General features: G+C 34.1%; 23 protein-coding genes, 1 long non-coding RNA gene and 2 pseudogenes across 33 annotated transcripts; 14 read left to right on the top strand and 12 right to left on the bottom strand.

The window, feature by feature from the left end:
* Positions 1–10521: 10521 nt before the first annotated feature.
* On the top strand, positions 10522–15455 carry LOC147384998 (auxin transporter-like protein 2). 3 transcript variants are annotated; one of them, XM_086426037.1, is made up of 9 exons: positions 10522–11102; positions 11324–11525; positions 11626–11811; positions 12100–12212; positions 12310–12493; positions 12634–12731; positions 13352–13559; positions 13644–13901; positions 14951–15455. In XM_086426037.1, the coding sequence occupies exons 2-9, from the start codon at positions 11361–11363 to the stop codon at positions 15170–15172; spliced, it is 1434 nt and encodes a 477-aa protein (XP_086282163.1). In that variant the 5' UTR covers positions 10522–11102; positions 11324–11360; the 3' UTR covers positions 15173–15455. The 3 variants fall into 3 exon arrangements, with proteins under 3 accessions (XP_086282163.1, XP_086282165.1, XP_086282164.1); XM_086426039.1 differs by having other exon boundaries at positions 11102–11144; XM_086426038.1 differs by lacking the exon at positions 10522–11102 and having other exon boundaries at positions 11209–11525.
* A 2965-nt stretch (positions 15456–18420) lies between these two features.
* Positions 18421–25761, top strand: EGY2 (ethylene-dependent gravitropism-deficient and yellow-green-like 2). Of its 3 annotated transcripts, none has more exons than XM_086426171.1 (13): positions 18421–18791; positions 18881–18962; positions 19947–20042; positions 20160–20252; positions 21262–21312; positions 21444–21548; positions 22131–22205; positions 22297–22402; positions 22920–23013; positions 23452–23605; positions 24311–24518; positions 24938–25098; positions 25372–25761. In XM_086426171.1, the coding sequence occupies exons 1-13, from the start codon at positions 18637–18639 to the stop codon at positions 25618–25620; spliced, it is 1629 nt and encodes a 542-aa protein (XP_086282297.1). In that variant the 5' UTR covers positions 18421–18636; the 3' UTR covers positions 25621–25761. The 3 variants fall into 3 exon arrangements, with proteins under 3 accessions (XP_086282297.1, XP_086282296.1, XP_086282295.1); XM_086426170.1 differs by having other exon boundaries at positions 19947–20048; XM_086426169.1 differs by having other exon boundaries at positions 19947–20054.
* A 1393-nt stretch (positions 25762–27154) lies between these two features.
* On the bottom strand, positions 27155–33213 carry LOC147384995 (uncharacterized). 2 transcript variants are annotated; one of them, XM_086426782.1, is made up of 2 exons: positions 28108–33213; positions 27155–27990 (listed from the first exon to the last, which is right to left on the bottom strand). In XM_086426782.1, the coding sequence occupies exon 1, from the start codon at positions 29829–29831 to the stop codon at positions 28608–28610; it is 1224 nt and encodes a 407-aa protein (XP_086282908.1). In that variant the 5' UTR covers positions 29832–33213; the 3' UTR covers positions 27155–27990; positions 28108–28607. The 2 variants fall into 2 exon arrangements, with proteins under 2 accessions (XP_086282908.1, XP_086282909.1); XM_086426783.1 differs by having other exon boundaries at positions 27155–27987.
* LOC147384996 (putative LRR receptor-like serine/threonine-protein kinase At3g47570 pseudogene) lies at positions 31195–33009 on the top strand (annotated as a pseudogene).
* A 3271-nt stretch (positions 33214–36484) lies between the features above and the next one.
* On the bottom strand, positions 36485–37204 carry LOC147384994 (Pleckstrin homology (PH) domain superfamily protein). The gene has a single exon (XM_086426628.1). It carries the CDS (start codon positions 37147–37149, stop codon positions 36724–36726), a length of 426 nt encoding a protein of 141 aa, XP_086282754.1. The 5' UTR covers positions 37150–37204; the 3' UTR covers positions 36485–36723.
* Positions 37205–38932: 1728 nt separating this feature from the next.
* OTP81 (Tetratricopeptide repeat (TPR)-like superfamily protein) lies at positions 38933–41415 on the top strand. Its single transcript, XM_086426556.1, has one exon. It carries the CDS (start codon positions 39086–39088, stop codon positions 41303–41305), a length of 2220 nt encoding a protein of 739 aa, XP_086282682.1. The 5' UTR covers positions 38933–39085; the 3' UTR covers positions 41306–41415.
* Positions 41416–43614: 2199 nt separating this feature from the next.
* On the bottom strand, positions 43615–46999 carry LOC147384992 (small ribosomal subunit protein uS11z-like). The gene is made up of 6 exons (XM_086426523.1): positions 46838–46999; positions 45636–45755; positions 45516–45561; positions 44908–44993; positions 44430–44559; positions 43615–43913 (listed from the first exon to the last, which is right to left on the bottom strand). Exons 1-6 carry the CDS (start codon positions 46838–46840, stop codon positions 43846–43848), a joined length of 453 nt encoding a protein of 150 aa, XP_086282649.1. The 5' UTR covers positions 46841–46999; the 3' UTR covers positions 43615–43845.
* Positions 47000–53759: 6760 nt separating this feature from the next.
* Positions 53760–59834, top strand: EIF2 (eukaryotic translation initiation factor 2). The gene is made up of 6 exons (XM_086426308.1): positions 53760–54134; positions 55376–55455; positions 57074–57303; positions 58698–58819; positions 58903–59016; positions 59473–59834. Exons 1-6 carry the CDS (start codon positions 53913–53915, stop codon positions 59560–59562), a joined length of 858 nt encoding a protein of 285 aa, XP_086282434.1. The 5' UTR covers positions 53760–53912; the 3' UTR covers positions 59563–59834.
* Positions 59835–66429: 6595 nt separating this feature from the next.
* Positions 66430–67249, top strand: WOX7 (WUSCHEL related homeobox 7). Its single transcript, XM_086426397.1, has 2 exons — positions 66430–66890; positions 67018–67249. The coding sequence occupies exons 1-2, from the start codon at positions 66569–66571 to the stop codon at positions 67224–67226; spliced, it is 531 nt and encodes a 176-aa protein (XP_086282523.1). The 5' UTR covers positions 66430–66568; the 3' UTR covers positions 67227–67249.
* A 5001-nt stretch (positions 67250–72250) lies between these two features.
* Positions 72251–75772, top strand: LOC147384989 (vesicle-associated membrane protein 727-like). Its single transcript, XM_086425884.1, has 6 exons — positions 72251–72404; positions 72998–73236; positions 73328–73523; positions 73637–73757; positions 75171–75233; positions 75343–75772. The coding sequence occupies exons 2-6, from the start codon at positions 73047–73049 to the stop codon at positions 75484–75486; spliced, it is 714 nt and encodes a 237-aa protein (XP_086282010.1). The 5' UTR covers positions 72251–72404; positions 72998–73046; the 3' UTR covers positions 75487–75772.
* Positions 75773–77827: 2055 nt separating this feature from the next.
* LOC147384988 (uncharacterized) lies at positions 77828–78886 on the bottom strand. The gene has a single exon (XM_086425883.1). It carries the CDS (start codon positions 78841–78843, stop codon positions 78025–78027), a length of 819 nt encoding a protein of 272 aa, XP_086282009.1. The 5' UTR covers positions 78844–78886; the 3' UTR covers positions 77828–78024.
* A 2491-nt stretch (positions 78887–81377) lies between these two features.
* Positions 81378–84059, top strand: LOC147384987 (uncharacterized). Of its 2 annotated transcripts, XR_015172581.1 has the most exons (3): positions 81623–81756; positions 81851–82054; positions 83561–84059. It is a non-coding gene; the product is annotated as an uncharacterized LOC147384987 (long non-coding RNA). The 2 variants fall into 2 exon arrangements; XR_015172580.1 differs by having other exon boundaries at positions 81378–82054.
* A 1415-nt stretch (positions 84060–85474) lies between these two features.
* LOC147384986 (uncharacterized) lies at positions 85475–86595 on the top strand. Its single transcript, XM_086425482.1, has one exon. The coding sequence runs from the start codon at positions 85827–85829 to the stop codon at positions 86373–86375; it is 549 nt and encodes a 182-aa protein (XP_086281608.1). The 5' UTR covers positions 85475–85826; the 3' UTR covers positions 86376–86595.
* A 924-nt stretch (positions 86596–87519) lies between these two features.
* On the bottom strand, positions 87520–97828 carry LOC147384985 (kinesin-like protein KIN-5C). Its single transcript, XM_086425483.1, has 23 exons — positions 97563–97828; positions 97259–97388; positions 96567–96725; positions 96097–96446; positions 95877–96015; positions 94180–94277; positions 93940–94096; positions 92978–93047; positions 92808–92884; positions 92306–92359; positions 92123–92203; positions 91932–92043; positions 91771–91857; positions 91487–91662; positions 91212–91373; positions 90986–91093; positions 90463–90621; positions 90302–90385; positions 90013–90218; positions 89588–89689; positions 89041–89150; positions 88430–88581; positions 87520–87783 (listed from the first exon to the last, which is right to left on the bottom strand). Exons 1-23 carry the CDS (start codon positions 97619–97621, stop codon positions 87586–87588), a joined length of 3030 nt encoding a protein of 1009 aa, XP_086281609.1. The 5' UTR covers positions 97622–97828; the 3' UTR covers positions 87520–87585.
* Positions 97829–104943: 7115 nt separating this feature from the next.
* LOC147384984 (GATA zinc finger protein) lies at positions 104944–109119 on the top strand. The gene is given in 4 exon segments (XM_086426607.1): positions 104944–105578; positions 105581–105895; positions 108165–108333; positions 108537–109119. Coding segments are annotated over 4 exon segments (1434 nt in total). The 5' UTR covers positions 104944–105083; the 3' UTR covers positions 108992–109119.
* Positions 109120–111757: 2638 nt separating this feature from the next.
* LOC147384983 (auxin-induced protein X15-like) lies at positions 111758–112117 on the bottom strand. Its single transcript, XM_086424993.1, has one exon. The coding sequence runs from the start codon at positions 112115–112117 to the stop codon at positions 111758–111760; it is 360 nt and encodes a 119-aa protein (XP_086281119.1).
* Positions 112118–119449: 7332 nt separating this feature from the next.
* On the bottom strand, positions 119450–120073 carry LOC147384982 (putative germin-like protein 9-2; annotated as a pseudogene).
* Positions 120074–122941: 2868 nt separating this feature from the next.
* Positions 122942–125996, bottom strand: UBQ1 (ubiquitin extension protein 1). The gene is made up of 5 exons (XM_086426586.1): positions 125836–125996; positions 125646–125732; positions 125400–125502; positions 123276–123342; positions 122942–123195 (listed from the first exon to the last, which is right to left on the bottom strand). The coding sequence occupies exons 1-5, from the start codon at positions 125936–125938 to the stop codon at positions 123169–123171; spliced, it is 387 nt and encodes a 128-aa protein (XP_086282712.1). The 5' UTR covers positions 125939–125996; the 3' UTR covers positions 122942–123168.
* A 2575-nt stretch (positions 125997–128571) lies between these two features.
* LOC147384980 (small ribosomal subunit protein uS11z-like) lies at positions 128572–132350 on the bottom strand. Its single transcript, XM_086426941.1, has 6 exons — positions 132211–132350; positions 130542–130661; positions 130421–130466; positions 129839–129924; positions 129347–129476; positions 128572–128842 (listed from the first exon to the last, which is right to left on the bottom strand). Exons 1-6 carry the CDS (start codon positions 132211–132213, stop codon positions 128775–128777), a joined length of 453 nt encoding a protein of 150 aa, XP_086283067.1. The 5' UTR covers positions 132214–132350; the 3' UTR covers positions 128572–128774.
* Positions 132351–132428: 78 nt separating this feature from the next.
* Positions 132429–134574, top strand: LOC147384979 (large ribosomal subunit protein eL42-like). Its single transcript, XM_086426942.1, has 4 exons — positions 132429–132575; positions 133954–134133; positions 134196–134270; positions 134352–134574. Exons 1-4 carry the CDS (start codon positions 132573–132575, stop codon positions 134409–134411), a joined length of 318 nt encoding a protein of 105 aa, XP_086283068.1. The 5' UTR covers positions 132429–132572; the 3' UTR covers positions 134412–134574.
* Positions 134575–135096: 522 nt separating this feature from the next.
* LOC147384978 (alpha/beta-Hydrolases superfamily protein) lies at positions 135097–138558 on the bottom strand. The gene is made up of 5 exons (XM_086426940.1): positions 138265–138558; positions 137106–137344; positions 136279–136391; positions 135588–135728; positions 135097–135503 (listed from the first exon to the last, which is right to left on the bottom strand). The coding sequence occupies exons 1-5, from the start codon at positions 138512–138514 to the stop codon at positions 135251–135253; spliced, it is 996 nt and encodes a 331-aa protein (XP_086283066.1). The 5' UTR covers positions 138515–138558; the 3' UTR covers positions 135097–135250.
* Positions 138559–139329: 771 nt separating this feature from the next.
* Positions 139330–145797, bottom strand: LOC147384977 (uncharacterized). Of its 2 annotated transcripts, none has more exons than XM_086426938.1 (9): positions 145514–145797; positions 143696–144118; positions 143442–143604; positions 142743–142984; positions 141725–142665; positions 141292–141635; positions 140807–141070; positions 140510–140715; positions 139330–140133 (listed from the first exon to the last, which is right to left on the bottom strand). In XM_086426938.1, exons 1-9 carry the CDS (start codon positions 145757–145759, stop codon positions 139417–139419), a joined length of 3546 nt encoding a protein of 1181 aa, XP_086283064.1. In that variant the 5' UTR covers positions 145760–145797; the 3' UTR covers positions 139330–139416. The 2 variants fall into 2 exon arrangements, with proteins under 2 accessions (XP_086283064.1, XP_086283065.1); XM_086426939.1 differs by having other exon boundaries at positions 143696–144127; positions 145514–145644.
* A 2991-nt stretch (positions 145798–148788) lies between these two features.
* On the bottom strand, positions 148789–157030 carry LOC147384976 (uncharacterized). Its single transcript, XM_086424992.1, has 9 exons — positions 156667–157030; positions 153183–153605; positions 152917–153079; positions 152425–152666; positions 151386–152338; positions 150951–151294; positions 150530–150793; positions 150237–150442; positions 148789–149505 (listed from the first exon to the last, which is right to left on the bottom strand). The coding sequence occupies exons 1-9, from the start codon at positions 156910–156912 to the stop codon at positions 148789–148791; spliced, it is 3558 nt and encodes a 1185-aa protein (XP_086281118.1). The 5' UTR covers positions 156913–157030.
* A 30483-nt stretch (positions 157031–187513) lies between these two features.
* On the top strand, positions 187514–190597 carry LOC147384975 (protein S40-7-like). 3 transcript variants are annotated; one of them, XM_086426834.1, is made up of 2 exons: positions 187514–188368; positions 190390–190597. In XM_086426834.1, exon 1 carries the CDS (start codon positions 187632–187634, stop codon positions 188349–188351), a length of 720 nt encoding a protein of 239 aa, XP_086282960.1. In that variant the 5' UTR covers positions 187514–187631; the 3' UTR covers positions 188352–188368; positions 190390–190597. The 3 variants fall into 3 exon arrangements, with proteins under 3 accessions (XP_086282960.1, XP_086282958.1, XP_086282959.1); XM_086426832.1 differs by lacking the exon at positions 190390–190597 and adding an exon at positions 188929–190382; XM_086426833.1 differs by lacking the exon at positions 190390–190597 and adding an exon at positions 189745–190380.
* A 15471-nt stretch (positions 190598–206068) lies between these two features.
* LOC147384974 (NAC domain-containing protein 90-like) lies at positions 206069–208914 on the top strand. The gene is made up of 3 exons (XM_086426395.1): positions 206069–206286; positions 206858–207141; positions 208498–208914. Exons 1-3 carry the CDS (start codon positions 206133–206135, stop codon positions 208840–208842), a joined length of 783 nt encoding a protein of 260 aa, XP_086282521.1. The 5' UTR covers positions 206069–206132; the 3' UTR covers positions 208843–208914.
* Positions 208915–216440: 7526 nt separating this feature from the next.
* LOC147384973 (NAC domain-containing protein 90-like) lies at positions 216441–220175 on the top strand. Its single transcript, XM_086425950.1, has 3 exons — positions 216441–216785; positions 217303–217598; positions 219065–220175. The coding sequence occupies exons 1-3, from the start codon at positions 216632–216634 to the stop codon at positions 219380–219382; spliced, it is 768 nt and encodes a 255-aa protein (XP_086282076.1). The 5' UTR covers positions 216441–216631; the 3' UTR covers positions 219383–220175.
* Positions 220176–223310: the final 3135 nt, after the last annotated feature.

Here is a 223310-nt window from a genome sequence, read left to right as displayed (position 1 = left end):
TGTTTTCAACTAATTACATGACCTCCCATTTGTACCCACACCCTTACCACTCTCCCCATTTGCCCCCACACCCTCACCCCCCTCCAATTTTTGCCCCCCCTTTCAATTTTTTGTTGATGACATTGCCTCTTGACCGGGCCTTCTCAATTATACAATTAACCATAGTTTACCCCCATTACAAGAAAATCCTGGTTCCGTCCCTGACCCCAATTAAAAATAAATGAATAATTGAGAATAAGTAAAAATTGGAGTGTCATTAGAAACTCATTTTTTTTGTAGTTAGATTTCTGTTTTCAAGTTTTGGATTTTATACGGGCCATTACTTAATTGTAAACAACTACTGAAATGCTAAAATGCGTATTATAATGTTTTGTAATATTGAGATAATAACTTGAGCCAAAAGGTTTGAATAGTGTGTTTTAATCTTTAATTGGGATGTGATATAATAAGCAAAAGTTGGGGTGCCAATAACTGCTCTCTATGGAACAAATGAAAGGTCTTGGTGAAAGATAGTAATGTCCCCCCCTGAAGACTTAGAAGTTTGCTTATCCCTCAAAATATTGAATTAAAATGTTAAATCACCAATCAACTTTGTTTTTTTATTATAAAAATTATTGGATCACAATAGTATATAATGCAAGTATACTAAAGTTTAGAATGAATCTAGAAAATAGGGTTACCATATCTGTTACATATTCTAGGAGATTTCCACTAAATTATAAGTCGTTGATTCGATTAATTATGAATTATTTTATTTTAGTCATTTGGAGAAGTGAAAAAAAAAAGAGTTGTGATTCTCTGACTCAAAAATTTTCACTCAGTCTGTTGTACATGACTGACGTGACAAGGGCACAAAATCATAGATATTTTCTTTGGGATACAAAAGGAAAACGATCAACAGTTCATGCCCTTGCTTTCTAGATAGATTCGTGAATTACTCACTTAATAATGCAATTTTTTTATAAATAAAAAATAATTAAAAAAATGTATGAAAATATAATATATAGTACTCAAATTCAAAGATTCAAAGTAATTTATGATTTTTAGTCCTGGTTGAATAATTCAAATATCATTCATGTATTATACATGAGTTGTTTTTATTTTCTAGAGAGTAAGTTGGGAGGTTAAGCAAACCCTAACTCGAATAATGTTAAAGAAAATATATTTACAATCTATAATAGATTTGTCCACCAGCATTCTCATATACTATCTAAGAAAATTTTCGAGGGAAAAGAAAATAACCAAATCTCAACAAAATCATCAATGGAAGTAAAAGAAACAAGAAAATTTGCAACACAATCACTCTCCCGAAGAATATGAGCACTCACTTGAGCGGATTTACGGTGGGGCACTTGCCCCCACAAGTATTTTCAAAACGTACAAGGATGTGTGTACTATTGCGGATAAAAATATCTGCGGCTACTGGCCCCATAAAATAAAAATTCTACTCTTGGTTGCCCCTACTTGGGAAAAATACGGCTCCGCCCCTGATAACTCACATGCCTCAAAGGCACTAGTCCTTGTTTTGAAAAACTTAATCACCCCTCGTGACACGTTATATATGGAGGGGCTTAATTCCCCGAAATGTAATCGATCATAGTTTTATCCACGTTGTATTATACTCGTATTTTCCTAATGATACACAAAATGAATAAAAACTTCCGTCGAATTCAACTCCATGTAAAAAAAAAAATCACAATTTTTTGAACTTTTTTGAATCATTCACGATTTATTCTTTTCTCGAATTAAACAAATCAAAAATACTTTCTCCAAATAGGGTTTAAAACACTAATTAACCTGTATTTTTGTATATAAAAAAAAAATTATATCTCAATATCACATAATAATATTTTTATTATTCTCTCTTACACTTAAAGATTTCATAATTAGATAATAACTAACCATTATTAGTTATTGAATCTCATAATTTTTTATCAACAATTAATTTTCACTCCTTATTTATATCTTCTCTCTCCTCTTAGCTTTTTTTTTTTTTGAACATGAGTCTAGTTAGCTCAATTAAGTAAAATAAATATGCTTTTCATTATGAAGATTTGTGTTTATAATTTGATTAATCATAAAAAAATATGTTGCAGGTGTCACTTAGCTTAATTGGTAAAGTCTTTGGGTGATAATACCAGAGACCTATGTTCAAATCCCACCAGCATCGAGTTACTGAACTCATTAAAAATAGGTTTATCGATATACGAATTCTTGAAAGTTTTCTTAATAGTTGAAGTTGAATTATACCAGAACCGTTCTCATATTTCATTTTTACCGTTCTCCAAAATTTTTACATAATTTTTCTACGAACCACTAAATGCATATTCTGAACTGTACTCGAATTAATCCCAAAAATATTTTTTGTCATACACCAAATTGCTAACTCTGTAATGGATCACAATATTGGAGTTAGAGTCAAATCTAATCTTCCTCACATCCAACTTGAGAGCAAATTCAATGCCTCTTTGAATCGATTGGAACTCATGATTGGAAACAAAAACTAGTGCTTCGCAACTTGCGAAATCCATATGAGCACTCGTCAAGTTGGCCCTCAAAATATCACAATAACCACATATATTACCATGAATCATTCGAATTCAAAATATAAAAAAAAAATGTAATTGAGTAGGGCCCAGACTTGTACCTTAGGAGATCGATGGAAAGAGACTTTAATGCCCAAACTCGCACAAAAGTTCTTCGTCGATGGAGATTTTCAAATGAACGAAACAATCTTTAGTAATAGATTTTATTATTATTATTATTATTATTATTAAATAACCTCCTGCATTTTTATGCCAAAATATTGTGAATTATGATTGTGAAGGATGACTTCAAAACAAAAACCTGTTAGAAGCTCATTAGACTTCCTTAATCCAACCTAGTTCAATAAATGGGCCTGGTTTTGACTTGTTTTGTCGTGTATTGGGTGTAGATAGTAGTACTAGGCCCATGTAGTTACTGAACCTATTTATACCCGATGGATATTTAGGATTGGACTTGGAGTTTGGAACTATAACAATTATAATTAAAATTGGGTCTAATCCATTTCATAAATAAGCCTGAAGAATAGGTCAGAGTGGTCTTGAAAATAGGCATTTCTTATTTGGCCCAATCAAATCCAACCATTTAGATGGATTAAGCTTTATGTTACATATTGGGCCCAAACCCAGCCCATTAACAACCCTAGTCCAAACCCAAGATTTGGTGTTTATAGAGTGATTCCATTGATTATGTGAATATTTTCTGAAGGCTAATGATAATCCGACACTCTTTTTTCATACGCCCCCATACGCTCCTTGACCTAGTAATTATAGAATCATAAATCCTTTTCTTGTGCATCTCGAAGCAAATGATCTACGATTCTGTCATGAGGGCCTACAAGGGGCGTCTAAAAAAAGAGCGACTCATTTCTGAATCATTAAAATTTGTTATTTTAAAGACTAATGATAATCTGACACTCTTTTATCAAACACTCCCCCTATATTTTCTGACCTGGCAATTACAGAATCATAATATCTTTTTCTTTTGTATCCCAAAGCGAAGGATCTACGATTCTGTGATGGGGGCGTTTGAAAAAAGTGCGTCACTAATCCTTGATATATTTTGGTTTTTTTTTTTTTTTTTTCTAATTCAAGAACAAATTTTAGAATTGAAAATTGGGTCCGAATTTTTGCCGGCCGTAGACGAATTTATCCACTAAAGATAGTGAGAAGTGACTAATGAGTAGGGTATCGAGTATCGAGTGCAGCAAAAAGAATTCAAAAGGCATTCTTCGTCTTAGCGTGGCGTTTGGGCTCCACCTATCTTCCATGAGATTCCTTAGAGGGCGTCAAAAAGAACCCAACAATTAGTGGCAAAATGATCGATACTCTTAAAGAAATATAAATTTATTGCTGCACGCTTTTTCTTGGTGGGACTCACTCCTTAGATTTCATGTTGAATGTATTTTTTTTTTTTTCTTTCTTGTACTCTATTTATATAAAATGTGTAGATTTATGATGGGAAAGAGATGCCGATGGATCGGGTCAATCTAATTATTGGACCCAACCCGATAACAATTGGGTATGGACTACGGTAAATGGGTATTTGCGATTGCATTCGGATTTTGGGGAAAATTTATCGTGCACACATCAAGATGTTTCATTTTTTTTTATATTGAGATAGTTTTTATACGAAATAAAAAATCTATGGTTCTTTGCACATGTTATGTCTATGAGTTTTTTATTATCTTGGGATAGATACACAACTGCACATCCTCATAAACATGTAAAGATGTGTATCCCGAGACAAAAAATCTACTGTTCTTTGCACATGCCGCATCGATGAGTTTTTGAGTTATTTTGTTAGGTTGAGTTATAAAATCAGTATTTTTTAATTTAGTTTTCTTGACTCATCGGTCAAGAAAATGGGTCCTCAAAACTGTTCGAATCTCAAATTTATACTTATCTATAATTGATACATGTCATAACACAATAAAATAGATGAATTATGGCACTCAAAATACTTGACGTTAAGTTTTTTAAAGTAAAACTCATTCAAACCTGCACCAATGTGTCTAATTGGGAATTTTTTCGGGTCAGACCACAATGTTCTTTTCCCCTACCACTCGAATCCTCATGCCTTTGGGATGGGACTAGTCCCTATGGTTGTAAGCAAAGGCGGATTAACAGTGAGAACACTGACCCTCACAAGAATTTTCAAAGTTTGTAAAGATTTATGATTATTGCGACAAATAACAATGACGAATAAAAAAATTTATTACTAATGCCCCCACATTTTTTTTTCACTCTTAATTGCTCTCAATTGGGCAAAATCCTGATTCCACCCATAGTCGTACACTCCAATCCCATAATTTTTTTCCAAAATACAACAAAATAAGTCAAGAGGTCAATCAATTTCAAATACACGATCAAAATTCTGATCAGACCCTTGTCACTAGTTTTGCCACTAAACCAACCCCAAACAGGTAATTAGATCAGAATGATTTATATTATAAAAATAATAATTATATATTATTAATAAAACTATAGTATAAGTTATCAGGTTGGGTCGGGCAATCCGACAAGCCTACATTCTACGATCGAGTCCATCGTTAAATACATATTCGAGCCTAATCTGGCTTGACTCAATAACTAATTAGTCCTAAAGGAACTCTATTCAAACTCGATCAACCCGGTCAAAACCTAGGACCGGATCTAATAGCCTTATTATTGGATTAGTCTTGGATCAATTCTGTCTGGATTCGGTTCCTTGACAACTCTAGAAGATTATTTGGAGAGGTGGGACCATATGTGAGTCCTAAAGGAACATATTCCGAATTTCCTACGTGGCATCCGAATCCTGTCATTAATGATTACATCTCCCACTAAGGCAAAGATAAGTTTTACTTAGACAAATCAAAAGAAGAATGTGATTGGTAAAACCCACTTTAATTAGTCCAAGATAAACCCTAAGATGGAATAAAATGGAGGGGTACCTTGAAAAGATAAAAGTGTATTGGGATCAAATAAAAATTAATAAAGAGAGAAGGGGGTCCCACCAATTCACCAAAACAAGGTTTATTACGGAAAGATAAAAAAAGAGGGACAGAAGGAGGAGAGTAATGAGTAGTGCGGTCTGGGCTAAGATGTGGACCGTGGTTAGAACCCGCACCGAGCCGACAAATCCCGGTCCAACGGGGAATCGTGGGGTTTTATACGGAACAAAAGTGAATAATAGGTTTTCTTTTTAAGAACCAGGCAAACGTAACCTTGTGGGCCCACTTTACACTATTAACCAAAACCCACTAACTATTAGCCTATATTTGATCACAAGGTCAACAATCATCATCATTTTCTAGGTCTTCTCTTGCTGAAAATAGTTTCGAGTCAACTTTGATGATCAACACATAACGAGTTAAACAACTCATTTTTTTCTTTGACTCGTGATAATTTGACTATCCCACGTAACAAACTCAATTGACTACCTGACGTGACAAGTTTGGAAACCCTAGTTCTATGCTCCTCGGGATGCACTATTCCATCGAGATACACATTTTGATGGGGAAGTGCACCTTTTGAACTTGTCACATGGATAGTCGATTGAGTTTGCCACGTGGGATTCACAGATCATCATAAATTTTTTTTTTTTTTTTGGGTTGAGTCATATAGTCATGGTTTCAAATCTTGTATTGAAACCAAGATGGTAAGTTTGAGTCATCTTAGTATTGTTCAAGAATGAGTGAGATATTTCTTGTGAATCGATGCACACGATTCATCCATCGTCTCACAATCAAGATGACCTGAAAAGTATTTTGAAAATGAAAATGCTTTAATGCCTGCATTAGACACTGGGTCCAACATTGAGTTGACCTGACAATTCATAGAGAACAGTTGATTTTCCTAACTTGTTCTCGAGATAATAAATCTATGGTTATTTGTGCATTGTCAAGTCAACTCAGTGTTGGATCCAATGTCCAACGCATGCAGTGTAGCACGACTCTCTTGAAAGTCTTGGTCAAGTTAATTGGGATATTAAATATTTTAATAAAAATAATTATTTTTTATAATTTAAATATTTTTTATTTAAATAAAATTCTTTTAATCCATCTTATTTTGTTAAAAGATTGTCATTTTTTTTATACATAAACACCTATTAATAAATAATTGTAAATTGAGTAAAATGGTTTATCTTGTTGGATACAAGTTAAGTCAAACAAGTCAACTCGACTTTAAGGGGGGCGAGACTAGATGAAGTACAGAATTTAAAACCATATAAACATTGTGATTCGCTCTAGTTAAAAATCAATCCATGATTAGGGCCGTTGATAGACCGGGTCAACTTGAAATCGAATTTGTTTTGATTGATAACTTCACATTAGGATTGAGGATTTAAATTATGAAAAAATTATTTAGAGTCAACCTTAATCAACATAAAATGAGTTAAAAGATTCGTTGATAGAATGGATCAATGTGAAATCCAATTCGTTTAATTCCAATAACTTATTATTAATATCAAGGATTTAAGTTTTCGTATAACCGATCAGTTGATTGCATCCGATAGTGACCCCAACGTCTAAAAACCAATCAATGTGAAATCCAATCCATCTTTTATTTTTTCATAAAGTGCATTTAAAACGTGTCTTGTACCTTTGACGATTAAAAAGATTAAAAAAATGCAATTTTTTGAAATTTTTTTTTTTAAGTCACAATTTTTTTTTCTTTCAAACACTTTTTTTTTTTTTTTTTAACATGGGATTTAATACATAATAGAATTTGATGATTCATAAATGTAAAAATGTGGGGATGATAATATCTTGATGTATGGTATGATTTTTCATGTTTTTAATATGTTATTATTTTGAACATAAGATATGTTCATGAGTAATAATTTTTTGGCATCATAACACACATAACTATGTTTGAGAGCATGTTATATTGGAAATATATTATAAATTAAAATAAATATCTTAAGTATTATTTTATATATATTATCGTTTTTTTCTAAAAAAATTTCAAAGTTTTCCGTTATTGTTTTAAACTCGTACTTTGACTTTATGACTATGATTCCAACCTGAATCCGATCGTTGTTGGATTGGATTTAGATCATAATATCTAGTTTCAATAAAAAAAAAATCCAATTCGATGATCATTGACAGTCCAATTAATCAAGGCTACATTCCTAATTCCCAATATTTCACGAAAAATTACGAAAGTATTTTTAAATTCTCGAGATACTTATTGGTGATCCAGCGGATCATCAGGAGCATTGTGCCCCATCAAGCTGTCCAATAAAGTGAAAAAAATTGCGCCGCCGCCGGACGGCAGTGGGGCAGAGATGGTGCGCGTGTTGATTTAAAAGTGTGGCTGGTGACGGCCCGAGTTCGGCTGGGCTTAAGCCGAAAGCTAAAGAAGCTGCACCGTACGTCAAGATTAATAAATTTTGGATGTGAAAACAATTTTTTGGTGGAGCTGTTGTTTCCACTACAACGATGCCACGTATCACTGCGTCCCACTTACGTAAGATTAAATCCCTTTTGATTGGTGATCTCCTGCCATTGATTTGACTTGAGTATTTGATTTAAGAAGAGATCATCAATTAGGATGATTTTATATTTTAGTTTATAGATTCAGGAAAATGTCTACCACGTGTCATTTGGTGGTTGGATAACAGCTTCAAAGAGAAATTTAGCTTACATAAGAACATCTCGGTTGACGAAGGAAAATGTTTACTACATCAATGGAGGAGCATAGTTTGATATACTAGTCATTTTAGCACATCTCTTGGCCCACTTAATTAGTCTATTTTTCATGTAAATTGTTACAAAATCTTATGTTAAATGTTTGGGTCGGCCAAAAAAATCATGTTCATTCATTCTATTATGTCCATAGCCAAGTCTTCAATTATCCTTTGTGATTCTATCTAGAACGGAAAATCGATTTGATTGGTGATTTTTGATCATCGATTCAAAACTCTTTTTTGCGGGCTCAAGGTTTTGGTTGTGAAAAAAAAAAAAAAAAAAAATAGCAAAGATAACATAATCACACAAAACAAAACAAAAATAATTACTATTTTTTCATAAGTTTTATAAATTTAGAGATCTTCATTTATAACATCGAGAGTTATCAAAAATAAAAAATATTGTACGATTTTCCTTTTTGTACTCTTTAAAAAATTCGCGTTGGGAGAAATGGGTTGGGTGGACGTTGCCTACTGATCGAGCAACGGGACTCCTGATAAAGGCACTTCCCTTGCACCCCCACAACTCTGTATAGTGTAACAGAATACAAGACATTTACACTACAACGATTCACTAAGATGTAGGCAAAACCCTAAGGTTTTGATTAGCGTGAAAGAATGTCATTTTTAGAGTGGTGGCAAATATAACTTTGCTTTTTTATTGGTTACAACAAAAAATTTCTTAATTAAATCCAAATGGGAATTTTTTTTTTTTTTTTTCTTTTGGGTTTGAATCAGGTTAGTCGACCCATGATGATACGGCGGCGTGTACGAAGTGATGAATCGGTATTTAAAAAAAAAACATAATTTTTTATAATATTTACGAAAACAGCCATAAATCCGATTTTGTAATTACATTTTCATGAAAAAGGGTATCATGTTTGCTATTTACTGAAAAATACTGTTTTTTATAATATTTATGAAAACAGTCATAAATCCGATTTTGTAATTACATTTTCATGAAAAAGGGTATCACGTTTGCTATTTACTTATTTGCCCTTCGCGTGAACTTACCTTCAACTCAAGGTCCAAAGGTAAATTAATCAAATAGTTGGACCATACAGTAGATAAGTAAAAAAAATAGAATCATGAAAGCAGGTATACGGCCGTCTTTGTAAATGTAAAAAATATAGTAATTTTTAATTATTTCCCTTAATTTAACAATAAATCAAGAGTTTTTAAATTATACGAATTAGAAAGCTATCAAGTTGAGAGAGAGAGAGAGGTAAAAATCTTTGTAACGATAATGATAAAAGTAAAAATAAAGAATCGTGATAATCTTACTAACCCATGTGGCACATTCAATCGACTCTCGTCACGTGATAAGTTCAGGAATTGTAGATTTGTATGTCTTAGGATACAAAACTACACTTCCCCATAAAAATGTGTAACCCGAGACGTATAGATCTACCATTTCGGAACTTGACATGTCAAGAGAATGATTGAGTGTGCAAGATGGGGTAGTTAGATTACCATGCCTAAAATATAAAAAGAGAGTTGCTATTGGCATCCAAACTTTTACTTATTACACTCCAATTTAAAATAAATAAAATAGAGATATTTCCCAAATCATGCGTAAATTATGATCAAATTCCAATTTTGGTACACTATTCATTTTTATTCCGAAAACATGTTTTCCAGTAAATTTCTCACTTTAATAATTAACGAATTTGTTGATAAATTACTAACGAGATCTAATATGACAAAATCACTGATATTCTATTAACAAATTCGTTGATTGTAAAAGTGACAAAATCAATGTAATCAGCAAATTTGTTGATTGTAAAAGTGACTACTTGGAAAAACATGTTTTGAGAATTAAAATGAACAGTGTATCAGACTTGAAATTTCTTCATGTTCAACACAAAATAGAGATTCATCCTAGAAAATAAGTGAATGAGTGAGAAGAAGTAAAAGTTGGAGTGCCAATAGAAGCTCTCAATATATATATATATATATTTTTTAGATTGGGACATTTTGGGTTTAGGATTTTATATAAGCTTTAATCATAATTGCAAACAACTATTGTTTGTATGAGTGTAATAATGTAGAGATTATAATTTAAACTAAATCTTTTTTTTTTTTTTTTTTTTTTGAAGGTAATTTGAACTAAAATTTTGTAATATTTTGAAGGGTGTGTTTTAATCTTTAATTGGGGTTGATAAAAAATATAAGAAATTGAGGTGTAATAAGTAAAAGTAGGGGTGCCAATAGCAGCTCTCATTAGAAAATAGAAACTAATGGAGGATACCATTTTAGTGTCAGAGTTTGGAGTCGTTTTTCGCTTATAAAAGCAGCATTGGTTTTCTTCCAATCTTTACTGATGAGAACAACGTCTATTTCACCTAACTCGATTCTCCCAACTGAACCCTCCCCAGAATCGAATCAGGAAAGAAATTAGGCTTCTTCGTTTCCATTACAAGCCTCAGCTTCTCATTTATTCTGGTTTTATTACAGAATAGATAGATAGTCTCAAAGATCTATAAAAAGATCAAAGCTTTTTACACACACTTGAGGAGCAAAAAAGTGGTCTTTTCTTATCAATCCATCTGTTTGAGAAATCAAATCTTCTACAATTCTTTACTTTTTTTTTTGGCAGAGAAGGGGGCACATTTAATTGTGTTTGTTGTGAGAGATTTGTAATGGAGATGTTCAATTAAAGAGTGCAAAATATATTACAGAAGTTCAATGCTGGCAAGGCAAATCTTTCCTTGTCCGCTCTCTTATTAAAGTAAACAAACTAAAGCCTCTGTATCTCTTGAAACGGAAGGAAAAGCGAGGTTTTTGCGGAGATACACGCATTTGTCCCAAAGCCCAAAGACCCTTCTTTTGATTCTCTCTTGTTCAGCAAATATATACTAGAAAGAGACCTCTTGAAGAAGGTAACAGATAAAAACAGAGTTTCTCTTCTTTTCTGACTAATGGTTTGTGAGAAACGCCAAAAAAATCGTTTTTTTTTTTCCATATCTCTAGAAGTATTTTCTTTCTCTTTTTTCAGTGGTTAACAGATCTGGGGTTGGGTTTTTATTTCCATTCGTGTTGTGGGATTTGTGTATTTTTGTCTCACTTAGTATCTTTTTTTGTTTTGTTTTTTGGATTACAGATCTAGACGGATTTTCTCTGTTAAAGATAGCGGAAGAATGTTGCCTCAGAAGCAAGCAGAAGAAGCTATAGTACAAAGCTATAACGAGACGGAACATGACGCCGTCGAAGAGAAGGAAGATCAGTCCATACTTAGCGTCAAAAGCTTTCTCTGGCATGGTGGCTCAGTTTATGATGCTTGGTTCAGTTGTGCTTCCAATCAAGTAAAAACCCACAAAAACCCAGATCCCAAAAATAAAAATAAAAATATTTATTTCCCCAATTTTATTTAAAATAAAAAACCAATTTTCCCCATTTTTACAGGTAGCTCAGGTTCTTTTAACTCTCCCCTACTCGTTCTCTCAACTGGGGATGCTCTCAGGTATAATTCTTCAGATTTTTTACGGGATTTTGGGCAGTTGGACTGCTTATCTCATCAGTGTTCTCTACATCGAGTATCGAAGCCGAAAGGAGAAAGAAAACGTCAGCTTTAAAAACCATGTTATTCAGGTAAATCTTCTCAGATCAGATCAAACCAAAACAAATCTTGAAAAAAAACAAAAAACAAAAAAAACCCAAAATTTAAAAAGCTCCGATTATAGAGAGAGAACCATTTGTTTGTTGTTTACTGCAGTGGTTTGTTTTGAACTTTTGAAGGGTTGGGTTCATTGCACCTGAAAAAACAAAAAGAAAAACTGATTAAATCCCAAAATTTTTCTTCTGAAACAGAAAAAGACCCAATTTTTAAAAACGAAAAAAAAAACTGAAAAAGACCCAATTGTTTGTTTTTTACTACAGTGGTTCGAAGTGTTGGAAGGATTATTGGGTCCTTACTGGAAAGCTGTGGGACTGGCTTTCAACTGTACTTTTCTTCTCTTTGGGTCTGTTATACAGCTTATAGCCTGTGCAAGGTAAAGCTTTTTGTTTGGTAACTCAAATAAAACAAAACTGGGTTTTCTTTAATCTTGCTCAGTTTATCTAATTTGTTGTTTAATTTGATGGAAACAGTAACATATATTACATAAACGATCACTTGGACAAGAGGACATGGACGTATATCTTCGGAGCTTGTTGTGCTACAACTGTATTCATACCTTCGTTTCACAACTATCGGATTTGGTCCTTTTTAGGGCTTGGGATGACAACTTATACGGCTTGGTATTTGACCATTGCAGCTGTGGTTCATGGCCAAGTAAGTAATTATTAAAGCCTGTTGTCTGGTTTCGAGTGTACGGTTATCCTAATTAAGGTTCTGTTCTGTTTCGTTTTGTTTGGTTTGGTTTCGGTTACTTTAACTTACTGAGTGAGAGTTTGTTTTACGTTTATTTTCAGGTTGAAGGCGTGTCACACACGGCTCCTAACAAACTGGTTCTGTATTTTACTGGCGCCACTAACATACTCTACACCTTCGGTGGACACGCGGTTACTGTGTAAGATTTGTTCTAACTTATAAGATTGTAGTTAGCAGTAACGTTAATCAAACGCGCACGTAGGGTGATTTTCCTTACGCGCATCATCCATCGACCTTGGTTTTTTCTTTTTTTACATAGTGAACAAAAGGTTTTTTGTGAATCATTTTTTTTTTTTTTCTTTCTAATATGCTTCATTGAATGTTATAAGAGAGACCCTTTCCTCACTCAGATAGTGAGGAAAAAAGCCTTATTAGGCCTCATCTACCGTCAAAAAGACCTTGAGATACGTAATACAAGATTTTTTTTCATATTTTTAGAGAGTTACTATTGCCACACCAACCGTGTGCAATTCTCTGGTGAGTTACATAGGAATTTGGTGTTACATTAGTAAAAGTTGGTGGGGCAATAGCATATCTCTATTTCTAGCTCTTTTAGTAATGTAAATCAGTTCCCCCAAATTAACCCAGTCCCATGGGACCAATTTGGGAAATTTCCGGTTCGACCATTTTAAAAGATTGGACAAAAATAACAGATATTAGTGAGGGCATTTTCAAAATTTTAGAAATTGTTAAGGGTATTTCAGTCACACAAAGTAAGAAAAACTGATGTGCGGCTGTGATGGTGGTGGTGTTGTACAGAGAGATCATGCACGCGATGTGGAAGCCCCAGAAATTCAAGTACATCTATCTAATAGCGACGCTTTATGTATTCACACTAACGCTTCCGTCAGCAACCGCCGTCTACTGGGCTTTTGGTGATGAGCTTCTTAACCACTCTAATGCCTTCTCTCTCCTTCCCAAAACTCGTTACCGTGACTCCGCCGTTATCTTAATGCTTATCCACCAGGTCCGTTAACTGTTTATCTTTTTAACCGTCATTTAAGATTATTAAAATGACAGAAATAACCTTATGATTTGGTTGAATTTACAGTTTATTACATTTGGGTTCGCATGCACGCCTTTGTATTTTGTATGGGAGAAGGTTATAGGGATGCATGGAACGAAGAGTATGTGTTTGAGGGCACTTGCCCGGCTGCCCGTAGTGATTCCTATATGGTTTCTTGCCATTATCTTCCCCTTCTTTGGTCCAATCAACTCTGCTGTTGGAGCATTATTGGTCAGCTTCACAGTCTACATTATCCCCGCTCTCGCTCATATGCTAACCTACCGAAAGGCCTCTGCTCGTCAGGTAGCTATCGTATTCCTTTTCACTACCCGTACTGCCCCGTTGGCCCCTTTAAAAATAAATTTTTTTTTTATTTTATTTTATTGGGGAGGGGGGCATTTTGGTCATTTCGGAGATTTCACTTTCTAATTTTGCTTATCTTGAGAAGTTGAAAGTTGAAAACGAAAGGCTATACTTTTCCTTAGTTAATTACTTATGAATTATGACTAAGGTTTATTCGGAGAAGGAGGAAAATGTTTACCACCAAAATTCCCTTAAATAACGATTATGTCCCCATAGTGACAGCAATACTTGATCCTGTACTTCATGGTTGAAGGTTGACTGTAGGTCCCACCATAGCTGTCCTAAGTATAAATAAGCCTAATAAGATAAGCGTAGCCTTTGTGGGTCCCCATCGTTGTCCTTCGAATTTGACCGTTTTAAGTTAAATAGAGTACTTGGGATAGTTGGAAGGACTTTTTGGTCTTTTAATAATAAGGAATATAATTAATTTAAGTAATGTAGGGTTTTCATATATTAGAAGAGTATCTCGCTATTGGTATCCTAAGTCTTTCATTGAAGAAGTATGTAACTTTAAAATGTCAAAAGTACCCTTTATATTCGACTTTATTTTTTCTTTTTAAAGTTTAGGGAGTCTCGTCTTGTCTTCTTGATGGAGATGTCCACATTCACATTAGACCCACGTGACATGCACGAGAGAGAGAGAGAGCATTTAAGTCTTGGGATTTGGCAATATCATGAGATGAGGTTGGTGAGCTGTCCCTTCCACTTAGTTATATTCGATAGTTACGTTATGTACATGTCGCTCAAGCTGTCAAACTCGCTGACTCACTAATTCGTATTAATCTACTGAGTCTGATTGGGTGAAATGAATATGATCTGGAATTCTAACAGCATACATGGGCTAGCCCATTTATTGTAACACTAGATTGGATTGGGCTTATGAGGCAAACCCAGACCTGGCCTGTTTAATCCACTAATGACAATTTGCCATTTTTTAATGATTCAATTTGCTAATTTTTTTTTTTTTTTTTCCGAATTGTTTAATGCAGAACGCAGCGGAGAAGCCTCCTTTCTTCATCCCGAGCTGGACGGCCATGTACGTGATTAACATATTCATAGTTATATGGGTTTTCGTCGTTGGTTTTGGTTTCGGTGGATGGGCCAGCATGACCAACTTCGTCAAGCAAGTTGACACATTTGGGCTTTTCGCCAAGTGTTACCAGTGCCCCAAACCTCCCGTACCCACTGCAACTGCTCCGCCACACCACTAAGCCGATTAAGATTCAAACTGAGTCAAAACAAATCAGACCGAGTTGATCCAAAAGTACCCTTTTGTCTCTTGTAATATACATACATCCCCTCCATTTGGTGTGCTGTTGTTGTTTTTTTGTTTTTTTTTTTCCTTCTCAATATAGTGTGGTGAATGGTGATGATTCCTTTGCTCTTAAAGCTTAGGGTAATTAAATTAATATATGTTTAGACTTTTAGTATTGGATTTTGAATATTTTTATTTTATTTTATTTTATTATGGAAATAATATAGTACATTTGGTCATTACTTCTAGCATGTTTTTCCAAGTAAAATAAGCAAATGTGGGTTTCCTTGTTTTGTTAATGAAACTTGGCATCAGATCCATGGGTCCAAGTGGGGATGTTCTTAAAGACCCTTTTGACTTGGATTCTTCTAAGGGAGAGTGGGGTATGAACTCTCTTCACATGGGTTGCACTTGATGCACCTTAATTTTATTCTCTTTATCACATGTAGTAAGTATTCATGAATAATTTTGTTTATTTAAGTATCTTATTTCCCATTTAATGTATCAAATCTTTGACCATTTGTAATTTAATATTTGATTTTTTTTTATTTCTTCACATGAGCACTTATTTTGGTTTCTTTAACAAATATAAAAAGTGGATCTTAATGTTTGCTTCCTCATTAGGTTTGATTATTCAAATTGGTATTTGAAATGGGTTTTGAAGAGTAGAAGGATTTTAATTTCCTTTGGTGAGTGAGATAAAACTTCTCATCAAAGAATTCTTCTTGCCCAACCTAATGAGTAGGGAGAGATATGTTTTAGTAAGGTAAAAGAAGTTTTTACTTGTAAAAGATATCAATGATATAGGCTAAAACATGGTGTGTGCATGTGTTGGGTTTGCTTTACCTTACCCTTAAAGCTTAATAGAATTTAGCTCACCCTCCCCACTCTTGTGCTTTGTTGTCCTGTTATGTTATAGAATAATGATAAACAGACTACCCCTCTGACATACTCCCCTTCTACTCTCCTGGTGTGGCATGTGGATAGAATTATAAATTCTTTTCTCGGGATAAATATATGCAGTTGTGTATCCCGAGAAAAAAATATATGGTTTTATGCACATGCCACGTCAAGAGACTAGAGGGGGAGTATGTCAGAGGGGGAGTCAGAAAATCACGACTTTATGTTGTGATGGAGTGATCTCAAGATTGTACTTCATATCTCACATCTTGACGTGAAAGTGCATAGGAATCATAGAAGCCTTTTATTGAGATACGAGTCAAAAGCATCTATGGTTCCTATACACTTTCACGTCAGGAGGTGCGATATGAGTAATAATTGTTTTTAGGCTCAGCATAATTATTTTATACGTCGAACTCTATCAAGATTTATGTTGCAGTAACTCCTTAACACTTAGCCTACCATACTTGCAACGTGGCGTAATCTTCGTGAGGAAGGGTAGCTTAATCGAATCGAACAACTGGAACTCTAAAGGATGGATTGGTGGTTGGGTACGCTATTAACTTTTGTAAGGTAGACCCCCCTAAAATAGTTTAGAGTTTTGGCACTATATTACAATTATTACTTAGAGACCCCACATGACTGGCATCCCAAATATGATCAAACAACAAGTAATGTACCTTTTCATATATGTGAGCTTAGTAAATTGTCCATTTGGTAGGAAGCAGTTGCCCTCCTTTCAGTCCCAATCTATGTGCAAAAGGAGGAGAGGGAAGCTTCTTATTGTAGAAAAATTCCCTGTTTTTCAAGAGATGAGATGCGTAAAACATGTCCTCGAGATTCACAACAAATTTCGAGGTCTTTTTGACCGTGGGCGAGGCTTAGAAGACCTTTTTCCTCACTATCTTAAGTAAGGAAAGGGTTTCTCTAAGAATATTGACTGGTCACATATTGCCATGTGGCAGAGTATTTTGCTTACCACACCCCGTAACGATGATAGAAATCAAAATAAAACACCAATCAAAAAAGAGAACACTACACAAAATTTACGTGATTTGGAAAGATTGTCTACGAGTCCATAGGGGATGATAATTGATGACATCCTTTCACTATTTTTGTGAAAATTGGGGTTACACTATCCCAATCTCACTTTCTCTTAGAAAAATTAAAAATTTCATATAGAAATCGTAAATTGAGTTTGTTATGAAAATTTAGACTATACAAATATGAAATTGCCCCAAAGGTAAAAGGATACAAACTTGAGTAAGAAAAAAAAAATCACCCCAAACATAATACATTGGTTATAACCTCCCAAATCACTTATAATTATGTGTATAGACCAAAGGGCAAGTTAAGAAATGTGTTAAACATTCATGAAAACTCCATGTCAACAAAATGTCGAACCATAGATACCTTTCCTTGAGATACAAGTGAAGCATCTATGGTTCTGAGCACAGCTCCATGCAATATCTTGCATTGTCACTCTAGCATTATTCTTTAATTATAAAGGGCAAATAAAATGTCATAAATACTAAATTTATTTTCAGAGTCGTGCTGGAGTGACCTCAAGCTTGGATCTCATATCGTACATCTTAACGTGAAAGTAGATAGGAACTGTAGATGCTTTTTCACTTGTATCTCGAGGAAGGTATCCATACACTTTTATGTCAAGGTGTGCAATGTGAGGTCCAATCTTGAGGTCAATATATATATATATATTACCATGCCACCCTTTACTAATAACACACCAATTAATTGAATTATAAGACTACAACAATTACTCGAACTCTCTATTTGAGAGACTCTTTGCATTGCTTCGCCAATAAAAATATAGTGCTGATGCTTAATTTATGAGAGTGATCTTCAAACTATTTGAAGCTCAAAAGTCCTTATTAGAGAGTGATCTTCAAACTATACAATCCTAGACTCAAACATCGAAAAGAATCACTTGATCATCTTTAGAAATTTGTCCTAAAAATGTCAATGAGAAGCGAATTACCCTTATTTTTTCAATCCCTAGTCAACCCCCTTCAAAATAACGCCCCCAACCCCAATGCCCATTTTGTGCCAATTTTCATTTTGTTGTGTACAATAATGGTGTGTTGTAAATAGAAGTTGGACTGGCAATATAAGTTCTCCTTAATTTTTAAAGAACGGTCCAATTTCGTTTTCAGTTAAACTGCTCCTTCAAACCATTTCACGCTTAAAAAAACAAAGAAATGATGATCCACGTGCCACAATTTGATTGGCTATTGATAATTGGCCTTTGGATGAGAAACATTACGCGGGTTTTCAAGTAACGAACACAAAAATTTGAGGATAAAAATCTGCTCTTGTAGTCTCTGGAAGATAAGATTGAAATTCCCCAAATTCTTTCTCCTCCAAAACCCAAATCTACTCGAAAATTTTGTTTTTCCCTCCAAAACCCTAGCTTCAGATGTCCAGAGAAATTAGGGTTTAAAGAATTCGCTATGAAATAAAGTATCTCAAAACACTAGAGTTTTGTTTCAGACACAAGAGATGAATTTCCCAGCTATCATTTGCGAGAATTGTTCTCCAATTTTCCAGTGTAGATTCTTCCGTGATCTTCGATTTCATTCGAACAACTCTTCTTCAATTGTTGTGAGACGGAATTGTTATCGAAGGAACAATTTGAAGGCAAATCTGGTTTCAAAGTCCGAACTTTTGGTTATCTAAGTTCTTCTTCACCTTCTCAGAGTAATTCGATTTCAGATTTGATTCCGTTTTCTTTGTTCTGTATCAGGTCAGTGTTTCTGGGAAATCGAGGGATCTTTGTTTGCCGAGTGGCAGAGACTGAGATTGAGCCAGAAAACAATAACGATAAGGTGACTTGTTACTTAGTTTTAGATTGTATGTTTGATTCTGATTTCCTAATGAACTTAGTTTGAGAAGAATCCTTGAGTGAACATTTTGCAAGTACCATGAAACTTAAATGATCAGTTGTTGACTCCATTATAGAGTTCTTTAGTATTTGTTATTTCAAAGATTTCTTATTTATTCTTTTGTTCTATCCATTAAAAAAATTGAGATTTTGTTTTGGAGATAATTCCCAAATCGTGCAAATATTGTGTAAAAGTTATAATAATAAAAAAAGGCCGATAATGAAATTACTTTCATACCCCTTCCACAATTTTGGAAAGCTACTAGATCGTTGATTTTTGTACGAAGCAACGAATCAATAGAATCCATCAGGGGCGGAACCAGGATTTTCTTGTAGTTCTATAGTTGAAGAACTTGAAGATGAATAGTTTTAGGGAGAAAGTCGAAGGTTTTTAATTAGAATTGAAGAAAAGGATATTCAGGTCATTTTCAATTAGGATATGAGAAGACCCGGTCAAGAGGCAATGTCATTAACAAAAAATTGAAAAGGGGGCGGGGGGAATTTGAGGGAGGTGAGGGTGTGGGGGCAAATGGGGAGAGAGATGAGGGGGTGGGGACAAATGGGGCATGTAATTAGTTGAAAATATAGGGGTGTCTCAAATTTCTGTGGGGGCAATTGCCCCCACCAGCTCCTTACTAGCTCCGCCCCTGGAATCCATGATGTCACTAATTTATTTTGGAAAAGCTACACTGTTGCTAATTTTTTGATGCTACAAGATCATTACAAAGCAACGGAATCAATAAAAAAGGGTTTACAGTAATTTCATTATCGGGCTTTTAAAAAAAAAAAGTTACACATTTTGCATGATTTGGGAATTAAAATGAACAGTGTACTGGAATGAGAATTTCCCCATATTCAGCGTATGAAATGGTAATTTACCCTTTTTTAGTAGTGTTTGAATAAATGTTGTTGGGCCTTCCATTTCTAGGAAAAGAAGATAATTGAAGATGGAGAAATACTGCCTTCCACCGATTCAATTATGCAAAATATTGGACAGCATGAGTCCCAGCCTGTTGTTGATCAAGTAACGGTTGAAGTGTTTTATTGATTTCCCACTCTGTTCCATTTGATTTTTTTTTTAATCTTTTTAATCTTATCTGTTCTAAGTTTTTATTTTTGATTGACTTCATTCTCTTTCCAGAACAATGAGGAATCAACACAGATGGGAATGCTAGAGTTGAAAGACTCAGCTGAAAGTAGTGATGTGGAACTTAAGTCTGAAGATGGCATTCAGGTAATTTCTTCCTAGTTAGTTCTAAGGTTATGCAGCCACACGTTAGCAAATTTGCCATATCTGTTGACTTATTTGCTTTGGATCAATTATGAGCTATTGTGAAAATTTTACATGAAATAATCAGAGAATCCCATTGCATCCCCTCTTGATTGAAACAGATCATGAAACTCGTACTTAATTATTTGTTTTAGGACTATTTTCCTGGATAAGTAGTTTGTGTAACAGTAATCGACATTGGGTGCTCGATTAGATATGAAAATATAGGCTTTCGTAGTAGAAAAATTACATCATCGGCCAAAGGTCGATTGACCTTAATAGTAATGGGTACTTCACGTTGTCACTATGGTTCATGCCGACATTCTCAGATTTGATGTAGATCACATTCATAATTCACGTGATGAACCTTGGTGATGACAATATATCACCAATGTGTGCATTAGATCAGTTTGCCACTGTTTGATGTTATGATATTTTGGCATTGTAATGGTCACTGTGAACATGTGAGGAAGCTCATTTAAACTTAGTAGCCCTCATTTATGCCTTTATTGACCTAGAGCATCTCCTGCAGCGTCTCAAATTTTGTTAGCAATTCCAAAAAGTTGAACAACCTCCCATAAATACTCTCCAATGCAAGTGCCAAATGCCCTCTAAAAAAATGGAATATGCTAAAACTGCTGCTATATTTGACATTGGTTTTGGAATATTTCAAAATTTGCTAAAAGTTCTTTTATGTTAGAAAAATGTCTTTTGGTTTTTTTTATTATTACCAAATTGCCATCTGAAGCATACCAATGACTTGTTTTTGAGATGAGGCATTGGAGAAGCACATGCCAAATATAGCATTTTTTGCACTTAATTGTCTCAAAAAAATGAAATTGAGTGAGGCAAATATAACATTTCCATTGAAGTTGCTCTTCCAAAGGGAATAAAACTAACTTTCATTTTGAGGACAAGACACTATAATTTGACTTTCCCAACTCTTATGGTGATAAGGCTGTGTTTGTCACAGGTGGGTGATAATGTAGAAGTTGCAAGTGGATCTCCTCTGCCAGGTCTGAAGGTGACTAAGAGTTGATCTGTTGTTTATTTTATTCAGATTATCTCAATTCCAAAGACCATCTTTGGTTTCGTGACTCTATTTATAATGAATTTCACCTTTTGTTTTTGTCCAAATGTCTTCTGCAACCACAGCAACTCGGCGAACCGATTAGGATCCCAAAGGAAACAATCGACATTCTAAAAGACCAAGTATTTGGTTTTGACACATTTTTCGTGACAAGCCAAGAGCCATATGAGGTGAGCTCGTGACATGAACCTCTCTCTATCTCTCTATATCTATATGTAATAAAAATAATCATCATTATAATAATAATAATAAAACACAATGGTAGACCCCACTCCCTTTATTTTTCAAATAAAGAGGGGTTGGAATTTAATGTCACTATGAATCTTGAGGACAATATTTAATTTTGTTGTCTTTCCTCTGCTCTTCCTTTGCAAGAATGCCCTTCCGACTTTATTGTGTTTCTTCTTTTGTCTCCATTTCCAAGAATACACCCCTGCAACTTTATTGCTTCCTCTTCTACCCCCTTAACCCCAAAGAGGATGCCCTGCCTACCCTAGGCATGAGCAAACTCTAGTATATATATCCTTCCTTCAATATTAGACCTTGTTTTTGATGAAACAAATGGAACGATCTCAATAAAGAGAAGAAATTTAGGAAAGTTTTGTGGCTGCATTGTGTTTCTAATTGATTGTGCTATATAGTTATTAGTAATTTATTTCTTGCCCATCCGCACAATATCTGATTTAATTTTTTACCTTTGGTGGTTTATGTAAAATACCATCAGTATGAACTTTCTTACTTTACTTGACCAGGGTGGAGTGTTGTTCAAAGGGAACATGCGAGGGATGGCAGCTAAAAGTTATGAAAAGATAAGAAAGAGGCTGGAGGTGAGTATAATTTTAGTTTCTATGTTAAATACTCAATCAGATTAACTATCCAGGCTTAGTTTTCTGTAAATTCAGCACATCTTATTTACAGGATAGATTTGGAGATCAATATAAGCTTTTCCTTCTCATCAATCCTGAAGACGATAGGCCAGTGGCAGTAGTAGTTCCTAGGAAGACCTTGCAGCCAGAGACAACTGGTAATTGCAATATTCACTTTTCCTTGGTCCGTCCATATTCATATTTTCATAGATAATGCCACCTTTATGGTTCTTCCCGTTGCTATAGAGAATTAAAGTCTATGTAATAAGGGCACAACACTTTAGGATTTTTCCATGGCACATGTATCAGCTCCCCAACACACATCCTGAGACGTAAGGTCGTGTTGTCCTTTATTTAAATGTTTTTTTTTTTCTATAAAAATGACTTCTGACATAGATATTGTGTACCATCTTCAACACACTAATTTATTAAGTTGTAAAAATGACCATGGTGATATTAGAAATCTACTTTTATTAAGCAATGTTGTACAGAAATGTCTTCCTTTCCTCTTTTTTTTTGTTGAGTTAAGCGTAGCGAAATTATTATACTGTGATATGTGTGGAAGTGTTGGCGATTCAGGCTTCTGTAATGTTCTGTGTCAGACACCTTTTTATGGGAAAAATTACTTGAAGACGAGTAGTTTCAAACCATAATATGCTCGGGATCTGTTTGCAGCTGTCCCAGAATGGTTTGCAGCTGGTGCTTTTGGATTGGTCACCATTTTTACATTACTCCTTCGGAATGTACCTGCGCTGCAGTCAAACTTAATGTATGCACCCTTTCCTTTTATCCCGTGCTTTAGTTTCATCTCTTAAGAAGTTCGCTTGTTACTATTTTCCTATATCAAGACTTGCAAAACAATGTCAGTATAGTATTTGCTTGTTCTTAATATAGGAATATGGGTACTGCATGGACCGAAGAGATGCTGATTGTACAATTTGTTTCCAACTTAAGTCCTTTTTTATGCTATTTACCGAGAAATTAAATATCAATATCTTTTCGTGTCTAAATAATAGGACAAGGTTTAAAATCTCGTTTCGATGAAATATTGCGGTTGGATGAAAAACCAAAGCAGTCTGGCACATTCTGAGATTCCGAACATTCCTAGACAATCCAAAACATTCAATGTTTCATTCTGTTCTCAGTTGAAATTCAAATGTTCGGCTGAAATATTCTTAAATGGCACAAAAATATTCTAATGTCGCAGATCGGCTTTTGACAATCCTGGATTGTTGAAGGATGGCCTTGCTGGAGCCCTTGTAACTGCACTTATTTTAGGGGTGCATGAACTTGGCCACATCTTAGTTGCAAGAAGCTCTGGAATAAAGCTTGGGGTGCCATACTTTGTTCCTAGTTGGCAGGTGAGATATCTTTAGCTCTTTATCTTTCAATTGGCCAGAAGGTTATGTTAGAAGAATTGTCATGAATTCAATCCGGGTTCTTGATGATCCGTTAACGACCCATTTGACCCGATTCTTTGCCCCTGGCCAAAAATTTGAACCCATCTGGTTTGGGTTTTGATCTGACCCGTTTGCTTCTATTTGTAAACCCTAAGTATATAAAGGGTATTTTTAGGGTTCATTCTTAATGTGTGAGTGATAGAGCCGCTAGAGAGTGAAATTTGGTGTAACATGGGACTAGGGTTTATGATGAACTTTGTAAAATCTCATTGAAGATAGTGGATTGATCATCGCTGCCTGTGGACATAGGCATCTTGCCGAACCACGTAAATTGTGTCTTCTGTTTTTTATTTTTCTCTATTTCGTTTGCATTCAATTTCTTGCTCATTGTTTGTTTTATTTGTTGCATGTTTTTGCACAACATATTATGAAAATCATTGGGCTATTCAATTCATGTATTACATTTGGATTGAATTAATAGTTAATACAAAGCCCAATGATTTTCCTCTTTGCCTCATTTCATATTTTCGTTTTTGTTCATTACTTCTTGTTATCGTGTGATGCCATAATGTACGAGTAACACTCAGAGAACACAGCTTGATGGTTATACTAATTTTTGCCAAATTCATTCCATATTGGATGTCTGATGAGCTAATTTGGTGGCAGATAGGCTCTTTTGGTGCCATTACGAGGATTGTAAATATCGTCTCCAACCGTGAAGACCTTCTGAAGTTTGCAGCTGCTGGACCTTTGGCTGGATTCTCATTGGGTTTTGTTCTTCTTCTCCTGGGGTTCATCTTACCACCTAGTGATGGTATTGGAATTGTAGTCAATGCATCAGTGTTCCATGAATCATTCCTTGCTGGAGGCATTGGTTAGCATTTCTTCCTACACTTCTTCAGTAAATAGTTATAATGTATACATGTCGGATCACAATCACATAAACATGATATTTTGCATTAAAAGGAGAATATTTATGACTTGTCTTGTCTTAGTTTGGAAAACTTTATGTCTTGAACATGCACCTTCTGCATTTTCTTATTTATGTGGAGTTTAGCTATGCCAAATTACCCTTGTTAGGCTTGTATGGTGTGTTTTAATCTTTAATTGGGGTGTGATAAATAATTTAAGAAATTGGGGTGTAATAAGTAAAAGTTGGGGTTCCAACAGCAGCCCTATTTTTTTTATCCATCTGGAGTTAGCTATGCTCAAAGTACTCTTGACAGGCTTCAGATTTTATAAAGCTTACATCTAGAAAGAAGAGATTGAAATCAAACTTATTTTATTTTACAGCGAAGCTTCTTCTAGGAGATGCTCTCAAAGAAGGCAGTCCTATATCTGTTAACCCACTAGTAATATGGGCATGGGCTGGACTTCTTATCAATGCCATCAACAGTATTCCTGCTGGGGAGCTCGATGGAGGTCGTATTTCATTCGCTCTATGGGGAAGAAAGGTATTCTATTTGAAGTTCACGATTTCTTACTTGGCATGATTCTAGTGTCCAAGCTGGTCTATCATTATACTAGGAAGGAAAATGCTGAAGTGACATTGTTTCACACATTGCTGACGTGGATGTGTGTATAGAACCATAGATGCTTTTCATCGAGATACAAGTGAGAAGCATCTTTGGTTTTGTGCACAACAATGTGTGAAACGATGTCAAATTCAATGTCACTCCAGCACGACTCTACTTTGTAAGTACCCACTTACGTGTTTATTTTTTCAGGCTTCAACTCGGTTCACAGCTGCCTCCATTGGTCTGCTAGGATTATCCTCTCTATTTAATGACGTGGCATTCTATTGGGTGGCCCTGATATTCTTCTTGCAGAGAGGACCGATCGCTCCACTCTCTGAGGAGATCACCGATCCCGAGAACAAGTATGTTGCTCTTGGCGTCACGGTTTTGTTCTTGGGTCTGCTTGTATGTCTACCTTACCCCTTCCCATTTACAAGTGAAGCTATGATGGGTTTATGATAATATGGATCATATATGTAATAGTGGAAACAAAAATCCCAGAAAAAGACTCTTATTCCATTGGGGCTTAGAATAACTGAGCTATACATTTGTAGTTCTGTAGCATATACAAGTTCATAGAAAAAGTTGCGATTCGATTTATTTTGGATTGATTTCATGTAATAGAGCGATCACCCATGATTATATACTATATTCTGCCAAAAAATAAAAATAAAAAAGTTCTGAATCCAACATTTTCTGAGGCAATGAAGTGATCAAGCAGTTTAATTAAGCAATCTAAAACATGTTTCTTTATTGAGTCGTGCTGGATTGTACCTCATATTGCACCTCCTGACATGCAAGCATGTAGGAACCATGGATGTTTTCACGTCAAGATGTGTGATATGAGGTATAATCTTGAGGTCACTTCAGCTTCAGCATTATTCTTCTTTATTACAACCAAATACCTATCATACTGGCACTTAGTATGATTGGTAGATTACAGATTTCCAACATTGTAAGAGTGGATTCTTATATTTTGGGAGCAAGGTTTGGAATCGGGAGTGACACTTTAACAGAAGAATCTCAGCGCTAACATCACATCTAACTAATGAATGTTAGTCCCACCATTTAGTGGACAATATACCTAAAATGTAAATAATTCTCGATTATCTTATACCATCACCTTTGTTCCCCTTTCAACTCAATTTCCCCAAAAAAATTCTTTGACAAAAAAAAAATTTATTATCAAATCGAGAAGCTACATTTTTGTCATCACTTATCTGTCCACAAGAATTGATGGGTGGGAGAGAAAAGATCAGTGTCATGTGACACAAAATCAGTTTGTAGTTAGGTGGGAGATCACTTCTCTCACTTTCAGCCCTCAAAAGTTTGTTATGTTAATGACTGTTTGGCGAAAGGACTGGCTTTCAATTTCCAACAAAAGCGAGAAAGGAAAAAACAGGTGAGCTCGAAAAAAGACTCAACACTGAGCTTTTTAACTTCTTAAATAAAAGGGATTCATAGGGAAGGTTAGAGGAAAATTCAATAACAGAGTCTTTTATGAATCTTCTTCTCTCCAAAATGGGATTAATCAGATACCACGATATAAAGTTAACACTTATAATACTTGAAGAAATGGCAGATTGGAAATAATTTTTTTACAATTATTGCTGGTATAGTACCAAGGTCAGATGCCAATTTCAAAGTATGGAGGAACATAATTGATGATTCGTAGACTTATCCCCCTCTTTGATTCATTAATTTGCAATAATACAAACCTTTTAAACAAACCTATATATATATTTTATTTTTTTCTCCAAAGCATGCTTAGGACAAATTATTAGAGAATAGATGTAAAAATTTAGGAAACTCAACAAATGGACCCATTTAATGAGACCCTGATCATCTATCAAGCAACGCTTATGTGTTAAGAAAACAGGTGCAATTGAAACAAGAAAACGAACTGAAAAACAAAGACAAGACAAGATGCAATCACACAAATAAATACGGAGATTTTACATGGTTCCCTCAAGATTGAGGTACGTCCACAGATCACACCAATTTCACTATGAAGAGAAACTCGTAGTTACAGATTACACCCTTTCACCAAAACAAGAAATATAAATACCCAGGAAACCTAACTAGAATATTACATAATATTAGTGAAATTATGAAAATACCCTTGGAAAATTTTCTTTTAAAGGCCGATAATCCCCTCAAACCCCCTAGCAAGCTCAACATAGAGCTCGATTGACGTGAAGGCGTGGCTTGATTTACAGTACCTCCTTGTTGCCTAGTACTATGAGGTTCCACAAACCACAACAGTATGGACTTGGGATATTCTTCTTTGGAGAATTTTCTCTACATACATTTAGGAGAAAACAGGTTTTCTTTTCTCCCATGAATCCTTGTAAGACTTTTTTTTTTTTGGTTGATGGAGAAATCTCCTATTATTTAGCATTATTTAATTCTATTTAGATGACTTAGTGGAGTGCAAGTTGTAGTTATAGATGAGCATTACCAATTAATTAAGTTAATTTAGAGAGGCCCCAATGTACTCGTTGTCTCTATTCATACAAAACAACTTTCTTGAAAATGATCGAAGCTTGAAATATTCCTTATCGCCGGCTTCCCCATATTTTTATTGTTAGATTTGTTCACATCAGATCCTTTGTTAATATTCCTCTTGTGAAAGAGCTAGAATTCTTCAAGTCATGGAGAACAAATCTTGGAACACTGATGAGATAACTGAAGAAGATGTTGAAGAGAAACCTTACTTCATCAACACTATGGCACAAAAGGAAACGATTAGGCGGATTATAGAGTACCAAAAATCTCTGTATTTATCGTCCTCTTCTTCGAGTGCTTCGTGTTCTTCATTCTCCTCTTCTAGCAAAAGTAATAGTTTATTAGAACTTATGAGAGGGGGAAGTACATCTCTAAGAAGATTATTTGACATGGAGCATACAAGTCTAGCAACCCATTTCAAGGATTATAGTGGCTCACCTGTGATCAAGCCTATACTTCTATGGGGCAGTGATACTGATGATGGCATTCACAGGTCCGGGTCCACATCGTGGAGAAACGTTAACCCATTTGGGTTCACCGATACTTGTGTATCGGATGATGACCTTGATGGGTTTGCCTCAGAGGGAGAGTCCGTCATTCCAAATTCAAGATCAAGAATGCATAAGCGAAGGTTGAAAAGAAAAAATTCGTTTAAGAGATTACCTCGATTTTGTACATGGAGTCTTAAAGGCTTTCGATTGAGATTCAAGTTGAGACGGTTGAGGATCATGATATGTGGTAGATTATTTTGATACAAATCTCAATCCATATTTTTATCAAACATATGGGATTGTTTTGGAAATAATCAAATTTACAACGATATATGAACATAGTAAGATATCTTCCTCACCTTTTATGAGATTTGCATTATATATAGAAAAATTATTATTTACACTTGACACAAATTTCATGCGAGTGGAAGAATAATCCATAAACATCTATGAGTAAATATTTTCACATAGTACACAACGATCCGAGATTAATCTGCCTATGATGCTTCCTTCTTCAATTCTCAATCTACTACTTTGTTTGTTCCACAAATGAACTCCGTAGGTCTCTTCGCGTAGCTGAAGCAGCTTTTCCTCTATCCATCTCAACTCGATCAAATTCTCCGGCTGTCGGAAAAAGCTAGCGATCTTGTTCCAATACACCGGATAAAAATTCTTCGGTGGAATAACCGAGAAATTATAACCAGGCCTTTTCTTCTCCCTTTCGACAACCCTTGAAACGAGGTATGGACCGTTATGCCCCCATTTATTTCCATCGAAAGTGAGGGAGAATTCTTTTATGAATTTGAAAAGAAGTGGGTGGTTCTTATCGAAAATAAGAATCGCGTTGTTCAATCTTGTCCAATTTTTCGACTCCATGTCCACGCTTTGTGCTCCTATCGAGTTCTTCAAACCTGAAAGCTTCTTCAGGACTATAAAGTCTGTGTCCAAGTATATACCTCCATACTTGTATAAAATGGCGAGTCTAAGAAGATTGGATAGATTTTGAGGTAATGGAATCTCGCCCGGGTCCTTGTTTCCCATCTTCAACTCATCAAACCAAGTCTCAGCTGGAGTGTTTTTGAATAGAAATGGCAAATCAGGTGTGAGTGCGAGCACTCTAAACCCACGATCGATAAATGGTTTTAGGATCCAATTTCCCTCCAAAGAATCCATAGATTGTGAGAGAATCATCAAACACCCATAAGGGTGTGCTTTGAAGATGCTCTCCAAGGAAAATAATTCTCTCCTACTGAATGATCTCGCAGGCGAAATCCATGTCATGAAGACCCGAACATCGCATCCACTATTAAAGAAATTTTGAGCTCGCTTTGCAAATTGTTTTGTCAATGCTGTTGATTGAAGTATCTCAAACTTTGGTAGATTTTGTTTGAACCAAGCAATCCTTTCTTCCTCGGTTACATTAATCGGAGGAATTAGAGGATTTGGGTCTTTGTTGTAGGTCTCTTCGATCCCTTCTTTCGTCAAAAACAGTGGCAATTGTGAATAAGTTGCATCGAATTGTAAATAACTTTCGTAATAATCAACGATGATCCGACTGGGTCTTGTCGATGTCGCAGCCATGGAATGAAGATAGAGATTGCAGAAGATAGTGTGTGCTATGAGGATGAAGAGAGTTGCAAAAGAGACGATAATGAAGAGAGAATCAGACATGCTTTTGCAAGAATTCTTTCTAGTTTGGCAAGAGAAGTAGTGAACAATGGTGGGAAATAATTAATAAATATAGAAGAGCCAGCCATTAAGAGGGTGGCGAGGGGAACAAAGAGAGTTCGTTGAGAAAGAGGAAACTGTCTTTTACTGAGAAGATTCGATTAGGTGATCTTGAAGAATTAAAAAAAAAAAAAAAAAAAAAACTAAATAACTAATCCCCATGATTCCGGTCAACTTGTATGACACGTGGTGGGAATCTTTGCCGGAGAATCTGGTTCCTTGCTAACTCTGTTGTGAATGGGTGAATTTTTCCTTTGCTCACAGACTCGTCAGTGCGTGACACGTCAAACATGCAAGGGTAGTTTTGTAAAATAAGGGTCTTCAATACACATGGCTTCATGTGATTGGTGGATCCCGGATTTCTATAATAAAAAGAAAATTGTGATAATATGACGCCCTTCCAATAAATGTCCCCTATCACATAACCGTATATCATTTGCCTCGGGATACTCAGAATCATAAATCTTTTTCTTATGCATTCCAAGGCATTTGATCTATGGTTCTGTGAGGGTGTAAGGGGCGTTTGTTAGAGGGAGCGTCATATTATTAAGGTTCAAACAAAAAAAAAAAAAATCGTTGCGAATGTTCTTTTTTTTATGACTTTTCTAAGCTCTAATGAAGTTTGATGTACAGCGTCAAGCATAGGCTGAGATGGGAGAAAAATCTCTTTTTTTTTTTTTTTTTTGTATCTTCTTAGGGACTAACACATTTTCTAATCCATATTGGCCCCATATCTAAGCGAGTTGCACTTGGCTTCTGCACAAACAATCTAACAAGAGGCATTCCTACTTCTTTAGGTAACCTTTCCTCTATTGAGACACTTAATCTTGGAGGAAATAGTCTCGGGGGAAGTATTCCAGATACTATATGTCAGCTAAAAAGTATAACATCTTTCGTTGTTGGCGACAATCAACTATCGGTATGGTCCCTCCATGTCTTTATAATCTCTCGTCGCTTACAAAAATATATATACTAGAAAACCAACTATTGGGTAGTCTTCCACCCAACATTAGTGTCGGTCTTCCTAACCTCCAAATACTTTCTATCGGTGTGAACCTACTTACAGGACCACAATCCTCTTCATTGTCTAATGCCTAGCCACAACTTCAAAATCTTTCTCATGTCTGAAAACAATTTTATTGGAATAGTTCCTATCGATTTCAGAGACCTACGTTGTCTGTGGTGGTTAAACTTAGGTTTCAATAAACTTGGACGCGAGAAAGCTGATGATTTAAATTTCTTTATTTCTTTAACTAATTGCAGCAATCAACAAAAATTGGGTCTACATGATAATAATTTTGGAGGTATGTTACCTAACTTTGTTGCTAGTCTTTCGACCAAACTTGAAAGTTTTAGTCTAGGAAGAAATCAAATAGTTGGAAGCATCGCTCAAGGGATCAAGAACCTTGTCGAATTAGATTTATTGGGTCTACAAGAGAACTTCTTCACGGGTAGTATCCCCAACGGTGTGGTACCATCAAAAGGTGTCTTCAAAAATGCGAGTGCAATTTCCATAGCGGGGAACATTAATCTTTGTGATGGAATTCTTGAATTGAAGTTGCTGGTTTGCCCCATCCAAGAGTCTAAGGAACGTGAAAAGTCCCATTATTTCAAAGAAATTTTTGTAGTTGTTGTTGTTGTAAGCTTTATTTCAATCATGTCCTGCATTATTATTATTCATTGGAGAAGAAAATCAAGAAAGAGTTCTTCATCCACATTTTCCAATGTGGAAATTAAAAGAGAGCTTGTCAAGGCCACTGATGGTTTCTCTGCAGCCAATCTGGTTGGTAGTGGAAGTTACGGCTCTGTGTACAACGGAGTTGTTCATCAGTATGAAACTATGGTCGCAGTGAAGGTACTTTGTCTTCAACAACGAGGAGATTTAAAGAGTTTCATGTCTGAGTGCAAAGCCTTGAGAAACATCCGACATCGAAACCTCCTTAAGATCTTGAGTTCTTGCTCAAGTATGGATTTTCAAGGTAATGAGTGTTCGAGTTTATGCCTAATGTAAGTCTTGAAAGTTGGTTGCATCCAACCGTTGATGGAAAAGAGCATGATTTGAGGAATTTAAGCCTCATCCAAAGGCTAGATATAGCCATCGATGTTGCTTCTGCATTGGATTATCTTCACCACAACTGCCAAACAACAATTGTTCATAGCGACTTGAAGCCAAGTAATGTTCTTCTCGATGAGGAGATGACTGCCCATGTTGGTGATTGTGGCCTTGCAAAGGTTCTTTCTGTCTCATCTGATAGTTCTGGACAAATTCAAACCAACTCAAATGCTATAAAGGGATCTATTGGGTATGTTGCTCCAGGTACGGATTTCAATCATATTTTTGTTTTTGTTTTCCCCTTGTTCTTTAAAAATCTAGATTTAGTATAACATGTCTATTTTTATGTTTCTTCTATATGTCTAAGCATTTTTAATGAGTGACACCAGGGGCGAGCCTCAAGTGGAAAACCTCATTCGGCATGAAAAATAGTGACCCATTAGGCACAATAGTATGGCTTTTATCTAACAATAAAGGGTAAAAAACAATGAAAGATACGTCCATTATTCATATAGATAATTGGCCACTCTCTATTTCTTAGTGATATCAGATAAGTTATTAGGTAATTCCTTTGCAAATCTCCTTAGTGGTTTGGCTTTCAGCTTGCCTCCATGTAGTAGAAAAGTTTACTTGCCTTCCTTAGTAGGGAAGCAATTTAATTCCTAATTTGTGAGTGAGGTATGCCATAAAATCTCTCTTTCTTTCATTAAATCCACATGAAGCACACTTAAGACAATACATGTATTTGCAGAATATGGTATGGGCAGGCAGGTGTCTTCATATGGAGATGTATATAGCTATGGGATACTCTTGTTGGAGATGTTTACAGGAAAAAGACCAACCAATGACATGTTTATGAATGGTCTAAGCCTTCATAATTTTGTTAAGATGGCTTTGCCCGAAAGAATGGTGGAGATTGTGGATGCAAGTCTACTCTTAGAAGATGAAAATGTCGAAGCTACCAATACTGTAGAAAATCAGAGTGATAGAAGAGGTCGAATGTGGGAATGTTTGGTCTCAGTACTCAACATTGGAGTTGCATGTTCTGTGGAATCACAGAAAGAATGAATGGAGATGAATAATGTCGTCGTGGAATTATCTTTGATCAGGGGCATATCTACCAAGGGGTTGGAATTCATGGAGAGAGACAAAATAGTGTCCCATATGTTAATGAAGGCACATCTTACCTCAATCACTTTTAATGTTTCTATGGAATATTTAGCTTTGTTTTGTAACATAATGTTGATATGAGTATATATACATATATATATATATATATATATATATATATATTATATATATATATATATAATATATATATATATATATATATATATATAGTTCAAGAATAATTTGGATTTCCATTCCAAAATTATGTTCAAAATATTGGGTATCTTTTACATCCACTAACATATTTATCAAGAAAAAGGAAGGCAATAAAATTTTATTTTATTTTTCAAAGAATTGGTACAAATGGACATGCAACCATTCCAAAAGTAATACAAGATATTCAAATATTAAAACTACCATGTGAAATACGCATAAAACAAAACGTCTTTTAAATTAAAAATGCTTGATGTATGTCACCCTCTGCAATATATTATGGGACTCCTCAGGGGCTTACTAATCGCATAAGTTGCTTAGAAAAAAAAAAAAAAAACTAACCCCATTAGTTCATGTGGATACACCAAAAATTAGCTTGATTTTAGTTTATTCTAAAATCTTAAATCTAATAGTTAGATTTAGGAAGATAATGGTTGATTCCAATTCATCTCGAAAGTAAAATATTTTCCATGGTTTCACCTTTAAACATATTATAAAACAAACTTGTCCTATGTTTGTCAAAGGATTTACATTGCTCCTTATATGGTATATCTTAAAGACTTAGATTAGCATCAAGTAGCTTATCTCTACCAGGAACACTTAAAACTTGTGTTATATTCGCACAATTCAACTTATAGCTTAATCAATCGAGAAAATTATATAGTTCCATACAAAAAGTGAGAAGCTCTCGGTCAAATCGCCCTATAATGTTCGCATTCGCTCTCAGAAAACAATGTCCACAGACCATGCATGCTGCAATTGTAGTCCAAGACATGATAGAGGACCTTAGTAATTCCATTGTCATCCAAAAACATAACGATGATTCAATATGAACCAGGTTGGTTTAAAGTAATTAAATATAAATGCATCTTTTGTGAATTATTCAGAATCATACAACTTTGTTATTATTTTGCACGACCATGTAGGTTGTTAAATATAATATAAATATGGTAGGTACGTCCATTATATACTTATAAATTGACCTTCTTCTTTTTCCCCCTTTACTCTTCTGTTTTTTTTTTTTTTTTTTTTTCTTGAAACAAGGGATGAATGCTTCTTTACTTTCTAGAGATGTGTGCAGGAAAGAGACCAACTGATGACATGTTTAAGGATGGTGTAGGTCTTCATAATTTCATAAAGACGTCTCTGCCTGAACGAGCAATCGAAATTGTGGCTGCACACCTACTCTTAAACAATGAAAATGTTGAGACCACTAGAAGACATCGAATGTGGGAATGTTTTGTTTCAGTGCTCAAAATAGGAGTTGCATGTTCTATGGAATCACCAAGAGAATGAATGCAGATGAATGATATAGTCGTGGAGTTGTTTTATAACATAATGTTGATATTATAGTTCAAAAATGATTTGGATGTCCTTTCGAAAAATCAGTCAAAAAATCTGGTTTCTGTCACATTTACTAACTCATGCAGCTATTACCAAAGTAATATAAGATAGTCAAATATTCATGTTTGATGGAACCACATTCGATAAAACAACTATGTGAAGCACTAACCAACAAGTGTTGGGTGTAATGGCCAGGGCCTCCCTCCAAAAAGGGAGAGGTCTTGAGTTCAAGCCCTCTCGTTGGCTAACCACAGGGATTTATCCCGGCTTAGGCGAGAATATGAGATATGGTGCTCAAAGAGGCCAGTTGCCTCGCCCTTGCTAATCAAGCCTACGGGTATGGACACCCCTGTTATAAAAATAAATAAACCAAGCATTGATCATAATCTAAAATGCCTTTGGATAGAGAGGCTTAGTGATTCCATTGTTGTCCAAAACCATAATGATAATTCAAATATTCAATATAAACTAAACTTGCTTAAAGTAAATGTTGTTGCATCTTTTGTGAATTAAGCATCATAACTTCAGTATTATTGATTTATTAATGTGTGTGATCATGTAGGTTGTTGAAAATAATTTATATAAAATATATCTAAATAATACAGAAAATATATTTATACACAAATTTTGTTTGCTAAATTCAGTGTTTTAAAAGTCGGACGGGATCGGTTATCCAACCAAGTTCAACCGGATTTCATTAATAAAATAGATTCGATAAATCTTATTTTTATATAGATATAAATGAAAGTAACTTAAGAAGATTTATTAATATAAATGAAGTAAAATAGTTTAGCAAGAAAAAAATTTATTTTAATTTTTTAATAAATAGATATCTAGCCAACCAAATTGAGCGGGGATCCGACCAATTTTACAAATTTTCGATTCAGTTTTAAAAACAATGGTTGAACTGGATTTAACAAACCCAACTTACTCTAACAAGAGTTGGATTTTTGTAGAGAGCTTGGATATAGAGTTGGACAACATGCATTTGAAATTATTTTCATCTAAATGTAACGATGAATCAAAGAGGTAAGGAAACCAAAATCATCGACATCTTGTATCAAAGATGATGTAGAGCTCTGAGAAAAATATATAAACCAATCCGGAAAAATTACTAGCGAAGATATAATCAATTCAAAGTCACGAAGCATCATGACGTAGTGGAAGCGTGTGAATCAATAGATTCAATAAGTTGTGTTCAATGGAACACTCAAAATCAATTTGAATCAATAGATTCAATTGATAATCAAGCAATAGCTTGAAAGAAAATAAAGCATAAAGCTAAAAAGAAATTAAGAGAGAAAAGATAATTAAATTGAGTATTCAATTTTCTGATTTGGAACTTCTTATATGAATAGATAACTCCATCATAACAACTTGTAATCCTACTAAAATACTAAAAATTAATATTCCTAACATATCCATAACATAATACTAACTTTCTAATCCTATTAGAACTCAAATTGGACACTTCTAAGCACTTTTAATTATACTCTAAATAATAAAAACGAATTTAAAATAAATTAAAAATTAACAAGAAATTGTACTCCTAACATAATTATGAAATAGAAATCCTACTAAAATTCTAACTAGGATTGTAGATGTCCTACATCACATCAGATAGTGAAGTTAAAATCGATCCAAATGGAAATGTTAATAGAGTTTCTATTCTGCTCAGGTTTCAGTCCTGTTCACAATGTATTTGATGAAATGCCTCAAAGAACGAAACAATATCAGACAAAATCACAACAAACATGTAGTCCAAAACGCTAAACATCCAAAACTAGAATCGAAACAAGATTGAAGAATAGATTTATAGATTCAAGACCATAGAAATCAATCAACATAGAGATCTACTATAATTAACCAAAACTCCTTCAAGATCCAACCAGAAAAATATGAAATTGAAACAAAAAGTCCACAAAAAGAACATAATCCTATACATGATACATCGATCATTCAGTCACAAAGATCAAACATCAAATGATCTTTACAAATATACAAAAAAACCCGAAATTCATATAAAATATGGACGAATCAACACGAGATCAAAGATCAGATCTTTGGTGTTTGATCACAAATCACAAAGAAGACAAAAAAGAAGAAATCAGATCCTTACCGCTTGATTTCGTAATCGACAACCTCGGAATCAGTAACAGATCTTGAATGCTGAACGATGGACCGTCCGATCGAATTGATCCACTCTTCCTTCTCTTTATCAGAATCAGCGATGAAGTACATGGTTTCTTTGCTGGTTGAGAGCTGGAAAGCGAACTGTTTGTTAAGGACGTCTTCAGCACCCTTGACAGTGAGGCACGTGCCAACAGGGATGACACCTCGAGGCTTCGAGGCGGGCGACACGTACGAATCCTTGAACCAGAAGAGCTTACCTTGCTTTAGGACGAACCAACGACGACGCCACGTCTTTATGTACTCTCCCTGTTTTGTGAGCCATCCGGTTCGCTCCGGTTCAGACCAGAACTCGACCCCTCCGTAGTCTTCTTCGGTCGAACCAGTGACGGCTCGCCAGAGGCTTGCCATCGCTCTCGCTCGCACGCAGAGACGTCAATGAGAGAGACAGAGGGTGCGTTATTCTTTATGAAATAGAAACAAGAGAGGGAGCTTTTGCTAATTTATTTTAGAGGTGATTTAGATACACCACCCTACGTTTTAATGAATATTAGAGTTACCCTCTAGGTTTTGGTACTAATGATATACCTCCCTTGACTTAAGTCCTCTTCATAGACTAATAGGAAAAGACCCAAATGCCCTCATCTACAACCCCTAGCCAAAAGTCAAGTTTTTGGTTCTCAAAACCAATCATCTTCGACCTCTTTTAGTAAAACTTTTACTCTCATCTTTAACCTAAAGATTTTATCTAGATCAACCTTCGAAACTCAAGGAAAAATAGGGAAAACGAAAAACATTTGGGTAAAAATAAGGATTTTCTACAATAGGTTAAGACAAGATGAAAAACAATGAACTTGAGATGAAAAATGAAAGGGAAAAAAAATAGTATATAACAAAAAGATATTATAGAGATTTAAGAACTTGAGATGACTAATTTTATGAGAAAAAATCAAGGGGTAGTTTGAAGTTGAAGATGAGGATATTTTGATCTTTTCGCTTGAGTCCATTAATAAAATTGAGGTCTAGGGAGGCAAATCTAAATCACCTGATTTTTTTTATTTTTCAAGTTGTGCCGAGGGGGGGGGGGGGGAGGATTTTGTTTTTCACTGCGTTGACGAGGAGGTGGACACATAATCATAGATGTTTTTCAATCCTATCTTTAAGAAACACATCTATGCCACCACATCAATGCAATGTGAAACAAAGTCCCTCTAAGATTTTCCTTTTTTTAAAGGTAGATGTTGCTGACTTGCTCCACTCATGGTTTTAATCTGACGTCTCGTCTCGTCAATGATTGAGACCAAGTTGTCTTGGATGAGTCATCTCTGCCTGAATCATCTCGGTTGACCATGAGTCAAAGGATTTTTGACATTAAAAAAATTATAATAAAAAACTAAGTAGAAACAAATAAACAAACCAAAGTCAATTATATTAACTTATTTCTTATTTAAATCAAGTGAAATTAAAGAAAGGGAAATGTAATGCAAATCCTATAGCACGATGGTAGAATTTGATTCATCTACAACAATGAGGTGAGTAATAGGAGTATTGGTTCATATCTTGGTTTCAAAAAATGCAAATTTACATAACAAAATTTTCTCACTAATACAATTATTCTCCCTAAAAATTAATTAAAAAAAAAATTCATAAAATTAGAAATCAAAGTTATTACAGTTTACAATTACAATTACTTTTACAATGTGTTTGATTTAGAGAAATGGAGAAAAAAAAGTGAGTTTCTCTCCATTTCTCTTATTTGGATTGTTAAGTGAGGAGAAAAAAGAAGAATGATGAAGAGAAAAATAGATCAATTTTTTCTTTATTTTTTCTCTCCAAATCGAAGAGAAAAGAAATGTTCATGACTAATAAGAATACTAAAAATTACAATTCTACCCTTTTTTTTTCTCCAAACTTTAATTTTTCTACTGTTAAATCAAATAAGATGGAAAGAAATTGAATTTCTTCTCTCTTTCTTTTTTTATTGAGTTTCTAGCGTTGACAATTAATCTAATTGTTAGAAAAAATAAATATTAATATTAAAGAAAAAAAAAGATTGAAAAGTTCCAATATTTTTCGTAATTTTAGAATTTTAAATCCAAATAAAGAAATCTTGATGAAGAAAATGATGGATTTTGACTTGCTTTGTAATCTTCCAAACAAACCTAGCCATGGGTAGAATGATACATATATTAGTTTACGTCAACCTTTTATTCGTATCTCGCGGAAAATCATCTACGGTCATATGTGCGACACCACATCATTTTGTCACCTTTGCGTCTCCGTTTGTGTCACCTCTGCATGACTCTTTATCTTCAACTGTCACACAAGGAACGCTACGAAACAAATCATGACAGCTCTTAATCCCCCACTCATCTCCCTACCACATCACGACCACCACATCACAAAAGCCAACAACAACAACCGATACTTTGCGGACCATCCGATAATTTCTTTAATCGATCAATGTTCCGATATAACACAAGTGAAGCAAATCCATGCTCATATGCTCCGTATCGGTCTTTTCTTCGACCCTTTCTCAGTCAGCAGACTCATCACCATCTCTGCTCTCTCTCCCTTCTCATCAAGCCTCGATTACGCCCGCCAAGTGTTTGATCAAATTCCCCATCCAAATATCTACTCATGGAACACTCTCATTCGTGCTTATGCTTCCAGTCCTGACCCTACCGAAAGCTTCATAATCTTCTTCCAAATGCTTCATCAATGCCCTGACCCACCCAACAAATTCACCTTCCCTTTCTTGATTAAAGCCGCTTCGGAGCTCTTGGCTTTACGTCACGGAGAAGTGTTTCATGGAATGGCCATTAAATCTTCGCTTGATTCGGATGTTTTCATTCTCAATTCTTTAGTTCATTTTTATGCGTCGTGTGGGAATTTGAATCAGGCTTATAAAGTGTTTGTGAAAATTCCTAAGAGAGATGTGGTTTCTTGGAATTCTATGATTACTGCTTTTGTACAAGCGGATTGTCTCGAAGAGGCTTTGGAGTTGTTTCAAGGAATGGAGGAGGAGAATATAAAACCTAATGATGTCACCATGGTGAGTGTTCTTTCGGCTTGTGCGAAGAGTACAAACTTGGAGCTTGGAAAGTGGGTTCATTCTTATATCGAGATGAATGAGATCGAAACGAACTTGATTTTGAGTAATGCCATGCTTGATATGTATACAAAATGTGGGAATCTTGAAGAAGCAAAAAGAATCTTTGATAAGATGTGTGAGAAGGACACGGTCTCGTGGACAACAATGATTGTTGGGTATGCAAAAATGGGAGAATTTGTTGTTGCTCGGCATCTTTTTAATTCGATGCCTAGTCAAGATATTGCCGCATGGAATTCCCTCATCTCAGCTTATGAACAAAGTGGTCAGCCGAAGGAGGCTCTTTCTCTCTTCCATGAACTACAACTCGACAAGAATGCAAAACCCGATGAGGTCACTCTTGTTAGCACGCTTTCAGCTTGTGCTCAATTAGGTGCGATTGAGTTGGGTGGGTGGATTCATGTTTACATAAAAAAGCAAAGTTTTGAGATGAATTGCCATATCACAAGCTCACTCATCGACATGTATGCGAAATGTGGGGATCTAGAGAAAGCGCTTGAGGTGTTTCGATCTTCTGAGAAGAAAGACGTGTATGTATGGAGTGCCATGATTGCTGGGTTGTCTATGCATGGACACGGCAACGATGCAATTGATCTCTTCTTGGGTATGCAAGAGGCTAATGTTAAGCCCAACGATGTTACTTTTACAAATGTCTTATGTGCTTGTAGTCATGCCGGATTAGTGGAGGAAGGTAGACTTCATTTCGACCAAATGTTGTTGGTTCATGGAGTAGAACCCCAACTCAAGCACTATGGTTGCATGGTTGATATGCTTGGTCGGGCTGGTCTCTTGGAAGAAGCAATGGGACTAATAGAGAAAATGCCGATAGTCCCCGGTGCTTCTATTTGGGGTGCATTGCTTGGTGCATGTATGATTCACGAAAATGTTAATTTAGCTGAACATGCTTGTAACCGTTTGCTTGAGTTGGAACCTCGGAATCATGGAGCATATGTACTTTTATCTAATATATATGCGAAAGTTGGGAGATGGGATGGAGTTTCAAGGTTAAGGAAGCTTATGAGAGATTCGGGAATCAATAAAGAGCCGGGTTGTAGCTCTATAGAGGTTGATGGTGTGGTTCATGAGTTTCTAGTAGGAGATAACTCTCACCCTCTGTCAACAAAGATATATTCAAAGTTGGGTGAGATTGCATCAAGATTGAAATCAGTAGGTTACGTGCCAAACAAGTCCCAGGTATTGCAAGATATAGAAGATGACGATGTGAAGGAACAAGCTTTGTACCTTCACAGTGAAAAGCTAGCAATGGCTTATGGCCTCATTTGTACAAGCTCACCATCTCCAGTTCGTATTGTGAAGAACCTTCGTGTCTGTGGCGACTGCCACTCTGTTGCTAAGCTCATTTCTAAGATTTACGATAGAGAGATATTGTTGCGGGATCGGTATCGGTTTCATCATTTCAAGGGAGGTGTTTGTTCTTGTAAGGATTATTGGTGACTTTCACAAGATGTCTCAAGAAGAACCAACTCAAAAGTTAAAACTAAGGACTTGTTTGGGGCAGCTTTGCTTTCTATAGAAATGCTTCTATTGAATCACTTTTATAAGAATGGCATTTGTGAGATCATTGTTGAGAATTCAGGACATACTTTTATGGTCTAGAAGCGTTTTAAAAACTGTGAGGTGCTTGGTGAAAAACAATTTCTTAAATTAATTACCACATCCCAATTAAAGATTAAAACACACCATTCTACCATTACAGAAGTTTGTCCAAGTTATTACCTCATCGTTACAAAGAATTATAGCACATTCGCACTAAGGGTGCAAGTTAATTCAGTTCAAACCGAGAATATAATCATTGTACAGTATAGAATTAAACAATATAAAAAAAACATTAATAACAAATCAATTATTTATCTAACAAAAATAATCACACATTAATTTTGATAAATGATCACTCATATGACTTATGAGTGTGGAGGTAATCAAGATAAGAAATATTTTTAAGTTATAATCATATTAAATTCAGGTTCAGGCAAAACGGATTTGCCCGAAACTTATACCCGTGCCCAATCCAATTTGAGTCAACGTTTTTTTTTTTGTTCGAACCCGAGGCCGAACCCAAGCTAACTATGTCCAGACCTAACCCACCCAAGTTGCAGCCCTAATTGTAACCAATAGTTAGATCTAATTGGTTTGTTTACAATTTAATTGAAAATTTACAAATTTGTTAGACTAAAATTTGGCTAGAGAGGAAGCACACTTTTGGTTTAAAAGAACAGGCCAAACAAAGGCACATTTATGGAATTAGGAATTGATGCACAAAATGGGTTTCTAGTTTCAGTTCTGTGGTAGCAATCTATTGAAGTAGTAACCTTTCCAACAAAGATAATCCTAAAACATCTCGTTGAGTAAAATTGTACCAAAATAATGGACCATTCTGGTAAAACACCCAACTTTTCATTGAGAAACAAGTCAAAAAGCATCCATGGCTCCTAAATGGATTTAACTCTTATGAGCTTCATTTTGGAGTCTTGAAACATCTTCCCACCATGTGTGAAAAACAGTAAGAAAATTGAGCATCAAATGGTTGTTTCAATTTACATGTTAGATTTGAGAAAAATGTCTTGATTTCCATTATAGATTTTGAGAGAAATGATTCTAAGCATCTAGAATCTGTAATTCATTTAAAAACCAAGAATATGAAAAGGTTCAGATTTTCCCCAGAAGAATCCTCCTTCATTCCAATATCCAAACAAAAATTCTGATTGTAAGAGTGCGAACTCATATCTTCTTTTATCATCTCCATCGACATTGTGTTTTCAGTTTCTTATGAGCTTCAATTTGAATATTTCTTCTAATCCGTTATCGTAATCTATGATCAATCTTTTTTGGAACCTACCTTTCAAAGTCAGGTTTGGAGTTTGTGGTTCATCAATCTAAAATGAACCCAGTTTGATGGGGTAGGTTGAGAACAGAGGCGGAGCCAGGATTTTGCTTATGTGAGGGCAATCAAGAGTAGAAAAAAAATTGTGGGTGGGGACAATTAAAGTAGTTGTTAGGGCAACTAATGGTGGGAAGAAAAATTGTGGGGGCAAATTTCTTTATCCGCCCCTAAAATATTTGAAAACTCTTATGTGGGCAAGTGCTCCACTCTAAGAGTGAAAAAAGAAATTTTGACTAAAATCTGTTGCAATGGCATATTAACCCATAGAATTTGAAAACTCTTGGCCACACCCTAGTGCATGATTTTTAAACTCATTCAAGACCAAGACGTATCGCCCAAGTTAACTCGATATTCTAAACTGAACGAGACCAACTCACAAAATCATTTTTTGATCGAGATTTACGAGTCACATTCAATTTTTCAATTTGTCTCACGAGACATCTCAAACGTATCGGAAAACTCGTTCAAGATGACTCGATATCGGAACTGAACGAGACGAGACATGATGCCAAGTTTAAAAACCATGCTCTAGTGTGGGCAAGTTCGGTCACAGGTCACAACCGCAAGTTAAATAGAAATAAATTAATAAAATAATCTAAACTTTACATATGACCAATGAAAAACAAAAATCAATTAAAAAACATTTGATTCACCAAATTTCATGCTTTGGTTCACTGGTTGGTGGGTCCATGGTTCACTTAATTTTATGAACCCAGTACAAACCGTACCGTGAATTGGTTAATAACCCAAGACAAAGAAAGCAATCACAAGAAGAATTAGGCACTAAATACTCTGATAAATGGGAGAGAGGAAAGAGGGAAAGAGAAAATAGAAAAAAAAAAAAAAAAGGGACAAACACATATTCACCAACATTGCCATTTTAACTAAACTAGGGAAAATATTGTTGTCACGTCTGCTTGATAAAACTTTAAAAAACCCACCATCAGTTTTTTGAGTGCTCAAAATAATTGTCAGCCAATAACTTGAACAAAAGGAACCAACAAAACCATGGATGTCTTTCCAAACAACTAAATAACAAAGTCTCGGATGAAAATGACGAATACCACCACCACCAATGCGCCATGGAATGAACTTACAATCTCCTTCCTCTTCTACCACCCTTTCTACGAGTGCTGTCTGTAGGAATGGGGGTCACATCCTCTGAAACATAAACAACATAATAAAAGAAATTAGAGATCATCATGATTACACACACACACACACACACACACACACATATATATATATATATAAACTTCTTGGCTCGATAGAGCCACTATGTTGTTTAAAAACGAGAATCAGCACTCCATAAGCAACTCCTAACACATTGCCATATTTAGCCTACTTTATTTATGATCCACTCTGCCAGGGTAGAGGCAATTATCAAACTAGTTCTTCATGCAGACAAACTTGGTTATCAATCACACGGTGTTGAGCTCATTTTTTGTAGGCCTATGGCTCATTTCTATGGCCTTTATGGTTGTTTGTGCTTCAATTCATTGTTTAATGAAAAAATTAATGAAGATTTCTTGATATTGCCAATTTTTTTTTAATCAGGAGTAACCAAAAATTAATGACACGGGGCAACCCTTTTGAGTTGATCATTTTGTATTGGTTAGTGACTATAGCATACAATACAAAAACTTGGTAAATGTTTGAGGGGTACAAGAGCTTTACCAATGCGACCAATTCTCATTCCAGATCGAGCAAGGGCTCTAAGTGCAGATTGGGCACCTGGACCAGGAGTCTTCGTCTTGTTCCCTCCAGTTGCACGAAGCTTAATATGCAGAGCAGTTATTCCGAGCTCCTACATAGAATTGAAAAAGAATTGTGTTGTGTGAGTGTGAGACCAAGATAACAAAACAACAGACCAATTTTTTGGATTTAATTATAAAACACAAATGAAACTTAAATGTTCTGAAAATCAACCAAAAAAGGAGGCTTTTGTTTTTCTAAATTTAACTCAACTGGGCTCATCAAAACATCCAAATTGATCAACTCATGACCTTTTAAATGAACCACGGTACCACTGTACCAGGACCATACCAACCCTATTCAACCCAACGGAGTTCCAATTAAGAATGGTTGTCTTTTAAGGATCATTTGATCCTTGCAACGATAGGTGAAAAAAATAAGAGGAGAACAAGCTATGCACCTTGCATCGTACTGCAACATCTTGTGCTGCAAGCATGGCTGCATATGGTGATGATTCATCTCTATCAGCTTTAACCTTCATTCCACCTGTATTTATGAAGGAAAAAAAAAACATGGGAAAATATTTTTTTTTAAGTAGAACTTTTACAACAACAGTTTTTAAATTCCAGAGTATATACAAACGGTGACAGGTAGAAGTGTCAAAAATCTGAGATGTGTACGAGATGTCAAAATTTGGGAAACCTTGAGATGTGTTGAAATTTATACTATGTTTTCTACTAAATACATTTCCAATTTGAAAGGTCATAACACATAATCTATGATAAATGCTAATTAATATGTTACAATAAACTTGCGTGTACAAGTTCTAAATTCAATGCCCTGTGAATGTAGAGGGACATGGAGATGAGGGTGTAATAGGCACCACATTTTTAAGGAAGAAAACAATAAATAGTTTTGCATTAGAGCCTATGGGGTGTCGAAATCTGAAAACTGCCCAAATTAACTACTTCACAATTTTAGAAAAGTCCATGCAACATAGTTATTCATACTAACGAGTATGAAAAAATACCACTTAATCAACACAAATGAAATCAAGGTAACACATACCAGTAATGCGAACTAAGGTTTCTCTTCCGGACAAATCAGTCACATGCTGCAGTCCAAACAAGACTCATTTGTTATTGGACTATAAGGATGATGCATTAGGAAGCATAAACTACTACTTACGATGAATGTATCATTGAATGATGCGAATATGTGGGCCACGCCAAAAACATGTTCCCCTTCTCGTACAGTTGGTCCAAGTGTCACATTCTCCTCCTTTGGTTCCCTAACCTTCCTCCTTGACTGTAGAACCCATTAGACAAACATAAATAAAAATCACATCAGTTTCAGAGCAAGTTATTTTGCAAGATAACAAATGTTAGCTTTTACAAATAAAGAAATTTATGCAGCATAAAAGCTGGTAAATATATACATATATGGGGGTGCAACTTGGTCTGGTTCAAACCAAGAACAAGTTGCAATTTGAGTCTAGGTTAAGAAAATGATGATCAATTTGGTTCAATTCTCAATTCAAGGCTTGTATACTGAACCCCTGATCACTATGCTTTTAAGGAGTTAGGAAATGGACTAATGACTTTTTTATAGATAAATTAATGACTTACTATTCCAAATTTCATGATCATTTTTGTTCCTTTTAATTGAAAACACTACTTAAGTACACAAAAGTGTGATAAAATGGACTGATCTGAGCCAACTGCAAGAGAACAGAAGCACAGCAGCCGAGACAGAATAAAATATACAGACGGTTTGGATTGAGAGAAACAGATAGAAGAGAAGAGAAAGCAACTCTCTCCACCCTTTTTGGATAGATCAGAGAGGAAATAATAGAATAGGAAGTAATTTGTTCTATTTTCTCACTTTCTCTCCAAATCTCTCTGATTTGGGGGAGAAAAAAATTGAAGAATTTTCTCTCCTACTTTTTCTCTATTTCTCTCCATTAACTTTGTAATTTGTTCTATTATCTCACTTTCTCTCACAAATCGGACCAAATCTCTCCGATTTGGGGGAGAAAAAAATTGAACAATTTTCTCTCCATTTACTTTCTCTTTCTCTCCTCACTGTACTTCACAAACAACACAAATGGAGAAAAAACTGATTCCTTTCTCTCTTCTCTCTATTTCTCTCAATCCAAACAGAGTGTTAACTTACCAAAGATTGAAAGATCTCTATATAAGCTTGTAAACGATGAAAAAACATCCATCAAAACTATAAAAATACATCTAAAAAACGATAATTTTCATGTAATCAGATACGAAGAGAGGATTTTATTTTTTACTGAAGTACAGATTGAACAAAAAAATCATAGATAACGAAGAACTAAGATAATTTACAGAAAGAAAGAAAAGTAGATGAGATTCTCTTACCATGGCTTCCCTTGATAAGATGGATTCGAAAGCTAGGGTTTCTGAACAGATCTCTTCGTTCTCAACTTTCGAAAACACGAGGAGCACGAGGAGGATTGAGTCTCTCTCCTTTTAGTAGAGAAAGTTAAATGACTGAAATGCCCTTATCTCTTTTGAGCAAGGACTCTAGGGTTTCTTTTCGACGTAAACTCTGAGTTGCTATCGAACTACTTACACCCATGGTATAAGTCGGTACACTCACATCTCTGGATCGTATGTATATATGGTGGCATTCGAAGGTCCTAAAGACAGCCAAACATTTTTTCAATGTATGGGTTAAAAGTTTTAGAATAGCTGATTTTTTGTGAAGAGAATTTATATGATGAGGAGATCATCCTCACCAAAAATCAGCTCATTCTGAAACTTCTAACTCCATCAAAAGTGATTTATAAAATCGGACGATCCACAATTCTTCAACTTGAAAATTAGGGTTAAAATTTTTGGAATGAGTTGAATTTTGGTGAGGTCAATCTCTTTACCATAAAAATCATCATCGCAAAAAATCAATCCATTCCAAAACTTCTAACCCTAATTTACAACTATGTTTTTTTTTTGTTGGATTAGTAAAAAATCGACGTGATTTCTAATGAATTTTAGTCTCTCTTGTTTATTTCTGATTAAAAATCATGAAATCTGATACAAAACTTTATTATTGAAATTCAAATTTTGAAATATATATTGTTGTATTGTTTCATTTGTGAAAAATTCAATTTGATGGGTTGGATTAGATTTCAATTGTGTTTCGATAAGCATTTTTTACTATAGGTTATGGTTGGGAGTTTTTTATGAGATTAACACAATGACTTAGTTTCTAAATCATGAAACTCCTAATTGGATAAACTCAATAATCCTCTTTAAGAGAGAGTCATATGTACTTGAGAGTCATATGCACTCTTCTTGGTTTGATTTATCCCAATGGTACAATTGATATTAGTAATTTGTGTATAGTTACTTCTGAAAATTATTGAGATGTTTTAGTTTACTCCAATGTCTCAATTAACATCATATTTATTTGAAAACTCATCTTTACTATGAAATCAGGAGTAAAATTTATATGACTTGAATATGAACATCATATAACTTTTATTAATAAACTTTGTCAAGAAAAATGTATTGTAAATCACTACTACAAATGAGACTCTCATAAAAAATTCATGTTAAATGAAATTGTCATAAACTTAGTATGAAACATCTCGCTATTTATGCGTGAAATAAAAATAAATATTAACAATTAGAAGATAATTATTGTTGTATTATTTATAATTAATAATAATAATAATACGATTGTGGACCATACTCACATACAATTTTGTAAAGGATAAACGTTCTCTCTGGATATAATGGAGTGAGATCCACATAATCAACTTTATTATTTTTCTTCTTCACTCCCTTCAATTTCATTGTCTGTCTTCTCTTCTTTCTCATTTTTTAATAATACCCCTATAATTTTATTGTATTTTCTCTCTCACCCTTTCAACTCTATTGTCACTTATCTCCTCTCCATTTTTCAATGATATCCTTCTAATGTTACTATTTTTTTTCTTTTTTACCCCCTTTAAACCCTAAATATATATTTTGGGATTTGTAGACTCATGAAAGTGAACTCATGTTCACACATAATCTTGACATTGTATTTGAAAAATCCAACGGTTGAGATTTATCTTAGGGATTCGTAATATATTTTTGAGATACATCTTTTATCCCAATCGTTGAATCTCACAAATACACAGTCAAGATTACGTATGAAAATACGAGTTCACTTTTCATAAGTCTACGAATCCCAACCATGTATATATATATATATATAACACAATAATAGATCCCACTATGGTACAGTTTTGTGGTGGATAAACATCGATTCAATTACAGTGGAGTGGGTCCATATTATCCTATATTATTATCTTTCCTCTTCACCCCCAATTTTATAGTTGTTTGATTAATTTTATATGAGCTTAATCATACTTTTAAACAACTACTAAAATTGTTTAAATGACTGTTACAATGTTTTGTTGAGATAATAATTTGAACCGAACTTTTGTAACGTTTGATAGGTGCGTGTTTTAATCATTGCTTGGGGCTACCTCTGGGTTATGCTTCCCTTGGGGGTTGTGGAATGAGAGAGATAATAAGGGGTTCAAAAGTAAGGCGATATGTTCTCATGGCGTTTTCTTGGAGATCTTGGGCTTTTGTATACTTTTGATCAAATATGAACATAGAGTTTTTATGGACTACTTTCGATGACTTTGTTTTTAGATGGAATTCCTTGTGTAATCATTAATGTTTTGAAATTTTTTCGTTCGTTTTTACTTTTCTTTGAAGGGTTACCCCAACCTTTTTTTCTTGTATATTTTGTTCCTCTTCTTTAATATATTTTATACTTATAAAAAAAAAAGTTGAAGCTTAGGTGACAATAGCATCCCTCACATAAAAAACAAGTGTAATGATTTTCTAACTCAACTCCCACATAATAACTCAAAGAATAATGATTTTCTAACGATAAAGCCTTCACTTGATCAATACTCGACTGAAATGGCATGGACTTGGAACTATACATTTTCTTGGGATATACAACTGCACATCTTTGTATATCATGAGAAAATGTATGTGTAAACACCCAAATTTGGACGTTCCCTTCATGCAAAGTGCCCCAAAATCCATAACAAATTGGAATGGGCCTTTAAGCGCAAACCTTAAAAAAAATCATATTTCTTTTAATAAATGGCTTAAGGCCCTTCCTACATGGCCCATAGGCCAAAGACTTACTTCATCTCTCATCTACACCATCATCACTTCTCAATCTTACCCAACTTTAGTCTAATTTAATTTAACCCATTAATATGCCTATTTAACCCACCACATAAGTCCATTAAACTTAAAACTCAACATGCTATAGACGCGTGATTTCGTCATTATGATGACTACATCTACAATGATTTGGAGTCGCCACCATTCAAGTTGGAAGTGGGTGTGAATGGTCACCCGGGGTACATTTTCCAAAAGATGAGATTTTTGGCATTTTAGTGACTCACAATGGATAAGGGGTAGTCAAACCTCGAGATTTGGGTAAGCGGCTCGGTTGAAGAAAAGGGAAGGTGTTAGGCACCCTTTCCTCCCCGCCACGTGGCGGTAACCTCAAATAACTCGATCATTTTTTATTTTTAAAATAAGGTGAAAAAAATGTGCCACGTGGGTGCATATGTTCCCTAAGTAGGGATTCATTTTCGGCTTGATCATAAGGTCATTTCATTAATGGAAATGACCCTTATGAACCTTAGCCTTGGGGCCCAATCATCAAAAGGGGTAAAATAAAATAGAAGAAGGGGGTGTTAGAAGAGGGAAAGAGTAGAAGGTTAGAGAAAGAGAGGGGGTGTGCTTCAAACCCACCTTGTATCTTGTTTCTTCTTTTCTTCTTCTTGCTTGAGTCTTCTTGAGTCCTTAGTATAATATGAGAGTATGAGAATGGGAAGAAGTGATTAGAGAGAGTAGGGATTTCTTTTGTTTTAGTGAGACTTGTAGAGGATTTGTGTGAAAGAGTTGGTAAACTTGGTGAGAATTGATGATGGTTGTTAGTAGAGAGAGTGTTGGGGAGAATGTTGTAATGAGAAGTTGGGGGCCATTTTTGGGAAGAGGAGGAGGGTATTTATAGATGTTTAGGAGTTATTTTAGGGATATAATGGGGTGAAGTGAAGAAAATGGGTAGAATGGTTATGAGTTTGAGGGAGAAGTGGGTGTAATTTAGAGGAGATTGGAGGGTATTTAGGTAAGGGGGTTAAATGGGTGAGTTTTTGACCCAAATGGTTGGGATCCATACCCAACCCATTTGGGTGGAGTGTTTGGTGAGGTAAGTTTAAGATGGTGGTTGAGATTAAATGGTGTTTGGTTAAGAGAATGAAGGATTTAAAGAGGTGGTTGATGATATTTTGGGAGGATGAAGGAGATGATGCCATGTGTCAAAGTGGGTGGAAATGAAGGGTTGGGATAGGTTGATGGGAGAGGTTGAGTGTTTGACTTGAGAGGATGGTGTAGGTTTAGGTTGTAGATGTAGGTTTTGTAGGGATGATGAGGGTATATTAGGGGAGGTATAGGTTAGGGGTGTGGGTAGATGTTTTGATTTGAGAGAAAAGGTGATGGGTTGATTGTGTGGGTAGATGGGATTTAAAGCAAATAATGGGATAGGTAGTTGGGTGAGGGAGGTGAGATGGGGTGATGACATGTGTCATCTTTTGATGATAAAAGAGTGATTGGTTGATGTGGGTTGTGGTTTATGGGTTAGGGTTGTGGGTTGGATAATGAATTGGATATGGTTAATGATTTGTGGGCTTTGTAGTGTTGGGCTTGGGTTTTAGAAATGATTTTTACGAATACTGAGGCGGAGCGGTGATAGTAGAGGAGGGGTAGGATCTCAAGTCTCACCTTTTTAATTTTTAATTTTTTTAGATTTTTGCAATCATTAATTTGATCAAAAATGCCACGTGTTGGCGAATCGGGCTTTTTAGGCCCGTTAGTGAAATTTATCGAAAATTTGACGTTTTTTATTTTGGAAGCGGAGCGGTGAATGTTGGGAAGTCGTAAGGTAGGCCGAGTCCTTTTGGTGGCCTCCTAAACCATTGAGAGGTCTTAGGGGCCTCGGTTTGGTAAAAATGTCCATTTTCAATGAGTTGGGCCCTTAAGGCCCGTTGGCCCATTTATTTGGAAAATCGATATTTTTGGGCTCTTTCGAGAAGTGGCCCGTTCAAATTGAGGTGTCTACAATACCTATTTAACATACTACTCAAGCTCAACTCTCAATCCGAGCTCAGAGATCATAACTAATCACTCAAGATTATCAAAATGGGACACATGTTGCCACCTCAACTCATCTCTATCATTCAACTACCTGCTTTCATTATCTTTATCTAAAAAATCATCTACCCACATCTCTACTCACACCTTTCTCTAACATACTGCATTATTCTCTACAAACTCATTCTCACAAGTCATACCCACACCCCTTTTCTTTAATCAACTCATCTAAACATTTCATCTTCATACTTTTTGGACATATGTCACCCCATCGTTCACCCTCTCAGAACTTAACGAACTAATCCCTTACACAATCCATTATTTTTATCCAAACTCATTTCATTTAACTCACCAAATACTCAATCAACAAACCACCATTTTACATTCTCATTCTTCTAACAAAAAATCACTAATTTCACCCTACCTAACACTCAACCCATTTGGGTCACAAATGACCCACTTATACCCCCTTCCACAAATACCCTTCCACCATCCTCAATTTACATACACCCTTTTCATAAACCTTACACCATTTTACTTTTTTTCATACTTTCATCATATTTTACCCTTAAAAATAACTCTTAAAATCCTATAAAACCCCTCTCATTCTTAACACAACCCACTCCTATGAAAAAATGTTTAAACACATGCAAAAACCCACGTGCTTCAACACAACCCATGTGCTTGAAAATCTTTATTAAGCATCACTCTCAACTCTCTCAATTATTTCTCAACCTTCTACTCACTCTCGACTTTCAACTCACTTTTAATTCCCTCAACTTACTAACTCAACCCTAATCTCTATTACACAAATAAACCAAGACAAGTTAAAGAAGATTTATCTTTTGAAGGTCAAAGAAAGTCAAGTTAATAATAAGATATGTTTTTAGACAAAAATAAAGAAAAATCTTTCTCTCTTCCTTTCCCTCCAACTTCTTCTATTCTACTTCTCCTCTTTTCCAACCATAAAAAGGCTCATTTCTCAATAAGGAAGCCCTCAACGGTTTAAATCAAAATCAAAATCCCTCGTACTTAAGGGTACAAATTGGATCTTTCTGACTTTTCATTTTTATTTCCAAATCAACAAAATCCGAGGTTACCACCAATGGTAGAAGGAGTAGGGTGCCTAACACTTTCCCTACTCCTTAATATGGACTCCTTACCTAGATCTATGGTGGACCAATAGACCTTATCAGCACGAGAGTCACTAACAAAAAATGATTTTTTCAAAAATTAATTTTCGGGTGGTCATTCACATTTTTTTACAAAAATGAATGGTGACAACTCCACAATTCAAAGTAGGAGAGATATTTAGAAACGAAAATCTCATGTCCACAATATGGTTCGGTGTCCATGTCACTTCAGTCAAGTATTTTGACCGAGTGAAGACTTTCTAGTTAGAAAATCAACATTCTAGCTCAAAAACTCACTGACATGGGATTTACAAGAATTGTAGATTTTTTTCCTTTGGGACACACAATTGCACATCGACATCAGTGAGCTTTTGAGTTATTCTGTCAAATTGAGTTAGAAAATCACCACTCGTAAAACTCTAAGTGATTTCAAATCTCTTTGGAGACCGAGATGACTTATCCAAGTCATCTCGTTATCGTCCATGAACGACACTGATTGGCATGACTTGTCATCTCAATTGTATCGTATCCCACAAGATAAGAGATGACTCAATGAATCAACTATAATTTTGTATATTTTACTTTAAATAATTATATTTTATTATTTAATAAAATATAATTTTATAACAAAACAACTTTTAATCTAACTTATTTTATAAAAAATTTATAATTATTTATCTATAAATATGTATGAATATATAATTGGAAAAGTGAGTTAGATGGTTTATCAAAATAAAATATAATTTTATAACCAAACATCGTATAATCTAACTTATTTAGTAAAAAAAAATTATAATTGTTTTTATATAAATATGTATGAATAAATAAACGGAAACTGAGTCAGATGATTTATGTAATACGAGACGAGTTGATTCGTTCGAGACAACTCTTTCTCGTCCACGAACGAGACGAGAGACGACAAACCGAGTTTTAAAATACGACGTACAATTACAAAATGGTCCTCCTCATTCTTTCCCCTATCTTCCAAACCCTACTCACTGCCTTCCTCCTCATCCTAAAACTGCAAACCCTAAAACTCGCCTTCTTCGTTCTTTTTTCCCACCTTCCAAACCCTAATACTTCCTCTTCAATCCGTTTCGAAACCTAAAACTTCCAAAAAAATGGTGGAGAGTGAGCAAACAGTGTTGCAGTTTTTCCCATCTTCGATGGGTTTGTCTGCGAAGGTTCATCCAGTTGTGATCTTCAACATCTGTGATTGCTACGTTAGGCGACCAGATCAAGCAGAGAGAGTGATAGGTACTCTTCTTGGTTCGATCTCTTCTGATGGAACCGTTGATATTCGGAATTCGTATGCGGTTCCTCACAACGAGTCTTCTGATCAGGTCTGGTCCTCTCATTGCTTATTTTTTTTTATTTTTTATTTTTCAATTTCTTTTATTTCTTAGATTTAATTTTTAATTTGTTTTCGAATGTATGTAAGAGAAATCTGTGAATTTTTTTTATTTTTTACGGACAATAACTTTGATTTTGTTGGTCATTTGGTTGCGGTGGGGTGTAACTATCAAAAAGATTTGAGATTTAGGGCTCTTATAGATCCATGAACGATGGAGGGGGGAGTAGATGATATTAGTGCTAATTTTCTAGAGGGAATCAGGTTTGGTTCTTTCATTCTAAATTTTTGGTTTTGTCTTATGTCTTAGGGTTATTTTCTCCGTAGTTTTTGGATTTCTGTGAGAGTGTTCTGTGTAAAAGTTAGTTTTATGGACACTAGATTTGATTTTATTGAGAATTTGGTTGCGGTGGTCGCTCGTAAATATCGAAAAGATATGAGATTTAGGGCTATCGATCTTTTGGAGACAAATTTATGATTGATGGAGGGGGTAGTAGATGATATTATGTATCCGGGGTTCTATTATTCGTAAAGATGGATGGCTTGGTGATGATGTTACATTAGAGTTAATGTTGGATCGCTGAAAGAGAACTGCATTCCCAAAGCTATGTGATCGACATCTACCAATCAAACTACATTGAATATTATACTGGACAACAAAACTATTAGTTTTACTTGATGTAGTTGCATGATATGCAATTTTGGACCGATAAGCGGTTCATGCCCGTACTTCATGAGTTCGATACCTAGTGTGAGCATTAATTCCTTAGGGGCCACCTGTGAGGGCGCACCCTCACTTACCTGATGCATGTGATGTGGGGGCGTTGCATGTGCCCCTGGACTAGTTCTTGGACAAGACCATGGTCTATTGACTGGGCAAAGCCCAGATACGGGAGGATACAAATCATTTGATTTTGTAGGCAGGGGAGAGAGGGATCATTGATGATAGGATTGAATGGTGATTTTGGATTATTTCAACAACACCAAATAATTGGAACGATACATAGGTGGCGATGATGCTTCTTTTTTGATATCCATTCAATTATTATTTTTTAGATTATGTTTTATTTTTTTTGGGTGTGCATGCACTGATGTTAATGGTAGAAACTTTTATATTAATGAACAAGATAACATTTAATCAGTTTATGTTACCTTTGTGCCAATAGTTTTTGGACATGACGTTAATGATGCTGATAATCCTACTCTTTGCCATTTTCTTCAACATGATTACAGGTTGCATTGGATATCGATTACCATCATAACATGCTATTGTCTCACCAAAAGGTGAACCCGAAGGAAATCATCGTCGGATGGTAATTCTCCCATTATTAGTTATCCTATTCCAGTTATGGTTTGTTATTATTTATTACTTTCCTTGAAAGCCACTCACATTTTAGAGATTTTGTTGAACTTGTGTCACCATCTTCTTGTTGTTGTTTTTATTATGAACCGGTGTCATCTAAAAATGACAGCTTATTGTTGTTTGAAACTACGTAAAATCACAATGCTTTTATCCTTTTGATTAGGAATGATGAAGTTATAGAAGAATTGATTAATAGAATATAGTGGCTCATTTTCTTCATGACTATCTTTCTTGCCCTACTATCCTAGATTGTTAGTAGTTAAATGAAAGAATTACAAATTAAATAACCTACCCGTGGAGAGTAAAATAAAGAGTAAAATATCTATACTATTAAATCATAATCGAAACCTTATACAAATCTTATTACTCCATCAGAGCAACATCTTTTGTTATTTGTACAACTACACATCTTTTACTCCTTCATACCCTTTTTTTGTAGGTTTAACTGTGAAAGAGGTATGTGGTATTACCACACACAGATTTTACCATTTCACCAAGGTGGCATCTTCATGAAATTTGATGGCTTTCGGTTGAAATTTGTTGTTAGCAAAATATTTGTGTAAAGAATTATGATTCTATATATGAAACTGGCGTTTTTAAACTTTTCCTCGAGCCTCGTGGAAAGCAAATATTTTTTTTCGGATTGATAAAGCAAAAAAGAGAGAATGTACATCAGGAGGTTGTGAAAACCTTTCTGAAGGAAGATAGAAAAAGAGGTAAGAAGCTAAAAAGTGCTTAAGCTTCCGTTTCATTCACACTAGGCTCCCACTTGAAGGCAAGATCTTCGAAGAACAAAACCTTACAATCCTTAAAGGACTTGGCCCAAAGATAAATGTAAGCTTTGATGTCCAAAATGACAAAAAAATGGAGTTTATTTTCTTTACCTTTAGAGCCTTCATATTTCAATTCTCCAAAGACCCAACAAAGCGCAAATGAGGTTGGAAAAAGTAGAAGTAAGAATCCAAGACACACTGAAGGAACCAAAACAAGAGACACCAAACATTTCTCTCATGGGCACGATGAATGATTTGTCTGTTTAAAAATTTGTCAGTTCGTCAACTCAATGGTTTATTAATATGATTGTTTGTTTAATGGTAATAAAAGCACTACTTTTTCATCAGCCGATGGGTTGGAATGTGCTCCATAGAACTCTCTAATACCATAAATTGTCTCTAATCGCCAAGGAATGGAATGCTGTCTTCTCTTTTCCTTGTAGAGACAAACTCTATTATTTAATCCACTGTTGATAGTGGTGCATGTAGAGTTTATTTTGCATGAAAAACTCTCTAACCTAAGGTCCTAAACCTTTCTCCCTTTCTTTTCACCTACTATGGTATTTTCTATAATTAAGAAAAGAGAGCTTCTATTGCCACACCAACTTTTGCTAATGCCTCTCCAAGATGTGTGCTAATTCTTTGGTGATTTACATATGAATTGTGACAGCGTTAGCAAAAGTTGGTGTGGCAATAGAATCTCTCTTAAGAACAAGGTTGACGGTAGACAATTTTTTAGAAACTTCACAGATTACCGAGTGTGATGTGATGCTAAGACACTGCAAACGTTACCAGGTATTCAACAGGTTTTGGGGTCTCAGGGGGAAGTGCATTGATCCACGAATTCTATGCGAGAGAAGTACAAAATCCTGTTCATTTAACTGTCGATACAGGATTCAAAAATGGCGAAGCTAGCATCAAAGCTTTTGTTGCTGTCAACTTATCTCTTGGATCTCGAGATCTTGCTGCCCAATTTCAGGAAATTCCTTTGGATCTGCGGATGGTTGAAGCAGAGCGAGTTGGGTGTATGTATTTTCCGTTTACCTTCAAACCCAATTCACATGCTTACAATTTTATGGCTTTCACTCATCAGTGTTGTGCATCTATAACAGACTGAATGAGGTTTTTTTTTTTTTTTTCTGTTCGGTTGAGTTGACCGATTAACGTTGAGGGAACTAGGGCACCATATGGATGACTCTGTAACTTAGTCACTGATAAATAGTCAAGTGTCTTTAATAGGTACCTACAAAAAAGAGAGCTTCTATTGCCGCACCAACTTTTGCTAACTCTACCCCAAGATGTTTGCTAATTCTTTGGTGATTTATGCATGAATTGAGGTGGCGTTAGCAAAAGTTGGCATGGCAATAAAATCTCTAAAAAAAAGGTGCCTTTCGTTGGGGAATTTCCAGACGAAACATCTTTAAGGGGGACCTGTACATCCATATTCTAGTCACCTAAAAATTGTGACTGGCTTGACATATAACTGTCATCTCCTATTCGTGTTGATCTGAATATTAAAACGTTCATCATGGATTCAGATCATGATTGAAACAGGTTTCAGGCTGAAATCTAAATTCAGTGCATTATAGTTGGATCTAAGATAAGATCATTCCAATTGGTTTGCTTTTTAAATCCTAATTAGGGGATTTCCTACGTAATTGTGTTCATTTGTTCTGCCATGCCATAAACTGTATCCCTTATCAAGTTGAGATTTTGTTTATATGAATCAATGTCTCAAACATTGATGCAAGAGGCGAGGCGTTCAGCTGGCTGATACCTTGAAGCATAAGCCTCACGTATTTGAAATTTTAAGTAACTAATATTTATATAATAAAACACAACTGACTTGGAACAGTTGTGAGACACAAACCTTTGTGTGGGGTCAAATTTAATCACGTTATTACTTTTCCTCATGTCCTTATCCCATTAAGCTATAGTTTTGTGAACCTATTTTATTTCTTTTACACTTTACCTCCTATAGCTTTATTAAATTTCCTCTTTTACTCCCCTTTAACTTACTTTATTGTTTTGATCATGTTAAAATTGCCACCACCTAGAACAACTTTATTTTTTTTAGCTTTTACCCCCTTAACCCTAGAGAGGATGCCCGAGCCATGGTAGGCATGGGTGAACTCTAGTATTATATATAAATTATTAATATTGATCATCATCAAAGCCTTATACCAAAGATTTGTGGTCAGCTAAACTAATCATGGCATTATTTGGGAGAAAAACTTTGTGCTTCAAGACTTGCCAATGATTATGTCACTTTTGTTTCATATTTTAGTATAGATACCTATGTCGGGTCTCTGCTTTGTCCAATGTTTCCATTACCATGTAATTTACTGTAAGCTTCAACCCATCTACAGTAAACATTGAAAAATCAGCTTTCTCGACTAACAAGTTTTCACTATGGCAGTTGATATTTTAAAGACAACAATGGTAGACAAAATCCCTAATGATTTGGAAGGAATGGAAGCCTCAATGGAGAGACTCCTTGCTTTGATCGACGATGTCTACAAGTATGTCGACGGTGTTGTGGTGAGAGCCCTTACCTTACTTTGCCATCTCTCAAGTTCATTTTATACACTTTGTGCAATTTCGATAAGTAATTTCTTACTCAGGAAGGGCGTGTTGCTCCGGACAACAACATTGGGAGATTTATTTCCGAAACTGTAGCTTCAATTCCAAAGATATCACCTCCCGCTTTTGATAAGCTCATAAATGACACCCTTCAGGTAGGATAAATGAAGGTGTTCTTTTTTATTTTATTATGAGAATTGCTATTGGCACCCCAGCTTTTACTTTTTACACTCTAATTTCTTAAATTACTTATCACCACCCCAATTAAAGATTTAAACACACACTACAAACGTTACAAAGGTTTGGGTCAAATTATAATCTCAACCTTACAACACTCAGTTCAAACAATTTCAGTAGTTGTTTACAATTATGCTTAGGCTAGTATAAAATCACAAACCCAGAAATAGAAATCTTTCAGAGAGAGAGAGAGAGATCCAAAACCCAAAAATAGAAATCTTTCAGAGGGAGAGAATTTATTTATATTAAAAGGAAAAAAAAAAACAGACAAACAGTATAACTTTGGGGCTAGAAGCAATCCTTTGGTTATTGATCCTGCTAATTTATTTGATTTTGATCCTGCTAATTTATTTTTATATTTTTGTTTACTTCAGGACCATTTACTACTACTATATTTGTCGAGCCTCACAAGGACGCAACTCAGTTTAGCAGAAAAGTTGAACACAGCAGCTCAGATCCTGTAACTTGGTATGTGACTCTCTCCGGGTGGCGAAAAGCAGGTAAATTATTGGTGGTTTGAGTTGAGTGGTGATCTCTAATCAAAACTTGTAAAATTTTGCATGTTATTTGGGTAGTTGAATGTTTAGTCCCAACAAATATTTCTTTGTGGTCGTTTAATTTCAAACTATCAGTAAACCTTCTGCAAAACAAGTTTAGAAGATTAAAAGTTTTGTTTGACTTTTAGTTGTAAGATATTATTTGTTATTTCATGTTATTTAGCTTAAAATTTTACCAATTCGAATCTGCAGGATTATGAGATGTGCTGACAACATTTGTTTTTTTTTTTATTTTTTATCTAATTAGTTTTGTTGGCTTGTTTTACTATACTTGCCCAACAGGGCATTTTCGGGAATCTTTAATATTTTGACTGGTTCAAAATACTTGCTCTCTTAATTGAATTTGTTACTGGTCTTCCCATTACAAATTATTTTAATCGGAACTTTATGCTAGATGTTATTATTTCAATACTCTCTACATGGATTATATTCCATACATGTATGCTATGGTTCCTTATTTCAGACCCCATTGCTTGGGATCGTGTCTACCCAACACTCAAGTCAATTCAAAGTGTTAAGTTTCTTGTTGATTTAATTTGGAAAGAGGTTTCGGGAATGAAACCCCTTACCCATCCAGGTTTGATTGGGCTTGGACTTGGACCAAATCTCGCCCTTCAGGGTCCTCTTAATTCAGTCTTGCTTTGGCTTAAACTTTTATGGGTAAATACGAAGAGTACATTTTGTGGAAGTTTGACGTAGCGGAAATGTGTGAATTAATAGATTCGATAAATTATGTTCAATGAAATATTCGAAAACAATTTGAATCAATAGATTTAATTGATAAATAAATAATAATAGTTTGAAAGAAAAAAAAAAGTATAAAGTTGAAAAATAATTAAGAAAAAAGATAATTGAATTGATTGATTATTTAGAATTTATTGAATTTTATTTTTAGAATTTCTTATATAGATAATTTTATCATTTTTTAGTATATTTATAATATAATATTAACTTTTTAATCTTATTAGAATTTAAATTGAACACTTTTAAGTATTTTTACTCATAATTTAAATAATAAAAATGAATTTAAAATAAATTAGAAATTAACAATAAATTGTATTTCTAATATATTTATGATATAAAAAATAAAATTTTAAGAATTTAAAAAATAATAATAATTTTCACTGTTGAATTTTAATTTTATATTTAGGGTTTGGTAGCTTATTAATAACACTTTCGGCCAAGCACAATTTTTTTCTTTTGAGTATGAGTTTTTTCATTAAGTCTAGAAGTCTGGTGTTGGATTGGTAATTTGGAAATCCAAGGCGGTTGAATGTTCCCTAATAAGATTTGAAATCATTCTAACTTAGTCATGCTTGTGGTTTTAAAATTCTTTTTTGATGTCTCTCAATGTCAATGAATGAGATTGCCAAGGCAGCCATGATTCCACAATGGCCCACATGTCCAGGGGGGAGGAATAAAGGTCAGACCCGGGATTTGGAAGAAGTTACCACGTGACACCTTTGACGCAGGCCCACGGTATGCGCAATGACATACGACAAGTCGGCGCTTTGAGAGATTTATTACCTTCCCACTCCCCTTCAGGGGAGGCCGCCTTCGATTATATGCTTGGCTCAGAATCAGACAAGCCCCAGTTGGCTGCGGCTGGTTCCTGAGCTCAATTCCAAGTCTTAAAAAGATGTCAATGAACGAGATCAAGTTGTCTTGAACGAGTTGTTCGATTTATTTGAATTGTCTTGTTCAACAATGAGACGATAGAGTGATTTTTAAGAACACATTAGGTATGAGATGACTTGTCAAACCGTCTTGTTGGTGGATGCTATCGAGATGACTCGTACGAGTTGTCTCGGTCTCATTGGAGAAAAATCATGGTCATGCTAGCCTAATTTATATAGTCAAGGAGATTTTGTAATAATTGAAATTGCAATCATAGGTCTCCCGTTAAATCTCTCTTGATAAAAGTTATGAATTTCACCTCAATCTTTGAGGGATTAGCGTCGTGCTTTTCTGTTCTACCCTTTTACCATAAAAACAAAAAAAAGAGAAGGGATAATTATTTAAAGGTCCTGGTAAAGGGACTTCTTTCTGAATAATCCCTAAATTTTGGGTGGTCTCTTAACAGTCCATTTTAATGACATTTTTCTTTTTTAATGGTCCATGGAACTTATCTCCTACATTTCTCACAATTGCATGTCCTAACCGTTCAAAGTCATCGTTTTCATTTTAAAAAATTGAATTTTTGACATCTCAATAGAGTTTCAAAGATTTCATTTTATCGAAAAGAATTTAAGAAGGAAGAAGTCATTTTCAAGAGTTTCTTCACTTTTTTTCGTAGTTTTTGAATGAAAATCAATCAAGAATGGTTCTTTTGGGTTGAATTCATCTAAACACATCGTTATCTCAAGTTTTTAGTTGATCTTTTTATGCATTACTCGAAAATTGAAAATGAGTGGGTTTTAACAGTTTAGAGTTCACCATTTTACTTATTGTTGAGTTCGACAGTAAATAAGAAGTGGTGAACTCAGCAATAATAAAAAAATCAAAATAATAAAAATAAAAAAATAGTGAGATCACCAATAAAAAGTTCACTAAATGTCCTATTAGGAACTAATTAGAAGGATATCCCTCGGCCAAGGTCCTTTTAAGTAATTTTCCCAAAAAAAGAAAAAGAGTTTTGGAATTGTTAGGTGGCTCATAATGGTCAATCCTAGTTTTTAACCCACTTTTTTATTAAGTCAATGGTTTTGCAACTTGTTGGATAAAGAACTCTAATGCAACAGTATTACAAAAAAGTTATAATGAACTACTTGATGGGTAACGCATGGTTTTAAAACTCGTTTTGACATCTCATCTCAGATGAGTTTTTCGATTTATTCATGTCGTTTTGTTCAAGAATGATACAATCGACTGATTTTTTAGAATCATGTCAGATTTGAGAAAACTTGTCAATCTGTCTTGTTGGTGGACGATACCGAGTCAAATCAGATGAATTATTTCGATCTCGGACGAGTTTTAAAACCATGGGAGTAATGTGGGCCTTTCCTTTACGAGGAAAAAGGAATTCGATTACATTTTTTTGTTATTTGTTAAAAATTATTGTGGGAAAAATCACTAGAGATCATTTTTTATTCCTTGAGAAAATGATTTTTCTGAAGGAAGAATATGATTTTTTTTTTTTTTAAACTACTCTATTTTCAAACTCTACTATTAGTTTTATATTAGAAAGTCTGAAATTTCATGTGCAAGCGAACGTTGACAAACAATATTTTTTCGTGAATTTTCCCAAGAAGAAGCAATCGGCCCCAAGTTTGCTTTTGAAGTTTAGAAGTAAAAGACGAGAAATTTTTTGTGGGTAAGCTTTCCGACAAGCCTGACCAAGACAAAGAGAGAAAGACAGAAATCGGGGCGGCCTTGAATTCACGCGTGCCCTCTTTATAATACAATAAAATCGAAACTAGATTTTATATTATATTTTAGTCTTCAAGTAGTATAGTGTAGTCTTCGCTGTTATCACTGAAAAACATTTGCACCTCTGAGTTGTTCTAGTGTTTTGGTTTGCGGCATCCCCTCATTTCCTCTCCCCACTCTCACGTGCTCATTTCTAGGCTGTCAATGGTGGATGGGCTCCAGCTGGACCCACCCTAAAGAGGTTGGCTATATCCGAGTTTGGTCCTAACTATGGTTTCAAAACTCGTCCGAGATCGAGACCGAGACGTATAGCTTGAGTCATCTCGGTATCACCTAACAACGAGAAGGACGGACAAGTTAATGTATCGAACAAGATTTAAAACCCACGTTCATTTTTCTTATTGTTGAACAAGACGTCTAGAACATATAAAAAAAACTCATTAGAGACTAGATGTCAAAACAAGTTTTAAAACCATGGTCCTAACGGGCTCGTCTAGTTTTGGTTTTCAAATTGGTTAATACGAGTTCGTTGTATTTTAAATACTCAGTATGAATCATGTAATGAACTACTTCGTTTCATAATGTGTTTTTTTTATATAATTAGATATCCTTATAGATGGCAAATCAGACTTGTATCTGGGCTTTGTGCAGTCCATAGACCACGATCTTGTCCAAGGACTAGTCTCGGGGCACATGAAATGTTCGTACATCACAAGCATGACACACCAGGAAAGTGACGGTGTGCCCTAACAGGTGGCCCCTAAGAAATTAATGCTCATACTGGATATCGAACTCATGACCTACGGGCATTGAGCCCAAAATTGCTATTGAGCCAACCCCTCTGGGTTTTACGTTTCATAATGTTTGGTATCCAAGCAATCCTTGGTTCATTGTTTAATTGTAAAACTTCTCTAACTCGACATACATCGATCTCAGCCGAGTCAACTCGACTTGATTAAGTTCCACATGTCATTAATCAAGTCGTATATGTACCAAACTGTCCTCGTCACATGGCTACACAAGTTTTTCTCCAAACAAAGTTATAAAACTAGACTTCATGCAAAGAGAATATGCCTTGGGAATTGTAGAAGCACGCAAAACGGATTTTCAGTGTGAGTTTTATATTTAGAGACTAAACAAAAACAAGTGGAAAGACCAATAAAAAAAGAAACATTTTTATATGTGTTACAAAGACCAAGTCCATCAAGATGTGTTTTAAGTTCTAACTTATTATCAAAACAAACGAAGACTGTGAGAGAAATAATAAAAGTATTTGTTTGCCTAAGACAAGACATAAGAAGAACCAAACTTGCTTCCCCTTTTTGTTGGTTGTATGGTGTCCTGAACTTGGTGGTTTTGTCTTAGTTTCCAATCCTAGAACCTTCAAAGAAGTTTTAATTTCTTCTAACATTTCTTAGAGTGAATTCTTCTGTTAGTCAACTAAACTGAGAGTCCTTGTCAGTTTGACATCACAACCGTCAAATTTAGATCAGACAATAGGATTTTTCCAATTGAGATAAGACAATAACATTGACTCATACTCTACAATAATCATTCTTAATTGGTAGCTATCGACATAAAGTTAAAATGAAAAAGAAAAAAAAAAAGAAGAAAAAAAGTCTAGTTTATGAATTGAACTTGGATTGTTATGATACCAAAAGAATCGTGATAATCTAATAAACCCAGTGGCAAACCCAATCAATTATCCTGACGTGACAAGTATGGGAACTATAGATCTGCGCTCCTCGGGATACACGGCTACACTCCCCCATAAAAAGTGTATCTCGAGGGAATCAATTTTTTTTTTTGGAGGAGCGCAGATCTACAATTCCTGAACTTGTCACATCAGGGGTAGTCAAATTATCACGACTCATCTAGAAACAATGGCATCATTAGCAACCCAATTACTCAAAACTTCCCATGACCATTTTCTCGAGGAATTCAAGTTCCCTACACACATGTGTGGGCCGAACTAGGCCAAAACACGTGGAGATATGAACTGGATGATTTAGACGAAAGAAATGCCTGCTTTGCTACCATGACAAAGTTGGGGGTCCAACTCAAAATCAATTGATAATGAATGGAAAGACCCAAGAGCTTATAAAGAGAGGGACAAGGTAATGAGTGTTCGCTGTGGGACTAAACTCAATACGCCCCCGCACGTGTGGGCCAGATATAGATATGAACTGGGTGATGTAGAGGAGAAAAATGACTGCTCTGATACTATGATAAATTTGGGCATCCAACTCAAGCCAATTGGTGATGAGTGGAAAAGCCTGTGAGCTTATAAGGAAAGAGACAATGTAATTTGTATCTAATGTGGGACTAAACTCAATATGCCCTAACATGTGTGGGCCGGATTAGGCTAGAGCACATGGAAATGTGAATTGGGTGACATAGAAGAGAGAAATATCCACTTTGATATCATTATAAAATTGGGAATCCAACTCAAAACCAATTAGTAATGAGTGAAAAGACTCAGTGATTTATAAAGAGAGAGACAAGACAATGAGTGTCTGATGTGGGACTAAATGGCCAAACGCTAATATGTGCACATGTCTCAATTGATCGAGGCCATGTTATAGGATACAAATGTGGATTCAAGTCCATTTGTGGGTTTTAGTCTAATGATCAATTATTTGAACAAATAAGTATCAATTATTTTTATTTATTTATTTATTATCCTAATTAATTTTATTAATTATTTAGATCGTTGGAATCCTCTGGTTAATGTACCAAGCATCACAACCTGGTGAGATGTCCGTTGTATACCTCAGAAATATATTAGATTCTCCAACATCTCAAATTGAATGGACATATGATGTGACGAAATAAAGATATTCTCACTTTCACCTATCATGGATAATTGGTATCTCTGTATTAAGCTACTTTCTATTTCTTCATTGATCCAATCTCTTTAAATATATCCTAGTATTGTTCATGTAAGAATCATCCAACAATTTTCAATAAAATCAAAATTTCTTCACTTTTTTCGATTTATTTATTATAGGCGAAAAGAATCGTACATTTATTAATCAGAATTTCATCTCTAATTTTTTTTTTTTTTTTTAATCTCTAAACTCAAAAGCTTTTGGTAATCTATTGGGTCTAGATGGCATTTCTCTCTCTGTCTCTCTCATTCGGAAATGTAGAGATTAATAAAATAATAAAAATAAAAATAGATTAAATAAGTTCTTTAAAACTTACTGTTTGTCTCTCCTCGACGATCGAAATGTTGAAAGTGGCAGCTTTTGTGGATGTCTCTACTCTCTTTCTTTATTTATCTCTCTGCACAAAAAACCAAGACAAAACACCAAATCCCTGTCAGTTCCCATCTTATATTCCCTCAAATCAAAGCAGATTTAAATATAAAAAAATTAAGAGAGAAGTGATTCTTTCAGCTTAAGTTGAAACTTCTGAAACAAAATTAATAAACAAATCTTCTTTATCTTACTATAAATGAGAACATATTTGGATCTTTAGAGCTCAGAAAGTAAGATCAGATAGACAGAGAGTTGAAATCCAAAGTTTCTAAAGCTCAGATATGGACGAAGGAATGTCAGGTTTTTGTATTAAAGCAGGAAATGGAGGCATCAATGGAGGAGGAACAAAGTGTGGACGTTGGAATCCGACTGCAGAACAAGTTAAAGTTCTGACTGATTTGTTCAGATCTGGACTTCGAACTCCAAGCACAGATCAGATCCAGAAAATTTCTTCTCAGCTAAGTTTTTACGGTAAGATCGAGAGCAAGAATGTGTTCTATTGGTTTCAGAACCATAAAGCGAGAGAAAGACAGAAACGAAGGAGAGTATCTTTTGAAGATCGAGGTTCTATTGATCGAGAGGAGAAATCTTTACCTACAAAACGTAAGTCAAGAAGAATCTACACAGAGAGAAAAAAGTTTTCAAGCTTTTTAGAATTTTCTTTCTTTAAAAATCTGATTTTTAGGGTTTCTTTGTTCTTTTTGGTTCTGTTTTTTGTGTTCTTTTGCAGATTTTAGAGAGGTGAATCAAGTAAAAAAGCCTGAAAGAGAAATCGAAACTCTGCAACTCTTTCCCTTGAATCCTTACGAAGAATCTGAGTCGGATGAGAAGCTCGGATGGATGAGGAACGAATTCAAAGAGACGACAAATGCATTTTCGTATGTAATCGGAAGAGAGATTGATCATCCGCCATTAGATCTGCGTTTGAGCTTCTTTTAATCTGAAAAAAGAAAAAAAAATAGAGACATTAATGTTGATCGATCGAAGGATCGTAAGATAAGTGCATCAAAAAGGATAAAAATTCCAAAGAGATTTATGAAAATTTTGCTGATTTTAATCTGTTTTTTTTTTTTTTTGCATTTTATTTAATTTTTATTGGGATTTCTGTTATAAAAAAAAAAAAAAAACTCAACTTCAGAATCGAGATCTCGAAGGGAGGAGGTTTTTAATTAAATGCTTCGACATTCTCCCTCCTCTACGAACTCGTAATGTTGTTTTATCTCTCTGTGTTTACTCTGTTGGAATTTTGAATGCTTGGGAATTCGAGATCTCTCTCTCTCTCTCACGATGAGTTGTTGGAGTTTGTATTAAATACTTGAAGAAATTAGTCGAACATTGGTCTGATTGCACATACCAACTGTTCTTTCGTCTTTTAAATTCTGTGTCACTGATTCCAAAGGTAAGCTTCATTGACTGCCTTGGGTTTTTTAGACTACAACCACGTTAAGGGTAGTTCCGGTATTTTAAAAGGTGAACACGTGGCAATGTGCCAATCGTACATCTGTTGACCTCTCCAACATCTGATCTAAAGTATAGTTTAAAACCACAGTTGCTAATCCTGCTTATTTAGGTTATTGGAAAATGCTAGAATGATAAGAGGCATTTACTACGATTCTCACAATCCTGACGTGGGATGTGCACATAACCATATATGTGTTTTCTCGTGATATGATTAAAAATCATCTATGGTTTATGTATGTATTTCCACGTCGGAATTGTGTCTTGTGTCACCCCAGCACGACTCTAGGTTTATTAAAAGAAGGGACTTGTTAACTTGTGCCTTAAGGACACATGTTAAAGTCAAATAAATACACTTTGAAAATTGGATTTTGTATTGAAAATACCCCTTAGAAAATGATTTGAGACATACACATTTCTAGATCCAAACGAAAGTCAAAGTAGATTAGAGGAGAATATGTTATAAGTGATTGGTACCCAATAAGATCAACATCTCAACACTGATCGACTAAATCCAATAAGAATTATGTCTAGATGCAGGTCAGAGTAAATTGTGCATCTAATCTGCCAACTAGCTAGGCAGATTAGGGATGAGAATAAGGAATAGATTTTAAGAATCTAAGAGCGATTAATATCTTTATAAGTTGATTTAGTTATCTTCTTGGCTAGGAGTTTCCATTATAGTTTGACATGTGACGCAAATGACATCAACAATAGAGAGATAATTTCTCTCTCTTGCCTAACTTCCTCTGCCCACAAATTTTTAGTTTGAGATTTAAAATCTCAAAATGAGTCATTGAGCTCGTATTGATTATCGCATTGACAATCAAATACCACAACCTTTTAGATTTTAGAACAAAAAAGCATAATTTTTCAAGCTTGATCCAAGGAATTGAAAATGAATAGCTACCAAGCATCCAAATTTAAAATTAAAAATCAATTGTGAAAATAATTTTTTATTTTAGAAGTTCGTAGAATTTTTTCCTCTACAACACCGCATGCTCCCATTGTAACACTTGTCATCAACTTAGAGAGGGATTGTACTATTTAACGAAAAAAAAAAAAATTGTAACACAGACACGTGTCATATCAATAATGAAAGCCCATAATTTTTTTATGTTTTAAATAAGGAATATTCAAGATAAGACGCTTGTGGCGAGCTCATGCCACAAAAAGATGCAAGTGGATTATGATCAAAATCTCCATAACGATCTAACGGTTCAGATTCACTCAAAATGATTAAGAAGAATATATTATCCCAAACAGATTCCTCTCTCTCTCTCTATTCACTCCACTCCACGAAAGAAAGATGGCTTCGCAGCAACAACGACAGCGACAAAGAGCGCTAGCGGAGGAAGCAAAGAGGAGAAAGGAGCTCTAGACTGGATATTGGGAGGGTTACAGAAAGAAGATCAGTTTTTTGAGACTGATCCAATTCTCAAGAAGGTTGAAGAGAAGAACAGTGGGAAGAATTCTGTCGTTGTTCCTCCCAACCCTAAGAAGAAGTTTGGTGGCCTTTTCGCCAACAACTGACGTACGCTCTCATGTGGGTCAGATTCGGTGGTCTCTTATGGAGCTTTAATTTGCTTCTTTTCTTTAAGAATATAATGGTGGAATCCTAAGTTGCGTTTCTCGTTCTGTATTTATGGTAGTATGGCTTCATTTGATGTAATTATGGAGTGGAAATTTTTTTTATATGCTTCCAATGCATGCTTAGAAATTCTCTGACGTATCTCGATGATGTGTCACGTATCTGTAGGATAAATATTCTTTGGATTTCATCTCAATGACCGTCCATTTTAAAACACTAGATTAAAGGCCCAAAAAATGTTTTTTTGAATTTTGATTTGAAATCTGATCTAAATCATGAATAATCGAACCTATCTATGTTGTTATTTTTATTTAATTTGATGTTCTACGGACTGTAGAACAAGAGCTACATAGGAAATATACTACAGAGGATCCGCTCCCTTTAATTCGAGGATTCGTAAAAATTGGTGGGATAATAACTAGGGCGGGTTGGGGATCAACTCGTGTTCAGCCCAAACTTGATAAACACCAACCTGCACCCTTGCTGAAACCGACCTCGGGTATGAAATGCTCAACTCGAACCCTAGTAAAGTCGGGTTGTTTAGGTTAATTCATTCCTCATTAATATTAGGTAATTTAGTATTGGTAAGGGTTTATATAATGAAAAGTGATGTGTAAAAGAACTTATAATTTATAATTATTTTTCTTAAAAATGTGTGTCAAAAGTTTATATACATAAAATTATAAGCAAATTTAAAAAGAGAAAAAAAAAATAATAAGATTAACTAAAATAATAATCATAATTTTCAAAAAGAGAAAAACATTTTAAGTTGTAATATAATCATTTTTATTAATAATTTCCCTATTTTTTAATCCATTTATGGCATTTCCAATCAAATTCTTAAATGTCAAATCTGACCTAGATCTCCACTAATCCACACTAGTGATGATACGTGCATTTACACATAAGTAATAAAAATAGTATTTATGTAAGCTCAGAATTATCTTTAAAATTTAATTTAATGAATTAATTTTTTTTAAATTTTAAATGGTTATTCTAACCATAGTCACAAGGTCAAAGTATGGGTTTAAAATGGCAAGGAAAAACTTTGGAAAAAACATAGAAAACGAGAAAGAAAAAGGAGAAAAAATGATGAAAATAAAAGATAAAAAAAATATCTTAAAAAATGTATATATCTAATAATACATAAGAAAATTATATTAATTTATTCTATGGTTCCAGTATAAAATGTTCTCCAACATATATAATTATACATGTTATGATGTTAACAAAATTTTTACTCGTCAACATATCTTTTGTTCAAAGTAATACGCTATTGAAAAAAAATAAAAATTCATAAAACCAATATATTATCACCAAATCCCATATTTTAACATTTATGAATCACTAAATTATATAATGTGAAAAAAATGTGAAAAAAAACATTATTTTTTGTTACATTTTAAAAAAGTAAAACGCCATTTTTTTTTGTTACTATGACTCTAACTTGATTACATGTCTCATTCGATGTAATGTATAAGCATTCTTGTTGAAGTCGGGAGTCAGTAGAGTTCTCTCAGAGGTTTATGTGTTTACATGAACCAAAATTCATTTACTAAAGGCGAAGGAAAAGATAGGCACTTTTCAATTTTCAAAACTCCATAAAACCCTACTTCATCGCCTTCCAAAACATACCTCAGGAAACAATCACAATCCACACCCAAGAAATGGGAACAACTAATAAAGATAAAAGCAATTGAATTGCTCCCGAAACATCCACTTTGAGAACTCTTATATCCAAATCGTGATTGAATTCGCTACAAATAGTTATTGAGTGTCACTCTAAGTTGTGGAAAATGAGCAAAACTTACCCATCATCATTAGAAACACAATCCAAGAATTCCTGTAGTCGTTCTATGTCTTTGAAAGGTTTCAGAGCAATAAGATCACTTTCCAAATTATACCAAATCTTGTCAATTCTTCGCAATGCAACCTAATGTCTACTTCTCCAAAATTCCACAAAAACCTCCTAATTGGTGGGATATTAAGTACAATACCTATTAAAGCACTTTCAGATAGGACTGACAACGGATTGGTTCGCTATTGGATCAGTGCCACTCCAATATCGATCCGAATTTTTTTATAGATGTACCCGATCTAAATACATGCCTTATTTTCAAATGATCAATGTTCAAAAATATAAATAAAATAAAATTTTAACATATTTACTTTCCTACTACAAATATAAAGGGAAATAAAAAAGACTAAAACGTTTTATCTAAATGTATTTATATGAAATTAAAAATAAAATCAATTATTGAAATATGTTCGGATTTGATTTTTTTTGGATTGGGATACATCAAAATCCGATTCGAAATTATTTTGGATTTAAGATTTCAATTTGAAAATTCAATTTTTCATGTTTTTTTGGATCGGATTGGTTCAGACATTAGGTATATTTTGGATCATTGCCAACCCTACTTTAAGACCAACTGAGATCACTTGAAGAAGCAAAATAACGACAATCATGCCAAACAAACCTTTTGTCTTTCCCTCCTGAATATGAAACTATTTTATTATTCTATCTACCTTAACCTTCAAACATCAAGAGCAAGATAGGGCTATTGGATTAAAAGATTTGAAATAGAAAAGTTAATAATTTTCTACTAGTGATTAAGGGGAAGTTAAAAAATGATAGATTGAAAATAAATTTTATTAGAATTAAAATAATTTATCATAGAGGTTGATGATCTTGAAGATAATGATTGGTTTAGGGTACAAAAATCAGTTGTTTTTGCTCATTTTATTATAGTTTATAAAAGAAGAACAAGGTCAAGGGTCGCCATCAATTTCATAACAGTGGAGGGTATCATAATTATTTATCGAAACGTGGAAGGGTATGATTTTCTTAGAGAACTAACCATATAAGAATTGGTGTGACATTAGTAAAAGTTGGTGTGACAATAATAGGTCTCTTTTCTTAAGGTTATTATTGTAATTAGATACCCATTTTTGCAATCCCACGATCCTAACCGACCGGCTCCTCCACTCTGCAAATTTCTCAACCACTTGAGACGAATACCGCAGAAGAAAGCTTGCACTCGAAGCAACACACATTAGGGTTTCAGGTTTAAGCTTTCTTTCCGTTTATATTACTCGATCTTTCGTTCCTCTTCGATTTAATATCTAAATTAGGGTTTATTTGATCGAGTATTCGTATGTTATTCGTGAAACTCTTTATTTGATGGAATCCATGCCAAGATCTATGTTTTGTTTCGAATAAAAGCGATTACATCTCTTTTTCGTTCGAAATTGGGTTTTAGATCATATTGTTTTGTTCAATCTCTGAAATTCTTTGTCTTGTTGCTCTAATTGATCACATTTTCGTTTTGAGATTCTAGATTAATAGACCCTTTGATTATGCCCCTCTTGATTTTTTACCTTATTTCATATGAGGATTAGTAATGCATGACAGGGGGACTCGTGATTCATTTCTAACAGAATCTGCTTCTTGCATGATAAAAAAAAAGTAGATTTTTTATTTATTTAAAGAAAATGGGGTCTTGATTCAACTCAGAATTGTATTGAAATGGCCCATTTTCCATTATAAAAAAAAAATTGAATAGATTCTAATTTTTCAACATTTAAATTATGGGTTTACAGTTATTTATGTGATGCATTTGCATTTCAATTCATGAGTTAGAGTTTTTGATCCGTGTAGGTTTGCAGTGAAATTCTCGCTTTGACATATTTAAATCCATACCCGAGCCATGAGTCAGAGGGGCTTAATATATAGTTTTGTTGCAAAGGGTAACGTCGTCCTAGCAGAGTACACGTCATTTTCCGGGAACTTTAGTACCATTGCAGTCCAATGCTTACAAAAGCTTCCTTCGAATAACAGCAAGCACACCTACTCTTGTGATGGTCACACATTCAACTATCTCATCGACAATGGATTCGGTATAGTTTTTTTTTTGTTTTCCACTCTTTGTTGCTTTTATTTGATTTTCTTGTTACTAATGTTTGATTTTCATGATCTTTGGGACCGTAGTTTTCCTTGTTGTTGCTGATGAAGCAGCTGGGAGGAGTTTACCGTTTGCGTTTCTTGATCGAGTGAAAGATGATTTTAAGCAACGTTATGGGGCAAGTATCAGTGGTGAGGGTCAACACCCATTAGCTGATGAAGATGATGACGATTTATTTGGAGACAGTTTTAATATTGCATATAATCTTGACAGGGAATTTGGGTATGTATAAATTCATGCATGAAGTTGACGATGCTTGATTTTTAATGTGTTTGTTGTATTTTATTGCAATTTTTTTTTTTGGTGAGATTGTGATGTTTGATTTGTTGAATCAGTCCAAGGCTTAACGAGCTCATGAATTATTGCATGAGCCATCCAGAAGAGATGAGTAAGGTTTCCAAAGTCATGGCGCAATTGTCAGAGGTCAAAGGGATAATGATGGACAATATTGAGAAGGTATATGTTTCTTTCCTTAGGGAGTAATATCGTAATTTGAGTGAAGAAGATACTTAAGATTGTATTAGCGTGCATGGTTTGGCCAAGGTATGCAATTTGTAAATCTGCACTGTAAATTATACCCTAATTGTTCCGTCTTTAAATAAATACTTGAGCTCTGAAAGTCGTAATTAATTCATGTATTATTTAGAGAGCACTTTGTGTCTAACAAGGTTACAGTTTGTGTAGTTATTATTCATCCCTGTCGGTGTTGGTTATGTGTGAAACCCTTTGTGCTTGGGTGTATACTAGAGTTTGCACATTTCTACGGCACGGGCATCCTCTTTGGGGTTTAGGGGGTGAATGTGGAAACAAAATTGGATAAGAGGAAAAGTAATATGGAAAGTTGTAGGGGTGTTTTTGTAAAGGGGTAGAAGAGAGAAGACAATAAAGTTGGGAGTCTTCTTGAAAGGGGAAGAGAAGAGAAAAGGCAAAATGGAGGGATAACTGTCCTCGAGATACGTTTTTATAGAGTATAAATCTTGAGAAAAAGGAGTGGGGTCCACCCTTATGTTTTATTATATAGACTTTTAAATGTTTTCAAGAGAACCATTCTTTAAGTTGATAAGAATGCTTATCTAGGAGGTCAACCATGCATTTGCATCAAGTATTCAAGACAATGACCAATTCTGTAGGTATCTTTACTTTCTTCTGGAAGTCCATTCCTTAATCTAGTATACTTTAAAAGTTCTAGTCACATCTGTGTGTGAGAGGCCATTCACCTTCTTTTGGTCGAATATGCTAACCTCCTTAGACAGTGATCTTTGCTACTAACCCACATAATTGCTGCATTTTCTGTCTGATTCTTGGATGATAGCTATGATACTTTGTGGGTCTCATTTATGCATGATCTATATAATATCTATTTCAATTTCCAAGAGTAAAACATGTTGGCTGCTTTTGTTCCACAGAAGATGTACTTCTTGTGGAAACTCATCATCTGAGAAGTGGGTTGTCTCGTGAAATTATTTATAAGGAATTGACTTTCTTTCCATTTGGTTGAGTGAAAGAGAAGGATGGAAAACATTTTTTGTTGCAAACTTAGATCCAACCTAATCAGACCCAAGATTTTTTTATTCACCAAATACTGGTCGGTCAGGTTTGAAGGTAGTAACCCAAAGGAAATATGTCATGTACTTCAATGAAACGTGCATTACGAATTCACCTATCTGAGGTTCTCCATGATTCATAATGTTATCACTACCACCACTTTCAAGACACATGATTGTTCCATTATCACACTGAAGTTGTTTGCCTTCATATTCCCCTAAAAAATACACCCGGTCTCGTTTCTTTTAGTCATTGCTAGTTCATAACAAACTGATCGGAGATTGTTGTCTAATCTGATAAAATAATTTTAAAATATTGTCCCAGGTTCTGGAACGTGGGGAGAAGATAGAACTTTTGGTGGATAAAACAGAAAACCTTCAGTTTCAGGTACTATCCTTTTTGACAGTACTATAGTGTTTTATAGAACATCGAAGAATTTATGAAGGTTGACCTATTTGCATGATCTTTGTGGGCATCCAATACAAATGGGTTTCAGGCAGATAGCTTCCAGAGGCAGGGCAGGCAACTACGGCGGAAGATGTGGATGCAGAACCTCAGATTGAAGCTGGTGGTTGGTGGTGCAATCCTTGCCATCATTATCATATTGTGGTTGATGGTTTGTAGGGGATTCAAATGTTGATCCAGAAAGGAAGCCAAAGAACATTAGTGAACTTTTTTTGTGTATAAAATGCCTTTCTGTAATATTGGGAGTATTGCACTGATGAATGTATAGGATCTAACTTCCTCTACCCGTACCATCAGTTGAACTGCTGAAATACTTGGTAATTCTGGTACTTTTAAGTTTCTTGGAGATAATTTCTGCATTATAAAGATTAGCTAGCTACCTTAACAAGCATTATAGTACTTGCTATAATTTGTTAAATTTGAATTTGATTCTATAATAAGTTTGGATTCTTTTGGTATAATCCCAACCTGTAGACTAAAATCACTAGTGTCAGTAGCACCAAAGATTAAGCCCATGTCTCTTTGGGGCCACGATACATTACCATATTGTGCCTTCCTTTCATGTAAATTTTGCAACTCCCCCTATCCAGATAAGACTTGGTTCTGTTTAACTGTCAGATGTGTTTGTTTGTAGTACACCAAACTTATTTAAATGTCATCCTCGTTTAGATCTCTTTGAAAGGGCTTATCAAGATGATATTAAGATAAGAAAAATCTAAAGTCACACTTAATAGATTGAAGAAATACAATGAGTGGTTAACCAATGGCTTTGGGTTGGTTTTGTTCGGTTTGGAACAAGTTGTGGTTTGGTTTTGGGTTAAGAAAATGGAGAACCTATTAATTCAGTTCAGTACTCATTTCAAGGTTTCTATAGAACATAATCAAACCAGGAATCAAACTCTTAATGACTTACCAAATTATATGAAATTTCATGCTCATTATTTATGTTTTTTTTCATTAAAATTATGTTGCTTTCAAGCAGGTTTATAAGATATTAGCAATCCATAGAACCGAACTGACCAAACTAACCATATGTCCATTTAGTTTGGTTTGATTCAAGTTCGGTTCTGATTCTCATTTACTGGACCTGGCCTATGTTGGTTCGGTTCTGATGTGGCCCCAAACCAAACCAAATTGCACCCCTAATACGTAGGGCTGTGGTTGGTTGTGGGTGGGACCCATCTTTCAGTGGCTTTCATCTAGAAGATTCCCTGCGCCAAATATTGCCTCAAAATCTGAAGATTGCAACTGTCCAATTATTTTGGACAATAAGGAAAATATGGGAGTCAATCCGCTGATTATGGGTACGATTTGTTATTATTTGTTAGATGGTCCCCTAAGAAACCATGACTGTGTGTAGATATGTCGTTTATAGGCTGCGGTCTTGCAAGACGGTGGTCTTTGGATTTGAGCATCAGCGGTCATACTTTCTTACCAAGAAAATTAATTCTAAACCCTCAAAAGACTAGAACCATTCATCCTGAAATCTATGATGGAGAAAAATTAAATGTCTTTGGATCTATAATGCTGTATTTACCACACAAGTTCCTTTCAGGGTTCAGTTCAAATATCACTACATGCAAAAAAAAAAAAAAAAAGACAAAAAAAGTTGCCTCGGAGAATCTATTCTTTTCCAAAGGACTGGCCCATGGAGCATCTCTAATTTACATTCTGAGGTCAGTTGATTCTGATATGTTCTTTCTTTTTTATTTTTTCTTTGAGTGGGTTCTTATTTCTCATCTTGGAAATGATAGTGTTGGTAGGCCTGACTTTAAACATTGTGTATTTTGAAGATCTGGATGTTTTATTTTATGCCCTTTTGAAGATGCCCAGTATGCAGGAATAGTTGATTCAACACAAAATGTTTCACTATGGCAGAATGCTCAACATCTATAATGCAACCTTTATTTCCTAGCCTTTTGGAAAAGTTTCTTAAAGTAGTTCTTAAGTTGACTTGGATCTCAGTTGTCTTGGTAACATTTTCCCTCCCATGATCTGTTGTTGAAATTCCTAAATCTGCTCAATATATTCTTATTATTATTGTTTGATGCACAAATCATTGAGATTTTTTACGCCAAATCATCTCTAGGATTTATTTTAAGCTAGATACAACTTTTCTCTCAACACTCATGGATTGGTAAATTATTTAGCAAACTAAATTGTCCGATTGTCTGACGTCTCTCTCTTTATTTCAACAAAAATGGGGATTACTGCAATCCCAAGTATGAGTTTCTTTTTAGCTTACCCAATATGGCTAGGACAAGAATATACTATTACTAGTACAACATGTTGATCTTGGTTTTTGAACATCAACCCATTTGGTTTTATAAAAATGTGAAGTAGACTGATTTACAAATTTTTTTAACCATATTATAGTTGTGCTTTCTTGCTCATATGTGTACTTTCTGCTCTAAACCTTAAAAGCATGTTTTGTTTGAACTTGCCAAGGATTTTGTAATGGTTCCCATTCTATAGCTTAGAACAAGAGATGAACTATGATAAATTATCACCAAAGATTACAGAGAAAAGTTCATTTTTTTTCAAACCTATCGGATCGAATACAACAGAAAATTAAACTACAAGCCATTACTAATTAATCCATAAGACTTGTCTCAGCAAATTAGAATGGCAACCAAAGATTTTTTTTTTTTGGATTGAAAATCTTTGTAAATGACATGTAAAGAAACCAGACCTTGAAATTCCCTAAACGTTACTAATCGCCTTCAATCTCATCTTTGATGCTTTCAGCCTTCTCTTCTTCATCATTGTCATTGTTGTCGTCATCTTCTTCTTCTTGGATTTCTTTGTCGGGATGAACAAGTTGAAGCTTTAGACGCCCATCTTCTCTAAACGCGTGCAAAACCTCATGATTTGGAATCCTGATCTCCTTCAGAACAAACCTTCCATCGTGTCGATAAGATTTAAGACAAACACAAGGCTTTCCACCCATACCAATGCAAGAAATTGGTGGAGGAAAGCTCTTAAAGCTTGTCTTTGATCCTCTAAACTCTTCTTCTTGATTTTCATGTGATGAGTACTTCATAATACTCACTTTCTCCTTCTCCTTACCCTTATGGTTCTTCATATCATCTTCCGTCTCATTCTTTGAATCCTCAACATCATCGAAGCTTTCGAATCCTAGTCCCTCAGTACAAAGCTGAAGATTCTCTGATTTCTTTGATGGAAACCTCTCACTTTTCTTGGAACAACCCAAGTAACTATTTTTTTGAGTTTCCAAGGATGACTCCTTGTTGTTCTCATTGAGTTTTTCCATACTAGCCTCTGAATTTAAATCCATTAAAGAAGGAGACGGCAATGATGACGATGATGGGGTTAAAAATGGAGGAAGAGAGGAGTGTGATTCAGGCTTCTCTTTGAAATGAAGTTCACCAAAGATCTCAGTTAAGGAAGAGAGTTCAATGGGTTTCATGGGTTTGATTTGGTTCCATGAGGAGGACAAGGATTCAATGAGACTTGGGTTTTCCGGCAATGGGTTTTCAAAGATTTGTTGAAGGCCACTACATGAAGCCATGGTTGTATGTATGTGTGTGTCAGAGAGAGAGTTATGTAGTTTTGTGGGTGAGAGGTTGAGCGCAGAGGAGGAAATGTGGAGATGGGGAGAGCTCAATCTTTCTATCTATCTATATAAAATTGGTGATGGGTGTTGTGAGTTGTGTGTGAGAGTCATAAAAGTGAAATAAGGTTAGAGGTGATGTATGGAGGGGTTGACTAGTGCATTTTGCGCCACATCTTCTGTTGTGATCCATTTCCCTTCCCTCTTGTTTTTTTTAGTTTTTAGTTTTTAATTTTTTTTTGTCCGAATAATGCTGAAGTGACCTCAAGATTGTACCTCATATCTCACTTTTTCTGATATGAAAGAGTGTAAGAATCATATATTCTTTTCTCCAAGATACGAGTGAAAAAGCATTTATGATTTTTACACGAACCATCCTACACTGCCTTAGTTGGACACTGTTCAGTATTCAACTGACGTGACAATGCACAGATAATCACAAATTTCTTTCCTCAAAATACAAATAAAGAAATCTACAATTCTCTATGCACCACATGATTTTAAAATTCGATTTCATATCTTGTCTCATTCATGCTAGATATAGAGTTTTCGTTTGAGACGACTCGCTCAAAAATTTGCAAAAATGAATGTGGGGTTCTAAATATCATTTGAAAATTTGATTTGTCCATCCGTTTCGTCTATGCCTAATATTGAGACAACTAAGATGATACGGTTTGAAACCATAATGCACCGCCACATCATCTCAGTGTTGAATATATTGTCGAAGGTAGGCAATTCAACATTTTCCTTCCTACATACTTCCACGTTTAGAAAGTGCTATATGAGGTACAAGTCTGATGTCACCCCAACACGACTCTGTAAGTAACTGTCGTTAACAGGTGTGATTGTACTTTCTACTTCTTGTGACTCACTTTATTATGCGACTCGTGTGTGAACAACCCATACAGCTATCTGAGACTTTTATTCATGTGACACGTGTATGAGGATGGTTCATTCTACAACGACCTAACTATCCGCGCCTTATAGATATGGTAAGATTTCCAGTGAATCGATGGCATGATGCCACGTGTATTGAAAATCCACCTCCAGCTTAGCACAGTTCTTTCTTGAAATAAGGGTATAGAGGTAAATTCAGTTAAATGAGTACCTTCTTGAAAAATTCTATTTATTTGAATAATTATATATATATATATATATATAAATACAGTTTATGTCCGTAAAAACTCTATATATTTATTTGTATAATCTGTTTCATTAATTTTTTTATTAAAAAAAAGTGACAATCTCGATGATTATAAAAGAAAATAAGTGAATGATTGAGAGTAAGTAAAAGTTGGGGTGCCGATAAAAATTCTCTTTTTATGTTTTCCCTTTTTAAATTTTTTTTTTTTTTGGTGTGTGTGTGTTTAGGATTTTCTAAGAGCCTTAAGTAATCATAGTTTTAACAACCAACTACTGAAATTGTTTGAATGAATGTGATAATATTTTATAACGTTGAGATTATAATTTGAATGAAACAGGGGTGATAAATATTTTAAGAAAATAGGATGTAATAAGTAAAAGTTGAGGTGTCAATAGTAACTCTAAAAAATAAGGTCGGTAATTTCATTGTGGGTATTCATTTTAATAAAAGATTATAAATACCCAAATAGGCATATAACTCTTGATAAACATTATAAAAACATGGTAGGGCCAATAGTTTTGGCCTCATACATGATTATTTTGGTACTGTCCCCAAAAAAAAGGTAGAAATACCTAAAATGTTTCGGGCCATTAAAATAAATAATTGGGAGGTTAGGAGTTCTTCATGTTGGATGGATGCCCTTCCATCACACTTCCTCATCGACGTCCTAATCCAAAGATTTCAGATATGAATAGTGCTGAAGTGACCTCAAGATTGGACCTCACATCATACACCCTGGCGTGAAAGTGTATGAGAGTCATAGATGTTTTTTCACTCATTTCTCAAGGAAACATTATCTATGGTTCCCAGACACTTTCACCTTAAGATGTGTGATATGAGGTCAAATATTGAGGTCACTCCAACACAACTCTTGGGATATAAATGTTGATTGAATGAGGTTCCTCCATTCCATTAAGAGTCATCCAGGAGTGACCTCAAGATTGGACCTCACATTACACACCTTGACATGAAAGTGTATGGGAATCATAAATACTTTTCCTCGAGATATGTGTGAAATAGTATGTATGGTTCATATCCATTTTCATGTTAAGATGTGCGATATGAGGTCACTCAAGCACAACTCATAAAATTAATTTTAGAGTTTTTTATTTTAAAAAATACATTTTTAATGGAACTAAACCTAAAATTTCTGGGTTAGGTTTAGTATCGGTTTGATATTCTGTATACAAACTTGAACTTAGCATGAAAGTTTAGTATTGATCTCAATTTTAGCCAAACCCAAAATTTCGTTTTAAGGTCAACTCAGGTTTGTCTGAATGTATATCCCTAATTCAATCTATTAATATAAGAGTCGTGATAATCTGATTTAAGCATGTGGCATACTCAATTGACTTACCTGACATGACAGGCTCGAAAATCGTAGATCTACTCTTTTTAGGATACAAAACTCCACCTTTTTATATGGAGTCACAGTTTTATATCTTGAAAAGAGCATATCTACAATTCTCAAGCTTATCACGTCAAGTAAGTCGATTGAGTTGCAACGTGCGTATAGCAGATTATCAGCATTCTTATTATAACGGTATGATATTTAATTCAATAAACATACTTGTGCCACGTATATTGGCTTTATGAAAAAGTCGAGACTAATTAATTTTTATCTCTTCGGAGCACCAAAGGTTGAAAAACGAAGTCGAGACACTTTTATAACATGAATGGATGCCTAAGCATCCCAACTACGAGTGTGAGAGGATAGCTTAGGATTTGTTGAGCTTTTGAAATTTTTCGGTGGGCCGCGTATTAAAGAGAGATTAAGTAGTATTTGTAAGTAAGAAGTTGTTGGTAGAGAGAGAGAGAGAGAGTGAGCTTTTGAAATTTTTCGGTGGGCGTATTAAAGAGAGATTAAGTAGTATTTGTAAGTAAGAAGTTGTTGGTAGAGAGAGAGAGAGAGAGAGCCAAGGAAGGAAGCTATGAGGATCAGAGATATTGGATGGGTTATGGTGCTCTTTGCCTACCTTCTTCATCTTCTTTCATCTCCTCCATTAAACAAAACCTTGGTAGTAGGTATTCTTCTTCTTTTATTTTATTTTTTTATTTTCTAAAATTAATAGTTAAATAAATTTCTCTTTTGTTTTTGTTCATGGTGTTTAGAGAAACAAACAAAAAAAAAAAAAAAAAACAATTGTTTTTAATTTAAATTTGAGAGAGAAAGAGCTCTATGGATTGGGTGCATGGAAGACTAAGATCATAGACATGAAGTGTAGCTCATATTTCTTCTAAAAAAAATCTCAAAGAAGCAGCTTTACTTTTTTTTATAAAAAAAATTATAATTGTTTTGATTTTGTTAGACTAGTTTCTCTCTCTCTCTCTCTCTCTTTTATTTTTTATTCACTTTTTTGTGAAATAAAAGGAATCAATCCAAAGAGTGGTGCGCCTCTTCTTTCTCCTTTTACTTTTTATCAAAGTTAAAGCAATTGGGCCACCTGATACACAACGACATACATAGTTTTTATTCCTTAGATAAGATTGAAGTAACTCGGGCGAGTCAATTTGGTCACAAAACGATAATCTCCTTTTTATCCGAAACTCAAGTTATCAAATCCCACATTTTGGGAAACTTGGACAATTTGGGAAGAGCTCGAACAATGATTTAGTATAAATTAAGTTTGTTGGTTTTCTTTTCATTTAAACATAATCATTTAAATATATATATATATATATATATCTTTGATTTATATAAAAGGAGATTTTAGGATGATATGTCTTGTATGGTTTTAAATCTCGTCAGAGATCAAAATGACCCATCCGATATGTCTCAGTATTGTCCACCAACAAGATGGATAGATAAGTCAAATGCATTGGACAACATTTAATACCATAGTTCATTTTTTTTTCTCATTGTTGAATGAGATGATTCAAAATGTATTGAAAAACTCGTCCAAGACGACTCGGTCTCATTCATGGATGAGATGAGACATCAAAATGAGTTTTAAAACCATGATGTTTAATCTAATTTATGTAATAGAAAAAATAAGGGAATTAAAGTAATACTCCTTTCGAAATTGGAGATATTAAGGTTATCCTCCATTAAAATGCAAGATTATGTTTATCCCTTTCACCGAAAGTCAATTTTGACTAATGATGAATAATTAATATTAAGTATTTATTTCAAATATCATCCCTCAAAACAAAGGGAAAGGTCTTGAGTTCAAGTCCCCTTATTAGCTACCCAAACAAGCATGTATCCATGTTTATCAAATACGTGTTGATTTGTGGGTAAGTGTATGTACCTGTGGGATTTGAACAAGATATGATGCTCTAAGAAGTCAGTTGCCTCGATCCGACTAGTCAAGCATTAAGCATATTGGTCCAGAACCCCATCATAAAAGAAAAAAGTCAACTTGATCTTGTTTAAGTTCATTTATTCCAAACCATTGGATTTTGCACATATACAATAGGGATTGTGTGTCATCAAATTGTCCATACAATCATTTAAAAATAGTCACAAAATTGGCTAAAAAGCTATTTTTTCATAAATATTAAAATGTGGCTGATTCTTTTTCTTTGTAGCAAACGTGGAGCAAAATGTGGGAAACGAAAGAGTAGATGTGAAACTGATCCGAGGAGGAGATGGACATCTTGAATCTTTCAACAAGCGTGAGGGTGGAAAACCAGTTGACAGCGACACCAGTGACAACAGCGGTACCAAGACACCATCGGGGGCCATAAACAACCGCCGTCCGCACCATAACAATGGCCATTGCAAGGGCAACAACAATGGATTTATCGCATTGGCTTCTACCATCTTAGTACTATTTTCTCTCTACTGCCATTGAACTATTCCATTTAAAAAATGCAACTGCCTCCCCCTCCTCCACCACCACCACTACCACCAGGAAACAATAAATAAATAAATAAATAAAAGAAAATTATAGTTTTATGATTGGATAGAATCGAGTGATTGATTATGGTTTGAGTTTGTTATAAGTTTTGTACATATAATGGTTGATTATTCAAGTATTGTAATTTGACTTAAAAACATGTTAAAAAGGATTGGATTGTTGTCTAATCATATGAGTGTTTGTGTTGAGCTGACATAGTATAACATGGCATACAAAGTAACGGGAAAAAAAAATGATTGTCTCTATAGGTCACATTCCACGGAAGAGTTGCCCGAAAAAACATGTGCAGTTGTGTATCGCAAGGAAAAAATCTACGATTCTTGCACCTGCCACATCAGTGAGTTTTTATTTTTGAGTTACCCTATCAGGTTGAATTACAAAATCAGCATTCTTTGAATATCTATACAAAGTTAAGAATCTAGATAATAAAACTCGCCAAGTGGCATACTCAATCGACTCCCTGACGTAGACAAGTTTGAGAACCGTAGATCCATTCGCCTCGGTATACACTTTTTTATGGGGAAGTGACATCGTGTATCCCAAGGTGTACAGATCCACAATTTTGAACTTGTCACGTAGATTGTGTATGTCACTTGACGAATCATATTTGTTGTAATAATTTAATTATTTTAAGATTTTTAAATACAAAGTGATTTTAGTTATTTTGGTTAAAAGTGGTGTACACTTGGCTTTTATTTATTTTGGTATTATCAAACGCAAAAGTAACTTTTTGCTTGTTTAACTATATTGGATATATACAACACATAAGTGATGAGTTTTTAACTTGTTGTCTAAAATATTTAGTCTCACATCCACTATGAGAAAGACTAATTATGTCTTTATATATTATCTTGTTTTACTTGTGTGGTAAGGTTAGAAATAATAGGAGGCTCACGCTTGCACGGGGCCCCAGAGGAAAATCTCAAAGTTCCAATTAGAGTTTGGTGCGTGCAAGGGGTGTGCAATCCTCGCTTTCTAGTCTTGTGTATGCATGGGATTGGCTCATTTTTGCTAATCAAAATATTATTTTAAACTGGATTTTATTTGATTCAAGTCGGTCCATTTGTTTTAATTAATTAAACCATTTTAATTTAGTTGTTGTGCTAATTAGCAATTATAACATTTTAATCTAACTGTTAATTTACCATTCTGACTAAATTAATTGGATGGTTATGGGGTGGTCAAACTTTGGTCTATAAAAACAAATTTCTCCAACAAAAAAGAAACACAAAAACTTTTTGTTCTCTATTGTTCTTTTCTTGAGTTGTCCTACATTTCATTTTCTTCCAATCTTCTACAAAGGGAGTAATCTGAGTTGTTTGACTTTCTCAACCATTGTTGTATCCTGAAGGGTATTCCGTTGTACCAATTACATTACATTAGGATATAATCTTTGTAGGATGCGATATACTTTTAAAGACAGTAATTTATCACGTCTCAATTGTTCTTTTTACATTTGATTTTCTGTCTTGTTAGTTACATCAACATTTTTTCAACAATATATCATGACTCATAAAGTTATGATAATTCTTCACTCAGCAATTGTAAATGAGGATATTTTGATCATTTAGAGAGAAGAAAATGGATTCTCTGAACAGTAGGTTAATATTTGACTACTTTCCAAGTGAGAAAGATTCTATTGCACACCAATTTTTACTAATAGGACACCAGTTCATATGATACCAACAAAGAATTATCACACATCTCTGGGTGCTCTTAGTAAAAGTTGACATGGCAAAAGAAGCTAAAAAAATCTCAACTAGCTCTATCAGTACTTTGAATCACATAATTGCCCTTCAATATACAAAATAATTACAGATAACTAGAAACCACACTCGGAAGACCTCAACATCGCTTATCCATTTCCAAGTTCCCAGATCAACTTTAAACACCTGGAACGAGAGCCGACAGAGCGGTAATTTTTCCTAAGAAACATGGGCAAAAACGTAAATTGGAGCTGGAGCTCGGCACTAACCGGCGCAATTGTAGCGACGGCTACAACTGGAATTATGTTGGGGAAGCCAAAGGACCCAACTTTCCATGTAATATCTATCAACCTCACATCCTTCAAGCTCAACTTCCCAGTCGTCGATGCAGATATGATCCTCACCGTACACGTCACCAACCCAAACATCGTCCCCATCGATTACTCTTCCTCTTCCATGTCCATCTTCTACCAAGGCTCATTATTGGGCTCCGCTCTAGTGCAAGCCGGCTCCCAGCCGGCTAAGTCTTGCCAGACGCTTCAGCTTCCTGCACGGCTCAATGGGATGGAACTAGCACACCATGCTTCGCGGTTCTTTGCTGACGTGGCGCGACGGAAGATGGTGTTGGATGCGATAGTGGACATTGAAGGTACGGCTAAGGTGGTTTGGTGGGTCCACAGGTTTAAGGTTCATGTTGATAGTCATATTGTTGTTGATCCTATCTTCCTTGATGTGATCGAGCAGGAAAATAAGTCTGATCTCGAACTCATCGTTTGAGAAACATCAACATAGTTTCCAAGGTGAGGGTTTTGAGACTCAGAGGATTAAGGGCATTTTAGTCATTTTCAAAGAAAATTGTATCTCTAGAAAACCTGTACTAATCTCTACAAATTCAGTACGGATCTCGAGGAAATATGTGTTTGTATATACTTACCTACTTCAAAGGAGTGATCATCAACGGATCAATCCCTAGGGAACTTGATGGATTGAGAATCTATTTCCATCTCAACCCTTTGTTATGCACATAAAAGATATTTGAATTGTTTTAAAACTATTACATAATTAGTGTTGCTCTATAATTTAACAGACATTCCATTGCTACACCAACTTTAACTAAAGGCACCCCAATTAATGTCATATAAAAGAATGGATTTTTCTTACAATGTGTGCAACTTATGTTCAAATTACGGTTTCGATGCAGTGTTCATTTTAATTCCCAAAACATGCCTTTCAAGTAAATTCATCACTCTTATAATCAATGGATTCGCTAGTATATCTACAAATTCGTAGATATTAAAAGAAAAAACACGAATTAATGACTTTCAAGTGAATTCATCACTTTTTTTTTTAAGAAAACAAAATGAAATGAAGCGAAGTTCTGCATTGCAAAACAAGATTCCAATTTCAACCATTTTGGGAGTAAATTGTCATCAAATGCAAAGCCTAACCACAAAGATTTGCGATTATCGGCACAAATGTTGTTCTTAAAAAAAAAAAAAAAAAGAATGTCAAGCCAAAATGAAATATTACAACTCATGATAGAAGATAGCAAAGCTTCTACACTTAAAACAAAAAGATTATGAAACTGCCTTTAAGGACTACATATCAATAAATCTAAACTAAAGCTTGTAAAACTCACTGAATATAAGATTAAGAGAATGCAACATTGTCCAGAAAAAAGCAAAAAGAATATCGAACATATGCCAACTAATCATTCTTTAAGGATTTGTACATCGGTACAGAGACTAGAGGTATGAAGCTTTTCTTCCATTTACAACAGGCACCATCGCAATAGTTTGCAAAATTCCAAGATGGAATTATTTAATCCGAATCCAACTTTTATATGTTTCAGTAATAATCCACAAAACAACCTATATTTTTTCATCTTTCGGTTACAATAATAATATCATATATGAAAAAAAAAAAAAAAAAAAAATACATGTAAATCACATTACCTGCATCGTCTGTGCAGATGATATGAGAAACATCAGTTGAGTTGGATGAGGGGTGAGCGTGGTATAAGCGATGGCTTTGGTTCTTTTAAGGACAGAGACTCGTGTGTGTGGTTTTCTCGAAATTCTTCAAGGAGAGCGTCCACGGGCATGGTTCGTAGTGCCTCGATCATATCTTTGCTTGGGATGTCCAACTCAGACCTCACTGGTGTTGTGCCACTTGGATCATAATCCTGTAAATTTATTTAGTAGAGCATCCAAATGAATAATCAAAATTCATTTATCATCAAAAATACCTATCTATATATATATAGGGAAATGTTCAGCACCCTAAGTTTTACCACACACTTTAACAAACGTTTTTTGTCCTACATGGGTTAGAAGTTTTGGAATAGGCTGATTTTTGGTGAGGATGATCTCTATGATTAGAAGATCATCCTCCCCAAAAATCAGCCCATTCCAAAATGTTTAGCCCCATGTTTACAAGTTGAAAAATCGTGGACCGTCCATTTTTTGTAAACTATTTTTTATGGGGTTAGAAGTTTTGGAATGAGCTGATTTTTGGTGAGGATGATCTCCTCACCATAGAGATCATCCTCACCAAAAATCAGCCCATTCCAAAACTTCTAACCCATGTAGGACAAAACACGTTTGTTAAAGTGTGTGGTAAAACTTAGGTGCTGAACGAGACCCATATATATATATATAATGATTAATGTGTTTGACACGAATGAAGTAATATTTCCATTTTAAATGAAGTAAATTTTACCACTTCAAAAGAATTTTCTTTTCTTTTAGTTAGTTTTACCAAAAAAAGGCCTAAAATCATATCTTTAATGGAATTTCAGTTTGTTTTTGTTGACATTGGGATTTTGTTACCATGTATCTCTGCTGGAAAGTATCCCGAGACCGCTTTGTGATCTCTATTGTCTGACCCAAATGTTCCTCATGAAACTTTTGGAGGGTGCCCGAATGTGCATCAAGAGTATTTGTTATGCCAGATATAGATTCTCGTTCATGCTCTGAGATGTCTGCAGAAAGTTTACACATAAATAACCAAAACTGCCTTAAATTAATATCCATATCATCCAACGGGGATCATATTTATTGCTTACACCATACCAATGAAGCATACAACTATCAATACACACAAGCACACAAGAATACATACATAGATATGTAGTTGTAGATGTATGGATAAGATTATGAACGTAGAGTTTATACGTATTTTTTAAACAGAGAACATTTTGATCTCTAATTATTTATAGAACATCAAAATAACAAATGCCCTACTGAAATAATATAGTGAAAAAGGTCCTTGGCAATCAGGAGATGAATATCACGTTCTAAACCTAATGTATACAACATAAAATAAGAGCCATATTAATCAAATTAGTAGGGCTTAAAAGAAATTTTACTTGGTATTTCCCAAACATATATGGTGAAGAAAAATGTTTAAGAAACAAGAGTGCTAGCAAAGGATGACTCACTCTCAAAGTGATGAAGGATATCTTCACTGTTCTTCGCAATGTCTTCCTCTGTTGCAATCCTTGTAGAACCTATCTCTATATCGTGTTGTTCATTACTCTCAGATGCATTTCTGCAACAAAAGGTTAATAAAATTAACTTGATAAGTAAATAATGAAGGAATGTAGTAGGGATGATGATGGTGGTGGTGAAAATAGCAATGGAACTGATGATGAAGACGGTCTTCTTATTAGCCCCAACTATAGGGATCCCATTAAACCAAGTTACTCATTATGTATATACCCATCAGGGAGTTCTATCTTTCAACAACAAATCAAACGGCATTCAGACAAAAGAATGAGGAACAACAGTTTATCCATACCTCACCCCCCCCCCAAAAAAAAAAAATAATAATAATAAAATAAAATAAAATAAATACATCAATTATTATTTTTGTGTGGTAACACCCAAGTAAACATTTGGCCTACATTTCAGCTCTCTTTGCATTCTTTTGTTTATAAGGAACAAAGAGCCAGCTAATATCAGGAAAAAATGGAACCTTTCGCTTACCTGACAAGTAACTCAATGGCTGAAACATGATCACTGCCCATCTCATTCACAGATTCACATGTCGTCTTCCAGTGCTTGGAAGCAGTTTCAACAGTACTTACGCTGGAGAACCACCCAAAAATAAATTACATTTATTAAAATAAGAGAGAGGGAGGTTCGATGAAAAAGGTTAGTGTGACATTGCACATGATTTAGTATATAAAAAAAGGAGCAAATAGAGTAGGCAAGAACCCATATCATGTTGACAAACCATTTAGCCCGAAAGACCGATCTGATGGGGAAGATGTAACTATGAATATATGAGGGTCACGGGTCAAATTGGGGCACAATACATGAGCATGTGACACTAGGGAGTGGAGGTGGATTTCACAACATTCAACATCTCACACTTAAGTGATAAAAGATTACTAGTATTGAGAACTGACCAATGCTGAAGAAGTGATTCCATACGACAATGTTTGGCTGCAGAAAAATCAGCCCCATCTTTAGCATCACTCTCAGCCTGCAAGGAAAAGTCTTGCCATTTTCTTTTGACATCGGAGGTGATACCCACCAATGATGATGCGTGTTTGTCAAAAAATGCCTTATTTTCTACAGTACGGTTTCTCATGTCGGCAAGTCTCATCTCCACCTGGCATGCCCATCATCACCCATTAAACTAAAAAACCAATTCAAGAATAAAAGCTTTGAAGCATAAAAGATTCCAAAAGATACCAGCTCTGTTTGACGAAGAAGGTGGTTTGAGACTAAATTGGTCATATCAGCCAAAAGCTTCTCTGATTCTAACTTTGACTGCTCCTGCACTTGTTAAACTCAAAAAATCAGATAGGCCAAGAAAATAATCATTTTTCTGCAGATAAGATTCTAACTTGTACCGCATAAGCCTTTTGAAATTCAGTGATGCTATTCTGCTGAATTTCATGAACTCGAGTTGTATGGCTTTCAAGCCCATGCAATTCTTCACTGAGCTTATTCAGAAGCCCAAGAATGACATTGGAACTCTCTTTTGCATCCTCTATACTCATATGGAATCTCTGTAGAAGAAGGGACAAAAGAAATAAAAAAAAACATTATAAAAATAAATAAAAGTTAAGTGCTGAGAAACATAGCTAGAAATTTTATTTTAACGAATTTTTGGCTGGTAATAGACTCGAATGATTTTATTACAGTGTTATTTTTAACAAGATTTTTCAACAGAAACTTGAAAATAGTAAGAGAATAAGAAAAAAAAATGTATGCTAAGAATTGGAAGGAATTAGAGTTTGTTGATTAAATAAAAGATGCTTTCAAGTCCAACTTTTTATGATAAATAAAAGTTTTCACTTGAAATCTTAGGAAATTGAGGAAACAAAATATGAGGGCTACAATATGTATGGAAAGAAAATTTAAGTAACAAACCTCACGCAATTCCCTAGCAAAAAGGGCCATCTCTCCTTGGTGACTTGACAAGGTACCTTGAAGAAAATCAAAAATTGAATTTGTTTCTTGGGCCTCTCTATCTAGAAACTGATGCATGGAAAAGTGAATATTTGACAGTTCAGACACCACCAGAGAATGAGGTACAGCCGCAGAAGAGTTGCAACTCAAAAAAAAAAAAAATCATCAATTTACCGTCACAACTTACTTGATTCATTGAAGAGGAATTGGAAGAAACCAAAGATGAAATATCCTCTAGACCGGCATTGTTGCTTGCTTTATGCAAGCGCACCACATTTTGGACTGCTTCTAAATGAGAAATATACAAAACCCTTGAAGCAGTCAATTTATTCTTCAATTCCGACACCATCTATATGTAGGATTTCATAAAGCGAGGAAGAAGATGACACTAGTTAAATATTGACAAATACTACTATAATGTAACAATTACGAAACAAATTCTGTTCAGAGTAAGTAAAATACCTTCTCATGGAAATTAAGAAAGGAATGGCAGAGTTTTTTGACAGAATGAAGGTGTTCATTTTGTTGAGACATCGATGTGGCAACGGTGTTGCAAAGAGCACCAATTTTTTCTGCAAGATATTCCTGAAAATCGTTGACCACTGACTTGTTTTCAGAATTTAGTTTATCTTCTCTTGCTGCAGAGTACCATACCCAAGTACAAGGATCAGAGAACAAGTATAAAAACTTGTGAAAGTCAAGGAAGCAGTTAGTCAGGCTTGCAAATCATGAAGGATAGAGCGTACCTATTTTAGAAAATAACAAAGCATTATCCTGAAGAGACTTCTCCAAGTCAGACCGCAAAACACATGCTTGGTGAGATAAATCATTTTCTGTTTGAAAAATTCAGGAGGGTGAGAATTAAGGCATATCCTCAAAAGTACAAAAAGAACAAATTATAGCAGACCTGCTTTCCGCTGTTCAGATATAATAAAGTCTCTCTCTTTCAGTGTATAATGGGATTTTGATAGTTCTTCCTCAGTTTTAGCCAGTAATCTTCTGGTACGGTTCAAATCTTTCTGTGCATCATGTCAACAATCACTAAAACTCCATGTGTTAAGGACAGAAGCATAGATAGTAACAAATCAATTAGTTTACCTCTGTGGCATCACGTTTGCAGCTCAAATCAGAGGATTTTTGGACCTGGGCATTATATTTTTCTTGCAATTCCTCAACTTGCTGTTGATAGAACAACAAAGGAATGCTTACTGAACACCATAGTATAACTCATGACATTTCAACACCATGATACAGAATAAAGCATCATAAACTTTTGCTCACCTTCTGAGTTGTTTCCAGCATAACTCCCATCTGCTCAATTTGATCTGCCATTGCCTTTGTCCAAAGAAAGAAAATACTTAAGTAAAAGGACAACAAAAGAGGAGTGAAGTTAATCTTAGTGTCAATGAGACAAAACAGCCTAGGAAAACAAGTAATACAACGTACAGGGAGATGATTATCTACATTTACATATTACAGAATACAAGTTTGCATGGTTTCCGTCTAACCAATTAAACAAAGGAAATAAAGCCAAGGAACAAGAAACAATATTATAGTACAACGAGCATTGGATATAGTAACGTGGATAAGAAATATTTCAAGGTCATAAACGACATCGAGATTGAAAATGTATGTCAAAAGGAAGAGGAATAGACATAAGTACAATGCTAATGAGAACAAACAAGCAAGAAACAACATCCCATAGTGAATATAACCACAGTTAAATAACTAATAGCCATGGGAAGCAGAAGCAGAACCATGTATAACAGAAATAAAGCAATACCTTCTTTTCACTTTCCTCCTGAAAGTATCGTTCCTTTGGAATATAAACTCCATTTTTCTCCCTCGCAGCATAAACCTCTTTAAAATCAAGCAGTTATTTATAGTTATGTAATGCCAAAAGGATATCATAACTATTCTTTACAAACCGTGTAAAAATGAATAGCATATTACCTGCTTTTAGCCGATCAATTTCCCCATAAAGGTCCTTGATAAGAGTAGATTTCATCATCTTTTGATTGACCTAGAAATATCACATCAAAGAAAACAACCTGAGATAAAAAAGCAAATGAGATAATTATTATGAAATAACAAAACATATGATTGCAAAAAATTATCAAACATTCTGAATGAATGAATAGGTATGCTATCAAAATTGTAAGACATGGTAAACAAGATCACTAACAGTTAAAACCCTCATTTATCTTTAAAATGTTTTCAAATAAAGTGTGAGGAGCATGGCAGCTTTGCCTATGGAATTGTTTGCAACAAATCTAGTAAAACAAATGTGATGTACTAAGTGCACATCAGAATCTCAAGGTATTAGTTGACTTATAGTGAACATCTTTCCAAAACAAAGTATAGATTTATTCTTAATCTTCCTCAATTGCTCATTATCTCCCAACATGCAGTTAAATAGTTCATACTAAATGTTTTTCTACAGAACATGTTGTGATGATTCAGGTAAATAACTTATACCAGAATGTCGTCAACTAATTAAGAATTTATAAACCACAGGCACTACTTAGAAGTTAGAACACTCAAATAAGTTGTTGACATGCACGCATGAATGCCTATGAAACAGGGCAGGACCAGGTTTGGAAGTTTTAGAACTTGGGCCACATTATTGATACTGTCTCAATTATGAAAAATCAATAATTAGTCCAACAAGCCATTTTTGAATGTTTTGTGAGTGGTTGGATGGAGGAGGAGTCATTAACTAAACTTAGATAGTGGAAATTCTGTCAAAAATTAGTAAAGAAAAAAAAAAAAAAATGTAACTAACCAAGAAAAAAAAGGATAGGTCATATAAGCAAGAAAATGAATATGAGAAAAACTACATGTAAAAGATTGCCTCAATTAGTTTTGTCGACTGATATAAATATAGGTCAGAAGAGGGTACAAAAACAACAAACCTCAGGTTTATTTTTTATATTCTTTGCCCTATGAGCGTAATCCAAAGTGCTCAGGGTCTCCTCAAGACAGTGAACAGCTGGTGATACAGTGGCAATTATGCATGTCTTGGTCCTTCCACCCAAGGAATCACGAAGTAATCGTGTGAGTTTGCTATCCCTGATTGTCAACAATATCATTAGAGCAAACCAACAGTATAGATAATTTAAATAGACTTTTGGGAAGTAATCGAAAGCTGAGACCTGTAGGGGATATGTCCAAGATGTTCCACAAGAGCACTTATAACACGCCCTAAAGTAAGTAAGCTTTTATTAATCTCACCAGCTTCCCTTGCACGACCCTAACAGATTGAAGAGGCAAAGAACAGAAGAAAGAAGCTGCATTTATTAAAGATCTTTACTCAAATAACAAGTGAGGTGATAGGGGCAAGTCATGGTTTAAAATTTCAACATATTTCAATCAAAATATCCAAAATATTACTTCTTCTTTTTTTTTTCTGGCTTGACAATGAAAGAAATTTGGCTCTAAATTTCAGTTTGTGTTAACATGTTTCAGAATGTTGCAAGTTGAAATAAAAACTACAAAATTTCTATCAAAATTATGCTGACCATTCGATGTTCTGATATCTAAAAGATATATATATAAATCAATTGCAAGTCAAGAAATAATACATAAAACTCCTGTAGAAACAAATGCAGACATATATAATCCCTTACGCACATTCACAAGTACATGCATACTCTAACTTCCCTAATTTATCATTTTTAGTTAAAATATTTATTTAGAACAGATATAGGATATCCACTGGGAAATAAACACGTGCATTTATGATGTGTCTTAAGTACATTATAGAACATAAATATTCTTCAATGACATGATTAAATTTGAAACTAATATTTAATATAAAAAACGAAAAACACAAAAGAATAAATACATGTGAATATAATTATTGACATGCTATAATATAAAATGGCGTGCATAGCTTTTGTGTAATCCAATGCAATGGTTGCATAGAATTCGAGTATGCTGCTATTTAAATTCTTCGTGGAAGCCATGTGATTATAACCTTCACAAGCCAAAGAGCAGTTTATATCTCATTTTCTTTTTTTTCTTGGTTTTGTATTCAAATGACATGATTATAAACATTCAAATTTTAAGGCCGGCTCGTTTTTGGCTCTCAAAATCACGGATACCTGCCAAAATGTATCAATTGCTAAAAATATTAGTTGGTCCCAGTGATTTTATGTTGTAGTATAATGATTTTGTATCCGCCTTCAAGCATGTTTTATCATTGCCCAAAATCCTAATTTTGTTTCTATCGGTAAAAGCAAATTGCATTAAAAGTGGTTGACGTGACCAACAATAGTACAAGAGGAAGGACAACCAACCAAAAACAGAGAACCCAGCCCCTACTGTTATAATCTACAAACCCAGTCCCATCTCCCCATAAAGTCATTAAAGAAAACTCCTTTGTACTCCTCCAAGGCTTTACACCAAAAAAACAAAAAACCTTTAATAGACACAATGATGCTCTCAAAAGAAGCTGAAATTCCTTCGAAAACCCACTGATTTCTTTGTTTCCAAATGCACCAACACACAGCAAAGGGAAGAAGAGGCTAAAGAATTCTCTCTGCCAACATGAAGGATGAGCCCAAGCACATCCAAAGCCCAATCCTAATTCATATTTTCAGAATATTTATGTCACTTCCATACCGTTTTCAATATTTTCATGTGACTACAAATATTTTGACAAAACATTGACATCCAAGCTGAGCGAAATGGATATTGAAATGGGAAAAAAGAAAACATTGTAGCCGTTAAGAACAATAAGCATCCTTAAATTACCCTGAAATTTGATGAAGAGCTGCTCGTAAGAGTAGAAGAGAGTATCATATTAACTATGAAAGAATAGTTAAGAGAGAAAGAATATGTACCATACCTCCCTGGCTCCAGACCGTGAAATGTTCTCTGATCCAGCTAAATCAACCAAATTGAGCTTCCCACATTTGATAAGTTCTTCACCTTCTGGAGTAGACTCTTTGATGTGGATTGTTATGGAAAATAATGAATGTGACCGACTGAAATAGAGAAACCTATTTAAACAAGCATGAAAACATGAAAATTGATTCCAAACATAAAATTAATGAATCGAAGATTACCTAGATTGTTTGTTTAAAAAAGTCTCAGCAGTTCGGCGTTTTGCAGACCCCCTTTCCAGTAGAGTAAAAATCTCACTTGCACTTGTTACAATTTCCTCTTCTAGACCTCGCACAAGAACTCCACCTTTCCCATCCTCCATGAGAGGCAGATGCTTTTTTTGCTTCTCCTCCAATACAACTTTTGATAATTCTTCAGGTGCAAGCAAATCTGTTATTTCCTCGTTATATAACTCCAAGAACGTTACTTTAACACTATATTCAGCATTTTGACTCTCCAATGTGTCAAATATTTGTTGAACAGCTCTAGGTATGACACCCGCTTCTTGGGGCAATTGTCCCTTAGCCCCACTCTGCAATTGTGTATAAGCTCACCGTGAAATCATAATACAACTAAAGACATAATTATATAGAAACTCGCCGAATTTCAATTTCTAAATGGAAACAGAATCAATCAAAATTTAAAAAATTACCTTGGATTTTTTACTTTCACCTTCCATTGTGTATGTTTTCCCTGTACCAGTTTGACCGTATGCGAATATGGTGCAATTGAATCCTTCCAATACTTCATTTACAATTGGAACTATGGCTTGCTCATATAAATCTTTTTGTTGAGCCGAAGGGCCAAAAACCTGCAAAGTTCATGTTTGTGGATTAAATTGAAATATAATTTTAACTAAAAAACAATATTTTTTACAATTCAATTGATAGAGGATTTCAACTAACTTCTAGTATTGCACTTCTTATAAATATATATATGTATAAGATTTGCACACACAAAAATTTGTTTAAATCTCTATCATCTACAAAAATCCAAACTAACTCTGAACACTACAATAAAATTCTCTAGTATTAGATCAATCTACATTTGAAACCACAAAAGATTAGATTGTCATGAAAGGAACAAAACCTAATCCTCTTTAAAGCGCAACATTAGACTGGAATTTCAAATCAAATAATTGTCACGATTTCAAAATATAAGTTCATCAAACTAAATCTCCAACATAAATATCTCTAAAAATGAAATTTTTACACTCAATGTCCTCATTGCTAACTATGGAACTAGGGTTTGTTCTAACAAGAGTCCGATCCATCAAATAGGTGAGTCCAAGAACTTAGAAACACGAAATTATTGACCTAAAACCATAAAAAAGAAACAAAATACCTTATCGAATGTGAAAATCCTATCGAACTGCTTCCCAGCAATATTTTGAGACACAGCCACCTCTCTCTGGTACTCATTGCAGGTCAAAACTTGTGGTGCATTACTTCGCAATTCTTCATTGCTAAACGGCCTGAAATAATTGGCGAAAGAGAATTATTTAAAAAAAATAGAAAATTGCATCTAAACATTGAAATTGAATAAAAAAAACTTGTAATTTGTTCGTGATTTCTGCACTAAATTAGAGATGAAGCGATGAAATGTGCGAAATCTTAACCCTAGAGTGAGTGTTGATTAGATAGATTACCTGCAACGAAGGAGGACTTGAACATTTACTCCTTTTTCTTTCTCGTGGCGATTCGACATCTTTGATGATAGACGAAAATGGAGATCGAATCACAGAGCAACTCAAATGGAGAACAAGATCCAACCGAGAGAGACTCTCTCTCTCTCTCTCTCTCTCTCTCTCTCTCTCTCTCTCTTTCTGTGTGAAGTGGAGGGCGGGATGAACAAAAATGATTTTTGAAATTCGCAGACGCGCCTGCCCAAGCAGAATATAGAATTTTAACCGCCCAAATTAAAAGATTGTAAATCTAACGGTCCCAAGTGAAGATCAAAATCAATGTGATTTATTTGACGAGAGTGTCCCTATATACTTATCTGAATTACTTATTTATCTCTAACTTTTTGAGGGAATGATAAAGTGTGGTCTAAGGCAACATAATGTTGCCTGCTCCGAAATATTTCTACCATTAATGACTATTATTCACACACTTATAATCTACAATCATGGTTTTAAATCTTGTCCGCGTTGTCTCAATATGAGCTACCAATGAGATGAATTGACAAGCCGTCTCAAAGACATGGTTTGTTCTAATTTTTAAGATATTTATTCAAATGTCGTCACAGATGACTCAAATGAATTGGATATCTCATTCGAAACGACTTAGGGTCTGTTCTTTACAGAAGCTAGCTTCAGCTCCAGAAGCTGGCTTCTGGAAGAAGCAGAAGCTCGGAGCCTGAAAAGCCACATCCAACAGAAGCTTGTTCATTACAGAAGCACAGAAGCCAAAAAAACATGTTCGTTTGATAGCTTTTTATTACTGGATTTTGGTAAAATGACCAAAATACCCTTAATGTTGATAATACACCCAGAATGCATAAAAAATAATCAAAATACCTTAATAAATATAAAATTACACTAAATATATATTATATATATATATATATATATATATATATATATATATTATAAAATTATAAAAATAATTATTTTTAATTTAAATAAATTTATAAAATTTATAATTCTATCGAAATTTCGACAACATCTCCTCTTAAAAATGGACATATGAAATTTTCCTGACAAAAAAAATACCTATATATACAATGCATAATACATAATCTATCCTCCACGCAATATCTCATACACATTAACATTAAAAAAAAACTACATAATACGTACATCAACATGTTTCAAACCATTATACTTTATCATTGTTGAAAGATAAATGTTACTATTAACATTATAATAAAAAATGACCAGAATGCCTTAATAAATATATAATTACACTGAATATATATATAATAAATTTATATTATAAAATTATAAGAATAATTATTTTTAATTTAAATAAATTTATAAAGTTTATAATTCTATCAAAATTTCGGCAGTATCTCCTTTTAAAAATGGACATATGAAATTTTCCTGAAAAAGAAAATACCTACATAGTACATAATCCAATATCTACATAATATCCCATACACAATCTAATATTCACATAACATCCCATACACATTAACATTCCATACACAATCCAACCTCCACATAACATCTCAGTTACATTCCAACATCCATATAACATCCCATACACAAATCACAATGGTGAGTTTAAACCCAATTAAAATCAAACCCAACTTCAAAATATGGGTTAGAGGTTTTGGATTGAGCCACATTAGAAATGTGAGAATCGCACTAAATCCCAATGTCAACCCAACATTAGTGTTTAAAATAATATAATTGTTTTGACTCATTTAAAATAAGATAATTTGGATGAGTCAACTCGGTATTTTGAAGGGTGAGTAGAGATCGGTGTTTTAAAATTATTCTTCTAAGTTCTAACATATTAAAGTCAAGTGGTTTCATGGGCTTAGAAAAGTTAAATGTGCATTTGTTTTATATAGGGAATGGGCCTCCATGTTCCCCAAGTGATGGCCAAAAAAGTCAATGACCTTATGAAAATTATTGGTCCAAAAAATTCAACATATAGACTTGTACTCCATAGCCTAAAATTGAAAAGGAATATATACAAGTGTGCCGTCAGTTTATTAGGAATAAGTCTACAAAGTTATGGTTCATTTTTGTATCATAATGTCTCATTCAATTTTCTTAGATTTAACAAAGTGCCCAAGCATAGGAATCAGATTCAAAGGTAAGATAAGAAAGTGAAAAAGAAAAAACCAATTTACCAAAACATCCATGAAGCATGAAGACATAAAACATTCATAAAACCCAGTTACCAAGTACAAAAACCTTTAAAGCGATTTCAACACATTTCCAACAAAAACCTAGAGCTCATACCACTATAATAGTAGCATTTGGAGTTCAGGAAAGACTAATGGGTTCACCACACAATTGTTCCAGTTCACTCTCCAAAAGTTGTAACAAGTCTGCTTTTGTCGCCAATATATCCAAGCTTGACTACTCCTGTCCCAATCAAACCTTGATGGGCCACTTCATGAAAAACAGAATAAGATAAATGAATAACTTCAGATATGGTGATAAGAAACAATAATGAAATATAAATCAGTCTTAGAACAGAAACCCCAGTAAAGAACATTTTTTAACTACGTAGTCACAAAACTATCTAAACACTAATAATGGGCAACAGCGCCTCATTAGCCAGTAGAAAACATGGAATCAACCAATTATAATAGGTGACAATGTTGCAACAAATACCAAATTTACATCAAGTTGTAAAGGGCATGAAACTACCCACTACTAAGAAACCAATAGACCTTGGCAGCAGTAATGTGCACAATCATGATCAAGATCGAAAAATGTGGCACAAAGGTGTTGGGTCAATTAGCAATAGCAATCAAATGAAAATGGTGTAGGTAGAACACAATTGTAGGTATTAGGAGAAAATGAGATCAACTTATGCATGTAAAAATAATACCAACAAAGGAGATGGCTAATATAAATAGTCCTCATGAACTCCAAGTTAGATTGAGTAACCATATCTAATACATAGGAGATAAGCAAAGCAAGCTTAAAGAAAAAAAAAATCAAATTCAGGATAAAACTCATGGAATAAATGGAAAAGTACTACTCAAGAATGGGATGGTTAATATGTTGCATTCAAGTCTTGGTGATTTATCCAAAAAAATATAAGAGATAGGTCCCTTTGATATTTTCTTCCATCAAAAATGTTTTACGAGGGTATGTTCTTGATGGGTTAATGGAACCTCAATTAGAGACTCAATATGACATAATTAATTTATTCTAATTAGTAGCAAATTCTAAAGAATGATTGGTTTTAACAGAAATCAGAACAGACCTCATGAGCTATAGCACAATGGATTATGATGTGATTAACCGATCATCATAAATTTACACAAGGAACAATGATTGACATAAATCATGCCCTACTTCATTAGGTTTTCAATGGTAATGATTATGTTTGCAACCACTGACTAAATGAAAAAAAAAATTTGATGGGATTTTTTGCTCCACAAGGAAACCACTGGGAATTTTGATTGAGAATGGTATCCAATTAAGGAATTGTAAAAAGATTCAATTGAAAATACACTGTTCCTTGGACAATAGTTGGTCTTCATCCCAAGAAAAGATAATGACATGGGCCAATTATTCCAAAAGACCAGCCACCTAAGAAATTTCCCAATCATTAAAAGGGCAAGGTAAAAGCCAACATCCCAAGAGATCTCCTGCCAATTGCTTCATGAACCCCACAATAGGAAGATGTTTCACAGATAGTATGATGCACCACACCAGATATCTTCTCAAAATTGAACCCTACAGCCTCTTCTGATTTTAAACAATATTCTTTCCTAAACTTTAGCAAGATATTGCTAATTCCTTTCAAAATCCCACACCCAAAAGTAGGTGGATTGCCATAGTTCTATCCAAACAAACTCATCTCAAATTTACTATTAATGACTCTTCTCCACAAACTTTGATGCTCTACCCCAAACCACCATAACCTTTCAAAATAGGAACTCCACTTATCTCAAATAACTTGGTCTTTGACAAATTGACGAGGGTTCCATAAACAAATACAAAACAACAGATCAGACCTTTAAAGAACCTAAACTGCTCTATGGAAGTAGCAAAAAATACTTGATTGTCAACCCAATCTGAAAGCCCATTAGAATCCCACACTCGACTTCTTTCCTCAAAAACCTTCCAAAGGCCTCCCACAATATTGACTAAGAGTGGTGAAAGGGGAGGTGCTCATTGTTCAACCTCTCAAGATTTTGAAAAAGCTAGCTAGACTACCATTTATTAAGATAGAAAAGAATGTGGATGAAATACATTTCATAACCTACTGACTCCATTTGAACTGAATACTATCCTTCCCATCATATATTGCAACAAATCTTAAATTCTTAAACGACATGATCATAAGCATCCTCCAAATCGAGCTTACAAACCAAACCCCGACTTTTTTCCTCTAATGCTTAGGTTCATACATTCATTCGCAATCAAAGCCTCGTCTCAAATTTGTCTTCCTTTGATAAATGTGAGTTCTAAGTTTTAATATTATTAATAAATATAATATTTTTATTTATAAATAAACAAGCAAGAAATATTTCTATTTGAATAATTGCAAGCTTTGCAATAAATAACTATTTCACATTTATTAAAAATATAACTGAATACTACAAAATTTTATTTATGGGGCAACAATTTTCTTTACATATATTGCTAGTTAATATTCAAATTTATTTTTAAATGTTCCAATTATGTTGCATGCCAGCAACACTAAAGAGATACAAAAAGAGAAGAAATAAAATAAAGAACAAAAAGAAGGGAAAAAAATAGAAAATACAATTAATATATATCTTTTAAAATAAAAGGACTTAGACCCATAGCACAGAGACATACACCTTGGCACACACCTCAACCGTTTTTATGTTTCTTCCTTATGCTTCAGGGCATAAACCTCACACCTTTCAAAACACTGATCATCATAAGATAACTACTAGTTTATATTGCTAGACTGTTAGAAATTATACTCTGTTTTATGGTTAAGTAATAAATGGTGCACATCAACATAAAGAGCTACTGATCATATCTAAAAAACAAAACATTTCAGCATTCTTCATCATAGGCTTCATGGACAATGAGATCATTCCATTTCAGCATTCTAAAAAGGAAAATATTTCAGCATTCTTCATCATAGGCTTCATGGACAGTGAGGTACTGATCATATCTGAAATGTGATCAGTACCTCACATTTCAGCATTCTAAAATATAGAACATTTATATGGAGTCAGAGGGTCCTAAAAAATTAAAAAAACCAAACTGACCATTTGTTAAGCTTTTTGAATTAGGCCAAAATCGAACTGTTCATCGATCATATCTGAAATGTGATCAATACCTCACATTTCAGCATTCTAAAAAACAGAACATTTATATAAGAAGTCCTAACAAAATAATTCAGAAGAAAGGGACATGGATGAACTAATTCAAAGAAGTCCTAACAAAAAGAAAAAAAAAAAAAAACCAAATAAGAAAATCTAGGTTCAATGAGATGGAACTTTGAGATTGAAAATGATAAGTGTTCGTTCTTATCAATTTCTCGATCAACTCCATTCCAAGAGATTACATTGTAATCGATTCCAATAAAAATGAATCCAAAACCAAGGTGGATACCCATTAACATAACACATATATCTCAAAAAAATCAGAAAAAAACTCTTAAAAATATAATCAATGAAAAACACCCAAAAATCAACATCAAAATTATTTAAAAAATCCCTATAACAGAACTTAAATCAGATTTTTAAAAAAATTGGAAACTTGAAAGTGAGATGAAAGAAACTCACCTTTGTTCGATTTGAGAAACCCTAATGGCACAAATATATTTTGAAAGCTTGTAGAGAGTGGGAGAGACGTTGTGTGAGTAAAAGATTAGCTTGAGAGAGATGGAAGAAAAAAGATTGTCTCTTGCAATGAGTTTTCGGTTGAAGTCGAGCAGACGATGATCTTGGGGAAGAAGAAGAGACTACAGAGAGGAGTTGGCGGAGTTGATGAGTAATTTTGGGAAAGAAAAAAGGATTCGAGAGAGGAGTTGGGAGCTACAACGAGAGTGACGCCGTCTGTGCTCTCGTCTGTGCTGAAAATCGATCGAACGAAGTGTTTTAGGTCTGTACTTTCGTTGAAAATTCAAGAAAAGTTGAAGGTTATTTTGGTCATTACACCTGAACCGTTTTTCGGGAACGGCTTTGCGCAGAAGCAAAATAGAAAAGCCCCTCGTTGACGACTCTTGATAAGAGCTGTATTTCGGCTTTTTTTAATATTAGTAGGAGTTAAAAAAGCCTAAACGAACGGTGCTCATCCCGCTTTTTCGGCTTAAAAGTCAAAAAAGCCGACGGAGCCAGCTTCTGAAGCTGAAACGAACAGCCCCTTAGTCTCATTCATAGACAAGACAAAATGTCAAAACGGGTTTTAAAACCATGTCTATAATAACTACCAATTTACAACAAAACCTTTTTTATGGTAGAATTTTCATTGAGTCAAATCCTTGGGATTTGTGATAAATTTCTTTGAGAACATTTTAGTCTTGGATGATCGAATGCATTATCACTTTCTCTCTCAAAATGTTATAAATTTGCAAAGTTATACACTTTAAATTTTGTGATTTTTTTGATAGCAAAGTTTTACAACATTTATAAAGGTAGGGTTGTAAACAAAATTTTATCGCGATTTCAATAAATAGAAAATCAAGCACCACTTGGTACTTTTCTTAAGAGTTCAACTAACCTTACTAAGTTACTAAGGATTTCACTCTAAATATCGATCCTTGGGCTTAGCTTGTTACATTAAAAAAAAAAACATAATCTAATGCTTTAGTGTTGTAGAAGACAAAATTCAATGAACTTTAAAAAAAATTCAAATAATCTTATGTTTTACTGTTGAATTTTAATTTTAAAATTTGGAGTTAGGTGAAAATTCAATAGTCGACCATTTTCAAAACCTTGAATCAGCCTAAATAAAATTGTTTTTTGAATTTATTTATTTTTTATTTAAGTTTTTTTTATAAAATTTGGAGAGTTGTGATGTTAGATTGATAATGTAGTAATTCTTTTGAGTAAAACGACCCTTAAGTAAGACTTAAAATCTTTCCTAAGACTATATTTGGTAACATTGATGAAGGCTGAAAGTCTAAATTTTAAAAATATTTCAATTTTGAAAATTAGAAATTAGATTTCAAAATTTTCATCCATCATCTCTCGTCACTGCTTCAAAATTTATGACTTTTGATTTTGAAGTTTGAAATCTAAAATAAAACAAATATAAATAATGCTTCTAAAGTTTGAATTTTAAAGATGGATCACCTCCATTCAGATATCTATTTTGTGATTAGACAAAGCAAAGGGCACAAGCAGATGATTTTATGTAATTCTCCTAACAAGATAGTCTCTCTCATAAGACCAAGATCAAGGGGTTTGTCAGCAGTTTGAGGAAACCTACAGGGCTGCGCCAAAAATAAATCCTTATTATCCTATCTTCCATAAACCTAATGAACAAGTCAAAAAAAGAAGAAAAGAAGACAATCAAATACACGCAGACAGACACTCTCTCATGGCTGATCAAAGGCTCCAACTAGAAGAACTCGACTCAAAGAGTCGACCCACTGGTCGCACCGAGTACAGCTGGTGTCAAGCCGTGCCTGGCGGCACTGGCATAACTGTACTCGCTCTCCTCCTCTCCAAACCCCCAGACACCGCATTTCTCCAAAATGCCCTCCACAGAGTCCAAAATTCCCATCCAATCCTTCGTTCCAAGCTCACCTACAATAACACCACCACCACCACTACTTACCCCTTCGCCTTCACAATTCCCCGCACTCCTCATCTTCAAATCAAATCCTTCGATCTTTCCTCAACTTCTCATCTCCTCCAAACCCTAACCACCTCTCAAAACAATTCAATCTCTCCATTTCATCGAATCCTCGAATACGAACTGAACCAAAATCCATGGTCCAAACCCGAAGATTCGTCATCCAACGGTACAGATATGATCTACGCTACAGTTTACGATCTAGAGGAATCGATGTGGGTTTTAGTGCTTCGGCTTCACACATCAGTCTGCGACAGAACGTCTGCGGTGACTTGCTAAAGGAATTGGTAGGTTCAACTGGTGAGAGGGGGACAGGGGAAGGAGGGGTAAATTTGGAATTAGTGAAAGAAGAAGAGGTTAATTTGGGAATCGAGGATCTTATTCCGAGTGGGAAAGCTGATAAGCCATTTTGGGCTCGTGGCGTGGATTTGCTTGGCTATTCTTTAAATTCATTGAGATTCGCAAATTTGGAATTTAAGGACATTGTGTCGCCTCGATCGACTGTCGTGGTGAGGTTGAAGATGAACCCCAATGAGACCGATCGACTTCTTGCTGTAAGTAAATTAATTGAGAGATTCTATTGGCACACAAAATTTTACTTATAACACACTATTCCCTCTGTTAAATTAAGATTGGGTTTATATATATATATATAGATCGTGTGTTACAAGTAAAAGTTGGTGTGTTAATAGAATCTCTCATAATTAATTGTTTTTTCCTCATTTTTTTTATAGGTAAAATTAAGAATACCCCCCATGATTTTGAGGAATATTTGAGAGACCCAGCGTTTTTAAACCAATGACATACCCCTTGATCGCAGTCATCAGTCAATTCTCAAGAAAACCTTTGGTATAAGGGGATTTTAGGTCATTTTAGTTACTTTCTATCTGTGATAGAAGCCCACAGTCAAGGGGTTTGTTATAAGTTTAAAAAGATGGGTATTTCGGATATTCATCAAACCATAGAGGGGTATATCCAAATAACCCTTTTCTTTTCTTTTCGGTGGCTGACGTTACGTCGCAACCGCATAACACACGTGACCAACTATTTCGGTCCGACAAACACGTGCGTTTGGCCCACTTCATTGATTCATGAACCAACGTAACTTTTCATTGATTTCCAGTTATTGGGTTACAATTTTTCAATAATTGACAACATCGCTCAATGATACATAAAAAGTGTGGTATTACTAACATCGCTCAATGATATATAAAAAGTGTGGTATTACTAAAAGAGGATTAAATATTGAACCGTGATAATCGACTATCCCACTTGGCATACTCAAACGATTATCTTATGTGATGTGATAAGTTTGAAAATCGTAGATCTGTATTCCTTGGACTACATAATTCCCTCAAGATACACTTTTTATGGGGAAGTGTAATCATGTTTCTCGAGAGTGTAGATCTATGATTTTCAAACTTGTCATGTCAGGTAATCGATTGATTTTGTTATGTGAGGTATTCAAATTATCACGATTCTTAAATATTTTAATATTTTAAAAAAGTTTGATAATCTGATTCTCTCACGACATATGATAGAACCATAAATTTTATAATTCAGGATACCTGTTCCAATAAATATACATTATTGTGTATCTCGAGGAAAAAGATATATGATTCTAACACATGCCACATTAGGAGAGTATTTTGACTATGTCATGTGAAGGAATTAGAAAATTAATATGCTTAAAGAAGAATTATTTTTATTTTTAAATAACTAAAAAATAAATTATATTGTTGGATACTTGAGAGTTTAGTGTTTTAATAATTTATTGGACTTTTCAACGTTTAATGTGTTAAAATACATTTCTTTATAAAAAATAACCATCCTGAATGATTAAAGCATTGGACTGTCTAGACGTCTACATAACTTACTTTAACGTCTCGACAATTTAGTCTTTATTTAAAATGTTGGATAGTCAAGCAAGCAAGTTATTAAAACGTTGGACTACCTAGTGACTTAATTCGTTTTTAATAATTTTTTATAAATTTTAAAATATTTAATCTTCTTTTAGTTTTTGTCAAAAAAAAATCAATCTCATTTATTTCTAAGAGCGAAACTGAAAATCTTGTCTAAATTGCCACGTGGAAATTTTATGGCCATGGCCTATACCTGTCAATGATTTTGGAAAATTTTACTCTCCAACTTGGTATCACAATGTCCAAAGAAAGATAGTGACTGTCTGAGATTTATCCCACTTTTTTCAGTATCTAATTGGTTCGTTGTCCCCAGAAAAGTCCATGGTTATTTTTCCTACTTGAAAAGTCTAAATCGACGGTCTACATTAACTTATTTCCTAAAATAAAAAGATCACATCATTGCAGTTTAATGTCCTTTTCGTCAGACAAGGACATGTCCCCAAACCAAGTTTTAGATTCCCCGACAACTTATCAAAAAAAATTGATTTCATCAGTGATTTCGGGTTGGGCCGGGTTTGTTTGAGTCTTGAGGCGGCGGGTTACTTGACTCGTGCCGGGTTTAGATTAAATAAAATAACAAAAATTCAATATGGTAATTTCGGACTGATAAACAGTTAATTTCTGTAAGTCGTGAGTTCAATACCCAGTACGAGCATTATTAATTTCTTAGGGGGCCACCCGTGAGGGCACAGCCTCACTTACCTGGTGCATGTGATGTGTGGGCTTAGCACGTGTCTCTAGACTAGTCCTTGGACAAGATCATAGTCTATGGACTGGACAAAGCCCAGATGAATCGAATGGCTAGAAAAAAAAATCACCAATCACACTGATCTTCAGTATTTTGGTCCGCAAATGAAATGTATTTATCAGCTACTCCTGATCTTATTATGTGGGATTGCAGGGATGCAAAGTAAGAGGGATTAAACTGTGTGGGGCCTTAGCAGCCGCTGGTTTAATCGCTGCATATTCGTCTAAACACCTTCCCAATCACCAATCGGAGAAGTATGCAGTCACCACCCTCGTCGATTGTCGTGAGGCTCTGGACCCACCTCTTCATAGCCATAATCTTGGTAAGCTCCTCTTCCTCTGATCTATGATTTTGCATTACAGGGTCCCTTTCTTTTTTGGGCACCCAATCTTTAGTGGACTAAGCCCATTGGGTTTATTAATGGGCTGGGCCATGTCATAAATCTCCCAACCGCTTACGAGATTGTTATATTGGCACACAAATATTATTGGAGTAAAATGACTAACGTAGACCTAATTGGTTCAGGATTTTACCACTCAGCCATCCTAAACACACATGACATAGATGGAAGAACAGAACTATGGGAGCTAGCAAGTAGATGCTATATGGCCTTCACAAATGCCATAAACTCCAACAAGCATTTCTCAGACATGGGTGACTTGAACTTCCTCATGTGTAAAGCCATTGAAAACCCCGGCTTGACCCCATCGTCGTCCTTGAGAACATCATTAATCGTCGTGTTTGAAGACCCAGTAATAGATGACTCAAGTGCATCACATCTTGAATTTGGATTGGAGGACTACGTAGGCTGCTCTTCGATTCATGGCGTGGGCCCTTCCATCGCTGTTTTTGACACTATAAGGAATGGAGAGTTGGATTGCGCTTGTGTTTGTCCCGTGCCCCTACATTCGAGGGAACAGATGCAAGAGTTGATTGATCAGATGAAGAGAATTCTTGTCGACGGTTGTGATTTAGTGTAGAACATGATGATGTGTGGGTAGACATTGAAACGCTACTTATAAACATTTGATTGTGTAATGGGCATTTTCAATGTGTCATATTTCCACACATCTAGTGATATATACTATGGAGATCCAAATTATTTCTATTTTTTTTTTCCTCTCTTGATGTTGACATACCATTTGCTATTGGTTTAGATGTTTGGGAAGATGACAAGCCATTGTTAGTTGTGTTACCTTTATTGTGTGTGGTGGTAGCATATAATTAAACAGTGACTAAACCAATTAATGTCATTCAAATCAAATTAGATGTGAATTATTTTTTCATCTGATCCTACAATATTCGTCTTCTCATGATTAGAAAGGAATTATGGGGATATACATGTTTTATCATATGATAATTGTCATATTTTTATATAAGTTTTATTTTTCATATGTCCAATATTTAGGGTAGGTTCTGTCAAATTTTTCTTTAAATGTACATTTTTAGTTTAAAATGATGTTATAATGTTTTTATTAAATAAAAACAGTAACTGTTACTTTTTTGGAGCATAAGTTGTTGAGTTATAATGTTAAAAATAGTAATTATTACATATAAGGGCATTATGGTCATATTAATAGAATCTAGAATAGTTCTCAAGCACAAAATTTTGTCAGAAGTACTTTTGACAATAATTCTTAGAAGCTACATCCAAATGTACAATACGTATCCAGCTACTTTAGGCAATACTTCAAAAATACTTCTGATAGTACTTATGTTTTAAGTACTTATGGCTTATGTATCCATACAGGCCCTTAAAGTATAACAATTGAAAATTTCAACAACAAATTTCACGATCTATCTCGAGATGCAAAAAATTAAATTGCAAAATGATTTTATTGATTTTGATGATGAAAATGCTATACACTTTACTAATTGATGCTTTCCTTTGATTAACAGTCAAATACAATGAAAATAGTGATGTAGTACTTTCTTCATTTTGACTTCATACTTAATCGGCTAATTATTTAAATTATTTGATCTTCTATAGTGGTTTTATGTGGATTTTTATTCTCTTCGAACTTTGTATTTTATCGATTGAGAATGATTTCTTGATTTTCGGATAAGAGCTTTTAAGCTTGATATTCTCCTGACTTGGAGTCCGAGTTTTTCTTAAAAAATCTTTATTCGTCTTTAGAGAAAGAGTTTGAGAGCTTCTTCTTCTTTAGAAAATGTTTTTATTTTTTGAGAGAAAGTGATTTAGGAATCCCCCAAATAAGAGAAACTTTGATATTTATAGACTTATGGTACTTTAACTTTTCAATTATGCCTATGATTTAGTGAGCTTTGATTAGTTAGTTTAACTGTTATTATTGAGTATTGATTTCTTATGAATAGAGAGAGAAGAAGTTTGAACAAATCTTGATTTGCAGATTGAATGTAATAGAAAATTATTACCTAAAAAAAATTTTGGTTGAAACGTGCACAAAGCACTATCCTCAAACGAAATTCGTCCCTGTTATGGTATCACAGACTGTAGGCATTTGTTCTGTAAGATACAACAACCCACGTATCCAAAAGGGTACTCTAAATTAAAACGTAACTTCGAACTCGACGATGTTGTGTGCTCTCATAAAGAAGAATTGAGACGTGCACAAAGCACTATCCTCAAACGAAATTTGTCCCTGTTAGATATCACAGTCTGTAGGCATTGTTCTGCAAGATACAACAACCCACGTATCCAAAAGGGTACTTTAAATTGAAACGTAACTTCGAACTCGACAGTGTTGTATGCTCTCACAACGAAGAATAAAGATGTAGTAGAGAAATCAAGTGTATTTTAAATCGATTAAGCATTAGATATAAATAAAGAGAAAGTGACTGTTTAAAACAGTTACAAACTTATTCGAATGTGCTGATTCTGAAAACATTTCTATCCACTTTAAAGCTATTAGAAGCACAATCATTTAAGAATTACAAATCAATTCTTCTCCTAATTGATATGAGACTAAAATTACTCCAGGCAAAAACAACACTATCAACTAAACTTAAAACAATAAAATAAAAAACATAAAGCATAAAGCAATTATGGGATTGAATTACCCTATGGTTAATAGATTAATTTACCATATGATTAAAACTAATTGAATATTAAAGAATTTTCAAAATTCTACCCTCTAAATTCCAACAAATCGGGTACCTATTAATTACACTCTTATTTCATAGTTGGATTTAGTCACTCTAGAAAACAAGGACACGATCAAGGTTAGATCAAGCAACTCAAGGTGTCATGCCTGCCCGTTGGAGAAATTGACTTGTTCTTGGCTTCATGAGTTGCTGATTGATTTACTAAATTTAAATCAAAATTTCATAAAAAGTGCAGCAAAATGGGAGTCAGGTCTGCCCAACGGGACAGTAAATCGGGTTCATAGCACATGCTTAGCTCTCCCTCCTCTCTATCAGACACCATTAGAGACTCTCAAAGCGAACTCCTCCCTTTTGAAAGATTAAAACTTGAAATCAGGTCACAGATTCAATACCATCTTATCAACCTGAATAACATGAAATAGAAACAAACCCATGTGATCATAGCCAATATTTGACATATCGTGAATCGATTTAAACTTTTTTTTATTATAATATATTTACATGCATGAAATCAACCAAAACATTTGGTGGAATTGAAGTAAATATCTAGACATTTTCTAAGGCAACTAATTTTAATTAATGGTATCATAAACTCAAGAACAGAAATTACTATACAAGATGACTTAAAAATAAGATCAAAACTGTCTCTTCTTTACCAACTAAATAAACTCCTCAACCAACCTCTCAAGATCAAACTGCCCATGACAGCATTCCACAACAGTTAAAACATCTTGGAAAGTAGACACAGTACATGGAACCACCAACCCATTTCTTTGTTCGAATCCAAACTCATCGTAGGCCTTCTCCAAGATCATCTTGAAGAGTGGATGAGAAAGTGAGCTTGTCGGCACAACGAACCTTTCTCGCTCTTCTCCAACATAGACCGCCAAAAACCCATTTGGGGTTTTCAGCGATTGGTTATCTTCATAATCACTAAGCAGATATTGACAATGCGGTGATTTGCGACGACATCGGGCAATGACCTTCACCTTCTTAACTAGATTCTTAACTAACTCCATATTATTTTTTGAGAATTTTGTTTCAAGACCAGTGAGGATCATTATATATATATATGGAGGAGAAGAAGCTGGGTTCATGGGTATTGGCAAGGAAGAGATGATTATGGTGTGGGGGATTTGTAATGAGGGTTGAGGGGTTTCTATCTAAATAACCTTATTTTGACTAGATAAATGAGAATCTATGGTTAGTATGGTTTGTTTTGTCTCTTTAAAAAGATTTTAATGAACTTTGACCATTCAACAGTGAGATCATCTATGGGGAAAGAAATTAAGTACGAGGCACATGTTGCTTAAAGAGTTGGCAATGATTTGCATTTTTTTAATATTGATTTTCTGAATTATTGAGTAATAAAAAATTTAATAGATAAAAGAAAGAGAAATTTCAGTTTTTACAACTACCATCATCACAAAAGTAAAGTAGTTAAATTCCTAAACATTTTCCTTTTGAGTCGTGATAATTGGATGTTCTTTTTTTTCAGATGCACCCATTGTAAAATCGTAGATCCTTTGCTTCGGGATATATAAGAAAAATATTTATGATTCTGTAACTGCCATTTTTAAGGAGCGTAAGAGGGTGTTTGAAAAAAAAAAAAGGGTGTAAGATTATCGTTAGTTTTTTTCCTTTATGATCTCTACCCTTAAAACAAAAATAAATTCAATGATTGGATTTTTATCATAGGAATGTGTATTATTGAGATATGTACTTTCAGGATATGTATAAATCTAATTTTGAAATTATAATTTTATATTGAAATAAAACTATTTAACATAGAAACTATAGAAAAATCTCAACAATAACTTTCTAACAAAATTACTTTTAAAATATCCTTTTGAATTGAAATTTATATCATTTTGGAAAATTTTGGGCAAGAACAAAATGACTTTTCTAGCCTCTAACAACAGTGGAGGCTTCGTCTACAACAAACAACAAATTGAGATGGTAAGAGAAATACAAATATCGTAGGGATTAGTATAAGTTTCCAAGAGATTTTTTGCTGGCAGAATTTTTTTTCACAATGCTCATGATTGGATCTCCACTGTATACCATATCAAGTCTAGTAAGAATAGTTTTGTAAATTGGGGATGCCATTCAATGTATACGGGCTCATGTAATTGATGGATCCTTCAAATGAGAAATGCTTGGAAGTATACTTAGTATGAGTAGTATTTCGTCGGGCCACATGTGATGGTGCTGTAAGATCTCTTAATAGGATCCAATAATCTTGGAGTTTCTAATCCTATACACTAGTTACCAATTTTTGTATAATTACTATTCTTGTATAAGACAAATATGTAAATTATAAAATCCATATAAGAAAGAGGGGTCTATGAACCTAATAGATTCACTAAAAGAATCTAATAGTGTTTTAACCATTAGAGAGCATTGACAGGTGCATCCTCACTTACCTGGTACGTGTGGTGTGCTAGCATTGCACGTGCCCCGAGGAGAGACCCATATGCCTTGGCTCTAGCTAGACGTAAGTTAAGACACTCCATCGTTAAAAAAGAATGCTAAGAAGCTAATCAATAAAAAAAAGAGTTGTGATAATTTGACTACCCCACGTGGCATACTCATTCGACTACTTGAAGTGACAAGTTTGAAAATCGTAGATCTACACTCCTCGAGATATACGGTTCCCACGAGATACACTTTTTCTGGGGAAGTGCAACCATGTATCTCAGGGAGTACATATCTACGAAGTTTGCCACGTAGGGTAGTCAGATTATCACAATTCATAAAATAAAATCAATACACACTAAGGTTACTATTGACCTAGGGATTCACAAAGCAAATCTCGAAGACTTTAAGATGGTAACTAGGAATCATAAGTGGAGCTGAGTCAGCAAATATTAGAAAGTGATCAAACCACAGATCCAGTCCTACAATATACTACCAAGAAAGAGTTCACTTGGTGACTGACCAAGTAGTACGTACTACGTACAACAAGCATCAAATGTACGCCATCACATTAAAATATAGCGTATTAGTTGCAAGTTCTGTATATATATAATAATATTCTCCATTTAACCTTGATCACCCACATCACTCAATTGTTATAAATAAATAAATAAATAAAATCATTTTTTCTCTTTCTTTCTTCTACCAATTTATAACATTTAGGATCAAGTATATAATTCCAGAAGCGGATCCTATGTAACGCGTCTCTCCTGTACCTCTTGTTCTATATACTACGAAGAAAATCACATTGAAGAAATCTAACAATACAATCCTCTTGGATTCATGATTTAGATCAGATTTTAAATAATAAAAAGTTTAAAAATTCAAAAAAACAAAAAAAACCTTTTTTCTAACTCAAATCAAGTGTTCGAAATGAACAATTACTGAACTCCTAAATTTTAACGATTAGATATAATTGTCTCAATGACATGGTACATCCCCACTTCTTGATATGGGCTACATAGAGCAACAAGAGAAAATCGATACAAAGGATTTGCTCCCACAATTCCACTGTCATCTTTAGAGTTAGTTAAAGTTTGAAGTGCTCGATTTTTCGACTTCTGATTCTCAAAATGGTTTCTAATCAATTTAGAGATTCCATATCATATGTCTACCATCGAACTTGATTCATATACATTCCCACCCCAAAGACGATTCTAAGATATCAAATCACTATCTTATATCTCGAGGTTATATAAAAAATCGCTTTCTTTTGTGTAGTTAGTCAAATGTTGATCAAGTTCCAGAGAAATCTAGAACCCTAAAAATCATTGTTTGAATGATTGATATTCACCGAAGAAAAGAATTAGACAATTATTTATTTATTCATAAGGATATTATAAAAAATATGATTTAATTAAATTTACCTTAAATAATCGAAAAGGAAAGGAAATTGGTGAATGTGTTTGAACTTGGTGTACCATTTGAAAATGAAAGATTAATTATTTAATTTTAGTGCAGTGGGAATCCAAAGTAGCTAATTTCAAAGATGATCCATTGATAAGGACCTTAGGATAATGGCTAGGCTTGATATATTATGGGAATATGACCTCAAGTGATTCAAAAGTCAAAGTCAAGTATGCCTAAGAGTAAGAGAGAGAGAGTAGTATGTACTACAAGCATATATACTGTAAGTGATCCATTTTGAGAAGTCCGCTTTACCAAAACGGTCCAATATTTTACAGAAAGTATTGGACCAGCCAAGTTTTAAAATTATTTACCAAAAGGGTTAGATATCCAATTATTTATTTATTTATTTTAATTATAACATCCTATAATTCATCAAAGAGTCGTGATGAATGGACGCAGTTTCTACTATGCTGATGACATGGCAAGGGCACAAAATCATAAATCTTTTTCTTCGGGATACACAAGAAAAAGATTTGCGGTTATGTATCCTTGTCAAGTCAGCCGTGTATCAAAAACCGTGTGCATTCATCATTATTCTTCATCAAAATCATGTACAATTATTATACAATAAATAACTGTTTTTAGCAAAATATAATGAGTTGTGATTTTCTGACACCCCCTCTGACATACCCTCCTTGCCTTGGAATGGGTTAGAACCATATATCTTTTTTCTCGGGATACACAACTGTACATCCCTATCAGGGAGTGTATGTCGGGGGGGGGGGGGGGGGCGTAAAGTCATTAGCCAAAATATAATTTCAAAATTATATTTATAGACCATATAATATTTTAAGATAGATGATTGTTTAGGTAGTTTACCCTTTGGAGAAGACATTTAAATATAACCTCTACTACCTACAAGAAGTTGAAAAGTCCCCAACACATTGACCAATTCGGAGCCTTTTAATAAAAAATTTTCCAAATTTCCTAAAACCTGCATTAGTTTTTCTGGGAACTTTGGAATCTAAAGCATCTTAGAGTTTCCTAACCACTTCAATTCAAACCAACTAAGCTATATGTCTAAACCCTTCATAACCACTCCATTTGTTTAATATATACTATGGAGAATGCATTTTGTTTGATGAGTGAAAATGGGAAACGTGAATTATGTACTAAAGAACTAATAGAAAAAAAAAAATTGGGATCCACCAATCACACAAGATCACATGTACTTAATGCTTCTTCAATTTACAAAATTACTCTTATTAGGTTTGATGTGATACTTGCCAGAGAGTCTATGAGCATTGTAACAGGAAATTTTGTAAGCAAAAATTGCTCGTGAAAAAGATTTATTGGAAAGGGTATTTATGTATAATTAGAATACTCATGATTATACATTTTTTTATGTAAGCATTTTAAAAACAGTATCTATTCATGTAAATTTGCTATACACTTTTATCTTTTATGTATTTTTTTTCCTTAGAAGGAAATTTTGTGATGTAACATCAACCATCAATTAATCTAATCTAATCTATAAAGAATAAGGAATGGTATCTACATGACACGTTTTGATAGGAATTTAAAACACATTGAACTTCTAAACAAGCCGCTTTCTACATAGCACGCAGTCCAATGTATTTAGTCTCCAATCAAAAAGTGCCGCGTAGACACCGTTTGTTGCTATATGAACGGGACACCGTTCTAAAAGTGTAATTCATTTATAAAAAAGCAATTAATTTTGATGTATATATATAGATTAACTCGATCATTTGAATAGGAATATTAAATCGAAAAGACCCAAACTACTTCAACCTTCCAATCAATAATATTAAATCACAATTTTCATGAAAGCAACCTCTCTATCTCGAACATTGGAACGGTCAGCAAATTTTTGTTTTTCCCATGTAGTTAGTCATAATGTCTACATAATCATCCAATCATACTATAAGTACCTTATCATCACAACTGTAACAAGTTTTTGTTCTAGTCATGTTCATCTTGGTCAACAAAATTTGTTTTAAGGTTTATAATCTCACTAACATGGTCAAGTTTGAAATTTGAATTTTTTTGTTCTAAAACATGAATGATCACTTGGAATCAACTTGGACAAATTAACAGATTATCTTATTCTTTATTAAAAATAATTATTCCAGTTTTTCCAAAACTTGGCCAGACCTATTGGTTTGATTTTTGTTTTTTTGGCTTTTGGGTTTGATTGACAATTCAAGAATAATCAACTTTCACTCTCATCCACAATGATTGATCTCTTAGCCAGTCCTTTTAGAATTTGAAGAGTAGTGGTTTTAAAATTTGGTATCTCATCTTGACTATCCCCAACCTACCTAATATCAGATTGATTTGTCCGAGTCATCTTGCTTCAAGTCATAAAATTAAACTATTTATTTGATATCACTGGGTATCCCTCCAATCCCAAAGAAATTTCTCAACATGCAGTAGAGTAAGTCAAGACCACCCAATTTTAAACACATGATCAGAAGAAGTAAAACCTCATGTCCTGTCACTAGTTTTACTGCTCAGCCAATCTCTTGGGATCTAAAGATTTTGTTATTATATTTTTATTTTGTATGATAAGATTGTGAAAAAAAAAAAAAAAAAAACAATAAAGATAACAAAAATCGCACAAGCGCAAGGATTTACATGATTCGGTAGTGTATTTATGTCCACGGATCATAACAACAACAATCACTATTTTTTTTTTCTTCAAGTTTTATAGTCTTAGAGATCTCTAGTTATAAAATCGAGAGTTCCTAAAACATGCCTATTTCCCCAAAAATTGAAAATCCTAAAAATAGGAAACCCCTAAGAAACTATTACATAATCATCATTTCTGTAAACCTAAATAGAAATCTTTTAGATATAAAAATTTACTTCTCCAACTTGTACAGAAATCATTTAACCCAAGTGAGCAAGAACAAGGTTTTTTTTTTTTTTAAAATTAAAATATTTATATTATATTAAAATATAATTAAGTTATAAAGAACTTATATTATCAGTTGTCACACCAACTTCTTTTATAGCACACCAAATAATTAAATTGAATATGGTGTGTAGAGTGTGGATGGCACTTTTATTTTTTTAATAGAGTCGTGTTAGAGTGACATGAAATTGATATCAACTCACACATTGCCGACGTGAAGGTGCGCACAAAACCATAGATGCATTTCACTCATATGGGCTCCGTATACACATCCACATCAGCAATATGTGAATCGATGTCAATTTTTTTATTGTCACTCCAGCATTTTCCTTTCTTTTAATGGGTATTGCCACCCGTGTGCCCTAAGGGCACACCAATAAATACACTTTGGAAATTGGAATTTAAGGGTATTTTGGTAAAAAATAAAATTTTGAGGGCCAATTTTCGATACAAAATTCAATTTCCAAAGTGTATTTATTGCGCCTTAACGTGTGTCCTTAGGGCACACGCTAACAATACCCTTTTTTAATAACCACACACCTCATTTCTTTTCTCTTCAATTTGATTTTCTACTTGGGAGAACACTAGCTTCAACCCATGGCTGAGGCTCTCTATCACACCGATGGTTGAGATGCTATGGATTCCCAATAAAAAATTATACTAATCACTAGAAAGTTAATATACCGATCTCTAGGAAATCTATATTTTTCCTCAAAAAGTCATTTCTACTTACATGAGAGAAGCTATTCAAAATACAAAAAGATAGGTAATGAAAGTGGGAGAGTGATTGAGGAAGGAGACAAAGGTTGGTTGGTTGTTGTTGTAGAACTCCTTTGGTTGGTGTGCCTATATCCATATTTGGCCTGTTATATATAATTCAACAAATTGGAGTGTTATAAAAAACAGTTGGTGTTGCAATATAAAAGCTCTCAAAATATAACATGTAGAGATATTAGTGTATATTAACTAGTATCCAAGAAGCAAACCAGTTTCACCGTTGTGACTAATTGATAAGTTCAACTGAAAACAATTGGCCCTGGAGCTTATAAAGAGAGAGACAAGACAATGAGTGTCTGATGTGGGACTAAACTCAACACACCCCTGCATGTGTGAGCCGGATTGAGCCAAAGGACCCGGAGATATGAACTAGATCACGTGGAGAAGAGAAAGGCCCGCTTTTATACCATGATAAGTTTGTGGGTCTAACTCAAAATCAATTGGCAATGAGTGGAAAGGCCCATGAGCTTATGAGGAGAGAGACAAGGCAATGAGTGTCCAATGTGAGCAAAAAACACGTGGAGATATGAACTGGGTGACGTGGAGGAAAGAAAAGCCCGTTTTGATACTATGATGAGTTACCAATTGGCAATGATTGGAAAGACCCAAGAGCTTATAAGGAGAGAGACAAGGCAATGAAGTGGGACTATACTCAACACTAACCCAAGTATCATAGAATCACACATTTACATCTTAAACTGAAGAAATCGGTTTATTATGGATAGTATCGAAAGTAGTAGACACAAGTGACACATGAGGAATTAAGCAACAAATATTTTTTCACATATGAAGGAAGTTAACTTCAAGTTTAAGCCTTAGGTGCAAGACCAGCCTTGATCTTCTGAATGGTAGCAACATCAGTCTTGAATGCCTTAGCTAGTATGCCATCTCTAATACCCGTGGTGAAAACTGTCCCGGGCATCGACACGGTCCCAGCATTTGCACTTCCAAAGGCAGAAATTGCGATCGCTGGCACCTTAGAGTCAGAATTGTACTGAAAGTGTATTAGTCCCTTCGGAAACACAAACATGTCACCAACTTCGAGTGTTTGGGTGTAAAGCTTGTTAGTAGTATCAACGAAACCTACTTCAAGACATTTACCTCCGACGAGGAACAAAAGCTCGGCGGCTCGAGGGTGAGAATGAGGGGGGTTGACACTGCCCGAAGGGAATTGGAGTGTTGCTAAGGAAACACTTTGACCATCGAGAGCTGGAAACTCGGTCTTGCTAGCTTTTGTCACCTTAAATGTGTCGGGTACTTTGTTAAGTACTCCGCGTTAGCCAGAGTGGGTGAAGAAATTCTCATCGATAATTGTAAATGGTGGAACAATGAAGTCTGAAGTGATGTCTGGATCACCAGCTTGGATGATTCTTGAGGTGGCCAAGGTGATTAGTACAAATAACAAGAAAGATTGGAGAAATTTGAAGGCCATTGTTGGTTAGTCTACGGGTAAAAGCTAGTAGAACTAGTGTTTTTATGGTGGGCTTTGCGGTGGGGAAGTGTTGCTTGATGAAATTATATTTATAGGCTTGATTGAACTGATCCCTTTTTTTTTTTTGGGAGAAATTGAAGATGTTGGCCTGTTTGATGTTGAAATTCACAAGGTTGGTATCTGTTTCCTTCTTTCTTGGCTCTAATGAAATGGACAAACATGAGCATTTTACATCATTATCATCAAAGTCTTGCCTTAAAATTTTGGAGTTAGTTGTTCAAGCTTGTTTCTCTATTCGGTTATGTCTTCTAATAATCCAAGTGAGTTCGTATCGAGTTTCGTTACCTTGACCTAAGTTCTTTTATTATCTTTCAATAAAAACTTTGTGCAAGAATAGATTAATTATAACAATCAAAAGAACACAATACAAAATTTACGTGTGTGATGTGCCCAGACTGCCTATGTCCATGATCGATGATGATGATGTCTTTGCACTAAGAATACCAAGACTATAATCACTCAATATATCTCTCTTCCTCTAAAAAAAATGAAAATCCCTCATAAAACCCCTAAAATGAGTTTGTTATCTATATATAAAGATGAAATTATCGTTAATTTCTAAAATTATCCTTCATAGTCACTCCACTTATCCATCTCAACATTCTCATCTTTTTTGAACCCCTTTCGACGCAAAATTATACGTAATTTTTTGAAAAAACTCATACATCATCAAGTATTTTAGAGTTCGTGAAGAAATTATCAACCAAGTTGTGACTGAGTCAAGCTAACCATACAATCGACAAAATTCATGTATGTTGAGTTCAAAATATCAAGAAAATTCCATTGGATCCAATTTGTTTATAATTTTCTTATGTTGTTTAGTATAAAAATATTTTAACAAGTCTTAAAAAATTATTTCCAAAATTAAGGTATGACTTTAGGGAATCTATTTAGTTACAAGCAATGAAAGGAAGATATACCCTTTTGTGTTGTCCACTCGACAATTTCAAGAAAACTGATGAACTTCACCTAAAAGGTTAGGAGATAAGAGGAGAAACCCAGATGGACTACCTTGTAATGTCCTTCAGTATTACTTGGTGACCAACAAGCTTGAACAAGGGAAATTCATTCTGAGAACTTTATGTGAAACTTAATGAGCACCTTTAATCTTGTTTTTTTTTTTTTTCCGGGTTAATAGGCCTAAAAGTAGACCTGTTTACTAGTTAACAACACAACAATTACTAATAGGGTAAATTTTCAAATAATTACAAAAGTTTTCGGTATTTTTGAAGTGTTGATAATGTTATCACGTAATATTGATAATTGTGTTAACACATGTACATTTTTGAAAACTTCGGTAATTATTTGAGAATGAATTGTGATAATATGACGCCCTCCTCTAAAATATACCCCCCAGCACAGAACTGTAGACAATTTACTTCGGGATACACATAATCATAAATCTTTTCTTGTGCATCTCGAGGTAAATGATTTATGATTTTGAGATGGTGGGGTGGGGAGCATATGTGAGAGGAGGGCATCATATTATCATGACTCTTTGGGAGTTTACCCTTACTAATGCTATTACCTACCGCACCATTTTCAGAGAAAATTACTTAAAAAGTTACGTACTTGCCAAAATTACTGAATTAGATAATGTACGTAAATTTGTAATAATTTATTGGATGAATTTACCTTCAAGCAAGGTAAATAACAAAATGTGATTGTTAAAAGATTTTGACAACGTTACTGATGCCATTGGATATTGTAAATTGGAGGACATCTTAGGCAATGTAACAAAAAAACAATTATAACTAAGGTTGCAACTTGGGCGGGTCCAACCAAAACTTGACAAACACTAACCGGCACTCTTGCCCAACCTGACCTCGGGCATGAAATGCTTAACCTGAACTCTAGTCAAGTTGGGTTAATTCATTCATCATTAACACTAGGTGATTTAGTATTGGTAAAGATTTATATAATGATAAATGGTATGCAATAAAACTAAAAATTTACCATAATTGTTTTTTCTTTCTAAAAATGTATTTCAAAAGTTTATATATATAAAATTCTAAGCAAATTTAAAGAGGGAAGAGAAATAATAAGATTGATAAAAATAATCATTTTTTATTATTAATAATAAATTTTAAGAATTTTTTTTTTTTAAATTGTAATATAATGGTTTTACGACAGTGTAGAATTACACTAAAAAAAAACATTAATAACAAATCAATTATTTATCTAACAAAAAAAATCACATGAATTTTGATAAATAATCACTCTTATGACTTATGAGTGTAGAGGTAACCAAGATAAGAAATATTTTTAAATTATAATCATATTAAATTCAGACTGCGGCAAATCCAATTTACCTTAACCCAATTTTAATAAGGCATTTTTTTTTTTTTGCCCCGAAACCGAAACCAAACGAAAGCTAACTATGCCCAGACCTGACCTAAATTGCAGCCCTAATTATAACCAATAGTTATATCTTATTGGTAGGTTTACAATTTAATTGGAAATTTACAAATCTGTTGGGACTAAAATTTGGCCTAGAGATGCACACTTTTGGTTTAAAAGAACGAAGGCACATTCATGGAATTAGGAATTGATGCACAAAATGAGTTTCTTGTTTCAGTTCTGTGGTAGCAATCTATTGAAGTAGTAACCTTTCGAACAAAGATGATTCTGGAAAAACATTCTGGGGATACGAGTCAAAAAGCATCTATGGCACATTTTCCATAACGGACCATTCTGGAAAAACACCCAACTTTTCATGGAGATACGAGTCAAAAAGCATCTATGGCTCCTAATGGATTTAACTCTTACCACTTAACAACAATGCTGTAAAGGGTTACCACTAACAACAATCAAACATTTTTTTTAATCATTTCGAGTTAAATTCTACTGATCCAAATGAGCTTGAAGTATTTCAAATCTATAGTACTGAGACGGCTGAGTACACTAAGAAAAACAAAATTGAATCCAAGTCCATGACAAACAAGCTATTAAACTTCTGGTGCCCACTTTTTAATTATTCAAAAATTCCAAATACCCAATTCTGCCACCAGAAAGAAATCTAGCACGACATCTGCTCACTTGATCTTCTTCTTGGGCCTCAGCTGCAAATGGAAACAAACAATATCAAGATCTACGGTGCCTGAACATGGGAGTAAACTTATTTGCTTGATAAATGTAATACCTGATTACTATGACCACATTTCTTCTTCCTACAATTCACAGCCCTCGGATGCAGACGAGCATAACACCTAAAATATGTTTTTTTTTAAAATGTCAAAACAGCCAGAAAAATGTTTGTGTGGATGGATACAGAGAGATTAACAAGATCCTGATTATTCCAGACTATAAATAAGTAAAGATATAGGATGAAAGTCAGATAGAAAACTAGATATGTTATCCCTCGACTTCCTAAGAATTTGTGAAAAAAACGCACAATCCCAGCCCTTTAAATGCAAAATCCAATGGTTGAGATTTATCCTCACGATAAGTATCTCCAAGATTTGTGTTATCAAGATACTCATTAATCTCAACCATTGGATTTTCTGTTTAAATGGTTTAGATCATGTGTTTTTTTCATGAGTCATTCTTAGGAGTCAACGGATCCCAACACAAACATATGTAGAATTGAAGGAATGTCCAAAATATTGTTATAGACAAGTTCCAAAGAACATATTCCTAAACAACAAAAATGCCAATTTTATTCAACCAACAAATCATCGAAATGCCCTGAAATTCATGCAGGCATAGACCTAAATCAAACGGAGCTCTCTAACAAGAAGGTACTAACCATAGTCACCAAGTCGAGGTTCGGGAATAAGTCGGCAAGGGGAAAATTCGATAAAATAGGAAAACAATAGATAAAAGTTACGAAAAAATCGAACAAGGTTAGGGCTATGTAATCGTTCCTACCAGCATGTGTTTTCAAATTATATCATCAAGTTCCATATTAAACTAGAATGATGAATCAAGAATTCCTATGTTGATATCATTTATGCATCTACAACAAGTAACCACAGATTCACAACATATTCAAAGATTATACTATTCAAAATATAAAAAAGACCTCAATCATGAGTCCGAATTAGGATTCATTAACAGATCAAAAACATCAAATCAATGCCATTTGCATCCTCATTATTTTACACATTATTCATGAAGTTTGTAAAAGTAACGTATTATTAAAAAAAAGTCGTGATTAAATCAGTGAAGGAAAAAAGTAGCAATTTAATCACGGCTTTTTCAATAAGTCGGAGACTTGGTGGCTATAGTACCAACTAACATATTTTCCCACCAATATTAAATTTATGTGGAGCAAAAAATTATTTTGTCAAGGCAATGACTTGAAATTTTTTCCAAGGTACCCCAACCAAAAAAATGATTTGAACTTCTTAATTAATCAACAAGACAAATGAATTCTTGAAAGACTATTATTGAACAATGAAAAGATGATATTCTAATCAGATGGTAAGGTATCCAACCGATGCACGACAAAAATAAGTATAGCTACTAACAAGAACACTAATATAATGAATTTTAATTATATTTTTCCCTAAAATTTTCCATTGTTTAGATAAATTCTAAAAAGTATTAGAGTTAAGGGAATCAAGTGTTGGTCCATTCTTTGCAAGGGACAATCTCAAATGCCATCTTTATGGGAAAAATCCCCTTTTGTAATATTTAACTTATGGGTTGGGATCCATAGACTCGTGCAAAAGTGAACTCATAGTTTCACACAGAACCTCAACCGTGTATATGCGAGATCTAACAGTTGGGATAAAAGATGTATCCCGAGAATACATTACGGATCTCTAAAATAAGTCTAAACCGTTAGATCTTATATATAGATGGTCGGGATTGTGTGTGAATAAATGAGTTCACTAACAACCAAAAGAAGAAAAAAAATTCGTTGTTGATTACTACAAGTAGCATTATATGATGTACAACCCATGAAAATCAACTGCAATTGAAGTAAAGCCAGCTGACAAAGTTAAAAGAGTGGAACTTAATTTCGGGACCTATAATGACCTCTATCGCATTTTAATAGCAAGAGAGGATATAATTTATAGTCCCATTTGGAAAACTAAAGAAATAAAATATACCCATCAAACAACCTATTTAAAAAAATAAAATAAAAAACAACTATAATGGAATCACTTTTAAAAAAAATGAAATCGGATATAATTAAACCATTTTCAAATTCAAATTTCACATTCAACTCTACATACAAATAAATAAAAGAACGGAATCAAGCAAATTATTTGACATTAAAATATTAATTAAGGAATAAAAAAGAGGGAAAACTTACTTCCTGCAAATCATCTTGTCTTGATTATACTTCCTAGCCAAAGCCATCAAAGAAGGTTCGATAATCCCTCCTCGAAGCCTCAGGACCAGATGCAACGTAGATTCTGCAAAAACAACAATCGCATCGATAACCCAATAATTCAAAGAAGCTTTAAAGTATAAAAATCAAACCCAAATAAAAAGATTTCAAACCAAAATCAAAACCATAAATTGGGGGGATTTAAACTTTAAAGAGAAACCAAGCCACCTTTTTGGATGTTGTAGTCAGCTAAGGTTCGGCCATCTTCTAGTTGCTTTCCAGCAAAGATCAATCGCTGCTGATCAGGAGGAATTCCTGGAAAAAAAAATGATCTTGGTTAGGGTTTTAGAGATGAAAAGATTAGGGTTTTCAGAGAGAAGAATGAACGGCCGAGATTTGAAAGGATCAACTTATTAACCTTCCTTATCTTGGATCTTAGCCTTGACATTGTCGATGGTGTCACTGCTTTCTACCTCTAAGGTTATCGTCTTCCCTGTTAGGGTTTTCACAAAGATCTGCATCTCCTCTCTCTCTCTCTTCCACTCTCTCCCAAAGCAACCCTAAATGCGTCTATGATTGCTATTTATAGTCATTTTCTCTTCTCTAGGGTTTCCTATTAAGTAAATGAAATGATCAAAATATCCCAATTTCAGTATACAATATTTTAGGGTAAAATGGTCATCAAAATATCCCAATTTCAGTATACAATATTTTAGGGTAAAATGGTCACTTGGCTTCATCTTCTCCGCTTAGGGTTTCCTATTAAGTAATTGAAATGACCAAAATATCCCTATTCAGTATCCATTAATTTAGGATAAAATGGCCATTTGGCTTGAATTCCTTATAGCAAGTGCAACGTTCGATGCATCCCCTCCCAATTATCGTTTTGGAGAATCAAAGTATCAAAAGTTCTCCAACACATTTCGCAACTCTCTCTCCATTTCGAAACATTTTGGAGAGGAGTCTGACATACACCCCTACCAATGAATCATAGATTATTTGCCTCGGGATTCACAAGAGAAGATTTATGGTTATGTTTTTTTTTTTTTTTTTTTCTAACCGAATGTTTGGGCCAGTTTGCGCACGCCACGACTAATCTCAAGGAGGATTACCACAGCAACCCATCGTCATGGTCCCCCAGTTAAATCATGAGAAAATTCAAGAGGGGAATCGAACTCGTGACGTGCGCTTAACTCACACTTCACGTGCTCGCCCTTACCACTTAGACAACCCATGGGTGAGAGATTTATGGTTATGTTGTATCAAGATAAATGATCTATGATGGAAGCATATGTCAAAGGGGGGTGTTATAAAATCATTATTCTTTGGAGAGTAGTGTTTTTTATTGACAAAAAACTTGAGTGAAATTTAAAATCTCTATCTTTTGGTAACAAAGGATGTTGATCGATAAGTAGGATTTTGTTATAATTGAATTTTATATAGAATTAAATATTAAAATAATTTTAAAGAATCATTTCAGATAGTATCGTTGGAGTGCATGTCTCTTGAATATGTAAAATGATTATTTATAATAGAATACGTCTATTTACTGTGACTAGTATTTATGGATATCTTCATTGGAATTGCCCGTATCCAATTATAAATAATTTTTTAATTGTATTAAAATGTAAAAAAGAAAAAAAAAAAAAAACTAAAGAATTTAAAAAATAATACAAAAATGCAGGAGAATAAATACAGGATTCAATGAATTCTAGTTTAATTCATGTAACTTAGAGATTTATGTACAAATCTCATTCTTATATATTTCTCAAAGCGCCTGTTAAACCATGATAAAATTGAGTTACTTCTAAAATAATTTGTAGTACCACTGTAACAAGATCAAATAATTTGTAGTACTACACAGCAAATTTGAATTAATTCTCTAGATGAACTCAAAATCTCATTATAGATTATCATAAAGCTAATTAGGGTCAGTAATGATCTGAAATATACCCAATGTCTGAATTGATTTGATATGAAAAAATGAATAATCGAGTTTTCGGATTGTATTATTTTCAAATGAAAAATTATATTTTTATTATTATTCTTAATTTCGTATAAATACATTTAGATAACACATTTTAGTCTTTGATTTCCCCAAATATTTGTAGTTGAAAAGTTGATTTAAATTTTTTTTTCTTTTTTTGAACATTGATAATTTGAAAATAAGGCAAGCGTTTGGAATAAGATCAGTTCAATTTCAAATTAAGGAGGAACATTTTTTTTTTATAAATTTTTTGAACATTAATCCAAACAGATCAAGTACATATTTTTAAAAATTCGGATTGGTATTGGAATGATACCAATCCATTGTCAGCCGTAAACCTAACAACTTACCAAAATAGATGCTCTCCTCAAATTTTACCTTGCTTATTCGATTAACTCAATTCTGTTTTACCAATGGAGTTACGATATATTACAGAAGGTTTGAAGAATGAGAAAAATGTTTTGATTTCCATGATAGATTTTGAGAAGAAACAATTCTAAGCATCTAGAATCTGTAATTCGTTTAAACACCAAGAATGTGAGAAGGTTCAGATTTTCCCCAGAAGAATCCTCCTTCATTCCAATAGCCAAACCAAAATTCTGATTGTAAGAGTGAATTCATATCTTCTTTATCATTTCCATCTACATTGTGTTCGAATATTTCTTCTGACATGTTACTGTAATCCATGATCAATCTTTGTCGGAATTTACTTTTCAAATTCAGGTTTGGAGTTCGTTGTTCATTAATCTAAAATGAACCCAGTTAAAAGGGATAGGTTGAGAAAATTCGTTTTTGGATTCACTTAGGGTATATATAATTCAAGTATCCAAGTTATAATTATAGTTATAACATTAAAAGATTCTAAGTTAAATAAAAATAAATTAATAAAATACTCTAAATTTTAAATATGACAAACGAAAACAAATATCAATTAAAAAAACATTTGGTTCACCAAACCAAATTGGAGGATTAACCAAATTTTCATGCTTTGGTTCATTGGTTGGTGGGTTCATGGTACACTTAATTTAATGAATCCAGTACAAACCGTACGGTGCAATGGTTAATAAAACAAGACGAAGAAAGCCATCACAGAAGAATTAGGCGCTATAAATGGGGTAGAGGAAAGACATGGGAGAGAGAAAATAGAAAAAAAAGGGGACAAACACATAAACTTGGGAAAATATTGTTGTCTCGTCTGCCTGATAATACTTTAAAAAACCCATTAGTGCTCAAAATAAATAATTGTCAGCCAATAACTTGAACAAAAGGAACAAACAAAACTATGAAAGTCTTTCCAAACAACTAAATAACAAAGTCTCAGCTGAAAATGATGGATAGCACCACCACCACCAGTGCGCCATGGAATGAACTTACAATCTCCTTCCTCTTCTACCACCCTTTCTACGAGTGCTGTCTGTAGGAATGGGGGTCACATCCTCTGAAGCATAAACATAATCAAAGAAATTAGAGATCATAATGATTACAAAACAAAAAACAAAAAACAAAAAATCAAACTTCATGGCTCAATAGAGCCACTATGTCGTTTAAAGACAAGAATCAGCACTCCATAAGCAACTCCTAACACATTGCCATATTTAGCCTACTTTAGTTATGATCCACTCTGCCAGGGTAGAGAGGCAATTATCAAACTAGTTCTTCATGCAGACAAACTTGGTTATCAATCACACGGTGTTGAGATCATTTTTTGTAGGCCTATGGTTCATTTCTATGGCCTTTATGGTTGTTTGTGCTTCAATTCATTGTTTAATGAAAAAATTGATGAAGATTTCTTGATATATTACTGAATATTTTTTAATCAGGAGTAATAAAAAATTAATGACATGGGACAACCCTATTGAGTTGATCATTTAGTATTGGTTAGTGACTATAGCATACAATACAAAAACTTGGTAAATGTTTAAGAGGGGTACAAGAGCTTTACCAATGCGACCAATTCTCATTCCAGATCGAGCAAGGGCTCTAAGTGCAGATTGGGCACCTGGACCAGGAGTCTTCGTCTTGTTCCCTCCAGTTGCACGAAGCTTAATATGCAGAGCAGTTATGCCGAGCTCCTACATAGAATTGAAAAAGAATTGTGTCGTGTGATTGTGAGACCAAGATAACAAAACAACAGACCAATTTTTTGGATTTAATCATAAAACACAAATGAAACTTAAATGTTCCAAAAATCAACCAATAAAGGAGGTTTTTGTTTTTCTAAATTTAACTCAACTGGGCTCATCAAAACATCCAAATTGATCAACTCATGACCTTTTAAATGAACCACGGTACCACGGTACTGCTGTACCAGGACCATACCAACCCTATTCAACCCAACTGAGTTCCAATTAAGAGTGGTTGTCTTTTAAGGATCATTTTGATCCTTGTAAAGATAGGTAAAAAAACAAAAAAAAGAGGAGAACAAGCTATGCACCTTGCATCGTACTGCAACATCTTGTGCTGCAAGCATGGCTGCATATGGTGACGATTCATCTCTATCAGCTTTAACCTTCATTCCACCTGTATTTATGAAGGAAATAAACAGATGGGAAAATATTTTTTAAAAAGTAGAACTTTTACAACAGTTTTTTAATTCCAGAGTATATACAAAAGGTGACAGGTAAAAGTGTCAAAAATCCGAGATGTCAAAATTTGGGAAACCTTGAGATGTGTTGAAATTTATACTATGTTTTCTACTAGATACATTTCTAATTTGAAAGGTTATAACACATAATCTATGATAAATGCTAATTAATATGTTACAATAAAGTCAGAGTGTACAAGTTCTAAACTCAATGCCTGGGACATGGAGATGAGGGCGTAATAATCACCACATTTTTAAGGAAGGCAACAATAAAAAGTACTGCATTAGAGTTTGTGGGGTGTTGAAATCTGAAAAGTGCCCAAATTAACTACTTCACAATTTTAGAAAAGTTCATGCAACATAGTTATTTATACTAAAGAGTATGAAAAAATACCACTAAATCAACACAAATGAAGTCAAGGTAACACATACCAGTAATGCGGACTAAGGTTTCTCTTCCGGACAAATCAGTCACATGCTGTAGTTCAAACAAGACTCATTTGTTATTGGACTATAAGGATGACGCATTAGGAAGACATAAACTACTACTTACGATAAATGTATCATTGAATGATGCGAAAATGTGGGCCACGCCAAAAACATGTTCCCCTTCTCGTACAGTTGGTCCAAGTGTCACATTCTCCTCCTTTGGTTCCCTAACCTTCCTCCTCGACTGTAGAACCCATTAGACAAACATAAATAAAAATCACATTAATTTAAGAGCAAATTATTTTGCAAGATAAAAAATGTTAGCTAGTACAAATAAAGAAATTTATGCAGCATAAATGCTGGTAAATATATACACATATGGGGGTGCAACTTGGTTTGGTTCAAACCAAGAACAAGTTGCAATTTGGTTCTAGGTAAAGAAAATGATGATCAATTTGGTTCAATTCTCAGTTCCAGGCTTGTATACTGAACCCCTGATCACTTGCTGCTTTTAAGGAGTTAGGGCATGGATTAATGACTTTTTTTAATAGATAATTCATGATCATTTTTGTTCCTTTTAATTCAAAACATGTTGCTTCCAAGAAGGTTTATAGGATCTTGGCAACCCAAAGAACCGAACCAAACCGATCTTAGTTGAATTTGGTTTGGTTCGATTCTGCGGCAATTCAGTTTGGTTCTGGTACTTATTTAGTGGAACCAATCTATGTTGGTTCAGTTCTTATTTGGCCCCAAACAGAACCAAGTTGCACCCCTTTATATAAAATGTTTATATATACATACATGCACACACACAACTTGGATTTCACTCGCACAATTTACAAGATGATAATCTCTTATGCAGGACGACTTAACAACAGTTACCAAACACTCTCAAAGTACAAATAAGTATATAATAAAATGGACTTATCTCACTCAACAGCAAGAGATCCCACACACAGGACAAGAGACATACTCAACAAACAGCACAATTTTGGGATCCGGTTATCCCTTAAGAGAACAAAGATTTAGAAGAGGATGCTCTCTTATCCAGCTCAACTTGGAAATTGTTACCAAACACTACTTTTACACAAAAGTGTGATAAAATGGACTGATCTGAGCCAACCGCAAGAGAACCAAAGCACAGCAGCTGAGACAGAATAAAATATACAGTCTGTTTGGATTGAGACAAACGGATAGAAGAGCAGAGAAAGCAACTTTCTATCCACCCTGTTTGGATAGATAAGAGAGAAAATAATAGAATAGGAAATAATTTATTCTATTTTCTCACTTTCTCTCCAAATCTCTGCGATTTGAGGGAGAAAAAATTGAAAAAATTCTCTCCTAGTTTTTCTCCGTTTCTCCCCCATTAACTTTGTAATTTGTTTATCTCACTTTCTCTCCCAAATCGGACCAAATCTCTCCGATTTGGGGGAGAAAAAAATAGAACAATTTTCTCTCCATTTACTTTCTCTTTCTCTCCTCACTTAACTTCACAAACAACATAAATGGAGAAAAAACTGATTCCTTTCTCTCTTCACTCTATTTCTCTCAATCCAAACAGAGTGAAAACTTACCAAAAATTGAAAGATCTCTATATAAGCTTGTAAACGATGAAAAAAATCCATCAAAACTATAAAAATACATCTAAAAAACGATAAATTTCATGTAATCAGATACGACGAGAGGTTTCCATTTTTTTTTTACTGAAGTACAGATTGAACAAAAAAAATCATAGATAACAAAGAACTAAGATAATTGACAGAAACAAAGAGAAGTAGATGAAATTCTCTTACCATGGCTTCGCTTGATGAGATGGATTCGACAGCTAGGGTTTCTGAACTTCGAAAACAAGAGTGATGACTCCCGTCTCTCTTTTTCGTTTCGTTTATATATCTAACCCTTAGGTTTTAGTAGAGAAAGTTAAATGACTGAAATGCCCTTATCTCTCTCGTCCTAAAATTCTAAAATTCTCCGAGATTAACGCCATGGGCTCGTCCAGAATAAAAGTCCGGGCACAAGGTGGGCTTATCTTAGAAGGAACCAGGCCCAGGACCAGGAAGAGGCCCGGCCCTCTTTCTCCGAACCCTATATGGAGCAAGATTCTAGGGTTTCTTTTAGACGGAAACTCTGAGTTGCTCTCGATCTACTCGCAGCCATGGTAAGTCCGTACACCCATATCTCATGTTCGATATATATAATTTTTTTTTTTTGTTGTTGTTGTTGTGGAGATCTGATAGTTCGAACAGATCTGTTTTTCTTTTTGCTGGATTAGTAAAAAATCGACGTAATTTCAGATGAATTTTAGTCTCTCATGTTTATTTCTGGTTACAGATCACGAAATCTGATACAAAATCTTGTTGAAGAAACTCGAATTTTGAAATATATATTGTTTTATTATTTCATTTGTGAAAAATTCAGTTTGATGGGTTGGATTTGAGTTCAATTGTGCTTCAATACGCATTTTTTACTATAGGTTATGGTTGGGAGTTTTTTATGGGATTAACACAATGACTTAGTTTCTGAATCATGAAACTCCGCCTAATTGGATAAGCTCAGTAATTCTCTTTAAGACACCGTTTTTTTCTGTAAAAAATTGATTTTAATAAGCAATAAAATAGGTACACCATGGAGTTAGGTTATTAAGTTGAGCATGAAAAAGAATAGATTTAATGAACTGCTGATTTTTTTTTTTTTTTGGCTGAAAATTCCAAGAAATTTGTTGAATTTTGTGACAGTGGTTTACAGTCATGGTTTTAAATCTCATCCGAGACCAAGATGACTCATCCTATACGTCTCGGTATCTTCCACCAATGAGACGGATAGACAAATCAAATGTATCGGACAAGATTTAAAATCATGGTTCATTTGTCTTGAACGAGACGTCTCAAACATATCGGAAAACTCGTTCGAGACAACTCGGTCTCGTTCATGGACGAGACAAGATGTCAAAACAAGTTTTAAAACCATGTTTACAGTAACACATCGTTTCTAACAACATAATTCGCATACCTTTAAACCAAAAGAAAATGATATGTAAGTTTTTTAAACCTTAGTTGGGTCTCATTGGTCATATAGTATGGATCCATGAACATGCCCTCCATTTAACTCATAGAATTGTAGATTGGGCATGGAAATGCTGTTTTTCATAATCATAACTCTGTATGTAACGTGCTTGCTTTGTGAAGAACTGGCTAGCATTTGAACCATTAAATCTCCTGAGAAGAACGATGGCTCACATATATAGGTAGAGGTTGATTAGAATCTCGCAGAAGCGTCTGTTCATAGTGTTTAAATTTGGTTAGTTTACGTTATCGCTTAAGATGCATCATAGTGTTCACTAATTTTTTTTTCCTCATTCTCTCTTGCTTAAATCAGGTTTACACTATGTGTCAGATTTTGATTCTTTTGCTTATTTTATACTTGAAAATATGGGCAATTTGATGATTCGAATAAAAAAAACGTTGCAGGCCTTTGTTTATATATATTTTTTCCTTGAATATTCTTCTTTAATTAGAAGTGCAACCTTTGTGACATAGGTTAACGTTCCAAAGACAAAGAAGACATACTGCAAGAACAAGGCGTGCAAGAAGCACACCCTACACAAGGTTACTCAATACAAGAAGGGCAAGGACAGTCTTGCTGTTCAAGGGAAGCGTCGTTATGATCGCAAGCAGTCTGGTTATGGAGGGCAGACGAAACCTGTCTTCCACAAGAAGGTAAGAGAGCCTATACCTCCTCCTCCTTAGAAATATTTCCTCACCCTCTCTTCTTCTTCCAGGCAAAAACTACCAAGAAGATTGTGTTGAGGCTGCAGTGCCAGAGCTGCAAACATGTATCTCAGCACCCAATCAAGGTTTGCATCAGAGTACCTTGTTCTTTTATATTAATTTTTCACCTCTTTATTATTAATGTATGGTCATTCATGATTTTGCAGAGATGCAAGCATTTTGAGATTGGTGGAGACAAGAAGGGGAAAGGAACTTCTCTCTTTTAGACGGTGGCTTCTATCGAAGCTGTTCAATATTATTATTAGTTTCGATGTTATGTAGTTGTGTTAAGGTGTGTTTTATTGCTCAACCCTATTGATGCTATTTTGAGTTGGAAGATACTTTAGAATCTATTTTATAGACTCCTTGGGTTTCATGTTTCCTTTTGTATGACACTTGGCTCATAAAATTACCAGTATGTAGAAATTAACTAAAGACATTGGCATCAAAAACTTGCATTTTATTTCAATAATCAAGATTAATGAAGTAGAAATTTGTACATTTCAACATGTACGAGGAACCCATGGTGATGGGTATGTTTTTGTCTGCTTAAAGATACTTTGTCCGTTGCATTAATCCAGCATCCAGCCTTCTCATGCACATTTGCCTCGGGATACAGAAGAAAAAGTTGTATGGTTCTGCATATCTCGAGGCAAATGATCTATGGTTCTGTGATGGGGTAGTATGTCAAAGGGGGCGGCAGAAAATCATTATTCTAATATTATTGCATGTGGTACATTTTTTTGATTGATAGGTTAGGGAAATTAACCGTTGTATCAATGCATGTGTTGTTACGTGCACTTTTCATTAAATTGTCTATCCTGGACTGCATGATTTTAGACTAATGAACGATCCTTCATATTATTTATTCCAAATAATTGATGAATGAACAGTTCGAAAGACATTGCAACATAGTACAAAGTATTACAGTACCTCTTGTCATCAATCTTCCAATAGGAAAAATAATAATAATTCCTTAAAATTACCAAGAAAAAAAATCTTAAAATACCAAACTAGGCATCAATTTTTTATGGCCCCAAACGTTCAAAACAGATAACAATCTGAGTCATGGCATGGCAATAATATTGGGAGCTATGATCTCAAGTAGGCCCTTTGGGTTGTCCACATGAACCCAATGCCCAGAATTGGGAAGAACATGAACTGAAACTTTCCCCTTGGATTCATTTGCTCTCATAGAATGAAGGCTCTCTAGCTGCTGAACCACGTTGGAAGGCCACCTATCGCTCTTCTCAGCTCGAACTATTGCAATATGTAGACCTTTAGGTGGGTTCTCTAACAGAGACCAATAGCTACTCTCCCTGCAAATTTAAAGATAAATGGTGAAAAAACACGGAAATAAAGAATGGGTTCCAATGCCATCAGTGCAAGGAAATGAAACGAACCAGTATGATTTGAACATTTCAACAGCGGCTTTGAGGTCAAAAGCAAATGTCTCGTGGTCCCCTGATTTCTTGAGGTTGCTTCCAATCCATTCTGATAGTGGCTTCGAGAACCCAGCCTTCATCATGTGATCAACAAGCCACCTGAGGTCAGGTGTTTAATGGGTCAAATTCTTGACACAACATCTCACCATAATATTGAAACTGTGTTCTTCCATGCCCCCCCCCCCCCCCCCCCCAAACAAAAAAAAACACTAACTTTAAGATGCTCAGAATATAAGTGATGGACCATAACTTTTGAAGGTTGACATGACTAGGCTAACCTTTAGGCAATGAATGCAAAATCTCATCAATTGGACCATGGTTTTAAAACTTGTTTTGATGTCTCGGTCGAGTTTTCCGATACATTTGAGTCATCTTGTTCACCAATGACAAAAACGAACTGTGGTTTTAAATCTTGTCCGATACGTTTGACTTGTCTATCTGTCTCGTTGGTGGACGATACCAAGACATATTGGACGAGATTTAAAACCATGAATTGGACAGATGGTTTTTAAATAGATCAGTCTTGAGTTTTTTCGTGTAGCCGATAATAATATATAACTACCTGCATTTGTGATGGTTGAGCTATGTATTTAGGAACACAAGCACTACTAAAATACTAAACATGACTGGAGGGAGAAAGAAATTTTACTTTCGTGACGGGATTGAGGAAGGTAAACTCTGCAAAGTACGCAAAACTTCCCCCGTTTCTCCATCACCATTTCCAGGGTTTTCTACTCCAGGGGCTGAGTCCAGCACCCACAGCTGTTCTGCATCAAAAAAGCATGGAAAACCTTCATACATATGGATGAAAATAATACAATGAAGGAGTTTAAGGACTTAAATGATAATAATAATAATAAATAAATAAACATTATTCATGTAGACCAAAGTTGTGGGTCTATCTGAAACGATAAAAGTCCTGCAATTACAACATTCAACTTCAGTCCTATTTGACAAAAAAAACCGAAATATTTATATTTCCACAAGACTCGACATGAAATGCCACCAACAAATTTTTTTTTCATACATTTTGGTAGAAATCACTGTTCATTTCATCGAACCGGCAAATAGTAAACTCGTCCAAAATAATCAAATTTGAAGTATAAAAATAGAGAGCTGCTATTGGTACCCCAACTTTTACTTATTACAACCCAATTAAAGATTAAAATGCATTCTTGAACATTACAAATGTTTGGCTCAAATTATAATCTCTACATTATAACACTCGTTCAAACAATTTCAGTAGTTGTTTACCATATTAGGCTCATACAATATCCTAAATCCAAAAAATAGAATCTAGCAAAAAAAAAAAAAAAAAAAAGAGAACTTCTATTGGCACCACCAACTTTTACGTCATTCTCAACCATTCACTTATTTTCTTTATTTTTGTATGCCAACATTTTGCTAAAAAATCAAATTCGATCGAAATCAAAGTGTGACAATCAGAGGAAGGCTACTTCTATAAGAAGAAAATACCTGTTTGGGCAAGACAGCGGATTCACCATAATCTCCACGAGCACAGCTCTCTGTGAACTGCAAGGTGACTTTCCCTCCCATGGAGTGACCAATAACGACATCAGGCCAAGCCCAACCTTGAGACTTAATCAGATTGGCCAAATCTCTTGCAGCATTGACCATGTCATGAGGAGGATCAAGACCTTTTAGTCCTGCTGATCTTCCATGGTTCCTCAAATCCACAAGAACCATCCTCCAATCTACAAACAACAACAATATAAAAGACTCAATTTGACACAAATAACCAATTACTCACATTCTACATGCACGCTTGAGAGGCCAACATCCAAATTTTCAACAATGTTTCAAATTTCTTAGAACTTATTTCAAAGATCCACAACAAATTGAAATTCTCCAAATATATCAATCTCAAAAACCAAAAAAAAACAAAATCAGGAAAAACAAAATCTAAGAATCAAAAATTCAAAAATTCTCTTAGGTAGAAAATAACCCAATACCCAAAATTCAGAAAAGACGCGAACCACCCAAAAGATCGATTTAGAGTAGAAACTATTCCAAAAGCACGAAATTTTAAATGTAAAATTCTCCAAATCGAAGCCTGGAATTCAATCTAAAGAATCCCGAAAAAAATAAAATGAGAGCAGAGGATACCCAGCATGGTCAGTTAGTCACAAATTTCTCCGAAAATTTTCAAAAATTCAGAAAAAATCTCTGAACAAGGGCCTAGCCAATTAATCCGGGGACGAATTAATCGATGACTTATTGATTGATCGGTGAAAATTGAAATATGGTAAAAGTTTTACCCTTCAACCTCAAAATTTTATTTTCTTCAGCATTCAAATCTAAAGAACAAGATAGGGTTTTATAAATCTAAAAACATCATTTCATATTTCCCGAAATTTTCTCTACTTTTTTTCTTATGAAAACTTTCACGAATTAGTCCGAGTTAACCGAATTGAAGCCCCGTCGAATAATTAACGAATCCGAACTTTGTTACTGTGATACCCAGAACACCAAATTGCACAAAAGTACCCCAGAAAATAAAAACAAAAAACCCAAACACGCCAATCAAATAAAAGGGGAAAAACTAAACGAGATGAAAACTAAACCACAGTAACAAAATTAAAAGTGAAACAAGATCGAAGAAATTAAAAAGTACCATGTGAAGAGGATGAGTTCGCTAGCGTGGACGCGAGTATGCGAGAGAAAGATCTCCAATTCCTTCCAGATCCTAAGAGCCCATGAAGAACGAAGGCTGTTGCAGTGTAGGGTTTCTCTGTGGTAGCTCGAATCTCTTCGAAAGCTAGGGTTTCAAACGATCTCGAACTTCCATTAAGAGAAACTAATGGTGAAGGATTAAGAAATCGAGAGAAACTTAGAAATCGAGAGTTTTTGATATTTTTCGCCATTAGAATTCTTCAAGCTCTTCCACGAAGCACGATTCGCACGTTTTGGTGAATATTTGAGATAACCGGGTTGATTTAGGCATGCCCCTCAACGTTTTGGTGAATACTTGAGAGACCCCTGTGTTTTCAAAGTGAGGATATGCTCCCTTGACCGAGATCTACTTTGGAAGACCAAATGATAAAATGACCTAAATGACCTTATCTTTATATTTTTTCTCCCAAAAATTCGTCTCTTAAATTATTTTTAACCTCACCTTCAATCTTGTCCTCGAACTCTAGTAGAAAACGTTGAGTTTTCTATCTGAAAATCCTATCTTGTTCTTGATTAATGTTTGAGGTGGAAGTAAGGGTGTTAATGGATCGATTTTGATTCCTAAAAGATTAAAGAAATAAAATTAGAAAATGAACACATTCAAGGAAATCTAAGTATAGCTCTAATAGGCACCAATTAAGAGAAAGTTGATTGAGATTGTTTTGAAATGTTCAATGGAGGCCAATTTCAACCATGGTTTTAAATCTCGTTTGAGACTGAGATGACTCCTCCGATATGTCTCGGTATCGTCCACCTACGAGACGGATAAATAAGCCCAATGTATTGGACAAGATTTTAAACTATGGTTCATTTTTCTCATTGTTGAACAAGATAAGTCAAACGTATCAAAACACACATCCGAGACAACTCGGTCTCGTTCATGGACGAGACGTCAAAACAAGTTTTAAAACCATGATTAAAACTCCAATGTGAAAGCGAGCTGGCTTAGCTTGCCCACCTCAAATCCTTGGGATAAGACTTTAAAGAGAGATGGATACAGAAAAAATTCTATAACAATTCAAAATAATTACAACATCATTAAACAAATGTTCTTAGAGTATTTCTTTTTTGGTTTTCATGAATTAATGTAAAATTACAGCAACATTGAAACTAACATCAATAAGAACAACATAAACAACCAGAAAACTATTAAAGGAGAAAACCAACTTCCAACTCCCCTTTTTCCTTCTTCATATGGATCATCACACCATGACAAAGCTTCCTTATTATCCTTGCTTTCCTCAACATCTACAACACCATTTCCTTGTTCAACTAACCCAATATGAGAGATAATGTGAGGGAAGATTTTCTTATAAGACTCTTCACCAATCAAGAGATCTGAATGCCCAAAACCTTCAACCACTACCCTTGTATGCTTATAACCAGGCTGGTGCAACTTCATGTATTGGTTAGCAAGAAATGAAGTCTGTGGGGTCACTAAGAGACTTCTTCCACCAGAAATATAGAGTGTAGGGAGTGACATTCTCTCGGGATGGATCAAATATGTGTTTCTACCTTTTGGGTCCACAATGAAACCCGTGGTACAGATCTTCTGAATGTGAGGGAAGCCTGACATGGGTAGTATTGGTAAGTTTTGCTTGTTAATCCATTCGTGCATGGAGGGACTCACATTTTCATGCCAGTATGGGTTGCCGAAGATGCCTGAGAGGACCTCACATTCATCGTTGGTGCATCTTTCGTAGCGTGGGATCAATCGAGCTATGGATTTTAGGAGTCGGTGAGGAGCACTAATCTTTGAATTTTGAAACATTGGTAAGATTTTGTTTTTGCCTAGTATCTTCATTGAGATCTGGATTGGAGTCAGAAAATGCAGACTTGGTTATGTGTAAAGAGTATAAAAAATGCATGTACCCCAATGTACACGTATGTCATAAGAACTTGACTGAAACGACATGGTGCATGGTGAACTATGCATTTCAATGCCTATAAGAGGATAAAAATGAAAGCAAAGGTACTCAATTTTCTCTTACCCAATCCTACACTTTAATCAAATTATCTATTAACTTGGACATCAGAGTAGAATTGGAAGCAAATGTACCATGCGTCTCAATGTGTTGGAGGAAGATCCCCTCTCCCCGACCACATTATGTATAAGTATGTATGTTTTTATGTGTATGTGTATGTGCATGCATACGTGTATTGAGAGGAAGATGGAGAGAACTTACAGGGATGAGAGGAAGCCTCATCTTAACTAAAGAAAAAACATTGAGCTTGAAGAACATTGAAGAGTTAGTACAACTCAAAGACGCTATATGGTTTGTAGAGACATGGCCACCCATGAGAGCCATGTGAATTGCTAAGCCTCCAACACAATGTGCAACCACATGAACTTTTACACATGGCCCATGCAACTCACCGATCTTTTTGATCACTGCAACAAAAAAAATTATCCATAAGAATTGCTCACCGATTAGGACTCTGAGGTTAAATATTCTTGGTGATATATATATTTCTTTTTTTACCAGCGGGGATGTCGAACTTTGCAATATCTTCAATCGTGAAATCGTTCGATGGATGAAGTGGATTTAATCTTGCTTGAAGTAACCATGTTTCATGCCCATTTTCTAATAAAGTTCGAATAAGATCTTTTGGTTCAGTTGGTAGCCAATAACTTTCAGCAGCATACCCATTAATGAGAAGAATTGGACTCCGTTTTCTCTCTCCTTCACTCTTCCATGGATTCTGATTGCACTTCCATTGTCTACAACTGATCATAAACCCATCTTCTGTATGATTTACAAAGGAAAACCCAATTAGGAAGTTGCACTCCACTAGTTAGTAGTACAAAAGATATCTTCATCCATTTCAAAGAACTCTTAACTCTTCAATTGGACTTAATAGGTGAACAAGTTGTCCCAAGTCTCAAATCAAGATTGAACTAAGTCTTGAAGTTGAATTGGAGCAAGTTTTGAAGTCTTTAAATAATGGGTTTATCTTTGAAAAATACCTGCTTTGATCTCATGAAGAGTGTTAGGTGGATATGGTTTTTCGTTCAAATCGGACAGCAGTAAGTCTCTATGACTACATCGAGGTCTCTGTAAGATGTAAGTTCTCAAGAGGGACTGTAAAAGGAGACATATAAACCTTCCCCTCTTGTTCCCCTCTAAGCTTATCAAACATCTCAAAAGATCTACAAATGAGACATGAAGCTCCCCCTTAAGGTCCACCATCTCCTCTGTTATATTATTTTGGTCAATTGTTCTAAGTGTTACGTGTAACGTTGTAGACTCCTTCCAAGCATAGCAGCCAAGAAGAAATGGGTTCATTATTTTCTTCCCTTCAAGAACATATCTGTTAAAAGAAATCAAAGTTTGGTCAACCCTTCATGTGAGAGTAAAACTAGAAAAATAAAAATAAAAAAAGTCCATATTGTATAATACCTTGAACCAGAAGCCGATGCGAGGATGAGATGGTAGTTCATGTATTGTGTGTGAGGAGTTCTATCATCTACTCTGCACATATCTATTTTTCCATCTATAATGTGAAGTTCATCCTTCTCCACTGCTTTAAACACAACATACCCTCCAACCTTTCCTCTTAAGAGTGGATGAGACTCTCCTATAGCCTGATTTCGTTCACCTAAACATTTTGGATCTCTAGAATTCATCTTCATTGTGAGATAAGCTGTGCAGGGCATACCCCCTAAAAAACCTCTCATGGTCTCCCTAATGACGACGGCCGATCTAGACGCAATATCGAACTTTTTTATGATTGAATCAGAAATTTTTTCGACAAATTCTGAACGTTGTAGTTGAACTTGTCGGATATGACTCTTGTAATTAAGAGCTTCTTGCACAAGTTGCTTACTTACGTGCTCGGCAAGTGTAGCAATAGTCAGACATGGATTTATGCCAATTGAACATGGAATCAAGGATGCATCACACGCGTAAAGGCCTTGGTGCACTGTTTGAGGACTATTTGGGTAAAAAACTTGGCCATTGGGATTACATACCCCATGTGAAGGATCTGACGCGGCATTGCACCCACCTAAGAGATGAACTGATGTGCTCCTAAACCTCGACATGAACAAAATTCCTCCTAATCTCTTAGTAATCTTTTGAAGAGCTTTGATTTTTCGGGGGAGTAGCGGATCATTTGGTGGGGTAAAACAAATCTTGTTTGTGTTCTTATCTAGTGTAAGTCTCCCATCACTCTCATCGTAACCCATTGCATTTAGTACCATTCCTTGGCTAGCTTTTACACCTAACATGTATTTCAACTTGTCTATCACCCCATGTAAGAACCAACAACCAATAGGCCATCCATAAGTCGATATCCCTTTAAATACCAAGAATGGAAAAGATTTTGAAAGTATTGCACTCTACAAACAAAGAAAAAAACACAAATTAGTATTAAAAGTAGTCATAATTCAATGAAAATTTTGATTAAGGTGTCTACCTGAATTGTGAACCCCAAAGATGAAGTGTAGGATGAGGAAATCGAAGGTCCTGGTCGATCTTCAAATGGTATCTTTGCGAATTGTTTTCTTTCCAATCCGTAAGAGTTCAATGGTGCGGGGCTCCCAGCGAGATAAGCCACAGTGTTACCATTACAACTAAATCCAAAACCGAGCTTCTCTGAGATTTTTAATCCTCTTTTTTCTGATTGAAACAATATCTTCACAGTACCAAAGACTCCGGCTGTAAAGTTCCCACCAAAACCAAATTTTCAAAAAACACTTTTGTTTTCAAAAAAGTCTTTAAAATGAGAGCTGTTATTGGCACCCCAACTTTTACTTATTACACCCTAATTTCTTAAATTATTTATCACACCCCAATTAAAGATTAAAACACACTATTCAGACATTACAAAAGTTTTGCTCAAATTATTTATCTCATCATTACAACAAACAGTCAAACAATTTCAGTAGTTTTTTACAACTATGATTAGGCTAATCTAAAATCCTAAACCAAAAAAAAAAAAAAAAAAAAAAATCTAGCGAAAAAGAGAGAGAGCTTCTATCGACACCCCAACTTTTACCTTATTCTCAACCATTCACTTATTTTCTTTATTTTTAATTAGGGTGTAGTAAGTAAAAGTTGGGGTGCCAGTAACAGCTCTAAAAAAATTATTATCAACTCTTTATTCAAATAATACCTGAAACAACCACAAAATCAGAGGCTACATAATCGATTTCATTCAAGTAAACCCGCCATCTTCGTCTATGTTTTTTGCTAAATTCATCTCTTTTTATGCAATCTTCATTAGGGTTCCTCACGACATATTGAACTTGACATCCTGTTTTGACTATACATCCTGCCTGCATAAGAAACACGCTTTGTTTTCAACAAAAAGTAAGAAAAACAAGCAAGCTTTTCAAGCTAAAACAATATAAAGTAGAGAGAATATGCCTTAATTGCTGAAGCCAAATAATTCTTGTCTGTTGAATTCTTCGCATTATAAGGACACCCGGACAAGCAATTCCCACAAGCCAAGCAACTACCCATTTGTCGAGATCCTATCGAACCCGATAAAGCTTCTTCGGGATTGAAATTTATGCTTAACTTGATCGAACTCTTGAAACTTTCTTCGATCTCATCTTCGGCAATTAGTTTCATGACCTTGGCATTAGGAAACTCCATTGGGACACTTTGTGATTTTAACATAGTTGAAGCAAATGCCTCACAGACTTCCCAATCATTTTCCCACTCTTTTGGCCATTTTGGATTCTTTCTTACGCGAATTGGTGTTGGTATCATCACTCCTGCATTCACCAAAGAACCTCCACCGAGCCCACACGCCATTGCCACTAGTGAATTGTCTTGTTCATATATCTACATTTTCTTCAAACAAGTTATTTTAGTTGAATTATTTTAGATAAGAATAATGATTTTTTGACACATGCCCCCATACACCTCCTAACGTGGCATATGCTAGAATCATAGATCTTTTCCTCAGGATATACAACTCAAAATATTTATGGGGATTTACAGTTTGTGTGCCTTGAGGGGAAAAAAAAATCTATGGTTCTAGCCTATGCCATGTCAGGGGACGTGTGTCACAGGGGGCGTCAGAAAATCACGACTCTTTAGATAATATTCTAAGAATCCACCAATGATTGGATTGAAAACTTGCCAAATTGCACAAACATTAGTTGGACCATGGTTCAATTTGGTTGAATCGACTTATATTTATTAAAGAATTTTGAGAATATATATGATTACTTTACTTGTGAAACAATCAAACTTCGAGCGTATAATTTTATTTCTATGTCATCTAGCTTAGTTGGTAAAGGCTACGAGTGTTGATACCAAAGTCTTGGGGTGTCAAAAAATCATTATTCAACTTAAAATTCAACCAAGTCGAATTTCACACTAGTTTCAAACGTAGGATTAACTATCCCTCCATGAGAAGCAAGTTTGATTGAAATTTAAAACAAATGCGAGTTTTTATATACTTAGGGCTTTCAATGGATCGGATAAAATCCGAGATACCATTCCAATAACTCTTGGTCTAGATAAAGGATTTGGATTCCAATAAGGATCACATCCAATGAGGTTTTGATCAGATATCTTATTGGATTGGTTTTGGATAAACCATGTCTCAATTCGATGGGAACCGGTGTGAGAAAGTATATAATCTATATAATAAAACACAATTGTTCGTGGGAGACAAACGTCCCATTCAGGTATAATGACCTAATTTATTGTTTTGCTCCTACCCCTGCAACTTTATTCTTTTTACTCTCCTCCTCCCCAACCCCTTCTCTTTTTTAATAATCCCCCTCTAACTTTATTATCTTTCCTCTTTTACCCCCGCCCCCTCATCATCAATTTTAATAATACCTCTAATTTTTTTTTTATTTTTCATCTTTTACCACCTTAACCCTAGAGAGGATAGTAATGTTTAAATATATGGAGTTTATATAAAGTTTGCATGTCAAATTAGAGTTGGCCCAATCCAAACCCGAACAAATTGTTGTTGAATCGGGTTTGGATCCTAATATTGAGATCTGAAAACAATCCAATCCGATCCTTATGGGAAGGGTTGAAAATTGAAATTTAAAACAAATGGGAGTTTTACATTTGAAGTTAAACATTGGCCAAAGGCCATTGTAAAGGGTGATAAGTCTAATTTTTTGAATTTAAGGATTCATCTCAAATTCATCAAATAACAAGGGAGGTAAATAAAAAAGTCCAACAAAATAACGAACAGAAACTGAAATGCACCTGAAACAGAGCATCTTTTGGCCCAAAACTCACACCCAACTTCCGATTTTCCATCCTAACTTTCGACATAATCTCAAAACTATTAGTTGGAAAGTCCTTAGCTTCCCATCTCTGTCCTTTTTCAATCAAACAGACCTTAATTCCTGCGATGGACATCCGACATGCGGCGACAGAACCACCATATCCAGACCCAACAACAACTGCATCATAACCATCTTCATCATCTTCACCTCTATCTCTGTCCATTATTTGAAACCCAAATGAAAGGTATCGAAACTTCGATGTTGTTATTTATAGTGAAACAGCATATAGCTTAACTCTTACGGAATAAAATATATATGGGTCAGGTTCTCTGTACATATATGGGCCATGTTCCGTGTACACATATATCTACTCATATATTTACAACATGTTTGTCCGATGTTGGTAAAAGTTTCGGATTAAGCTGATTACCAAAAATCAGTTCAATCTGAAAATTTTAATCTTGTAAAAGTGATTTACAAAAAATTGATGGTCCACAATTCTTCAACTCATAAATATGAGGTTAGAAGTAGAATTAGCTGATTTTTGGTGGGAGTGATCTCCTTGTCATAGAGATCATCCTCACCAAAAATCAGTTCAATCTGAAACTTTTAGCTCACATAAGACAAAACACGTTGTAAATATATTAGTAGTTATGTGTACATACGGATCCTAATCCTATATATATATATAGGATTAGGATCCGTATATACATAAAGTTACTCATAAAGCTACAATGTGTTTTGTCTTATATGGACAAAAATGTTTGGAATGGATTGATTTTTTGTAAGGATGATCTCTATGGTGAGGAGAGCATCATTGTCAAAAATCAGCCTATTATGAAACTTCTAACCTCATGTTTACAAGTTGAAAAATTTTAGACCGTCTAATTTTTGTAAATCATTTTTTATGGGATTAGAAGTTTTGGAATGGAATGATTTTTTGCAAGGATGATCCCCTCACCACAGAGATCATCCTCACAAAAAATCAGCCCATTCCGAATTTTTTTAACCATATAAGACAAAAACATTGTAGCTTTATGTGTCTACGGAACCCCACCCATATATATATATATATATAATAAAATATAAGTGGTGCCAGTCGCGCCCATCATATAATCTTTCCACATTAACTTGAGTAAAAAAAAGGGAAATTACACATATACCCTCATTGAAATTATTCTATACACCCACCATTTAATTTTTCAACAGATTTTGTTTGATGGGTTCAAACAGAATTAGTCGTTATAGATTTCGTAGATATCCCCCCCCCCCTTTTTTTATTAGAAGAGTATCTGGGCCAATTTGCATGCACCAACTATTCCCTTCTCCCCGAACAAGGCTTGCGAAACAGGATTTTAATCTTGTGATCCATGACTACTGATATTAGTAGTTGATGGGAATCGAACTTGAGACCATAGGGAGAATACACCTCTTGACCTCGAAGTGCTACCACTCGGCCATCCTTCTAGTGGTAGATTTTGTAAGTATCCTACCGAATACTACAAAACCGATTAAGTAGGTATCTACTGAACGTTACACAATAGTTTAGGTAAACAAGTTGGAGGTGTTAGGGTTATTAGTTATACAAGATAATTTAATTTTATAGGTACTATCAAATCTATTTTGTAATGTATGGTAGGTATAGTATCGATTTCAGAATGTTTAGTAGAAAGTTATCTTCGATAGAATATCTATAACATCTGTAGAAAAAAGTTCAATATAAACCTACTGAAGAGAGGTATATATGTAATTTTCTTTCTTTTAAAAGGAAAAATTATACCTAAAAGGAGAACCAAGAAAGAGTATATGGTGGGCGCGAGTGGCACGACTCCAAATACATAGAAACTTCAATGTTCATTAAGTACGTTTCTATTTGTTTAATGGGTTGTGTACACTTTTTGGAGTCAAGAAAAGAAACATAGTTATGACTTTCTTGTTTTTTCTGAAATCTGAAGTAATCAAAGCGTGAATGATTCAAAGATTAGTTGGTTAGTGGAAAGTGTCATAAATAATTAAATACACCTTGGGAAAAAGTATCATGGGTATTTTGTTAAAAAAAGTAATGTTTTAAAGGCACTTTCGGTATAAAATTCAATTTCCCAAATGTATTTATTATATGTATGTATATATGAGTTGTGATTTTCTCACAGAGTCGTGTTGGAGTAACCTCAAGATTGGACCTCATATCTCACGTCTTGACATGAAAGTGGATAGGAACATAAATGTTTTTCGTATTTCAAGGAAAAACATCTATGGTTCCGATACACTTTCATGTCATGGTGTGCGATGTGAGATCCATTCTTGAGGTCACTTCAACATTATTCTTTCTAATGTCTTCTCTGACACATGACCCCATGTGCCCTCTGATATGGTATGGTTTAGAATCATAGATTTTTTTCCCTCGGAATACACATTGTACATCCCCATAAATATGTGCAGTTTTGTATTGCGAGAAAAAGAATTTATGATTCTAAAAAGTAATATTTCACTTTGGAAATTGGAATATGAGTGTATTTCGGTAAAATATAACATTTTAAGTGTATTTTCGATATAAAATTCAATTTTAAAAGTGTATTTATTGCTGTACCCCCAAACTGATTGGTCAAAGTCAAAAAAACCGTTTAGCTTTGGTTTTTTTCCCCTAGTTCACACTGGCTAAAAATCATGAAAGCTGTCTCAAATGGGTTTGATGGTTGAATAATTTAATATATGTTTTACTATTATTATAATTATATTTTTATTTAATTATTTAAATTCATTATTATATTAATATGTGGGGAGATCTAGAAAATTCAATTTTCAAAGTGTATTTGCTGCTCTGCCCCCAAACTGATTGGTCAAAGTCAAAAAACCGTTTAGCTTTGGTTTTTTAATCCTAGTTCACACTGGCTAAAAATCATGAAAGCCATCTGAAATGGGTTTGATGGTTGAATAATTTAATATATGTTTTAATATTATTATAATTATATTTTTATTTAATTATTTAAATTCATTATTATATTAATATGTGGGGAGATCTCCATTGGAATGATTCCACAAAAAATGTCCCAATTTTGTGGAATGTTTCCATGACTCCCAAATCCTTGGAATATGGTTTCTTTGATGATGATGATGGAAAAGACCCCAAGAAAAAAAAAAAAAAAAAAAAAAGAGAGATAAATATAACAATCATCCTTTCATCAATTTTTTAAATATTAAAAAAATACAACATTGATTGTATTTCTTTTTTCTTTTTTCTTTTCTTATAGAAAATTACACCAACAATGTAACCAACACCAATAAAAACAACATACACAACCAAAAAAGTACTGAAGGAGAGACCCAACTTCCAACTCCCTTTTTTCTCTCTTCATATGGATCATCACACCATGACAAAGCTTCTTTATTATCTTTGCTTTCCTTAACATCTACAACACCATTTCCCTCTTCAACTAATCCAATATGAGATATAATATGAGGGAAGACTTTCTTATAAGATTCTTCACCAATCAAGAGATCTGAATGTCCAAAACCTTCAACCACTAGTCTTGCATGCTTATAACCTGGTTGGTGCAACTTCATGTATTGGTTAGCAAGAAATGAAGTTTGTGGGGTTACTAAGAGATTTCTTCCACCAGAAATATAAAGTGTAGGGAGTGACATTCTCTCAGGATGGATCAAATATGTGTTTTTATTGTTTGGGTCCACAATGAAACCAGTGGTGCAGATCTTCCGAAGGTGAGGGAAGGCTGACATGGGTAGTCTTGGCACGCTTTGCTTGTTAAGCCAATGGTGCATTGTGGGACTCACATTATCATGCCAGAATGTGTTTCCAAAGATGCCTGAGAAGACCTCGCATTCATCGCATGTGCATCTTTCGTAACGTGGGATCAATCGGGCTATTGATTTTAAGAGACTATGAGGACGACTTGTCTTTGAGGTTTGCAACATTGGTAAAACTCTGTTTTTGCCTAGTATCCTCATTGAGATCTGTAGGTTGGAGTCAGAAAATGCCAACTTAATTATTTCTTTACGTATGTATGTGCTTGTGGAAACGTATAAAAATGCATGTAATCCCAAGGTTGCGTGTGTTGTAACCACTATTTTTGACAACAAGAACCAAATGCCAATACAAGGAACTCTTCAAGGTAGGGATAATGGTTCCTGAGTTCGACTCTGCTACACGGGAGGAATCTCACCCTCTTAGATACAACGTGACCAAAAAGGTGTAACCATCAATGCATGATACCAAAATGTTATCGAAGGACATGATGGTGACCTACAACTTCAAATGCCTATAAAGGAAGATGAAACATAAACAAAGGTACTCAATTTTTTCTATCCAAGCATTTAATTTGCCTAATTGTGAACTGGTTTGGGCATTGGAGTGGAATTGTAGACACCTCTCGAAATTCAATGGGTTGTTAGAGTCTACGTCCCCCCAACCCCAATTTTTTTTTTTACTTATCGTGGGTATCCCTACCCTTTGGGTGAGACTAATCCCTTGGTCACACACACCGTCCCCTCGAGAAGCCCTACATGCAACTGGTTGAGTCGAGGGTCAACAAACCCAGGAGGTTGGCCCCAAGCAATTCATTGCTTCATGGGGTTTCGAACACGTGACCTACCCTTCCTGAGGAGCTTATCAAGGCTCGGCTAGCCAATATATATGTAGGTTTGTATGTCTATGTGTGTGTGAGAGGGAGATGTAGAGAACTTACCGGGATGAGAGGGAGCCTCATCTTAACTAAAGAAAAGGCATTGAGCTTGAAGAACATAGAAGAGTTAGTACAACACAGAGATGCTATATGGTTCGTAGAGACATGGCCACCCATGAGAGCAATGTGAATCGACAAGCCTCCAACACAATGTGCAACCACATGCACTTTTACATATTGCCCATGAAACTCATTGATCTTTTTTATTGCTGCAACAAAAACAGTTATCGATGAGAATAGCTCACGATGATCAACTTGGTAACTAAGACTCTAAAGTTAAATATTTTTATTTTTACCAGCAGGGATGTCGAACTTTGCAATATCTTCAAACGTGAAGTTGTTTGAGGGATGGAGAGGGTTTAATCTTGGTTGAAGTAACCATGTCTCGTACCCATTTTCTAATAAAGCTCGAATCAGATCTTTTGGTTCGGTTGGTAGCCAAAAACTCTCTGTAGAGTACCCATTAATCAGAAGTATTGGACTATGTTTTCTCCCTCCTTCACACCTCCATGGATTCTGATTGCACTTCCATTGTCTACAATGGATCATAAACCCATCTTCTGTATGATTCACGAAAGAAATACCCAATTAGGAAATTATAAGCCATTAAGATTTTGACTACTTTTCAAGTCTCAAATCAAGATTGAACTAAGTTTTAAAGTTGAATTGGATCAAGTTTTGAAGTTTTTGAACAATGGGTTTATCGTTAAAAAATACCTGTTTTTATCTCATGAAGAGTACTAGGTGGGTACAATTTTTTGTTCGAATCTGATGACGAGAAGTCCTTAAGGCTTCCACGAGGTGTTTGTAAGATATAGGTTCTCAAGAGAGACTGTAAGAGTAGACATATAAATCTTGCCCTCTTGTTCCCTTCTAAGCTTATCAAGCATCTCAAAAGATCTGCAAATGAGACATGAAGCTCCCCTTTAAGATCGACCATCTCCTTTGTTAAATTGTTTTTCTCGATCATTCTAAGTGTTACATGTAATGTTGTAGACTCCTTCCAAGCATAGCAACCAAGAAGAAATGGATTCATTATTTTCTTCCCTTCAAGAATATATCTTTGAAGAAATTAATCAAAATTTAGTAAACCCATCAAGTGAGAGTAAAATTTGAAGGAAAAAAAAAAAAAAAAAACACATTGTTTTATACCTCGAACCAGAAGCTGATGCAAGGATGAGATGGTAGTTCATGTATTGTGTATAAGGAGTTTTATTATCTAGTTTGCACAAATCTACTTTTCCATCTATAATGTGAAGTTCATCCTTCTCCACAGCTTTAAACACAACGTACCCACCAACCTTTCCTCTTAAGAGTGAATGAGGTTCTCCCACACCATGATTTCGTTCATGTAAATCTTTCGTATCGTTTGAGTTCATCTTCATTGTGAGATAAGCTGTACAAGGCATACCCCCAACATAACCTCTCATGGTCTCCTTAACGATGACCACTGATCTAGAACCAATATCTTGCTTTTCTGCCATCGAATCAAAAACTTTTTTGACAAATTCCGAATGTTGTTTGCCCGCACATGTTCGTACTTGTTTGATATGATTCTTGTACTTCATAGCTTCCTGCACAAGTTGCCTACTTACGTGCTCGGCAAGTGTAACAATAGTTAGACATGGATTTATACCAATTGAACATGGAATTAAGGACGCGTCACACACGTAAAGGCCTTGGTGCACTGTTTGAGGACTCTTTGGGTCGAAAACCTGGCCTTTGGGATTACAAACCCCATGTGAAGGATCCGATGCAGCATTGCACCCGCCTAAGAGATGAACCGATGTGCTCCTATTCCTTGACATGAACAAAATTCCTCCTAATCTCTTAGTAATCTTTTGAAGCGCTTGGATTTTTCGGGGTAGTAATGGATCATGAGGTGGAGTAAAGCAAATCTTGTTTGTGTTCTTGTCAAGTGTAATTCTCCCATCACTCTCGTCATAACCCATTGCATTAAGTACCATTCCTTGACTAGCTTTTACACCTAACATGTACTTCAACTTGTCTATCACTCCATGTAAGAACCAACAACCGACAGGCCATCCGTAAGTCGATATCCCCTTAAACACCAAGTATGGAAAAGATTTTGAAAGTACTGCACTCTACAAACAAAGAAAAAAAACATAAATAAGTATTAGAATTAGTCATAATTCAATGAAAAATGTGATCAAGAAAGGAAGAGGTCGACCTGAATTGTGAACCCTAAAGATGAAGTATAAGATGAGGAAATCGATGGTCCTGGTCGATCTTCAAATGGTATCTTTGCGAATTGTTTTTTCTCCAACCCATAAGCGTTCAATGGTGCTGTGCTCCCAGCAAGATAAGCCACATTGTTACCATTGCAGCTAAATCCGAAACCAAGCCTCTCTGAGATTTCTAATCCTCTTCTTTCTGATTGAAACAAAATCTTGGTTGTACCAAAAACCCCAGCTGTGAAAGAAGAGTTTCAATTTTTTTTTCACTTTATATCAGAAACTAAATTAGTATTCTAAACATGTTATAACAAAGGAAGATCATTATTATTATTATTTTTTAATTTTCAAAATTCTATCTATAAGAAAATTTTCACCCAAAAGAAAGAATTGTTTCCAAAAGGTTGTGCTCATTCATGTCTTTACAAAGAACACCCACACACACACACCATATATAACATTATTCTAATTAATCCAACACATAATACCTGAAATAATCACAAAATCAGAGGCTACATAATCAATTTCATTGAAGTAAACCCGCCATCTTCGTCTATGTTTTTCGCTAATTCCATCACCTTTTTCGTAGTTTTCGTATGGGTTCCTTACCACATATTGAACTTGACATCCTGTTTTGATTATACATCCTGCCTGCATCATAAAAAATAAAAAAAAACCTTTGTTTCACCAACAAAAAAAAAAAGGATAAAAAAACCAACTTTTCAAGCAAAAACAATAAGTAGAGAACATATGCCTTTGTTGCTGAAACCAAATAATTCTTGTCTGTCGAATTCTTCGCATTGTAAGGACACCCAGACAAGCAATCCCCACAAGCCAAGCAACTACCCATTTGTTGAGATCCCATTGAACTTGACGATGCTTCTTCGGAATTGAAATTCATGCTTAGTTTGATCGAACTCTTGAAACTTTCTTCGATCTCATCTTCGGCTATTAGTCTCATGACCTTGGCATTAGGAAACTCTACTGGAACACTTTGTGAGCTTAGCATGGTTGAAGCTGATACTTCACAAACTTCCCAATCATTTTCCCATTCTTTTGGCCATTTTAGATTTCTTCGTACACGACTTGGAGTCGATACCATTACTCCTGCATTCACCAAAGAACCTCCACCGAGCCCACAAGCCATTGCCGCTAGTGAATTGTCTTGTTCATATATCTACATTTTTGCTCAAAAAAATTATTTTTAGAGAAGCAAAAAATATGAAAAAGTCTAGTTAGATTCAAATTTGCATTATCGTGGGAATTATAAATACTAAAGAAGACTTCAACATAGAGAAATGTTTCATTTGTGACAAAAAAATCTCTTTTTGTGAATTTTGGTACCTGTAGTAAAACCAATGGTGAGTTTGCTCATCACATTCTCATTCATTGTAGTTTCTTAAGTGTCCTTTAGTACTCCAACTTGCTCAACCTCATGAGCATTGATCAGGTCTTTCCTACTTTTGTTTACCTCTTGTTCCAAAGTTGGAGCTCTAATGCATTTAAATCACTGTTTATAGTCTACTCGAGTCGTGCTGGGGTAACACAAAGTGGGACACAGGGGTGACACAATGAAGTGGTGGGGCGCAAATAACCATAGATGCTTTTCTGCGAGATACGAGTAAAATGCATTTACGGTTATGCGTGCGCCACCACGTCATTTGTGCCACCCTTGTGTCTCCATTTGTGTCATTCCAGCATCAGTCTACTCTAAAACACCATTCAATTATATTATAAAAAAAAAATTAAATGTAAAAGTAAAAGAGTGCTGCTATTGGCACTCCAACTTTTACTATTACACTTAAATTTAAAGAAAAAAAAAGAGAGTTGCTATTGACACCCCAACTTTTACTTGTTGCATAAGCAAGAAAATCTTGCAAAATTGGTGGTTCACAATCAAATATAATTTGTGATAAGTTTCCATCGAGCTTGATCGATTAATCGTTGGTTTGATTTTTAAAAAATTAAATGAAAAAACTTTAAAAATTAGTAAGAACAAAAGTGGTATTCAAATCATGTTACATGAAAAGAGAAGACTAAAATTGATATTTACACAGAAAAAAAGGGACACAATAGGTTTTATTGAAAAAGGTGAACAATGATAGAGGTGGGGCTTCAAATCTTCTCTCTCCCCTTCGTATTTGAAGCAAGAAATAGTGTTGTAGAAGAGTTCGGGTGCCATCGCCTCTATATTTGAAGTTTTGAAGGACGGTTGGAACTGCTCTAAGTTATTTAAAGAACTTAGAAGGTTTCATTTTTAAAGATTTCTCATTTACATGAGAGTCTGGCCCTACTCTTAGTTTAGTTGTTTTTTTTCGTTTGTTGTTTCACTTTGTCGGTCAACTTGCTTTCTTTTCTTTACTTTAGGTTGGTCCCCTAGCTAGTATCCTTCTTCTTCTCTATTGTCTCTCTTTATTTACATAGGAAATAATGGTAAAAATATTTATTCAAATATGTTCAGAGGATGTTTTAAGAATCGAACCGATGATTGGATTGAAAACTTGTCAAATTGGACAGACGTGAGTTGGACCTTAGTTCACTTTGGTTGGAACGATTTACATTTATTAATATTGAGTTTTAAAATAGGAACAAATAATGTACCGGGGAAACAATCAAACCTTTAAGCATTTAATTTTCTTTTCATATATATGGGTCGGGTTTGATAAACAAAATATTTTGTCCTATATTGGTTAAAACTTTGTCTAGAACATTATCTACAATCTTATCTTTGTCCTAGTAGATAAAATTGTTGATAACCTCTTAGACAAAGCTTTATCTTATATATATATATATATATATATAGAGGCTTTAAAGAGCGTTAAACATTTTTCGACGTATGGGTTAGAAGTTTCGGAATGAGCTGATTTTTTGTGAGGATGATCTTTATGATGAAGAGATTATCCTCACAAATAATCAACCCATTCTGAAACTTCTAACCCCATCAAAAGTGGTTTACAAAAATTGAACGGTCCACGATTCTTCTATTTGTAAATTAGGGTTGGAAATTTTGGAATGAGCTGATTTTTAGTGAGAGATTATTCTCTAAAAAATCAGTACATTCCAAAACTTATAACCCTTATTTTAAAAAATGTTTGACTCTCTTTAGGGCCTCCAAACGCTTCCCATATATATAAATTCTTTATTCCATCTCTAAGGTGTAGAATTTTCATAATCTTTTGAATAAACTTTTAATTAGTTCATCTTGTTAGATTATACATTAAGATTAAGTATTTCCTTCCCTAATTAGCATTTTTTTTTTTATAATCATGAAGAGAGAATATTAAAATTTTGCCATTAAGGTTTGGTTATTGAAGTATCTTGTCATTCTCTTTAGGGTAATCATATTTATATTTAATTTCCCAAAGAAAATTCTGGAAAAGAAAATATTTTCAAGATTTTTTTTTTATACTTCAAATCAACATTTTTTTTTTTTTTTTGTGCTAGTCAAGCAAGATCAGTGATCACTAATCATGGCTTTAAATCTCGTCCAGGTTGTCTCGGTATCGTCCACCAACGAGACAACTTGACAAGTTGACTCAAAAACATGGTTTGTTCTACTTCAAAAGCATTTTTCTACATCTCGTATGAGACAACTCAAATAAATCGAAAATCTCATCTGAGACAACTCGGTCTCGTTCATGGACGAGACGAGATGTCAAAACGAGTTTTAAAACCATGTCACTAATAGATGATTATTAGGTGAAGGCGGGTTTTGAACTCAAGCCGTGGTATCAACTGTTGAACCATAAAAATAATCTGATTCTATTTGAATCAAACCGATTTTCTAAAGTGTATGGATTAGCTTCATGGGGTACCTCTTGCTTGGTGAATCGACTCATTTTATGAATCAAATTGAATCTGATTGATGCCTCCTTTGAGAGACAAGTCTAATTGAAATTAAAGAAGAAGAAGGATGAATGCACACAGTTAGGTACACGGCTGACATGGTTAATCCCAATGAAAAAGATCTATGATTCTGTGCTCTTGCCATGTCAGCTGTGTACGAAACTGCCTGCATTCATCATGACTCATTAAAAAAACATAGAAAATCAAAGTCCAAGGTCGAGGGAGACAAACCTTTTTTTTTTTTGAATTCAAGGAGGCATCTCAAATTCATCAAATAACAAGGGATGTAATTCAAAAGGAGTGGTGTGTGGTAAGTAAAAGTTGGTGTGACAATAGAATTACTCAATCAAGAAAGTCCAACAGAATTATGAACAGAAGTTCAAATATTGCACCTGAAACAAAGCATCTTTTGGGCCAAAACTCACACCCAAGTCCCTATTTTCCATCCTCACTGTTGTTAAGATCTTGAAACTATCCGTAGGAAAGTCCTTACTTTCCCATCGACGTCCTTTTTCGATCAAACAGACCTTAATTCCTGCCATGGACAATCGACATGCAGCGACTGAACCACCATATCCAGACCCAACAACAACTGCATCATAACCATCTTCATCATCTTCACATCTATCTCTCTCCATTCTTCCAAATCCGAATGAAAGATATCGAAGTTTCGCTGTTGTTATTTAAAGTGAATCAGCATATCTTACAGAAGAACAACAAATAAAACAAGCGAAGAATACGAGAAATAAAACAGAATTTCAGTGCAGATTCAATTTGTTTTATCTGTATATTTTAAAGTTATTTATATATTGGTACATACGTTTCTGTTTTTTAATGGTTTTTTGTGGGATTCAAGAAGAACAGCTACGTTAATGTGTCTTTTTTTTGTTTTGTTTGAAATCTGAAGAAACCAAAGTAAGAATAATTTAAAGATGTGGGTTTACTTAAAGGAATTTTTGTTATTTTGAAGGTTTTTAATTTCAAAATCTGAAGAAACCAAAGCATGAATGATTCAAAGATGTGGGTTTGCTTAAAGGAATTTTTGTAATTTTGAAGGTTTCCAATATGAGACAAAACTAAGTGGATAAAACTATTTAGCTTTATTTTGTTGCTCTACATGGAATATATATATGGCCGTATGAGTACACCTTCATGTCTTAATCAAGAGTATATGTAGGGCATAAAATGGGTGGGTCAATTTTATCCGAGTTATCCGAAACCAAATTTCGCAGAGTAGACCTGAATATAAAAAAAGGTTGATGTCCCTCGATCCTAGTCGAATATGGGTCGGATACAGATCCATCCAAGTATTCGCCTATAGATCTGAATGATTTATTACTTGAAAATTATATTTTTTCCTATTACTTTAATATAACATGAATTCTTATCAAAAATAAGAATTATAATGGTGAAATAGAGTAGTATAGCAATTAGAAAAGAAACATAGGTGCTGTTTGTTAAACTGAAAAAAATAAGTGCTGAATAGCATTAAGTGTTGAAACTTATAAGCACTGAATTTAAGTGTTGAAAAAGTTGTTTGTTTAGATGTTGAATCGTATTTATTACACATTGCTAAAACTGGTAAATTGTCTTTGTTACCCTTACAATCATATTATACATTGTTTGCATGTTTCAAATGCCTATTTCTTATCAAACACAATAAAATATATTATTTCTTATAAAATTAAAATACAATTCATTTTTAAATAATAAATAATACTCAAATCTTTAAATTTATAAATAATAATTTCTATTTATAAAAGCCCACAAATGTCAAATTAAAAATAATAATGTTATAAAAGTCACCAAAATTTGAAATCAACATTAACAGAATTTAATTTTGGATGAATAATTTTCGATGGAAATGAAGGATGTGTAATTATAAAAACACCCTATGAATTAATAAGGGCAACCCACACCATAGCCAATTTTTTTGTTTTATATGGGTTAAAATTTTTGGAATGAGCAAATTTTTAGTGAGGATGGTCTATATGGTCTAGAGATCATCCTCACCAAAAAGCAGTCCATTTTGAAACTTCTAACTCGTCAAAAATAGCATTAAAAAAAAAGGATGATTTACGATTCTTGATGTTGTTTTGATAGGGTTAGAAGTTTCAGGATGTGCTGATTTTTGGTGAGGATGATCTCCTCATTGTAGAGTTATCTTCATCAAAAATCAACTTATTCCAAAACTTTTAACCCATACAAAATAATTTAACCATGGTGTGGGTTATTAATTTGTGGGGTGCTTATATACTAATGAGGAGATCATCCTCACCAAAAATCAACTCATGCCAAAACTTTTAACCCATATAAGACCAAATAATTTAGCCATGGTGTGGGTTTATTAATTTGTGGGGTGCTTATATACTAATGAGGAGATTATTCTCACCAAAAATCAACTCATTCCAAAACTTTAAACCCATATAAAACAAAATAATTTAGCCATGGTGTGGGTTTATTAATTTGTGGGGTGCTTATGTACTTATTCATGGGATATAAGAGGTAATATTCTTTTAAGAATAAGGGTATATTCGTCCATACTCAAATGAAGGGCATACTTGTCCATGTCGAAAAAAATGAAATGTTTACCGCTTCAGCACTTTTTTCAGCATCAAAATAGTACCGAATTTTTTTCACTTATTTTCAGCAATAAGCACTGAAAATATAGAGTAAACAAATGTGCTATTTTGACAAAAAGTATTGAATTTAATTTTTTCAGCAATAAACGCTGAAAAAAGCGCAAAAAAACACTGCCATAGCCAAAAAAAAGTTTATCGGACCTGATTTATCCAACATGACTGACCCGAAGCAAGTAATTTGATCAGGTTAGATCTGGGTATGAATATACTCAGATTTGATTTGAACCCGACCCATTTTAAGCCCTAAGAGTACGGGTGTTAGTGAGTCGACTCCAAAGCTGGGACCTAAATAAAATCTCAATTCTAATTATTATCAGTTTCGACCCCGGACATGAGGATTAGAGAGAATATTTATAGTGTTTGAAGTAGATGGATTTGTGTTATTGGATTTTGTTCTATGTAATATTTCTTGGATAAATTCTTTGGATAGTTGAGAAGGAGGTGTTAAAGTTTGGTATATAGTTGAATTAGGAAAAGGGTTTCTATTAATTTGATCATTATTTCTAGTGGATTAATTAATTTTTGAAGGAGTTATTAATTTAGGAGGGTTTTCAGATATTTGGCTTCGACCCAATAATAACTCCTTGTAAACGAAAACATAAGATAGATAAACCATATGTAAAAAGAAAAAAATTTCAAAAATCAAATAATACTCCTTTTTATCAAACTAGATATAACTAAAATAATAGAAAACCTTTTTCACAAAGAAAATTTCTTAATAAATCAAATGACAAATCTAAAAATCGTTATAAATGTGGTAAACCAAGACACTTTGCAAATAAATGCTATTTAAGACATTCAAAAGAAAAGTCAATGAACTCCAAATAATGATAGACCATTTGGGAGATGAAGCTTAGCTACACAACTCTTTAGACTCATTTGAAAGTTGTGCTTGCCCTTGACATCTTCCAAATAAAGATTCAGGCTCTTCAAACCCTGAAATTAATGTTCTAACTGCAAATGAAGAATTAATGCTAGAATTAATAGATACAATTGAAGACCCACATACCAAAAGCAAATACCTAAAATAAATATTAGTAAATACTACCAATCAATCACAAACTTCCTTAGACCAAGAAAAGCCTCAAACACAAAATCTAAATAATAATGAAAAACCTAACCTTCCATTTACAATGAAAGATGTATTTTCAAAAATGAACAAAAAACCTCAAACCCTATCCCTTCAAAATCTTCAAAACCAAATCAACCATTTTAAAATAGAAATAAAAGACATAAAATTTCAAGTCAAAGCTATCCAATATGATAAAACTCCAACAAAACCTGATACTCTAAATGAAACTAACGAAGTAGATCACTTTTTAGGATCTATAACACATGATTTATATCAAAAATGGTACACCTAAGTCACCCTTAATCTACCAAATCATTATCATAAATTTATTGCTCTTTTGGATTTTAAAGCATACATGAATTGTATTAAAGAAGGAATAATTCCTACTCAATACCTTGAACAAATATATTCGTCACTTACCACTGCTGATGGTACTAATATGATAATAAATTATAAATTAACAAATGCTTCTATTTGTAAATATAAAATATGTTATCCCTCCAAATTTGTTATTGTTCCAGATCTCAAACAAGATATGATCTTAGGAACACCATTTCTAATGGAAATCAAACTATTTTCTGTCACCCATAAAGGAATCAAAACAAAAGTAAAATCCCCCAATAAAACTCTTTTATTTGAATTCGTAAGTCCACCAAAGATAAGAAAACTTCAAATGATTTTCAATTTAATTCAAAGTAAAGAATCTCAACTAGCTTTTGTCAAACAAAATTCTATCAAAAAATTTACCCAAGATAAAATATCTACCAAATATTTCCTTCAATAAAAAGAAATATTCGAGCAAACTCTTATAAAAGAATGTTGTTCAGAACTCTCCATCGCTTTTTGGCACAGGAAAACTCATAATTTTTCACTTCCCTACATTCCAAACTTCGATGAAACAAAAATTCCCACTAAAGCAAGACCTGTACAAATGAATGCAAGATATTTAGAACTCTGTCAAAATGAGATAACTGATCTCTTAACTAAAAAATTGATCCACAAATCAAAATCCCCCTGAAGCTGTGCAACTTTCTATGTTGAAAACACTGCAGAAATAGACTCTCAAATGCCAACATCTTCTCAAAGTTTGATCTCAAATATGAATTTTGGCAAATCCAAATTGACGAAAATGATAGATACAAAACGGCCTTTATTATGCCCTTAGGACATTACGAATAGAATGTAATGCCTTTCGACCTCAAAAATACTCCTAGTGAATTTCAAAACATGATGAATGATATATTCAATCCATATAAAAACTTTTCTCTAGCCTATACAGATGGCATTTTAATATTTTCAACCTCAATAGATCAACATTGGAAACACTTGCATACACTCAAAATCAAAATCATAAAAAATGGCATTGTCCTTTCTCAACGAAAACTCAAACTTTTCCAAACTTCAATCTAGTTTTTAGACTTTAATATAGAAAATCAAATGATAACTCCCACTAATAGAGTAATAGATTTTTCAAATAAATTTCCTGATGAAATTATTGATAAAAAACAATTGCAACGATAAGGATGCTTAAATTACGTCCTAAACTATATTAAAGATTTAGTTCCCAAAAGAAAATTATTATTCTCATGACTAAAAAAATCAAACAATGTTGAAAAGCAACCTTGGACCGTTGAATATACTACTACCATTCAAAAAATAAAACAAAGAGTAAAATTTTTACCATGCTTGCATATCCCAAATGATAATTATCAAAAAATCATTCAAACTGATGCCTCTGAATTAGGATACGGAGGAATCCTCCTCCAAGTCTAACCAAATAACAAAGAAAAATAATTAGTTCAATTCACCTCGGGCATTTGGAATAATTGTCAACAAAAGTACTCTACTATCAAAAAAGAAACAATAGTCTTATGTGTCTGAAAATTTAAAAGTGAAATTTTAAATAATTTTTTTAAAATCAAAGTAGACTGCAAATTTGCCAAGGATATTCTTCAAAAAGATGTTAAAAACCTTACCTCAAAATAAATTTTTGCACGATGGCAAGGATTGCTTTCTATATTTGAATTTGATATTGAGTTTATAAGCATTTCTCAAAATTGTTTAGCCAATATTTTAACTCGTGAATTTCTATAGAAAAAATGAATACTCGATCAAAAACCACTATAAAAAACAAAGGCAAATTTCAAATTCCCAATAACCCTTCAAACATAAATCTTTTTGAACCACTTGAAAAGTCAGATCACATTGAAAAGTCAGATCCAGGACTAGTGTTTAGTCTAGTCATACGATCTATGCTTTCCATTCTATTTTTATCAAGGAAATGACCAACACCATCACTTCCCCCGGAAAGATGCTCAGTCTTATCATACAAGGCCAAAGATGTTTACATTGATCAGTTGCGTGTGCATCTCCAACCACCTAAAACATCTAAATTTCTAAAAGTATCTTCAATTCCATTAGCATCTTCCATATGATAAAGTGAACCTCTGCTTGATAAATGTACTGCTTTAGTATCATACTCTTTTATCGGAACCGATTCTTCCATAAGCCATTTTCCTTTTACTCTATCTGTAGCATTAGTTTTATTGCCTTCGGATCTACAGCTTATAATGATTAGCTGACCCGATGTAATACAACATTGGGACATTATTTTTTCAATATCTACTAGTTTATCATCAGTAGAAATCTTATCCTGGCTTCCAGCCATTTGTTTAGCCCTTTGTATATTATAAGGGGATATACACCCATTATGTACTAATTTCTTTTGCCTATTGAACCTAGGTGAGGAATTAAACTACAGAGATCTCAATTTTATATCTGCTGCATTTTGTTTGGTATCACTGGAAAAAATAATCCCTTTCCCCCGATTGACACCTAAAGCAGCATTATTGTTTGAACAACCACCTGTTTTAGAACTCATGTTACCTGAAGCATCATCTTATTTCTCATATATGTTCTATTTTTCTCCGTATTTCTATCTTAAACTTCATCAAAAGCTAATATCTCAGCCTTACTTAATGTGTAACAATCAAGTTTAGCTCTATCATTACTAGAAGGTATATGTTCTGTAAATTGGGGTTGTGCAGAAGCCCTTTTCAGCCATCATTCTCTTATACAAATGAGTGTTCTTGGAAATAAATGGGCTATCTATCACTATAATAATGGAGTGACCATTTTCTTAAATTCATCAACAAAACTGATGTCTACTCGTGGATGATAGTCAATTGATGATGTTCCCTTTCCTACTATTGTTTTTATCAAGGAAATGACCAACACCATCACTTCTCTCGGAAAGATGCTCAGTCATATTAGATAAGACCAAAGATGTTTTCTTTGATCGGTTGCGTGTGCATCTCCAACCACTTAAAACATCTAAATTTCTAGAAGCATCTTCAACTCCATTAGCATCAGCCATATGATAAAGTGAACCTCTGCTTGATAAATGTACGGTTTTAGTATCATACTCTTTTATCAAAATCGATTCCTCCATAATCCCTTTTCCTTTCACTTTATCTGTAGCATTAGTTCCATTGCCCTCAGATCTAGGGCTTATAATGATTCACGGACCCAATGGAGTCCAGCATTGGGACATTACTTTTTCAATATCAACTAGTTTATCATCTGCAGAAATCTTATCTTGGCTTCCAGTTGTTTGTTTAACCCTTTTATATTATAAGGAGATATACACCAATTACGTACTAATCTCTTTTGCCCATTGAACCTAAATAAGGAATTAGACTGCGGAGATCTCGATATTATATGTTCTGCATTTTGTTTGGTATCAATGGAAAAATCTATCCATTTTCCACCATCGATAACTGAAGCAGCATTGTTGTTTGAACAACCATCTATCTTAGAAGTCGTGTTACCTCTAAGCATCATCTTATTTCTCATATATGTAATATTTTTCTCTGTATTTCTATCATGAACTTTATCAGAAGCTAATATCAGCCGTACTTAATGTGTTACCATCAAGTTTAGCTCTATCATTCCCTGAAGGCACATGTTCCGTAAATTGGGGTTGTGCAGAAGAACCCTTTTCAACCATTATTCTCTTATAAAGACGAGCGTTCTTAGAAACAGATGGACTATCTATCACTGTAACAGTGAAGTGACAATTTTTTTAAATTCATCATGAAAACTGATGTCTACTCATGGATGAGAATAAAATCTTCTATTGTTTTCATTTTCGATAGTCAATTGATGACGTTCCTATTCCTACTACTGTTTTTATCAAGAAAATGATGAACACCATCACTTCTCTCGAAAAAATGCTTAGTCTTACCAGACAAGGTCAAAGATGTTTTCCTTGATCGGTTGTGTGTGCATTTCCAATCACCTACAACATCTAAATTTCTAAAAGCATCTTCAATTCCATTACCATCCTCCATATGATAAAGCGAACCTCTGCTTGATAAATGTATGGCTTCAGTATCATACTCTTTTACTAGAACTGATTCCCTATAATGCCTTTTCATTTCACTCTATTCGTAGCATTAGTTTCATTACCTTTGGATCTAGGGCTTATCATTATTCACTGACCCGATAGAGTCTAACATTAGGATATTACTTTTTCAAGATCAACTGGTTTATCATCTACAAAAATCTTATCTAGGCTTGCAACCATTTTTTTTTACCCTTTGTATATTATAAGGGGATATACACCCATTACGTACCAATCTCTTTTGCCCATTGAACCTAGGTGAGGAATTAGACTGCAGAGATCTTGATTTTATATGTCCTGCATTTTGTTTGGTGTCACTGGAAAAATCAATCCCTTTACCACGATCGACACCTAATGCAGCATTGTTGCTTGAACAATCATCTGCTTTTGAACTCGTGTGACCTGAAGCATCATCTTATTTCTCATATATGTTCTGTTTTTTTTTCCATATTTCTATCTTGAACTTCATCAAAAGTTAATATCTCAACTGTACTTAATGTATTACCGGAAGGAACATGTTCCATAAATTGGGGGTAGTGCAGAAGAACCCTTTTCAGCCATCATTCTCATATATAGACAAGCGTTCTTGGAAACTGATGGGCTATCTGTCACTATAACAATGGATTGACCCTTTTTTCTTAAATTCGTCACGAAAACTGATGTCTATTCATGGATGAGAATAAAATCTTCTATTGTTTCCATTTTTGATCTTCAATTGACGATGTTCCCTTTCCTACTATTATTTTTATCTAGGAATTGACCAACTCCATCACTTCTCCCGGAAAGATGCTCAGTCTTATCAAACAAGGCCAAATATGTTTTCTTTGATCAGTAGCGTGTGCATTTCCAACAACCTAAAACATTAAAATTTCTAGAAGCATCTTCAATTCAATTAGCATCCTCCATATGATAAAGCGAACCTCTGTTTGATAAATTTACGACTTTAGTATCGTACTCTTTTACCATAATCGATTCCTCCATAACCTCTTTTCATTTCACTTTATTTGTAACATTAGTTCAATTGCCTTCAGATCTAGGACTTATAATGATATGTTGACTTGATAGAATCAAACATTGGGATATATTTTTTTCAATATCAACTAGTTTATCATCTGAAGAAATCTTATCCTGGCTTCCAGCTGTTTGTTTAGCCCTTTATATATAATAATGGGAAATACACCCATTGCATACTAATCTCGCTATTATATGTTCTGCATTTTGTTTGGTATCACTAGAAAAATAAATCCCTTTCCCACGATTGACACCTAAAACAACATTGTTGTTTGAACAACCATCTGTCTTAAAACTCGTGCTACCTCGAAGCATCAACTTATTCCTCATATATGTTCTATTTTTCTCTGTATTTCTTTCATGAACTTCATCAGAAGCTAATATCTCAGTCGTACTTAATGTGTAACCATTAAGTTTAACTCTATCATTACTTGAAAGCACATGTTCCGTAAATCGGGGTTGTGCAGAAGAACCCGTTTCAGCCATCATTCTCTTATACAGACGAGCGTTCTTAGAAAGAGACTGTAACAATGGAGTGACAATTTTTCTTAAATTCGTCACGAAAACAGATGTCTACTCGTGGACCAGAATAAAATCTACTATTGTTTCCATATTCGATGGTCAATTGATGACGTTCCTATTCCTACTACTATTTTATTAAGAAAATGACGAACACCATCACTTCTCCTAGAATAATGCTTAGTCTTATCAGATAAAGCCAAAGATGTTTTCTTTAAGTGGTTGTGTATGCATCTCCAACCACCTACAACATCTAAATTTCTAGAAGTATCTTTAATTCCATTAGCATCCTCCGTATGATAAAGTGAACCTTTGCTTGATAAATATACGACTTTAGTATCATATTCTTTTACCAGAACTGATTTCTCTATAATCTCTTTTCCTTTCATTCTATCTGTAGCATTAGCTTCATTGCCTTCGGATCTAGGGCTTATCATTATTCGCTGACTCAATGGAGTCTAACATTGGGACATTACTTTTTCAATATCAACTAATTTATCATCTATAGAAATCTTATCCTGGCTTTCAATCATTTGTTTAGCCTTTAGAATATTATAAGGGGATATACACCCATTACGTACTAATCTCTTTTGCCCTTTGAAACTAGGTAAGGAATTAGACTGCAGAGATCTCGATATTATATGTCCTGCATTTTGTTTGGTATAACTGGAAAAATCAATCCCTTTCCCATGATCGACACCTAAAGTAGCATTTTTGTTTGAACAACCATTTGTCTCAGAACTCTTGTTACCTTGAAGCCTCATCTTATTTCTCATATATTTTCTATTTTTTTTGCGTATTTCTATCATGAACTTTATTAGAAGCTAATATCTCAGTCGTACTTAATTTGTAACCATCAAGTTTAGCTCTATCATTACCAAGAGGCACATGTTCAGTAAATTGGTGTTGTGCAGAAGATCCCTTTCAGCCATATCATTATCTTATATAGAAGAGTGTTCTTGGAAACAAATGGGCAATCTATCACTATAACAATGGAGTGACCATTTTTCTTAAATTTGACATGAAGATTGATGTCTACTTGTGGACCAGAATAAAATCTTCGGGCCCGTGTGGATACAGGAGCCAGAAGTACTTAGAACATAAGTACTTTCATAAGTACTTTTTTAAGTACTATCTGGAGTAAGTGGATAACTGTTGTGTGTTAGGATGCAGGTTTTGAAAAGTACTGTTAAAAGTACTTTTGATAGAGTTTTGTGTTTGGAAACTATTTTGAATTCTGTTTAAATGATCAAAATGCCCTTATAAGTATCAGTTACTATTATTAACATTATAACTCAACAAATTATTCTTCAAAAGAAATAAAAGTTATTATTTTTATCCATAAAAACTAATATAAACACCCAACAATTATAAATAAATAGAAAATATTGTGAGCAAATATATACAACCACTAAAAATATGAAGAAGCTTTCACCACATCAATGGATAGTAAATTTGTGTGTAATTGTTCACATCAATTTTCCAATAAGAAAATTTCAACCATAGTTGGAATGCTCATGGATAAATCATTGAGTAAGCAATTGGGGGAGTTAGAAATTCAAATTCAAATGCTACACTAAAAGACTACCACCACATCAATGGATAATAATAAAATATTATTTAATTGCATTTTTGAGGGTATGCTTGTAATTTTCAAAATTTATGATGGACATACTTGTCCCAAATGCTATACCAAAAAGCTACCACCACATCAATGGATAGTAATATAGTATTACTGCAATTGCATTTTTAAGGGTATGCTTGTAATTTTCAAAATTTATGAGGGGTATACTTGTCCCAAATGTTACACCAAAAGGCTACCACCATATCAATGGATAGTAATATAATATTATTTCAATTGCTTTTTTGAAGGTAGATTTGTAATTTTTGAAATTTATGAGGAGCATACTTGTCCTAATCTCGTCATTTTGACAATATTTTGTGGTTCCGCGCAAGAGTAGTTTAGAGAAGTAGCACCATCGGTACTCCGTGAAAAAGTACTAAAATGACTCCACAGTAAAGTAGTTCTTTCTAGGAGTAATTTATCAAAACACCTTTAAAGTGCTTCTGACTCCCCGCAAAAGTCAGAAGTACTTAGAAAAGTCAATCCACACAGACCCTTCTATTGTTTCTATTTTGATGGTCAATTGACGACATTCCCTTTCCTACTATTATTTTTATCAAGGAAATGACCAAGACCATCACTTCTCCCAAAAAGATGCTCAATCTTATTAGACAAAGCCAAAGATGTTTTCTTTGATCGGTTGCGTGTACATCTCCAACCACCTAAAACATCTAAATTTTTAAAAGCATCTTCAATTCCATTAGCATCCTATGTATGATAAAGTGAACCTGTGCTTGATAAATGTACTGCTTTAGTATCATACTCTTTTGCCGGAATGGATTCCTCCATAACCCCTGTTCCTTTCACTCTATCCATAGCATTAATTTCTTTGCCTTCAATTCTACGACTTATAATGATTCGCTGATTTGATGTAGTCCAACATTGGGACATTTTTTTTAATATGAACTAGTTTATCATCAGCAACAATCTTATCCTGGTTTCCAGCTATTTGTTTAGGCCTTTGTATATTGTAAGGGGATATACACCCATTACGTACTAATCTCTTTTACCCATTGAGCCTCGATGAGGAATTAAACTGTAGAGATCTCGATATTATATGTTCTGCATTTTGTTTGCTATCTCTAGAAAATCAATCCCTTTCCCACGATCGACATCTGTAGTAGCATTGTTGTTTGAACAACCATCTGTCTTATAACTCGTGTTACCTCGAAGCATCATCCTATTCCTCATATATATTCTATTTTTCTCTGTATTTTTATCTTGAACTTCATCAAAAGCTAATATCTCAGCCGTACTTAATGTGTAACCATCAAATTTAGCTCTATCATTACCAAAAGACACATGTTCCATAAATTGGGGTTGTGCAAAAGAACCCTTTTTGGCCATCATTATCTTAAATAGACGAGCGTTATTGGAAATAGATTGGCTATCTGTCAATGTAACAATGGAGTGACCATTTTTCTTAAATTCTTTACAAAAACTGATGTCTACTAATGGACAAGAATAAAATCTTCTATTGTTTCCATTTTCGATTGTCAATTGACAACGTTCCCTTTCTTGATTGGAAACTCCTTTATAGAATAAATCAGAATTTACCTAAGTATCTTCCACACTATTGTTAATCTTCTGTGCAGTAAATCTACCAAGAGTATCAGGAACCTCCATAACCAAATCAATTTCCATACCATGATCCATACCATGCATCATTTGTTGATGATATTCGTTCAAATACAAGAAAGAAAGAAGGATCGAAGTAGAATCAAAGATGGGGAAATCAAGAGACGACAGATCAAGTTTGATGTTATAGCAACCCCACTAAAATAGAAAAAACTATTCAAAAAAGAATAACCGACTACACAAAAGGATCTCTCTCACATTATTGAACAAAATAATTACACTAATATATACTTCATTCTCTAGGACAACAACTGCAACCTAAATCAAATATCTCAAAACCCTCTTAAATTAATAACTTCTCCAAAAATTAATCCATCCACAAGAAATAATGATCAAATTAATAGAGACCCTTTTCCTAGTGCAACAATATACCAAACTTTAACACCTCATTCTCAACTATCCAAAGAATTTATTGAAGAAATATTACATAGAACATTTAAATAATTTTTTTAATCAAAGTTGATTGCAAATCTGCCAAGGATGTTCTTAAAAAAAATGTTAAAAACCTTATCTCAAAACAAATTTTTTCTTGATGGAAAGTATTACTTTCTACATTTGAATTTGATATTGAGTTTATAAGTGGCTCTCAAATTGTTTAGCCGATTTTTTAATCGTGAATTCCTGCGAAAAAATGAATACTTTATCAAAAACTACTATCAAAAGCAAAAAGTTCAAATTCCATATAACCCTTTAAACCAAAATCTTTTTGAACCACTTTCAAAGTCCGATCATATTGAACGGTCAGATCCAGGGCTGGTGTTTAGTCTAGTTATACAATCTATGCTTTCCATTCTATTTTTATTAAGGAAATGACCAACACCATCACTTGTCTCGAAAAGATGCTCAATCTTATCAGATAAGGCCAAAGATATTTTCTTTGATTGTTTGGGTGTGCATCTCCAACTACCTAAAACATCTAAATCTCTAGAAGCATCTTCAATTCCATTAGCATCCTCCGTATGATAAAGTGAACCTCTGCTTGATAAATGTACGGTTTTAGTATCATACTCTTTTACTATAACCGATTCCTTCATAACCCATATTCCTTTCACTCTATCTATAGCATTAGTTCCATTGCCTTCGGATCTAGGATTTATAATGATTCGTGGACCCAATGGAGTCCAACATTGGGACATTACTTTTTCAATATCAATTAGTTTATCATCTGTAGAAATCTTATCCTGGCTTCCTACTATTAGTTTTGCCCTTTTGTATATTATAAGGAGATATACACCAATTACGTACTAATCTCTTTTGCCCATTGAACCTAGGTGAGGAATTAGACTATAAAGATCTCGCTATTATATGTTTTGCATTTTGTTTGGTATCAATGGAAAAATCCATCCATTTCCTATGATCGATAACTGAAGCAGCATTGTTGTTTGAACAACCATCTGTCTTAGAACTCGTGTTACCTCGAAGCATCATCTTATTTCTCATATATGTAATATTTTTCTTTGTATTTCTATCATGAACTTCATCAAAAGCTAATATCTCAGTCGTGCTTAATATATAACCATCAAGTTTAGTTGTATCATTACCAGAAGGCACATGTTCCGTAAATTGGGGCAGTGTAGAAGAACGCTTTTCAACGATCATTCTCTTATACAGATGAACGTTCTTGGAAATAGATGGGCTATCTTTCATTGTAACAATGGAGTGACCATTTTTCTTAAATTTGTCATGAAAACTGATGTCTACTCGTGGACTAGAATAAAATCTTCTATTGTTTCTATTTTTGATAGTTAATTGACGACGTTCCCTTTCCTACTATTGTTTTTATCAAGGAAATGACCAAGACCATCACTTCTTCAGAAACGATGCTCAGTCTTATCAGATAAGGCAATAGATATTTACTTTGATCGGTTGCGTGTGCATCTCCAACAACCTAAAACATCTAAATTTCTAGAAGCATCTTCAATTCCATTAGCATCCTCTATATGATAAAGTTAACCTCTACTTGATAAATGTACTGCTTTAGTATCATATTATTTTACCGGAATCGATTCCCCCATAATCCCTTTTCTTTTCACTTTATCCGTAGCATTAGTTTCATTGCCTTTGGATTTATGATTTATAATGATTTGTTAACCCAATGTAGTCCAACATTGGGACATTATTTTTTAAATATAAACTAGTTTATCATCAACAGAAATCTTGTCCTAGCTTCCTGCCGTTTGTTTAGCCCTTTGTATATTATAAGGGGATATACACCTATTATGTACTAATCTCTTTTGCCTATTGAACCTAGGTGAGGAATTAGACTACAGAGATCTTGATTTTATGTCCTGCATTTTGTTTGGTATCATTGGAAAAATCAATCCCTTTCCCACGATCAATACCTGAAGCAACATTGTTTTTTGAACAACCATTTGTCTTGGAACTTTACCTTGAAGCATCATCTTATTCATCATATATGTTCTATTTTTCTCCGTATTTCTATCTTGAACTTCATCAAAAGCTAATATCTCAACCGCACTTAATTTGTAACCATCAAGTTTAGCGTTATCATTACCAGAAGACACATGTTCCATAAATGGGGGTTGTGCAGAAGAACCCTTTTCAACAATCATTCTCTTATACAGACAAGCGTTCTTGGAATCACATGGGCTATCTGTCACCATAACAATGGATTGACCATTTTTCTTAAATTCGTCACGAAAACTGATGTCTACTCGTGGACGAGCATAAAATCTTCTATTATTTCCATTTTCGATAGTCAATTAATGATGTTCCCTTTCCTACTACTGTTTTTATCAAGGAAATGACCAACACCATCACTTCTCTTGGAAAGGTAGCTCAATCTTATCAGACAAGACCAAAGATATTTTCTTTGATCAATTGCGTGTGCATATCCAACAAGCTAAAACATCAAAATTTCTAGAAGCATCTTCAATTCCATTAACATCCTCTGTATGATAAAGCGAACCTCTGCTTGATAAATTTATGGCTTTAGTATTATATTTTTTTACCAGAACGGATTCCTCCATAACCTCTTTTCATTTCACTCTATCTGTAACATTAGTTCTATTGCCTTCGAATCTAGGACTTATAATGATTCGCTGACCCGATGGAATCAAACATTAGGACATTACTTTTTCAATATCAACTGGTTTATCATCTACAGAAATCTATCCTGGCTTCCAGCCGTTTGTTTAGCCTTTTGTATATTATAATGGATATACACCCGTTGCTTACTAATCTCAATATTATATTTTCTACATTTTGTTTAGTATCATTGGAAAAATAAATCCCTTTCCCACGATCGATACCTGAAGCAGCATTGTTGTTTCAACAACAATCTGTCTTAAAACTTGTGTTACCTCAAGGCATCATCTTATTCCTCATATATGTTCTATTTTTCTTTGTATTTCTATCATGAACTTCATTAGAATCTAATATCTCAACCGTACTTAATGTGTAACCATCAAGTTTAGCTCTATCATTACCAGAAAGCACTTGTTCCGTAAATTGGGGTTGTGCAAAAGAACACTTTTCAGCCACCAATCTCTTATACAGACGAGCTAGCGTTCTTAGAAATAGATGGGCTATCTGTCACTATAACAATGGAGTGAACATTTTTCTTAAATTGATCACGAAAACTAATGTTTATTCGCGGATGAGAATAAAATCTTCTATTGTTTCCATTTTCGACGGTCAATTGATGACATTCCTATTCCTACTACTGTTTTTATCAAGGAAATGACGAACGCCATCACTTTTCACGAAAAAATGCTTAATTTTCTTAGACAAAACCAAATATGTTTTCTTTGATCGGTTGTGTGTGCATCTCCAACCACCTAAAACATCTAAATTTCTAGAAGCATCTTCAATTCCATTAACATCCTTCGTATGATAAACCGAACCTCCACTTGATAAATGTACTATTATACTCTTTTACTAGAAGTAATTCCTCCATAATCCTTTTTTCTTTTCACTCTATCCGTAACATTAGTTTCATTGCCTTCAAATCTAGGGCTTATCATTATTCGCTGACCTGATGGAGTCCAACATTGGGACATTACTTTTTCAATATCAATTGTTTTATCATCAGCAGAAATCTTATCCTGGCTTCCAGCCGTTTGTTTAGCCCTTTATATATTATAAGGAGATATATACCCGTTACGTACTAATCTCTTTTGCCCATTGAACCTAGGTGAGGAATTTGAATGCAGAGATCTCCATTTTATGTCCTGCATTTTGTTTGGTAATACTGGAAAAATCAATCCCTTTCCCATGATCAACACCTGAAGCAGCATTGTTGTTTGAACAACCATCTATCTTAGACCACGTGTTACCTAAAGTATCATCTTATTCTCATATATGTTATGTTTTTCTCTGTATTTCTATCTTGAACTTCATCAAAAGCTAATATCTCAATCGTACTTAATGTGTAACCATCAAGTTTAGTTCTATCATTACCAGAAGGCACATGTTCCATAAATTGGGGTTGTGTAGAAAATACCTTTTCAGCCATCATTCGCTTATATAGACCAACGTTCTTGGAAACAGATGGTCTATCTATAACTATAACAATTGAGTGACCATTTTTCTTAAATTCATCACGAAAATTGATGTCTACTCGTGGACGGGAATAAAATCTTCTATTGTTTCCATTTTCGATAGTCAATTGATGACGTTCCCTTTCCTACTACTGTTTTTATCAAGGAAATGACCAACATCATCACTTCTCCTAGAAAGATGCTTAGTCTTATCAGACAAGGCCAAAAATGTTTTCTTTTATCGGATGCGTGTGCATCTCCAACAACCCAAAACATTAAAATTTCTAGAAGCATCTTCAATTCCATTAGCATCCTCCGTATGCTAAAGCAAACCTCTGCTTGATAAATTTACGACTTTAGTATCATACTCTTTTACCAGAATCGATTCCTCCATAACCTTTTTTCATTTCACTATATCCGTAGCATTATTTCCATTGCCTTCGGATCTAGGACTTATAATGATTCGCTGCCCTGATGGAATCCAACATTGGGACATTACTTTTTCAATATCAATTGGTTTATCAATTTGCAGAAATCTTATCTTGGTCTCCATCCGTTTGTTTAGCCCATTGAATATTATAATGGGATATACACTCATTATGTACTAATCTCGATATTATATGTTCTGCATTTTTGTTTGATATCACTGGAAAAATAAATCCCTTTCCCATGATCGATACTTGAAGTAGCATTGTTGTTTGAACAACCATCTGTCTAAGAACCCGTGTTACCTTGAAGCAATTCTTATTCCTCATATATGTTTTATTTTTCTCCGTATTTCTATCATGAACTTCATCAGAAGCTAATATCTCAGCCATACTTAATATGTAATCATCAAGTTTAGCTCTATCATTACCTGATGGTATATGTTCCATAAATTGGGGTTGTGCAGAAGAACCTTTTTCAATCATCATTCTCTTATACAGATGAGCATTCTTGGAAATAAATGGGCTATCCGTCATTGTAACAATGGAGTGACCATTTTTCTTAAATTCATCATGAAAACTAAAGTCCACTCGTGAACGAGAATAAAATTTTCTATTATTTCCATTTTCGAGTCAATTGATGACGTTCCTATTCCTACGACTTTTTTTTATCAAGGAAATGACGAACACCATCACTTCTGCTGGAAAATGCTCAGTCTTAACAGACAAGGCCAATGATATTTTCTTTGATCGGCAGTGTGTGCATCTCCAACCACCTAAAACATCTAAATTTCTAGAAGCATCTTCAATTCCATTAGCATATTCCGTATGATAAAGCAAACCTTTGCTTGATAAATGTATGACTTTAGTATCATACACTTTTACCGGAGCTGATTCCACCATAATCCCTTTTCCTTTCACTATATCCGAAGCATTAGTTTCATTGCCTTCGGATCTAAGGCTTATCATTACTCATTGAACCGATGGAGTCCAACATTGGGACATTACTTTTTCAATATCAACTAGTTTATCATCTGTAGAAATCTTATCCTCGCTTTCAACTATTTGTTTAGTCATACACCCATTACATACTAATATCTTTTCCCCATTGAACCTAGGTGAGGAATTAGACTTTAGAGACGTCAAAATTATATGTTCTACATTTTGTTTGGTATCTCTTGAGAAATCAACCTTTTCCCTCGATCGACACTTGAAACAGCATTGTTGTTTGAAAAACCATCTGTCTTAGAACTCCTGTTACCTTGAAGCATCATCTTATTCCTTATAGATGTTCTATTTTTCTTTGTATTTCTAACATGAACTTAATAAAAAGCTAATATCTCAGCCCTATTTAATGTGTAATTGTCAAGTTTAGATCTATCATTACCTGAAGGCACATGTTCCATAAATTGGGGTTGTGCAGAAGAATCCTTTTCAACTATCATTCTCTTATACAGACAAGTGTTCTTAGAAATAAATAGGCTATCTATCACTATTACAATGGAGTGACAATTTTTCTTACATTCGTCACGAAAATTGATGTCTACTCGTGGACGAGAATAAAATCTTCTACGTTTTCATTTTCGATGGTCAATTGATAACGCTCATATTCCTACTACTATTTTTATCAAGGAAATGACGAACACCATCACTTCTCCCTAAAAAATGCTCAGTTTTATCAGACAAGGCCAAAAATGTTTTCTTTGATCGGTTGTGTGTGCATCTCCAACCTCATACAACATCTAAATTTCTGGAAGCATCTTCAATTCCATTAGCATCCTCCGTATGATAAAGTGAACCATTGCGTGATAAATGTACAACTTTATTATCATACTCTTTTACCATAACCGATTCCTCCATAATCCCTTTTCCTTTCACTCTATCCATAGCATTAGTTTCATTGCCTTCGGATCTAGGGCTTATCATTATTCGTTGACCCGATGGAGTCCAACATTGGGACATTACTTTTTCAATATCAATTGGTTTATCATCTGCAGAAATCTTATCCTGGCTTCCAGCCATTTGTTTAGCCCTTTGTATATTATAAGGGGATATAAACCCATTACGTACTAATCTCTTTTGCTCATTGAACGTAAGTGCGCAATTAGACTACAGAGATCTCTACTTTATGTGTCCTGCATTTTATTTGATATCACTAGAAAAATCAATCCCTTTCCCACGATCGACACCTAAAACAACATTGTTGTTTGAACAACCATTTGTCTTAGAACTCGTGTTACCTGAAGTATCATCTTTTTTCTCATATATGTTCTATTTTTCTCCATATTTCTATCTTGAACTTCATCAAAAGCTAATATCTCAGTCGTACTTAATGTGTAACCATCAAGTTTAGCTCTATCATTACCAAAAGGCACGTGTTCCGTAAATTAGGGTGTGCAGAAGAAACATTTTCAGTCATCATTCTCTTATACAAACAAGCATTCTTGGAAGCAGATGGGCAATCTATCACTATAATAATGGACTGACCATTTTTCTTAAATTCATCACGAAAATTGATGTCTACTCGTGGACGAGAATAAAATCTTCTATTGTTCCTATTTTTGATAGTCAATTGATGACGTTCCCTTTCCTACTACTGTTTTTATCAAGGAAATGACCAACACCATCACTTCTCCCGAAAAATGCTCAGTCTTATCAAACAAGGCCAAAGATGTTTTCTTTAATCGGTTGCATGTGCATCTCCAACAACCTAAAACATTAAAATTTCTACAAGCATCTTCAATTCCATTAGCATTCTCAGCATGATAAAGTGAACCTCTACTTGATAAATGTATGGCTTTAGTGTCATACTCTTTTACCGAAATCGATTCCTCCGTAACCCCATTTTGTTTTCACTCTATCCGTAGCATTAGTTTAATTGCCTTCGGATCTAGGGCTTATAATGATTCACTAACCAGATGGAGTCCAACATTGGGACATTATTTTTTTAATATAAAATGGTTTATCATCTGCAGAAATCCTATCATGGCTTCCAGCCCTTTGTATATTATAAGGGGATATACACACATTACGTACTAATCTTTTTTCCCCATTGAACCTAGGTAAGGAATTAGACTGCAGAGATCTTGATATTATATGTTCTACATTTATTTTGGCATCACTAAAAAAATCAATCCCTTTCCCACGATCGACACCTAAAACAACATTATTGTTTGAACAACCATCTATCTTAGAACTCGTGTTACCTCGAAGCATCATCTTATTTCTCATATATGTTCTATTTTTCTCCGTATTTCTATCATGAACTTCATCAAAAGCTAATATCTCAGCTATTCTTAATGTGTAACCATCAAGTTTAGCTCTATCATTACCAGAAGGCACATGTTCCTTAAATTGAGGTTGTGCAGAAGAACCCTTTTTGGCCATCATTCTCTTATACAGATGAGCGTTCTTGGAAACGGATGGGCTATCTGTCACTATAACAATGGAGTGACCATGTTTCTTAAATTCGTCATGAAAATTGATGTCTTCTCATGGACGAGAATAAAATCTTCTATTGTTTCCATTTTCGATGATCCATTGACGACGTTCCCTTTCCTACCACTATTTTTATTAAGGAAATGACCAAGACCATCACTTCTCCCAGACAGATGCTATGTCTTATTAGACAAAGCCAAAGATGTTTTCTTTGATCGATTGTGTGTGCATCTCCAACCGCCTAAAACATCTAAATTTCTAGAAGCATCTTCAATTCCATTAGCATCCTCTGTATGATAAAGCGAACCTCTGCTTGATAAATGTACGGCTTTAGTATCATGCTCTTTTACCATAATCGATTCCTCCATAACCTCTTTTCCTTTTACTCTATCCATAGCATTAGTTCCATTGCTTTCGATATCAACTAGTTTATCATCTGGAAAAATCTTATCCTGGCTTCCAACCGTTTGTTTAGCCATTTGTCTATTATAAGGGGATATACACCCATTGCATACTAATCTCTTTTGCCCATTGAACCTAGGTGAGGAATTAGACTGCAGAGATCTCGATATTATATGTTTTGTATTTTGTTTGGTATCACTGGAAAAATCAACCCTTTCCTACAATTGACACTTGAAGCAGCATTGTTATTTGAAAAACCATCTGTCTTAGAACTTGTGTTACCTCGAAGCATCATCTTATTCCTTATAGATGTTCTGTTTTTCTTCGTATTTCTATCATGAACTTCATTAGAAGCTAATATCTCAGCCGTACTTATTGTGTAACCGTCAAGTTTAGCTCTATCATTACTTGGAGAAATCAAGAGACTACGGATCCATTCTGATGTTACAGCAACCCCAATAAAGATAGAAAAATTATTCAAAAAAGAACAACTGACTACACAAAAGGATCTCTCTCACATTATTGAACAAAATAATTACATTAATATATACTTACATACTCTAGGACAGCAACTGCAAAAATGCAACCTAAATCAAATATCTCAAAACCCTCATAAATTAATAACTCCAAAAATTAATCCATCCACCAGAAATAATGATCGAATTAATGCAACTATATATCAAGCTTTAACACCTCCTTCTCAACTATCCAAAGAATTTATCGAAGAAATATTACATAGAACAAAATCCAATAACACAAATCCTTCTACTTCAAACACTATAAATGTTCTTTCTAATCCTCAAAGATCATTGGCTGAATTATCTTCTTATGAATCACAATCTGAAACAGATTCTATAGAAACATGTTGTCAGCAACCTGAAATAAATAAACTCTTCTCATCAAAACCTTACAAAACCTATAAATCAAATAAAAATTATTATCATAGACCTATTCCTGTAGATCTGCAATTTGAAGAAACTACAATACCAGCAAAGAAATTTAATGGCAACACTATCTTAAAACAGAAATAAAAGACTTAAAATTACAAGTCGAAGCTATTCAATATGATAAAACTCCAATAGAACCTGATACTCTAAATGAAACTAATAAAGTATATCACTTTTTTGGATCTATAACACATTATTTATATCAAAAATGGTATACCCAAGTCACCCTTAATCTCCCAAATCATCATCATAAATTTATTGCTCTTTTGGATTCTGAAGCAAACATGAGTTCTATTAGAGAAGGAATAATTCCTACTCAATACCTTGAACAAACATATTCGTCACTTACCACTGCAGATAGTACTTTATAATAATAAACTACAAATTAACAAATGCTTCTATTTGTAAACATAAAATATGTTATCTCACCCAATTTGTTATTGTTCTAGATCTCAAACAAGATATGATCTTAGGAACACCATTTCTAATGAAAATCAAACCTTTTTCTATCACTCATAAAGGAATCGAAACAAAAGTAAAATTCCCCAATAAAATTCTTTTATTTGAATTCGTAAGTCCACCAAAGATAGGAAAACTTCAAATGATACTCAATTTAATTCAAAATAAAGAATCTCAACTAGCTTTTGTCAAATAAAATTTTATCAAAAAATCTATCCAAGATAAAATATCTACCAAATATTTCTTTCAACAAACAGAAATATTCGAGCAAACTCTTACAAAAGAATGTTGTTCAAAACTCCCCAACGCTTTCTAGCACAGGAAAACTCATAAAGTCTCATTTTCCTACATTCCGAACTTTGATAAAACAAAAATTCCAACTAAAGTAAAACCTATACAAATGAATGCAAGATATTTAAAACTCTGCCAAAAATAAGATAACTGATCTCTTAACTAAAAATCGATCTGCAAATCAAAATCCCTTGGAACTGTGCGATTTTCTATGTTAAAAACTTTGTAGAACTAGAACGAGGAATGCCTCATCTAGTAATCAAGCCATTAAATAAAGTTTTAAAAGCTATAAGATTCCCAATACCAAACAAACAAGACCTAATAAATAGACTCTTAAATGCCAACATCTTCTCAAAGTTTGATATCAAATCTGTATTTTGGCAAATCCAAATTGACAAAAATGATAGATACAAAACTGCCTTTACTGTGCCCTTAGGACATTACGAATTGAATGTAATGTTTTTCGGCCTCAAAAATGCCCCTAGTAAATTTCAAAACATGATGAATGATATATTCAATCCATATAAAAACTTTTCTCTAGTCTATATAGATGACATTTTAATATTTTCAACCTCAATAGATCAACATTGGAAACACTAGTAGACACTCAAAACCATAATCATAAAAAATGGCATTGTCCTTTCTCAAAGAAAAATCAAACTTTTCCAAACTTCAATCTAGTTTTTAGGCTTTAATATAGAAAATCGAATGATAACTTCCACTAATAGAGTTATAGATTTTGTAGATAAATTTCCTGATAAAATTACTAACAAAAAACAATTGCAATGATTTTTAGGATGCTTAAATTACATCCTAAACTTTATTAAAGATTTAGTTCTCGAAAGAAAATTATTATTCTAACGACTAAAAAAATCAGACAATGTTGAAAAATTGCCTTGGACCGTTGAACATGATACTGTCATTCAAAAAATAAAACAAAGAGTAAAAATTTTACCATGCTTGCATATCCCAAATGATAATTATAAAAAAATCATTCAAATTGATGCCTCTGAATTATCATGCAAAGGAATCCTCCTCCTAGTCTCACCAAATAACAAAGAAGAATAATTAGTTCGATTCACCTTAGGCATGTGGAATAATTGTCAACAAAACTACTCTACTATCAAAAAGAAATCCTTGCAATAGTCCTATGTGTCTTCAAATTTCAAAGTGATATTTTAAATTAAAGTTGACTGAAAATCTACCAAGGATGTTCTGCAAAAAGATGTTAAAAACCCTACCTCAAAACAAATTTTTGCACGATGGTAAGCATTACTTTCTATATTTGAATTTGATATCAAGTCTATAAGCGGTTCTCAAAATTGTTTAACCAGTTTTTTAACTCATGAATTTATGTAGAAAAAATGAATATTCGATCAAAAACTACTATCAAAGGCAAATGCAAAGTTCAAATTTCATTTAACCCTTCAAAACTAAACCCTTTTGAACCACTTTCAAAGTCTGATTATACTGAAAAGTTAGCCCAAATTATACTTACCTTAGATAGGCCCATGTATGATGGCTTATTTTGACTACTTTGACAGCTTTGACGGCTTTGATGGTTTAACAATTTTGACGAATATTAGCGAATGTTGATACAAACATTTGGTGAATTTGATATTAACATTGGGTGAATAATTGGTGACTTTTGATACAAACATTTGGCGAATATTTGGTGAACTTTGATGCAGGGTTCAAGTTAGAATCCAAAATCTTCTTCATCTTCGTCAGGAAGAGGAGTAGGGGAATTCAAGTGGGTTGAAGACTCTTGAATGGATATGGTTTGCTTGATTGTATTAATTTCTTGGGATAACTTTTTAATGGCTTGCAATAACTGAGAAGTTTCTTCAAAATCTTTTGCTTTTGATAAAAAAGGGAGTAAAGTTTTTTGAAAATGTTTTAGGGAGTTTTTGGTTGGAGTATTTTTGGTAATGGTGGAAAATCTTGGGGAGTTTGAGATTTTTGGACATCAAATTTGTCCCACCATTTAACATAAATATATATGTATAAAGTAGGTATTGATTCAAAATTTTGTTTGAAATAATCCTACTTCATGATCCAAGGAAAACCAGTATGAGAAAAGAATATCATATTTTCATAAGCAAGATCATCAAGATATAGTTTGATGATTTTTGAGAAACCTTTGAGTTGTTGTAGGAAGGTTTGAGGAAGGATGTATGACATAGATCCAAAGGTTAACCACCAATTGGTGAAAAACCAATTCAAAATTTGTTGTGGTTTATTGGTACATAATTGGAGGAACCAATAATGGCTTCCTTTTGAGTTTTGAAATAAGAGAGCATGAGCCCAGGCATTCATGTAATCCCAGTAATTATAAGGGATTTTATTGTCGGCATGGCTAGATACAAAACGGGAGGATCAAAAGGGAGCATCCCATTCGATTGGAGATTATATGAAGGATTTTGAATTTTGAGTAGGCAATTTCTCCATCCTTTTTTGTATAAGAAATAGCTGCACTCTATGAATGAGATAGAATGGCTTCATAGAATTTGTGGGAGAGGTTATGTTGTTTTGGAACGAAATGGCAGTTTGTAGGGAATATGCGAGAAAGTATTTGAGGTGTTGACAGGAAGTCATACATGGGCCTATCTAAGGTAAGTATAACTTGGGCTAACTTTTCAATATAATCGAATTTTGAAAGTGGTTCAAAAGGTTTTAGGTTTGAAGGGTTATATGGAATTTGAACTTTGCTTTTGCCTTTGATGGTGGATTTTGATCGAGTATTCATTTTTTTTGTTGAAATTCACGAGTTAAAAAATTGGCTAAACAATTTTGAGAACCACTTATAAACTTTATATCAAATTCAAATATAGAAAGTAATGCTTGCCATCGTGCAAAATTTTGTTTTGAGGCAAGGTTCTTTACATCTTTTTGAAGAACATCCTTGGTAGATTTACAATCGACTTTGATTAAAAAAATTTGATTTAAAATATCACTTTCAAATTTTAAGACACATAGGACTATTGCAAGGATTTCTTTTATGATAGTAAAGTAATTTTACTGACAATTATTCCAAATGCCTGAGGTGAATCGAACTAATTGTTCTTCTTTGTTATTTGATGAGACTTGAAGGAGGATTCCTCCATATCCTAATTTGGAGGCATCAGTTTGAATGATTTTTTTGATAATTATCATTTGGGATATGCAAATATAGTAAAAAATTTATTCTTTGTTTTATTTTTTGAATGGCAGTAATATGTTCAACGGTCCAGGACTATTTTTCAATATTGTTTGATTTTTTTAGTCGTGAGAATAATAATTTTCTTTCGGGAACTAATCTTTAATAAAGTTTAGGACGTAATTTAAGCATCCTAAAAATCATTGCAATTATTTTTTGTCAATAATTTCATTAGGAAATTTATCTGCAAAATCTATAACTCTATTAGTGGGAGTTATCGTTTGATATTCTATATTAAAGCCTAAAAACTAGATTGAAGTTTGGAAATGTTTGATTTTTTCTTTGAGAAAAGACAAGGCCATTTTTTATGATTATGATTTTGAGTATATGCAAGTATTTCCAATGTTGATCTATTGAGGTTGAAAATATTAAAATGTCATCTATATAACTAGAGAAAAGTTTTTATATGGATTGAATATATCATTCATCATGTTTTCAAATTCACTAAGGGCATTTTTGATTAGATTTCATTCGTAATGTCCTAAGGGCATAGAAAAAGTAGTTTTGTATTTATCATTTTCTTCAATTTGGATTTGTCAAAATCCAGATTTGAGATCAAACTTTGAGAAAATGTTGGCATTTGAGAATCTATTTATCAGGTCTTGTTTATTTGGTAGTGGGAATCTTATAGCTTTGAAAACTTTATTAAATGGCTTAAAATTGATTACTAGACGAGGCATTCCTCATTCTAGTTCTACAACATTTTCAACGTAGAAAGTCGCATAGCTCTAGGGGGATTTTGATTTGCGGATTAGTTTTTTAGTTAAGAGTTCATTATCTTATTTTAACGAAGTTCTAAATATCTTGCATTCATTTGTATAGGTCTTGCTTTAGTGGGAATTTTTGTTTCATCGAAGTTTGGAATGTAGGGAAGTGAGACTTTATGATTTTTCCTGTGCCAGAAAGCGCTGGAGAGTTCTGAACAACATTCTTTTATAAGAGTTTACTCGAATATTTCTTTTTGTTGAAGGAAATATTTGGTAGATATTTTATCTTGGATAGATTTTTTTGATAGAATTTTGTTTGACAAAAACTAGCTAAGATTCTTTACTTTGAATTAAATTGAACATCATTTGAAGTTTTCCTATCTTTGGTGGACTTACGAATTCAAATAAAAAAGTTTTATTGGGAGATTTATTAATTTAGGAGGGTTTTGAGATATTTAATTTAGGTTGTAGTTTTGCAGTTGCTGTCCTAGAGTATATAAGTATATATTAGTGTAATTATTTTGTTCAATAATGTGAGAGAGATCCTTTTGTGTAGTTGGTTCTTCTGTTTTGAATAATTTTTATATTTTTATTGGTGTTGCTATAACATCAGAATGTTTGAGAGATCTAAAGGGTGGTAATTTTAAAGGTATTTTTTCATTTTTGTTATTTCTCATATTTGTATGTTATTCTTTAACATGCAGATAGAATTTATGTGATCTAGATCTACCTGGGTTTTTAGCCAGTCAAAGAGGAATATGTGATTTTTGGAGTTTTCTATTTCTAAGAACCAATTCTCTTTGATAGTTTGTTGTTCTTTTTTAATGAAGTTTGAGAAGAAAATTTTTCTTAATGGATAAGAAAGTAATTTTTTTCTTAAAAGGGACTTGTCTATTTGGAATAGTTCTGGTTCATGTTTTGTGAATGTTAGAAAATTGATTTGCTTTGGTGGACTTCCAAAATCGGACTTAGTTGGATTATATTCAATTTCTCTATTCTTATCAGTAGGATATACTGGATAAGAAATATGAGAAGGGGCAATTCTATATATTCTATTATCTAATGACTTAGGATTTGGATCAAACTATGTAGTGGGTCGAGATGTTGAAGGCCTTGACACTTGAATTGAATCAGCAAGTTTTTCCATTATTGATTCAACTTGTTCATTTTCTTTTAATTCTAGTTCTTGGGCTGTTTTTATTTTCCAATTAGTTTTTATATCTATTTCTTCCCATGTGATTGGCTTTGGAGTCAGGACTTTGTTTTTGAAGTTTGTGAGAAATAGAGTGGTTGTTCCAAAAATTTGTCCTGTGTATGCTACATCAGGAATTATAGTGTTCATTACTTTATAATATACTCTATATACTAAGGCAATATTTTCAAAGTTAAGCATATCTTATTCATTTGGTTAAGGCCTTGGTTGCAGTTAGATCTGTTAATGATATTGTGAAGTTTCGAAGGCAATTGGAGTAGGCTAGACCATCATGAAGACTAGCTTCTACCATGCCTATCAGTTGATCTTTGAATTTTCTATGTCGTTTATCACAGACATAAACAAGAGAGGCCATATTGAGACCAAACCTTGTTAAAGGTTTAAGAGCTACTTGAACACATCCAAAGTGGATGTATTTATGTTTTTGTTTGAGTCTATCTATTGTTTTTTGAGAAAATACTTGAATATTTTTTACATCTTAGGTAATATTTTGAGTTTGTTCAATTGTTTTGATTACGAAGTCACAAGAGTATTTGATTGAAGAATGATTATAAGTTTCATTTGATTTGATATTTGGAATATCCTAGTTTTTTAGAGATTGAGTTATATCTTCAAAGATGAATTCTTTTGTATTTTTTAAAGATATTGTTTGAACAATGTTTTTACTTGAAGAAGTATCATTTGGTTTTTTCTTCAATTTTTGTAGAAATTTGTTCATCATTTTTAGAAGACTTCCAAAACTCAATTAATTAGTGGCTGGTCAACAACTTACTACTAGATTTACCACACTAGACTTACAGTGCAACTAGGAAACCTCGAACCTAATTATGAAAGAGTGTTGAAAAGAAAATTAAAAACTTTGGCAAGTTTCGGCTAAATTAAGACAAAACAAAAGAATATTTCTAGTAAGTAAATAGTTCAAATAGTGAATAGTAATTTTGATTTCTAAACAGTGTATAATCAAATAGAGAAATCAAGAGGCAGGTCAGGCTAACCTATTGATAACCAGAAAATGCACAATTCTCGATCCCACGATGAAGGAGTCATATGTTCTCAATCTTTGATTGTACAAAGTACAGTAGTTAATGTGTGTGTTTGTACGTGTGTAATTTAAAAAAAGCACATACACACACACACACACACACATATATAGGGTCCCGTTCGGCACCCAACATTTTGCCCAACATGTTTTGTCCTACATGAGGTTAGAAGGAGATCATCCTCACTAAAAATCAGCCCATTCCAAAATTTCTAACCCATGTAGGACAAAACATGTTGGAAAAATTGTTGGGCAAAATGTTGGGTGCTGAACATTTCCCATATGTATATACATATATATATATATATATGAATTTTTTTACAAAGGAGATATACCTTAAAAGAGTTGGACAGAACTTTGATTGGAACAGTTATTCCTTGATAAACAAACTTTTACTATTATCGCCAGATTTTGAACAGGACTTTGGCCTCTCATAGCAAAAGGTTGGAAGGTGGTCGAAAGTTGATCGGAGAGGGTGGTCGGAGAAGGCGGTCAAAAGTTGGTTGGAGAGGGTGGTCGGAAGTTGCAGAGGAAATTCGGAACATGGCAAAAATCCGAGACATGAAAAATTCAAGTTTTATTCGATTTTGGGGTTGCAAAAATTCAGTCAAAATTAAATTTGGTCAAACATTCGCTAAACGGGAAATATGTGGTATATACTTTATACGTGTTTTAGACTTCCCACATCAAAAATTTCGAAACAAAAAATTTGATACATTGCAAACGAGAGTCAACCTATATAGTAATATAATTATCATAAAAATCGGATCATTGCCAGTCCTATCATGAAGTGTTTCAATTAAACTGATTTGTGTTTATAATGTTTGATAAATTTTAGCATTTGGTGTTGAATATGACTAATGATAAAATGACGCATTGGCACATACTTGGCTGGGGTGGCAAGGGCATAGAACCGTAGATCTTTTTCCTTGTGTATCCCAAAGAAAAAGAGCTATGATTTTGTGCCTATGCCATGTCATCCACGTACATTTTAGCCTTTACCTCTATCACGACTCTTTGAATATTTTTAGGAGGAATCATGATTTTCTTACTCCCCCACCCCTCTGACATACACCCCTAACATAGCTTGTGCCAGAACTATAGATTTTTCCTTAGGATAAACAACTGCACATCCCCATAAATATGGGCAATTGTGTATCCCAAGGAAAAACTATGGTTCTAACACATGCCACGTTAAGGGTGTATGTCGAAGGAGGGGGGGGGGTCAATTTATCATTATTCTTTTGAGTCGTGATAATTTGACACCCCTGAGGCCTCCCTAACATATGCTCCCATCACCGAACCGTAGAACATTTGTCTTGGGATACACAAGAAAAAGATTTATGATTTTACGTATTTTGAGGCAAATGATCTACGATTCTATGATGGCTATGTCAGGGGAGGGCGTCAGAAAATCATTATTCTATTCTTTTAGGAGTGGTTGAGGAAAAATACGGTCATAATTTTTAGGAGTAAGAGCATTCGGGTCATTTTCTTAATAAGAAGACCACAGCCAAATACAAGTCATCACTTTGAAAAAACAGGGGCCTCTCTAATATTAACCAAAATAAGTCCCAAGGTGGGCCAGCCAGTCGCCATTCTTTCTGACTCGTGATATCACTCTTTTCAACTGGTGGGGCCCATATCCCTTCTATCCAAGATTCGCTGCCACGTCACGTCACTTTCCTCTCCACCGCCTCTCTCTCTCTCTTCTTCCATGTAAACTCTTCGCACTCTCGTCTGCCTTTCCACGGATTCTTCTCTCTTCTCACACAAGAGCACAGAGTATCACCGAAACTCTTTCGATTCGTAACCCGTAACGATATGGAAGATAACAGAGTTTCTTCTTTCCGTCACCGTAAGTTACTCTCATCCGACCGATTCATCGCCCGCTTCACTCAATCTCAACCAGATAACGTTAACGGCGACAACGCTGTTACTAACGTAGATGACGAACTCAACGAAGACGATGTGTTCTGGACTGGAGATTTCTCTGAATCAAACCCTAGATCGAATCCTTCGTTCACTAAAACTAATCGAGATCATCACTCCAGAGCATTCCATAGGCCGGAAAATTTCGGCATTCTCGCCGCATTGCCGGAAAACAGCAAGAATCGAACCCTAGGTGACTGTACATTGTTGAATCGTAGAAGTTCGATTGCTTCTTCATCTTCTTCAAGAATGATTCCTTCGATTCCTAAACCGAAACCTCAGAGATTTCAAGGAAGCAGAGATTACTCTCTTTCGTTACCTTCTGTAGAGTTCCACCGATCTGCTCCAGTAAATGTTCCAGTACTATCGAAGGCAGTTGTAGATGCGAAGAGAAGGAATCTAGCGGTTTGTGATGTGGCTGATGATGATGATGATGATGATGGAGAAGGAGAGGGAGAGATGCTGCCACCTCATGAGATTGTAGCAATGAGGCCTGGCGGGTCGCCAAAGACGACATTTTCGGTTCTTGAAGGTGTGGGAAGGACATTGAAGGGGAGAGATCTTCGTCGTGTTCGAAATGCTGTGTGGAGGAAAACAGGTTTTCTCGATTGAAGCTTGGGAATTTGGAGGTGTTTTCTTTATATCTTAATCTTGATTAGGGTTAAAATGAATATCTCTTAATCTTGATTGGGAACTTTTTTTTTTGTGCTTGAATCTTGGTGTAGATTAATCTGATTAAGACTTGGAAATGGATTTCCGGTCTATTTTGGGTAATTATTGACATGATAGTAATCTTCGTAGATCGAACATTTCTGTAATTATCTTGGAAATAATTTATAAATTATCTTATTTTTCTGTAATTATCTGAGAAAAGCTTAATTATATATTTATGAATTAAGAATCTTATATTGTAGAAGAACCATTATTATCTAAAGGGAACACTTGGGGGATTTTTTACTTTTTATTTTAAATATATATTTGTTTGCCTAAGAAGAGATTTTGTTAGGAGTTCTGTTTTTGGTGATTTGAGAACTATAATGTACAGCGCTAAGGCCCATGGTTTAAAAATTAGATCAATTTGATGGTCAGATCAATTCACACTTGATCTGTTTGGGAATAAAATTGATCGATTTTATTTTATTTGTTAGTTATAGTTCTCTCTGCTCTATGTTTTCTTTTATTATTCAAGGTATAAGTGTTCTTGCTGGGTTGCCGTTCTACATGGGCTGTCTTTATCAAATTGGATGGCAAGAACCACACACTGTGTTCACTTCAGATTGAACTTTTGTTACTCATCTGGTGGCCTTCATAATGATTCTAATGGAGAGGAATCAGATCACCATAAAGATTTGAATATATGGATAGAACAACACAAAAGTCAAGTTTTTTATCTTAGCTTCACTCGAATCTTCCATTGGGATGAAAATTATCTATTCAACAGCTTTTGGGACGAATGGGTTTTGAAGGGGCCAATCATTCTTGTAAAAGGTCTTCTATTCCATAAGATAGAGAAGAGATTCAACACTTTTACTTTTTAGTGGCTCTTTTCCTAGAATACGAAAAAAAAATTTGTAACTTTTGGCATCAGCGTTTAGGTTGTATGTCTGAGTCATATCTACAGTTTTTTATTTAATTCTGGTGTTAGATATTGCTTAATTTGCAACTTAGGAAGACAACGACCATTGCCTTATAATAAGAGTGAGACAAACATAAATTTGAATTCTTTGATGTTTGTGTGTTTTGCTACAATGGTGGAACTCAATTTTTTCTTCGAAGAAAAAATCAAAATCTTTCCTTCAAATTGGGGTCAGGGGTCTTTCTTGAATCCCAAGGTACCATTCAACAATGTTTATGTCCTCACCAAAAAAAAAAAAAAAAATGGTGCCCAGAAGATGCTGACATGTCGTGGTTGTAATCTACATCTTTACATGTTTTTTGTTGAGGTGAAGCACTTCTTTCTGATGTGTATCTTATAAATTGTTTTTCTATTTCTAATGTTTCTCAGAATACTTCATTCAATCCTTTGTGAGCACAAAGGATACCCATTCAGACATGTAGTCCTTGTGCCAAAGAAGTTTGTCCTACAATCAGTGATACACCCACTTCTCTTGTTATATCTCTGCAACTGTGCTAGACGGCCTTCACAGATTTCTTCTCATTCTATTCGAACAAGCCATCCGCCAAACAATGACGTGTAGAACTCATTTTATAACTTTTCTTGCTTCACTTCATACTACCTACCATGAAACTCAAATCCACAAAGAAGCCACTTCTTTCTACCCATTGTCACCTGAATTCCATTGTGGCTGTTGTGGCATAAGATCAAGCAGGAGATCCTTATCATGATCAGTGTACTTAACATTCAGCTAACTTCAAATGCTCCTCACTCTGGGGAAGCAAATCCTCTGTAGTACTTTTTTCCCTGTAGTTCCGTCTTTTTTCCTGTATTTCCATGTAGTGTAGTTATACAGTTGTGAGGGCGCCACGTGGTGCAGATATCAAAATCCCTTCATTGAATATTTGGACTTCAGTGACCATTCATTTTCAAAGCCTTTGATTAGGCTTAAAGAAATTATATCTTTCAAATCTGATATAAGACATGATTCTTGCATGTCTGATGGGTTTTTTTTATTTATTTATAAAAACATAGTGTCTCTACTATGGAAATATTACTACGGGGAAAAAGCACTACAGAGGATCTGCTCCCAATCTCTGAATGGATGGTTGTCTGTGAGGTGCGGCGTAATGGTCTTTAGTGACTCACAAGCAATGGTAGTGGCATGGAGGAGAATGGAAGATGAACAGTGGAAGGAGGAAGACTATAGTGAAAGTGACTTATTTGCTCTTGTTTTTTTTTTTTTTGTCGATTAATGGGGGGTTAGGCAGACCCCCAACCAGAAAAAACAAGATTAGAACCTTTCATAGGCATGCCCAGAAGCATCCTTAGATATAATATCTATCAACCTCTGAGGGAGGTCCCTATGCTCAAGAATAACGCTACCTGAAGAATGAAGGAGTGAAGCAAGAAAGTCGGATAAGGCTTTCGTTTGACGAAGGCTGATCACAACCCCAATCAGAAGAACTATTCAAGTTGATCCTAAAAAAACGAGAGAAGAAGACTAAAAAGAATTTGAATGGAAACAGTGAAAACAGACGTAAAATTACTCTTAGTAATAGAAGACTTGACTTTGGACTGAATGGAATGGAGGAACTGGAATGATTTAGCAAACCCCGAAGCTTTCGGACATGGCTTCGTGGTAGTGGTGTTCTAATAGAGAATGAGTTGGGAGAGGAAGAAGAGTGGAGGTCAGGCATTGTAATTGTGTCATCAGACTCGAATGTATTTTTGAGAAGCAAACCAAATGTATTTTGTATTGTTAATATGGTGTTATGTTCTTTGTCGTCATGATTGTAACTGTGGATCCGATCAGATCCAAAATCCAATCTGTTATGATCTGATAACTTCGGGTCCAGATCAAGGTTTTGGGTTCTGAATCCGATAACGTGTTCCAAAAATATTGATTTTTTGGATTAGGTCAAATGGGATCCGAAACTACACATGGGTCCTCAACCTAAAATGATAGGTCCAATTTATGTCCGGATTGGTTTCAGGTCTAATAAATTTCTTAATGGATGGCATCCCTAAAGAGTAAAGAGAGCCAACTTTCAATTTGGATCTAGACAATTTTTTCGAATGGGGAAATGGGTATAATCCAGTCTGGCCCAAACACATGGTTTGGTCTTGGCTATGTTTTTTAGGCCAGACTAATACTGACTCATTTATGACCTAACCCAAATTCAGCCTGGCCTAGCCCATTGACGGAATCAAATATTTGGTGTGGAGAAACATTAAAACCGACTTCAATTCTCACATTGCTGATGTGAGGTGCACGCATAGCCATAGATGCTTTCACTCGTATTTGAAAAAGATCTATGGTGCTCTACATACATCCATGTCAGCAAAGTGAGAATCAGCATTTTTCAATGGACTAATATTAAACTGACTAAAAATATAAAAAAAACACTCAATTGACATGAAATGTGCAGAAAATCATTAATTTAATAATGAATAATGATTTTCAGACGACCTTTCTAACATATGCCCCTAACATGGTATGTGTTAGAATCATAGATTTTTTTTTTCTCAAGATACATAATTATGTATATTTATGAAGATGTGCAGTTGTGTATCCTAAGAAAAATATATGTAATTCTAGCCCATGCCACATTAGGGAATGTATAGGGGCATATGTCAGAGGGGGCATTAGAAAATCACGACTCTTTAATAATATGAAACAGACTCGAACAAAAACAACATTCAAATACACTCAACTGACATGGAAAGTGCACAAAACCATAGATTTGCTCCTATAACTTGAGGGAAAAATGGTTGTGCACATACCACGTCACTTGAGTTATTTGAGTGTCTTTATTTTTGAGTCAATTTAGCACGGCTCGACTCTATGAAATGCTTAAAAGACCAACTCACAAAGATATTTTTTTGAGTCGTGTTGGGGTGACACAGGATTTACTGTGATTCACAATTCTGATGTGGATATGCATACATAACCATAGATGGTTTTTACTCGTATCGCGAGGAAACACATCTATGGTTATGTGCACATCCCATGTCAAACTTGTGAGAATCGCAGTAAATATTCTGTGTCATTCCAGCATTTTCCTATTTTTTTTAGTAAAATAGTTCATAGTCATTATACATAGAACCATGGTAGATTTAAAGACCATGATAAAATCAAAGGGAAAATTACTTAAAGGACCCTGGTGGAGGGATCTATTTTTAAACAGTCCCTAAATTTTGGACAATAACTAGAAAGAATATTTAGTAAACTTTTTATTTCTTAATGGTTCTTCATTATTGGCAAACTCACTACTTTTTTATTTATTATCGAACTCACCGCTTTTTATTTATTGTCGAACTCACCACAATTTATTGTCAAATTCACCACTTTTTATTTATTATTGAACTAGACATTGTTAAAACCCACCCATTTTCTATTTTTGAGTTTTTTCGACCAAAATACATGGAAAGATCAACTAAAAACTTGAGATGACAGTTTGTTTAGATGATTTCAAACCAAAGGAACCATTCTTGATTGATTTTCATTCAAAAATTAAGAAAAAATGTGAAAAAAAATCCCTAATTTTTTACATACATCTTCAAAATGTTTGAAAAAAATCCTTGAAAATAAAATATTCTTCATTCTTAAATCATTTCCAATAAAATGGAGTCTGAAACACGATTGAGATTCCAAAAATGCAAATTTTTTTTTTTTATAAAAACAATGTAATCGCATAGTAAGGGCATTCAATCATGAGCAATGTGAGATATAAGGTCCACTGACGGTTAATAAAAGAAAAGTTTACTAATTAGACTATTAAAAAATCACCCAAAACTTAGGGACTATTTAGAAAAAATCCCTCTACTAGAATCCTATAAGTCATTTTCCCTAAATCAAAAGCTTTGAATACCCATAGAAAGAGTTTTCCTAAAGATCACTTGGAAAACTGATCTCTAGGATACTTGTAATGATTATCCGAGAGAAAGAAGCTATAAAGTGATTATTAAATACTATGTGAATTATTACACAATAATTGAAGCAATGGAAGGAGCCTGCTAGAGCATCTCAATCGTTAGTTGGATCAACTTATACCATGTATCTTAGATACATACTTGAGTAATGTCAAGTTGACATCGATTCACACTTTGTTGATGTGGAGGTGCACACAAAATCATAAATGCTTTTTGCTTATATCTCAATGAAAACATCTATTGTTTCATACACACCTCCATGTCAGTAAAGTGTGAATTGATGTCAATCTTGAGTCACACAAGCATTATTCTTCTCCTTAATTTTTTATTTTTTATTTTTTTAATTTTACTCTTAAATATCACTGTTTCATTAGTCTTTGAACACAAAAGCATCCACCGACCTTAGACCCAACAATAATAACTTTTTTCTGAAAAACTAACCTTGACTGGACCTAATCTTGACCCCTCGCCCCGCCCCCACTCCAGTCCAACCCACGCAAAAGTCTAAAATGCCAAAAATCTCCCCAAATGAGAAGTAAGAAAACAAAATACTTGTTTTTTTTTTAAGGGTACTTTAGTCATTCAATGAAACCTACAAGATTTGACCTCTCAACAGAGAATCAAGAGTCCTTGGTGTTTGATGTTGTCGTGTGTCGATGTGACACAAACTCTCGAGTAAATTCTATGGTCTGGATTTCCACGTAAACGCGTGTATCACAAACCGACAGATCTTCTTCTCTTCGATTTTACCATGCGCATGCATATTTTACAAGTGTTTTTGACGAGACTTCATAGGAGAATATTTGCCTCAAACGCGTTTGATAATGACTCCTCCATAAGGAAAATGCTACCCTCACTCATGAGTTGAGGCTCACCATCAACATCATTGTTGGGATGTTAGGGACTCCCCAACAACTGATCTCTAAGAAATTTGCTTTTTTTCCTCAAATCCAAATGGTCATATGTTGATAGAGAGCCTCAATTGTGGTGGGAGTGGATCCTTTGTAGTAAATTTTTCTTGCAGTTTCGTGTAGTGGATGTTGACCATCACATCACAAAGACACAAAAATTTGTCTGTTATAACACCTCAAACATGTATTGATCATTGTGTAGTTCAGATTAAAACATAAATAAAAATAAAAAATAATTTCTGAGATTGATCTAATGATTTGAAAATGTACAATCCTTGAATTTCCATTTTTTAACAGATGGATTTTTGTGTTTTTGTGATGTGGCACTCTTTCGATCGTTAATATCCACTACACAAAACTACAAGGAGGCTGTATTACAGAGGATCCACTGCCAATCGGGATTGAGTCTAGAGAAGTTCGATCCAAAAAGTATTTATATCTAAGATATCAATGCAATAATAATTTTCATTGTTAATTTTCAAAAACGATCTACACCAAAAACTCTAGAGTGTGGAAATGTTATTTGACCAACATGTTAATCCAATTGAGCCTCACAACCCTTGATAAGATATGAAAAGTCTTACTAATTAAGATAGTCACGCTTAACATCTTAAAATCTTACTTCAATAAAGGAGGAACGAATCAAAGACAAAGGTGCAGCATCTTAACATCTCTAAGCACAGTTCCACCTCCATATCCACATAGAAAATATAATTTCGATGACAATCAAATCTCTAAGATCTCTCACTTTTTTATACCTCCTTATCTTTCTCATCTGACATTGTTTCCAAGGGAAGTTGAAGAAGAAATGAGGAGATGAGGCGAAGGGGTTGAACATGGAAAAAACTTTGAAGTGGGCAGTCTCCTTTAAAATTTTGAAGCAACCCTCTCTATTAAGTTACATGTGACATTTCTAAGAGATGTTTCAAATTTTCGTGGAAATATTGGTTGTGAAACAAATGTAAAACGCCACGTGTTTATAACGAGGAGGGTTTCCTCAAAATTGAAAGCGGTTTGTCCGCTTCAAAGTGGGACTCGTTGAACAGCATACAAGATTGAAAATATGTATAATGATGAACACGAAAACAATTGTCTTACTATCATACTTTTATTTATATATAATATAAAAATCTTGTCTTACACCTTTCATTTAATTGAAAAGTTGTCTTCCACTTTTATTTATATATAATATAAATTGAAAGTAAAATATAAGTATTTTGCATTGGTATCGGATTAGATATTAATGAATCGGATGTTTTAACAGTTGAATTCGTATTCAAAACCTATTCGAATACTAAGAATATATCTGAATCCAAATTCGATATCCAAAATTTCAAATACGAATTTGAATCAAATTCGAATTTTCGACCATCCGTTCATAGGCCTAGTGTAAACGTATTCTAGTAAGAATTGTTCTTGTTCGTTTTGTTGGTATTGTTGTTGTTGTTGTTGTGTATGTGAACATTAATAATTAATAAATAAAGAGATTGGGGAGCTTATTAATGTTGTAGAATTATATATATATATAATTTCAAATGTTTGAGAAACCCTACCGAGGAAACCAAGTAAGAACAATGCTTAAAACCAAATCAAATACGGAACTTTCAAAGAATTAATATCCTCCTGCATCCCCTGTAGTAAAGTACCTGTTTGACTATTTTATAATAGAAGAATTTCTAGGTAGTTTCATATTGTAGTCCACCATAATTAGGGTTTGTTTTTCATCATAAGTGCCATATTAGTTTAATTAGCCTACACCCTTTCTTGTGATCTATGGCACATGTATGTTGCACCATATTATTTTGCAAAGAAATGGGATTATACTCGTAGAGATGATTGATCTTTTGGAAACCTATGTTTTTCCTCTCATCTCCTACTGTTTTATGAAAGAAGAAGCTCTAGTTTCATATTGTACTCCACCATAAACAAACATTTACAATAATGTTTAGTTAGTCCACACCCCTTATGTAAGAAGAATATCTCTCTCATATTTATTCCATCATGATTAGTCCTTTGTCTACCATAAGTGCACCATAGTGTTTAAGTAGCTAGTCTGCACTAGTTTTTGTGAGTTTGCCTTATCTTACACCAATTTGTTTCATGAAAGAAAATTTTCTATCTTCAAATTATAATCCATATTAGGCTTTTTTGTACCATAAGTTCACATTAATGATTAATTAGGCTACACCCTTTTTGTGATTCATTATTAGGCCTTTCTTCCACCATAATGTTAGCTTGCACCAGTTTTTGTGATTAATTATGCCATTTCTTACAACAATTTTTTTCATGAAAGAAACTATTATACTCCATAATCACCCTTTTTGTGATCATGTGTCATCTTACACCATAATATTGTTTCATGAAAGAAGAATTTCCAACTTATATGTAAGTGTTCCATAATGCTTAATTAGCCTACAACCCTTGATTAATGTTTCACCATATTTTTTTTATGAAAGAAGATTATCTCATTTTATTTTAGTCGAGATATTTTCATTTAATCGGGAGAGAATGAAATAGAACATTGAAAGTTTCGAATTGTTACTGAATGTTTTAAAATGTCTTGATCGAGAAAGTCCCAATTTATTTTTTCTTGATTGTGATATTATCTCGAAAAGAGACTTTGACATAATATAATAGACAATGAGTATTGATTATTACAATTTCATTGTAATTACTAGAAAATGAAACTTTTTTTTCCTATTTGTAGTTATGACACGAGTTCAGCCTTTGTCAAGTTTACATTAAAAGTGGATGCTTGCGAGCATTCGATTGTCGTCCATCAGGAGGCATCACGAGTGAGACCATAAGTCATTGAAGCAACGTAGATTGCATGGCAACATTTCATCAGAATCCTCCAATGGTAGAGAATACCAGCTCATGGGATAGCGTGTCTTTAGGAGACCACGCATGTCTCTCTTAGGGTGGAGAGGATTCAAACTAGGAGATGGCTAAAGATGATCCACACCTTCCAAGGGAGTAGGAGTTGAATTGGTTCCAAGGAATACCAGAATTTCTTGACCCTTAGAAGAAACAACAAAATTAAGGGAAAATAATAGGTAATTTGAGATACACTTATATTTTCAAACTGATGATATCCCCCTTGACTGTGATCTTCTACAAGAAACTTATAAAAAAAATTCTCCAAAAATCCCTCATCTTCAATCTCTTACTTTTTTGGGTAGAACTTTTATTTATTTGGCAACCCTTTATTTTTCCTCTTAAAAATTTTGATTTTTCTCTAAAATCTATTGCTTTTAACTCATATATTGGTATTGATAAATTTTTTGTATTTTATTGTATTTATTTTGAAGAAATTTTCACCAAATTCCAAGGTTAAAAACTAAGATTTTTTTGTGGAAAGACAAGGATTTTTTTTACAAGAGATTGAGCATGATGAGGGTATCTGTCATTATTTTTTTTTGTAACTTTCACAAAAGATCATAGTGGAGGGGATATCTCATCAGTTTGAAAGTGGGGGATTTGGTAAAATTCACCAAAACTGAGAGAGGTATGTCTAAATTAATTAAAAAATAAAAGGGAAAAGGAAATATTGCTTTTATGTATTATGTCACCTTGTAACATGGAAATTTCCTCCAATCATCAATTTGGGACTGTTTGTAAGTTTCTGATATTTATTTTGAGATTTTTCTTACTTTTGCAATTCTCTTACCATGTAAGAACTAAGATATCTTTTTTCACTAGGTTTCATGTGGACTCTTTGTTGACCCTTATATATGAAGCTTTGTAGCAATTTCCTAGATAACTTTTTTAATTTCAAACATTGTTTGAGGCTCTTCGTCAAATATATGTGCAAGAAAAACACAAATTTCATAGAGATCAATACATTGAAATTTAATTGCATACTTCTTCATGGAATCAGAGCAAATATTTCATTAACCTATGTATTTTGATTGCTGTCATCCATAGGATAGTGTGACCATCTCTTGTCGGCTGAATACGCTCTTTAAACCAATTTTCAATATGCTTAGGGTCTATTTGTTACAGATTCCAACTTCTTCTTCATGACATAATTCAATAAATAAAATAAAATAAATAATAAAGATTTTTTTAAGTAGAATTATATATCATATAATCATTAAAATGTATAGTTTTAGCCAATTCTAAACCCTTTTGATAAGAATTTGATCATGAAATGATTATGGTGAAGACAACAACAATCATACATATTTCCTCAATTATTATATCACACAAGTAAAAAATAATAACACATTACGATGTGTAATGATTTTTAACTTAACTTGACATGGTAACTCAAAAGTTCAATTGACATGTGCCTTGCAAGAACCGTAGATTAAAACATGTGTAGTTATTTATTTCGGGGGAGAAAAAATCTACTGTTCTTGCACCTACCACGTTAATGAAATTTTGAATTACCCTATTAGGTTGAGTTACAAAATCGGCACTCTATACCATTATCAAATTTAGTATTTAGAGATCCTCAACAGTAATTAGGGGAAACTTGATCCTCAATCTAAATGTATATGCATGACACACACAAGAGGAATAGTGTGAAAGTTAAAAGTCAGGAAAAAAAAAAAAAAAGAAGAAGGAATAAGCCAGTTCTAAGTAATTCTAAATAAATGTTATCGTGAATTTAACTTAAACATCATAATTGCAACATACTGAGCTGGATGTAGGATTTGTCGAGGGATCGATATGCATAACTGTGAGATTAGTCCCACCCGAAGGGTGGGAATACCCACGATATACAAAAAAAAAATCATCATCATCATCATTATCATTATCATTATCATCATCGTAAGATAATGTGCTTGTAATATATGGACTCTAAAGGAGACCGATGTTGTTGAATATATCGAGATGTACGAGTGTGGAAAACTCACATATTTATGATGGGGAGCAAATCATTATCTAGACTCTATCTCAAGTCTTATTAGATCCCAAAATTCTCTTTACATATTTCATATACCAAGAATTATTGATTTTGATATCAAAATTTCTAAAGTGTACGGAGGGAATTGTAACCATGGAAGGTCATGGTAGTCAAGCCTAATTTCTGCTTTCACGCGGACTCCCAGGACTATCGAGTTGACTTGGACAATAAAAATGGATTTTCTGGCGAATATTTATTTGAGAGATTTACTGAGCAGATCTATCTGTCGCAATTTTATTAAAAAAAACTCCCTTAGTTTAGCAGTTCTGTCACTGGAATAAACCTTACTTTATGAATCATGCTACCATGACTAACTTAGTAAGATTTCAAATCTTACTAAAAGTTGTTGGGTTCAAATGGTTTATCAAATTAGAAATCCAACCAACAAGCCTTCATGGTTTATAACCATGTGGCATCAGTTCATGTTTTTAGATGCCACAAATTGATGTGGTTAGAATCCACTCGAAGGTATGTTAAATAATAAATTAATTGCATAAATTTGAATTTTATGATGTGGATCCCATATGAAGGGTTTGCTTAGTAACAAACTTGATAAATTGATGTTTCGAGGGTAACAAACTTCATATAGTAAGGATCCCTTGGAGTTGTTAGAACTTCAAGGGAGTTTTTGTAGTAAAAATACAACAGTTGGGCTTGTTCAAAAATCTCTCCAATTTATAAATTGGCTTACCTGGCTCTTAAGTCTTAATTGTAAGAAGAAAAAAAAAGTCATGCTGGTGTGAAATTTTTACTCATGTCTCGAGAAAAAGATCTACAGTTATATGCGTGCCACCACATGAAAATGTCATTTTTCTTGCCCTCAAAATATCACTCCAGCACTCATGAAAAAAAATACTATTCTAGATTCTTGTTATAAATATTTTTAAACTAAACCACCAATGATAGACATGGCCAAATTTTAAAAAAATTGGTCAATATTTAATTTTGAAAGTCTTGGCTAGGTTATCTCATATCTCAAATGAGTATTTGAGATATGTCATGTAAATGGATTTGGCTAAGTCATCTCAACATCCAATGAATTTTATAAGGGTATTTTAGTAATAATTCTTGCAAAACTGCAAAATGCAGGATTAGGTTTATCTCGATTGATAGTCAAAATCCCTTTTTGTTGATGAATTAACGGTGAAAAATCTTCAAAAACTTAAATTACTAAATCAAAATTTCCATTAATTCTTTTTTTTTTAAATGTTGACCTTTGGTCAAAAACGTAAACCTAATCTTGCATTTTGTACGATATCACCAATTTTGTCGAGGGTGTTACTAAAGTTTCCAATTTATAACACCGGGCCATGTCAGAGAAAGCGTGCAAAAGGATCACAAGACTTTTCAAACCTCAAACTATTTAAGTTGAAATTATTCGTCAAATGTAACTCATGAAAAAGTCAAGTTTTCTACGGATTTGTATAATTTTCCCATAGGTACATTTTCCTAAGGGGGACCTATGAATGTTCTGGATCGCAATTGTATGTTTGATGCACAAAATTAAGATGTTAATGACAATTATAAATTTGAGGTCAAAAATTAATTAGAACTCATTTTCAATAACAGAAGACGTCACACTACACATATTCTACGTAAGAAGGGTAATTTTGGCATATTCCTACAAGTTTTGGTATATATTTGAAATATTGTAAGTTTTCCAAACTGATAACATGCTCACTTGAGTGTAGTCTACATTGAGAAACTAATAAAATGACCAGTATGGCCTTGTTCATTGTCCAATTATGGCTTAATTTCTATTTTCATTTCGAAGTGGCATGGGTGCTACGAAATTCCATCATGAATGTATGTCATATTTGTATATTTCAACTTTCTCTTGGAACAACGTTCTCTAAGATTTTGCTTCAATTTCAATTGCCATTTATTAGGGGATTTGGAAGGAAAAAAATGTTAGGAGTTCAGAGGAAAAGAAGTCCTTTACGACATCTCGGTCAACAACAAAGACTTGCTATTTCATTGGTCTAAAACTTCAATAATTGTGGAGGAAAATTCTTCGATATAACTAAGTTTTTAATTGGGGTTTGATTTAGATTTGGAGTAGTTGCATACTTTTTTGTGTGCTTGTGCTTATTTTTATTTCCTTGTCCTTGGTAGGTACTTTAAACTACATGCCTCATATTTGCTCTCAATCATTTTTTTTAATACAAAGTTGTATTTATCGATAAAAGATCGTTCAGGGGGTTATTTGGTTAGAAATATTGTTGCATGGCTCTCTAAAATTGGAATTGATTTAGAACCATGTTTGCTTCTCCATTTGCATCTTGAAAGACGTTGTTTTATTTTTTAAAGTGGGTTTTATAAAACCCATTTCAAGCTTGGCCCAACCTTACACCTAGACAAATTTGGACTATTTAGCTATAAAGTACCTGAGTTCCATTTCACACTCTAGATTCATAGAAAAATTACTTAAAGGACCCTTGTGGTAGGACGTATTTCTAAATGGTCTCTAAATTTTCGACAGCGACTTGACATGATATTTAGCAAATTTTTCTTTTCTAAATGGTCCCTAGTTATTTGGCGAGCTCACTGTTTTTTTTTTTTTTTTTTTAAATGTTGACTTCAACACTTTTTATTTAATGTTAAACTTGATGCTTTTTAGTTACTGTTGAGTTCGCCAAATAAAAATGTAATAAACTCGACACTGGTAAAATCTACTCATTTTCAATTTTTGAATTTTTTTTACTAAAATACATGGAAAGATCGACCCAAAAGAGCCATTCTTGTTTAGATGGTTTCTACCCAAAAGAGCCATTCTTGATCGATTTTCATTCAAAAACTAAGGTAAAAAAAAGTGAAAAATTCTAGTTTTTTTGCATATATCTTTCAAATATTTTGAAATTTGCTTCTTCTTCCTTCTTAAATCCTTTCAGACGGAATGAAGTCTTAGGAACTCAATTGAGATGTCAAAAATCTATTTTTTTTTAGATGAAAACGATGAATTTGAATGATTAGGACATTCAATCGTGAGAAATGTTGGAGACAAAGTCTAGGGACAGTTGCGAAAAGAAAAAGCTTACTAAATGGACTATAAAGAGACTGCCCAAAACTTAGGATCTATTTAGAAAGAAGTCCCTTCGTGAGGGTCCTTTAAAGTAATTTCCCCTAGATTCATTGTGCCTAAGCCATGGTCCCCATTTCTCCAATTCTGAATATCTTGACTGGGATACCTTTTAAAACCATTAAATCATGGTTGTGTAATTATTTTTTTTAAATATATATAATCTCCAATTGGAAGATTATCCAATCCCAAGTCCGAAAATTGCTCACATGGAGACAAAGGTACCTAAATTTCGGATACATCTCAAATTTGTATAATTATTTTTGAAAAAAATATATGAAATGACCCATGATATGACGATGGTCAACCACGAGGAATGAGTTGCGAGTTACGACTTGACCAACAAACCATCACCTCCAACTCCTTACCATTTGATGATGATGAAGTGGACTATATTTTTATTGTATATAGAATTATTAAATTTTTCCATCTTTAAAGCTTGAAGGATCGATGAACTTCATTTTCTTTTCTTTTCTTTTTTCCAATGTGGATTAAAGAAGTCAATCTAAAATTGTCTATTCTTGGGCTAAGACCCATAGTTTAATTGGCCAGTTGACATATTGCAATGTAACTTTGAGGTCATGGGTTCAAATTCAGTGTACCCATTTTAAAAATTTGAGAGGATTAGGAATTGTTTTTAGCATGAATCATAGAATTAGATACAAACATTGATGAACCAAAATTTTACGGGACAATGGACCCAAAAGAGTGCTATGTGGAACTTCTTACACGGGTCATGTCTTAGTACTGGTCCCAACTAGATAGCTGTTAGATTTTCTATGATTTTATCGTGTGGCATAATGTAAAAAAACTTATATTTGACGGCCCAAGGCCGTCGAATTTCATAAAATTCGGGATCAAAAAGTCAAAATTTTCATTGTCACTCTTTCTTCTTTGATGGACCAAAACTATCAAATTAATGGAGGATAAGAGAAATTTGATAGTTATAAGCTCTTGAATTGGGGAACATAAAAAAATTTCAACGGCCATTGGCTGTCGAATTTGATTTCTAAAATTTGTGGGCTTTGGCCCATCGAATTTTCCTATCAAAATTTTCAGTTTTCACATGGTGTAGGGGACTTTTTTTTTTATCCCAGACGACTGTTGAGATGGAAGGAAAAGCATAGATTTACCAGGAATTCCTAGGGATTTCTTCCCATCTCAGCCATTCATGATTTGATGGAACGTCATTTACCTTGTTTGAGACTAATATTTTCCCTTATCGTTGTGTTGTTAACAATCTTTATCATACATGTTTAACTCGTTCCAATCAATTTTCATATTTTATCCCATGTTAGGAGCATTTGCTTGGGCCATGGCTGGATGAGTTATGGGTTCCTCCACATTATTGAATCACAAAGAACCCAGCTCAGTGTCTTTCATGCTTGAACCTATGCCCCCAACATATTTTCAATTCTCATTGCAAATATGAGGCCATTTCTATTACTTTTTTGTTGGTTTATTATAGAAAGTTGAAGTCCGTTTACTTCTCAATAACCCTAGAAGTGTGCCTCAAAATACATTATGGGTAACCTTATAGATGTAAGTACAACAACAATGACTATGGATAAGGTTTTAGAACGGTGTTGACTATCGAATAGGTGGGACCGATGAGCTAGGATGTCTCTGGGTGAGGTAATCCAGACTTTCCCTCTCAACCAAATTACTAGTCGTTAGAATGTTGTGACAATTTTGGAGCAGAGAAGAAGGAAGAGAAAAAAAATGACAAAAAGGGGTGATTAGAGCATTTTGGAGCTGCAAAGGTTGGCACATGGTGTTTTGTTGGCTATTGTGTCCAACAACGCTGATCTTTCTTGGTCAAGTCGACTACTAAAGCGTTTTTCTCTTTTTGTCGACTAGAGCAGGCATGGATCGAGTTCCATTTGTCTTCCTTCACTATTCATTAGGCCAACAGGGAGGGGCTTCGTTGTCTAGGTTGCCCTTGCAACAACAAATACACCTTTGTGCCCTTTTACGATAATTTTCATGATGAGAAGTAACTATTTGTCCAATATAGTCAATTATCGGTCTTTGTGCTCTTCCGCCAAGCTTTTCTTATTTGTCCTTACCATACATGCTTTTCTTGAGAGCATTGATAAATTTTACTTCGACTCATAACCTCCATATCTTTGATCCTCTATTGATTCCTCACTACTAGCTTTTACACACATTACGTGAAAACTGGAAACTTTGGCAAGAAATTTCTACAGGCCAAGGCCCACGAATTTTAGAAGTTGAATTTCGATGGTTCCGGACCGTCAATTTTTTTATATTCTCAAGATTCAACGACTAGGAGCCATTGAATTTCTTCGATCCTTTATTAATTTGACAGTTTTGACATGTTGAAAAAGAAAATTCGACAATGAAAAATTCAACGGAAAAAAAAAAAAACCTAGATCTGTCGAATCTTATGAAATTCGATGAGCTTGGGCTGTCAAATATAGGCTTTTTTTCACATTGTGACAATAGTGCCAACTATGAAATCATTGTATCGACATGAAATATGAGATTTTCAGTGAAAGAGACATACTTGCCAATGTTTATTATGACGACGAGTGCTATCAGCTCAATGAGATTGTGCCTTATGACTTATGCCAAGACATGGATATTATGTACCTTCCTCCTATCCATGCTTGCCAAAAGGTGATTTGGTGTTGTATTGGTTGAGTAGTTGTTTTGTTACTGATGAATCCAATGGTTGTTTTGTTATAAAATTGATTTGAACCATTGATTTTTGTGAATCTTATAAGATAGCAAGAAGGAGTCATGTGCATTCACACATGCCTCCAAAGGGTTCATTTGTAATTTAAAATATCGAGTAAAGTGATTTTGAAGAATACATGGTAAAAAAAAATCTTTTTGTAATTTTGAAAAGTAAAGACAGGAGATTGTATGGTAGTGGGTTGTAATTTTATATTTTTGACTAAAATGACTCTTATTATATTAATTTTAAATATAAAAAAATTACTTTTCTAATGCCCCCAGAACTGTAGATCATTTGCCCTGGGATACACAAGAAAAATATTTATGGTTCTATAACTGTCAAGTCATGCATTATATGAGGGTGTCTAAAAAAAAAGGAGCATTAGATTATCATTAGTCATTCACAAATTCTTGGGTTTAAAGAGATCTATGCAAGAAGACTACAGGAGAAAGATATTTAGTGGTAATTGGATTTATTTATGTTTGTTAAAAAACTTGAAAATATGCATACTTTTTTCCTAAATTACATTTATTTATATTCATAAAAGGATAATACACAAAAAATTAATGATTAATTAGTTGAACCAATTTTATTATAGAATCTAGTCGGACCCACAAATCACAACCGTAGTAACAATGTTTGGATTCGGTAATTATTACGTGGAGGCTCAATTCAAAGAAAAAAAAAATTGCAAAAAATGTTGCAAAATTTGGAAAATTAACAAATGGTGTTTATGTATTTCTTACTAAAAACCTTATCTTCTTCTTAGAGATTTGAATGTTGTAGAAAATAAATTTTGGAGGTGAAAGATAAAAATATTATCATATTCCATGATTAATAGATAATAACTTATTCATTCATTAATTTGTGGATTTAATTGATTATTCCCATATTTGGAGAATTTTGTCAATGGGCTTACAATGGACTACGAAGTGTCATATGTTATGTTGGCATGGTGAGACCAACCTTTGCAGAGAAAATGGGTAATTGACTGATTCAAAAACCGTAAAGATAATTGTTTTAAGATTTATAGGTGGAAAGTTGGAAGAATTTTTTTTTCGCTCTCTCCCTCCAAAATCAATGGGCCCACACACCCTTTCACATGGCCAAGGTAACCCCATTTCTCACGTTCACAATCTCTTTATAGATCTTAATGTCCGGAGCAGATTTTGAGAGAAAAAATAGTGTGAAAGCCACTTTAGAGAAGAACAAGAACAAAAAGAAGAAGAAGTAATGGATGATCATCCGCCGGGTTATCGATTTTACCCAACCGAAGAAGAGCTGATTGTATTCTATCTACATAACAAGCTAGAAGGAACCAGGCATGATATAGAGCGTGTTATCCCTCTCGTTGACATTTATGAACTCGATCCATGGCTCCTCCCACGTTAGCATCTTCTCCTCCTTCATCCCTCTTTTTGATGTTTTATTGTTTTTTTTCGTAAATTTCCTTTTTTTATGCTTCAATGGGTTCTTCACAAAAATTGTGTTTGTAGAGATAAAATACAAGATAGTGTTAATTCTTTGGGATTTCTTAGTTTATGCTTCAATGGGTTTTTTTTTTTATGCTTCAACGTTGTAGATAAATTATTATTCTCAAGCACGCATATCGATTACACACACTTGAATGCACAGAAATCGAAGGCGAGAAGAAGAGAGAGACAATAACACAAGTGATTTGTTGATGGGATTCATCGTCAAATCTAACCATTACGACCGAAGAGTCATCCACCCATCATATATTATAATCTTTTGTCGTTATAAAAACATGACTTCTAAGAGAATAATTGTTCGTTGGAGAAAATCTCGAGGAGGACTCGAAGCATCTTGGATTCCCCATTATTTTTTTATTTTTATTTTTTTTCTGAAGTTCTTTGATATCTTTCGTGTTACATTTGGCTATATAGTTGTTACAAAATACAAAAATAAACTTTTTCGTTTTTGTTTTTTTGGTGCAGATGTATCAGGAAAGTTGTGTCATGGAGATCCTGAACAATGGTTCTTTTTCACTCCTAGACAACAAAGAGAAACCCATGGGGGGAGGCCTCGTAGGATGACGAGTTCTGGTTATTGGAAAGCCACAGGTTCGCCTGGTTATGTTTACTCTTCGAGTAACCAAGTTATCGGTTTGAAGAAAACAATGGTGTTTTACAAAGGGAAAGCGCCTAGTGGGAAAAAAACCAAATGGAAGATGAATGAATATAGAGCTACTGAAATAGATTCTTCAACAACATCAAGTAGTGTAACTCCAAAAGTGAGATTTCTTTACTAAATCTCTCTCTCTCTCTCTCTGATCTGTAGAAGGATTTGAAAGAGCTAACAACCATATGATCATGGATAAATAGGATGGTTTTTTTTCACATCTCACTACTTAACCTAAATCAAGTATGGGGTTCTCATGGACTTTCTTATAAACGAAGAACAATTGAAAATCATGGAAGATCCTTCATAAGGATCCGAGACACCATATATATATAAACCAAATCAAATACGAACTTTTCAAAGAATTAATATCCACCTGCATCCCTTGTACTAAAGTACCTGTTTGACTATTTTATAATAGAAGATAGCTAGTTTAATATTGTAGTCCAACATAATTAGGGTTTTTTTTTCCCACCATAAGTGCAATATTATGTTTAATTAGCCTACACCGTTCCTTGTTATCTATGGCACATATACGTTGCACCATATTATTTTACAAAGAAATGGGATTATACTCGTAGAGATGATCGATCTTTTGGAAACCTATGTTTTTCCTCTCAACTCCTACTGTTTTATGAAAGAAGAATCTCTAGTTTCATATTGTACTCCACCATGAATAAACATTTACAATAATGTTTAGTTAGCCCACACCCCTTCTGAAAGAAGAATTTATCTCTCATATTTATTCCACCATGATTAGGCCTTTTTCTACCATAAGTGCACCATAGTGTTTAAGTAGCTAGTCTGCACCAGTTTTTTTTTTATTATTATGCTTTATCTTACACCAATTTGTTTCATGAAAGAAAATTTTCTATCTTCAAATTATAATCCATATTAGGCCCTTTTGTGCCATAAGTTCACATTTATGATTAATTAGGCTACACCCTTTTTGTGATTCATTATTAGGCCTTTCTTCCACCATAGCTTGCACCAGTTTTTGTGATTAATTATGCCATTTCTTATACCAATTTGTTTCATGAAAGAAAACTATTATACTCCATAATCACCCTTTTTGCGACCATGTGTCATCTTACACCATAATATTGTTTCATGAAAGAAGAATTTCCAACTTATATGTAAGTGTTACGTAATGCTTAATTAGCCTACACCCCTTGATTAATGTTTCACCATATTTTTTTTATGAAGGAAGATTATCTCATTTTGTTTCAGCCGAGATATTTTCATTTAATCAAGTGAGAATGAAATAAAATATTGAATGTTTCAAATTGTTTCTAAATGTTTTAAAATGACTTGATCGAGAAAGTCCCAATTTTTTTTCATGATTGAGATGTTATCTCGAAACGAGACTTAAAACCATAATATAATAGACAATTCGTACTTGTTACAATTTCATTGAAATTGCTAGAAAATGAAACTTTTTTTTTTCTATTTGTAGTTACGACACGAGTTCAGCCTTTGTCGAGTTTACATTAAAAGTGGATGCTTGCGAGCATTCGATCGCCGTCCATCAGGGGGCACCACAAATGAGACCATAAGTCATCGAAACAACGTAGATGGCATGGCAACAATTCATCAGAATCCTCCAATGGTAGGGAATACCAGCTCATGGGATAGCTTGTCTTCGGGAGACCACGCACGTCTCTCTCAGGCTGGAGAGGATTCAAACTGGGAGAGATGGAAGATGATCTACACCTTCTATGGGAGTGGGAGTCGAATTGGTTCCAAGGAATACCAAAATTTCTTGACCCTTAGAAGAAACAACAAAATTAGGGGAAAATAATAAGTAATTTGGACATACCCCTCCTTATTTTGGTGAATATTTGAGATACACTTAATTTCCAAACTGATGATATACCCCTCGACCATGGTCTTCTACAAGAAATTATAGAAATTTTTTTTTCAAAAATCCATCACCTTCAATCTCTTAGTATTTTCGGTAGAAATTTTATTTATTTAGCAACCTTTTATTTTTCCTCTTAAAACTTTCGATTTTTCTCTAAAAATCTATTGCTTTTAACTCATATATTGGTCTTGATAAATTTTTTGTATTGTCTTCTATTAATTTTGAAGAAAGTTTTACCAAAATGCAAGGTTGAAAAGGAAGAATTTTTTGTAGAAAGACAGGGTTTTTTTACAACAGATTGAACATGATGAGGATACTGGCCTTTTTTTTTTTTTTTAATAATTTTCACAAAAGATCATAGTGGAGGGGATATCTCATCAGTTTGAAAGTGAGAGATTTGGTAAAATTCACCAAAACTGAGAGGGCTATGTCTAAATTAACCAAAAAATAAAGGGGAGAAGGAAATATTGTTTTTATGTATTATGTCACCTTGTAACATGCAATTCTTTTACCATGTAAGAACTAAAATATCTTTTTTCACTAGGTTTCAATGTGGACTCTTTGTTGATCCTTATACATGAAGCTTTTTAGCAATTTCCTACATAACTTTTTTAATTTCAAGCCTTGTTTGAGGCTCTCCGTCAAACATACATGCAAGAAAAACACAAATTTCCTAGAGATCAATACATTGAAATTTAGTTGCATACTTCTTCATGGAATCAGAGTAAATATTTCATTAACCTATGATAGTTGAAAACATCATATATGAAGCTTTGAAGTAAGGGGGCGGTTCAAGGGCCGTATGTAAAAACATATGAAAAAACAATGGTTTTTCAAAATACGGGTTAGAGGTTTTGGATTGAGCTGATTTTTTGCGAGGATGGTCACTATGATGAGAAGATCATCCTCACAAAAAATCAGCTCAATCTGAAATTTCTAAATCCATCAAAAGTGATTTACAAATTATTGAAAAAAGTTGACAAAAAATCGATGCTCCACATTCTAAATCACTTTTAATGGGGTTAAAAATTTCAGATTGGACTGATTTTTTTTTTCAGATGATCTTCCCATCATAGAGATCATCCTCACAAAAAAATCAACTCAATCCAAAATTTATAACCCATACTTTGAAATTTTATTAATGTTACATTGTTTTTACATATGTTTTCTCATATGTCCCTTGAACCTGACCCTTGAAGTAATTAATCAGAAAAGGGATTTCTAGGATAGTTGTAGTGATTATCCAGGAGAAAGAAGCTATAGAGTGATTATTAAATACTATGTGAATTATTAAACAATAACTGAAGCAATGGAAGGAGCCTACTAGACCATCTCAGATGTTAGTTGAACCAACTTGTAACATGTGTCTTAGAATCGTGCTTAAGTAACCTGACATCGATTCACACTTTGCTGGTTGGAGTTGCACATAGAACCATAGATACTTTTTGCTCGTATCTCAATGAAAACATCTATTGTTCCATACACACCTCCACGTCACCAAAGTGTGAATCGATGACAATCTTGAGTCATTCAAACATTATTCTTCTTCCTTTTTTTTACTTTTACATGTCACTGTTTCATTAGTCATTGGACACAAAAGCATCCAACGACATTGGACCCTACAATAATAACTTTTTTTTTCTGAAGTCGCAAATTCAACGTGTGAAAACCTAACCTTGACTGGACCTAATCTTGACCCCTCGCCTCGCCCCCACTCCAGTCCAACCCACGCAAAAGTCTAAAATGCCAAAAATCTCCCCAAATGAGAAGTAAGAAAACAAAATACTTTTTTTTTTAAGGGTACTTTAGTCATTCACAGAAACCTACAAGATTTGACCTCTCAACAGAGAATCAAGAGTCCTGGTGTTTGATGCTGTCGTGTGTCGATGTGACACAAACTGTCTGAGTAAATTCTTTGGTTTGGATTTCCACGTAAACGCGTGTATCACAGACCGACAGATCTTCTTGTCTTCGATTTCACCATGCGCATGCATATTTTACAAGTGTTTTTGACGAAACTTCATAGGAAATTATTAGCTTCAAACGCGTGAGTTGCGCACCTTGTCAAACGAATGACTGCACTATAAGGAAAATGCTACCCTCACTCATGAGTTGAGACTCACCATCAACATCACCGTTGGGATGTTAGGGATTCCCCAAAAACTGATCTGTAAGAAATTTGCTTTTTTTTCTTAAATCCAAATGGTCATATGTTGATGGAGAGCCTCAATCATGGTGGGAGTGGATCTTTTGTAGTATTTTTTTTTCTACAGTTTCGTGTAGTGGATATTGATGATTGAAAGAGTATCACATCATAAAGATACAAAATTTTGTCTGTTGAAAAGAAAAACTAGTACCTCAAACGTGTATGGATCATTGTGTAGATCATATTAAAAAATAAATAAAAACAAAAACTAATTTTTGAGATTGATCTAATGATTTGAAAATGTACGGTCCCCGAACTTTCATTTTTAACAGCATGGATTTTTGTGTCTTTATGATGTGGCACTCTTTCAACCGTTAATATCCACAACATGAAACAACAAGGAAAACGTATTACAGAGGATCCACTCCCAATTGTAATTGAGGCTAGAGAAGTTCAATCCATAAAGTATTAATATCTAAGATATCAATGCAATAATAATTTTCATTGTTAATTTTTAAAAACACCTAAAACTCTAGAGTGTTGAAGTGTTATTTAATCAACATGGCAATCCAAGTAAGCCTCACAACCCTTAGTAAGATATGAAAAATCTTACTATTTAAGATAGTCACACTTACATTACACACACACGCGCGCGCATAGATGTGAAGTGACCTCGGCCTTGAAACTCATGGCACACTGCTTGACGTGAAGTGTATGGGAATCATAGACCCTTTTCATCGAGATACGAGTGAAAAACATATATGGTTCCTATCCACTTTCATTCCAACTTTAGGTCACTCCAGCATGACTCTAAAACCCTAGTTTTTTTCTCCGATCTCCACGTTAAGTTGTCTCAATTCTAAATGTTGTCAATGTGAATCATCGATCATAATGTCTTTCTAGCTCGGGATATGAGATGACCTGTCAAATTAATATTTTGAAAATATCAGTCAAGATTATGAAAACTTGGTCAAGTCATTCAGCACTTAGTTTTTTTTGTATAAAAGATTTATTTACAATATATATTCTTTCCCCAAAGCCACTATCAATATATAATGAGTTCACACATTTGACACAAGGACGTTTCCATTGGAAAAGCCATGGAGTCTCTTTGTCAAACATGACTTCCTAGTGTGAATATGCATTATGACTATGTTTAGAGAGTTACTATTGCCACACCAACTTTCACTAACATTGCACCAATTCTAATATAAATCACCAAAAATTTGAACACAATCGGTGTGGCAATAGCAACTCTTCTCCTTTTATTAACAAAAAAACTGCATTATATTTATTTAGGAAAGATTATTCACAACAATAAGGTTCATTATTTCTTGTAATTAATGCTTATTATTAGTGGGTGCATTTAATAGATTCCAAGACCAAAGATGATGAATCCAATTAATTATATCTGTACATAGCATTTGTATTCTAAAATTCAGTTTGATTGGTGATTTTTAGTAAAAGTACACGATATTTCCATAATGGGCTTCCTGCCTAAGAGCTAACAAGGAGAGAGACAATGCAAAGAGTATCTGATGTGGCACTAAACTCAATAGTTCTTTTGTTGAATGAATCATGATCTAGAACAGTGTCCCATTTCTATATCCACGTTAGGTGTCTATAGGGGGCATTTTTGTTGGAGTTCAAACACATTAGGCTACGTGCACGACTTGGTTAAGAGTCCTAGGTGTTTCAAACTCCAACAAAAATGTGCCAAGTAGACACGTTACCTTTACTAAAGGAACGAGAAACTTTATTGGATCTTCAATCTTGTTGAATATGTCCAAACCATTTTAGTGGAGTTTATTATAGATTTTGAAATTTAAAATAATTTATGATTAATGCTAGAGTGGCCTCAGTGGGGGACATCTTGACGTGGTGATGTGCACATGCCTGTTAGATGCATTTTCTCCGAGATATGAGTAAAACTCAATTACAGACTTGAACACACCACCACGTCAAGGTGTCCCTCGGTAAGGTCACTCCAACGTGGCTCATAATTATTACACAAAATCTAAGATTCAATAGTCACAAATTTCCAAACATACTGTTGTGTTGAACCTTTCAACGTTGTCCATCAACATCTTAGGAATTAATTTGAAGTTTCCACTCTTTCTTAAGGTGCACGCTTCCTACTTGCAACTATACGCGTGAAAGCTATACATATTCTTTGGAGGATTATAAAATGACTTCTTAGCAATTGTTGACTACTATTCACTTCAAGTCAAAATCAATTTGGCATGTAGTGCACCTTTATTTAGTGGAAATTAAGCTGTAGATTTTCAAATTGAACCAGATTCTGTCAAAATTTTGCAATAAATATATGGGAAAATTACTTAAAGATGGAAGGATTTTTTTTTTTAATAATTCCTAAGTTTTGGGTGGTCTCTTAATAATCCATTTAGTACACTCTTCTTTTCTTTATAGTCCTTGTACTTATCTCTTACATTTCTCATGAATGAATGCCCTAACTGTTCGAACTCGTCATTTTTATTTAAACATATTAGATTTTTGGCATGTTAATCAAGTTTTGGAGATTTTACTTTGTTGGAAAGGATTTAAGAAAGAAGAAGTCATTTGCAAGTTTTTTTTCGAACATTTTGAAGATGCATGTAAAAAATAAAAAATAAAAAGATTTTTTCCTTAATTTTTGGATGAAAATCGATTAAGAATTATTCTTTTGGGTTGAAATCATTTAAACAAGTCGTTATCTCAAGTTTTTTGTCGATTTTTTCATGTGTTTTAATAACTAAAACTCGAAAATTGAAAATCGATGGATTTTACCAGTGTCAAATTTACCACTTTTTATTTAAAAAGTGATGAACTCGACAATAATAGTGATGAGTTGACAGTAAAAATTGTGAACTCAACATTAAATAAAAAAGCATCGAATTTGACAATAAATAAAAAGTGGTGAACTTGATAGTAAATAAAAAAGCAATGAGTTCACTAATAATGAGGAGCCATTAAAAAATAAGAGTTTACTAAATCTCCTATCAAGTTAACATGCAAAATTTAGGAATTGTTAGAAATAAATCCCTCTATTGGGGTCCTTTAAATAATTTTCCCTATATATAATTAGGTCCTACCAATTGAATCAGATTCTGACCAATTTTACAGTTTTCGATTCCATTGTTGATTCAAATCTTAAAACATTAAAGTGGAATTACTTTTGCCGGGACAAGCTTATAACGTTGGATCTAATTGACAATTGTGACAATCTTATTTACCCCACAAGTGAGAGCACACAAATAGAGGGTAAGATTGGGACAATTAACATTCGTCAATCAGTAGATCAGCAAAGATTGTGTCCTGTGGTGAAAAGGAGATATGGAGTTTATCAACTCCGGGAGTAGACGATCAAGACTCATATTCTCTATTTTGTCAACCAGCTCGTGTGCTGAATGATGTGCACAATCCCTAATGGGAGAAGTATCTTTCGTACCTAGGCCCGCAATTTAACTTAAGTTTCCAAGAAAGAGCAATCCAAGTCATGGTTTTAAAACTCGTTTTGATAACTCATCTCGTCTTGTCCATGAATGAGACTGAGACGTCATGTTTACTCGAGTCATCTCATTCAACAGTGAACCCTCTCCACCTTATTTGAGAAAAATGTTAGGTTTGAGATGACTTGTTTATCCGTCTTGTTGGTGGACGATGCCAAGACAAATTAGACGAGTTGTATCGGCCTCAGACAAGATTTAAAACCATGATCCAACTCCATTCCTTACATTTGGGGAAAATATGGATATTCATGTTAGATGAACAATATAATAATAAAGTAAAATCTACTCGACATGATGATTATTACACACGAGTAAATCAAATCTAGTTTTTTTCTCTAATGATATTTGACACTGGTATAGTATTTACCAAAGATTGTTCAATATTTAAATTAATCTAATTCATACTTAAAATTCAATAAATCAAATAATTAAATTTTACATTTTCTTATAGGTTTCCTCCTGACTGTCTTTTAGGAAGTCTCATAGTCAGTATTGATATCACAATACTTGGAGAGTATGCTTATTCTGCTTGTGTATGATCATATTTTCAGTTACATGATTGAGGTGGCCTCTCGGCAAGTTCTCTCCCAAAAAAACATTTGGACCATCGACATGAGACCTTTCTCCTACAAATCTTCACCTTCATTGAGGCAATAGGATCCCGCATAGGGAGATAGATTTTGCATCCACTCGTCTCCTTCAATCACTTGCCATAGATCTTGAGATGATATATTTGGGATGATTTTTTATTTTCATCTGTACAATAATCATTTTCACCAACAATCAATCCATTCTACTACTATTAGTTATATAATAAAAATAATGATTTGAATGATAATCCATAAAAATAAAATAAAAAATTTAGCTTGGAGTCAACTATTCATAAGAATGTAATATGGATTTCATTTTTATGAATATGGTATATACTAGATATGGATTTCATTTAACATGATATCCGTGAAGGCAAATTGGAATACAAATGGGAAGTAAAAACATGAGACTCGCACAAACATAGATTTAGATAGTATTCACAAAGAGTCGTGATAATCTAACACTCATTTTTTTTTTCAGACCCCGCCATCATAGAACCATAGATCATTTGTCCCGAGATACACAAGAAAAAGATTTATGGTTCTGTAAATGCCAAGTCAAGGAGTATATGAGAGTGTCTGAAAAAAAGAGCGTCAAATTATCATTAGTCATACACAAATTATTGGGGTTTAAAGAGATCTATACAAAAGCCTATGGGAGAAAGATATTTAGTGGCAATTGGATTGATTTAAATTTGTAAAAAAACTTGAAAATATGCATACATTTTTCTTAAATTACATTTATTTATATTCATAAAAGGATAATACACAAAAACCAATGATTCATTAGCTAAACCAATTTTATTATAGAATTTAGTTGGACCCAATAATCACAACCATAGTAACAATGTTTGGATTCGGTAATTATTTCGTGGAAGTTCAATTCGAAGAAAAACAAATTGTAAAAAATGTTGAAATTCTTGGAAAATTAACAAATGGTGTTTATGTATTTCTTACTAAAAACCTTATCTTCTTCTTCGAAATTTGAATGTTGTAGAAAATAAATTTTGGAGGTGAAAGATAAAAATGTTATCATATTTCATGATTAATAGAAAATAACTTATTAATTGATTGATTTGTTGATTTAACTGATTAGCCCCATATTTGGAGAATTTTGTGGATGGGCTTACAATGGACTACAAAGTGCCACGTGTTATGTTGGGATCGTGGGACCAACCGTTGCAGAGAAAATGGGTGATTGACTGATTCAAAAACCCTAAAGATATTATTTTAAGATTTTTAAGTGTAATTATATATTATTTATACTTCCTTCAAGCTCAACTACCGTGTGGAAATTTGGGAGAATTTTTTCTTTTTTCGCTCTCTCCCTCCAAAATCTATGGGTCCACACACCCTTTCACATGGCCAAGTTAACCCCATTTCCCACGCTCACAATCTCTTTATAATCTCAATGTCTGGAGCAGATTTTCAGAGAAAAAAAAAGAGAGACTGAAAGCCACTTTAGAGAAGAAGAAGAAGCAATGGATGATCGTCCGCCGGGTTATCGTTTTTACCCGACCGAAGAAGAGCTGATTGTATTCTATCTACATAACAAGCTAGAAGGTACCAGACATGATATAGAGCGTGTTATCCCTCTCGTCGACATTTATGAACTCAATCCATGGCAACTCCCACGTTAGCATCTTCTCCTCCTTCATCCCTCTTTTTGATGTTTTATTTTTTTTTTCCGTAAATTTATTTTTTTATGCTTCAATGGGTTCTTTACAAAAATTGTGTTTGTAGAGATAAAATCCAAGATAGTGTTAATTCTTTGGGATTTGTTCCGAAAAATTATTATTCTCAAGCACGCATATCAATTACACGCACTTGAATGCATAGAAATCAAAAGGCGAGAAGAAGAAAGAAACAATAGCACAAGTGATTTGTTGATGGGATTCATCGTCAAATCTAACAATTACGTCTGAAGAGTCATCCACCCATCGTATATTATCATCTTTTATCATTGTAAAAACATGACTTATAAGAGAATAATTGTTTGTTGGAGAAAATCTTGAGGAGGACTCGAAGCATCTTGGATTCCCCTTTTTTTTTCTTTTTTTGAAGTTATTTGATAGCTTTGGTGTTACATTTGGCTATGTAGTTGTTACAAACTACAAAAATAAACTTTTTCGTTTTTGCCTTTTTGGTGCAGATGTATCAGGAAAGTTGTCTCATGGAGATCCTGAACAATGGTTCTTCTTCACTCCTAGACAACAAAGAGAAGCCCATGGGGGGAGGCCTAGTAGGACGACGAGTTCTGGTTATTGGAAAGCCACAGGTTCTCCTCGTTATGTTTACTCTTCGAGTAACCGAGTTATCGGTTTGAAGAAAACAATGGTGTTTTACAAAGGGAGAGCTCCTAGTGGGAGAAAAACCAAATGGAAGATGAATGAATATAGAGCTACTGAAGTAGAATCTTCAACAACATCGAGTAATGCAACTCCAAAGGTGAGATTTCTTTACTAAATTGGTCTCTCTCTCTCTCTCTCTCTCTCTCTCTCTCTCTCTCTCTCTCTCTCTCTCTCTCTCTCTCTCATCTGTAGAAGAATTTGAAAGAGCTAACAACCGTATCATGGATAAATAGGATGGTTTTTGTTCACATCTTGTGTTCTTCACTAATTAATCTAAATCAAGTATGGGGTTCTCATGAACATTCTTATAAATGAAGAACAATTGAAAATCATGGAAGATCCTTCATAAGGATCCGATGTTTCGACACCTCTTATATATATATAACCCTACCAAGGAAACCAAGTAAGAACAATCCTGAAAACCAAATCAAATAAAAAACTTTCAAAGAATTAATATCCTCCCACATCCCTTGTACTAAAGTACCTGTTTAACTGTTTTATAATAGAAGAATTTCTACTTAGTTTCATATTGTAATCCACCATAATTAGGGTTTTTTTTTCCACCATGAGTGCAATATTATGATTAATTAGCCTACACCCTTTCTTGTGATCTATGGCACATATATGTTGCACCATATTATTTTGCAAAGAAATGGGATTATACTCGTAGAGATGATTGATCTTTTGGAAGCCTATGTTGTTCCTCTCATCTCCTACTGTTTTATGAAAGAAGAATCTCTAGTTTCATATTGTTCTCCACCATGAATAAACATTTACAATAATGTTTAGTTAGCCCACACCCCTTATGAAAGAAGAATAAATCTCTCATATTTATTCCACCATGATTAGGCCTTTTTCCACCGTAAGTGCACCACAATTTAAGTAGCTAGTCTGCACTAGTTTTTGTGATTATGCTTTATCTTACACCAATTTGTTTCAAGAAAGAAAATTTTCTATCTTCAAATTATAATCCACATTAGGCCTTTTTGTACCAGAAGTTCACATTTATGATTAATTAGGCTACACCCTTTTTGTGATTCACTATGAGGCCTTTCTTCCACCATAAGTACTGCACCATAATATTAGCTTGCACCAGTTTTTGTGATTAATTATGCCATTTCTTACACCAATTTGTTTCATGAAAGAAAACTAGTATACTCCATAATCACCCTTTTTGTGATCATGTGTCATCTTACACCATAATATTGTTTCATGAAAGAAGAATTTCCAATTTATATGTAAGTGTTCCATAATGCTTAATTAGCCTACACCCCTTGATTAATGTTTCACCATATTTTTTTTATGAAAGAAGATTATCTCATTTTATTTCAGTCAAGATACTTTCATTTAATCAGGCGAGAATGAAATAAAATATTGAATGTGTCGAATTGTTTCTGAATGTTTTAAATTTTCTTGATTGAGAAAGTCCCAATTTTTTTTTCTTGATTGAGATATTATCTCAAAACAAGACTTTGAACCATAATATAATAGACAATTAGTATTGATTATTACAATTTCATTGAAATTGCTAGAAAATGAAACTTTTTTTTTTCCTATTTGTAGTTACGACACGAGTTCAGCCTTTGTCGAGTTTACATTAAAAGTGGATGCTTGCGAGCATTCGATCGCCGTCCATCAGGGGGCACCACAAGTGAGACCATAATTCATCGAAACAACATAGATGGCGTGGCAACATTACATCAGAGTCCTCCAATGGTAGAGAATACCAACTCATGGGATAGCTCGTCTTCGGGAGACCACACACGTCACTCTCAGGCTGGAGAGGATTCAAACTGCGAGATGGCTGAAGATGATCTACACCTTCTATGGGAGTGGGAGTTGAACTGGTTCCAAGGAACACCAGAATTTCTTGACCCTTAGAAGAAACAACGAAATTAAGGGAAAATAATAAGTAATTTAGACATACCCCTCTTTGTTTTGGTGAGTATTTGAGATAAACTTATATTTTCAAACTGATGATATCTCCTCCGACTGTGATCTTTTACAAGAAACTTATAAAAAAAATTTCTCCAAAAATCCATCATCTTCAATCTCTTACTTTTTTGGGTAGAACTTTTATTTATTTGGCAACCCTTTATTTTTCCTCTTAAAAATTTTGATTTTTCTCTAAAAATCTATTGCTTTTAACTCATATATTGGTCTTGATAAATTTTTTGTATTGTCTTCTATTAATTTTGAAGAAATTTTCACCAAAATCCAAGGTTAAAAGGAAGAATTTTTTGTGGAAAGACGAGGTTTTTTTACAAGAGATTGAACATGATGAGGGCATCTGCCATTTTTTTTTTTTATAACTTTCACAAAAGATCATAGTGGAGGGGATATCTTATCAATTTGAAAGTGGGGGATTTGGTAAAATTCACCAAAACTGATAGGGGTATGTCTAAACCGACCAAAAAATAAAGGGGAAAAGGAAATAATGCTTTTATGTATTATGTCACCTTGTAACATGGGTATTTCCTCCAATCATCAATTTGGGACTGTTTGAAAGTTTTATTTTTTTTATTTTAAGATTTTTTTTACTTTTGCAATTCTTTTACCATGTAAGAGCTAAGATGTCTTTTTTCACTAGGCTTCAATGTGAACTGTTTGTTTATCCTTATATATGAAGCTTTATAGCAATTTCCCACATTACTTTTTTAATTTCAAACCTTGTTTGAGGCTCTCTATCAAACATACGTGCAAGAAAATCACAAATATCCTAGAAATCAATACGTTGAAATTTAGTTGCATACTTCTTCATGGAATTAGAGCAAATATTTCATTTACCTATGTGTTTTGATTGCTTGTCATCCGTCAGATAGTGTGACCATCTCTTGTCGGACTACATGCACTCTTAAACCAATTTAGGGTCTGTTTGTTATAAATTCTAACTTCTGCTTCAAGAACTTGCTCAAATCTAATTCAATAAATAAAATAAAATAAATAATATAGATTTGCTAAGTAGAATTATATATTATTCATTAAAATGTATAGTTTTGGCCAATACTAAACCCTTAAGATAAGAATTTGATCATGGTGAAGACAACAACAATCATACATACTCCCTCAAATATTATATTGCACGAGTGAAAAATTAGGACATATTACGATGTGTAATGTTTTTGTAACTCAACTTGACAGGGTAACTCAAAAGCTCAACTGACATGTGCCCTACAAGAATCGTAGATTTTCCCCCTTAGGATACACAATTGTGCATCCCCATAAAACATGTGCAATTGTGTATCTCGGGGGGGGGGGGTATCTTGCACCTGCCACATCAATGAAATTTTGAGTTATCCTGTCAAGTTGAGTTACAAAATCAGCACTCTATACCATTATCAAATTTAATATTTAGAGATCCTTAATAGTAGCTCAGGGAAACTTGATCATCAATCCAAATATCCATGCATGACATGCACAAGAGGAATGGTGTGAAAATTAAAAGTCGAAAAAAAAAAAGGGATAAGCGAATTAGAGGTTATTTCAAATAAATGTTATCATGAATTGCAACATACTAAGTTGCACGGAAAAAAATTTTAAAGATCAATACGTGTGATCGTGAGATTAGTCTCACTCGAAGGGTGAGGATACCCACAATAAGCAAAACAATAATAATTGTAACATATTGTACTTGTAATATATGGAATCTAAAGGAGGCCGATGTTGTTGCATATCTCGAGATGTACAGGTGTGGAAAACTCACATATTTATGATAGGCAGCATATCATTATCTAGAATCTCATGTCTTTTTAGATACCAAAATTCTCTTTACATATCTCACACACCATGAATTATTGTCCTGAATTTGAGGTGGATACCATTGACAAGACCTATTTGTCTGCCATATTAATTCCAAATTTCTAATGTGTACGGAGGGAATTTTAGCCATGGAAGGTCATGGTAGTCGCTTAATTTCTCCTCTCACATAGACTCCCAAGGCCATCGAGTTGACTTGGACAAGCCATCTCATTGGCTTGAATGAATCAAATTCTTTTATTTGAGAGATTTATGGGGGCAGATCCATCTGTTGCAATTTTATTACAAAAATTGTTTTACTTTATCAGTTCTTTTATTTTAACAAATTTTACTTTATGAATCATGCTACCATGTCTAGCTTAGTAAGATTTAAAATCTTACTAAGAGTTGTTGGGTTCACACGGTTTATTAAATTAGAAATCCAACCAACAAGCCTTCTAGGTTCCATAGAAAAACTCATATTCAAAATAAAATTCAACTGTAAAAAAATAAAAAATTAATTAATTTTTTAGAATTTTACCTTTTAAAGCCATGTGATATCAGATCGTGTTTTTGGATGTCACAAATTAATTAATGTGGTTAGAATCTACTCCAAGGTATGTTAAATAACAAATTAACCACATAAGTTTGAATTTTATGATATGGATCTCACACAAAGGGTTGGCTTAGTAACAAACTTGATAAATTGATGTTTGATGGATGACAAACTTCAAATGGTAAGATTCCCTTAGAATTGTCAGAATTCCAAGTGAGTTTTTGTAATAAAAGTACAATAGTTGGGTCTGTTTTCTCTATATTATAAATTGGCTAACTTGGCTCTTAACTCTTAATTGTCAAAAAAACAAAGTCATGCTGGGGTGAAATTTTTTGGGTGACAAATATGACATTTTTTTTTATGGTGGCAAGCACATAACTGAAAATGATTTTTTTACTCACATATCGAGGAAAAGATCTATGATTATGTACGTGCCGCCACATGAAAATGTCATTTTGTTACCCCAAAAATGTCACTTCAGCACTAGTGAAAAAAAAAATACTACTCTAGACTTCTGGTTATAAATATTTTTAATCTATACCACCAATGATGTCACTTCAGCACTAGTGAAAAAAAAAAATACTATTCTAGACTTGTGGTTATAAATATTTTTAATCTATACCACCAATGATAGACATGGCCAAATTTTAAAAATATTGGTCAATATTTAATTTTGAAAGTCTTGACTAGGTTATCTCATATCTCAAATGAGTATTTGAGATGTGTCATTTAAATGGATTTGGCTAAGTTGTCTCAACATCCGATGAATTTTATAAGGGTATTTTAGTAATAATTCTTGCAAAAACTAGCGATATTAGAAACGCAGGATTAGGTTTATCTCGATTGATAGTCAAAGTCCCTTTTTGTTGATGAGTTAACGGTGAAAAATCTTCAAAAACTTAAATTACTAAATCAAAATTTCATCATTAATTCATTTTATTAAAAAAAAAAAATGTTGACCTTTGGTTGAAAAGATAAACCTAATCTAACATTTTGTACGATATCACCAATTTTGTCGAGGGTGTTACTGAAATTTCCAATTTGAAACACCGGGCCATGTCAGAAAACGTGTACAAAAGGGTCACAAGACTTTTCAAACCTCAAACTATTTAAGTTGAAATTGCTCGTCAAATGTAACACATGAAAAACTCAAGTTTTCTATGGATTTGTATAATTTCCCCATAGGTACATTTTCAATAACAGAAGACGTGACACGGGACATAATCTACGTAAGAAGGGTAATTTTGACATATTCCTATATGTTTTGGTATATAGTTGAAATATTGTAGGTTTTCCAAACTGATAACATGCCCACTTGAGTGTAGTCTACATTGAGAAACTAATAAAATGACCAGTATGCCCTTGTTCATTGTCCAATTATGGCTTAATTTCTATTTTCATTTCAAAGTGGAATGGGTGCTATGAAATTCTATCATGAATGTATGTCATATTTGTATATTACAACTTTATCTTCGAACAACATTCTTTAAGATTTTGTTTCAATTTCAATTGCTTTTT

The sequence above is a fragment of the Akebia trifoliata genome, chromosome 15 (genome assembly GCF_017979445.1).
Source record: "Akebia trifoliata isolate Shusen 1 chromosome 15, ASM1797944v1, whole genome shotgun sequence".
Classification (NCBI taxonomy): Eukaryota; Viridiplantae; Streptophyta; class Magnoliopsida; order Ranunculales; family Lardizabalaceae; genus Akebia; species Akebia trifoliata.
This window is presented reverse-complemented; position numbering and strand designations above follow the sequence as displayed.

Bases quoted from the DNA above. Each gene is read 5' to 3' on its own strand.
- LOC147384998 (XM_086426037.1), top strand. From the start codon at position 11,361: ATGTTGCCTCAGAAGCAAGCAGAAGAAGCTATAGTACAAAGCTATAAC. The intron at 12,494-12,633 runs GTAAGTAATTAT...GTTTATTTTCAG, and splicing joins CAGCTGTGGTTCATGGCCAA to GTTGAAGGCGTGTCACACAC. The intron at 13,902-14,950 runs GTAGCTATCGTA...TGTTTAATGCAG, and splicing joins GAAAGGCCTCTGCTCGTCAG to AACGCAGCGGAGAAGCCTCC.
- EGY2 (XM_086426169.1), top strand. From the start codon at position 18,637: ATGAATTTCCCAGCTATCATTTGCGAGAATTGTTCTCCAATTTTCCAG. The intron at 18,963-19,946 runs GTGACTTGTTAC...TTCCATTTCTAG, and splicing joins CAGAAAACAATAACGATAAG to GAAAAGAAGATAATTGAAGA. The intron at 22,403-22,919 runs GTAATTGCAATA...ATCTGTTTGCAG, and splicing joins CTTGCAGCCAGAGACAACTG to CTGTCCCAGAATGGTTTGCA.
- LOC147384995 (XM_086426782.1), bottom strand. From the start codon at position 29,831: ATGTCTGATTCTCTCTTCATTATCGTCTCTTTTGCAACTCTCTTCATC.
- LOC147384994 (XM_086426628.1), bottom strand. From the start codon at position 37,149: ATGGCAAGCCTCTGGCGAGCCGTCACTGGTTCGACCGAAGAAGACTAC.
- OTP81 (XM_086426556.1), top strand. From the start codon at position 39,086: ATGACAGCTCTTAATCCCCCACTCATCTCCCTACCACATCACGACCAC.
- LOC147384992 (XM_086426523.1), bottom strand. The intron at 45,562-45,635 runs GTAAGTAGTAGT...TTTGGACTGCAG, and splicing joins CATTCAATGATACATTCATC to CATGTGACTGATTTGTCCGG. The intron at 44,560-44,907 runs GTGCATAGCTTG...AATTCTATGTAG, and splicing joins ATGTTGCAGTACGATGCAAG to GAGCTCGGAATAACTGCTCT.
- EIF2 (XM_086426308.1), top strand. From the start codon at position 53,913: ATGGTGGAGAGTGAGCAAACAGTGTTGCAGTTTTTCCCATCTTCGATG. The intron at 54,135-55,375 runs GTCTGGTCCTCT...ACATGATTACAG, and splicing joins ACAACGAGTCTTCTGATCAG to GTTGCATTGGATATCGATTA. The intron at 58,820-58,902 runs GTGAGAGCCCTT...TTTCTTACTCAG, and splicing joins AGTATGTCGACGGTGTTGTG to GAAGGGCGTGTTGCTCCGGA.
- WOX7 (XM_086426397.1), top strand. From the start codon at position 66,569: ATGGACGAAGGAATGTCAGGTTTTTGTATTAAAGCAGGAAATGGAGGC. The intron at 66,891-67,017 runs GTAAGTCAAGAA...GTTCTTTTGCAG, and splicing joins GAAATCTTTACCTACAAAAC to ATTTTAGAGAGGTGAATCAA.
- LOC147384989 (XM_086425884.1), top strand. From the start codon at position 73,047: ATGAGTCAGAGGGGCTTAATATATAGTTTTGTTGCAAAGGGTAACGTC. The intron at 73,524-73,636 runs GTATGTATAAAT...TTGTTGAATCAG, and splicing joins AATCTTGACAGGGAATTTGG to TCCAAGGCTTAACGAGCTCA. The intron at 75,234-75,342 runs GTACTATCCTTT...AATGGGTTTCAG, and splicing joins CAGAAAACCTTCAGTTTCAG to GCAGATAGCTTCCAGAGGCA.
- LOC147384988 (XM_086425883.1), bottom strand. From the start codon at position 78,843: ATGGCTTCATGTAGTGGCCTTCAACAAATCTTTGAAAACCCATTGCCG.
- LOC147384986 (XM_086425482.1), top strand. From the start codon at position 85,827: ATGGGCAAAAACGTAAATTGGAGCTGGAGCTCGGCACTAACCGGCGCA.
- LOC147384985 (XM_086425483.1), bottom strand. From the start codon at position 97,621: ATGTCGAATCGCCACGAGAAAGAAAAAGGAGTAAATGTTCAAGTCCTC. The intron at 92,044-92,122 runs GTAAACTAATTG...CATGATGCACAG, and splicing joins GCAAACGTGATGCCACAGAG to AAAGATTTGAACCGTACCAG. The intron at 91,858-91,931 runs GTCTGCTATAAT...TTTTTCAAACAG, and splicing joins ATCTGAACAGCGGAAAGCAG to AAAATGATTTATCTCACCAA.
- LOC147384983 (XM_086424993.1), bottom strand. From the start codon at position 112,117: ATGGAGTTAGTTAAGAATCTAGTTAAGAAGGTGAAGGTCATTGCCCGA.
- UBQ1 (XM_086426586.1), bottom strand. From the start codon at position 125,938: ATGCAGATCTTTGTGAAAACCCTAACAGGGAAGACGATAACCTTAGAG. The intron at 125,733-125,835 runs GTTAATAAGTTG...TTTTTTTTCCAG, and splicing joins TAAGATCCAAGATAAGGAAG to GAATTCCTCCTGATCAGCAG. The intron at 123,196-123,275 runs GTATTACATTTA...TTCCATTTGCAG, and splicing joins AATGTGGTCATAGTAATCAG to CTGAGGCCCAAGAAGAAGAT.
- LOC147384980 (XM_086426941.1), bottom strand. The intron at 130,467-130,541 runs GTAAGTAGTAGT...TTTGAACTACAG, and splicing joins CATTCAATGATACATTTATC to CATGTGACTGATTTGTCCGG. The intron at 129,477-129,838 runs GTGCATAGCTTG...AATTCTATGTAG, and splicing joins ATGTTGCAGTACGATGCAAG to GAGCTCGGCATAACTGCTCT.
- LOC147384979 (XM_086426942.1), top strand. The intron at 134,134-134,195 runs GTAAGAGAGCCT...TTCTTCTTCCAG, and splicing joins AACCTGTCTTCCACAAGAAG to GCAAAAACTACCAAGAAGAT. The intron at 134,271-134,351 runs GTTTGCATCAGA...ATGATTTTGCAG, and splicing joins TATCTCAGCACCCAATCAAG to AGATGCAAGCATTTTGAGAT.
- LOC147384978 (XM_086426940.1), bottom strand. From the start codon at position 138,514: ATGGCGAAAAATATCAAAAACTCTCGATTTCTAAGTTTCTCTCGATTT. The intron at 135,729-136,278 runs GTAAAATTTCTT...ACCTGACCTCAG, and splicing joins TCCTCAATCCCGTCACGAAA to GTGGCTTGTTGATCACATGA. The intron at 135,504-135,587 runs GTTCGTTTCATT...TTAAATTTGCAG, and splicing joins GAAATGTTCAAATCATACTG to GGAGAGTAGCTATTGGTCTC.
- LOC147384977 (XM_086426938.1), bottom strand. From the start codon at position 145,759: ATGGACAGAGATAGAGGTGAAGATGATGAAGATGGTTATGATGCAGTT. The intron at 142,666-142,742 runs GTAGACACCTTA...CTTTGTTTGTAG, and splicing joins CTTTGGGGTTCACAATTCAG to AGTGCAATACTTTCAAAATC. The intron at 141,071-141,291 runs GTATTTTTCAAA...TAAATCATACAG, and splicing joins TCTTCATGAGATCAAAGCAG to AAGATGGGTTTATGATCAGT.
- LOC147384976 (XM_086424992.1), bottom strand. From the start codon at position 156,912: ATGGAGAGAGATAGATGTGAAGATGATGAAGATGGTTATGATGCAGTT. The intron at 152,339-152,424 runs GTCGACCTCTTC...CTTTGTTTGTAG, and splicing joins CTTTAGGGTTCACAATTCAG to AGTGCAGTACTTTCAAAATC. The intron at 151,295-151,385 runs GTATAAAACAAT...ATTTCTTCAAAG, and splicing joins GCATCAGCTTCTGGTTCGAG to ATATATTCTTGAAGGGAAGA.
- LOC147384975 (XM_086426834.1), top strand. From the start codon at position 187,632: ATGGAAGATAACAGAGTTTCTTCTTTCCGTCACCGTAAGTTACTCTCA.
- LOC147384974 (XM_086426395.1), top strand. From the start codon at position 206,133: ATGGATGATCATCCGCCGGGTTATCGATTTTACCCAACCGAAGAAGAG. The intron at 206,287-206,857 runs GTTAGCATCTTC...TTTTTGGTGCAG, and splicing joins CGATCCATGGCTCCTCCCAC to ATGTATCAGGAAAGTTGTGT. The intron at 207,142-208,497 runs GTAACTCCAAAA...TTCTATTTGTAG, and splicing joins CTTCAACAACATCAAGTAGT to TTACGACACGAGTTCAGCCT.
- LOC147384973 (XM_086425950.1), top strand. From the start codon at position 216,632: ATGGATGATCGTCCGCCGGGTTATCGTTTTTACCCGACCGAAGAAGAG. The intron at 216,786-217,302 runs GTTAGCATCTTC...TTTTTGGTGCAG, and splicing joins CAATCCATGGCAACTCCCAC to ATGTATCAGGAAAGTTGTCT. The intron at 217,599-219,064 runs GTGAGATTTCTT...TCCTATTTGTAG, and splicing joins CGAGTAATGCAACTCCAAAG to TTACGACACGAGTTCAGCCT.